The sequence below is a fragment of the Neolamprologus brichardi genome, chromosome 14, assembly GCF_056152115.1.
Source record: "Neolamprologus brichardi isolate AB-2024 chromosome 14, ASM5615211v1, whole genome shotgun sequence".
Classification (NCBI taxonomy): domain Eukaryota; kingdom Metazoa; phylum Chordata; class Actinopteri; order Cichliformes; family Cichlidae; genus Neolamprologus; species Neolamprologus brichardi.
In genome coordinates, this window is record NC_142117.1 from 18,525,165 (window position 1) to 18,765,328 (window position 240,164).

The 240,164-nt window shown below is 40.2% G+C and overlaps 4 protein-coding genes across 7 annotated transcripts in view; 2 read left to right on the plus strand and 2 right to left on the minus strand.

Moving 5' to 3' along the window:
- Positions 1 to 9,989, minus strand: part of fzd4 (frizzled class receptor 4) — a 10,673-nt gene extending 684 nt beyond the window's left edge. Inside the window, exons 1-6 of the mRNA XM_006802089.3 lie at positions 9,315 to 9,989; positions 5,071 to 5,208; positions 4,552 to 4,938; positions 4,002 to 4,147; positions 3,105 to 3,352; positions 1 to 2,946 (exon numbers count right to left, since the gene is read on the minus strand). The exon at positions 1 to 2,946 is cut by the window's left edge and continues 684 nt beyond it. Of these exons, the coding sequence (XP_006802152.1) occupies positions 2,528 to 2,946; positions 3,105 to 3,352; positions 4,002 to 4,147; positions 4,552 to 4,938; positions 5,071 to 5,208; positions 9,315 to 9,578 (1,602 nt within the window). The 5' untranslated portion in view covers positions 9,579 to 9,989 and the 3' untranslated portion in view covers positions 1 to 2,527. The remainder of the gene's footprint in view (positions 2,947 to 3,104; positions 3,353 to 4,001; positions 4,148 to 4,551; positions 4,939 to 5,070; positions 5,209 to 9,314) is intronic.
- Positions 9,990 to 72,965: 62,976 nt separating this feature from the next.
- Positions 72,966 to 81,927, minus strand: cd86 (CD86 molecule). 2 transcript variants are annotated; one of them, XM_006802088.3, is made up of 8 exons: positions 81,904 to 81,927; positions 79,073 to 79,101; positions 78,314 to 78,384; positions 77,106 to 77,399; positions 76,578 to 76,880; positions 75,561 to 75,668; positions 75,415 to 75,454; positions 72,966 to 75,223 (listed from the first exon to the last, which is right to left on the minus strand). In XM_006802088.3, exons 1-8 carry the CDS (start codon positions 81,907 to 81,909, stop codon positions 75,175 to 75,177), a joined length of 900 nt encoding a protein of 299 aa, XP_006802151.2. In that variant the 5' UTR covers positions 81,910 to 81,927; the 3' UTR covers positions 72,966 to 75,174. The 2 variants fall into 2 exon arrangements, with proteins under 2 accessions (XP_006802151.2, XP_035768545.2); XM_035912652.2 differs by having other exon boundaries at positions 75,411 to 75,454.
- Positions 81,928 to 87,234: 5,307 nt separating this feature from the next.
- Positions 87,235 to 210,574, plus strand: dync2h1 (dynein cytoplasmic 2 heavy chain 1). Of its 3 annotated transcripts, none has more exons than XM_087850941.1 (96): positions 87,235 to 87,285; positions 88,011 to 88,214; positions 88,922 to 89,095; positions 89,229 to 89,367; positions 89,582 to 89,700; positions 90,036 to 90,180; positions 90,556 to 90,701; positions 91,119 to 91,205; positions 91,846 to 91,980; positions 93,424 to 93,537; positions 93,638 to 93,749; positions 96,753 to 96,877; positions 98,185 to 98,360; positions 98,619 to 98,814; positions 99,904 to 99,999; positions 100,323 to 100,484; positions 100,627 to 100,725; positions 101,032 to 101,171; positions 101,463 to 101,691; positions 102,402 to 102,529; positions 103,024 to 103,139; positions 103,475 to 103,602; positions 103,887 to 104,036; positions 104,146 to 104,351; positions 104,560 to 104,715; positions 104,829 to 104,943; positions 105,669 to 105,839; positions 106,381 to 106,539; positions 108,930 to 108,998; positions 109,206 to 109,360; positions 109,769 to 109,901; positions 109,995 to 110,112; positions 110,286 to 110,398; positions 110,596 to 110,709; positions 110,824 to 110,965; positions 114,324 to 114,529; positions 115,487 to 115,669; positions 115,885 to 116,067; positions 116,363 to 116,586; positions 116,856 to 116,971; positions 120,016 to 120,215; positions 120,327 to 120,458; positions 120,661 to 120,793; positions 121,054 to 121,261; positions 121,362 to 121,491; positions 121,882 to 122,037; positions 122,201 to 122,460; positions 123,387 to 123,633; positions 123,784 to 123,935; positions 124,086 to 124,230; positions 125,465 to 125,567; positions 127,710 to 127,874; positions 133,539 to 133,663; positions 134,096 to 134,344; positions 134,723 to 134,831; positions 135,404 to 135,517; positions 135,954 to 136,096; positions 136,438 to 136,519; positions 137,464 to 137,627; positions 138,099 to 138,236; positions 139,412 to 139,525; positions 139,676 to 139,836; positions 140,255 to 140,378; positions 140,538 to 140,659; positions 140,963 to 141,049; positions 141,563 to 141,689; positions 142,683 to 142,824; positions 143,290 to 143,399; positions 144,725 to 144,823; positions 145,502 to 145,625; positions 148,663 to 148,826; positions 149,007 to 149,126; positions 157,544 to 157,678; positions 158,626 to 158,769; positions 161,820 to 161,909; positions 168,099 to 168,164; positions 168,265 to 168,315; positions 168,402 to 168,455; positions 168,732 to 168,863; positions 170,259 to 170,331; positions 174,273 to 174,433; positions 174,876 to 175,001; positions 179,145 to 179,255; positions 180,599 to 180,668; positions 180,949 to 181,034; positions 185,214 to 185,289; positions 185,514 to 185,734; positions 186,518 to 186,622; positions 192,088 to 192,204; positions 194,458 to 194,565; positions 195,007 to 195,108; positions 201,027 to 201,116; positions 206,768 to 206,877; positions 206,972 to 207,053; positions 208,170 to 208,286; positions 209,916 to 210,574. In XM_087850941.1, the coding sequence occupies exons 2-96, from the start codon at positions 88,032 to 88,034 to the stop codon at positions 210,075 to 210,077; spliced, it is 12,900 nt and encodes a 4,299-aa protein (XP_087707067.1). In that variant the 5' UTR covers positions 87,235 to 87,285; positions 88,011 to 88,031; the 3' UTR covers positions 210,078 to 210,574. The 3 variants fall into 3 exon arrangements, with proteins under 3 accessions (XP_087707067.1, XP_087707066.1, XP_087707068.1); XM_087850940.1 differs by having other exon boundaries at positions 87,249 to 87,363; XM_087850942.1 differs by having other exon boundaries at positions 87,249 to 87,363; positions 88,019 to 88,214.
- Positions 210,575 to 222,120: 11,546 nt separating this feature from the next.
- LOC148098869 (uncharacterized) lies at positions 222,121 to 222,933 on the plus strand. Its single transcript, XM_087851627.1, has one exon. The coding sequence runs from the start codon at positions 222,121 to 222,123 to the stop codon at positions 222,931 to 222,933; it is 813 nt and encodes a 270-aa protein (XP_087707753.1).
- The last annotated feature ends 17,231 nt before the right edge of the window (positions 222,934 to 240,164 follow it).

Sequence of the window (240,164 nt, forward strand, 5' to 3'; positions counted from 1 at the left end):
TGTTTGAAACAGACATTTCCTTATTCTTCTCAAATATGGAAGGCAAAATGTGACAGATATCACATATCCTACTGATATAAAGGCTCGCAGAAATGCAAGAATGTTGCTGGGAAGATTGTCATGCAAATATACGGGACACAGGACAAATTTCAGAATTTGGTAAATACAGCTCCAATCCAATTTGAGAGACAATAACTTGTTTTAGTCATCCATGAAAATGTGAAATACAATGCACAATAATCTCTTCCTATGAGGGTTTGATTGTCTGGGAAATTAGCCTTATAAAAAACACAGTCTAGGCAGATAGAGGGAGAGAGACGTGATGTGACATTTATAGAGAAAGAAAATATACACACCAACAGACCAGAAAAGAAAAGCACACAAAAGAAGATGTTTGATTCCTGATACTGACCAAAATATAGTCATAAGTGAGCTGATGAACAAGATTTGTGGAAAGAGAACCATGAGTACACTTCATGTACAAAGGTTTTGGACACTTTAGATGTTCAGATGAAGAGTAATGTCAAAATATCATGTCAGGCATTTACTGGTCCTACATTCAATCTGCAGCAGCACAACGAGAATCAGGAAGGACTCTCATCAGTGGCTAAAAGAATCGCTCTAACCTCCACATATCTGTGCCATTCAGGGATAATGTGATTAAACAGGAGGAATAAAAAAATTAAAATCAATCTAAGGACTCAGGTATGACACGCATCTTCATGCAGCATATACTGGGCGTAGCTATACTTATGACAACTGGTGCTGTTTTAGCCCACAAATATGCCCCTTTGGGATCATGTGGGGTCACTGCAGACCCGTAGAACCCACAAGGAGGTCAGTGCAGGTTTTTTGTAGGTACACTAACTATAGCTTGCCCACAAAAAAACCACATGGGGATTCAAAAGGGCAAATCTGCTATGGGCCCAATATAAGCTAGCCGTCATGGCCTACACCTGGGTTATTTTCTGGTCAGCCATCGCTGGGATACCCACAGAATTCCCTTTTTTGGGACCCAAAGGGGCAAATGTCCTATTGGCTCCACATGGGCTTACTTACATTTACCTCACATTGGGGGGGGGTTGTGTGTTTTGTGGGCCACAGCGCGTAAAACTGCTGTGGGCCCTGCGTGGGCACACCCACACGGGGCCCGTGGAATAGCCGTGGTTGCTCTGCCCACACAGTTTACCCACAGCTACAGTCCACAATTCACCCACTGTGGGTCCACACCTAATACAGACGCTTGTCTTCACTTTACTTTTATTGCCAAACATTTTGACAGTGATATCTGTGTGAGCACAGGCATGTCTCTGTGACGGCCCTTTGCTGTTGCGTAATGTGTATTATGGCAAGTGATTGTCTAATAACCTCAAATTCTCTAACCGCTACCCTGCCATAGAGACAATATTTGGGTAAGAACAGAGGGAATAATTTAATTTCCTGAATTTCATGGCGACTCAAGAGCATATACGGATTTCCAGGAAAACCATACACATCACTGGAAGTTAGCCAAGCTCCTCGTAGAAAAGCACAAATTCCTTCATTTCCCAGGACATCTTAGCACTTACAAATTTATGGGGCAATAAAAGTCACAGCTGGTATTTCCAGGATTCACTGTGGTGTGGTGACTACCTCAAAATGTTTTTTTTCTTTGCACCTTCATCTGACCAAACTCTCCCCATCAATGAGGCTGTGCATATAAATGTGTTGTATAATGATTCACTTTCAGTCTTACCAATGCTTTCCCAACCCTTCACATATTATATCTCTATAGTGCATAAAACAGCTTAGAGCTGGTTTCCCAAAAATTCTGAGAATAAAATTAACTGTTCTCTTGAACTGAAAAAAGTATAGTTCCCCAAAAAAGCAGAAAAATATAACCAAACTGTGGCTATAAGGCAGTGTATCAGATTCTCAGTACACTTTGTCTGATACGCTCAATGTGGAGGGGTTTTTAAAGGTATCGGGTGCTTCTTGGAAACTTCAGCCCACACCTATATGATACCTGCTCCAGTGTAAAATTTAAAACTTGAAGGAGACCCTAAAAGGACACAATGGCGTTAGGGTTATTTGTATTCAGCAGGTTCAGTCTCTTCTGCTGAGGCTCTGGAGAAAAGAGAGACAGAGAGGTAGACGTGGTGCTGTACAGCTTATTGGTGTCCGGTCTGCATGATGATGCTTTAGTTCTGCCTTTTCCATCTCTCTTTTTCCTTAATTTGTTTTGCTTTCTCCAGCTCTCTGAGCAAAGGAAGTCTATCAAGGTAGAGAGGCTATTGTTGCTACTAATGTATGCCTCTCATCTTGTCTCCTTCATAGAGGCACATGGTCAAGGACTGTCTTTACTTTGATGATGCAATTACATCCAGAGGCTGTTTTGGTGATATTCCTGCAACGTTCCTGTGCCACATTTGCAATCTCCGTCTCATCTATTGATTATCTGACCTCCTTCATTTGTCAGAGTGAGTTTCTGTACATGAGAGAGAAACAAGCAGAACTCCATTCCTGTCCATTCTCTCCTTCTTTCTCCTCAGACCACCGTCTCATTGCCTTTCCCTGGTTTGATCCAGCTCTCGCCCGGTGCCCTCTTGCCACCTCGGCTCGCTCTGCTGTCCCTGAGCAGGCGCGCAGAGCAGCGCTGCCAGGTGTGGAGGGTTTTTGCTGACCAGATCCACATGCCCGACGTGATGCCCACAAGCAGTGACATGAAAATTCGAAGCATCTCTGATGCCACATATGAGTCCTGGGTGCTGGCCCTGAACTCCCCCCAGTTAGAGAGTTGGTAAAGATAACAGCCAATAACGGTGGATGCTGGAACGGTGTAAAGAACAGAAAACACTCCAATCTTCACCATTAAACGTTCCAGCTTGTCTGTTTTGGCACCGTCCTTCTGCAGATTGGAGCGAATCTTGAAAAGAGCCACAAGGCCAGCACAGATGAACAGAGTGCCTGAGGAGGAGGGAGGAGGACATGTGAGGACCACCAGATTGAAAATTGTAATGTGAAACTGAGTATGTTAAAGAAACGCTGAGGAAGAAGAACAAAGTAGAAAATAAGGAAACCCAATATAAGCAGATGAATGAATACCAATATTATGCTTTAATTACCTATAAGCAGGTACGTGGCCAGTGGTGCAACCACAAAGCCTGTGAGTGCTTCCTGCTGCTGGTTGCCAACATAGCAGAGCCCAGTCAGGTCATCAGCATCCACCAGTCTCATGATGAGGATGACAATGGTTTTAACTGCTGGAATGGCCCATGCAGCTATGTGGAAGTAGGAGCTGTGCATTTCTATAGCCTCATGGCCCCACTTTAGTCCTGCAGCCAAGAACCAGGTGAGGGTCAGGATTACCCACCTGGAAGAGAGAGCAGACAAAGGAGCGATATAAGCAACACATTTTCCTCATGGGTACACTTATCAGATTACCTTTTTCTTTTTATAATGAATAGAAATCATCTGTTTCTAGAAACTAAGATACTTAGAAAAAACCATAGGCTCCTGATTACTGTTGGAACGACACATAATTTTTCATTTATTTAACTTTTTCATAACCAATCAGGTGGACATGGCCAGTCCTCAATTATAATTAAGTTATCCTGACACCGGCTAGCCATGAGTTGCATAATAGAGGGTTATGATCATATTTTAGGAGAGAGTGAAGTCATTGGTCTCTTGCTTTTCCAAATAGGGAAGAGTGTAGGCAAACAGGAAAGCAGGGCCCAAGCGAAAAGGAAGAAAAACAGCTGTAACAGCAGTGTTTCCAGTGCAGGACAGATTTAAGAAGTGTCACTTTTACCTTTGCATGTGTCGGAAATGAACCCAAATGGTACATGGGTTATGAGACAGGGCAGTAAGACTTTAAGGAAAACAGGATGCAAGTCTCATATTCCAATTGTTCTAGCAAAAGGCATTCCCAGCTGCTGATGACAATGATTAAACTGGGGAAAAGAGATGAAGGATTTATAAAGCAAAAAGTCTGTAAGTCCGTGTTTATTTGCACTAACCAGAGAGAGGACGCCATGCCAAAGAAATAAAGGAGGAGGAAGACTATGGAACAGCCGGTGCTCTTTAATCCTTCTTGTACCAGAATTGGCACTGCTGCAGCATCCAGATCGCAGGAAACACGTTCCCTCCCAAGAGTCAGTCGTACCTGTTAAATGACATAAAAGAACAGAAAGGGAAAAGAGGTGAGGCTAATTTATTCCCAGAAGAAAGTAAAAAGAGAATGAATCGTGTTTCTTTCTAAATGCAGAGAGGCAGAGCTGGAGATTACTGAATTATCTCAACACAGTGATGAATCAAAAAGTGTTTTTAGTATTTAATCACTGATGTAACATTTTGAAAACTCAAAAACAAACTGTACTCTTGTTGGATTATGTTCAACTGCTGGCCCTGGTACTCTACAACATTTTTATAAAATATGAAAAATAATCAATATGCAAAAACTGGTCCATAAGGTTCTCATCTGATTATTTTTGATGAAATAGCTTTATTGATTCGCTCACAACAAGTGAAATTAAATAGATCGAAATTAATACTAAACCTCCTGCTTACCAGGTAGGCTACGCTGTACAGGTTACAGCACATGGAGAGAAAGATGATGGGCCTTTCTGGGTAGGAGAAACGCTGAGAATCCAAGAGAAAGGTCAGGACTGTCAGAGTGGTTGAGAGGAAGCACAGCACAGCCCACACTGCCATCCACGCATCCGTGAACACTTTAGCCCCTCGCCTGTAGAGCCCGCTGTCGTAGCCGCACTGCAGCGTACAGCTTTCAGTCTGTTTAAGCCAAGTATATTGGTCAGGTGCAGATCCCAGTGCGTGACACTCCTCTTGGTGGGGAGGATGGCGGACGGGCTGGTATGGAGGGTCTTCATCCCCTGGACCCTCCATACACATGTGGTTGTGGTCGTTTTGAGGTGGGAAGAGGCTGCAATTGAGCTCCTGGGCAGAAAACATAATGAGTAATGTCAGTAATGGATTTAAATGTTTCTTGGTTTTCCACATTGCTAAACTATAACCTGAACTCGTATTTTTTTAAGACATGCATGATGTCTTTGATGATGATACACTCACCTCAGGCCATATGAAGCCAAACTCGTGGAGCACGGGGAGGCATTTTTTCTTGACCGACAGACACATGCTGCCACATGGACCAATAGGGATGGGAACCTTGTCTGTGCACATTGGCACATAAACTGAGCACAAGAAGAACTGTTGGAAAGTGGAGATAAAGAAATACATGTTTAACATTTGATCCTTTGTGAATGTAATCAAGTTTGGCAAACTATGCATTCTGTGATGAGATTTAAAATCATGGAGCAGAGAGTGACTGCAAAGCAACTTTTGAGAGAAAAAGCAATGTCACACGGACAATATATTAGTCTAATAGTAATATACTGGCACATATGCGCTTCTCTTTGGGGAGATTGTTCACAATACTCTCATCGATGTCTGCAGTTGTGTTAGGGAACCACAGCCAAGTAGGTGCAGGGTCAAGTTGTGTCTAATTTGTCAAACACATTGCCGGAAGTTCAGGAACAATGGCCACTCATCATTTTCCTGTTCAGCGCAACTCTAACATAAGGTATGGGCAGAAAAATGAAGGACAACCAACATAAAGCTTCTTACTTAAGGTGTTGGTCCATTACATGGCTGTCAGAAGTGCTTCAATAAGCCTTGGCACTGATTCTTCAAGTGGAGGCATAAAAACTACTCTTCTAAAGGATTTTCACTCATTGGTTGTTTTTAATGATGCTAATGGGGAATGCTGTCTAAAACATCTGTCCAGAATCTCCACAGATGTTCACCTGGGTTGGCACCAAGTGACTCTAAACTCACAGTATATTATTCAAATCATTTTCACACTAATCAAATTATTCAGATACCCTTTGTTCACTTGAAAAGGCCAATACTATCAAGATAGAAGTGTTTCATCATAATATAAAGGGGATCCCTCGGAACAACTCTGAGTTGGAGTGACCCTCCATCCAAGGCCTTTGGCATGCCACACTTCAGAAGCAGGACAAAAGCTAATGATCCACACCCAACAACAGTTAATAATTTATAAAATGAATACAAGTTGAACTGTAGTGAAATAAGAGCCAGCATGATATCACCTGTAAATGCGTGTTTATTTTCAACTACAATAATCATTATCATTCACCTTGGCCCTTTTATAGTCCAGCTCAAGTGGGCCTCTTTGGGGTCCGCCCGACAGTTCGAGAACCACGGCTCAAAAGTGGACAAGTGGGCGCCAATGATGCCAGCAGCACTCCTCCCATAGAATTCTCAAAGCAGTGAACTCTAAAGGGCTTTTTCATCCTCTGTGCAGTATAAGGAATATATATGAATATGTATATATGAATATCAGAAGTTTTTGCCCATTAAAAACTGGCACTAGTATTGGCCCCAAACCCCACTAGCAGGCTCCAATTCATCTAGAAAAAGTGAAAGCAACAGTATACTTAAGCCAGTTTCAATTAAACACTGAAATTGCAGCAGGAGAGCAACAGTTATCCAATCTTATGTCATAATTTTTAAGACTTTGATCCACTTCAATCAAACTGTGAAACACAAGGTAAATTGTGTCATTTGTGTGGTGTATTTTAGAGGAGTGAAAACAGTGCTGTGGCCCTGCAGGCTTTCTGTATATTACAACTGGATTACAGCTGCTAACTGTACAGTACTCCCACATGTGGCTCCTCCAGCTACTTGCATATACGTCTCGCTATCCTGCTGCTTTTTCTGCTCCGACTTTCATTACATTGCATCACCTCTTCTATTAGCGGCTCTCTATTTTCACCTCTAATAAGGAATGCCACATCTTGAGTCAAGACAGAGAGAGTCAACACTAACCTGCTCCAAGGTTATGCATACAAATCCGTACCATCAAAAACAATCTGTGGTGATTACAGCAGCGAGGGCATGTGCCGTGTAATGCTGCATAATCCCCCTGATCTAAGCCTAAGTTTTATTCTGTCCCATGGCAATAGTTTTGAAATAGATATCTAAGTCAGTGTTATAAAGATAGTGAACAGTCTGGAGTCACATTTGACTGTGTGCAGACATTCTAGCAGCAGTGAGGGAAGAAGTACTCTGGGGTTACAGAGGGTAGCAATTTTAAGTGATTTCATGCATTTATAGTGAAATCTGTTTGAAGCCAGAGTGTAAAATTGTACCAGGCTCATGATATGAAAACACACAGAAGCAGAAAGTGCATTTCACTCAGCTACCATGAGATAACGGAAACAAGCTCTAGGCACTTGGAGTGGTTAAAAAAAATGTGCTGGAGTAAAAGGTTTGATGCTGTTTTTCCATTTGAAAAATATCAAAATATGTATTGGGCCACAGCAGGAACTACATGTTACAAAACTGCAGCCTTGATCCAGTTATAAACAAATCGCAGCTTGAAATTGGCCCTTGAACGGAGCCCAAATGAAACATGAATCCAACAAGGGTGTCAAGGTTGGGAAATAAATAATCAGTGAAATGTTATACAACTCTTAGTGTCTGTGAGAATTTACTGGCGGGGAAAAGTTAAAATTGTTGCCTCTGTGCACTGAAGCATGTTTGAGATATAAACCAATTTAATATACATTGAATGATTGAGCTACTATTCTGCTACATATCTACAAGCAGACAATGTTGACTTGTCTTCTGATAATGAATCAGTGACTCGTTACCACGGCAATATCAAAATCACTAATCTGAGTCTAAGAAAACGTCCTTTAAACTCTCAGCTTATTACACTGTTCCCTGCTCAGCATCTGGGTTATCATGTAGTTTCACTGGTCTGGCCCAAAGTGGCCTTTATGTGGCCAACAATGTAAAATGAGTTTGACATCCCTGTTATAGAGTTTCTCACCAAAAACAGAGAATGTCTGTTCCTGAAATTTATTGAAGACCTGCCACCCTGAATAATTGTGACTTCATAAAATGCAGTCAACCCAAATGTTGTAATATTGTCTTGGTTTGACTAAAGCATTCAAAGAAGTTCATGAGACATACAACACATGTTATACTTCAAATAATTCTCACGGTGAGCTCTGCATACTCAAGCGGTGACAGTAACCTCACATATTCTGGGTGTTTTCCCTGACTGTTGGTAACCTGAGTCCTGTCACTTCACTGCGAAAAGCTACTCTGGTTACTACTCAGGAAGCCTCCCATTAGAGCAAATGTTAAATGATACGGTTCCTCTTTCTCCTTTCTCCCTCTTTAGCATCTGTGTGTGTGTGAGAGAGAGAGAGAGAAACTGGGTTGTCAGCTAAACTCACTGGACAATTTACAACTGGAGGAAGACAGTTTGGCTTCATACTGCAGTTGCTTCTTGTTCTGTGTGGTTGTCTAGTACACACTGTATGCTTCTTAAGCAGTGTATTAATTTAACATGCCAAAATATTTTTTACCCCTATTTCCCAACAGCTGCACACAGCAATAAGTCACTCTAATGCTGTAATAAAATCACATGCCACTCCAGACAGGGCAGTGGACTTAAAATAAGGACCGAGGGAGGAAAAAGCACTTGGAAAGGTGTGGGCTTGATTTCATGTCAGTGTAGGGGGATGTCTAGACGATCTGGACATGCTTGCATGCCTTTGAAACTGGGCGTCTCTAAATAAAGGGAATAAAAGCAAATTATAGAAAAATGTAAACACCACTTGTCCACACTGAAACTTGCCATCTCTAAAAGAAATCTCTGATGTGCCACCAGCTGCTCCAATAATTGAAAATGAAATGACACATAATTGGACCAATCTTTTTTCTTTTTTCCTTACATGGTGCAGGAGTCAAACAAGCAGCATTTGTTTTATGACACTGAGGGCATCATTGTTAACAAGACAGTGCAGTATATAGCACTCAAGACTCAGCTGTTGCTGTGAGGGGCATGAACTCAGAATGTCAACAGACAGAGGGGGCATTTTCAATGAATTTAGCATGACAGCCTGGCACAACAGGAAAGGAAGGAAGGCACGGAGCCCCCCACTCCCGCCCGCTCCTCTTGACTTCGTGGGAATCAACCCATGTTATGGCCCTCATTATCACCGGGGCCATCAGTCTGATCAGTTCGCGGTGCTGCAGCTCTCTGTCATGCGCTTTGAGACAAACACACTGCTTTCTCTCTTTGACGCACGCAAATAAATATAGCAGAGATTCCAGACTGAGCCGTGCTTTTTTTAGACCAGGCTTGTTCCTAAATTTGTGCACGTTAATGGTGTATTATTATCATCATCATTATTATTATATTTGCATGCTGGTTATTCTACTTTGTTGTGATGCCTTGACATCAGTCGCTACGATTCGCATGGGTCCACTACCTTGAGTTGACTTGAGCAGCCGTACTGAATGAGCGGCGTGAACGTGGTCAGTTGCAGCTCTGCGTCCGACTGCAGCACGTTGCCGACCAGGTTGGGCATCTTGGTGACGTTGTAACCGAGACCCTGGCACATGCTGATCCGGATCGGGTCGCAGGTCATCTCCTCCACCTCATCGCCAAAAGCCCTGACCAAGCAGAGCGGAGCGACCAATCCGGATAAGAGAAGCACTGCTGACCCCGTGAGCGACACCATCATCCCGGGCATGGTCACCCTGATATTGAGCGGCTGCCCCTCTGTAAATGTTGCCACAGTTATTATCTCGTCAAACACAGTCGGGTTAAGTCGCCCTGGAACCTAGAGCGGCGTTTGTAGTCCAGCTGGAGCGGAGTGCGTGTTCGTCCGTGCGCTCTGGGAGCTACACAATCCCACTCTGAGCCATTCAATAGATTCAAATATCCTGAACGCAGCAGTGGATCATTGCGATATCAAAAGCGCGTGTTTTCAATTAAAATAACGTGCACACTTGCAGTTTGAGAAACAAACAAACAAAACTGCATCTTTATAAATCCTCAAGTCCTTCTTATGACGTCTCCCGTCAGTAACTCCGTGTGGGAAAGCGCAGCGGACCGACAAAACATACAGCGGGACTGATTTTATGCCTACTGCTTCCAAGCGTCCAGCATTAAACTTTATTGTGTCTGTGAAGGGAGACTATTTTCCTCGTCCAGAGAAAAGCCGACCAATCCAAGCACGGGAGTTGGGTTTCCCTGACCAACCCCTGGTCAGGTGGGCGGGATCCAAGAGAAAAATAGAAGAGCGAGCTTCATCCACTCCCCTCTCCCCTTTATACTCTCTACCCCCTCTCGCTCTTTCCTTTCCTTCAGCATTTTGCCTTCTCCCGACTCATTTCCTTTTTCATGCTTTTCTTTTCTTTTCTCATTCTTCTCACTGTGTTTCCTCTCCGTTCCCCCTAAAAAGAAAATGAGAAGCATTCCCCAGCTAATTCTGACAATATCCAGAACGTGTATTTTGACCAGCTGATGTGGTCTACATATAATTTTATTGGCTGTATTTTTAGAAAATATGCATCTGAAAAGTAGATTTATAGTGTGTGTATGTGTGTGTTTATATTTAAAGTCCTTAATTGTCTTTTAAGGACATCTGGCACATCACCACAGGTTCCACTCCCCTTCTCTAAAGGCCTGTCAGCTCTAAGTGCTCATGACATTGTAATTGAAAATAGGACCTTAAGTGATGCTGAAGCATTGGAAATCTGTTTTGCATTGCAGTGAATGCACATACGGGACAGGTTTTGTTTGCAAGTGGCACCCAGGGATAAGGTTTCTTTTCTTTTTTTTACAGCATGATACTAGCGGTGAAGAGTGTTGCTTTGGCTTTTCTGTGTTGTTAAGTGGCCTTGGGTGAGAAAGGGCTTGGATATGCTTGCAAATATTTTGGGAGAAGGGATGCTTGATGTGTGTGTTCTTCAAAGTAACGTGCAGAGTTATGACAGCTTAAAGAATCTCCCAGATGTAATCCAGCTCAGAAAATTCAGATGCAATTGCAGACTAGCAGATATGCAGTACTCGGGCTTTTCTGCAAAGTTATGATTCTCTAGTTAAATTCCATCTATTCTAAGGACTGCTGTAGTTCTGTCATTTAAATATGTACCACGTCCAAGCATTATTTATCAAGGTTCAGGAGTTAACCTATTGAAACAAATGAATACACACCCTTTCATGGACACAAACATAAAAGTTCGCCCTGACCCCAAACATGTGTCTGTTTAAGCTCTACTATCTACACATACAAAGTAAACATTATCAACAAAAACTGGAACACACAGGATGAGAAAAGAACAGTAACATTGCACAGATAGCTAATTGTGATATAACAGACTTGAAACTTGAACTAGAAACACTTTTGCACATCAGACTGTTTCTATCATATTTTATGAGATTTCCTGTCTATATCAGAGAGTTGCACAAATGCTGAAAACATGTTCAAATCACCAGCAGTCAAGTTGACTGGTGTCATTGTGCTGCTATTCTGGCTCCCTCTTAGATCACCCCATGATAGTTTTGCAAATCCAGTGTGAAAACTGATTGGCAGCACCAATGACCTCCCCAACCAACCACCACAACCCCCAACGCAGAAACACTCACACATTCAGAGGGGCACATATTCGCATATGCACCTTCCCCCTCTATTGCTCTTCGTCTGAACCCGGGGTCAAGACCTGAAGTAATTAGCACCGAGCTGAAACAATAGCGTGTGCCTTGGAGCTGATGGTTATCAGGGGAGTGGCTTGTGTGCATGAGAGTGTGTGTGCTTGGATTCAAAAGAATGAAGTGAATGCATGGGAACTTAAAACGAAGCAAACTTGGGACCAAAGTTCTCGAGCAAAGCTTAATTTAGGAAATTGTGATAGTTCAAAATGAGATTGCTGGAAAAAGTAAGTATCCGTGAAAGCAGAGAAAAGTGGCATCAGCACACACACACACACACACACACACCACCTCCCTCACCTTCCCAACAGAGTGTGAATAGCAGAAGTGAGCATGTAACATGTTTGAATGGATGAACTAATGACTATTACACTGGGTAGATAATGACCACAGTTACCCTTTAAGCCGTAAAACTAACACATCAGACATTACACACTTATACATTCCTGAACTGACATTCAGCTGCTCAGCAAAAAAAAAAAAAGTAGTCCCATTTAAATATGTTTATACATGTAACTTGTATTTAAAAGAAACAGATGTGCATTATAAATATTAATACAGCTGACTGATTGCATGGGACACAGATGTTCTGGCTGTTCATAATAAATTATTTTAGTACTTTGATAGTAGTTTTTATGAATCCACATGGAGGGTATTTTTTGAGCCATCCTGCGTCTTAGCGCCAACCACGTTCTAACCAAACCAGCAATCAGCTTTGAAAGGAAATAGGTCTGCCAATACTTTGGTCAGGCTAAGCATAACATCAACATTTACACTGAGTAGTTAATTTATAGTGACTGTACAGAACGCAGGATTTGAAGGCTGCAGAGGTGGGACCTGGTCGAGTAAATATGTAATCAAAATCTATTAAATGCTTGTGTGGATGAGGAATTTCAGCCATTCAGGTCACCAGTGGCAGAAGTCGCTTCAACAGCAGCATAACAGCGCAGTTCCGTTTGGTGTGTTTTTACTGATTTTGTAACAAGAAGGAATAAATCTTTAAAATGACTTTCTCAAACATACCGCATGAGGTTTGTGTGCGGTTTGTTTTGCAATCCAGTAATGCTGATTTCCACTGCTGAAGGCCAAGCAAAAATAGTCAGGGCTTTCTAATTATCAATGCCACACAGTTTTCTCCAAGACAGCGTTCCTGTGACTCTTTTTGCATGCTGATGCCAACAGAAAGGACTCGGTGGTGTGGTTCTCATCCCCAAATTACCCACCCCTGCTAACATTTTGATGGTTTAATGCCTAAAGAGCCCTGCCTTTGGAAGGACATGTGCCCTGGTTGGCCCGAGTTCAATCTTCCCTGAGGTCTTAACTTCCCCTAATCCCTACTCTGCACCACTGCCACCTTTGTTACTTCCACAATAACAAAAAAGTACATGTGCAGAATTATAGACACCACAGGAGGTAAGCTGGTTGGGCAAATATAATAACTGAAATGCTTCACCCACTCCCACTCCTACCAGTTTAATTCAGCTTTAGTCTTTGGTTAATAAAGGGAGAAGTGAGGGAGAAGAGACAAATTAAAGAAATGTCTTGACAGAGTCGAGTCTCTGCATCTTTTGTTGAGGTGACTGCTGGTTTTCAAATGGTTGTGCCAATGCTGAGCTGATTTATGATTACTGGTAATGAAGCTTCACTTGAGATGACAGCTGCTAAAATCAGATACAGTCTGTGAGTGGGCAGGGCACCTGCATCTGTCCTAATGATTTAATAGCAGATGTTCAGAGTGAATTAGATTTTGTTACTTACTTCCTCCATGGTTGCTCTGTTTATTTTCTGGGGGGGGGGGGGGGGGGAAGCACATTATAGCAGCTACACTCTCCTTTCAGTTTTGTCCAAAGACGCACCATTATGCCACATGAAACCTTTAAATAGCACTAGATACAAAATGCTTTTCCCTAAAAAAAATATATTCATATACTAAAGACATCTGAGATTTGTCACAACCCTGTGAAGGCCAACTGGGCCTTACTGTGGGAATGTAACCATTCTAACCTTTCAGCTTGGCAGGCGGAGTGAAAAGCACTACCCTGAGGACAGAAAGAGAGACACAAGTGTGTATCTGTCACCAGATAGCATCTTATGGCTCCATGCCCGATCCCTTAGTCCTTGAAGTGTGGTATTAATAGGCCTGCCAACTCCTTGGAATGGTGTGAGTGTGCATAACTGAAAATGTTCGACATAGACTAGTGTGCTGCTAATGATGTGCGGCTTCGCTTCCATGAATTTAGTATTTTAAACTCCTTTGCATGCGAAGGTTTGTGTAGGATTGGTGCTACGTGTTGATGATGCTGAAGTGAGTGGTTATGTCAGTACGGGGTTCGGGGCGTTTGACACAAGAATGTTTTTTTACCAATTTTTTTCTTTTTCCTTACAAGTGATCTGTCCCCCGTAGGATAGTAGGTTCACATTACTCCATTGTATAATGCTATATACCACACATTCTCTTTCATCAACTCTCCTCCATCGTAATCTGGCCCCTGACTCCAGCTCTTTACTGCCACTCCCAGCCTCCTTTTCAAGCTGTCAGTCTTCGCCTCCTCCTCTTTTTAGGACTGGAGTCACAAAGCTTGCAAATGACATCAAAATTTAGATGAAAAAAAATAATACTCATAATTTTAGGTCTGATATGAACAGTTTATACGTTGAAATGTTCAGTAAAATGTTTGGAGAATCATGTTCTCGGTCTTTTGGGTTGTGTATGTGTGGAAGAGAAAATGTTCAGTAAATTAACAAGATCAGAAAGGGACCCTTCTAATGTTAAAATCCCGAGCTTTACAACAAACTAAACAAGTTTACAGTCAGTTACAGTGTTGCCAATATTCAAGTTCATTGCAACAAAGTAATATGTCAGCCAGCGCAACTATATGGCTCCTTCACATAATGGATTGCATTTATATAGTGCTTTTCAAGACCCTCAAAGCACAACATGAATTTAATGTGATATGTCATTTGACACTGAGGTTTTTCTCATGTCTTCTTTGCAGGATATTGGCATATATGCTTTGTGCCTGACTTATTTGCACTGTAAACAGTGGCGCATGTGACCTAAATAGGGAAAAGAAATACAATCAAAATGATAAAATACGAGATTTATTTACATTTTTTTATATTTTATACATATTATAAAAACAGCTCAGCTGTAAAGCCTCTTATAGACAACAACATTTATGGCAGTTTTTCCTTAAAAATTCTGTTTTTCTTCTTATCTGAGCAAAGGACATGTGTATATAATAACACCCTACATAAAATATTGTCACTAACTTCTGCATAAAGACTTGACCCTCACTGGCTGGATACCACTGCACACGGGAAGTGTCTTGTCTATTCATCTTAAATTCTTAAAGCCACTTTTCTGAGTGGTGACTTTAGCCCAAGGCGGCCCTGTTTGGCTTGTTTGGTGACAAGCAACAGAGTGCTGATAGATGGTTCCTGTCCGTGGCTGTAAATCGGCCTCTTGTTGGAAAGTTAACCCCTGTAACCCCGCTTGTCTGTAACAGCAGACTCCTCTCTCACAGCTCAGGGCAGCTGATGAGCTTTTCCCAGAAGTCCGATGAGCAGGTGGTAGCGGTCCAGTTGGGATGCGGACGGATGTGCTCTCTTCTTAAAAAATGTCCCCATTTCTGTATATGACTGCGTGGGTGAGTATTTGGCTCAGAAGAGAAAGAGAGGGAGAAAAAAAAGAGTAAAATAAAATCAGCTCCTATCTTCGGAACATCTGCACAAACAAATGAATGCAGCTCCCTGTGATTACAGCAGTGCCGTAATAATGGATGAAAAAACATGTGTCTGTGCAGAGCATGTCAGGAGAGGTCAGCTAAGTAGGCCGGGCAAACCAATTAGGTAGCTGTTGCTGCTGAATGTGTTTCTTTGTGTTATGACTGTGTCTTTATGGTCATTATTAATTAGAAGGGAGATATATTGTGCAAACGCTTAATTCTGATGAACTGTGAACACATTCGTGCTCACAGAGAATTAGGGAGTAGTTCACCTCCTCCTCCTGACCTTTTGCAGACACAGCTGTTTCTCCTCTCCTCTGGCTGGTGACTGGGATGAGTTTTATTAATGTCCTGTAACTAAGTAACTACATAATATGGATCTCTGTGGCCCTGCTCAGTGACTGATTTATCTCCCTGCTTGCTGGGAGTGGGTGGGTCTGACTTTACAGTATTTCATGTATGAAGAGCGACATGCCTTTTTGATGAGCTGTGGCCAGAGATGAGTAACTTCAGCATTTGTTAACTAACTGTATTCTAAAATATATTTGAGTATTGCTGCAATTTGTCCACTGCTTGCAAGTAAAGCAATCATTTTTGTGGTATGGCGATTTTTGGCGAGTGCGAGTGTTCAATCGAACATGACAAAAACCAAGCACGACTGTATGTCTGTGTGTCTGTGTGTGTGTGTGTGTGTGTGTGTGTTCTTGGCACACTATTCATCCATGAACTATAGAACCACCATGACACCATAAGATGACTGCATGTATACACCATTAGCACGTCCAATAATACCTTTGGGTAGTTTGTGCATGTTCCCTCCGACTATTGACATTTGTGAGTCAAGGAAAAGCAGACAGAGTGATGAGTGGTTTAAAGACTCAGAGCACACACGGTAACTCAGAAACACACATAAGCACACGAGTTTGGAAGAAAAATATGTGATAAGAGCAGGCGTGTGCTCGTTCTGACTATGAAGTGGAAATGTTCTGTCAATTGTTGTGTCGAAGGGCTGACATCCAACGTGCAGCTGTGCATCGGAACAGAGGGGGGGAGCGGGAGAGAGCAAAGGAGAGACTGATTTATTATGCTTAGAGGAGGAAGGTGGACACCCTGTTTTTCCAATACAGTGGGAGATATGCAAAGAGGAAAGCAGGAGCGACTTCAGAGAGCTAGAAGCGGATACAACTGCGGTGTGCACTCACAGAGAGACAAAAAGAGAAAGCAAAGAGAAGACCAATCTGTATTTATTTCTATAACCAACTGAAAGAATAACTGTAACACAGTCATAAAATGAATCGTTGTTTTAGTTGTTGAGTGCTCAGTGTTCTGGTTTCTACAGCAAACACACCATCATCTGCTTCTCCTTTAGTTTGTTATTCATAGACCTCTGCGCTGACTTCCTTGGCACCTGTCTCTTCCCCATCTTGTTGCTCCGCTCCCTTAAATAGAACTCGTGTCTCCAGAGGAAGAGTAAACACTAGCCCTGTCGTGGGAATACAGACAAGCACAAATACACACACAAGCATATAGCAATGTACTCATTGTTTATATCTGAGCACACAGGGGGTGAGTAAATCACAAGATCAATTGTTTAGAAGTGGAAAGTGCAAGAAAAACAACAATGTAAGATAAAATGTGTATTTTATGATGCAAAATACCTCTGTTGGATATTTATATGTCAGTGTTTAGTTTGATCTGGCCTCAGTGTTTTGGACCCAAAGCAAAGATGCACTGCCTCTGGGTATGTAGGAGGAAAAGGCCATTACGCTTGTGTAGGCTGAGGCACTCCCCTGCATGTGTGCCTTTGTGATAATATGAAAACATTCATAAACAATCTGCAGCTTCAGGCATGTTTAAGTTCCACACTTTCCTGAGCTTTTCTAGGTCATTTTACAGCAACACCAAAAATGTTTAGTGTTAGGAATGGTGATAAGTCATTGTTGTTCCAAACTACAAGGATAAAATTGGTTTAGGAAAAAAATAGCAAGGATTGTTTCAAAAATAAAGATTTGTAAAATGTTATATATTAACCCGGTGGGCTGTTTGTTCTGCTCACCAGGTCGTGCCGCCCCAGACTTGAGTACGAACTGTTCAGTGCTACAAAGAGCTGAACTGGTCCTAGCCTGCAGAACTGTGGTGTAATCACTGGAAACACTGTGACTGCTGACTGTTGATGTTCACTAGACAATATTGGTGCATCTTTTTAAAACCAAATGTGTGCGTCTATATCGGTGTGCATACACTGGTTCCATAACGGTTCCACCTTATTATGTACACACACGGGTTGTGGTTAGAGTGTTTCTCTTTTACATGTCTGACAAGAGTTAAAGAAGCAGCACACAGCCAGACTGTTTGATATGTGGAGTGCCTGCTAGTCACAGTCCCCTCCCTCCCAGTGTTGCTCTCACATAAACACAAACACTTTTCATTCAACAGTCAGATTCCTGTTTTCGTGCCGCACATTCAGAGACTCTGGACAAGAATAACCTGAAAAGAATTCACATTCTGGCACGCCCCATCTCGGTACTGATGATATTGTCTTTTGATGCTTTTACACTCATACCTGAGTTTCAAATTCTCCAACACAGAAAGCGTCTAAAGCATTCAACAGATCACAACTGTATGAAAAAAATGCATCTGCGGCTCTTGTTGTTCGTTTTTAGTCAGTACCTGAGTGTGTAATGCCTCTGTGTACAGTGTAAGCGAACGTCAGTTTTGATACCTGATGTGGGTTTGTGGTCATACGTCATCCAGCATATGGTGAGTGTGAGAGTGAGTGTGTGCCTGCAAAATGCTTTATACAAACGGCTTATTCATCTTTGTTGCAATAGTGGGTGCCCGCCGTAGCATTCTCACCATACCATGTCCGCTCAGTCCAGTTGTGTGTTTATGTGTCCCCTCTTTGTCTCACGACTGCTAGCTTTACTGCAGACAGTGGCTGACAGACATAATCTTGCATGCACACTGAACCTTTCTCTGAAGACACACACACACACAGAGAGACACACACGCGTGCACGGACTGGAAGACAAATGATCCTTGCTGACACACAGACAGAGATGTAGACAAGCTGCTTTTCCGTTTGAATGCTCAGCCAAACCGCAAGCCGCAATTACACTTGTCCCTGTCTGTTTGACTGCGGCAGAGATAGCGTGCTGTGTATTCACTCTGCGGCAGAAGATGATGACAGACAGCGGAGATGTCATGGTCTTCTTTAAAACCAATTGTAATGGTAAAAAAGATCAGTTACAGTACTACAAAACTAATTCTCAACAATATGTGCATTTTTTTTGACCAGAGTAAACACAAAAACTTGGTCTTCTCCCTTTTTTTCACTCTCTCAGCATAAATCTATTTGTCACAGTGAGGAGGCTCTGTGGAATGTGTTGTATATGCTTTATAGAGCAGCGTTTCCTGGAATTAATTGGCAACGTTTTTAGAGGAGCATAACGCAGGTGCAGAGGAATTTTGGCTGAACTGGTAAAAATTTGTCAGAATAAATTGAAGGAATTACAAGTGGAGTAAAACAAACTATGTGAGCCAATGGTGCGCAATAATTCATGCAGGATTTAGATAGTGCCTCTTTGAGAAAGAGCTCAAATCCACTGGCTTTACATGACCGTTAAAGCTCTGAAATATCAACCACCGTTTTTTGGGGATAAATTATAATGAAGTTTCATAACAGCATAGCAAGGCATGTCAGCTCCCTGCCAGACACTTCCTTAGTTTCATATGTTAATGTCATGTGTTTTAAATATCAGTCATAAAGCTTTCTTTCCCCAAAAACTCCTTTCCTTCTCTTCTCTCCGTTTTCCTGTTTTTTTTCCTCGGGGTTTCCGACCCCTGACCCTCGTGAGGTCACTCGTGGCAAATCATCAGATTGTTTTCCTGGCTGCTGTCAGCATCTCCCATGAATTTATTTTTTTCCACTTCCCCCCCTTCAAGGTTTTAAAAAAAAAAAACAACTATATACATTTCAGGATGTGAAGTCTTTACTTTTGAAACTGTCAGTCGACAGTTGAGGATGAAAGGGTGAATCTGTACGCGTGTGTGCATGCAGTGTGTGTTGCTGCATGTGCAAAAGTCCAGGGGGATTTTTGGCCGCAGATGTAAAAGTCATTTCTGGGCTATTTCTCTCTGGATTCTTTGTCTTTCCTCCATCGTTTTCAGACTTTTATTCCTTTCCTATCAAGTTTGCTCTCGTTTTGTTCTGTGTCAATTTGTCCCTGTTTGTCACTCATATTTCCATTAGCATCTCCACCTAACTTACTTTCTCTCTTTTCATAAATCCTCATTTAATTATTATTGGCTTACTTTCCCTTTTTCCCTTCATTCTTTTAATGGCCTACTATCCCCCCCTCATCTCTGTTTTTTCTTCTTTTTCCCCCTCCTCTGCTCTACTCTTTCTCTCCAAGGCCTAGTATAAGTGTATATATCTGGCAGAGTGTTTTATTGCACTGTCAGGGGGCTGGGGAGGACTAATTTCACCCATAAAAGCAGCTCGGAACAAGAAAAAAGGGGCGGCAAACGGGGATTGGGGGCAAATTTATTGGAACAGTTTGTTTTTTTAAACTGTGAACAGCTATTATTTTCCTTCTCCTCTTTCCCTTTTCTTTCCATCCTGGCAGCGGAGCGTAGTTTTGGCTCTCAGTCGCTCGCTCTCGCTGCTGCGCACACAATGAAACACTGAGACATGCTTGTGAAATAATACTGTACAATCAGAAGGTGTCTGGGAACACGAAGAAATACAAAGATTTGATTATACATTAAGATAACCACACACACACATGCACAGACTCTTTGGTGTGGTTTGGGGATGATGTGTTTGTTTGTCTTACTGAGTGCTACCGCTACCACAGACCACAGTGTATTTTGTGAGGGCAAGCCATTTTGTCTCACTGCAATTTGGCAGACAGCCTGCAATTGTCAGCTCAATGCACACAGATGTGTGTGAATATGTGTGTTTATGTGTGTATTCCCCTAGTCTGGTTCCCATAACTTAGCCCAGCCATAAGCTAAGCTTCCAAAGGAAACCCACACCCACTGAACCAGCTAAAGAACTAAAGAAAGCCATTATTAGTTGAGACAATACATCAGATACGCAATATCTTGATATATATGGAAGTTAAAGGGGAACTACTATGCACGTTTCCAGCTCTATATTTTTCCACTGGACTGGCTCTCCATGGCTCACAGTTTAAAAAAATGTCACACTTATCTTACACTTGGCCTTGGGGCAGCTCGTAAGTTCAACCAATGTCTGAAACAGTTTGAGCTCCATTTCCTCCATGGCACGCCTCCCTGAAAGCCCACATTGTTCTGATTGACTTATAATATTCTGTAAACATAGCCCGCATTACCTCATTACATGTTTGTGTGAAACACTGGGGGAAATGTGCTAAAATAACAACTTAATTAAGAAACTTTCAGTGTTTGGATTAACCAAAGGTAGCACGATGGGTAAAAAGTTCCTGCCGTCACTAAATAACTGCACAGTATCTCCCCGCAATGCAGATCAGCTGCACAATCCTGCACTGGGTGGGATTTTGGGGGAAAATTTGATTTAGATGCTTGAAGATTTTGTCATCATGATTCATGTTCGATCTCCTTAGTTAAGATGTTAAACTATAACATTACACAGCCTCAGCCCACTGGCCAAGAGTCATGACTTTTCTGGCCTCATGAGGACTCAAACAAAATATCTGTTGTCTTTGTGCTGAAACAGTAAATTCTGTCATTTTTGTTATTGATTGTTATGTTGACTTGTGTTTTTCAGCTTGTAGATGTGGATAAAAGTATTTGGCCACAGCTCTTAATCTTTAAATTCAGGTCTTTTCAGTCCCATTGCTATAGCTGAATAACATCAAGCAACCATCCATGCTGTGTGCCTTTACAAACATTTGTCAAAGGAGTCGTTAATTAGAGCTCACTGAATTCAAGCACAGTACTGTAATAAGACGCCATCGTTCCAACGAATCAGTTTGAGAAATTTCTTCCCTTCCAGATATTCCACCATCAAGTGTAAGGGGTGTTATTGCAAAGTGGAAGCGTTTAGGAACCACAGCAGCTCAGCCATGAAGTGTCAGACCACATTAAGTTACATAGCAGCGTCGCCAAGTGCCGAGGCACAAAGTGTGTGAATAGTCACCATCGCTGTGCTGACTCAGTAATTGCAGGGTTAAAAACCTCCTCTGGCATTAACATCTGCACAAAAACTGTTCACCGGGAACTTCTTGGTTTGAACTTTCATGAATGAGCAGCTCCTGTAAGTGTAATGGACAGGAGTACATCCTGGTACATTTGTCTATAAAATAGGGGAAATAATTACTTGAGCCACTGCTGAAGAAACAAACAGTCTCTAATTTTTTAAGGCAGTTTCATTATAATAGTGAGTGACGGAAAATCAACCAAAGATCCAGAAAAAACACATTATATGAAAGTTATACAGTTATTTGCATGTTACTGAATGATATAAGTGTTTGATCCTCTACAACCCTGACAGAATTGTGACTCCCACAGAATGAATCATGTGGATTGTTAAAGAACGGAAGGCCATTAGGACCACCGTCCCCGTGCACACCATTGATAACACACTACACTATAATGAACAGAAATCTTGCGAGGGTCCCCTTGCTCAATAATGAACATCTACAGGCCTGTCTCAAGTTTACCAGTGAACATCTAAATGTTTCAGAGAAGGTTTGGGACAAAGTGCAATCATAAACAAACTCCCACCATCTTTGGAGGAAGAGAAATACTAAATATGACTAAAAGAACACCATCCTTGAAGGAAAGCGTGGAAGTGGAACCACTATCAGCACAAGATGACTTCACCACATTGAGGGCCCGATGGACGGGGCCATATACCATAAAATCTTGGACGTGAGCCTCGTTCCCTCAGCCAGAACACTGAAGATGGATCATGAATGAGTTTTCCAGGAGAATGACCCAAAATACTGTATACTGCTGAGGTAACAGAGGGGTGCCCAAAGAAGGACATTGAGGTCATGGAGTGGCCTAACCAGTCTCCCGATCTCAGCACTATAGAAAATCTGTGGAGGGAGCTGAAGCTGTAAGTTCCCAAGCAGAAGCAAAGTAACCTAAGAGATTTACTGTTGGATATGGGAGATGAGTGGGCCAAAATCCCTCCTGAGATGTGTGCAAACCTGGTGACCAACTACTAAGTCTACTAGTAAAGCTTTGCTTGAGGAACAAATACTCATTTCATTCACTTTCATGCAAAAAAGAAAAAGTATTACTTTTATGTTTTTTGTGAGAGCCAGAGAGTTTCACTTGCCTCAACCAAGCGACAACCTCCAGCGCCAGAAAAAAAAGCTGACTTGTAAGTGCCAAAGATTAAATTTCCTGTACTGAACCTGGCTCCAAAAGTGCGTCAGTCCCTGCAGTCTATAACTTTGAAGTGCCCAACTTTACAACATTGAAAAAACATGTCTACATCATGGAACAAAAATTTGTTTGGTCCTGTTTGAATCCCCACCCCTATAAAAACTCTGCTAGGCATGCAGGGGGATATCATCAAGACTTATTTTTTATAACTCATCAAGTTTCATACTGGACTTAGGGAGCACTGATTGATAGGTGTTCTATCTGCAAGGCTTCACCTCTGCTAATTGGATCCACTGAATTGGATTTGAATGCATTTGAATGGAACTGCCTGAGAAATATTACAGCCTTCTGTGTGGTGCTCTGTGCAATGAGCCTGTACAGTGTAATGCTGACATGTCCTGAGATCACATAGCTTATAGATAACTGATAACTCACAACGCGAGTCCAAAACGAATGGATGACGTCACTGTTTCTGTGTCCATGTTTTATATCGTCTATGGAATCGAGCAGACATCCTTTACCATGTTTTATAGTTTTGCCGTTACCTAATTAAAGGGCATTGCCAAAGCAGCTCTTGTTGACTGCTATAAAATGATGAAGTGCTTTAAAAATGTTTATTGTTGTGAACATTTAAGTATTCTGTAAGAATCTTATAGTTTATTGTTCTGTAGTCAGAATTTGCTTAAAAAATTTGGAAATGGGTTTCAGTATATTAGTTATTGGATCAGATATGAAAATAATGCCACCCAACCATTATATGACTTTCTGAGGGTGTTTATATTTACCTGGAGGCCTGTTTGGAAGAAACACAGCTCTGTGTACCTTGTAGTATTGGTAACAATAAAATTGCATGCTGAAGTGATTAGTGAGCAAGAGAAAGAAAGCTGTACTGCTTCTCTGCATGTGCCCACTTATGCTGCCACCCAGAAGCACGAGTGCTGTTCTCAATATGCGTGTGTGAGCATGTGTTTGGGTGGGTAGGAGTTTGGTTCAGTATAAATTGAATTCCTTGTTTCTAACTATATAAACAAGCACATGCAGTTACATTTGCAGTATTTTGTCCTTGGTTTTCTTGATTAGCTAACAGCTAAGTTACAAGGGACTTTATAATGCTGTGGTTTTCAGGCCCGTGTACTACTGAGTGTATAATGCTGGACCAAAGAAATGCAGTGCCCGAATGTGTCTGTGCGTGTTAATGAAGGCAGATAACTGTTTGAAAGTGTGCAGATTGGGGCTTGATTCGCTATATGTGCCATATTTGTATGTTAATGGTGTCCAGTTTTAAATGCATTTTTTTTTATCTCATTCAGTTCAGGTATGTAAACAGATTCATGCTTGACCCTGATCACTGTATCTTTGTTTTCCTCAATGCCAGTTTTACAGTTTCATCATGATTCATCCATCCAAACATACATCCATATATACATTCATCTGTCCCTCCTTTTTCTGCCACACCAAATTGTTCCTGTAGGACAAAACACCTCACCTGGTTCATGTCAAAGTAGAAGAAAGAAGATCATCAAGATTTTAGAACAATTTTTATTTTCCTCCCCACTTTCTTTATGTGAAAGTCTTTAAGGAAAAAGTCCTTTTTCTACCCATGGAAATCCCCACAAAGCACAATGACACACTTTTGTACTGTGTGTATAATTCTTTGAAATATGAAGAATCAAGCTTAATTTTATCCTACAGCAAATTACTTCAAAGCCTGTGCTAAGCCTGCAGTCTACGGACCCACTCATTTTGTATTTCTGAATGTGTGTGTGTGTGTGTGTGTTTGGGAATGGGAGTGAAAGAGGATATCTTTTGCTGAATAGAGGTTTCAGGAAATGCCGCTATAGGAGCCCGATGTAGCTGGACTGTATAACTTGCTGTTCTCACACACACACACAGAGTTTGACAGGCCGGTGTTTTATGGTCACCAGTTGGCTCAACTTAACTTTCCTTTCCATGTGCCACTTGTGAATGTGTGTGTGCAACATTTCCTTCTAACACAGGTCCGTGCGTGGGTGTGTGCACATGCGGATATGTGTGGCTATGAGGTCATTAGAAGCAATTAGCTGTGGCACTGCAGGGCTAGTTAGGAGCTTGCTGATGGATTGGAAACATCCACAAAGCAAACTCACACTTCTTCAGTTACATCCTCTCTTCTCCGCTCTCCTCTCTCACACAGTCCACACAACAATCACTTGCTGTGCTCTCAGACAAGTTTGTGTGCGTGTGTATGCCTCAGTTCAGGTAAAACTGTGTGTATAGCTGTTGATGTGTGTGTGTGCGTGTGTGTTTTTGTGTAGCTGTAAGTGGATTTGATTTCAAAGGTATGTCTTAGGCCCATTTGAATCATTAAGTATGATTAGTGGAGAGGGAAGGAGGCCTCCTACTTGCTCTTTACCCACAGAGAGAAAATGTACTACACTGTACTACCAGCTGTGCTTGTGCCAAAAAATTGAAAACAACTCTCTCTCTTTCTCTTTCCCTTTCTCCCTCTCGCTCTCTTGTTTTATGTCTAATGTTTTCCTCTTTCTTACCTCACTTTGTTTTTCATTTTCTCTCCACTTATTTGAAATATGTTAGCTAAAGCTGGTACACTTGATATTTTTGTATGCACACTTCAACCTTTTTTCCATCTACTTAAATTTCTATAAAGTGGTATGTGTGTATAACACACAGATTTGATTAAGGGTCATAAAGGCTACTAACCAAGGCTTACAAGGTTAATCCCCAGGCTCTGAGCGCTAAGAGCTCCAATCACATGAGTAATTTATACTTGCAGAAATATGGACACATTATATGCCCAAACCATTGCATTAGGACCAGTTATATACATAGAAAGAGTTAGTTTTAAGGTAAGGTAGAAAGTTAGCCTTTTGCATATTAACGATTCTTTAAAATCATTAGAGTCTACTGCCAAGTTCAACTTATTTGATGTCGTACAGTCTGGTTGGCAGAGGAAGAGGAAGTGGAAGAATAACATATGCGTTTACAGTGTCATCTGATACACTCTGAAGTGAAAAAAGGTATCTACATCTGGATTCTTCTTATTTTCCCCAGCAATCTTCAGCTGTCTCCAGAATATTCTGGTATTTTCTCTGTGCGATCGACAATCTGAAGCTTACCTATAAGCTTCTGTGATGGAAGGGAGACGTCCAGGATGGATGATTTATTTGTTGAAGTTGTAAGGACTTTCTGCTCTCAATCCACATCAGTACACTGCTGTAAATCAACAGGCTGGGAACCTGTCCAGCTTGCTCTCCTTTCTTGTTTTGATGGAGGTTAGTGTCAGGCTTTCTTCTCTGTCTCTTTTTATTTTTGGTGTAAGTGTCACACACTTCTGGGGGGATTTGTTAGGAACCTATCAAAGCTGCATGTCCAACAATGTTGAGAACCTGCTACACCCCTTTCAAAACTTCAACTCGAATGCTCATCTGCCCGTTTGCTGTGATTGGCCAGCTGTTTGGTGATGACAGAAGATCCTGGCTGTGCCTTTCTGCAGATGTTTGCATTAAAATCCAAACACACAAGGGACAACACACACATGTGTGACCTTTGACGTGCACTGTACACCCACATAGACTAACCACAGCATCCGACAGCGTCCTAAGGAAAAAAAAGAAAAACACGATGATAATAAAGTAAACATGACTGCTGTTCTGCTGTGTAGGCACATATACACTTATGCACATAGGTGCTTCTGTATAATGGCTTGTTGCCACAAATCATACAGCAGTAACTCATTGCTTTTAGGCATGTGGACATGGTCAAGACCAACAGTTAAAGTTCAAACTGAGCATCAGAATGAGGAAGAAAGGTGATTTGAGTAACTTTGAATGGGACATGGTCGTTAATACCAGACAAGCTGGTCTGAGTATTTCAGAAATGCTGATCTGCTGGGATATTCTTGCTCAACAATCTCTAGGGTTTACAGAGAATGGGCCAAAAAGAGAAAATTTCCAGTGAGCAGCAGTTTTCTAGGCCAGAGGTCAGAGGAGAATGGCCAGACTCTTTTGAGCTGATAGATAGTCAACAGTAACACAAATAACCATTTGCTACAACTGACGTATGCAGAAGAGAATCTTTACATGAAGCAGATGGGCAACAGCGGCAGAAGAGCACACAAGGTGACACTTCTGCCAGCTAAGGTTGGGAAACTGAGGCTGTAGTTCACTCAGGTTTATCAAAACTGGACAATGGAAGATTGAAAAATGCTGCCTGGTCTGATGAGTCTTAACTTTTGCTGTGACATTCGGATGATAGAAATAGCAAATGAGCCCCACAGGTATATATATATATTAATCCCTGCTTAATTCCTTTATTCTTGTTTCCAATATTGATTTAAGCTTAGTATGATTTTTTTCTTTGTTGCTCCCAGGTCACTGTTACCTTAACATCCTTCATTCCCTCAGCTATTGGATCACTTAACACCACTTAGACAAATCCTTATGTGGTTGTACATTTTTAGACATTTCACCTTGTTATTCTATTTCTTATTTTACTTTTAATGTATTTATTTATTTATTACTTCATTGTTGTTGATCTCTGCCTTGACATGTAACAGTTTTTGATTAGTGGTTGTGTGAGTTTGACTGTGAGATTAGGCTGTGTGGGTTAGCTGTGAACAAATTCCCCTTTTGGGGGGATTAGTAAAGTTAACCTCAATCTGTTTTATGTCTATTGTCACTGTTGTTGTCTTTCTACATTTCTGCCCTTGGAAAATAAAATATTTACTGTTCAAAATGTATTTAAGTAGGTTTCCTGTTGGCTGTTACATGCATTTGGTGCCTTTTTTCCACCCTTTTAACAATTAGCATCATTACACCTAATATACTCCATTCTTTATAATCATCTTCCCACTTTTGTGCTACAGTCCGCTCCACTTCTGCTCTTGCCTGTTCTCCTCGGCTGCATGTTGTTTCAGTGCCTGGAATTTGTTTTAGGTAAAAAGTCATCGCTTCTCAGCACCGCACCACACACCACAAGTAATAGTTGTTTTAAGATGTAATCTGGGGGCACTTAGGCTTGTGTATTTCTGCAGCGAGAATGTTCATGCATGTATGTTTTTTCTGCTGTGGAAGTGTGTGTGTGTTTATGTGTCAACAGCCACAGAACTGTATTCCCAAATTAGTCTGTGGTTTGTCAAAGCTTCAGAAAAGAGCTTTTTTTTTCAGGCAGCTGAAAGATGTGTTTGTGTTTGTGTGTGTCACTGTGTGTGTACGTGTGTGTGGTGTGCGCCTCTCTGTTGGCTCTATGTGTAAGCCTGATCTGAGCTTGTGTAAAACTGTGAATGCTGAGAAATCAGGCAAGCGCTGAGGTCATACTGTGCTTTTGGCCAATTTCTCCTATCAGTAACAAACCCACACTCACTCTCTCTCACACACACACACATACGCAGACTCCTTCACCTGAGCTCTCTCTTTGTTTCTCTACCTTTTCGTTTTACCTTTGATCCTCAGACATTTTAGTTTTAAATCTAATCCTTACTCTTTGTATAAATGCACCATTATCAGTAGTTTACAGTAAACCCAATCCCACTGCTGTGGCCAGTTTATAGTCGTCTCTTTTTACCCCCTCCTTTTCTTTCTTCTCAGATGACTTTTTAAAAAATATTACACAAATAACAAGTCCTAATTTGCTTATTTTATGCCTCTTTTTTAGAGACGGTGTGTGGCTTTTTATTGTGGTGTGTGGGTGATTTTGTCTTGCAACTTTGTTTACTCACAAAAAGAAAGAAGGAGGAGGAAAAGGTGGAGGAGGGAATGGAAAAACTTCAGTTTTATTGCATGTTAACAAACAGATCTGCGTAGTTTACGACTCTTTAATGAAGGAGCGGTGCTGCTGCTCCTGCTGTGTCTCCTCGAGTGACTGTTTTCAGGAAAAGATGAGGGTTTGAGAGAATATAAAAAATAAATAAATAAAAGACCCGGAGCTGTGATTGCAGCTGTGGATGAAGCATGGATATGAAACGAAAGAATTGTGAACGTGTGTGTGTTTATATGTGTGAACATGTGTTTTAGCAGTATCTAATAGCTGCTTCATCTGGTCTTCATTTGGTAATAAATGTTTGGCTGCTTCTGTACTGCTTGCACATGTGTGTTTGTGTGAGAGTGTTTGTCACAGAGAAGCCATAAGAAATGTCCGTATTGGATTCTGATGTGTCAGATGTGTCACCAGGTGTGAAGATTTGTCTACTTCCCACATTGCTGTCTGTCTTTTTCTTTCGTTACGTGATCGTAAATAAAGCTAGTTAGAATGAGAAGCTTTTTATTTACTCTGTACAGTTGCTTCCCCCAACTGGAACTCTAAAATCCCCCATCAATGAGCAAAGCATGCCAAATGTCTTGTTGCAGGATGCGAGCAAAGACACGATTCTTCATTTACTTCTGCCAGCTGAGAAGCTGACGAACCAGTGGATTAGTTATACCAGCATCAGTGCATCAGTATACTGGCTCAACATTCAGATTTTGAAATTACAGGAGTTTTTCCACCCTAGAGCATCAAATACTGTCACAAAGTTATAAATGAGGTGGGGGGTTTTCACATCAGTGCCTTTATGCATAAGCTATGGCAATATTGGACATCAATAACCAGTGGTGCTGTTTTATAGAGTGTCAAACATCTGCATAAGGAAGTTGTAAGGACACCAGTGGTTTGTTTTGTGGGGCTTTCTCTTTTGAAAAAGTTGCTTCAAGACACTAAAACAGCTTGTTATGTGATACCGAAGAATGCAACAGCACTGAATAACCCAGGTAAATATTTAAATGGTGCCTGCTTATATTCATTTTTCTTTTTAGATTCTTATAGAGAAGTATTCTAAAATACATGTCACTGAATATGTTGAGGTCTCTCAGAGGTTTGAGCATGGGTATAAACTGTGCAATCTCCTCTACACAGATGCCCACCAGCACAGATGCTTGCAGAGCAAAGGACTGGTTCTCAGGCTCTGCAGTAATTTGGGGTCAGAGTTTGGGCCTCTCGTCAATCAGCAGGTCATTAGAGCTCTTTAATGACCCCCTCCTTCTTCTTCTCTTCCTCCTCCTTCTACTTCTCCATTTACTGCTTTCCCTTCGTCTCTGTCCCTCCTACCCCTTCATCCCTGTCCCCTAACTGCACTACATTCTAATGCCTCTTCTGCCATGTTTGATTTACCTCACTCTTGATTCTCTGTCTCTTTTTAGAAATCCAGCAGATTATTTTCTAACGCATTACCTCTGCCTCTCTGTTTCATTCACTACTTCTTTTCCTCCTCTTCTTATTTTGATATCTCCTCCAGGGGCAAGTGAACTGGCTGACACGGTGCAGGCCTGCACTATTTCACATGTCTTGGGTTCGATTCCTTGCATTCCCTCAGATAACAAAACAGTCCGAGTCTGTTTTTCTTCTTTTTTATTTGTCATTCCCTGATTTGTCTTCCTCGCTCATTCCCTTCTCCCTCCTCACTTTTTGAACCCACTCTGTTGTCTTTCTTTACATTCCTGCATGCCTCACTCTTATGTCTCTTTGACAGTGAATAATTCGGCAGCATCTATCTATTAACTGTGTGTCAGCCTAAGGGCGCTTTATCATTTGTCAAATGACATCACCCAGCAACTGACACTCAAAAAAAAACAAAAAAAAACAAAATGTGCACAAACAAAAACTGTGTTTGGCTTTTTGTGTTTTTTTTTTTTTTAATTAATTGATTTTGGATGGAGGCTGAGGACTGTAGTGCCTGGAAAATGTGTTCTTTAGACTGTTTTTGTTCTGTGTATTTGATCTTTGTCTGGCTTTCCATTTTTAAAATGCTACATTTGTTTTAGGTTTTTTTAAACTATCTTTTCCAACTTCCACCTGAAAGTATCAAACCCTTAAGAATGGCATTCATCGTAACTGATTGTGCAGTTCATTGGTTGCATTCAGAAGACCTCACCCACTCAAGACAAGGGTTGTGATTCTACCAAATACACCATAGTTTGTTTCAGAAGCATCCCAGAGCCAGCTACCTGCTCCAAATCCCTAAAACCAGGTTTATATTTTATGGAAGTCAAGCTGCTCAGAGCAGATGAGGAGGGCAGGCAATATGGTCAATTATCCCAGGAAAACACCACATACGCAACAAGAGCTCCACTTCTGCACCTGGTAAGACTCGAAACCGAGCAAACGAAGGAACACAACTGCATTTGAGTCTCGTCGTCATGGACATGCACTGGGAGTATTACCAGGGATATCCTCATCTCAAGTGTTTCCTGACTAGCCCTGACAGTGTATGGCTATAGTTTACTTGCTGTATCCACAGTCTTTTCCTAACCCTAACCGCACTGTATTTTTTGCAAATATTATAGAGCTCTGAAAAAAAAAATCTTTGACCATAATCTGGGGTTTTTCCACAATCATCTGTTATCAACACTCGTATCGGATGTCAGGGCTTGCTGGAAAAGTATGATAATGATCTCTCAAATCTGATTTGCAATCAGATTTTACACCGATCTCTTCCTCCATGAAGCGTAGTTTTAATTTACCCCAAATGAGCTCCACTAGTTGAAAGATTTTTATTAAAGGCAGAATCAGAGCTGTTGCAGAAGTTGACGGGATCCTCAAAGAAGCCAGGAGAAACGCCTGCTTGAAAACTGCCCTTTTCAGCTCAATTTCAACAACTCCAATCCAAGTTTCTCACCTTCAGTACTGAGTGAGTCGGTCTAGACGTTACAAAATGCTAAAACATATTTAGCATTTTGTATTTTGAAGGAGACATCCAATTATCTCTGTAACAATGGGAACATTTATTTTTTAAAAATGAGCACAATTAGTAAAGGGTCAAAGGGACCAGCGTGAGTGTGTGCTGAACAAGCGCTGTTTGTATTCTAAGAGCCCCGCCTCCTATCTCCACAACATGTGGAAGTAATATCAGCACAAATATGTTTCTCATTAAAGCAGCATCAGCAGCGCGTATGAACATGGTCAGGATACACAGACAAATTAGCCCATTTCCCCCAACATGCACATGCATGCTTAAACACACACACAGCACACACACAACAGCACATGCAACCATGCATTGACACCTAAACACATGCAAGCACATACACTTTTTTATGAGCACATGCCTGCCTAATAAGCACTCAGCAAAAAAGCAACATAATGACTTTAGCTGTGTGTTGCTTAGTGTTCTGTGTTTCCTTGTAGAAGACAAACTAATTAAGCCAGGCTGCTGAAAAAGTGTAGGAATGTGCTTAATTATGTGCTGTTTGTCTATGTGTGTCTGTTAGTGGGGTCATGTAGAACCAGGCATAGCAAGCTTGGTATGAGAAAGATTATGAAAATCAGACTGTTTCAGCTCTGCTTATTTCCCCATTGGGTATGTGGATGAATCTACAGTATGTGTGTGTTGCATTTAAACGGAAGGGATTGGCTTCCTGTGTTCTGATTGGACAAAGTCTGAGGAAAGCCCCCTCTGGTCTCAGTCTCATTCACTGTTGTCACACTTTTCCTCCATAAAAGTGGCTATAAATATTACATGATTTATACTTGTACGTGGACAGAAAGTGCAGTGTGTGTGTGTGTGTGTGTGTGTGTGTGAGCGAGAGAGAGAGAGAGAGAGAGAGAGAGAGAGAGAGGGTATGTTTAGATTCATAACTTTTATTACCTGTTTTTAAAACCTGGAATCTCAGTATAGTAACATTTTATGGTTTTCACATAAAATATGTATATGTTGATACATTTGGTGAAATAATCAGACATATACCATATATGTGTTTATCTATAATTGAACTTGGCTCACTCACTCACTCACTGTGGGCCCTGTCAGAGTCATTGTTGATCCTGGTCCTGCTCTGGGTGAGGGATGTTTGGATATCCTCTGAATAATAGCGAGAGACGAAAGCTTGGGCGGACACTGTAAGTATGTCTGGCGTGGTGTTTTTTTGGAAGTACATTTGTACTCTTGCTGAGATGAAATCTTGGCCAGAGCTGTGAAAACAGAAAGACAAAAAAGATTAATGACCGACTAAATGTCCATTTTAGGTAGTGAGACTTTTGAAATCTTAGAGGGGGAAAAAGAAAATAAGCAGAACTGCAAATTGGTTCATTCTTTCATATTGTCTTTCCTGGGAGACATTCAAGAAGAATGGAATGAATTCTCATTTTTATACCCAAATTTGATCCGACACATTGAACATAAAACCACTAAAAACTCATTTTTCTTTTTAGGAATGCCTGTAAATTTCAGCATTTTTTGTAGAACAGTATGGAGTGTGTACGGATAACAAAAAATCTTGCACATACTGGTGGATTATCAGGGCAACATGAAAAAATGATTTTGGTCATTTCAAAAAATGCTAAATCAGGGTGTAAATCTTTACATTTAGAGGGGGTTTTATGAATTAGTTAAGGTCAATTGTTTCATAAAGCATATGTGAATGTCAGAGGATTGGATGTTCGGTGTCAGATATGTGTGGGGGAAAAAAAGAGGTTTCTGAAAGTATTTTACAATCACAGCATCCTAAGAATGAAAGTAAGGCTACAAATCACATAGAAATACCGACTGGTACAGTGTGATCAAAAGGCTTAAGGAGTCTGCCTGTAAAGATCAACAACAGAGACAAACTTTCCCGTTAGAGGTCATCTTCTAGGGTACATCCAGATCAGCCTTAGCACTGCTGCAAAAATATATTACCACTTGGAAGATTCATTAAGAGCACTCCCACTTAGCCTCTCCAATGGACTCCTTCCACGAAGGGAAGACCGTGATTGCTGCACTTGAATTTTGTTTTCAAAAAGAGAACAAATTTGTTGAGGATGGTGGATGGAAGGCAAAGTTTAGTTTTGTGTTGCCAAAAGGCTCACGTATTTTCAGTGTTTATTCAGACAGCACTGCAGAACTCTTACACTGAAATTTGTATACATATGAATTTAAATACAAGATTTAAAAAACAGAGACAAACAAGAAAACTCTGCAGTAATTTTGAAAGTTATCTGAGCGCTCACTATAATGCCATTGTAGTTGCTCAGTGAAGCTTGGGGGTGAAACAGGTTGAACCTGCTGCAGACGGACTCTGAGAAAGATGAGAGTGTAAAAGAAAAGTGAATATAGAGAGAAAGTTTAAAATGGCCAAATGTTACCCAGCTAGGTGCCTTTTCATAGCATCTAGCAATAGCTAAAAATAGTTTGAAAGTGACCGCCATGCCAACGTTATGATGTTCTTGTTAAACTCAACACAGCAAAGGGGACCAACTAAGCTAACCCCAAACCCTCGGCCCCTCAACACTCAGGGTATAAAATGATGACATCACGATGAGCTGTATGGTGGCTTTCCAACGTGCTAAGTTTGGCATGCAACAAACGAGAGAGAATTTAAACATACAGAAACATTTGCAGCTTTAAATACTAATCTGTGTATTCGATGCTCTATTCACAGCCATGTAGTGACCAAATTAGCCCTATTTGTTTCAAAAAAACAAAAAAACAGCTGCATTTAATTCTTTCAATCTGATATTTCTCTCTTTGGCTGTCTTCATTCTACATTGTGTACGATTCATTTTTTTTGCTGTGGTGCTTCTGCCGTGTACTGATGAAGTAAAACTTTTTCGCTGGTGTATAAATCCTGAGGCTGTTGTTTGCTGCACTTTTTTTTCTCCATGTTTAATTACCTCTGGACCAGCATGAAAAAATGAGGTGTTCAGGGCTTAACAGAAGCTTAAATTAGAAGAAAATACAAAATGTCACAGCCATCTTTCATCCAATTATTTTGTACTTACTGGGGCAATAAAATTATTTCAGGTTTGTTCACAAGTCAAGATGTTGATACTAAGCCAGGGAAAACAGTTGTGCAATACCTGCTGTGGCTCTCACTTTTTCCAAGTCTGATCGAAGGATCCCGCTGATGTCATTGGGGCTTGGAGGCAGTTTAATAGAAAACCTATGCTGCAAATGGGAGTTGTGGAGTTCATGACAACAAGAAGACAGCACTGGTTCCACTATCCAAAATACAAATATGATTCATTTCTTTGATTGGTACATGCAACTATAAGAGAGGATACTGACCTAGCATTATTTCACTGGAGCTTCTTATAGTGTCTGCTTATGAAAGAAACTGTAAAGTACAATCAAATGCAAAGTCCTTCATTGCAGCACCATCCTCTGCAGATGTGTTTTGCATATATTGTCATATATTGTAAAGGTTGACCTTTACTCTGGAAAACCTCCCAGCTTTACTTCTCAGAGTTGACTTTACAAATTAAAAAAGGTAGAATTAATCATTTGACCAGTGAAAACTGTGTATGCACACACACACAAATGCTCACATGCAAATACACACGTGCACACACTTAGCAGGGGCTTTATGGTGGGAGCAGGGGCGCTGGCTTATATTCAGTCTGCCTGTTTTCCTAATCTTTGATAGTCCCCTGACGCAGGTCTAAGCCTCGTCACTGTATTGGTTCAAAAGGGGTATTAATCACATTTGGGAAACGTGCCCAAATCCTCTTTCCTTCCTCTTCTATTGTTTTGGTCTCCTTCTTTATCTGTTGCTTGTCTTCCTCTTCTAGTTTTGTCTTCTCTTGTCTGAAACGCTTCACTATCAGCCTCTACTGCCTCGTCCAGTTTTTCCGTATCCCAGGCCTGTTTGTAAGCGTGTGTTTGCGTGTAATGTGTGAGCACACATAAGTCTACGCCCCCTCCCCTTCGGGCAGTCTCTTGTACTAAATACAATGCTAAACTTGCAACAATGACACTTTACCCTGCTTCTCTTATAGCCTTCTTATAGCAGGTGGACAGATGTGTGTGAACAGAAACCGGAGACTGAACTGTATACCTTATGGTCACATTTGTAGAAGCAGAAGAAGAACAAGATCGACAAGCTCATGAGAAAAACAAACTGAAGGAAGTGGCTGATGGATATGACAGAGCTCAATAATTGTAAATGAGTACACCAAAATAGAGGAGGGGAGGTGGGTTTTATAGCCCCATCTGTCTAACTGAGTTAATGATCAAACAGATACTGGAGCTGAGTCTCACTTTAAGTCTCCCCCTCTGTCTAACGAGACAGGGGCACTCAGCCCAGACTAATGCAGCTTTTCTCCTTCCTCTTCCTCAGTCTGTTGCTTAATTAGTGGCCAAAGAGAGAGAGAGAGGGGGTGGACTGAATGAAGAAAGAATAGAGAAAAAGATTAAGAGAGCAATAACCTAACTTGTCACGGCTCCACCATTTCTTTGGCCCTGTCCATCAATTCTCACATCTTGTTTTCCTGTACACACACCACAACTTTCACTCTCTTCCTCTGCAGGAACCAGAAGTTTAGGTGGGAAAAAACAATGAGATAGTTTCTTGTAACCAGGAAAAAGTCTGCTTTCACACACAGCACCATGAATAGGGCTTGGCCAATACACATTTTTAAAGTAAAATAGACATACGTGAATACGTTTGCTCTGACAATGGCATTCGTATTTACGTATGCACTCATTCAAATCATGTGTTACATTGTGTCAATTACACATGAGCGTTATCTTTTGTCAAAAGAAGGATGCTGTTAAATGCCTCAGACTGCTGGTATAGTTCAGTCTGTACACAACTCCACTCACCCATCAGCTCCGAGTGACAAAAACCCTGTCTTGCTTACTGCAAAGGAAGCGGATATGATTAGCCATTTCAGTTAAATAGCAGGGGAACTATGGAATTATTGGACATTCAAATCACTTGTTTTCAACCGTTTCCCCATTCTGTTCAGCAGGACTTAGCGATAGCAAAACAGCTGGAAGCACTGACGGTGAAAACCTGTGGGGATGTGATTGTTTCCCACAAAGAAATTTGAGCGGGAATCATTAGGAAATTGATGAGCAGAAACGATAATCGCTTTGATATCAATAAAAAATCAATTCCCTTTTCTGCTCGAGAGGACTTGGAGAGCTTGGCTTGATGATAATTGGGCTAAAATTACTCCACAGCAAGTCATCTGAGTCGGGTCGATTATGTTGTGAGTGGTGGAGCAGGAGGATAAAATGCGAGTCAGCTTTGTACCTGGGGTAGGGTTTGAGGATGTGGGATTGCAACAATCTAGGTGGAGAATTGTCTGGATTTGGGTGCAGTCTTGGCATTTTAGAAATCACTGTACACAGTGGTGACTCCATGGTAGTTCTAGCTGAAAGGCAATCCTGGCTTAGGTTGAAAAACACTTTTGTTAAAGAAATATCTGCTGTAAAATGACAAAAACTGTCTTTTTTGTTCATTGGGGGGGTTATCTTAAAGGCACTGATTTTGCTAGTGCAGTTGGGTCCAGTAAGTGTTTAAAAAGAAGGAAAAAAGTGATCTTTTCTATGGTGAGAGCCAATAGAAATGGATAAAAGAGTAAATCATTTTGGGTAAACTATGATCTCATGATCCAGTCTGCTCCATTCACCCTTTCTCCATCCTTCATCCTCCGATCTCTTTCTCCCACTACTTTTCCGCTCTGCAGGATATCAATTGGTCAGACCACCTGTTGCTGTTGGCGACGGGGCCCTGACAGGAGAATGTGATTGGACGGTGAGGTCGTTAACCTCTGCATACAGAAAGTGGTGAACCCTGGCGGGAGGGGGTGACGAGGACACACACTGCCATAATAAACACAAACACGTACACGCAGACAATCCCACTGACATGCACAAATACCCCCACACACCAAAATTATACACACCCCAAGGAAACCCAAACAAACACACACACATTTAAAAGCACTTTCCCCTCTCCCTCCCCCGTTCATCCTCCTCCCTTCCTCTGAAGGAGTATTTAGTAAAACAGCGATCGGCTCTATTGAGGACCAGTCTCTTTTCTCCTCTTCTCTTTGTCCTCAGCTGATTGGCAATTTGTCTGGAGATGAATCAGTTTGCTGGTTTCACAGGAGAGGCTGAATGGAATAAATTCCTAAAAGGCAAAGAATTAGAGAGCTAGTTAAGAGAGAGGGGGTAGGACAGAAAGGAGAGGGGAGTTGGGGAATGAGAGAGACATCGAGTGAACTAGAGGAAAAGTGAAAAGGGTGAATGAGAGTGCTGATTTAAATGGTGTATATAGCACTCCAAAGAATTAGAGCAGAGACAGAGTGCTTCGGGCAATTAAAACGGCTCGCTGCACCTCTGGTCCTGTTGTCATGGGTGGAGGGTCCTTTGTAAACCTCAGTGCTCAAACTATGGCTCCAAGGTCTCTGAAAACAAATGATTTTATCTAAACTCTTGAACGACTGTTGGTGGGACTTTTTTTTTAAACTGTAACATTATGTCAAAGCTAGATGGCTTAAACAGAAAGTTACAGTATTGTGCAAAAATCTTGAGTTACTCCTTATTTATTTATACGATGCTAGGAAAATAGGAAAAAGGTGGATGAGAAAAAGATCTATTGAAACGAGTGCAAATGTACATGGAAATACAGTATAAAGCAGCGTCTGTATAATTCTAATGAATTGAAAGTCACTATTTCACTTTTATTTTTTGGCACAGTCCTTGAAGTCTTTTAGTAAAGCTTTCTAATTATTTCTCTCAGCAGTCTTCAGGAATAGTTATTCAGGTTTCCTGAAGGACACTCAAAGCTTTTCTTTGGATGTTGGCTGCCTTTCGTTCAGTGTTCTGTCAAGATGATCCCACACTGCTTCAATAATGTTGAAGGCCGGGCTCTGGGGAGGCCAGTCCTTGACTGATACTGTTCCACTGTGTGTTTTTCTATTCAGGTATACTTTTACTTACTTGCCAGCCTGTTGCACTGTCATGCAAAAACAACGAAGCTGCTGCCAATCAGATGCTTTGCAGATGGGATTGCATGGTGGATAATTATCTGACAGTACTTTTCTTCATTCATATTTACATCAATTTTAACAAGATCCCCGATACCACTTTGCGAAGAACCATTTTAAAATAGTTTCTTCTCCTGATTTAGTTGCCTTTTTATGTTTAAATGATTCATAGATCAGTGTTAAGTTGCAAACAAACAAAACAAAAATATTCCTTTGAAAATGGCGAGGACAGGACTAAACTGAAAATAAGAAAATGTCTCATAGACCATCAGAAAGCCTGAAGAACTATTGTTCAAGACCACTATAAAAATTACAAAGTCTCCTTAGAAGCAAAATATGAAGAAACAAGGGTTGGCTCAACATGTTTACACAGTACTGCACAGGAAGAGTACATTCTGGAAATGTTAAAATTACCAGTACCTTTCCAGCACCAAAGCATTTCTGGGGCATTTTGAAGCTGAAAAGCATCAGAGAAAAAAAAGGAAGCAAAACCTAATGGAGTATTAGTTAGTGGTAATGCTGGATGTGTAAATATAAAACTGCTAACTCTGTTATCACATAACTAATAAAATGAGAAACATGTGCAGTGTAATGTAACATCTAAATAACCTTTCCAGTTGTCCAGTAAATGTATCATCAGCAGATGTCTCATAACTGTGTCTTCATCTTATGTAGAGCCATTTATAGCCCACAAGGAGAGGTGGGACACATCCAGGCAGCTATGGTCGTTTTCTTCGTAAAAAAAAAAAAAAAGTAACTGGAAAGTAACGTGTAGCCAGCCAGATTGTAGCTGGAAACAAACCACACGTCAACATGTCAACATCACAAAAGAAAATCCACAATTACACAAGTTATGTTTTTAATTTGTAGCCATATTGCAAGGTTCAAATAAAACTTCACAAATGCTTGACTGTCACAATAAGCTACCGACAAATAGTCACACACATACTCCCATGCACACAGACACAGACACACAAACACTTCCGTTGGGATGTCCCCTATTCTGTTATTTTGGCACAGTTGACAATATAAACCTTCCTAACAGACAAAGGCTCTTCCTGAAAGGCTGTATATGATATCCTCTATCTCTGTTTTACTCACATGCACTCTCACACACACAGACACAACAGCATAAATGGATGGAGGCATAGATTTCCGCTGGGATGTCGTCTTCTTCTTTGTTTTGCGACAGTTGACACTGCCAAACTTCCCAAGAGACAGTTGCTTTAAGGCTGGACATTACATCATGACACACAAACACGTACAGCAACATTATACTGTACTCATGCACCCACACGACCAGCTCACAGTGTGTGATGTTCAAACTTTCTGTCACTTTGTTTTAATACTGCACAAATGACGTGATACATTTCCTGAAACCTTTCATATTTTCTCATAAGTGTAAACAGAAAACATGACGTGAAACTGGCCAAACCAGTCTCTTCAAATTTGTTTTATTCATTCGCTCATTGTTTTCAGATCATACAAACATACAGATGAAATTAAAAAATAAATATTTCTGAGGCTTTCTGACACTCAGCCATGTCTTAAAGAAAAGACTTGCTGTTTATAATTTTTAAAAAGCATTTTAAAATTTTAAAAAATACCCAAAAATCTGTTGCAGTCACAAACATATTTCAGGCATTTTTCACTATAAAGATAGAATGTGATACAATAAAAATACAGAACTGCAAAGACACAATGTATATCAAAACTGATTCTGCATCGCCTCTTGTTGCTACACAGGATCTGACCCCATGTTTGATCCTCCCTTTAAAGAGTATCATTGTACAATTTACTTTTGGTAGAGCACAGATCTTAGCCTTTATTTTATCTGAGCCTTCTCATTGTGGGGGCCACAGATAAGTAGCAGATGCACTCTGTTTTACTCTAGTTTCTACTGACGTTGATGGCATTCAAGAAATTGTAGATCATTTCTCATCTGCTGCAACTCTGTTTGTGAATGTCTCAAAAACAGAACTTGCACCCAACCCTGAGAAGAACCATCCACCTGACATACTGCTCACTGGGGTAACACTAAAAAGTGCAGAGTTGTTTAAATACCTGGGGAGTGCAGTCACCTACAGCAACTCATCAAACATTGAAGGTGAGAGGAGAATCCTTTCAGCAGCAAAAAGCCTTAGTACATTACATAAATGACTCATGACATCAAAATGGAAAGAAAAATCAAAGTGTGTAGCGTGTTTGTTCTTCCACTGTCAACCAGTAAGCTAGCCAGAACTCAACTCAGACACCTGCAGCATGTACAGCAAATACAGCGGGAAAAGAAAATGCCACATGTTGAAGTGCTTAAATGAGCCGGGACAGTCAGTGTGTTATCCCTTACAGCTTCTCAGCTGCGATGGACTGGCCATGTCAGGCATGTTCTCTACAGAGAGTTCAGCGATGGAAAAAGGAAACCAGAGTAACAGAAACTCCACCATAAAGATTTCCATCATGTGAAGAATGCTGCGATAAATGACGACACCTGTGAGGAGGATGCCTTAGACTGAAATAAATGGTCAATTCAGGCAACCGAAGAAAAGCCACATACAGAGAATGTCAAAGCACTTCCTACCAGAAAAATCAGCACATAGACGCAACCGCTGTGGAAGATGCTATTGATCTGTGGGTCTTGTGGACCACAAAAGTGCCTGCCAAAAAATTATGGCTCCACACTGTCATCATCGAAAGTGGACTGCTGACGTGGTTGATTAGGAGACTGAGAATGAGTGTGTGGAGTTTTCCGGTGAGATACCAAGAAAACAACTCAATCACTGCAGAAAAAAGATAAATGGACTGATACTTACATGCTTTTCTGCTATGACTGACCACTCAGAGCAGTTTTCACTACAAGTGTGTTTCACACAAGTAGGTTTTTGTAAGCACCTTGTCTAACATTGACACACACTCTCACGGATTCAGGGTTTAGTATAGTGCCAAAGGACACTTTGACATGCAGCCTAGAGGAGCCAGGAATCAAACCTCCAACTGTCCGATTGTTAAGCAACCCACTCTACCCCCTGAGCCACAGCTGCTTCAAAAAAAGCAAAGCACTCACTCACCATCTCTTTACGTATGTATGTAACCCCCCATGTGGAGAGATACGTGCATGTTTTAGCTTTCACACAGAGGATCATCTCAAACCGACAGGTACAGTCTGCCTCTTTTTGGCAACTCACACAACACCTACTGTCTAACTTTTAGGACACCTAAGTGTTAAGTGTTGAAACTCTAACTACATGTTTCTCCATTGTGGAATTTGATGGGGGGTTTTCTGGGGCTCTTTTCTTTGTCTGTGTCTACATAGGAGTGGTAGTAATTGCACAGGTACATTTTTCAGATGTCTGCCAGTAGACCACCTCATTGGGGCTGTCAGCACATACAAGGCATGAAAACATACAGCAAGAATGAGTAAGGATGACGGAGGAAGGAGAGGACAACAAAATTAGATGGGTACAGTGGCAGGAGAGCAGTACAAAAGGAAAAAGGTCAAGGAAAAGACGGAGAAAGATGGAGAGGTGAGATGGACAAGCGACAGACAGCATGGAAACATAAAAAAGATGAAAGGGGGATGAAGAGAGCGAGAAAGGAGAAAGGACAGAAGAGAGAAATAGACAGGGTGATTTAATGGAAACACACTGCTGTCATCAAGGCTAAAGCCCAAGAGATATTATACACATCCCTCATTATATATGGATTAAGCAAAGACAGACACATGGACACACACACATGCAGTGCCCACACATATGCTGCTTATAGCTGCACACAAAAATGTGCTCAAAACGTCAAGCACACACATGGAAATGTTCTCATGGTCAAATTGTGATAGCCTGTCCCGATTTTGTTGACCTCTACCCTCTCTGCCTCTGAGGCATGTTTCCTAAAATGTTCCCTGGTCAACTGAGCCTATGGAGTTACCCTCCTGTATGGAAATCTCATCATTGCTTATCTGTGTTTGTTCAAGACCCTTTAAGGGCCTGGGCTAAGTGATGGTCTTATTATTTTAACTTTGCCTCATGCAGAAAGAAGCACTTCGTAGAGCTTTCAGATTCAAACATACAAAGTCGTGACTCATTGGTTGCCGAGTACATGAAACCGAAGAATGCATGTACAGACAGTCAAAACAAAGTCAGGCAGACAAATAGTCTGGCAAGCACCCAGCATCCCAAAGAACCAGAGAGCCGACAGCCGACAAAATCCCCGCAGTGAGCCATTCATACTAGACATGCATAACAGTATAGGCTAGGAAGTGTGTCACGTAACTTATTTTTCATTTGAGTATCTGGTCTGAAGTTGGGTTTTTGGTGCTAGTTGTTGGACACTGGAGCGTTATTTGTAAAAATGGGATCAGTTACTCATTAAAATAAATTAGTGGGTTTAATGGTATGGGTTAAATCAAAAACTGAAACTCATCTTTCTCTCTTTCTCTCTCATGTCTGGTGTCAAAAATATTAACAAACAGACATTAATGGTTGATTCCTCACAGGCCCTTTGAAGGCAGAAAGTCCTCCCCAGTGTCCAGCAGGCATACGTGTAACAGTGAAGTTGCAAAGAGTAGAGGTAGTGAGTGACTTTAAATGCATGAGGTCAACAGACAGACAGACAAAAAGACAGGACGCCAAACTAAAAATGGCAAATCTGATGATACCAAGAGTTTCATCAGGAGTAACCAGGATGGACATCAGAGGAACAGCTCAGGCTGAGCAGTTTGGAGGCAAAGTTAGAGAGGGTGGGCTGAGGTGGTTTGGACATGTGTGGAGGAGGGATAGTGGATATACTGGACAAAGAATGCAGAACATGGAGCTCACAGGCAGGAGGAAAAGAGGAAGCCCACAGAGAAGATTCATGGATGTAGTGAAGGATGACATGCAGAGGCTAGTGTGACAGAGGGATAGGGTAAACCGGGGGCAGACGATAGAAGACGATATTGCCACACTCAAGATAAAACATGGATGTAGCTTCCAGGTCCAAGCGCTTTTGTTCTTTGATTCTCCTTAAAGAACATAGATGGTGATAGTTGTGATTGCAAAAAGACTTCTAGTCCTACAACTTGACCTCTGTCAACACTTTTCTGCTAAGCTTATGAGCTCAGTAGTTTAAATCAGGGTATATTGAATTAGATTTACAAGATTTTGTAAATCTTGGTCATATTGTGGTTTAAAAAGGAGGATTATTCCTGATATGCTCATTGGATAATGACGTATGAGTGACAAGTCTTTAGCCAATAAGCAAGTGGTTTCACAGCCAACCCTCCTTAGTCTGGTTTTGTCGAAACCAAAATAGTGACGGTGAAAAATGCTCAAGTCTTTCATGGAAGCTCTGTCCATCTTTTATGGACATCATGTATATAGACTTGCAGGCAGGCTGATCTTACTATTTCAAAGTGTGGGCTGAGTTGGACTCCTGTGCTGCTGTGCCAGGGTAACACTGGTAGTCTGCCCAGTCGAAGCTAAAAATTAGTTATCCACATAACCCCATGATGAGTGAGCTCTGGAGATCCTTATAGATGGATTTTGTTACCTTTTGGCAGAACAAGTTTAGCTGTCCTGTTGTCAGCCTTTCAGCTGCTAAGCAAACTGCACTGGCTGTGGTTTTATATTTGTCTTAAAGAAAGGAGAATAGTTTAAATCTAGGGCCTAAGAAAACATTGATTCATGTTTTTATTGCAGTATTTAAGATTTGTGGACATTATATCGCAAAACAGGGTCCAAAAATTGGTCCTAATTTTGAGGAACATCGCCCGTGCCAAAAATATAGGATTGTGTAACTGAAGTAAAGAACTATTTTCAGCAACAAGAAAAACATCACAGGTCTGTTTTTCAGTAAAAACATGATGACACAGAAATAACTGAGTCTGCCTGAATCCACAGAAAAAGTTCTTCAAGATGTTTGGAACCACCTGTCTGCCAAGTTCCTTGAAAACGGTGATCAAGTGGTGAAGAAATAGGGGAAAGAAAGGAACTTCACAAGTCAAATCAGGTTTAGATTTTTGAGTTTGCAGCTCTCTAAATCAGGGGTGTCAAACATAAGGCCCTGGGGCCAGAAGGGGCCCGGCAACGACGCCACTTTGGCCCACTGGACAGCTTTGAGAAACATGAAGAATTGCATAAATTTCTGACCTTTTTGCTGTATTTTTGTAAGTTTTACAGCTTGTCCTGCTGATAAATAAAGATAAAGACCTCCTCCACAGTCATTTAAACTACACCAATGTAGTTAAGAATGAGATAAACAGTTAAATGACAGAAAAGTTTCTGTTTTTCATTGCCTGGTATAGACATTTTGGTTGAAAAAAAGACAATTTTCATCAACCAACAATAACTTTGTTTTATAAATGAACGATGGTCGGGGCAGTGAGGTACCAGAGGTTCTTTCTGTCATTTAAAAAATTTAACACTTATGCTGTTGAACTTGAACTTCTCTATCTTATGTTAAGATATCTCAGGAATTAAATGTGTAGTTAAACGTTTTTTAAGTGGAGTTTCACTTATCCGACACAATTAAGATTCAATGTAAAGTCCCTGCTCTAAATGAACAAATATATAAATATAACCCAGATTATTATGCTTTCTTTTTTTAAATCCAGTCTTACTTTTCATGCCTGTACATGCACTGATGTTCCTGACAGTGTGGTGGCAAGTTGGCATCTTACCAGCTCAGGTTTAGTGGCACAAAAAGTGAAGCAGTGCTGCAAATAACTGATATTATGTTTAAAAAGTGTTTTGAAATGAAAATGTTTCAGAGAAAGAACATGGTATGGAAGCACAGCTAGCTTTTGGCTTAATCTTCATAACTAATAAGAGCCAAAAAGTAAATGTGGGTATAACTCAGCAATTTAAAACTTTAAGTGGTCATTAAATGCTGGATGGGTGCAGATGCTAGGTGCAAACAAAGAAACAGAAGTGAAACATTTTAAAAGTAAATTGTATATGTGTGGATGTGTCCTGAGTGTTTCCTCTCTCCTCTCATGTTTGCCCTTTGTCGTGTTTCCACCGTGTCTTTGCTGTGTGGGGAGCAGTCAGATCAGATCATCTCTTTCACTGGCTCTTCTCCTGTTTCTCACATTATCATCCATTATCCATCTCTCCTCCGCTCTTTTCAGTCCCTTTGTCATGTGTGCCCGACTCCCCCTTTCTGTCCGACTCTCTGTCTCAGAGAAACTCTCTCACATTCTGCTGCGCAACAGCATCTCCCATGTGCACGGTTGCTCCATCTCCTTTTTGAATCCACCTTTTTACTACCTTGCTTTGTTTCTTCCTCCCGCTCACACAGACACACTTAGACGTATGATATCCCTCTCTCTGCCTCTTGCTCCTCTGTAGGAAACAATGCACAGGAATGGGCGTGCAGAGTGTGGAGGGGGAGGTGGTGGGGGGGGGGGGGGGGGGTAAAGTTGCTTTTCAGAGATGTCAGGGACATCCTGTTACGCACACACACACACACACACACACACACACACACACACACACACAAAGAGGATGTCGGCCGGACAATGGATAGGTCTCAGGAGTCTTAGTGTGGAACGGAGGCCTTACCATACTTTCCACTCCTTATTCCCTGCTCTGTGTTTAAAGATCTGTTTCCACCATATTTCACTTTAAAGCATACATATTCTCTGTATCTTCAACGCCATATTTAAATGACTTTTACATCCTTTACTGTCTGTCTACCATCAATAAAAGCAACAAAGAAGCAGATTTCTGCTACATGCTCATATGTGCGGGTGTGTGTTTGAATACAGGGCAGGTGTACGAGTGTGTGAATGAGTCTTTGTGCGAGCCAGGTAGGCAAGTAAAGCTGAGACAGAGTCAGAAGTGCAGCCATGGGGTGAAGAGTTCAGACAGAGAGTAAGTAAAAAAGCAAAGGGACAGAAAAAAGAGGAAAAATACAAAAACAGAGTAGAAATGTTTCTGAAAGGTTCGAATGAACGTGTTTGTCAGACCATGTGAAAGACATTGGTCTGGACTTTCATAACATTCAGAAGTGGAACGAGAGGATGTTTACTCAAGACGTGAAAATCAAAACAACTGCTGCTGCTGCTCAATGTCTTTTTGTACATTTTTTAAATGAAACAGCTGTTATTGAATTTGCTCTTCCACTAATTACAAAGAATCCTCACCGATTTTCTGACTGACTTTGCTGCAGATGAAATTAAATCACATGAAAATTTACTGACAGATTGTAAATCAGGGAAAAGTGAATCTGTACATCAACGCATAACTTCACATGTCTGCGTGAAGTTGCGTATTGAAACGTTCCTTTCAGTGACTGACTGTCTCACTATAGTTTAATGAAACACTGTATTTGTTCTCACCCCCAACCAGTCGTTGGAGATGAGCCTGGTGCTGTATAACTGCAGGGTCTTTACCTTACAATATAAAGCACCTTGAGGCGACTGATGTTGTGATTTGTAAATAACATTTAATTGAACTGAATGTAACTTTTTGTTCCTTGATATTAACACTATATGCAGAACAGAACATTTTTATTAGCAACAAGAGACATGCCTATTTTTACTGGTTGATCTTGGTTGTAATTTTCAGTGTTTGTTATATTTGGAAAAAAAAACATTTTCCTTCAATACCCCACAAAAAATGTTCTTTTAATATGGCTCAAGAATGCACATTAAATATCATGTGGGCATTACTGGTTTGGGAAAGTGTGGGAAATTTCAGGGACATTTTTCCTATTTTTTCTTCCCTAAAATGTATTTTTACTCTCACAGCGCTCCACAGATGCGGTTCTGTTTTTTTTCACCACGTTTCCCATTTTTGTCTTTATGTTTTCCCGGGGCACTGAGATAATGGTGGAAACTTAGTGTGAGAGTCATCTAAGCACATGCTACCAAAACACATGATTATTAGGTTTTGTTGGCTTTTTTTTTTTTTTTCAGATCTAACGCTATGCGCGACGGTACGAGCCACGGATGAATGGAGCAGAGAGATGGGTGAGGAGAATGCGTAGAAAGAGCGTGGAGGAGCAAAAGAGAGCTCGAGAAGGAGCAGTGCCCAGTGCTATTGTCCTGTCTGTCAGTCGCTGGAGGGAAAGAACAAAGAAAACTGGTCGGCTGTGGCGTATCACATGTCTGTCTCACTCTTTCTGACTCTTTGCTCTGTTATTCACTCGCACTCTCAGTATTCACTCCAGGAGATGTGTGACTTCTCTGCATTTGTCCTGTCTTCCAACCTCCCCCTCCACAATTCTTCTTCTTTTAGCCTAATCATCTCTCCTGCTGTCTCACTTTGTTTACCCCCTCCGAGATATAAACGTTCTCCTCAGAGGCAGGTGGGGTCAGAGCAGGTGGAAGGCAGGACTATAGGTAGGCACAGGAAGAAAAGAATGAGGAATGGTGGGGGGAGGAGACCCCGGACCACAGCACAGGAAAGGAGGTCGCTGCAAGGCCACTACATCCCACACCTGTCCCTTGGTGCCAGGGAGGGGCAAATGGGAAGACTGGGGAGATGGAGGGGGACACACCTGTCCCATGAGGAGCTCACCTTTTGGAGAAATGACTGAAAGAGCTGAAAAGAGAAGAAAGGGAAAATGTAGAAAAACACACTCGTCCCCTGACCTTTGATGGAGGATGAGAAAAGCTGTGTGTATGCTATTTGCAACAAAGGAGATAAAAAACAGAAGAGCATAGATGCTGGACAGTACTGGTAGCTCTTCACACACATTTTATTTCTCTGCCTTGGTCCACAGACCATCCTGATGGTTCTCCCTGTTGTTTACTTCTACCATCTGGTTCCAAGATGGCATCTATATTCATTGGCTGCCCAGCACCGTAACATGGAAAAGGTTAAATAATGAAATGTTTAACCAAATGGATCTATTGTTATGGTAACAAATCGGTGCTTGGAGAGACATGTGCTGGACTACTGCTAATTTCCATGACATAACAAACATTCTGTCTCAGCTTTCGGAAGTATAATGGCAAACTGGCCTCTTCTCTTCTCTTCTCTTCTCTTCTCTTCTCTTCTCTTCTCTTCTCTTCTCTTCTCTTCTCTTCTCTTCTCTTCTCTTCTCTTCTCTTCTCTTCTCTTCTCTTCTCTTCTCTTCTCACACTAAAAAAAAATCTTTGTGGGAGAATTTTTTCCCCTGTAAAGTTGAGGGAACATTTGTAGCTTCCAGAAACAGTCCAATAAAAACAGACCTCTGCCTCACTTTCTGTCATCTCTTGCTCCCTTGCTCATTTTCATTCTCTCTCTCTCTTTCTATTTTCTTTCAGCCCCATATTTCTATCGCAACTTGTCATCCCTTCAAAAAATAAAAAGATCATACCATTCCAGCCTCTCTTATTATGTTGAAACAGGATCACGCTGCTCCAATGTCAAGAAGTTGTACGACTGCTAGTGTGTTCTCATGCCTGGTGTTTATTCACCAAATAAAGATACCTCATAAAGGGAGTTACAAATACAATGAAAATGAAAAAGAATGTGGGACCTTGGCCCACACATTTCCAGTGGCCTTAAAGCTTGATTTGTAGTGCTAGGTTAAATCTACACTGTTGCCATGCCAGAACCATAAACCTTAAACTGCAGTCTGCGTCAGCGCTTGATGTGCACCTTTCCAGAAAAGTAACTGTGCATTACACCGATGCAGCCTACAAGTGTGACGAGTCCACCTGGTTAGCTATGTGCTTTGTAAGCATGTGATCGCAGACAAATGCAGCAAATGTGAGAAATATATAACCATCCCCTCAATGATGGTTTGAAAAACATTAAACTGGTTTTCCCTGTGCAGCCCTAAATCACATGCTGGCACCCAGTCATCATGTAGTAACTCCTGTTACAGTCTCTGTTGTCAAGGCAACATGAACGTGAACAACAGCATATTTACAAATAAGTGTCCTTACTATTATTCCTGACTATTCATACTTCTGTCATGCTGCTTGATGCTTCACTTGCCCTGTTTGAGGCCATGTGAATACAAGTCCTCAGCTTCACTGCTTTTTATTAGATATTTTATTACTTGGCAAAGGAACAAGAGCTGAACATTAGCCACTTAGATAACACTGGTGTATTTGCGGTGATGTTATCATCAGTTTGCACCGGCCCTATAAATACTGTGGAAAAGATAAAGAATAAAAGGTGGTGGTACACAGTTTTGTTGTAGTCATCGACTGCTCAGATGCCCACATTTAAACCCAAAATGCCACAGATGTGATGATAACACAAACATGGCATCGCTTAAGAAGCACAGGCTGGTTTAATGTGAGCTGTTTGAGGATTACTACTTTCCTATCTGGTCTTTCTTTGAGGATCACAGCACGTCTTTGTCATGTTAATCCAGTAATTCCCTGCACTCGCTTACTGGGGCTAGATCAGAGGGTACAGATGGGGACACCTACCTCCGAGTTGATTACTTAGGCCTCTTGTTCAGCTGACATTACACGTGTTTGATGACAAAGGGACCCACATCCCAGAGAGGCTTTAACTGGTTCATGTGTACCTCCCCAGTCATCTCTCACTTTTTCCCTTCATCGTGTCACGTGCGATTGATAATCAGGCTTCTTCACTCAATAGTGAAGTCATTCTTCTGAAAACCTGTTAAGATTTCGAAGAATCTTCCTCAGGGACACAAGACAAACAAAAGCGCTAATATGTCACAATGTGTTACATAATGCTTTCTAAATGTGTTTTCATATTGAACTTCTGATGCTTTCTATCAGAGGAAATTAAGATTGATATTCACATTAAGCTTCAGAGGGGAAACCAGTCTAACCTAATTATGTGAAATTATTATGTCATGCATGACTCCACTTTAATATACAGCATGAGTGTCGAAAATCACTGGCAAACTAGTCAGAGCACAATGTATGAGGAATTAAGAGATTTCACTGCTACTTTACCTTTTTCTTATTGACCTGCTCATTCCCTCTATCTTTTGTACAGATTACTTAGCTCTGATGAGCCTACACTGCTCTGCTTTAAAAACAAACTGATCTATCAAATAGTTGACTGATCCCTAAGAGGATCAGAGAAGTGAATTTGTTCAAGGAAAAAGAAACTTTTTTTTCCATCATCATCTCTTTTTTTTCTGTTCCTTGTCTTCTCCACACCTTCCTCTTTTCTTTTTCTTTAACCGCTTGTCAGTGAGGCATTTTCTCAGTTTCTTTAGCGTTTCTGTTGAACCGAACTCTTCCTTGTAAGGCCTCACTGGTTGTCTGCCACTTTATTTCAGGGGAATCGGTTTGTTTTCTCATGGGTGAGTGGAAAAAAAGGCAGATCCGGTTACAAACTATTTTAAAAAAAGCCCTCCACACAGTACATTAAACGTAGGACATTTGAGTTTTTGTTCACTTTTTAAAACATGGGATGATTATCACATGCTTAATCCACATGGTTTTGGGGGGGGGGGGGGGGGGGGGGGGGGGTTGAGCTCCTGGACAGATATCATGTCACTGTTATTCACAGAGAATCCCGGTCCAGAAGTGTTCTCACTTTGTAATCACTCCTAAACCACTATATGTTACCAAATCTCTATTAAATCTATATGTGGGTTAAACTACAATATTATTTTCATAACAAATCTGCTGTGACATTATGATTTCTTATTTTGAGACTTTAGGATCTCATAGCAGATTTTAGCTCTAATGCAGAATACTAAAACTACCCTATTAGGTTACCAACGCTAGTTTCCATTGTTACTGCCCATATACTCCCTCATACCACAGCTAAGTAGTGCCAGGCCTGTGGTAAACCCCGAGGAGAGAACAGATTTACAGAGAGAGGTTGGGTAAGGGTATTGATTACAGTATATCTTTTTATTTTACCCAAATCAGGAACAAAGACGACAACGGTTTGTTGTTTTTGACACTGCAGGTTTTTCTTTTGGTATGTCTATTACTTTTAAGTGTCATACTTTTAAACATAAGGGAAAGCAAGTTATGCATAAATAAATATACATGGTTTTATGCTGGCTGATAACATTGCCCCACTGACTCTTTGTTGACAGGAAGCATTCTAGCTTTAACCTTTCACTCCTGCCACTGACCAGATATAATCTTTTGACCCCTAGCACTTTCTTCTTCCTCTTTCCATTTGTTCTGCCACAAAATAGACAATGTGAAAGAAATTTTCCCAGCTGGTGAGAGAAGAATGTATTTGTGTTTTGTTTTTTCTTCTAAAACATTAAATTTATACCATATTCCTCATCAGTTAATAATTATTTCTCTCTATCTAGACAGACTGATAGCTGCTTTACACACATGTCTGGTAATGGTGTCAACTGCTAGAAAACATAAAACAGAGCTTTGTTTAAACAGCGTGTGCCCTTCATGTGTGAATATAGTTTTTTGTTTGCATACACTCATAACTGGAAGCAAGAGGCTTGGATGATTTGTGGGTAGTCAGTTATTTGTGAGTTTCTTAGTGTGTGTTGTCAAAAACTGACAGCACTTAATAGGGGGTTTAAGAGGGATTTGTCAGAGACGAGGAGATGCTAAAATCAGGTGTAACAGCGCAGCATGTGGAAAAGACTCACTTAGAAGTAAGTCACATAATAATTTATTTGGTAAGCTCCAGCAGATTTTTCTTTGTGTACAGACTGTTATCAGTTGACTTGTGCTGCTACTCAAATATTCACTGCTCTTTAAAAGAAGGAATGAGCTGATGTTACACAAAATATATGGATGATTTCTAATCTTTAGAGAGTATAAAGCTAGTGTAAAAGGTAAAATGGGTGAAATAACCTTATCATTATAAATACTTTAAAAAAATGTATGCCTGCTACTCTTAATATAATCTATCAACAGCACCCTACATGCAACCAGTCTATTATAGTGCATCACTGTAAACTTTACCACAAGACTGCAAACTAACCAGATGAGCCTGCACTGATCTGCCTGGTATTTTCATGCAATGTACTAAATACAAGACATTTCCAAAAACACAATTTAAATAAATGTAAATATATGTGTGTTTACAATGATGTGCAGGGATGATGTTTGACTCCTATTTTGACATCTTAATTTATATGACGGACTGTTCAGAACTCCAAGGCGCTCTCTTTTCAAATATTATTCAAAATGCCTTTACGGTCATGTTTGACCTCGAAAACTCCGATGCGTTTCGATGTACAAGCTTTCATCCAGGAGTTAAACACAGTTTCTGAAAACTCTAGATCTTTTTTAGTGGTGTTCCAATAATAACAATCCTCTAGCTAACAGTGGAATATTCCACCAGTGGTGCCCCACCAAAGGGGGAAACTTTGAAACCTTGACAGGTGTAGGAGTCCAAAGGCATTTTTGAATCATATTCAAAATGAGAGCGCTTTGGAGTTCTTTGAAACCAAAAAATTTAAATCCAAGAAGTGCTCTGTCTCTGTTGAGACTGTTCTGCTAGCTTCTGTCTAGTAACTCTGCCCCCACCTCCACACACCATCTGCGTGGAAACCTTTTCCTCCCAGAAAATGGACATAACGTTAGTGCAGATAGGATTGTGGGGTGAGCTTGATTGCATGACCTATCATGAGATGATGGCCCTTCCATATATCTGACTGACCATTAACACTGTTTTGGCCTGCCTAAAGTTGGTATGCATGTTTGCTACCCGCCAGTACCCACCCAGGATTTTAGGGTCAGGGTGTTTTCAAGTGTTTTCAAGCTGTGTTTAACTTAATCAGTGTCACTGATGCCTGATCTGTACTGTTTGTGGAAGAACAGCCATATAACTAAATATGACTTACTGTCAGTGGAAACAAAAATATAGTAATCCTGGCTAAAAATAATATTTTGGGAATATAATTTTAGAAGAAAAATGTTTCCAACCAGTCTGCAGCACAGATAAGCAAATCATTCTTATATACAAAACAACATTCATCTAAGTTTATCAGAGAAATGTGATGGAAAATATGGATGTTTCTGCTCTCCCTGCCTTTCTCTCAGTGGATAAAAGCTAAAACTTAGATAGTTAATACAGAAGAGTGCAGGGTCAGTCTGTCTTTATCTAATTCATCCTCTATGTGTGTGAGTTTGTGTGCATGCCCAAATGAGAAACACTTTATCACAGAGTCAAAATAGCTCACTGTGTGTGAGCACACGGGGTGTATTAGTGTTCCAATTATTTCTGCTGGGAGTGATTAGGCTTCGAGTCTACAGGAATCCAGGGGTCATATAGGTTACCACTCCATACTCCCCTATCCCACGCACAAATACGCGCACACACACACGCTTATACAAACATTCCTTTCCCCATAACTCAAAGTTTTACCTTTCAAACTGCATTTTCAAATAGTCACTGCAACTCTCAAGATCTAAGAAAAACAAAAGCATGAGGATTAGAGTGGCTACTGTTTCCCTAGCAGCTAATCCTGAGCCCACACTGTGGCAACATTCGGGGGAGGTGGTCTGTTGAGGGGTCAGTGGGCAGGTCAGCAGGTCATGGTCCTGTTTGAGGTGAAGCTATGGGAGAGGATGATTGAAGCACTGACATGAAGGGACTTAAATACACAGCAAAGGGAGAGGGGGGGTGGGTCGGGGAAAAAAGCGTGGGGTAACCCTTACAATTTAATGTTCCTCACTGTACCTCCTGGAGAGAAGACAAACTACTTACTTTGAGATGAGTTAGGTGGAGACAGGGCACGGGGGGTTAAAGAAAGACACAAAGAGAGATTCAAATGGATGAGAGGAGTGAGAAGGATGTGACAGTGGATAAGGACAAATAAAAGAAGAACAGAATGGCTGACCTTTCGATTACACTGTGGTGCTTTTAAGAAGATCATAGTGACCAAAACCTGAGATTACAACTTTAACTGCCACTCTGACCCTACTTACGTGCGAGCACCTTTTGATTCTTAGATTTCTTCTGTCTTCTTTCTTGTGTTTCTTTCTCCTTATGCACTCAAACTGACTTGCTTTCGGGTACCTGTGTGTTCACGTGAAGGAGGACAGGTTGTGCAGCAGCTGACGGAGATGACAGCATGCTCTGCATTTATGTGTGGTGAGGATACAGTGGGGGAAATGATTTGATCTCCTGTTGAATTTGTAAGTTTGCTCACTTACAAAGAAATGACTCTAGTTTTTATAGTACTTTCATTTTAATGGAGAGAGAGAGAGATGTATCAACCAAGAATAAAAAAAAACACTACACATAAATGTTATGAATTAATTTGCATGTTAGTGAATGAAATAAGCATTTGATCCTAAAGCAAGAAAAACCTTTGTTGCCAAGCACAGCCATAAGACATTTCTTGTAGATGTCACAAGGTTCTCACACACCTCAGGAGGGATTTTGGCCCACTCCTCTTTACCGAAACTCTTTTAATCCTTTCGTTTCTTGGCTTGCAGCTTTAGCTCCTTCCACAATTTTTTCATAACATTGTGTTTTGGTGACTGGCTAAGCCACTCCATGACTTCATTGTGTGACTCTTCTTTGTATTTTGGGTCGTTGTGCTGGAAGACCCATCCACGTCCCATCTTCAGTGTTCTGGCTAAACGAAGTTCGCGTCCAAGATTTTATAGCACACGACCCCCATAATTGGACTTTGTGGTGAAGTCATCCAGTACCCTTAGTAGAAAAACAGTCTCGAAGCATAATTTTTCCACTTCCTTTCTTGACTGTGAGGACAGGTTCTTTGGGTCACACTCTGACCCACAGCACTTTCTCCCAAACATTCTCTGAATCATTTAGATGTTTACTGACAAACTTAAGGTGGGTCTGTACATGTACAGTACAACTGCAACATAAATGTACATTTAATACAACAGGGTTAAGACCTCTGTCGACTTAAAGTTATGTTATTGGTTTGTTTCTTTATAATTTTGAGTATTGGTGGTGTTGTGGTAAGAATTAGTACTGTTCGGCTAAGTGAAATGGAGAAAAAAACTGTATATATACACACATGCACTAAAGCCTGGGAGCCTCTTAAAAGTAGCGGTGTGATGAGACAGCGATTGAAAATCCAGGTTCTTATGACTACACGATTCTCCTTGGAACATTGCTGAGTGCACACATATATTCATGTCTGTGGAAGCCAAAAACAAGTAAAGTCATGGTTGCCTTGACTGATGTCATGGTTGCAGTGGGAGTGGTGCCTGCTGACTTTAAAAGAGTTTTGTCCTCTAATCTCTGGGCTATCTGGAGCAATTCAGGGCAACGAATGTTAAAAAAATATTACCTTAGCTTCCATAGAGACGAGTTAAAAATAAAATCAGTGTTGGCTAAGAAGCGAGGCATAAAATCATCATTCTTGTTCTGTGCTCAAACACAATGTGTCAAGTTATAAATTATAGCCTCCACTTTGAAAAGATTATCTACTCACGTATCTCATGTCTGTTTGCTTCCGCCAGGTGTTGATGATGTACAGCTTTCTTTTTTTAAAGGCATGAGACAACAATGACTTGTTCGCTGCCTGTGCTTTAAAGTACACTGCAGGGGTGTTTTCAAAACATGTAAAAAAATAAATAAATAAAAAATCAGGCTTTTAGTAACAGAAAATGGTCATTATCTAAGCTTTGCTGTATATATATATACACATACTTGATGTTTAAAGCCGAGAAACGTTGCCATACCAAATGTTCAGCATCTTGTATTTCTATGCAACCTTTGGATGAGTTTCCAGCATGAAGTCATAATGATCTGGCCGTGGAGTGAGAGCATTTAAGGGTAGAAGTGTGAACACGTCTCGCCACACACCAGTGGTTAGATTCAAAGACACAAGGTTATAAAATTACAACCTTGTCTGTTTAGCGCATGCAACAACTGTTGCCAGGAAGAACACACACTTAAACTCACACACACGCTCACACAATAAAAACAGTGCAGTTTGATATGTGGTACTAGGTCAGTCCAATCCAAGTTGTATAGTTAGGTCCATGAGTATTTATATAATGATACTACACCACAACAGTAGGTTTTAAATCAGGAATCAAAATGTGATTAAAGTATCAACTGTAAGCTTTAATTGAAGGGAATTAACAAAAACTTTGCACTAACTTTTTAGAAATTACAGCCATTTTTTTTATACCTATATAAAAGAAAAAGGGTCAAAATCAACCAATAAACAAATTAGCTGTGTAATATTTAAACCCTCATTTAAAGATATGTTCATATAAATGCTTAATGCTTCACATAGATCATTTTCATAGAAATTCATTACACTTCTAGGTAATTTTCACATTTTCTTGCTTGAATCATATTTTTGATATATCTTTGTCCCTCCATCACTCTACTGCCATTTTTTGTTTCTGAATAATATTTGTCTCTTCAAAGTAAGAAAAAAGTTTGATATCATGTTTGAATCCAGAATCACATGCAAAACCAAAATGGAATTTGGTTATTTATTTAAAAAGTGTCTCTCTTTTTTTTTTTAAACATGATTGCTTTTCCTCTGCCTCCAAAATAAAATCAAATGTTCCAAGTATGACAGACAGACTTTTTTTTTTAAATTATGTCTTAACAAAATGCAAGTATTGTCAAGAAAGACAGGAGGAATCTTGTCTGGCCATGGATTCAGCTAAGTGACAGCAGAAGTAAGATGAGGTTGTTTGGGGTGTTGTAATCCAACTTTTGGCTGAGGCCCAATGCTCACCTAACCAAAGTGCCTGGGAGGTGTGAAAGATCAGATGCTTTTATTGGCTAATATTTCACTTAGATACAGGAAAATGTAAGTAATGACTAATACCTTTATACATAAACAAATTTATATAAAAACAAGCTTAAAATGTTCACACGAAGCGCACTATTCAAGCCTGGGTGAGAGCGACTAGATAAAGGAGATGGAGGAGAAAAGACAGGAGCCTCCCACACATTACCTGGAGGCATATTCCCCCTCCTCCCTTTAATTCATTCTGTCATCCACCCTCTCTCCCTGCCTTGTGGCTTTGAGTAGCTGTCACTTTGCCTGTCACATTAGAAAGGACAAGAGGGAGGATAAGTAATATAATACATGAAAGCTAATACTGGTGTAGGTCATAGCAGTTTATCAAGTGTCTGTCATCCTGAACGGCAGCTGCTAAAGAAAAAATCCTGTGATTAAAGCTCTTTATGGTGTTGAAGGCAAAATCCTTAAAATTAGAGAAATATGCATGCTATTGCTCCCCATCCTTGTATATACTGTTACTTAAATATAAAACAGCTTACCTCACTCCAGTCTCACAGTCAGATATTTCAAAATTTCACAGGAGATGCATCACAAAAATGTTATAACTATGTATATTACTGGAATAGCAATCAAAGATAATTCCAGTTTACAAAGTAGGTAAGATGTGGTGTCAAAGTCTGATATTTTTTAAAATTAATTAATTGTGGTAACTAATCATAGATGTGGTGTCATTGCTAAATCTAAGGACATTTGATGCTAAAATAACACAGGCTGACTATACCCAGCACTTTAGCAAAACATGAAACCCCTTTTTAATACACAGCAATGCTCCTGCACAGCAAAACAGTGTCTGCAAACAACTACCATAAGTTAAAGGAAAGTGCTAATTAGCTTTGCTTAGCAACAAGCAGCACCAATCAGTCAAACTCAGCCTAAAAGTAACAACTCTCCACCAGCCTAGAACTCTAATGAGAAATCGTGCTTTGGGTCATTTTAATTTTGATGTATAGTGTAATTGTAAAGTTTGAGCTAGATTAAACGTGCTGTTGGTGTTTCAGCTGGTTTGCTTCAAATAAATAATAAAAAGTGATTAATTGAACCCGATTGCATATAGTTCATCACTAGAAATCTTTGAAGTGAACTGCACAGACTGGTTTCATTCAGCAAAGCGATTTGATATTTTGATATTTTGTTGTAGACTGCTCACACTTATCTGCAATAATGCTTCAATTTCAAATCATTGTTCTTAAGTTGATCCAGGACGTTTATATGTAATCTGTAGCAACAGTAAGTACTTTATCATTCATTTTCATTTCCTCTTACATTTTTAGTTTTATGATCTTTTCTGCTGCTGTAGGATTCCCGGACCTAAGCAAATAGTTCAGGGATTATTCACATTCATCCTGCTGTGACCCGATAGTTTCTATATTTAACAGTGTTGAAAGAAACTTAAGATTAAAAACAAAAACTTATCAAAAGAAGTAGACAGCGAGCTCTTACGGTTAATAACACAAATGTGGTTTATAAATGGGGCCGATGACTGTGTGTGCAGGATAAAAGCAAAAAGGAGAAAAAAGAGAAAGTGAGGGGAGTGAATAAAGAAAGAAACTGGTAGAGGTAGAGAAAGATGAGAGCAGTGGCAAGTCATCTGTGGTTCCCATGGTCCAGAGAATGAGCTGCTTGTGCTCACATGGTTGAATGTGTGTGTGCCATTAGAGTCCCCCCAGAGCGCTGAGACCAAAGGGGTCTCACTGTGACACCTATTATCCCCCGAAACATGACACACCACCAGGGAGAGAGACAAAAACAGAAAAGGCGCTTGAGCCCACATTTCACTTGTGTTATAGCGACTGCTTGCTTGAGCGCGTGTATGCAACTGAACACGCGTGTGCGTTTAAATGTTTCTGCATTTAGCAGCATCTGCTCCGTGTGTTAATGTGCACACATGCTGGCAGAAACTGTGACTGCACACAGACTGAGTTTATGTCTGTGTATGAACTCCCCGTGTGTATATTTCTGTGGTAGATGGTGAAATGCAGCAGATCACTGAACTGTGCCAGGTGTTTGCCTTGGCCACACTTCTAAGGCCCCTGACACACATTTTACACAGTCCACGGGGGGAATGTTGTAAGGCTTTGGGGGCTGTTGGTTTTGTATGCAGAATGAGCACAGTTTAAAGGAAAGGAATGAATTATTTTCCCTTTCCACTGATTTAACTCACATGATTATACTTAGGTCATGGAACTATTGTAAATGTCTTGATGCATTCTCAATCATCCAGGAAAGTAAATCTCCAAAAGGTGATTCTGTTCATCTGGACGTAGCGTTTTGTAGGAGAAACGTTTCGTCACTCATCCAAGTGACTTCTTCAGTCTCAGCTGACTGCAGGTTTCCCCAAATCTTATAAACAGTACATTTGCATAATGGTCAGTTCCTTAATCTCCCACAAAACGCTACGTCCAGATGAACAGAATCAACTTTTGGACAACTATTGTAAATGTCTTTTCCTTTCACTTTCAATTATTTATCTGCAAGATTTGGTAATCCTCTTGCATTCAGTTTAAGGTGGATTTTTTTCCATGACAAGTCTCTGAACAGGACATATTGCACAATGAGACGAGGATAGGAGCAGCAGACACAATATGAAAATGCTAAAAAAAAAAAAAAGGCAACTCCTAGAATGGCCACTTGGAACAAGCAAGATATTCATGGTAAAATGTTAAAAGTTACAGTTTGGTAGTTGCTTGATAGCTAGTAGCCTGTTTGCTAGTCCTGATGCTTTTTTTTGCTATTGGTTGTGCCGTTGTCTGTATAACAAGCCATGTTATTTGTCAGATAATAGCTAGCTGACATTGCTAACATGAATTATTATAGCACCACTGATATAGCACTAATGCTATAATGTACATAGCAGGAATTGTTATTTGTCAGATAACAGTTATCTAACATTGCTAATGTTAGCTGATGACCTAGCTGTTTCTCCAAACGTGAACAAGTCAAGACTGAAGCACTAATAATGTAAAAATTCATTTCTCAGAGCCCATAAAAGTTATACTTGGCAAATGCATTACTAACCACAAAAATCTACATACAGCTAAATTGTAGCGTGCTATTAACCATGTATGAAATGTTTCCATATGAAAGAACTTATTATTAGACTTAATTAAGTCTATTCAAGCCATGTTTGTGCTTCTTTGTGCTCACACCAGTGGGCCTGTCATTAGCTTTGATTGTATATGTGTTATTTTATGATAGTACTGCAATTTCTGTCTGCAGTGCAAATGAAGTGCAACAAATTGCTTTTTATGCTCACATAATGTTCAGTAGCAAAATATCTTACCAAGAAACAGTTTGTCAGTAACTAATAAAAAAATAATAGAGCTTTCTTTGAACAACTTTTACTGCAAAAATTGCTTCTAGTCACCATAAAAATTGACCCCAAGCTGGCAGAAAATAAGAAAGCATAATACTAATGTTTGACTGAATTGGCCCTTTCACATACACTGTGTAAAATATAGACCATTTTACTTACATGTTTTATAACCACATACATGATATTATTAAACCACTACCTGTAGCTGACTTGTCTTCTTTGTGATGCGCAGAGAATCCAGAAAGAAGTAATCAAAGAACACTGCATCCATCACCGTTTGTCCAGTTATGTTATGCTTACTTAACACAAGCAAAATAACGCATTTACAGGACAATATTTATTATACTTATGATCACAAGCAAATTATTGTCTTAGTTCAATTCTCAATACAGAACATGTTAAAGAACAAAATGTTAATTTGCTGTGAATGCATCTGTCTGTCTGCAAACTGCTCTCACTCAATCAGGAGGTGAATAACCAAACTTGGCGCACAGGTACATCTTAGGCCTTTGAAGCTTTTATCTGTGTCACATATGATTTCATTGTGTTACCTAGCAAACCCCTACCAACAAATGGCATTTTTTAGCAGTTCAACAACTTATAAAAGCATCATATCGCCTTAATTTAACAACATTAAAATCTAACATTATCTATATAAAATATTATGATGTCATCACATTGCCCAGCATAGCCCAGAGACCAAAGTGACATTTAGCAGAGCAGGACGTGGGCATGGATATGTACTATAAATGCTTGAATGTAGATATAAATGAATGTAATGTAGATTAAAAGGAAGATTGGTTTAAGGCGATGCTGAGTATGGAGCAGTGTTTCTTTCATAGCGTTTTGGGATGCATATGCAATTATTGTTCCCACCTCCACACTCCAGCCACAAGGCTCTGAAGTTGAAAACACACCCCGTGTTGCTTAAAGTGTGTTTGGGAGGGGTAGGGTGGTTGTACAGTAGATATAAATGGAGGCTGATTGGAGGGGGTCGACTTCAGACATTTTAAACCCTGGCTCCTCTCTTTCTATGGGCCCTATCAGGTTTCCAAAAAGGCTGCCAGCAACAAAGCAATAGAGAGCCAAAAAAGAGATGGTTCACAAGTCAGAGGGGTGTAGAGTGGTTGCAGGGGTCAGCATAAAGGGGGGTAAAGTAGGTCTGGAGGGAGAGAGAAGAGGAGGGGCGCAGTAGGAGGCGGGAACATATTTGAAAAAAAAAGTGAGGATGTGTAAAATCTTAACAGCGCGTAAAGTTAAACTAGAATAAGGAATCGACAAATGAAAGGTAGAAATAGGTTGATAAAGGCAGAGAGCTAAAAAAAAAAAAAAAAAGAAAAGAAGAAAGGTTAGAAATAAAAGAAATTGTGTCCCTTTTTTTGAAAGTCAAAGTGCTGCCTGTTCATCCATTTCTTTCCCCCTCTTATTTTTCCTCTGAAGCCATCAAAATAATGGATTGTCACGCTAAATAGCCGGATACAAGAGGGCACAGGGGTTGCCTGAATGGGGGAGAGTTGGGAAGGAGGGGTAATTGTAGGAGGCCAAGAGAGGAGGGTAGTTTGGATAGACAGGGGGCGGACAGACTGATGCATTGGGAATGCTTCAAAGTCAATTTATTCGCTATTAAGGAGTGCAGCCAAAAACAACATGAAAGACGATAATCATTCTGATTCTGAGATTAGGTTTTCATCAGTTTTGCTTTCCAGCTTTGGTTTTGTGGAAAAAAAAAATATCAGGCTATTTTATTTCCTTTTTTTCTGATTGACGATTATGAATTTTTGATATATAATAAAGTATTTTTCTCGAGTTTGGCTCAGACATTTGTCATGCAACACTCTCACTACATTAGAGGCACAAGGTTTTTACAAAACACAGAGGCATTCTTTGGTTTCTATCAGAATTCTACACTTTGTTCTTATGAATACAGCTTGAATCATTTTTCAATATTTTAATCTAAAAATGTGTTTTGACTGTTGCAGATAGTCTTTCTTGGAGCCAATCCTTTTGAGGATTTATAAATGTTCTGGGTAAGATAGGCTTTGAATGCACAAAACAAGATAACATTTGGTCTGTATCTGTACCATTTGTAGCAACTGAATGTCTGCATATAGGAGACAAACCCTCTACCCCACCTTCTTTATTATCTATTATGTGTACATTTCCATTGATTTTCTGCAGGGTGTCCTTATCTATTGTAACACTGCCTGTTATTTGACATTTTGGGAACTTCTGTTAGCCAAAAATAAATCCCCCGTCCACAAAAAGATCATGTGGTCATAAGAAATTGGTCTCTATTGTCTTCCAGATGTTTCCAAATGCTATCCAGAAACCAAAGACAATATGACGCTACCAAAAGATATATTTTTCCAGAATAATATCCTGGTGTCAGTTGTGCATTTTCTATTTTTTCTATATTTTAATTTTATTTATTTATTTAATTATTGGTTCTGCTTTTGCTAGACTTTGTATGGAGTTCTACTCTTTTCACCTTTGATATTACTTGCTTGTGCTTTTTTCCTTCTTTTAAAATCATGAATCACAGGGGTTCTTTGATTTATATTTGATGCATCTCAGTATTGCAAAAATCAAGATATCTCAGTTCTTTTTTCTTTTAGGTGAGATCGTGTCAATAACACAAAAGATCTAAAGGGGCTATTAAAGTGTGAGATAAGAGAAAAAGTGTTTATTTTGCATCTGGATGGTTTCTGGAGGTTTCTGAAAGTCAATTTGCATTAAATCCATATACGGTGCTGCACCAAAAATTTCATTTTGATTGCTTCGACCGCTAGCAGGTTACCTCAGTCACACATAGTTTGCACAGAAGATAGCGACTCGGCTAAAAACAATAGAAGCTAATAGAGACCTTTAAAGTAAAATTTGCACCAACGTTTTCTGTTTCCAATTTACTTTTCACTTTTTAAGTTTCGCTCCAACAACAGAGTGAAATGGTAAGAGTTTGCAGATAAATTGGGATCTTTCATGCAAACAAAGGGGTGCCTGCAGCAACCTGCTTGTAATCAAAGCAATCACAAGAATTTTAGTGTAGCACCCACTTTCCAACTGATTTCACCCAGTGCCAGTGAGCAGCCAGTCAAAGTTGGGATCAGAAAACACTCATTTTCCGTCACGACTGGTGGTTGCCAGATGGTCAATAAGTGCTCTTTAGGTCTGTGTCCCGGAGGCTTTAGTTGACTAACTTTTGTTGTTTCGGTTGGTTGTTGGTCAACACGGGAAGGGACGACATTCACGCAGTCAGTCAAAGGCTTTAAGACAGTACTTACATATGTCAGTCATGAGGTTGAGGTTGCATGTTCTCCATGTGTCTGTGTGGGTTTCCTCTGGCATATGTAGAGCATGAACATGGATATTAGGTGGGATGCAAAATGAGAATAGTGCTTAAATATTCAGACGAAAGTCCTTTGTGAATTTATTTGAGAAAAAGGCTGACTGTGTCTTACAGTGTAGTGTCTTTTGAGTGGCCAGTGTGAATAGAACACCTCTATATAAATGCCAGGCCATTTAAATTCATATCATAAACATACAATGACTGATTGAGTAATCAACTTGGAATAACAAATACTCAACTAGGAAAAACTTTGGATTTGCACAGCCTAGCTACTTTATCAGAGCCCTTTTGGCACACTCATCTGAGCGTAATGTCTGCCTACAAATTCATCTTACTCCCAGGGTTCTTTTTTTACATTGTGTTCTTCACATTTGATTTTTTCAGCTTGTGAACACTCAAGCAACAGAATAAAAGAGCCAACAACAGAATTTCAAATTGTCAGCATCCTAGCCAGAACGTTAAAGGTACCATAATGCTGCAAATAAAAAAATGCTGTGTCCTTCCTAAAAAAAAAAAAAAGTGCTTTTCTGCTCTTTCATGCAAATACAGCATTTTATTCTATACCTTTAATAACTTACTAACTTGCATGGATGCATCAGGGGGAATTTAGGGTTCAGACACATCCTTGGGCAAGACCAGGGTGCATTGACATGAGCGAGATCGAATCTGCGTCGGTGACCCGTTCTCCCTCGTGAGCCACAGCATCCTAAATACATGCACTGAGAGCTGAGAACACTTTGGGCTATTCAGTTTCTACCTTTTCTTTTGGAGACTTGTTAATGTTCACAGATGTGGGTGGAAAATTCTCACAGGAACAGTTAAAAGAAAAAAAATTGATTTAAAGGAGACACAAATTACCAACATTCCCCGCTCTCTCGTTATAAATTCTCTCACAATCTTCCTCCTCATCCTCAGGGCTCCTGATTTCCCCTGGTCTGTTTGCATATAACATGCTTTTGATTTACACCCAGTCCCCTGTGAATGTGAGTGCGGGCCTGTGTGCTCGATGTTTGTTTTTCCTCCGGCCTCGCTGTGAATGCTTGCATGTTTGGGTGCATTTATCTCTATGCATGTACATTTCTCAGCTATTCTCTAGGTTGTGAAACAGGAAGGTGAGCCTGACCACGTCCCATGGTGACGTGCTTTAACAATGTGTATTCTGCTTCCAGAAATTTGTCTCATTGGAGCAGTTGGGAGAGTTGGCCAAACATGCAGTCCATCCTCCCCCGATGCTCTGTTCTGCTATGAGAAAGATGAGATGCTGCAATACCTTTATAATGGATTGATGGTGCCTGCGGGTCTTTCAGTGATTTGAACTACAACCAAACATGGTCTCTGTGCAGACTTTCAAATGAAGATACTCCTTTTTTTTCTGGGCATTTATTCAAACAAGCATTGATTTTTCTATGTAAGGCTATGAAGCAGAGCGAAGTCCTCATCAAGCAAAGGTTAGCTCTGACAAAGACCATGTGTGGTTAAAACTCAGCGCTGAAGAATCCACAGAAGGAGTATTAATCTACAGAGAATCTAGGGAGAGCGATCTTTCCCTTTGCCCCAAAACTCTTATCAAGTTTAACACCTGGTGACTTGTTGGTTCACAAAATTTATTGTTGTTTTTCACAGATTTGGATCCCGCTGAGCTTCATCTTTTTAAGCGCGGACTGCCAAGGCACACACACTTACACGAAAAAGCGGGATTTTTACGATCACACTTCAAAAGCGTTTTAGTATTTTCAGCTGTCTTCTTGGGTTTGATATCAAAAACATGGTCCACTCAGACTTAAGAATGGCTGAGAGTGATGCTTTTGCTTATTTATTATATTTGTGTTCATTTTTATGTCTCGAGGCAAGAGTTTGAGTATTATTCAAACAAGAGAATTGGCTTGCCCTTCTCAGAAGTCTTTATAGAGCTTGTTTTGAACCAAAAATTGATAGTAAACCATAGTTTTTAAAAAAAACCTATAAGCATTCGCTTTAATGTTGCATGTTTACTGTTCCTTGCAGCAGGAAGGAACGGCTGAGTAAAAAGACTAGAGCTGAGAGTTAAATTTTACTGTGCTACTCTGCAACATTAAAAGTGTTTTGTACTTAACTGCAAATGTTGGCGACTTTATTCACTATGTCAAGTACAATCGTGACATGGAGAAATGAGAGAGAGAGAAAAAAGAAAGGACCGGGGCTGAACTTTGCAAGCACTAAATATAACAAGAGCATGGGTGTTTTAAAGAAGCTGCCTCCAGCCATGCATGCTACCTCTTCCTCTGCTCTCTCACTCTCTTGAAGACATCATCAGACCACCAAGACTAAACCTATCAGAGCATCTAGTAAATGTGTAAATCCAATAAAGGAGATAAAAAAAAAATAACATTTTTACAAGTATGTCCTAAAACTGAGAGAAAAGAGTTCCTCCTGGTGGCTATTTTAGGACAAGCACAGATATAGTGCAGGTGTGTGTGTTAAGAAGGATAAGCACCAGACTGTTTATAGACCAAGCTGTTTAAATTAGGTTCTGGTCTTTTATGGATGAAATCTTCAGGAAACACGTGACTATTTAAAACACTAGCTGTGCCAATCTGACAAACTCTCATGCTGCATAGCATGGCTTAAATGTTGTATAACTAATAGCAAAAAATCTATGTAATTGTCAAGTATATTTAGGTACATAATTCTGTGCTTTTGTGTGAGAAAGCGCACTTTTTACTACCACAAAAAGTGGCAAAAAGACACTTTGATGAGCAATGTTTGGACTTAATTATGCCATGACAATGTCTCCAATTACACCAATATATGTCTATATGTGTTTATTCAATGTGAAAAACCAAACAAGAAATAGGACCTATTTTCTGAAGATTAGAGCAAGTTGTTTTTGTTACAAGGACACTTGTATGGTGGGATTCTCAGAGTCATCTCCCCCAGACGATGTCCTTGCCTTACAAGGTTTCGCGCATCCACAATTCCATAAACCACATAAAGAGCCGAGTATCTCTTTCTACAATCACTGCACCTTCTTGTAAAACTTGTTCTCAAAGTAAAGAAACACCACACTCCATTAAAAACGTCTGATGAGGAAGATTAAACCAACGAATCTGCAGATAAATATTTTATACTATTTACGTCCTTTACTATATGTTATTAGCTCAAATCTAACCAATTCAAACTCTTCATGTTCATTGTTCATAAAAGAAATCCATACACGCACAAATTAGAGCTCAAAGTTCTTTTTGAGCTTGAGAAACCACAATCACGCCTCTCAACACTCACATGAGCGCACACAGACTTCCCCCTTGGGTATTTGCATACATGCGCATGAGCCTTTTCACACGATAAATGCAAGCAGTGGCAAACAAAAGTATGGGTGCAAATGCATTAGTGCAGTCATGCAAACAAAGGCTTGTGCACTGCAAACAAGTGCACATTCCCTGTCAGTCTGTTAGACGAACGCTCTCCCTTGGCCTCCCCCTTGGACATAAGTACACACACAGCAAGGGAGTGTTTGTGCAAACTCTGTTCTCTCTGGTCTATTTCTGAGGCGATGAGAAAATGATCAAAGCTATGTGACCAGACTCCAGGAATGACCTTCTAACTGTCTCAGGTGTCAATTATTGCACACATACTGCACGCACACCTTCGTTCACTAAGACAAACGTACGTGCAAGACAGATGCAAGCTCATGCACAGGGCTTCAATCTGATAAACTCTTCTAACATATGGAAACAAAATTCTCTTGTGGGTGGGTTTTTTGTTTTGTTTTTTCCACATTAGTGTCTGTACACCATGTCCCTCCTCAAATCCCTCAACATGTCTGGGATGTAGAGATAAATTTAAGATGAGGTTGCTGCAGGGACCCTTTGGTGTCAAGTATCCCCTGCTTGCAGAGCATGTAGACCATTTTTCTTCACATCTTTCTTCACTTTCAGTTGCTAATTATGTCCCCTTTAGCCCATGTAACACAAAAGCATACTTTTTTTAAGCGGTAAAAGACAGCTTTTTCCCTCCTTAACTTATCACTAAGCAGTAAAAGTTAATTGCATAGTAGCTATAGAACACTGGCATCAACTGTGTTGACTTCATATAGATTCTTGCTCCCAGAAGAGATTAAACTTCACCCAGCAACAGAAAGGGGAAAACACTTCCTGTGAAAAGAGAGTGAAGGGGGGTATGACTGAAGAAAATATGTTGTTGGCAGAGCACACCTTAGTCAAGATTATGCAGCAACAGCTACTGCCATGATGCCATGATGAAGTGATGGCATACATCCATTCACTTCACACACACAAAAACACACACCAAACAGCAATCATCTATGTAAAACTATAACCGACATATTAGGATTTCCCTATAAGTAAATTCGGCTCATCTACTAGCTTCTGGTCAACTGATTTGATAACAAAATACTAGCTGTGTTTTTTTGTTTTTGTTTTTTGGGTTTTTTTTTGTTTGTTTGTTTGTTTGTTTGTTTTGGGGGGGGGGGGGGGGTCAAATTTTTAATAATTAAAGACTGGTTAAAAAGTATGGAAGGCGGTACATTTCTTACCCTCATTGGCTGCCATCTTGGCTATGTAGCTAGTTCATCATTTCAGCTTGATAAGGTAGCAAGAACAAAGCGATAACATACATTTTTCAGGTTGTGCTAGTTTTCGTTTTACTCATAGGCAAGCACAAGCCAATACTCAATACACAGCTTATGGCTGCGCAGTTGTTGTATGCACTACAGAGCAATCCACAACACACATTACTAATACTTCTGGTAGTCTTTGATGTGAAGCTTTTGCAGAAACATGAAGCTGCCAAGTATCTGCAGCCAACTGGGCATCCCACCAGCCATTCCTTGATACTAGTTGCTCACTGGTCTCTCACACTATCTCCCCTCATAGAGTCTTCCCACAAGTGTGATCACCTGTCTGAGTGTTTCAGGCCGCAAACCAGTGTCTACTCCACACCTACCCTAGACAGATAGATGGCTACATAGACAGATAGGTAATATAGTCTTCTCTCTATATATTTGCATGCATGAGTGTGCGAATGTAAAGGTCAAATCTTAAGCAGTACTATAAATATTCAAAGGAGATGTGACTCTAGTCAATGTCTGCTCAAATTTCGCTTATGCACACACACACACACACACGCTCATACATATACACACACATGCACACTGCTTTAGATATTGGGTTATTGCCTAGTTAAAAAAGCCCTCGCCAAGAGCTCCATTGGTGGATCATCATTACAGAGGGGTGTTAATAGTTCTATTGAGCTAGAAGCCAACTATCTCTCACAATACTTCACGTTCTTTCAAATCTCTGATGATAACTAATGGCTCAACCAAACCAGGCCCACACATTTGCACCAGCAATGCTTTTATCCTCCGACTAAGAAATATCTTCATAAATGCACACTCAAATAGCCCGTACTGGATTCCAGCAGTTTCAGAAACCTGCCACTAGAATTTTCTAAAGGTAGAATGAGATTCTTTGCTCACAAATATGGACATTCTCATTTAATGAAACACTAAAAAAAGGTTTTCAATTTACGAATTTGGCTTAAAAGTGACAGATTGTTGTCCGGGTCACAATTTTCCTCATCTATTTCTCTATCTCCTCCTTGCTTTCTCCTTTTGTGTTAGTGTTATTTTCCCTCTCTCAGGCACCAGGCCATGGGTCACAAAGCACAGAGGTGATAAATGCTTCCAGGTCACCTCTCCTGTCTCTGGAGGTCAGAGAGAGAGGGTTTCTGCAGTGACAGCAACAACATGATCAGTCAGTCTCAGCACCAGAGCTGAACCTCCTGACCTGCTTGGTCCCTCACTGCGACCGCTCCAACAGCCTCATTATGTTTCTTCTCTGAGCACCATCTAGAAAACATATCTAACTTAGGGTTCTCGATGTGGAGCCCATTTCCCTCAGTGGCTCTCAGTAAGGTTGTGTGCAGGCAGCACTGAATGAAAAAGAAACTGCCGTATATTTCCTGTAGCTGGTGTAAAGAAATATAACAGCTGTCTCACTATTTATTAAAAAACAATAAACTCCTACAGAAATTAAAATCACAATCATTTGACTTAGGATTCTAGCAGCTCAACAGTCCTGGGTCTACTTATCTCATGTTTGCTTCATGATGCGGCAGATGTTTTTAGTTGGTGGTTTCAGTTTCGTGTGGCTTGTTGAAATATGCAAGGCCTTCCCTCAAAAGGATGTTGTGTGGATGTCAGTATATGTTGCTCTAAAACCTGTATATACCTTTCAGCATTGATGGTGCCTTTCCAGATATGCCAGCTGCTAATTCCATGGGCACTAATGCACCACTGTACCATCAGAGGTGCAGGCGTTTGGACTGAGCACTGTTAACAAACTGGATGGTGCCTCCTCCCTTTAGTTTCCATGTGTTCCAAAAAGAATTTCAGATTTCATTCATCTGACCACAGAACAGTTTTCTACTTTGCCTCAGTCCATTTGAAATTAGCAGAGACGTGGACCGACGGCCTAGCCTCAAGAAATGAACAGATTGCCGAACCTCTACCCATGTTGACTTCTGAGAAAATCTGCCTCTCTAAGATGCTCTTTTTATACCCAATCATGTTAATGACTTGTTGACCATTAACCCGATCAGTTGCGAGATGTTCCTCCAGCTGTTTCTTTTTAGAACCACTTACCTTTCCAGCCTTGTGTTACTCCAGTTCCAACTATTTTTGTTGAAGTTTGTTATTGGCATCAAATTCAAAATGAGCTCATATTTTTATGAAAGTGAAGTGTCATTTTAAACCTTTGAAATGTTTTCCATTTTCTATTGGAACTGGGGTTTAAATTGGCAAGTAAAAATATAAACTAAAAGTAACACTTGTAAACATAAGACGGAAGACCTAAACAGACCACAGACTGAGTGACTAACTAGTAGGTCCTTTATAGGCATGATGGGAAATGAGGGCCATTGGTACAGCCTACAGCCTCAAATGTATGTCGGCTTGTTTATTTAAAAAGCCGACACCGAAAAAAGTGCAAGGCTAGAATGAAACAGCTGGTCTTTAAGTCACCAACTTATTAGTGTTTTGTGACAGTTTATTTACATCAGCAATATCTGCAAACATACAAACATTCTCTTGTCCAATCAGAATACTCGATTTCTGGTATTACTTGACAATACCTACAAATTGCTGTAGTATTTTGGGCACATTTATGAGCACATTATGACTACTGATACTCCAATGCAATTCTAAAGTACATTTTAAAAGTACAGTTTTGAGCTGAGTTAAGCTGTCTACATTATTCTACGTTGTTTGCCTTGCTACACTGCACTCTCTGTGTATTTAGCAAACATTACCAATCCTCCTCAAGCTGATCAGCTCCCCTCTCCTGCTGTGAATTGATGCCTTTGTGCTCCAGCTCCCTCCACTGATACTAATCTAGTTGACTTTCATAACTAGTATAATCTGATTATAAGTCCCACACAGAACAGTGTGGCAGAGGTCACAAACCACTTGCTGAGAAATGCCACAGGCCTGTGTTCTGACTGAGAGCATTCTCCATTAAGCAGTAGATTACACGCTCTGCTGCGTCACTGGAAAAACACAAAAGTCTGCTTAGATTCTTTATGATGATCATAACTCCTTTCTTTGCCCTGACTCCTAATGTGTCTATAAAGACTTGTGCTTTATAAACAAAGGGAAAACTAGATTTTTTTTTTGTTTTCCTTGTAGGCTAGCGTGTAGTACTATTAAGTGGTGTTTTTGTTCATTAAACAGAACAATGGAGAAGGGAATAAACATTTTGCTATATACACCAAGACATTTTGTTTTCTAATTGTTGTCTATTCGGTGGTTAGTTTTACCATAAAATAGTAATTTCACTTCATGCTGAACTTAAGTACTTCATATTCTTTTTCAGTACTTCAGATTGACTAATGTTTATGTTTAAACCAACTCTGACATGTGGTGTGTTTCTCTTACAATCACCAGAGAGGAAGGTCCTCCCTGGTTTGTTTGGGTTAGACAGCAGAGGAATGAGAGGAGGGAGGACAGAGATGGGGCGGAGTGGGAGGTGAGGGGATGATGACAGGGGAAAGGGGGTGTGAGTGAGCGGGGACAATGCTCTGAATTTTAAAAAGGGGAAAAGAAAAACATGGGTGAGAAAGGGAGTGGAGGCTTGGCGAAGAGAAAGGAGAAAGGGTTGGTAAAGGAAAGAGAAGAGAAAGGTGGTAGTAGGAGAGAATGGGACAAGTGGGAGGGGGTGAGATGGCAGAGGAAAGGATGTTTCTGGGAGGATGGGAGTAGAAGAGGAAAGACTGGAGAAAGGGAAGGGTTGAGTCTTTGCAAAGAGGGAATAAAAAATGAAGGAATGGAAGGAAAAAATTGGGAAAGTTAGTGGGGAGAAAATGGAAAACAGGAGGAGGAAGGCACGGACCTTGGGGTTACATTCCTGAAGTGCAACGAGCCTGGTGCTGCTCTGCTGCGCAATGTAAACACAGGGCAGAGACGTGGACTGACAGCCTGTCACAGTGACTCATGATGAGAGAAAGTGAGAGAAAATCTGCTTCTGGAGAAATGAGAACGATAAGGGGAGCAATAAAATGTAAAGAATACTGCCTGCCACTAGTACTACCCCCCAGCCTCCTGGCAGTAGTATCTTTAGGTGGGACAGCAGAAGACCACACCAAATGCCACTCCTATCAATAACAACAAACTGTGGCTCAGCAAAATTGGACAACAGAAGATTGGTCAAAAATGTTGGCTGGTATGATGAGTCTCAATTTCTGCTGCAACCGTTGGATGGCAGAGTCTGAAACTGTTATAAACAAAATGAAAGCATGGATCCATCCTGCCGTGTACAAACAAAGTGCTGTAATGTTGTGAAGGATAATTTCTTGGCACACTTTGGGCCTGTTAGTACCAACTGAGAATCACTGCTGACCTTCTGTATCTATGTGCAACCACAGCGTACCCACCTCCTGACGTCTGCTCCAGCAGGAGAAAATGCACTATCTCACAAAGCTGAATCATCTCAAACTGGTTTCTTTAAGATGACAGTGAGTTCACTGTACTCAAATGACTTCAATAGTCAATAGATCACAATCAAATAGAGCATCTTCCAGGCAGTGTGATGATAGATTCACATCATAGATAGCATCTGATAAAGCTACAGAAGCTGTGTGATGCTACCATGTCATAATAGACCAAAAATCTCAGAGGAATGTTTGGAGCACTTTGCTGAAACTTTGCCATCAAAAATTAAGGAATTCCTGAGGGCTCAAGGGGGTCCAATGTGGTACTAGCAAGGTGTAACTTATAAAATGGCTGCTGAGTATATAGTACTGTGTAAAAGTTTTAGGCAGGTGAGAAAAAATGATGCAAACAAAGAATGCTTTTAAAACGGCAGTAATAATCATTTATTTTCATCAATCAACAAGAAAAAGAAATCTAAATTAAATCAGTATTTGGTATGACCAGCATCCATTCTTTAGGTACACTTGCACACAATTTTGAAGAAACTCGGCTGGTGGTTGTTCCAAGCATCTTGGAGAACTAACCACTGATCTTCTGTGGATGTAGGCTTCCTCACATCCTTCAGTCTCTTCATGTAATCCCAGACACACTCGATGATGTGGGTGGCACACGATCACTTCCAGTACTTCCTGTTCTTCTTTACGCTGAAGATAGTTCTTAATGACTTTGGCTGTATGATTGGGGTTGTCGTCCTGCTGCAGAATACATTTGGGGCCAATAAACAATCATTCATATTTCTGAAAGTGTTCTTTGTTTGCAGCATCCCCCCCCGCCTAAAACGTTTGCACAGGGCTGTAGGTACAAACTTGGTGTATATAGAAAAAAGACTGTTGAGTGTGATGTGTACACCATATTCACTTGCGTCTCCTCTCTCAAAGACTTAATAGTGAGGGAATTACCCTATACCCTACTCGACACCACCTTTCTTGTACTGGGAAGGAAAGTGCAAACACTGATATAACTACACATTAAACACTGTTTCCTTCTTAGGCAGAAGGAAGTTAACTTTGTTTCACAGGCCATCTTAAGACAAGTGTGCTTGGGATCATGAGGTATTTCAGTAACATTTACACACTAGTACACATAAACCTGAAAAAAACAATCATATACGCGAGCAAGAGTCAGCTCAATTTTGTGGTGCTCGTACTACATCTAGTGGCAAGTTGACTACATAGCAGCTGAAGGTGAACTTGGAGGTTTAAAGCTGCGTGTGGTGTAGTGAAGCGCGAGTGTAACTCTTCCCACAACTTCAGTTAAATTACACAACTTTTATTGGTTGAAAAGGGACACAGACAGAATTTGAAACTCTAAAAACAAAAAGAAAAGATAAATTAGGCACCGAACAAGAGTGTTTCAAGCAAATTTAGGAAATGAAAACACCCTTTAGAGAATTTTTGGTAATTCCTGGGAATGGGGAATAACAGACAGGCTCCTCTTACCAAAAACTGTAAATAGCACAAACATTTCACCGATAAATATCTTCAAGGAAGTAAAAGTTAGACTGAAATAAATATTATGCTTATTAGCATACAAAAGGTTACATGTGATAACCTGAGAACAGTCACCTGAGAAAACGTCAGAATTGTGGAGAAGACCGCAATATCCCCCATTAGGGAACGTTTAACAGCCATTTAAATAAAATACAGAAAAAACACATTTCCCTTGTATTCAACATTGCACCTTACAAGGAAATCTGGAAATACTGGAACTTACTGCACAATACACAAAATTTGCTTAAAATTACAAGTTAATCTGCACAAAATGTTCTGAATTCCAGCTTTTCTTCATCCATATTTTTTCAGTACATGTCAGTTATTATTTCTGACCCCAATGTAGTACTATTCTATTAAAAAAATAAACAAAACCAAAAAAAAATCAACACTAAGATGACTGTGGACTTTTCTTTTTTGTTTATTAAAATAAAAATATATATAGTATTTACACTGTTGTTTAAAAATCTAGGGAAAAAACATTAAAAATTGGCTACAGAAGGAATGTACAGGAGGGGATTTTAAAGTGCAGCAATGACAGTATTTTTTTTTTTTTAAATGACTCATAGTCCACAAGTGACCATTGTAGCGAGTGTGCCAGGTTCTTCCCGCAGTGGTTGGTGTAACAACAAAGTACACATATACATAGTATACAAATACAAACATACATATGTATCATTCTTCTAACTTCTTGTTTTTCGTCTATCGTCACACGGCGTCAGGAGGTATTTCTGTCACAGTTTTCCAGTATTCAACAACAACCTAACCGCACACCGCTGATCAAGTCTCTGTTTTTTTGCTTTTGCATAGTGAAGTCAGCCATTCTCACTTTAGTGACGCACTTTGCTTCACCAGTAAAAGAACAAGATATGATACTTCCTCAAACGCTAAAAGTCACAAGTGTTGAGTGTGAAATGTTAATAGCATGTAGTTCCTGGTGATGGGTCACTCACTCTTGGCGAGGCCTGGTGAGGTTATTCCTATTTTGCGTGGAACCAGCTGATCACAGTGTGTAATTGACACAGAGGAGACGATATCTGTCGCTCTAGATCCTTGAACGTGGGTTTAATGTTGTCCTTCACTGGTTCACCCCTCAAGCAGCTTCTTTTTCTCCATTTTTTTCACAAAGTGATATTTCCACCCTGGATTAAATAAAACACAGAAGGAAATAATTAGGCAGAAGGAAAGAACAAGGAAAGCGAAAGCACTATCTGTTCTAATCTACAAGCAGAAATCAAAAGTACAATTTTGATTTCTATGAAAAGTTACACAGATTACTGTGTAATCAAAGTATTATGACTACACTGTTATAGACAATTAAACACTTACTTACGCCTCATTTGTATTTACTCTCTCTCGCCTCATACTGCCTCCTGAAAAACAACACAGAGCCTGCCATGAGTTTCTGCACATTTTGAGTTATTCATTCTCTTATTTTCATGTCCCTGCAGTTTTACACATGTGTAAAACTGTGTTCACCTGTCCGTCTTCTCCAGCACAAAACACCTGCAATCATGACCACCACCACCAGTATACAAATGGCTGTCATAATTACTATATCATTGCTGTGTTGTTCCTGATGAGCACCTATCAATGAGAACAAATGTATATCAGAATCAAGATTATTACAAAGAACCCCACATGACAAATATTATGAAATACAGAAAAAAAGAGTTATTATATTTAATTACCCTGAAGAACTTACACAAAAAAGTGAACTGAACTAAAAACAAGGCATGTCTGCCTTTACTTTTCCATGCTGGGGAACTTAAAAGTCAAGTTAAACTATTTAGATTTAATGAAAATGAACTGCCGAATGTTTTAACTTAATCATTTTCCTTAAATCTGAATTCCTTTCACAGAACTAACATAAGCACAAACCCCACTATATGATTAAACTGTATGATTCTTGATTCTGGAACATTTATAGCACACTCTTAGCATATGCAGAAAATGTTGTTAATCTTTCTTTTTACATTGGGCACAGCAGTAATACTACACTACTACTGCTGTCAGTAAAACTACAAAGCTCTAAAAAACCTGGAACTTCCCCCACGCACCCACTCTGTTGTTGCATTAATAAACATATATTAGGCTCAAACAAAATTTACATTTCCATAATACCTCAGTTTAAGAATAAATACAGCACGTAATTTAATCACGTCAGTCTCAGCAGTAATTTAAATTTTGATTCTGCAGGAAATGCTTTGCTATTCAGTCACTTTCATTCGTCTTGCTGAAAAATGTAATCTAGTAGCCTCACATAAGTTTTAAAAATCTCAAAAATCACCAAAACTCAACCTAAACTGTTCTGTGTCAGCCACACAAATGCTGACAGAATAAGAGGATGTTGCTATGAAATAAAACAATAAAGGGAATATATGACAAGAGATTTCCACTGGCTTTCAAACTTCCCAAAACTTGTCCAGTAGCTAATTGTGGGAACTACTTTGATAAAGAAATAATTGTCTTTTCTGAGATGAATAGGCTACTCACAGACTGAGAACTCATCCGAAGTGACGTCACCCACGGAGCAGCTGAACTTTATCTCCCCGTTCGAGCAGTTATAATTCACAGTGGTGGTAATGTTATACAGCAATGTACTTGGATTATGGTAAGGGGCAGACTTCACATGTTGCCATATCTGCCTGATGGTATCATTAGTACTGGTAACTATAGCCTGAACTATCATGCGGGATTCTGGGTATCCATTATTTGATGTACACCTTGTCTGGCAATTCTGACCCCGGGTTTCCTCGCTGCAGACTGGAGGACTGAATAAAGGTCTGCTGTACTTTGCTAGAAGAAAGACACAGGGAAAGTGATATCAGCCTGGTGTTTCCAACATGTACAAAGGGACTGGCGTATATATGAATATAAACAAAGAAAACAGCTGTTTTCTTTGTTTATATTTATATTATATGCACATACTTTACACTATTGTAACGCTTCATCTTAAAGGTCTATTGACACTGACGGTCATATAAAAATGAACTGCATGAGATGAATTGAAGACATAAATACCTGTAACACTGAGGGTTATTGAGTCTTCGTTAATATGCTGCTCGTCTTTGTACCGAATGTGACATTTGTATTCCCCACTGTGTGAGACCTTTAGGTTATCCATGAACACAGATGAAGTGTTGCGATCAAACTTTGTGTTGTTCCACGTTGCTGGTACTTTTTTAGATTCATAATAACCATTAACAAAGACGTTGTCTCTTTGGAGGTAAAGTAAGTCAATGTTCTTTACTGATTTACCAGAGCAGTGAAAAGTCACATTTCCACCGACCTCCCCTTTGAGAAGAGCAGCACCTCCTGTTAAAAAAAACAAAAAGACAAAAACAAAAAAGGAACAGGGGTGAAGTTTTAGGGCATATATCTTTTATTAAAAAAAATATCTAAAGGGAGTGCAAACAGTTTCTATTTTGGGGCAGACATGTGTTTCCATGCGGTTTTGTTTAAGCTCCTGCAGAGTTCCGCTGCATGACGCGGTAGGCTAATTTCAGTTCTTCATAAGCTCTTTTCTCTTTCCTTTTTGTGCAGAATACACAGAGAGAACTATTTCGTTTTTCCTGTTTTGAAGTGTGAGTGTTTTTGACTGATTATCTACCAACTCGTAAGAAAACAACTCTAGCTTCCAGATATTTAGATTTTTCTGCTTATTGCATTTTCCAGCAGTTCTGGGCTGGACTGGTAGCTGGAAACTGAACTGAACATTAAAGGGACTAAGACAGGAAAGCTATAATATTCTGAAGGAAGACATAGAGAATAGTTTGGAAAACTGGGTTACTTGCTTTTTTGGTGAGAGTCAGATGAGAAGAAATAGTCAACACTCGTGTTTATACACTAAATTTGAAGCTAAAACCAAAAACCCATTAGCTTAGCTTGTGTTAGCATTGGGTGCTGCTGTAATGGCTCGTCCAGTCATGTGGTTGGCAGCTTCCTATTCATTACAAAGATGTGCGAATAGCATTGATCTACATATTCACCTTTTACAAAGAAAGGAAATCTCCTAAAAAGTTTAACTTCTTCATAAGACCACTCCATCAAACTGAGAAAAAATTAAAGTTTTGTAAATCTGAGTTGGGGGAGCACACGTTTTGCTTTCTTTCCTTAGCTAGTGATGTGCAACCAAGCATATGTCATATCACACATTCTTATTCATGTAATAAACAACTGGTTTCTATGTTTAACCACAATGAACGAGTGCTGCTGGCAGAACTGCTCACCTGTGACAGTGAAGGGCCAAGTCAGCGTCAAAACTAGAGATAGCAGCAGATCAAGGGAAAACCTTTGAGTTCTAGGAAAACAGAAAAGGGTGAATGATTAAAGTGGCACGCAGAGATAAAGAATCACACACACTTTTTTTGCGTCAGTGCCTAAAGATAGCTGAGATAGCTGAGATAGCTGACAGTAACAACAACCAGGAAATAACTGAGACAGTTCAGTAAACAACATCTGTGGCCAAGCAATGATCGTAAAACACAGATAATGAACTTGAGCCAGATTTGCTCTCTTCTGTCACCAACTTTTTAAAGCTAAAATGATCACTTCTCTTTTCAGTTCAAGTAACAACACAAGCGCACACATGAGATCAGTGGGAAGGCTACAAACTCATGTCTGGATCCATAAGCTTTCACATTAACCTTACATTGATGTCCATAACTAGCTACTATAAATAATTAATAATATAATATTTAAGTAACAGGAGATATATAGGAGGAAACTGCTTTTAAAATCAGAACACCAGAAAATTACATTCCAAAATTAAAGCATGTTTGTAGTTACTTCCTAGTAATCCTTTTGGGCCTTACTTACTGTAAGTCTTACAAGTCCAGTCACAACAGTGGCACATGGATATGTATCATAGCAACAGTTAATAACAGGAACATGTGACTGGGTGTTAAAATATCAAAAGTGCCCTAACCACACGCTGCCTTGTGCTGAAATCATGATAAGAATGAATAGAAAATCGGAGCATTACTTACAGAAAATGATACCGGCTCCAGGTAGACGCCTGTTAGAAAGACAAACTGGTTAATCACTGAAATGAAATGTAGTGTGAGATGCCATCAAGTGGCACATGTACACCTGAACACTCAAAAATAACTTGCATGCAGTGATTTCTCACCATTTACATTTGTCATTTGTCAGAAGAATGATTGTTTTGTCTTAAAATATCATTAATGCTACACAAGGGCGATATCAAACACCCAGCCCCGAAACCCACCCAATCCTACCCTTTCAGTGAACTAGAATCTTATTTGAAACATTTGACTGGCTCTTTACAGTCATGTTTTGGGGGAAAACAGGCTGTCTCATCCTGAAAGAACACACCCAAATGGTTTTCAGTATACAAGAAGCAAAAGGAAAGTCCCAGTCAGTATAAGAGAGGGCTTGTTCTAAAAGGGTGTATTCCTGTACCTGCTAGGAGAAAACAACATTTTAGTTTTCTTTTACTATGCATTTGGTATCATAGGAACCAAATGCTAACCACATAAGCACAGATTATTACATATCCTCCCCTGTGTTATATAAATTTGGAAAAATAAAAAATGAAATATAATAAACAAATAGATCAGTTTGTTTCCTCCAACAAGAAGCACAGACTTTGTTTTTGATGAACTAGTTTCACTTGAAATTGTTTCTAAAACTATTCATGAGGAAGTGATCTTTTTTTTTATGTGACTTTGCTGGCAGTGATCAGAAATCTCAGGAAATTCCCACTTGGAAAATCAAATTGGGATTGTTTCAATTGTAGGATATGGTGTAATAGGATAAAGCACAAAAAAAAAATCACATATGCTTCTCTCCACATTGTCAGTAAGAATCTGAAGTGAAGGTGTTTTAAAGAGGCTGACCAGTGGAAACACCCCTACCCTTCACGAGTGGCCATTTAGCAGCAGTGACTGTCATAAGTTGAAATAAAAACAGAGGGAAATCCCAAAGGTCAAGTAACTGCATGGTGTATTTAGTTTCAGGAATACTGATACAAAATGAACTGTGGAAGTGATACTAATGCAGATGGATTTCTTTTCTTTTTTTTTAAATCAAGGACTCAAATTAAGTGACAATTTTATCCAACTCTGATGTGGCCATTGGGGGAGGGTGGTAACATTTCCCTAATGAGACATGTGAGAGTAAGCTGTGAATAGCATTTTGTTTGATATAATGTTACATAAAATAATTTACAGATCTTTGATGTTAAAACAACAGGGCACACCTCCAAACTCTAATGCAAATTACAGTACTTACAAGTATATTTAAAAATAGAATTTCTGATTCTGTTTTGCAAGTCAATCTGTGATTGTATTTTGTTTTCCTTTTTTCATTATTGTGTTTGCAACTTCTGCTTTATCACTACACTGCCATGCAAACTGAACAGCATTAATCAGCAAGGCTTTGCAGTACATGGGAATTCCCCTGACGTAATGATTGGAGAGAACACTCATTCTGCTGAGCTATTCTCATACACACATACTCTACTCTAAACCCCTTTTGTCTTACAAATTAAAAACCTCACACCTGGTTCACATAATCAGCTGAATTCATCCATATGGAGTTTCATGACTCATCTTCTTCTTTTTAGATTTTTTTAATCTAAATGATACTAAACAACAAGCCAGACTGTAAAGAATTCTGTGGAGTGGCTCTGTTTGTCTTCTAATGCTGACACTTTCTGCACTTGACCTTTGTTTTTCCCAGAGATAGACAAAACACAAAAGTTACTTTCTCTTTCCTTTCTCATTCTCATAATTATTTGGGTTCAACTCACAATTGTGTCATGCATGGTGGACACACTGTTTCATACTAAAGTCGTTTTTCTAGAAAGGTTGTACAGTCACACAGACATTCAGTCGTGCTGAAAAAATATCTACATATAACAATTTCGATATATGTATATACATATGAATGTGTATCTGTTTATCTGTGTTAAACGCTCAGGATTTTTTTCTCTGCTTTCTCTTTGAGAGCACATCTATACTAGTCGTTACCATTACCGTCACAATTTATACTCCAGAGCTTAAACACATTTCCTGAGAAGCATTCATCCCTCTATACAGCCATCCATTTTCTTCCGGTTATCCGCATTCATTTAGCTATAAAACCCTTCTCGGTTCTTTGCTAGCTTTGCAATACGCATGCTGTCTGTGCAGCTGGTTACAAAGAGTTGTATTAGCAGTATATTTTTTCTGTCCTGGATGCAGTTTCCACTTTACCATGCCATTTTTGTTCTTTTCTATCCATCCAGCTATCCACCTATCTTTCGCTTTTCCGCGAGGACAGGTCGCGGGGGCAGCAGCCCTAGGACGCCGAGACCTCCCTCTTTCCCCAGCTACCTCCTCCAGTTTATCCGGGGGAACACCGGGGCGTTCCCAGGCCAGCCGAGAGTTTCTGTCCTGGGTCTACCCTTGAGCCCCTCTCTGACGGCTGAACTCCTCACCGTATCTCTAAGGGAGAAGCCATCCTCCTTTCGAGGAAAGCCTATTTCTGCCATTGTATCCGTGATCTGAGTATTAGTTTCAGTTGAACACTTATTCAGCTCAAGCTACAACCGAACTGTTAATTTGTTCACTGCTCCTGAGGCAAGCTAGAATAAAGCAATGTAAACACCGAGACCCTGACACACATGCCTGCACACTCCGCTTCTCTGTCACTTTCACATAGCCTCGATTGTTTACACAACAGCTTACATATTGAGTGACTCACATTATTATTATCATCTAGCATAAGCATGAACGATGATGGCAGCCCTAATCAATTCAAACACTGTTTAAGTATGTGACATTATCAAACTTCAAATGACGCAAACACTTACCATCATGCTGCTGTGCTCTCTGTGTTAAAATGAATGCTACATGAACGTAAACTCGTTAACTAGTCTGGTATGCTGAGGGGGCGGGGGGAGGAGCCACATCTCAGTTCCTTTTTCTATTTCATATGGTAGTAACAACTAGCATACTAGCATAAAGGCTAAAGGCATGATTACTGTTTTGAAAATGTAGTTAACGATAACTAGAAAATCTAAATCAAATTGTTGCCTCTTTCACTTGGCAAAATCAACAAGCCTTATAAAGAATTACACAGCTGTGAAGATTTTGATTGTGTGTGTGGGTGTGTGTGTGTCTGTGCGTGCCTGCTTTTTTATGTGGTAATACAATCAGCCTAAAACACTTCCGTATGCATCAATTTCTGGCTCATCTGAACATGTGACAGAAATGCTTCTGAAGAAATCCCAAATAGTTCTCCTGGTAACAGACTGTATAAATGAGAAATAAAGAAACTAAAGAGCAAAGTTAACCTTAGTTTATTAGCCCTTTTAAGGTATTGCCAGGAACATCAATGCACTTCAGTCAAATTTCACCAAATGTAGGAAAAGGATATTTTCTTTTAGGTTGCACAGTAACACAGACATAAGCAAGCACCCCAGTTTTATTGTTGTAACACAATAAAAATTCACATTTTTAAAAAAAAAGGCTTTAGATGAAACACCATGCAATATTCATTATGATTTTCATTTTGAATCTTAGCTAACATGTGTAACTTTGTTTGACAGACTACAGTGAATGTTTCATTGTGCCACCTATGTGACTATGTACTTGGAGACCTATGTACTTGACATTCGCTAAAACTGGAGAGAAGTCTTGGTTAACGCACACAAACACAAAGACTGTGGCTTTCTGTGTGGCCAAGTTATGGACTTTCTCTGTGGCTTTTGACGTTTTATTACAGGCAGTGACCTGTGAGTGTACAGTACACGCCCACCTCTGATTTTTCATATCATCTCTTTGACTAACCACAAAGTGTTTCACATTGACATTATGTTCTTTGAATTCTTGCCAACTTTTCTAGAACTTCTTTTGTTTTTCTTGTTAAATAATTACAATGTGCCCGATGACACAATTATTAGTTGATTATTTCTCCATATATGACATTTCCAGGTGGACAATTTTCTCATTTCTAGTGTATTAGAAAGGTTATTGTTTAAATTTAACATGTAAATGATAAAGATTTACACACAAAGCATTTCCCTTCAAGTGACCTTTAGCTCAATAAAAATTTTGTTCATACGAAATTATTTGGGATGTTTCTTGTAAAAGTTCTGTTTTCCTTTGCATTGACCTTTTCAAAACACGTTGGTTAGAGTGGCCTCGGTTAAAAGGGGGAGTGTCTAGCTGCGAGGAATAGGGGGAATACCCAAGATGGGCCGGCAATTTCTCACGAGGCCATGAGGTCACTGACACACCCATTTAGAGAAAAGAATTCTCCACAGCACCTGGCAAATATACTCGGATTTAATAACGAAACAATGTGGAAAAGATTTATCAGATAATGTGGGAATTTTTTAATGTATCCAGGGAGAATTTAAGAAACTGCAGTATTGTTTGTAAATGACTCATCCTTATGCTTTTCATTTAACATTTAGATGACAAATCTTTAATGAAAAGGAATATTTATTATTGATTTAATGCACATAAAATACATAACTGTGGAACAAAAGCTACTTATGTGAAGCTATAAAGTATAAAGCTGATGAAGTCGTTTCCACATATTAAAAAGTTGATATCAAGCATGAGCTTCTAAGGAGAAAACAAAACAATGAAAATGTTTCTTACAACTTTCATATAAAGATCTTCTACATACTACCTTGAAACTTTGTCTTACTTGCTTGGTGAAAAAGAAACGTGCTGGCAATGAGCACTATGTGGGAGGAAAGGCTCTAAGATTTGAAACAAGACATTAAACAAATCAGCTCGTACCATGTGTGAAACTCCCCTCACACCAAGCAAAGGCTGAATATCTCTGTTAAAATAATTTTACAGGCGTCCCTGCATAAAGCTGCATGTTTATGGCAACAGTATAAGCCATTTAAATGTGCTTATACTCCCTAAAAAAATGATGACCACGATTTACACATGTCTACCAATCCAAGTCAGATCATCTAATTCCATCTCACCCCATCTCTAGCATCCTCGTCTGTCACACCAACCTTGTCCTCCTTCACTAAATCCATTAATCTTTTATGTGGCATTCTTTTTTTCTTCTCCTGCCTGGCAGCTCAATATTCAGCATCCTTTATCCAATATATCGACTTTCCCTCCTCTGCACCTGTCCAAACCATCTCAGCCTTGCCTCTCTAACCAGACCGCTCAGCCCGAGCTGTCCCACTGATATACTCATTTCTAATCCTGTACATTCAGTTCATACACTATGAAAATGAAAAACAATTTCAATTCTGCCACCTTCAGCTCTGCCTCTTGTCTTTTTGTAAGTGCCACCTCTCCAAACCAAACGTCACAGCAGGTCTCACTGCCCTCTTGTAAGCCTTCCCTTTCACTCTTGCTGCTATCCTCCTGTCACAAATCACCCCCTGACACTCATCTCCAGCCACACCCAGTCTGCACTCACTTTTTCACCCGTCTTGTGCACTGGATGGCTGACTTTGATCCACCTTTCCACCTGTCTCTCTTTCATTCACATACATGTAATCAGCCTTGCTTCTACTGACTTTCATTTGTCTTCTCTCCAGCACATGCCTCCCCCTCTCCAGGTTGTCTTCCACCTGCTCCCTATTCTCACTACGTATAACAATGTCATCTGCAAACATCATAGTTCACAGAGACTCCTGCTTGATCTCATCTGACCTCATACACTATTAATCAAATGTTTGGACACACCTTCTCATTTAATGTTTTTTTTCTTTTTTTTTACTACTTTCTACATTGTAGATGCATACTGACGATATCAGATGATGAAGATAATATATGAAGCAAGATATATGGGATTATGCAGCAAAGAAAAAAAAAGATAACTCTAAAAATGTCTTATATTTTAGATTCTTGACAGTAACCACCCTTTGCTTTGTTGACGGCACTGCAAACCCTTGCCCTTCTCTCAATGAGCTTCATGATGTAGTCATCTAAAATGGTTTTCACTTCACAGGTGTGCCTTGTCAGGGTTCATTTGTGGAATTTCTTGCCTTCTTAATGGGCTTGGGACCATCATTTGTGTTGTGCAGAAGTGATCTAATGAGTCCAAATTTGAGATCTTTGGTTCCATCCACCGTGTCTTTGTGCAACGCAGAAAAGATGAACAGATGATCTCTATATGCATGGTTCCCACCATGAAGCATGGAGGAGCAGGTGTGGGGGTGCTTTGCTGGTAGCACTGTTGGAGATTTATTCAAAATTGAGGAACACTGAACCAGCATGGCTACCACAGCATCCTGCAGTAACATGCCATCCCATCCGCTTTGTGTTTAGATGGACCACTATTTATTTTTCAACAGGACAATGACCCCAAACACACCAGGCTGTGTAAGGGCTATTTGACCAAGAAGGAGAGTGATGGAGTGCTGCGCCAGATAGTCTGACCTCCACAGTCACCAGACCTAAACCTGATCGAGATGGTTTGGGATGAGATGGACCACAGAGTGAAAGCAAAAGGGTCAACAAGTGCTCAGCATCTCTGGGAACTCCCTCAAAACTGTTGGAAAACCATTTCAGGTGACTACCTTATGAAGCTCATCGAGAGAATGCCAGTACTCAAAGCTGTAATCAAAGCAAAGGGTGGCAGTTATGAAGAATCTAAAATATAAAACATGCTTTGAGTTATTTCACACTTTTTTTGTTTACTACAAAATTCAGTATTCATTCATTCATAGTTTTGATGCCTTTAGTGAGAATCTATAATGTAAATAGCCATGAAAATAAAGAAAAACCATTAAATTAGAAGGTGTGTCCAAACTTTTGACTAGTAGTGTATGTCAACCTGTCCATCATTACTACAAACAAGAAGGGGCTCAGAGCTGCCCTTGATGTAGTCCCATCCCCACTTTAAACCAATGTGTCACTTATATTGTGGCACTCACCACTATCTCTCTGTCCTCATATATGTCCTGTACCACACTCACATATTTCTTTGTCATTCTTGACATCCTCATATAGTACCACAGTTCCTCTCTTGCCACCCTGATTCATCAGTCCCACTTTAGGGTCTCTGCACGTGCTGTATTAGTAACTGAGTGATTGAAGACTGAACACAAAATTGACTTGAACTCGTATAACGGAAAAGATTGCTTTAGACAGTGATTTGAGAAAATGTGTGACCGCAGATTTGATTGTCAGTGTTTCAGTGTTACTAGCTTCTCAGCATTAAAGATAAGTTGCAATTTTGTAACATATTTACTTTCATATATAACAATATCTTCATTCATGATGTAAATGCGCAACGCGATATGAGCACAGTGTGTGCCAAATGAATCAACACAGAGTCAGTGAAAGAAACGAAACTACTTACAGAAGGGAATCCCTATTTGTGAAGTGGTTTTCGCCATGTTTACAAGTATGAGTTCCTTATCCAAGACCGAAAATGGTCAGTCTAGGATGAGTAATTTATGTCTGGCAGGGAACCTTTGTCTTAAAGAAGAAGCTAGCCACATTAGATAAAACAATACTGATTCAGTTAACACAGCTTACTTACATTGTTCTTAAATTAAATTGTGTGAAAATTAAAGTGCACACAGCAAACGTGGGGGGGGCAGCATACACCTAACGTCTACAATTTGTCCCACTTTCTTTACTAAATAAGATTAATAAACGCGTCATTATTGTTTTGAATCCTTTGCAACATTATTCTTACACAGAAGCATGCTTATTTAAGGTTTCTTACCTCTGCAACTCACACTGGCTCACAATAGGCCACCTGACCATTTCCTAATGCTAATATAAAACCTACACTTTTTCTACTGTGACGACGTCCGCTATAACAAGAGCTTTGCAATCTCCAGCTAACTCCTGGACTACACTGCTTTGTTGTCTTTGAAGCTGCCGTCGCGGTTTCGCTCAGTTCGCTGCACGGATTGATAAGACTACGAGTATTTTACAAACTGTATCGTGGTCTTTTAGTTTGAAAATCTAAATCTGCTTGCGTAGCTTCCGGAATGTCGCCGTTAAAACAGTAGCCGAATCGCAAGCATATACTACTCTACTATTAAAGTAACAAGGCAATAAATACTATTGCATTCTAACATTTCTATGTGGTAAACAAAAGCAAAACAAACATCTAATTTAATGTGGCCGCATACGTAAATGCCGCATAAAAACTACGTAGGAATAGCTGTGTCACGTGATACAAAAGCTCGTCGTTGTTACCTGGCAACGACACTAGCATTGGCGAACTCCCTTACAGACAGAGAGGGGTAATTTTGCTAAAACTTCAAACCATGGATTAAGCATTCAGAAGCTTTCGGAGTTTGGTTTCTTTTGGAGACGTAACGGTATAAAACCAGATATTCTGTAGCTTGACTGTGCGCCGAAAGTGAGCCAGCGAACTGATGCACTGCACTTTAATGTACACAGGCAAAGCTAGTGTTAGCTATTAGCTGATGGTTTACTCTGCCCGTGGCCATTCCTTTGCCACAACCTGGTACTGCTGCTCTCCAGGCACAAGTCTGATTTTAAACAAAACGAAAAAAGCTAGTGGTTTGATGTGCTAACGATGTTTCAGCGCAAACACAGAGATAACGGCTATTAATTTAGCAGGGATGTCAGCACTGGGTCAGTTCAGCGACTCTAAATCCTACCCAATAACCTCTAGCTGGACACTGAACCAGTGAATGTAAAAGGTTTCGGGGGTTTACCAACATTAGGTTGTTCAAATAGAAATGTAACGTCTCTAGTTTGATAGTATTTGATATTAAGGCATATTTCTTGCTGGATAAAACGGCAAAAAGGCGAGATTATCCTGAATAACCATGTATATCAAAGCCACTCGTTATGGTTACTTTTAATTATTGTTTTTTTTTTTTATTTAGTCTCAAGATCTTTGCTTGATAAGCAATAAAATTTTGTTTACTCTTTAAAGACGTATTCCTTTACAATTATTTATCCCTATATGTGGATGTCTTTACTTTCTCACTGCCAGTATTTTAGTTCCAGCAGAAAGATGCCACATGGTTCAGATGATGTCCGCAAGAAGTTTATTCTGACCACAACTGGAAACTTCTATGGATTAAAGCCATCATCATCACTGACTGACAGCCCCGAGCTCAATAACTTCTTAGATGATGGAAATGAATTTGTCTTATCTGTCAGCAGACATGACAATGACCTTCGCTTATCAAATAAGGTAAGTTTTCTTTAAAAAAAAAAGTTATTAAAATGCAAAACCATTTGTCTTAAGGGTCACATTACACATCGATAGTTGTTGAACTGATGCAGTGTTTAAATCTATAACATTTTTAAATCTAATCAATATTTAAAAACGAATTATCAATAAATATATTAATGCAATTAATATTTATATCTCTAAATATCAACTTAACAAAGAAATTGATTTGGGTTTTTTTTTATACATGATTCACTTTCTCCAACTTATCTGGGTGTTCATCAAAGAGGCAGCAGAAGTAGAGATGTTAGACATCCCTCTCTAGATGGTTTGATTAGACTTTGGTCCTTATATAAAAGGGAAAGCTGTAAAGCAACAACTTTCCTTTCATGCTCAGCTCTCGCTTCACCACAGCCCACCAGTATAATGTCTGCTCACTGCCAACACCACACCAGTCTGCCTGTCAGTGTCCTGCTCCACTCTCCCCTCACTTGTGAACAACATCCGATATACTTGAACTTCTCCACTTGAGGCAAAAACTAATTTGCAACCTAGGGTGGGCACCTTTTTCTGGCTCTGACCTGTGGTCTCTGTCTGACACAGAGGTGCTAATTGGAGGGGCGAATAACAAAATGTTATTTGATGTTCTGTACAGTTACCTTCCATGTGTTGACTTGACGGTTTAGTGCCTTTTTAATAAAAAAAAACAACTCCATCCTTTGACACAGATTGAAGCTGTGGGGGAGACTAGAGAGAATGTGCTGGTGTTCTTCAAGCTGCGTCCCACAGTGATCACAGAAGATAACCTTCATCACAGCCTTCTGGTTTCATCCATGCTGGAGTCTCCCATTAACACCCTCTATCAGGCTGTCAGACAGGTTTTCGCACCTGTACTGCTAAAGGTGAGTCTGTCCCTGTGCATTGAGGGGTTCCAGATATGTTACATAAAAAATCTTTACCTGTAGTTAGACTAAGAAAGAAAGTTTTTTTTTTCTTTGTTTTTTTTTTTTTAAACTTTCCTTTTGTTCTCTCAAGGATGAGCGTTGGCGTTCTGCATTTGACCCTAAACTGGCTGGCCTCCTGAGTGAGCTGGAGCTGGGTCTGGGTTCAGTAGTTCGCCAGTCTGGGACACAACCTTCTGCCAAGAAGGGTCGCACAGAGGAAGATGTCGTGGGTATGCGCACATATTGTTTGTAGAGTATATTTTAGCAGAAAGGGTGTTAATGAATGGTTATGATAGTTTTTTTAAATTGTTGGACTTTGGAGCGATGTAATCATATGCATTATGAGTGGTAAAACATCTTGCGAGTATGTGTATATCATTTTGTGTATCGCTGATTACGTTATGACTTTTAGACATTGTACATCATATTTCTTACACTCTGCAGGCATCCTGACTCCCAGCGATGAGTTCCAGTACTGGGCAGATCTCTCAGAGTCTGCAGAGAAGAGTAGTTTGAGAGAAAGAGCTCAACATTTCACTGAGCACTTCAAACCAATACAAAAGGTATGAATGCATGTATCAAGACTTACTCATTTAAAAAATGAATACAAATAAAAATGAATACATTTATATGATGCTAAATATAATTTTTGTACAAAGGGGGGAAGGTAATTAAACTATGAGATGAGAACTATTCTGTTACTGTACTAAGCAATCATTCTATAAATAAGCTGGTAAAGCAATGTTATTTACAATATGACAAATTTAGACATTTAAAATCTTTAAAGCTTAGCACTGTATAAGTGCTGTTTTCAACAGTAATTTGTTACTATTACATAGCTGTTAACACACCGGGAGGAAACTAAAAATGATCACTGGTCTCTTTGTGTTGCCACCAGGAATACGATGGTCTCGATAGCCTGTCTATGTCTGATGTTATGGATCTGGTGGAACAGAGCAGGGATGCTCTGGATGACATTTGGAGGCAGACTGATTACGACCCTTACCCAGAGACACGCATGGTCCGCCTCATGGATGTCATCGGTAGGACTCTCAGACACACACAAACCAAAAAAGGGAAATGAGAGAAAATATTTGCCAATGACAGTACTTAGTTATTCCTTATATTACAAAGTAATAATTGGCCATATTTTGGGAACTGAAACAAATGTCCTTTTTTGTACTTGCTACGCACTGCAATTACGTACTTTATGCCAAAAATAAAATGCTTACATGCTTTAGATTGCAGTGACGTACTATCGAGGCCTCTGGGTTTTGGATAATATGTTGCCAAATATACCTGTTATGTGCCTGTGAAATCTTTTTTAAATTGTTGGGTTTTTTTTTTAATACGCATATGCATGTAGCAACTGTATTCTTAATCTTCTTTTTGCATTTCTTTATATCTACCTGTACAAGGCGGGGCCCTGGGGAGATTTGTCCAGAGGAAGCTGAGTGGTCTTAAAATCTTTGAGGAACCATTTGTTTTAGTGAGAGAGAACCTGAGAACGGGTTTTGCCATCTGTGAACAGTGGGTTGTAGCCTGTGAGCATTTAACTGGACAGGTACGGGAAGCTTCAGAAAATGAGAAAAAATAACAGTGCCTTTGGAAAATATTCACAGGGCTTCACTTGTTCTACATTTTGTCACGTTACACATTTTTAATAAATCAGCTAAAATTTCACAGAAACTTTTGTCACTTTGTCATTATGGGGTATTGTCTGTGAAATCTTCAGGTGAAAACTGAACTTAATCAAGTTTAAAATAATGATGTAACGTGACAAAATATGGAACAAGTGAAGCGCTGTGAATACTCTCCAAATGTACTGAATGGTGTAAGAAATCTATTTTCTTCAAGCTGGAAATAGTGTGTAAAATTTGACAGATACTGTTTCTTAATTTTGTGAATTAAAAGCCAGATGAAGATGATTTGTGTTCAGTCCCGGAAACCTGTTAAATCATTTTTGTTATTTTTTCCTCAGGTGTGGAAGAGACATGCCCCCCACCCCTGGAAGGGAAACAAACACTCCCCGGAAACCCTGCAATGCCTCGCAAACAGATTGAATGAAGTAAACTGTGGCTCTGTTCCAGAACACTTCTTGTTTACTTTAACTAGAACAGGCAGAATTTTTGTTTTGTTTTGCTTGTTCTTGCACAACCTCTTTGTTGATTGCTTTGAATACAGCGATTAAATGAAACTTACAGACACACTTTTAATAATCAGTTTCCTTCTTGCTACTTTTTCAGACGTGACATTTTTCAAAGTGGAATTTTCCCTTGCATGTTTTCTACTGAAGAACAGAACACAAAAAAGTGTAATGTAAGGCCAGTAAAAGAGATTAAAATTGTTTTGGAGCTCTTGTTAAAATACAGTCAGGCCTAAGTTTTGTCATTTCCTAAGTTGTCAGTCTCTTATAAAGAAGACCTGTTATTAAATAGAGTATTTGATTATTTTTGTTTTTAATTTCAGAAAGGTTTTATTAATTGAAACACATGTAGCCACTATCACATACACACAGATGCCTATTTCCTCTTCTTTTTTTCTGACAACTATTTTTTATCTGCCCTGTTTTCCATGGATGGAACATGGATGTTTGTTACTCTACACTAAGAAGTCACAAGTCATATTGTTCACTCTTGTGACTCTTGTGAGAATGGATATTGGACACTGATGTGCACACTGTACACTTTTCTGTTTATGTTTTCCAGGTTGTGACTCTACGTGTGGTTCATGAGAAGCTGCTGTGTTTGCTACCAGGAGCGAAGCAACAGGCTCTGACTGTAGAGCATGTTTTCGAACCATTCTCTGGGCTCAACCCTCTGCATTACAACCCTTATACAGAGGTTAGATATAAAGAACTTCACGTGTCTGTGTATCTTGTTTCTGTCATCTGTATGCAACTGTTGTTGATTGTGGTAGACCGAGTAGTAGCAGTTTAAGTGAATCATTGGTATTTATCACTTCTGAAGAATCACAGTTTAAACCACATTTACCACTGAATAGGCTCTGTGTGGCAGAGACGTGCTACCAGATGGCTGGGAAAGTACAGCTGAACTGGTGATAGAAACCAAATTCCAGGAAGATATTTAGTGTGTTCAGAACCAGTGAAGGTAGATAAAGACACTAGGTGGTGGAATGAGGAAGCACAGGAAGTTATTCAAAGAAAGAGGTTGTCCAACAAAAGTCAAGTCAAGTGGCTTTATTGTCATTCCAGCCATGTGCAGTGGTACAATACACAGTGAAACGAGACAACGTTCCTCCAAGACCATGGTGCTACATATGACATATAACAGACAATCAACAAAGGATTACATAAAGTGCAATGTGCATAAATTAAAAAAAAAAACAAAACCCAAAAATAAAGACAGTCCAACACCCAACAGAACAGGATGATATAGACACAAAACAGTGCAATAGAAATGTGCAAAAGATTAAGTATTGTGCAAAAAGTCACTTGGTGTATGAAGGTGTGTGTGTGTGTGTATGAGATTCTGCCGATAAGTGATTGGTAGTGACGTGTATGAAGGTGTGTGTGTGTGTGTGTGTCCAGTCACTGAGTGTTCAGGAGTCTGACGACCTGGGGGAAGAAACTGTTTCGCAGTCTGGCAGTGATGGCCTGAATGCTACGGTACCTGTTGCAAAAAGGCAGCAGGGTGAAAAGTGTATGTGACGGGTGTGTGGGGTCCTCCACATGGCGGTGGCTTTGCAGATGCAGCGGTTACGATAAGTGTCTGTGATGGAGGGAAGAGAGGCTCCAATGATCTTTTTAGCTGTTCTCACTATCTGTTGTAGGGTATTGCGATCCAATTTGGTGCAGTTATCATACTAGACAGTGATGCTGCTGCTCAGGACGCTCTCTCTCTGTAGAAGGTGGTGAGAATGGATGGTGGGAGATGGGCTTTTCTCAGCTTCCGCAGGAAGTAGAGATCCTAGAAAAATTGGGATTGTCAAGAAGAAGAAGAATAGTAGACAGGTAAATGAAAAAGCTTATAGTGAATTGTATGTAAGGCTTGGTGCTAAGGAAGATAAAAGGGGCTTTCTTTAGATTGGCTTGAAAGGATGTGCAGCAGGTTAGGATGGTTAAAGATAGAGCTGTGAATGTATTTAAAAGTGACAGGAGTGTGTTAAGAAGATGAAAAGAGTACTTTGAGAAGCTGATCAATGAAGGAAATGACAGAGACAGGAATAGATAGATAGAGAAGGAATGATCATCATCAGTGATCATGAAGTGCAGAGGATTAATAATAGCGATCAGTGCTTACTCTGATTATTTTGTGTTTTTATAGCCTCTTTGGAGAGCAGCAGTGGCTCAGTTTGAGCGTCTAATGGCTCCATCAGAGCAGGAGGTTGCTGGCAGACTGAAGAGCTATATAGCTGATGTACAGGACAACCCACAACAGGTAGTGAAACATCACACTTCAGCTCAGACTGTGAAATATTGTGTGGGTGTACGCTGATGAGTTAACTTACTGGATTTGCCTGTGTGTATTTATTTCCCAGCTATTACAGGTATTTCTGAAACATAAGGAGCTGATAAGACGTCCCACCATCAGCAAAGAACTCCAGTCAGAGAGAGAGACCCTACTGGCGAGATTACTAGACGACAACAAGGGTACATAGTGCACGCGCACACACACACACACACACACATATATATATATATATATATATATATATATATATATATATATATATATATATATATATATATATATATGTATGCATATATATGTATGTATGTATATGTATATATATATATATATATATATATATATATATATATATATATACATATATGTATATATATATGTATGTATATGTATATGTATGTGTATATATATATATATATATATATACATATATATATATATTCAATTCAATTCAATTCAATTTTATTTATATAGCGCCAAATCACAACAAATGTCGCCTCAAGGCGCTTCATAGATACAGAGAAAAGCCCAACAATCATATGACCCCCTATGAGCAAGCACTTTGGCGACAGTGGGAAGGAAAAACTCCCTTTTAACAGGAAGAAACCTCCGGCAGAACCAGGCTCAGGGAGGGGCGGCCATCTGCTGCGACCGGTTGGGGTGAGAGAAGGAAGACAAGATAAAAGACATGCTGTGGAAGAGAGACAGAGATTAATAACAGATATGATTCAATACAGAGAGGTCTATTAACACATAGTGAGTGAGAAAGGTGACTGGAAAGGAAAAACTCAATGCATCATGGGAATCCCCCGGCAGCCTACATCTATTGCAGCATAACTAAGGGAGGATTCAGGGTCACCTGGTCCAGCCCTAACTATATGCTTCAGCCAAAAGGAAAGTTTTAAGCCTAATCTTAAAAGTAGAGATAGTGTCTGTCTCCCGAATCCAAACTGGAAGCTGGTTCCACAGAAGAGGGGCCTGAAAACTGAAGGCTCTCCCTCCCATTCTACTTTTAAATACTCTAGGAACAACAAGTAGGCCTGCAGAGTGGGAGCGAAGTGCTCTAATAGGGTAATATGGTACTACAAGGTCATTAAGATAAGATGGGGCCTGATTATTTAAGACCTTGTATGTGAGGAGCAGGATTTTGAATTCAATTCTGGATTTAACAGGAAGCCAATGAAGGGAAGCCAAAACAGGAGAAATATGCTCTCTCTTTCTAGTCCCTGTCAGTACTCTTGCTGCAGCATTTTGGATTAACTGAAGGCTTTTCAGTGAGTTTTTTGGACATCCTGATAATAATGAATTGCAGTAGTCCAGCCTGGAAGTAATAAATGCATGAACTAGTTTTTCAGCATCACTCTGAGACAGGATATTTCTAATTTTAGAGATGTTGCGCAAATGGAAGAACGCAGTCTTACATATTTGTTTAATATGTGCGTTGAAGGACATATCCTGGTCAAAAATGACTCCAAGGTTCCTCACAGTGTTACTGGAGGCCAAGGTAATGCCATCCAGAGTAAGAATCTGGTTAGATACCATATTTCTAAGCTTTTCAGCGCCGAGTACAATGACCTCAGTTTTATCTGAGTTAAGAAGCAGAAAGTTAGTGGCCATCCAAGTCTTTATGTCTTTAAGACATTCCTGCAGTTTAACTAATTGGTGTGTGTTATCTGGCTTCATGGACAGATAGAGCTGGGTGTCATCTGCATAGCAGTGAAAATGTATGCTATGTCTTCTAATGATGCTGCCTAGGGGAAGCATGTATAATGTAAACAGAATTGGTCCTAGCACTGAACCCTGTGGAACTCCATAATTAACCTCAGTGTGTGAAGAGGACTCTCCATTTACATGCACAAATTGGAGTCTATTAGATAGATATGATACAAACCACTGCAGTGCAATACCTGTAATACCTACAGCATGTTCTAATCGCTCTAACAGGATATTATGGTCAACAGTATCGAACGCTGCACTAAGGTCAAGAAGGACAAGCACAGAGATGAGTCCACTGTCAGAGGCCATAAGAAGATCATTTGTAACCTTCACTAAAGCTGTTTCTGTGCTGTGATGAACTCTGAAACCTGACTGAAACTCTTCAAATAAACCATTCCTCTGCAGATGATCTGTTAGCTGTTTGACAACTACTCTTTCAAGGATTTTTGATATGAAAGGAAGGTTGGAGATTGGCCTATAATTAGCTAAGACTGCTGGGTCTAGAGATGGCTTTTTGAGTAAAGGTTTAACTGCAGCCACCTTGAAGGCCTGTGGTACATAGCCGATTATTAGAGATAGGTTGATCATATATAAGATCGAAGAATTAATCAATGGCAGGACTTCTTTGAGCAGTTTTGTAGGAATGGGGTCTAAAAGACACGTTGATGGTTTGGAGGAAGTAATTATTGAAGTTAACTCAGAAAGATCGATTGGAGAAAAAGAGTCTAACTTAACATCAATGGAACTAAGAGTAGCTGTAGATAATATTACATCTGTGGGATGATTATTGGTAATTTTTTTTGTATGTATATGTATGTATATATATATATATATATATACATACACATATATATATATATGCATGTGTATGTATATATGTATATATATATATATATATATATATATATATATATATATATATACATACACATATATATATGTATGTGTATATATATGTATGTATATATGTATGTATACATACATATATATACATACATATATATATGTGTATATATATATATATATATATATGTGTGTGTGTATATATATATGTGTGTGTATATATATATATATATATATTTATTTCTCGGTTTTTGACTTTACAGTGATTTGTCTAAACACTGGAGGATAATACAAACACCTTGAATGTGACACCTCTTCATGTGACAGTGAATGCCGAATTAACGTTGTTTTAAAATTGTTATTGTCCATACCAGGTGATTTTATTGTGTAAGGCTGGGAGAAATAAATTTAGAAATGATTTTGGTTGAATAGGGCAATAAAATTCTATAGATGTTAGAGTGAATGTCCTGAGAGCAGTATGGTAAGTGTCTAGGAATGCTGGTATTAGTTCAGTGTTATATGTTAAAAAATATGTCTAATATGTCTTCTCTCTTTTGGGAAACTAGGTGGTAATAAATTGTCACTTCTGATTTCTGACCCCCCCTCTTTTCTGTTGGTTTTCTCAGGTCTGAAAACTGACTTTGAGATTCGCTGCCATGGAAGTCCTGGTGACAAGTCTGGCCCTCTTATTGGCCGAAACCTCCCTGAGGTGGTCAACAAAATAGTTTGGGTGCGGCAGCTCCTACACAAGGTGACTGGTTTATTTACAGCTGCCAGAATGGCGATGTAGAGTATGGCACCAACATGCGAGCACACCTCTCCTAACCCTGCCTTACTGGCCAAATAGCACCAAACCCAGGCTTCTCCACAGCAACCCAGGCTGTCAGTGGCAACTCATAGATTTACCTGACATTAAAAAAACCTCTCGGTCAACTTTATTGTTATGACACGACATTAATGTCAAAAATTATTGCTACTGGAACTTTTATGGCCCTACACTGTAAATGCCAACAAAATGTAAGATTTACATGAGGTACTGTGTTTAAGCTGGTGATGCACCACTTACTTTTGCTTTAATGATGAACAATTTCTTGGTCATTTACTTTTCTGCATTCATAGTTCAATCAATATTTTCAACCTCGCTGGATGAAATGCTGCCTCCACTGTTTTTTTACAGATTACTGTAGACACTTACTGCTGTATCTACCTCCTGGCCTCCTCCTTACATACTGATGACAATGAAAAGCAATGTGAAGCAGCATTTTCAAATTTGGATTAATTGCTCCATAAGACCTGCCTCTGATTTTCAGTCTAATTTTGTGTAATGAGGCATATTTCGGCTGTTTCTTCCTGTTCCCCTTCCTTAAGAATGGCCTTTGACAGCCACCCTTTCACTGAAACCGTTTCTGATGAGCCTTCAGAAGTTATTTGGGTCATTTGATAGTCCAGATGCATATCTCAGTTCCTGTGTCAGCTCTTTGCTGGATTTTTTCATATTTGTTAAAGACAAGACTTTCAGATACTGTTGATGTGCTGTAGATAATTTTAGGCCTCAACTTCTTGAATTTCCTAAAATATTCAAGTCCTCAAATTGCCCAGTTTCCTCAAAATGCCCAAAGATAGCAAATAAAGTTTTCTCCCATATGTAGACACAATGCTGGCTTATATATTTAGTTAGGTGCCTTTTTTATGCTGGAATAAGTCATAGGTCAGTGTTAGGAGCTTAAAAACATAAAAAGAAACTTTGAAAATGGTCAGGTACAAGGAGTGGACTGAAAATGAGTGAAAAAGCAGCTAATGTTTAAAGAAAAACTTTGGAAAAAATTCAGAAAGCCTGAAGAACAATTGCTCAAGACCACTTTAAAAAGTTTTGAGACAGTCTCATTCTTGAAAGCAAGATATAAATAAATGTAGAGTGCTCAAGACTTTTGTACAGTGCTATAAAACAACTGTTACATTTGCAGGTTTTTTTGTTTCTAATATGTCAAATACAAAATAATTTCTATGACAGTCAAAAGAAAATGTATTTTATTTTCATGTCTTTCATTCTTACAATAGGTGGAAGACTCTGTCCGCATAGCTGAGGCTCTGCTTTCAGATCTCTCTGGGCTCAAAGGGTTCCTGCATTTCTGTGATGACCTGCTGGAGATTCTGAGGGCCTATGAACAAGAGCAGTTTGAGGACTGGTCAAGAGATATACTTTCTGAGCTGACTGACCCAAAGTCAGGGATCAGGTCTGTAATATTTCGACCTTAGGTTACAAAATCCTAGAAATGAAAATCTTCAATTGAAGCATCACAGAAGAATATGTTGGTCATTAATATACAAGTTTGAAAGAGGCATGCAATTCTACAGTGTTATTAAATCCTTTTGCAATTGTATGCTGCTTTTTTGTATTTTTTATTTAATCATTTAAAATACCCAGAGTGGAACGAATATTGGCTTGAATGGATGTCACATTTTGCACTTCTCTATTCTCACACCCTGTATAGTCTTCAGGCCAGTAACCGTGTGATGGAGCTGGACCATGATGATGGCAGACTCAAGATTCAGTACTCAGACAGACTAGTCAGTCTGCTCAGGGAGGTCAGGCAGCTCTCTGCCCTGGGCTTTTCCATCCCAGCCAAGATACAACTGGCTGCTAATACTGCAGATAAATTCTACAGACAAGCCATTGTCCTAAAACAGGTGAGAGCGGAAGCTAAGACATGCAATATTTTTTCTTTCCTAATTTATTTATATACATTCAGTTGCCACTTCAGTTGTTACGCGTAGGAAGTCCTGAGTTACATCCTGAGTTTGCCCATTGCCCCAAAAAGGTGCTCTGTTGGATTGAGATCTGGTAATTGTGGAGGCCATTTGAGTACAGTTTATAAAGTGCCAAATCACAACAGCAGTTGCCTCAAGGCACTTTATGTTGTAAAGTACAACCCCCTTCCCCCACAACAATCAGGTCAGGTGACCCCAAATGAGCAAGCACTTTGGTGACAGTGGGAAGGAAGAATTCCCTTTTAATAGGGGAAAACCTCTGGCAGAACCATTTAAATGATGATCAGTATTTAATATGGGGCCTAAGTGTGGCAAGAACATATCCTTCGGACCATCACACCACTACACCAGCACCACCGGCCTGAACCACTGATATAAAGCAGGATAGAGCCATGTTTTCATGTTGTTTACACCAAATACTGACTCTGTCATCTGGATGTTGCAGCAGAAATTGAGATTCATCAGACCTGGGAATGCTTTTTCTAATCTTCTATTGTCCAGTCTTGTTGAACCCATGAGAATTTTAGTTTCAATTTCCTGCTACTACCTGACAGGAATGGCGTGCAGAATGCTCTTCTGTTAGTAAAGCCCAATATAGCAACAAGGTTTGGTGTGATTTGTGTTCAGAGATACTCTTCTGCATACCTTGGTGGTAACAAATAGTTATTTGAGTTCCTGTTGCCTTCCGGAATTAGTCTGACCATTCTCCTCTGACCGCTATCATCAACAAGGCCTTTTTAGTTTGCTTGCTGGTGTTTTCTCTTTTTTTAGACCAGTCTCTGTAAACCCTAGAGATGGTTGTGAAGGAAAATCCCAGCAGATCAGCAGTTTCTGAAACGCTCAGATTCAGACTTGGTGGTGCCATGTGATTGGCTGATTAGATATTTTTGTTAAAGAGCAGTTGAGCATGTATTCCTAATGTAGTAGCCAGGGTGTATCTGTGTATATCTGTATGTATATCTATTGCTTTTTTCATGCTCGTATTGTTACGTATTACTGTTTTCATAGGTTGCTCATTTCTACAACACCATTGACCAGCAGATGATTCCCTCTCAGAGACCTATGATGCTAAATCTTGCCCTGGCCTTTGAGCATGTCATTAAGGTACAGCACACGTTTGAAAGTATTGTTTTATAACACAAATTGTATTTATTCTTTTTCTATGTGTAATGTTATAAGAGTCAAAGTTGATGAGTTGCCAGTACCTAATATATCGCTATATATATATATATATATAGCGATATATATATATATATATATATATATATAGCGATATATATATATATATATATATATAGCGATATATATATATACAGCGATATATATATATATATATATATAGCGATATATATATATACAGCGATATATATATATATAGCGATTTTGTGTCTTGACCTGGAGATAATCGGTCTGCTTGTCTTTTTAAGAATCCTCGTTCTCAGTCAAAGAAAACAGGAAGTAAGCTGCAGATCACCTGGGACAACCCCAAAGAGTTAGAAGTCTACATTAGCAAGCTGCAGGCTGCTGCTGAAAAACTCTCCACCGAAAACAGGAAGTTACGAAAATGGCACACTGACTTCATTGAGAAGGTGCTAGCAGAGACACAGTATTTAAATTTTTGGCCTTTAGTACAGTTCTTTGCAACAACACTTCCCCATTCAAATTGGAATAAGTAGCAAAAGTCTTACTATTCTCTTTGTTCTTCTCCGTATCTGTGGGTACATTTTTTAGGTCGTGACACTGATGAATGTTGACCTACTGAGACATCAGCAGCGATGGAAGGATGGTCTTCAGGAGCTCCGTGCTGGTTTTGCCACTCTGGAGGCTCAGGTATTGACTGGAGATGTCTTGGATGGAATGTGTTGCAGATGTTTTGCCTAATAGGATTTTTATTTTGTGCATAAAATATAAAAAAAAAAATAGTTGCATTGATTTGGCTATAATAGTAAATAAAAAAATTAAAAAGACGGAAGTAAATATGTCTCCATGTTTTCAGCATGACATTCTTATTTCGGAATAAATCATTCTGGATAAATAGTTAAAATATTTTTTGTATAGGAAATAAAAAGTGTGTGTGTGTGTGTGTGTGTGTGTGTGTGTGTGTGTGTTTGTGTGTGTGTGTGTGTGTGTCTGTAGGGCTTCAGGTCTGATGACATGCGGGCGTGGCGTCAGCACTGGAACCATCAGCTGTACAAAGCTCTTGAACACCAGTATCAGACTGGGCTGGAAGCACTGAACAAGAACTTACCAGAAATACACATTGATCTCACTTTCAAGTCAGTGCCCAAAATTTCACTTGTCCAGGTTTCGCTTTCTCTCTCTGCCCTCTAACTCTTGTCATCTTTTTTTCCCTCCTCTGCATTTTCTCTGCATTTGCATTTTCAACTTCTCTTGTCAATAACAGCAACTACTGACTTTTCCCCACACCTCTCACTTCTCACCCTTGGTCATATCAACAGTTTTCTCTACCTCTCTATCACTTCCTCTTTCTTCTAAAAGGGTATTATCGATTAATGTGGATTTAAGAGTAAACCGTGGAATTGTTTTAATCCCGTTCTTGTTAACAGGCAGGGCCGCTTACAGTTCTCGCCACCATTTGAGGAGGTGCGTGCACGCTATTTTAGAGAAATGAAGCGTTTCATCTCGATCCCAAACCAGTTCCGAGGGGTCAGCACCCAGGGGGAGGAGCTCATCTTCAACATCATGATTGACAGGAATGCGTCTGGGTTCCTCACAATTTTCAGCAAGGCTGAGGACCTCTTTAGTCGCCTGGAAGCTATACAACACAAGTTCAAGGTGTTTTGACTTTTATAATTACTCTGAGAGTGATTTGTTATTAACTTTCCTTTAGGAGAGCCTCTGTATAGTGTTTTATGTACAAAAAAGAAAATTTGCATGTTGTGTAACTCTTTGACACCTGGACCGGATTTGAGGCTGGTCAAATTCGGACTCGAGATTTAATAACTTCTGATCAGTTATTTGGCTCAGCACTTAAATATTTAGTATTATCATCATCATGGTTCTGACTTGATTTTAGTTTATTTCAGCAGTGTACCATTTTATATATGTACGTATATTTTAAATAATGAAACACTTGTCACAAGTTTCTCACTGAAGCACTGCACTGAGGAATAACTGTATTGCTGTCTTTGAAAGAATGAAACCTGGATCAGTCATGGTTCTCTTTTTTTTTATTACTGAAGCTCTGTTGTTTCACTGCTGTGTTCCCCTGCATACTACCATGACAGAACAGTTTATTGTCTTTTCCCTTTAGTCTGCGATCATGCATGTATAAATTGCAGGGGGAAGCCCTCCGCCCGCACCAGACTTCTCTTTTATCTCATCTTCTCTTTACTTCTCTTTTTATTTAGTCATCTGTGTCTTGATGGATGATATCGTTACTGTCACCTTTAACACAGACACCTTTAAAAATAGGAAATATGCACTGCACCCCGCCTCACTGTGATTCTGTGTGCGTGTGTGTGTGTGTGTGTGCGTGAGTGCAGGAGTGGGTGGTGTTGGGACAGACTGATTTAGAGAAGTTGATCGAGAAGCATTTGAGTTCTGTGCAGGACTGGGAAAGAAATTTCAAGGCCCTGAAAGCCAAGGGAAAAGAGTCAGAACGTTTACCCAGGTACACATCACGTATTAACTAATGTTATTAAACCTGGTGAAATGAAAATGATATTTATGCTTACACATAAGGATAGTAAACATTGCAAAAAGTGTATAGACTGTATTGTTATATACTGTTTATATAATTAGGTCATTCACAGATTGCTTTGATATCTTAAGTGATTTTGTTTGTTACAAGTTAATCGTTAATCGAGTCCTCTGAAGTGTTTTTCTCTGTAACAGCTTGGGAAGGTTTGTTTAATCATACCAGCAAAGATCACACATCAGATTCACAACTTTTAGAAAATGATGCGCTCCAGAAAAGCCCAAGGCATTATGTTCTGTTCTCTACTAAGAATTTGTCTCACTGTCTGAGTCAGTGACCTGCTTTATCCATTTATAGTTTTAGTTATTATATTTCTTTATTGGGTGCAGTTCGTGCAGTCAAAAGTGAACTTACACCACAAATGTAACACAACTGCATTTCTATCTCTGGCCTCCTCTCTTTGTCAGTCAGGAGAAAGTGGACTGTATCACCGTCAACTGTGAGCCTGTAAAAGCCGCCATAGATGACCTGATTCAGAGGCTGTTTGACATGCTGCTCCTCTCACTTAGGAAATCTATACAAGGTAAACACAGACACCTTGATTTTCCTTGTTTTTTCCGGTATGTAATGTTTGTGGCAGAACGAAAACACTCCACTCCAAGCCCCCACTTTGTTTCTCTCTTTGCATCAATAAATGCTTTTATATAAAAGACATTAAGTGTATTATTATTATTATTAAAGGTGTCTTTCTCACCAATGAAAAAACAGTGTTTTATTTCTCTTTCTCAATTTTGTGTCTGTGTCTTGAAAATTTGTTTTCCATTTCTTCAGCTCTAAGATATCCCCTTTGCTCTCACTTTCCCTTTCCTTTTCTGTTTTCTTTTTTTGAAAGTATATTCTCTTCCTTCTTGCTTGCAGGCCACACACAAGCAATAGAAACTTTTATGACAGAATCAATGGAGGCCTTGTCCACTCGACCAGAGAGTATGGAGGAAATTGGTGCGGCTAGTGCCAAATATAACCAGATACTTGCCCGCAAACCTGAAGTAAGACACAAGCACTCCTAAACCCAGTTCGTTAGGGTTTTTTGTAAATTTCTTCCTTCCTTGTTTGTGGATAATTTTAGAATTAAAGGTTAACTTTCATACATCTAGTAAAACATTTTGCTCCCTGTCAAAGAAATAAAAGTTTTGTCTTCATTAATGCATTTTACAGTATGTCTTGTCATATTTCTGATTGATTTATAGCATTGGTCCTTTAAGTCCACAAGGAACAGTCTAAAATTTAACCATGTCATTTGAAACAAACTGTGCTTCATGTCTATACACAGATTCTACCTCAGTTCCAATTTGCTGAGGAGAAGAACCGCTTGCTACGTGCGGTGGCTGGAGCTGGGCTGGACTCTCTCTCTTCACTCAGGGCCAAGTGGGACAAACTGGAGCTTGTCATGGAGAGCCACCAGCTAATGGTCAAAGACCAGGTGACATATACTCATACAGACACACTTAGATCAGCTTATTGCTCCAATTGGTTTTTCAGATCCTGTTTTCCTCAGAATGACTCCTTTTTCATGCATGGTACTCTCTTAGGTGGAGGTGATGCGAAGTTATGCGGCCAGTCGTATCGATGTTTACAGGGCAGATCTGGAGCGGTTTAAGGCACGCTGGGACCAGCTAAAACCTAAAGATGAGATGCTTGAGACTGGTGATCATGCTGCCCTGCTTGCATGTCTTCAGACAATCAGGGACAAACAGCAAGAGTTTGAGGAGCTAGAGCTTGTGCGCACTAAGCTGATGTACGTTTATTTTCTTTCAGGTTTATTCACTAAGAGATTTAGAATGTTTAAAGTATTTAGGATTTTTATTTCCTTTATCGTGTGCCACATGAAAAACTTGTACAAGGTCATTTTCAGTTATGACTTTGTTTGCGACTAAATCTGGTGTGAAGAGATCGCATTTAGTTCAATTACGGCCAAAAGTTTGACTCTCCTGTGCTCTCCTCAGTGAAGACTGTGCCTATTTCAATCTGGAGACTCCGTCTTTCTCTGTGGCCGAAGAGACAAAAAGACACATGGAGGAATGCAGCCAAATGTGGGGTCTGTATGAGGAGTGGCACCAAGGGTTCTCAGAGAAGGCCCAGGAAGACTGGATATCATTCAGGTAGAGGGGGGTCATGTTTAGGGCTCATATCTTAACTTTTACGTAGAGTATTTTTTAATCAGTACTATGTGTTTAGTCATGTAATTGTGTGTGTTTTTTCTTTTAATTTACAGGAGTAAAACATATGTATTTGAGGAGTTTTTGTTTACCTGGCAAGACAGACTAAGAAAACTAGAGCAACCCACTGTGATGTCTGTTAAACTACAAGGGGAAGTCGACAAATACAAGGTATATACTAGTACAGTTCAAGTAATAATATGTCGCTGTCTTCTTTTCGTATTCAATTCAAGTCTTCTTATCTGAAATATGTGTGTATGCTTTGGCTGAATCAGATATCCAGAAAAGTTATTCTGGTTCTTGTTGAAGTTTACTCAGAAAATGTCACAGCAATTAGCTGCTACATTTTGATATACAGTTTGTTTAAGTGGAAACATGACTTAAAAATGTACACAGTTCCATCCTTTCTCCTCGTTTCTCCTTTTTGAGGCAGGGTACACCCTGGACAGGTCGCCAGTCTGTTGCAGGACTAACACATAGACACAGACAACCATTCCCACTCACATTCACACCTATGGGCAGTTTAGAGTTTCCATTTAACCGATCCCCACTAACTGCATGTCTTTGGACTGTGGGAGAAAGCCGGAGTACCCGGAGAGAACCCACGCAAATGAGGGGCGAACATGCAAACTCCACACAGAAAGCTCCCGGCCTGATGATGGAATTGAAATCAGGGAACCGTAAGGGGCAACAGTGCTGCCCTGTCGTACCACCATGCCACCCCCGATGGGGAATCCCCGCAAAGGTGGGATGTTCCCTCGGGGGCGCCCTGGCTGTGACGTCTCATTTGAATCTACACGGCTGTGAGGGAAATCTTTATTCTGACTTTATAAGTGAGCTAATTGCAAATCTTGTTTGTTTTTTGTTTCCTTTTTTTTTTTCGTCTCAATATCTAGAACATGATTCCAGTGCTGAAGTATGTACGTGGGGACCACCTGTCTCAGGACCACTGGTTGGACATGTTCCGTTTACTAGGCCTCCCAAGAGGGATGACTTTAGAGAGACTTACCTTTAGTGACCTTCTTGCTGTGGCAAATACCATCATAGAGAAAGCAATGGAGCTCAAGGTCTGTACAAACACACTTTTGAAATTGTATATAAATGTATTTTTTAGTGCCCTAATCTTTAGGGAATCAGAACTCAGTAATTTTCAGTAATGGCATGATAAAGATCGTAACTGATATCTATAAAGCTGCTTTGGCCTGCATTTGTATATTTGGATTGGCCCGAGTTTAGCCTTAATCGTGTGTCGTGCAACATGTAGTATACATGGGGTAACGAGAAGCGATTAACACCTCACGACCAGCTCCCGATCAAGAAAATTGCAAGAAAATCAAACCTGTTTGAAATCCTGAGGGTATTAAAGCAACCTCTCACACTGTGCACGCACAAACACAGAAATGGAAGTAAAAAAGTCAGTACATCACGACTCGAAGCTGAGAAATGTTAGTCTTCCAGGTTTTTTGGAAAAAGTTTGGACATGTTGGCAGATTTCAGTGATGTGCTGGAAATGTAATGAGGCAAACGGGCGGTCCACTCGCAAAACCCAATATGACTGATGCAGAGGCGTGTGTTTTTTGTGTGTGCATGTGGTGCACATTGATATAGGATCTGAACAGTCGTGCTCAGGCGGAGGTGACGATCAGAGAAGCTTTGAGGGAGCTGGATTTGTGGGGAGCTGCAGCTACCTTCACCCTCACTGAGTACACAGACAGCAGTGGGCGCACTCTCACCCTCATCAAGGACTGGAAGGATATTGTCAACCAGGTAGATATATGGAGCACACATAAAAAAAAAGACATCAACTCAGCTGTTGTGTAGAAAAATAAAATGCAGATTTGGTTCACAATGCCACAGTGAACCTCTGAAGTTTGACTAGGAAAGTAAATTGAGTTTTTTTTTAATTGGTTAGAGTTGACCATAAATCATTTTATGAAAAATAGTCACATCTCCTGGATGGACCTTGCTATTCAGAAGGTCCATGTTTCGATCCTCAGCTCCTGCAACGCTAAATTTAAGTGCCTTTAGGCAAGATCCTGAATCGTCAGTACCATTTGATGCCTCCATCTAGGTTTGCAGGTGTTACATTAAAAATGCGAGTGTAAAAAGGTACTGTATAAATTGCAGTTCATTTATTGTGGACTAAACTAGGAGAAGGTTGAACACAGAGATCTAATGTAGTAGATCAGGTGCAGTTAGCCTATAAGAAATTGCTGGGCAGCACAGTGCTTGAGATAGTTCAGAGAAATAAGCTAGAAATTAGCTACTTACTTATAGTAAAAAGAATACAAATCGAGATTAAAACCCCTGAAATGTATCCACTTGTTGAAATTCACTAGAGAAGCACCTCTTTGCTAAGATGGAAATGATGGCCAAATAGGAAACTTTAGACATTTTGAACATTCAAGTGGCTAATGAGATTTTTCTGTTTAATGACTCCAGAGAGACAAACAGGCAAATCTTGGCACTTGCATCCCTTTTTGAAAAACAGCTTCAGTTATCTGCTGCGCTCATTCGTCCTCATCTTGCTTTACATTTGTCCTGCTGTAGTTAATCTTTTGCCTGTCTAGATTGGATTGTTTTAAATTTTCTATATTGTTCACTATTGAATCTGCGATGGCCTCTAGATATAATTGAGCTTCATTATATCCTTGGATAGGGTGGCACAAGATTGCTGCTTCTTTCCTCTAGTTTAATTTATCAGAGGAAATTGAATAAGAAAAAGAGCCACAAAGGGATTTGCTGCAATTATACACTTTTTTTGTACTAAAGTATTGCTTTTAGTGATTTAGGCTAATGTGGTTTAAGATACTTCTTGAACACAAATGTATCTGAACAGGAGCCCTGAATATACCACATATGGACAAAAGTACAAGACTGCCTACACATACAGCACAGGAGCTTCTCAGCTATGGAAACCTCATGTCAGCAAACTCAGTTTTTGTGTTGATCTTATGCCAGAGGCGGTCTGGTCGACTTACTGAGTCAACAGAGTGAGGGCAACTTTTACGGACTATGCACCTCAGCACTTGCCGCTCTGACACTTTGAGGCTGAGTTTCAGTGGTTTCTGGAAAACTTCCACTTTGTAGTAATGCCACTTATTGTGAAATATTTAGAAGGGAAGAAATTTCACAAGCTGACTTGTTGCATCAGTGCCACACTTGAATCCAATGAACTCTTTAGAACAGGGGTCTCAAACCAAAATGGGCTGTGGGCCACTGCTGGCACTGTCATCTCATTGGAGGGCCACTTTAGTGTTCAAGTAATACAAAAAACAAACAAACAAACACAAAAACACCCACAAATATTTACAGAAATATAGTGTTTTGCTAGTTTTCTTTAAATGTCAAGTATTGTATAACAAGACAAATCTGCAAATGTGAACGCAATTTTTTTCCTCACTCTTAACTGAGGCCTTTCAACTGCTACTACTTTGAACTACCAAATAATAAAATTGTTACTGTCTTTCTGATCAAACACGTGGCAGCACTTCTACTCTAATTTTGTTTGTATTTAACAAAATAAAAATGCAGACATAAGTGTACACATTAGTTTTTGACTTCTAGTGAAAATTGTTTTCTTTACAAATAACTCTCTCACTGAACCAACACAGCCAATCCCTCAACATGTTTGCACTCTCTGCTCATATTGTTTTCATGTTAAATCATTTTTTGCTTTTTAACGAACTTATTTCAACATTGCATTCAGCAACAAACAAATCATGCCTAACAAAAAAAGTTCAATATGTAATTGCATTACATTTCTTCACGTCAATATACGGGCCGCAAGTAGGAGTGACGTGGGCCACAAGTGGCACCCGGGCCGAAAGTTTGAGACCCCTGCTTTAGAATGACCCATACATAAGGTTTGTAGAGGCTTACCAAGATAGAACCCACTGTGTCTGATTGTGAAACAGTGTTATTGTTTTTTTTAAAAAAACATTATATAATTAGTACTTGCTTCTTTAAATGTTGCTGTCCATATTTACATGTAAATGTTGCCCTGGTTTCAGTACATCAGTGAAATGTTATGTCAGGCAGTTCAAATAAAAGAGCTTACTTGACTAAATTGTTAGGGAGACATAGTTGACATTAAATGCCTAAATGACATCTTATGTATTAGGTATTACGTTTTCACCATTTCTCTGTCTATCTAGGTGGGAGATAATCGCTGTCTGCTGCAGTCGCTGAAGGATTCCCCTTATTACCGCAGCTTCCAGGACAAGGTCAGGTCAAGGTCTTTAAATCTGTGAATAAACTTTAAGTGCTTAATTTTTTTTTATGTATGGAAAAAGTACTTTTCACATACCTTTCTCAACTTGTATTGGTACATGCAGTTTAAAAAAAAAATTTGGTTCATTTATATATTAACATTTAATCCCTGATGAAGAAACTGTGACAAAGGTTTGAGTATTTACTCCACGTATATCCAGGTCAGTCTGTGGGAAGTTCGTCTGTCTGACTTGGATGAGTATCTGCTCAGTCTGAATGCCATCCAGAGGCGCTGGGTTTATTTGGAGCCCATTTTTGGACGAGGAGCATTGCCCCGAGAGGAGGCTCGCTTCAAACGAGTTGATGAAGACTTCAGGTACAGTGTGTGCAGCTCTGTGTAATAACACAAATGAAGCGTTTGCCCATTTAGGCACAATGGTGGCTAACACTGATACTTCACAGCAAGAACGTTCCTGATTTGGACCTTTCCTTCTGGTGTTTGAATGTGCGCACTCACTATGAGTGCATGAGTTTTCTTTGGGTAGTCTAGCTTCCTCTGACAGTTGAAAGACTTCCATGTTTGCAATGTATAGAATAAAACACTATTTGACTGTGTGGTTAAATGTGGCTTGTAGTCTGAAGCACTTTGAGTGTTCAGTAAGATTAGAAAACCACTATATACTACATGTGATAATATACCATAATATACCAACTACATGTGGCTTCTCTTTTGCTGACAAATAGAAACTGGCATAACTGAACATTTTCTCGCTCTGTGTCTTAGGTCTATAATGTCAGACATCCAGAGAGACAACAGAGTTGTTTCTCTGAGTTCGAGGGCTGGCATCAGAAACTCCCTCGTCACCATACTGGACCAACTACAGCGCTGCCAAAAGTCACTCAATGAGTTCCTGGAGGTGAATACGCACGTGTGAAAAGACATTTGCTTTCTTTCACATGGGTTTCAAATATCACCACTACCTAAATGTGGTTTTGTGTCTGCATCACAGGAGAAACGGTCTGCCTTCCCACGTTTCTATTTCATTGGAGATGATGATCTGTTAGAAATTCTTGGGCAGGCAACCAACCCTAGTGTCATCCAGTCACACCTAAAAAAACTCTTTGCAGGTCAGAGACATGTGTGTTCTTACATTCTGTTGTTGCTGATGATCGTTTGCATTTATCTGCTGTCGCTCTGTCTTCTGCCCGTTTCCCCCTTTTGTTATATTTGTTCATATTGTTTGAATCATAGTGGTTGTATTGGATAGTGACAGTAGTCTGCATATATATTCCCTTTGCAGGCATCCACAGTGTTGTGTTTGATGAGCATTGCCAGCACATTGTCGCCATGTGTTCTTTGGAGGGAGAAATTGTGCCACTCAGAAATAGTGTACACATATCCAGCCTTGTGGAGGTAAAGCTATGAATGTATATAAATGGATAAATAGTATTATCATTGTTGGAGGTCTAAAGAGGTACTTGTAGTATGTTTATCCTTTTTAAAAATGTATTCAAAGCAACACAAATGTCTATTCATTTTAAACGTTTTATACGCTTTTTCTTTGAACCTTCCTTTGTGGTTCTGCATAAACAGTTTTCCTTCGTTTCTAGGTGTGGTTAAGTGAGCTGTCTGTGGAAATGAAGGAGACCCTAAAGCACTTGCTGTATGAATGTGTGTCGGCAGCAAAGAAAGGGGAAGTGGACCCCTCTCGTTATCCATCACAGGTGCACACACTCATTTATACTGCTTTTTTAAAAAAAAATCTTTACAGCTTGTGATGTAAAAGAAAATGTGTTTTTTCTCCCCAGCATTAAACAATGTTGCATTTTTTTGTGTAGATCCTGTGTCTGGCTGAGCAAATCCAATTTACTGAAGATGTGGAAAGAGCTATAAAAGAACAAAATTTGCATCAGTTGGAGTTGGAGCTTAACAGCAAATTAGAAGTCTATACCACAGTGGACACCAGCTCTGATAACACAGGTAGGGACCACATTTGTGTTTAAGCATCAAGGAAGATAAAGTATGTGTGCCCATTCAGACCGGTGAGTCTGAGTGTGTGCACTGAACTACATGAAATTCTGCACACATGATATGGATTTTATTTAACATATACGTTTAGCTTAGTGTGTGCATACAAGGATTAAAAAAACTTACAGTTAAAAGCAATTTATAACCAACATTAATGAATAAACATCAAATCTGTGATTATTACAACCAGCCAGTTTCTTTCTTCTTCTTATTTCCACTCCTCCCTTTAGGGATGGCCATAACAAGTCATCTTACTCTCACTCTATCCCTAGCATCTTCTTCTGTCACACAAACCCTCTGCAGGCCCTCCTTTACTTCATGCCTGAACCTTTTATGTGGACTTCCTCTTTTCTTTTTGCCTGGTAGCTGTCTTCAACGTCCTTTGCCCAATATATCCACTACCTCTCTTTTGCTCATGTCCAAAACAGTCTCAGCCTTGCATCTCTGACTTCATCTCCCATCCCAGCTGCCATAGGGCGAGAGGTTGGGTACACGCTGGACAGATTGCCAGTCTGTCACAGGGCTAACACAGAGAGACCGACAACCATTCACACTGACATTCACATCTGAAGCATATTAAAGCCAATCACCAATTAACCCAACCCTACTAACATGCCTGTCTTTGGAGTGCTTGAGGAAGCCGTAGTATCTGAACAGAGCCCACACAGACACGAGGAGAACAAGCAAACTCCACACAGAAAGGCCCTGGCCAGATCCAGGACCATCTTACTGTTAGGCTTTGAGGCAACAGTAATCACCATGTCACTGTGTTCACCAGTGTTTCTACAGTTTTTCTTCCTCTAATCCAAGTATTCAGCTAAATGTAGACGCTAGCTTTAACATTATATATAAAGTGATACAATATAACTGGGCTACTTGAGTGGAGTCCTATGACCCCTAGTGGCCATATTGGCAATTAGAATTGCCAATATTGACTGGTTACGATCTCTGACATAAGGGTAATACACAGAAAGACAGAAGAAGTTGTGATAAACAGGAACTACGCAATGTTTTTTCCCCAAGAGGTCTTAAAATATACACTTGATGTGTGATTTTTCTTTCTCTCTCTGTGGTTATTTCTACAGCTAATTTCACAACCCTTATTTTAGTTTTTGACCTTTCTGTGAGAGTCCAGATAAACAATTGCTACTTAATATGTGTACTTAATCTACATCAGATACTGATCCAAATCTCAGGCTTGGTTGAATCTGTTGAGATTATGAGATGAGTGGGAAATTAATTCCAAATGAGTGTATCACTCATAGTCTCCTAGGAAGCTGCAAAGGGGCAGTAGTACGCTTTAAATCTGTAGGCAACATAACTGACAGGCGAATTTAATGACCCGGGGATGAATATATGGCTGCATAAAGCATAACAGCCAACTTTTGCCTCAGAACTCAAATCTGCTTTACTTTTAGATTTAAACAAGTTACTCATTCATGAGATGAAAAGCGCCAGCAGTACCGACATTTCACAGGACATTGGCGTTCTGGGAAATGGTCAAATTCCAAATCTCTTCTGTCATTTTCTTCATGCTTAACTTCAGCGTGTGGGCTAAATTTGCTTTTAGACTTTTTCACACAGTTGTAGAATACCTTTTATTTTAGTACAGCACTGGATTATATTATATGGAGATATTATATTCTTACATGCACACCTTTTCCATTTATGCCTGTAGCAGTTATTTCCATGATAATACATTATTAAATTACTGGCTTCTGTGTAAAAAAACAAAATATATGGCAATGTTTCTTAGAGATTTCATTAGATAGGACTGACACGCCTAGGTGGTGATGTACTGTAATATTGCAAGTGCTGTTTCTTTTAGCTGTTAAAGAAAAAAAGGCTTTGGAGTAATTCACTTCTTGTGTCAGGATGGCGCCTGGGGAAGTTTTCATTTTGTTTTCTACTGAAAATGACAAGCTGTATCAAATTGGGGGCTTTTGATAGCTGAAAAGGGTATTATGACTAAACCAGTGTAAAGGCTGCAAAGGCTCATTTTGGACTGTTTTGAGTGGTCGTGTCGCTTATTAGTTTTAACTTAACTAACAATGTCTTACTTTTGCTCGTTTATGATTCATTTTGAGAGGAAATCATGGATGCAGGACACCGTTGTGAAAAGGGGTTAAAAAGGGTAAAATCCCTATGTGATGTGCTTTCTTTTAACACCAGTTTGTCTCAACTGGCTATAAAGTGCTGGGACTGATTAAAGCAGCAAAAGTAATGGCAAGAAAGACAATCTAATTACCCAGTCTGCCTAAAATGTCCATAAACTCCACAGGAAGTGAGGAGCCATTTGTTGGTGAGGCAAGACAGGATACATTTGGAATACATTTGCTGAAGTAATTTGTATGCATCTCTAGCTAGGCTGGCACTATTGATGCATACATGTCAACAAGACTATAAAAGATGCATAAAAGGTGGCTTGAAGTGGTCATTCTCAGCTTCAGAGATAAATGTAAAAAGGAGTGTAGCCATAATTGATTTTGGGGGGTTGCTAGGCAAAAAAAATACACATATAAACAGACCCAGAAGCACCAGTGCTCTCTCTGGGCCTTTGTTCGGACTGAGGGAAAGCAGAAAATATTCCTGTGGTCTGACAGGTCAAAATTTTAAACTCCTCCAGGCTAAACAGAAGGGCCATCACTCAACTTGTTGTAAGCACACAGTACAAAAGCCAGCATCCTTGATGGTATCAGTGCACATTAGTGCACAGGGCATGGGCAACTTGCCCATACTGAAAGGCCCTTTTAATACTGAATGATATGTATGTGGTTTCTTTGGCCTTTAAAAGAACATTTACTGCTTTCCAGCGATGTCTTTTGGGGAGAAGGCCTTGCTTATTTCTGTTATATAAGCTCAAATGCTATTTTTAATACAAATTACAATCCCCTGAAGTCAAGAACTGACACCTGTTTGGAATGATCACCACTTTACCAAAAGAAAGAGAGAGAAATCCCGTATCAAGCAAGAATGTAAAATCAGGGTTACAGCTGCTGGTCTAATCAGTTCCATAAAACTTGAACAGTGATGAACTGAAGAGGTAATGCAGCACAGTTTTTAATGTTTAAATGTGTTGCCTGAGTCATGCTGAAAAAAATCATATTGTTTATTTCAGAATTTCTCAGTTCTACACTGTGGTTTATTCAAATTCAATACACTATTGTAACAAATATTAACTATTTCCTGGCCTGGTTAAATCCAGCACCCTGCGTTTACAGATACAATGCTCTTTTATGTCAGAAATGTGATATTTGTGTACTTTTACAGGTTCTGACACCCTAAAATTTATGCATGTCTCCTTGTACAGAGTCTAGTGTCCTGCAATTGAAGCTGAAGGCCTTGATCCTGGATATTATCCACAACATCAGTGTGGTGAAGCAACTTAACCAGGCAGGAGTTACCACTACTGACGCCTGGGCCTGGAAGAAGCAGCTTCGGTTCTATATGGGGCCGGACCAATGCTGCCACATACATATGGTGGATGCACAATTCAGCTATACCTATGAATACCAGGTGTGATATAGTGCAAACGTGTTGTATATGCGTTCCTCTTTTCAATTACACAAATGGGACAAACCAAAACATTCAGTGATGTTTCCTGCACTCCAGTTAATCTTTACTTGACATTTTGTTTTGCTAATTAAGAATATTAAACCACAGGAAATTAAATCTGCTTTCTTAGCATTCATTTTACAGCACATTGACTTGCAATGGAGGAAAGCAGCAGACATTTTCAACAGCAAGCTGTGCCATTTGTTATTAGTCTATTTTTACAGATGATAAATGACTGACATCATGTCTAATTTTATAACCATAACAAAAATTATTATATTCACGTGTAACAACCAAAAAAAGGAAACCAAATATCTAAATCTAGCCAAAATATGCCAAGGGTTTAATATTCAGGTGAAGCCTTATAACATTTTGTTCATTCTGTAGCTACTTTCAGTATGACCCAGGTAAGCTAGTATTAGGAGCACATACATTTTCTTAATCCCAGTTTATATCAGTAATAATTACTCTATAGGCAGGAGTTTGGGGGCTGGATCAGCTTTATCACAAGCTATCGTTAAACAGTTTTTGCAGTGTGGCAGGCTGCAGTATCCTGCTTATGGGAGCTGTTGTGTAGGTGTTGATCAATGTATTTGAACCTATTTTTTTAACCTTTGGGGGGCACTGTTTATGCAGGGATAAGGAGCACGTGTAATACAGTGCCTTCTTGCATTTCCACTCTGCAGTCTTCTACATCCACATCCAGACTCCCGTTTACTTTTCTTTTCTTTGCCCGTCCATCATTCATTTGTCACATTTTTCCTTTTCCATTCATTTCCTTTATTTTTTGACGAGTTTGTTTCAGTCTCCATCGTGTCCCTTCACCCATATCTCCGATTCTGTCTGGCCACCATCACTTTCCTCTGCTGTCTTTATTCCTAATTTTAATCTTTAATCTTATCTCTTACTGCCTCCCAGGGGAATGTGGCTAAGCTGGTGCATACTCCACTGACTGATAAATGCTACCTGACTCTGACCCAGGCAATGAAGATGGGGCTCGGGGGGAACCCTTATGGGCCAGCCGGCACAGGCAAGACTGAGTCCGTCAAAGCCTTAGGAGGGCTGTTTGGACGTCAAGTGCTGGTGTTCAACTGTGACGAGGTGTATAGATCCTTCTGTGAAAAGCAAAAAATATATACAAAGCGAAAGCTACAACTAAAGACATGTGGATACAATATATCCATGAATCACATATGTGCAGTAGTAGACACATACATACACTAACCTTTTGATTAGTCCACACACATGCGCAAACAAAGTAGGATTGCAAATTGAGTACAAATGACAACGACTGTTTTTTTTGGTCTGTTTTTCAGGGTATCGATGTGAAGTCAATGGGACGGATCTTTGTGGGGTTGGTGAAGTGTGGAGCATGGGGCTGCTTTGACGAGTTTAACCGTTTAGAGGAAGCAGTACTGTCTGCAGTTTCCATGCAGATTCAGGCCATTCAAGACTCTCTCAAACACCATAAGAACACATGCGATCTGCTAGGGAAGGAGGTCAGAAAATAAACAAATGCAGACAAAAACAATAATGCTGAACACCAGGTCATTCTGATTTCTCAAGCCCACCTCAGTAATTTATGACACTTTCTCATGATATACAATTATTTTTTTCTATTTTTTTTAACTGTCTTTCAGTCAAATCAGTCCCACAGTAAATTATTTATGTTTTCATATATGGCGTAAAACCGGGATTTGTCATAATTCAAGAAGGAACTCCTTAAACTTTACTCATGCCAGTTTTAAAAAATCATAATATTGAGAACATGTTCTTACTTTGTTCATCCTCTAGGTGGAATTGGACCCTAATTCTGGAGTCTTTATCACATTAAACCCGGCAGGAAAAGGCTATGGAGGCAGACAGAAACTTCCAGACAACCTAAAGCAACTGTTCAGGCCTGTGGCCATGAGCAGGCCAGACAATGAGCTCATTGCTGAAGTCATCCTCTACTCCGAGGGCTTCAAAAATGGAGAAATACTGGGATGCAAACTGGTAGCAATCTTCAACCTGGCAAGGTAGAATTGTCATGTCAAATGTCATTTTTGGTTTGGATTAGGGTCAAATTGACATGCAATGTGCGTCACCTGATATCTGTGTTGTGTGTGATTTTTGTGTTTCACGTGTTATTAAATGGACTTTACGTTTTAGCATTAATAGTATGCTGTTGCTTGATTTTTGTGGATAAATTACCCTTTCTGCCTCCCACCACTGACTGTTACAGACAATGCTACCGCCAACTGCGAGTGTGTGATGTGTAAAAATGTGCCTTTATTTCTTTCTCCAGAGAGTTGTTGACTCCTCAGCAACACTATGACTGGGGTTTGCGAGCTCTAAAGACAGTGCTGAAGGCCTGCGGCGATCTCCTGCAGCAACACAGAAGGAATCGCAACAAAGAAAAGAGTAAGACCCCCTCTGGGTGTTTTTCCTTTTTTTTAATATAGATTATTTTTGTGAGGCATTTTTATTTTTTTCTTCTCCAATATTGTGTCAAGAAAGTTTTGAGGGGGTGCCAGTATAGCTCACTGGGTTGAGCAGGCAACTCATATGCCACAAGATTATTCCAGAGACCAAGGTTTGATTTCGTACCGGCCAAATGCTACATCCCTTCCCCCTGCTCTCCCCAACCTTTCTTGTCCACCTTCAGCCTGTCACATCATTACAACGGCTAAAAAGGCCAAAAATATATTTTAAAAGAAAGTTAGGAGGAAATGGGTTAATCTTTGAGTCAAAATCAAACTCTTTGCCAAGTACAAAGGGTCAAAACTTTAACAATGCAAAGTACTAGGATTTTTATAAAATATAATGTGTTTTATTTGGGTTTATAAGTACACAACATTAATGGTAGACTTTCATTATAGCCAAGCAGCACCTGATGATTTGATTAATGATTTAATTCTGTCTGAAGCAGAGGTTGTGCTAATTTGTGAAATCATTTGGTGGGGTGAGAATGAAATCTATACTTAAGAGGGAGCTGCACATAATCTGAGAAATTGCCTTAAGCCATTTGAGTCAACACTGATTGAGACTACAAGTCTGAAAGTTGTGGGCTGCATATTTGTTTAGTCAATTTACACATTCTTTATTCTAGTCCTACAGATGAGTTACAGTGATGTACTGTACTTAACAAAAATAGGCATAATTAGAAAGAACATCCCTCTGGGTAGAGTTTTGAAAGTCTACTGTTGTATTCAAGACATTTCTCATCTAGAGGCTGAATTTAAACAAACAGACACACTTTTTTAGGGGTTCTTGGCTGTTGCTGTTTCTCCAGCTAAATAACTTTTTGCTATGGGCTTCTCTCACTCCCCTTGTGGGCAGCTGCTGCACAGATGCTTAAGTTACCTCGATGCCTCATACTGGCACCACTGGTCTGTTGTTGGCATAGGGAAACATTATGATGTGTGGTTTTCACGCTCCTGACATGATTTCCAATGAGAAATCAAAGTCAACATTTCATCCACTGGTGTGTCACTCAGCTGGATCCAAGGGATTAGCAGTGACTTGGGGGTAATTGTGATTGGGTAAAGTTGGGCCATTTAATTAACATAAAAAGCAGCTATGTGTAAAACTTCTGCTCCTTGATGGAGAACACATATAGTATGGGATATCATATCCCCTCATGGTATATGTCAAGAACAGAGTGCAGGTCCTCAGATTATTATTATTATTTTTTTTAATATCGGTTGTTCACCCTAACCCTGGGGTACACCCAGAACATATAGGAGAAATTATATTTTCCGTATGGGAATACTTTGGGGTATGGAGTAACTGAGGGATCCCAAAGTGTCGAGTCTCACTGAGTGAGAGGATGTCTGGTTCGCCTGCTGCCACTGTAACATGACTTAATATAAGCAAAATAGGATGGATGGATAGATGTTAAAAAATATATAGTTCAATCCATTGTGTTTATTGGAGACCGGACTCTTGTCCTGGTGAAGGATCATTCAACACATCATAAATAAATATATCTCAAAGGCAAAGTAAGCGTAACTGTGCTGTCATGTAACATCCAAACCACTCTTTTAATATAATCTGATTGTTTTAATCGACTAAAGTTAAAGGAGCCCAAAAGGCTATTGACACTTTTAATAATAATAACACCCTTTGTCAGACTGACATATTTGGCTCATTGGGGTTATTGGAAAAAGAAGTTTTAGCCTCTTCAGACTTTTTAACTTCTTCATCCACCTCAGAAGTAGATGAAGCTGTAACAGAAATCTCGACGCAGTCTCTGATAATAAAAAAAAAAAAAGTGGCAACTTTTCTAAGTCTAGTTGAAAATCTACTTTTTGGAAGTGCTGAAACTGCTATACTGATAGCAACCTTTGGACCTGAGGGATAGAAAGTTTTCGAGTTGACGTAAAGCATCGGAAGATAAGGTTACAGTTAAAAATTTGACTGGTCTGGAGATGCTTATCCTTTGCTCAACAGAGATACAATAAAAGTGTTTGGCTTAAATGTGCCTCTTTGTGTGGATATCTATTGAATGCAGCCGGATAAACACCACGAGTATACTTAAACAGAAGCCTTTATTGTCCAGCTCTTTTTCTGTGCACATGCTGCGCTTGCCCTCTAAATATTCTAGTACGGACATGCCATGAATTGACATTTAGCTCAAGCACTTTCCTTAAAAACTTTTCTTCCCTCGGGTTTTTCACTTGTCTGTACTTTTGTCCTTCTGCATTTTCTCATCCCCAAAACACTTTGCCAGAGCGTTGTTGTTTACCTCTTCAATATTTCTTCCTCAATTCCTGCTCCCTCCTCTAACCTCTTGTTAGCGCTCTCTTTCTCTGATACCTGGCTGTCGATGTTGCTCTCGTCCCGCTCGTTCGCAATCGGTGCCCTCTTTTTCTCACCCCAAAGGTCCCCTTCATGCCTCTTGTTTTCAATAACCTCCCCCACTTCTACCTTGGTTTTACTCACCCTTTCCCTGATTCTATCATTCTTTCCTTTAAACCTTTCTCTTCCTCCACCACCCACCTTTCATCTTTCCAACACACAAACACACACACGCACACACAGATTCACAGACACATCGTGTGAACCTCTTGTCTGTCGATGAGTCCCCGAGGTTTTTCCTTGTGTTTGTCTCTGTATGTAGTCTGGCCAAGTGCACTTCTCTGCAGAAAGACAAGAGATCAAAAGTATTGACAGTGTCTTAAATCGTGACAGGTTTTGGTAATTAGCACATTTTTCACTGGGGACATTTGCAAGAGCAAACCAATACTAAACTTTCCTCACCTTGTTTTTATATAATTTCCTATTTTCTTTTTCTTTTCATTCAGCATATTGCCTTTTTCATAGGTTATAGCTGTTTTATAGTGTTAACCATACTCTTATTCAAGTATTTTTTATGCTTATCCCTGTTTTGGATTGAAATTAAATTTATATTAATTTCTTTTCTTTCTCTAACTCATTTTCTCTCTCTGTCCTACTACTTGCAGTTGAAGAGAGTAGTCTGGTAGTGCAGGCCTTAAGACTGAACACAATGTCCAAGCTGACCTTTGCCGATAGCTCTCGGTTTGATGCTCTGGTGAGAGATGTCTTCTCTGGGGTTGATTTCACTGACGTGGAGGACCAGATACTAACACATGCACTGGAACAAGTTTATAAGGAGGCACAGCTTGAACTTATACCCAGCCAGGTGTGTATATGAAGAATTCTAATAAACACTATGTGAACTGACGTTGTTTGTTAGAAAGATGGTATAAGAAAATCAGAGATAGTTAAATGGAGTAATTGTTGTCATTTATAGCTAAAGAAGGCATTGGAGCTAAATGAACAGCTAAGACAACGTATGGGCGTAGTTGTTGTCGGGCCAAGCGGAGCAGGCAAGTCCACACTGTGGAGGATGCTCAGGGCGGCTCTCGGCAAGACAGGAAAAGTGGTGAGTAGAGGGAGAACCTCCCCTCTTGAATTTAATGCTGTAACTGGAAAAAGTGATGTAATATAAGTCCTCTAAAATTGCATTATCACTGTCTGAGTTCCAGTGTTATTTAGCATATAAAAGAATCTAAAAAGCGACATTTTCAAAATTAAAGAAATTCTGCCTTGAGTTCCTTGCCAATTCACTTTTTTTTGTTTGGTAGGTGAAGCAGTACACAATGAATCCTAAGGCCATGCCCAGACAACAGTTGTTGGGACATATAGACATGGACACCAGAGAGTGGTCTGATGGCGTCCTCACCCACAGTGCCAGGAACGTGGTCAAAGAATCTCAGGGTAATAAGAGAGGGACACTGCTGGTTTGTGATTAACCAGATGTTTGACATTATTGCCCACTGAAACTGGAAAAGCGTTTGGCCATCACCAGAATCATCCAATTTCAAAGTGCTTTAATTCTGCAATGTTAAGCACTTGTGAACAAGTTTTGTATGTAAAACTTTTGAAATCAGATGATTCTTTCAGACACACCCAGTGTCGTGATTAATATCCTGTATGCATGTGTTGTAAACATACACATGTATATTTGTGTTTTCTAGAGGTGAACTCTTGGATCGTGTGTGATGGCGACATTGATCCTGAGTGGATTGAGAGTCTGAATTCTGTCCTTGATGATAATCGACTGTTAACCATGCCCAGTGGCGAACGCATCCAGTTTGGACCTAATGTTAACTTCCTGTTTGAGACTCATGACCTCAGCTGTGCCTCACCAGCTACCATATCCCGCATGGGCATGATCTTTCTCAGGTCAGTCAGCCTATGCAGAAAGAGTTTTAAGCATTTATTTCTACCAAATTCCACCTTTTCATTATTGTCTCACTGGCATTTTACTTCCTTATATCTAAAGTGATGAGGACATTGATGTGGGTGCCTTGGTGAAGTCGTGGTTAAAGGGTCAGCCAGAAGAGTGTCACAATAATCTTGAAAACTGGCTGGGCGATTACTTCCAAAGATCTCTGGACTGGGTCCTCAAGCAGGTCAGTGTCCCACTGCTACACAGTGCATGAAAAGCAGTCACATCTTTTCATTGTTCTAAATGTTAAACACATCTTTTGTTTGGAACCTGACACAGTGGTGTCATCAGTGCGTATGCACTGAGCAACTTAGAACCTTGATCAGTTAACTTCATTTATACTTACCAGTATTTATTATGATATATTTAATTGGTAACATTATGAAAGTGCAATCAAGTAACTGAAATGACTTGTGACCTTTCAGCTCAATGAACAGATCCATTTATTATTTCCTTCTAATTTACATAATCCTTACAGACTGGATTTTTCTTTTGCTCAACCGGTTTATTTGAAAATCTTAAAAAGATCTTTGATCCTTACATCTGTATGCTGTTCTTTCTCTCTCCTCATCAGAATGACTTTGTGGTGGAAACTAGTTTAGTGGGCACAGTGTTCAATTGCCTGTCTCACCTCAATGCTGTGAAGGAGAGGGGCCAGTTCATCGTTGGTCTACTGAGAGGTATGGGAGGAAACCTCAACCTCAAAACACGACAGGAGTTTGCCAAAGAGGTGAGGACCTCATTTTGTTCTCGTTTGGTATCAATAGAGGTTGAGTTCAAGAACAGTTTTATGTTTGGATTTAAATTGTATTCTTGTCTTAATTGTAACTGCTGCAAATTATAAGGATGGATAACCAGCTAATGTTTGTCTTTATGTCTTTTCACTCCTGTAGTTGCTGAGCTGGGCCAGGGAAAGCCCACCAGACCCCAGAAAACCATTGGATACTTACTATAACACTGACAGTGGTCATCTAGCAAGTTACATGTTCCAGCGTCCCGAGGGTCTCACGCTGGAGCAGTTCTCTCATACACACATGCTACCTGTGATTGAGACTCCAGGCATGCAGAGAGGTCTGCAGGGTTTCTCTCCTTGGCTCACCACACAGCACAGGCAGCCCTTCATGGTCGTAGGGCCAGAGGGTTGTGGAAAGGGGTAATTACTTCTGGATCCATATACAAAAACACATTAAAAACCATTTAGCCCTTCACAAAGCCATGATTGCTGAACAACTGTTACATTACCTTCCATTATCCTGACTTAAGATCAAATGGCATTCTGTGGAAGCAATTCACAAAGGGTATTTTTTTTTATTCTATCCTCATGTTAGCCTTTAGTACAAAAATCACTGGTGAGGTCAGAGTGTGCAGTGTGGTTTGTGAGACAGAGGCACTCAAATATGAATACTCAGAATGACACAATCACATAATCAACAGTGAAATCAAAGCTGCTTTTATTCAAGACTTGACCTTTCTTGTAAAGGCACTGAAAGCTCAGAATAAAGATCAAATCTTTGGGTGTGTGTATGTGTGCGCGCTGTTTGTGCTTGGGATTGTGTACGTGTACACATCAAGTTCTGAACTTCCCCACAAGTAATTGTGCCCTTCCCCTGGGTATAAAAGAGCAAGGGTCCCTTAGTTTGCCTTTTACACTCCACTTTTGTATCTTTCAGTCTTTTCTCATCCTCATGCCCTACCTCACTTTGTCTGAAACATTACGGTGCCAGTAAGGCACAAGATTTGTCAACTTAGTCTTCTGATAAAAGTACAGATTTTCTGATAATGACTGTGCATGCCCATGAACACGTCATATTTACTTTCTTTAATTTGCCTTAGAGTCAAAGGTAAACAATCTTCTTGACGTCCCAAAAGTTTCTTTTTTGTTTAATGTGGCAATAACACAGATTTCATCCTCTCATCCTTTCTTGTTGTCCTTAGATCAGCTTAAAAATGGGTGAAGCTGAACTGTTTAAAACATTTAAGCATATGGATGAACTGTTGCCATCCTCTGCGCTCATGTCTCACCTCACGTACTTTGAGTTCTTGTGTGTTTCCTGACCTTATTCTGTTCGTCCTGTTCAGCATGCTCCTGCGCTACGCCTTCTCTCGGCTGCGTTCCACCCAAGTTGCTGTGGTTCACTGCAGCGCCCAGACATCATCACGCCACGTCCTACAGAAACTGAGCCAGACGTGCCTGTTGCTCAGCTCTAACACTGGTCGAGTTTTCAGACCCAAGGACTGCGAGAACTTGGTCCTTTATTTAAAAGACATCAACCTACCCAAACCGGACAAGTGGGGGACCAGCAACCTCACTGCCTTCCTCCAGCAGGTAAAAAAGACAGATAAATTAAAAAGTCAGTCAATGGCTGGATGTGTTGGAAACAGTTTTGATACAAGTGCCCACTCTCAGAAACTTAGACTTTAAGACTGTTTCATGTCTACCACCAAGCATAACAATACATATTAACCTTTCTTTCAGGTGTTGACCTATAAGGGGTTCTATGATGAAAATCTGGAGTGGGTCAGTCTTGAGAACATACAAGTGGTGGCCTCCATGTCCACAGGGGGTGCTGTCGGGACCCATTCACTCACAACCCGCTTCTCTTCTATAGTACGCATCTGCACAATAGAGTAAGTACAAAACAAGCAACATATAAGTGAATACCAGTAAAACAGCACTTTGTCATTGTTCCCATCTCTCTCCGTTTCTCTGCTTGGGCTCCTTCAAACTTGACAGTGATTCATTCTTGTTATCCTACTGTTTACTTTACCTGACTTTAGTTATCCAGACAGGGAGCAGCTGCAGACTATCTACTCAGCTTACCTGCAGCCAGTTCTCCAGCACAGCCTGAGCAGCCAGGCAGCCTGGGCTAGCACAGGGAAAACTCACCAGCTGGCTGGGTCTCTTGTGCAGCTCTATGAACAGGTACTGCATTTTACAGGGTGTTCATTCAAGTTTATAACCATGTTTGTAAAAACACACTTTTCCTGAGATACAAAGAGCATAAAAAAAGGCACAAAGAAATCTGAGTAATTCCAGATTAAAACAGTCTCTATGTGATGCAAAATCACACTGTCCAAGTCCTTGTATTTTCACAGATATCCATTTTTAACTAATGGGTATTAGCCAAGTTCTCTCCAGTCTTTTCAAAAGCACATTAGGTTTTCACGTAATTTGTGCCGGTTTTATTACAGGTACAGGCATTACATTGTAGAGACTTGTGCATAAGATAACTTGACACTCAGAAATGTGTCCAGATGAATGCTGAGATTTTGCTTTCATGACGTTAGAAAATATCAGTTAAAGAAATCTGTTGTGTTGTTATTTGCCTTCATAGGAGTTTCTTACTGTTTTATTGCAGCCACAAATGTCAGATATTCTCAGTAATTGTGACATTGTTTTCAAGTAATTATGCATTTGTGTACGCACTTAGGGGGGAATGTTTGTTCTGTTGCTATTTTGATATTGCTCTTCATGCCATTAGATTATTAGGATTATAAATGCAGCGTAGTGATAAATGTGGAAATTCAGGTGGTTATTTTTAATCATCTTTTTGCATATCTAGTTTGCAGTAGATAGAAATGTGTAATAAAAAGGGTTTTTATCTGTATCCTATAGATATTTACTCACAGCCACTTTATTAAGTCAAAGTCAAAGTTTGTTTATACAGCACAATTAAAAGACTAGTGTACATCAAAGTGCTTCACAATAAAACCGCAATGGGGGCAGAACAAAGAACTTTATTAGGAACACAGTTTTATCAAGTGATTGTGATGTTCAAGAAACCAGTTTGAGATGATTTGAGCTGTGTGGCATGGTGCTTTATCCTGCTGGAAGCAGCCATCAGAAGACACATACATTGTGGTAATAAAGCATGTGTACAAGGTCAACAAAGAAAATATCCCCCACATCGTTACACCACTACCATTAATAGAAAAAACTATGGATCTATGCTATGTTCAAAATGAATTAAGTCATTTTTCCGCCCTGCTCTGATGCTCGGTTTGAAGTTCAGTATATGCCTAAATGTATCAATTTGCTGCCATGTGGTTTTTTGTGTTAACAATCAGTTAATTAAGTTGATTAATAAACTGTCTGCTGAGTGTACATAATAATATAATAGAATAACCCCTTTCTGTATTTTCTTCTTTCCTGTTAGGTAAAAGCCAAGTTCACAGTGGATGACCACAGCCATTATGTGTTTACACCTTGTATTCTCACAGAATGGGTTCTCAGCCTGCTGCGGTATGACCTCACTGCAGGTAACTAAAATCAAACCAAAAATAGATCGATATAAATATGTATGTGTTTTAGCAAACAGAGTAAGATTTATGAGGTTAAGATTTTTCAAATAACACGGCCCAGCCTTCTCTAAGTTAAAAACGTAGGGGACTATTTTGAGGCACTAGTCACTACACATACAAAAGCAGAAGGTTGCATTTAATGACCCACTGATTCACTACTAATTTCTTAGTTTATTCATATTGCCGAGTAACATTAATAATTCCATTTTAATGCCAGATTAATACAAAAAAATACAGCCCCACAGAGTTAGTTACTCGTCTGTGTTCTTTCAGCTCAGAGCCACCGTTTCTGTCTCTCACCTTTTTCCTTCTTTCTGTCGGTCTCTCTCTGATTCCTCTCTTCTCTTTCCCCAGTCCCTTTCTGCCACTCGTCTGTCTCTCACTCTTTCATCATCCTCCCCCTTTGCTGTCCTTTCATCTCTCCTTCTGTCACTCTTTCTCTCCTTCTGCAATGTGTTCCTGCTGTGATAGTGAGTCCAATCATTTATTTTAATTAAACACGTCAGCAGAGAAACTTCCCTTTTCCTGTCCTCATCAGTTTTTACTTTCTTTTTTTCTTTCTGAATTCTCTGCCCGGTTTGCTGCTTACCTTCTTTTTGGTATGTAAAAAAAAAATCCTTATTCTTTATATTTCTTCTGTGCCTGCGGTGAATTTGAGCTTGAATAAAGTCCTTTAGGCAGTGTTATCTGTGCTTCCTAGTTTTATTTGATGTGTTTTAGAGGTGATGGGTTGATACTGAGACTGGATACTGTCATAGATGCTGACATACCACTTTTACAATTTTACTAAAACATCAGTGTAAAAATAACATATCTTTGAGGCCATTTAAGAACATCTGTTGCCGTTATGTAGAGTATCCACAAGAGAGCACTGACAAGTTTTAGATGGATGCAGCTCGTGGAGCCCATTCTGTATATACTCAGAAATGTACAAATTATAAATTAGAATAGCTTTTTGTTTGTTTTTGTGGTCATTGCTTTTTTATTAAACAACCAATATTGTTAATTATTCATATTAACAAATATCAATATCAGTGTTTGCCTTAAAACTCCAAAATAAGCGAGGATTTATTTGCTTTACTGCTGGTGGCGGAATCATTATAAAGTGGATTTTGGAAATCAAAAGTCATGGGAATTTTAAAAAAAAATGCAGGAAAAATTTACATTTATTTATTTTTTCTTGTAATGGTTTTTAGAATTTAATTTGCTGCACGGTGGCACGGTGGTTAGCACTGTTGCCGCACAGCAAGAAGGTCCTCAGTTCAATTCCAACATCAGGCCGGGGTCTTTCTGTGTGGACTTTGCATGTTCTCCCCGTGTTTGCGTGGGTTCCCTCCGGGTACTCCGGCTTCCTCCCACCGTCCAAACACATGCAGCTTGTGGGGATAGGTTAATTGGATAATCCAAATTGCCACTAGGTGTGAATGTGCGAATGAATGTGGGTGCGAATGGTTGTCTGTCCCTGTGTGTTGGCCCTGCGGCAGACTGGCGACCTGTCCAGGGTGTACCCCGCCTCTCGCCCTATGACAGCTGGGATAGGCTCCAGCGCCCCCCGCGACCCTGAAAAGGATAAGCGGAAGTGAATGGATGGATGGAAAACCCCAGAGACAGAACTGTGTCTGTGTTTGTCACTTTTCAGTATTTTCAGGCACTGCCGAAACCAGTGTTCTATAGTACCACAAATCTGGCTTGTCCCTCCAGTTTTCAGCAAGTAGCACTCTGCTGTTTCGTGGGGAAATCTATTACATATGTGTGATCCAGGGAGGTGGTTTTGTCATACTGAGCATTGTCAGAAACAGCCCTTTGACTCATATTAAATCCTGAGTAATAGTGTGATTATTATGAAACTAAATGCCAGGTTTAGGCAGACTAAAATTCGGATTGTATATTTAACGTATAAATTTAGCTAACACCTGGTATGAGATCACCTAAATATTTAAATTATCGGGGAAGGGGGGGGGGGGGGGGGTGTCTAACAAAATGAATAAATCTTAATTTTGTGTAAATGTGTAAAGGTCTTTTTTTTAACTATATTCTGTTAAGTCTTAATTCATATATGTGTGTGTGTGTGTGTGTGTGTATCTCACTGGTTCCCTTTAGCTCAATCTAATGTGACAGACAGCGTGTTGGAGGTGGTAGCATACGAGGCCAGGAGGCTCTTCAGAGACCGACTAGTTTCCTCCAAAGACCTTCACACCTTTGATAACATCCTCTCCTCCATCATCCGAGGGGACTGGGGCTCTGATGCTCTAGATAACATGACTGGTATGGGATGGCTGTGCTCTTGCTTCTAATTCATAAGCCAAATATTAGGTCTGACCATGAAAGACTATTACTGAACGAGGCTTTTAAGCAGTTAATGTCAATATTACTGGCTGGGCATGTCTGAATGAAAGCAGTATTTGATTAGAGCGCTTTTTGACAGCTCTGCATATAGATTTACACGTGGCAATATCTCTGTTAATGGTCTGTTTTGAATAATAAACTAGTTATGATTTTAATTATTGATTTTTTTCCCATTTGCTTTGCTTGCTTTCAGTGTGTCAACAGAGCCAACTCTGTGCCTAGTAGTATGTCTTATTCACTGATTGATAAAGTTCTGAGATTTCTTCTGGACAATACCAGAATGACATCTAGTGTTGTCCATGTTGTACACAAGCTTTACTTTGGACGCTGTGATGTTACAAAGATTAGAGTAAAAGATAAACCCTGACCCTTCTGTTCCCTGAAGAAGAGGAACGAGGTACAACACATAAGTATGGGATATCACGCCCTTGCGTGTCCTGGCTGAAGAAACCTTTATTCATGCCTTTAAAGCAGATGACGTGTGATGACATGCGCAAGGCCCCGCCTGCGCATATAGCCGCTGTCATCACAGTCATCCCTCAGTTTGATAGCCGCTCTTCACTGAGCCAAACTTCTCAGTGGGGCCACCTTGTGTTGTACCTCATTCCTCTCCTTCAGGGAACAGAAGTTATAGACATAACTATTCGTTCTCTTTCAGTCGATTCACTTGGTACAACACATAAGTATGGGACATATATATACGCCCCGCAGAGCAGCCACCGAAGCGGAATCGGACCACCACCACCTTAGTGTGCGGTAGACCCAGCAGAAAGGACAGTAGGAGCCACTGAAGGGGCTATAACGTCCAACCGATAAAACTGGACAAACGTGTGCGATGATGCCCAACTAGCTGCCGTACAAATATCAGCTACATGCACCCCTTTAAAAAGAGCCCATGAGGTCGCTATTCTCCTGGTGGAATGAGCTCTCACCCCCTGGGGCAAAGCAAGACCTTTGGTGCTGTACGCCAGTGAGATAGCTTCTATACTCCAGTGGGACAGCCTCTGTTTAGACAGAGCTCTACCTCTAGTTGGATTAGTGAAGCAGACAAACAGCTGGTCACATAAATGCACATTCTGAGTGCGCTTAATGTAGGTGCGTAGCACACACACTGGACAAAGAGATCCAAAGCATCCTCCTCTGCTTCTCAGATGCAAAAGGAGGGGAGCAAAAGCTCAGCAACTCAAACTCCATTGAGCTATAAGATGCAAGCATGATCTTGGGAAAATAGGCAGCATTTGGACGCAATACGACCTTGTGGTCATCAGGAGAGAACTGTGTGCAGGAGGGATGCACAGACAGCGCATGAAGGTCACCCACTCCCTTTGCCAAAGCCAAAGTGAGAAGTAATGCAGTTTTTCACAAGCGCATGGCACAACATAGAAGAGCCACCTCCACAGGACAAGACTCAGCTGTCCATCTGCATCTAAAGGACAAAGGACACTCTTTCGAGGATGCCAATGTTCACATTTTGGGCAGAGAGGACAGATGGTTTGAAAGAGGAGTGAAAGAAGCCATCTATGTCCACTGTGAGCGACCATCTTTGAACAGAGGCGGTGGTTTACGACACCAACTCTCTGCCATCTATAATCCAGTTTTGAGTTCCCTTCCCAGACGCCTTAACGTCCACTCACATCCTGGGCCATCTGACCTCAGGAATTCGCATGATAAGGTGGGGCCAGGTTCCACAATGAACTCACCCGAAACTCTGGCTGATTGGGACCCACACCCAGTTTCACACCTTGACTCAGGCAATTAGAGGATCATCAGGGGGTCCTTTTGTCCCTCTGTGGGGGGACACTCCCACTAGGTTTATATCTGGGACCCTCCACCATTTGACCTTAGAACTTAGGAAGCTTCTCGGATGAGAGGTGAAACGTCTTCAAGTAACTTAAAGAAGTCCAGACGCTTTTCTTTCCAAGCTCCTTTGACTACGATGACCTGGATGACTGAGAACCTTCACAGACAATGCAGTCTTATATGATCCACAGACTCAATGGGTTCAAACAGGGGGCTATATAGGGCCTCCAGCACCAAAGACAAGTCCCAAGCAGGGACACTGGACTTAAGCACGGGTCTCAGCCAGGGAACCCGTTTCAGAAAACGTATGGCAAAGGGATGTGCACCTGGTGTCACCCCGTCAAAACCAATATGACAAGCAGATATAGCTGCTAAATAAACCTTAATTGTCAAAAATGAAAGGCCCTTATCCAGCAGCTCCTGCACGAATGTCAAAACATCCACAATAGAGCACTGAAATGGGAGAGTGTGGTGGACCAGGCACCATTACTCGAAGGCTCGCCATTTGTAAGCGTACAAGCCTCTAGTAGATGAGGCCCTAGCGCTCTGAATTGTTGCTATCACACTAGGTGGCAAACCCTTAGCAATCAAGTTTAACCTCTCAGCAGGTAAGCATGAAGGCGCCACAGATCTGGCCGCGGATGAACCACTTCTCCTACTGCTGAGAGAGGAGGTCCCTGCAGAGAGGAAGCTGCCAAGGACCTGCTACTAGCAGGCTGATTATCTCTGCATACCACGACCTTGTGGGCCACCAAGGGGCCACTAGAATCAGAGGGAGAGACCGCCGACACACTCTCTCTAGAACTGGAGATATCATTTCCACTGGGGGAAATGCATACAGGAGCACATCTGGCCTTTGGTGCGCTAGTGCGTCCATGCCCAAGGGTGCATCGTGGTTGATTATGTAGAAGAACAGGGGGCAGTGAGTATTTACCCTGGAGGTAAAAAGATCTATTTGCGCCTTGCCAAATAGATCCCTAATCTGAGCCACTATTAAAGGGTGTAACCTCCATTCTATCACCAGAGAGAATGGAGGACCCCCCCATGGAGAGAAGGTCCGGCCCCAGGTTCAGGTGGCTCTTAGAGACACAGCTCTAAGTGGTTGATGTGCAGCCCGTGCTGGGTGGACCAGATCCCTCTCACTGATGCACCCTCTTAGGGAAGCATCTGAGGACACCACTTTGCGAAACAACACCCTCCCAATCCAAGAGCCCTGATGCAGCAGCCCGGGCTCCCTCCAAGGACGGAGAGCTAGCATGCAAGATGCGGTTACCGTCAGCCTCCTCCGGAGGTGACGTGATGCAAACAGGCGGTGAGAGAGAGTCCAGCGTTGAAATGCTCTCATCTTTAACTGTCCAAGTGGCACTATGGCGATCATAGATGACATCATGCCCAACAAATGTAATATCGTCTGGAAACGCAGTCTGCGTCCCAGCTGAAACTGAGCGAGACAGTAAACGTTTCTCAGACAAATGTGCTGGAAAGCGAGCATATTTCCAAACCGAGGAAAGAAATCAGCTAACTCGGGATTAGCGAGCTCTTTTGAAAGTTCACAGAGAACCCCAGTGTCTGAATGTGTGACAGAACCAGCGACAGCTGTGTCTCCGCCTGCTCTCTGGAGCAAGCTACAAGAGCCCAGTCGTCTAGGTAGGCTAAGATGCGGGATGCCTCTCTCTCTGAGGGGCAGTAGCGCTGCCTCAGCACATTTTGCAAAAGTGCGAGGAGCGAGCAACAGCCCGAACAGCAGCGCCAGGTATTCGTAGGCTACGCCCTCGAATGCAAACCTCAGAAACTGCCTGTGTTTCGGGTGTATAGCCACATCAAAATAAGCATCTGTTAGATCGATTGTTGCAAACCAATATCCCGGGCCGACTGCATTCAAGCGTTGTCTGAGTGTTAGCATCTTGAACCTGTACGTTCGTAGATATGTGTTCAAGACTCGCAGGTCGAGGATGGGACGAAGCCCTCCCCTTTTTTTTCGGAACAACAAAATAACGGCTGTACCAGATTTTGTCTGTCTCCGAAGTGGGGACCACTCGTATTGCTCTTTTCTGCAATAGCGCCTTTATTTTGTCTCTGAGTATCACGGCTGCCTCGGTGCCGACAGTCGTGTTTACGAGTCTCCGGAAACGAGACAGTTTGACCCGGAACCGGTAACCCATGGCAAAGGTTCGCAGCACCCACGGAGAGGGGGCACAAGCGCGCCACTGAGGGAAGTGAGCAGCCAGACGGCTGACCTGCAGCACCGACGGCGGGGCGTTGTTGCCCCCCGGTGTGTCTGCAGGGGACTGCACCACCTGCCTGACCTGGCTCATTCTGCCTGCAGGCTGAGCATTTGTGATTGTTTGAGAATAAACAACACTCTTTATTGACTGTAACATGGAAACATGTACATTCACACATTTTGTTGGATGCACCTTTTCTGGGGCACAACAATGAAAAACAGCAGGAACACTTGATGTGGTCACCTGAACATTTAACACACCTGAACAGGGAGTTACAACCTGAGGCATTTTGTGTGCAGGGGGTTTGTGCTTGGGAGACAGTGTTAGGACATTGACTGGATAATGCTTGTCTTCAGACTCAGAAAGGAGAGGGTCATGCCGTGCGACAGCCAAGCGTCCCAGCACTTTTTCCACAAACGTCACCCATCTTTCCAGGGTCGAGCGCCGGCGCTGGCAACAAAACGCACAGGCTTTGGGCTCCGTCAATGTTCTCCTAGTGTGGACGACCCCCAGGCAGACAGGGCAGGCATCGTGCTGTTTGCTGTCGTGCAAAGAGAAACCGCATCCCTGAGGAGGGGCCATGCACATGTCATCACATGTCATCTGCCCTGAAGGTGTGAATAAAGGTTTCTTCAGCCAGGACACGCAAGGGCGTGATATCCCATACTTATGTGTTGTACCGAGTGAATCGACTGAAAGGGAACCAGCTCACTGTGTTAGCAATAATACTATGTATTGTGTTTAATAATGTGCTTTACAGCAGTCTGGAAATCTGTGAAAAGATGTAGCTTTTGCTAGCTTTTGTCATAAAAATAGCACTGAAAACCCTTATAGAGAAAACTGGCTCGGTTACAAAGAGGCAGAAAAACAGGTCTTGGCTGCTTAATAAATATAATATAACAACATATTTGTACCCAAGGCCCTTGAATGTGCTTAACAAAGGTGTCCAGTTCTGGCAACTATGAAGCACAGACAGAAACTTAAAAGATAATTGATCTTTTCATCACATCGGCTCATGAGGCTAGGGTGTCGTGTCAAGAACCAACTCAGTAAGAGTTCAGCCAATAATGTGTAGAAAGCTTTTAAATCCAATCTACATTTTAATCTAATCAGCTTGTAGATTACCTTGTATCCCCAGTGAGGAATGCCTCTCCCAGACTGTGGCAACCTGGAAAACAGGGATTGCAAACTCAAATTTCTTGTGGACAAGTTGCTTATAAAGGCACAAACTACATTTGAGAAAACAACTTGATGTCTGTTTGTTTGTCAACAACATTGTGCAACAATTAACCACCCTCATTTTAGGAAATCTGGTGAAGATGTGAATCGTGGACAAAGTAAAAACCCATCAAAGCTGATTGCAAATCTGGATCACTTTCTTTGAACTGACAAAATGGGCCATTTAGCCCTGATGGTGATGCACTCTCTGCACTTCTGTGTTTCATACACAGTTGATTGCTAGTACAACACTGTCTATGCAGAACTTTTAATTTTTCTTAGACAACCTCAATGTAATTTAACATGTCCACTAATAGTCTGTTATTTTGTCTGTTTGCAGATGGTTTCTATGTGACATGGGGAGCGTCTGAGGGGGCTGTGATCACTCCTGGCCAGTCTCTGCCTCCTCATGGCAAACAACTGGGACGCCTGGACTCTACTGATTTAAAACAAGTTATACAGAAGGTACGCAGTAAGAGACTATCGTTAGACTTGTTGGATTAACTGTGGACAGAAAGATGTGTCTACACAGTGATGCAGCAACTATAGGGATTTTCTCTTTATTCTTCTTAGCTAAAACACTGATATGGTCCTTATGTGCAAATGCGCTAATACAATAAATCATCAGTATATCAATAGCATTTTAGACAGGATAATCTGCACTAGTGTCATATTTTGCTAAAAAAGCTTAAACTTTTTACCTAATTTAAAGTAAAAAAATGGTACTGCCACTTTGCTTTAGTAAATTATTAAACTCCTGTTTTTGTGCTTCTGTTTTCATTGTCATGTCTCACTCTGTGTTTGCATTTCTTTGTCTTTGTTTTCTTATTTTCACTTCATTGTGTTTGCTGCTGTGTACCTCCTTCACCTGTGTGTCTGTTCCTCGTTTTCCTCTAGGGAGTCGTGCTGTACAGTCGAGATAACAGAGAGCTGGATCTTCTCCTGTTCTGGGAAGTGTGCGACTTTGTGTCCAGGGTAGATCGGGTCCTAAGCAGACCTGGTGGGTCTCTGCTTTTGGCAGGGCTCAGCGGAGTGGGTCGGCACACAGCCACGTGCCTGGTGTCACACATGCACAGATACACGTTGTTTACTCCCAAAATCTCCCGTGGTTACACCCTGAAGCATTTCAACAGTGATCTCAAGACGGTAAGTGGATTTCCTTTATTAGATTTTATCTCTTTATCTGGTTCACATTATACTTTAATAAATTGCATTTGCAAAATGCTCTTAGAGATAATCACACGTTACACACTAATCCTGCAGGCTATACGGTTCCTATTCTGAAGAACTCCCTGTCGAGCATTTGTGTGTTTTTTCAGATTGAGTGACACCTATAATTACCATTAAACGTGAATAGTTACTGATAAAATAATTTTCTGTCGTTTTAGTTGATTTTTATGCATTAAATCAGTACCCATTATCACATGTTGACAGATGTCTCACTTTGCAGAGGTTTAAGCATAAACTATGTAATCTCAGCTGATGGCACTATATAATATATTTGTGTGGATACTGTGTGATTAGGTGATGCAGCTGGCAGGTCTGGAGGGCCAACAGGTGGTTTTACTATTAGAGGACTATCAGTTTGTCCACCCAGCTTTCTTAGAGATGGTGAACAGCCTGCTGTCATCAGGTATGTGTTGTGTTTATTTATGCTTTTGCCTTATTTTTTTTATTTATAGAAACGTGAGTTATTGGGACTCAAGAAATTGTAGCTTCATTTAAGAGTTAATGTTTAAACTGCGATTGTCACACTCAAATCTTAAACAGTATTTGCAATATATAGCTGGACTATGGTTTTAGATGGGTTTATGTTCTGATAGAAGAAATTGTTTTGACCTTTGGGTTTAGTCAGACCAGAATTTTCTTCCTGCTCACAGACTTCATGCTAGGGTAACCATCCAACCATACCCCACTCCAGCTTCATTCTGAGCAGTTTTTCATTTTCAGAGTCTCAAAAGTAACTGGAAAAACTACCAAAGTTTTAAATATGAGCATTGTTTTTAATGTTCAGTTTCATCTGAAAAAGTGTGCTTTGTTGGGTTGAGATCAGGTAATCATTGAACACGAAGAAGAAAGAAATGTGTGTCTCCTAAAATTATAAACTATATATGAGATGTGCATTTGAATATGGATCATGCACTCAAGAATTTTCTCAGTTGTAGTTAAGTTGTAGTTCTAATGTATCCTGGGGACATTTTTCAGGTGAAGTTCCAGGTCTATATACCCCTGAGGAACTGGAGCCACTCCTCTTGTCACTGAAAGATGGTGCTTCCCAGGATGGATTCACCGGACCTCTCTACAACTATTTCTCTCACAGTCAGTACTGTGGTTTTATTGACAGCATGGTCCCTCTGTCTTTCTGTTGTTCATTGTTCCTTCGTTAGGGCCTCTTCTCACTGTAAACCTCTATTATATGTGACATTTTGTTACAGAGATTGTTTTTTCTGTTTTTCTCCTTGATTATATCCGACTGTGTTCTTCTACTTCATTGCTGCACACTGTTGTTGGTACTGTATAAATGCTGCAATGTCACAGAGGTTGCTGCTTGTGAATCAAATCAATAACCATTATTGGCAAAGTAAAACCACTAAAGAGCTTAGTCCTCACCTTTTCCTTTCAACTCTGCCAGATACGAGTTAATAAAGATGCTATTAGTGATAATACCAATGCCTGTCATTGTCCCACACCGTGTCCATCTTTCATCAAAGTTTCCTGATGAATTCCCTTCACCACTGTCTCACATCCCACTCAGGAATCCAGCAGAACCTCCACATTGTTCTGATCATGGACTCCTCCAACTCTAACTTCACCATCAACTGTGAGAGCAACCCAGCTTTTTACCGCAAGTGCTCTGTCCAGTGGATGGAAGGATGGTCTGAAAGCAGCATGAAAAAGGTTAATATCAGAACAGCAAGATCAAAATGGGCATTAAATCATCAGTTGTTAATAAAGCTCACACTAAGTGTTGCGTATAAGATTAGCAATGCACATTCCTTCCAACCTTTAAATACAGACCTGTGTAATTCTGCTCTACTAATGTCTGTTGACCTAATACAGCAGCCCTAAATAATGAATTGTTTTTCTCTCATTGTTGGAATTTTAAAATTGAAAACTTTTTTTTCTTACTTTACAAGTTATTTTTAAAAATCAAGGTGTTGCGGTCATATTTGTGCACACATCAGTTCTTTTATAGTCACATTTGCAAATCTGGTAAACCTAAACGTGTTGCATGTCAGATACCCGAGCTGTTGTTGGCAAAAACTGAGCAGGGAGGGGAGGAGACCGAAAGAGAAAAGGGCAGCAAGAGGAAAAGCTCAGGTAAGCACATGAACATCAAGTCACAGTTCACGAATGATTGATAATCTCTGGACTTAAAATGTTGTCAGATAGCTGATAAATATGCCGATGCAGAATTGTGTACACGCGAAGCTATCACCTTCACAATGTGAGTGACTTTGAAATAGGAGTGATGACAAAGTGCATTTGAGCCATTTTATAGTTGTTCATGCTGTTGGCATGATTAATCACATTGAAAAACGTAAAATATAGAACTGGTCAATGTTGTTTAAACAAATAAATAGAAAATAAATATGGGACTGATTATCTATTTATCTACAGTGTAATAGTACTCACAGACCGCGCAACACTTTGTTGAAGCACCTTTGGCAACAATCAAGTCTTTTTGAGTATGATGCTATAAGCTGGCGCATCTATTTTTGGGCAGTTTTTCCCGTTCTTTGTTGCAGAACCTCTCAAGCTCCATCAGGTGGATAGGGAGGGTGTGTCGATGCACAGCCATTTTCAGATCTCTCCAGAGATGTTCAGTCGGGTTTCGGTGTCTGATTCCCTTCAGACATGAGACTCTGCATTCAGGCCAAAGAGTTCAATCTTTGTTTCGTCAGACCAGAGAGTTTTGTTTCTGTGGTCTGAGTCTTTCAGGCAAACTCCAGGTGGGCTAACCTCTTACTGAGGAGGGGCTTCCATCTGACCAGTCTACCATAAAGGCTTTTATTGTTATTATTAGTATTATTATTATTGTTATTATTATTTATTTATTTGTTTATTTTATTTTACTCATATTTCCATTTAGTCACTACCATGCGATAAATTAAGATGAATTATCTTATTTTATTAATAGTAGTAGTATCATAAGCTTATAACACTTAGACATATTTAATGGCTCTATATTTTTAGTGCAATCAGAATGACTTTATATCAACTTTTTCTCTTTGTGCATCTTTTTTTTCACCTGTGACTCTCAGGAGGGTCTGGGCAGGGGGATCTGTGCCGATTGTTCTTGATGGTCCATGAGTCATGTCACGAACACGGTGCAACACCGAGCAAGTACATGGCCTTTCTGCATGTTTACACCGCATTATACAGTCGGAAGCAAAAGCAGCTTACTACAAGACAGCAGCATCTGCAGGTAAAATTGCAAATCTACCCTGTGATACAGAATTATAAGTAGTATGACTTTTACTACTTCGGTAAGAAGCAACTTATTTTCGGAACAACTGATGAGAATTGTTTATCCTAGACTTGAAAATCGATAGATCTACACATAAAATAGCTCTTGATTTGACTTTTAGTGACGATAAGAGTTTTAAAAGAGCCTTACGGTGAAAACGACACACAGCAAATAAAAGACATAGATTAGAGAAGTTATTTGGTTTTTGGAACCGTATCCAGCCCTGATAGATGAGCTTGGGCCCAGCATTCATCCTGTGTAGTATTTTATTTAAAGTTTTAGTGCAGTTTTACACACTGATATGAGAAAGTACAATTACAAAGCAACCGTAAATGTTGTTGGTAAACATTGCACACACAAATTCCATTGAATCTTTAAGAGGAAACAAGTTTGACATTACTTGTAAAGTAATACATGTTATGTCTACAGGCAGGCGTTTCTAAGCTGAATGAAGCTAAAACATTGGTTGATGAACTAAAGAGGCGGGCTGCAGAGCAGAGCGAACTGCTGAGGACTAAACAACAGGAGGCAGATTCTGCCCTGCAGGAAATCACAACCTCCATGCAGGTGTGTATGTCTGTGCTGCTGGTGCATTGTCCGCTAGTGACTGTGTATTGGGATGTGTGGATGGGTGCATGTGGGTATACGTGTGTGGCTCAGGACAGTAGTCCTGCAGGGTTTCATGTCTTTTCTAACTTATATCTATTCTATGTCTATCTATCCAACTCCTCTCCTCTCCTCTCCTCTCCTCTCTTCTCTGGCTTTCTTTTTCATCTGCATTGCATTATACAAGAAACTTTCTGCCTTTCCCATGGCAATATCCTCCCTGCTGTGAAGACACTATTTATTTAGTTTGTGTACGTATGTGTATTTGTTTGTTTTGTGACTTTCCTTTCATTCTCATTTCCTGATACCCCCATTTCCATTTCCTCCTGCTGGGTCTGTCTCGAGGATGGATGGTTGGATGGATAGATGTGTGGAGGGGGAAAAGGAGATGAACCTTGTTCATTAGTTATGATATCCTTCTATCTTTCACTCTGTGGGGATTGGGTTTGTTGAGTTAGAGGGAGGGAGGAAGAAAGGAGAAGAGAAACAAAAATAAGAAAGAAAAAGAAATAACTGTCAGAGGAGTCAGTTTTGCAGAGTGATAATTAAGAACTAGACTCATCCCTTTGGTCTGTAGTAGCTATGTCGCCTGTGGGGATGGAGACAGCAGGGAGAGAAGCGAGGAACACTGGAACAACGATGGGAAGAGCGTAAACAAAATAGATGGAAGACTGACTGAGGCTTGGCAAAGATGGAAATATTAAGAGAGCCGTTAAGGAAGAAGGAAAATAAGATTTGGAGCAGAAAAGGGGAATATATGTGGCATATAGCAAGACCTGGAGCCTTGACTATGGAAGAATTATAGGGATGGAAAACAGCCAATGTTGGGATTAGCTTTAGATGAAAATGTGATGTGATAAAATTTTCAGGTTTGAAGAGGTCAGAGAGAGGACCTGTTGGAAAATGATGCAGCCAAACATTTGTCCTCACTGCTTTTTCATCATCAGTGTCACAATATTCCTAAAAAAAATCCTATAGATGTAAAATAAAATACAGATGATTATATAGAAATCATATATTCAGCTGCTTACTTTCAATCCTGATTAAGCCTTTTTTCCCCTAACTTCAGTACATGCTAAAAGCCTGTTTTTTAATCTTGTGTACTGAACATTTTCTTTATTTTTTGGATTTTCCAGAATGCCAGTGACCAGAAGGCAGAGATGGAAAAATTGAAAGGGAAAATGGCTCAAGAAGTGTCCAAGATTGAAGAGAGAAAAGCCAAAATCGACGACGAGCTGAAAGAAGTACAGGTAAGTGGTCGGGTGCCTGTTTTTGTGAGCATGCCCATTTCTGTAAGTTACGAGAAAACATCCCCCCTTTTCAAGGCTTGCAATCCCCATTGTGCTTATCCTTCACGTACTTGTGCATCTCTCGCTGCCTTTTCCCCTGCTGCCCTCTAGCCTTTGGTAGATGAAGCAAAGCATGCAGTTGGAAACATCAAGCCTGAAGCGCTGTCTGAGATCCGCTCCCTCCGCATGCCTCCCGATGTCATCAGAGACATCCTGGAGGGGGTACTGAGGCTGATGGGCATCTTTGACACCTCCTGGGTCAGCATGAAGAGGTGAGAGAAAAGAGATAGGAAGAACGTGTAAAGGGATGGATAGGAAGATGAAGAGTTACCCTGTTGGGAGTAATTAAATTGATGAGGATCTTCGACACCTCTCGGGTTAGCAAAAAGAGGCATTAGGAAGTGATGAGGTGTTAGAGAATGGGTGGGAAACAAGGAAGAAAAGGGAAGGATAAACAAAGCCTTTCTGCACTGCTAATGAGCGAGTGTAGGTTGTGTGCGTATATTTGGGCGGGGTGGTGCTGGGGGTGGGGGGGCAATTGTTCATGCTTAATTAAGGAAAAAAAGGCCCATATTTTAGGCTTGAATTAACATTAAACTATCTGCTTTATGGGTTAATTTTATCTCTTTCTGATGATTTCATCTGTGTTTGGCTTTAATGTTGAACTCACACAACTCCTCTCTTCTCTAGCTTTCTAGCTAAACGTGGTGTGAGGGAGGACATAGCTACATTTGAAGCCAGGAACATCACTCCTGAGATTCGCCAGAGTGTGGAAGAGCTACTCAACAGGAACAGGGCTTCGTTTGACCCTAAGGTCTGCCTACAATAGTAGCAGAATCAGAATTAGATGTACTGTTGGAGGTTGTTATTACAGCTTGATTGTTGTTGTTGTTGGTTTGTTAGTGTGTTTGTCTTCTAAAGAAGTTATTGTGGCTGTTTCACTGATTTGTTATGCTACTGTTGTTTCATTCAGAATGCAAAGCGTGCAAGTGCAGCAGCTGCTCCTCTGGCTGCCTGGGTCAAAGCCAATGTCCAATACTCCCGCGTCCTAGAGAGGATAGAGCCACTGGAAAGAGAACAGGCTGGACTTTTGGAGTAGGAAAACACACAAACACAACTCTATAAAAGACCGAAAATGCTTTCAACCTGTAAAACGCTGTATGTTTAAACAAAACAAAAACCAACAAAGTTGAAGTTCTTGATTAAAAAAATTCAAAAGTTGCTAAGTTTTGTGAAGTAATTTTGATCTAGATTGTATTCTTGTAAACAAACTTGTGATCACTGACTTCATCTAATTCTACTCAACTCTAACTCACGCTCAGTTTCTCGACGCTACACATGAAATAAATGATACATAAAGTAAGTCAATAAATCAATGCGTGTGTTGTATGTGTCCAGAAACCTGAGGAAGACTGAGAGTAGGAAGAATAAACTAGAAGACCAGCTCAGCACTGTTGGAGCCAAAGTCAATGAGTTGAAAGAGAAGTATGCATCCTTCCTTCACCAACTAATCTTTCTATACTGTGTAGTTTGTGTTTTGCTTGTGGTTTTTGCGTGCCGTTGTCTTAAATTGAGATTAGGGTTGTGGTTTCTTTTAATCTTGAACTGTTGATTTGTTGATGCGATGATGAGCCACCTAAAAATTAACAACTACAGCAACAAACATGCGCAGAAATTTACCAGCCTCAGTATTTACGACATCAGAGCACAACAAAGGGTCGAACTTCACACTTTACATTAGTGTCACTGAGCTCCCTGCGCTCTGTCCTCTTTAGTCTTCAGTTTTCCTCCTCCTCATCCATGTTCAATCATACAATACAATCATCTTATAACTGAAAGATGTCCTACTTTCACTACACTCATTTTCTATATGAATCTACTTGCTTGTCATAGAGAAAGTCTCGCCTGTTATATTTACAATGCATCTTATCGTCTTGGGTAAATATTACATTACATCTGCTTTCGGTTGGCTTTTCTTTCTCCTTACTTTCTCTGCAGGTTTCAGTGTCATACTGCAGAGGCAGCTAAGTTGGAGGCCGATGTGTCAAAAGCTCAGGACACGATCACTGCTGCCCAGCAGCTTATATCACAACTGGACGGAGAACACACACGCTGGAATGCACAGGTAGTTTGATGTATCGGTGTGATGATATATGTATTGGTGGGGGAGGTTATACACATTTACTCAAAAAGAGGCTCATTTACAATGTAAGAGCAACAGGAGCCGTGAGTGTCTAAGAGCTCGTGGGTGTGTGTGTGTGTATGACAGGGGGGATGGATCCCGCTGTCTTGGGTCCCTTCTGGCTGTTTTTACTCCTCTCCACAGCATCTGTCTGCACCTTAATTAAAACACTCAATCTCTTCCTGACACGCTCGCTCGTACACACACCCTCAGTCCCACCGCCTCCCTCAAGGACTACACCAGAGAGCCAGTTTGCTCTCCACTCACGTATTACCATATACTCTCACGTGTACACACATACACTCACTTCAACGCTGTACAGTAGCTGTAGGTCACTATACATCAATACTTCTAAGCTGTTTTAGTGTTTCTCAGGAAGGGAAAACCAATGAGTCAGGTGTACAGAGCTACAGCGTAAGTGAAACAGATGCAAGTTTTTAAGTAGGATGTATTAATGCAGTAGACTAGAGATCTCAAGGTCATGAAAACTTGCAACCTCAGATGTGGATATAAGTGGGGAAAAGGGTTAGCAATTAAGCCTGATGTTTAAGTATTTTACAGAGATGTGCGGGTGTGCCCGTGTTCCCCTGACATGCTATTAAAATACCTCAAAGGAATCCTGATGAACCTGGAAGTCTTTACAGCTGTGTCAGTAAAATCGGTGCAGAATAGCAAGTGTGTTCCAGGTCCTGCACTTGTGGGTTGGTATTTATGTCTGTGTTTAGTATTAAAGAGTCATTAGGAAAAAAAAAACAAACAAAAACCAAACATGTTTTGCACTGGGCCATATTAGCATCATATGAGCAATGTACCAACTTCAGTTCTCTCTTTGCGCCACCTTCTTTTCTCACATCCACGCCTTTTCTCCTGATACTGCCCGTCAATCTAATGTGATTAGTTTTTATACTTTGTTCACCTACCTGTATTTTGTCCTAGATGTCAGAGATAAAGAATGAGTTGGATACGCTCCCTGTTAGAGCCTTGCTTGCGGCAGCCTTCATCACCTACCTGTCTGCAGCTTCTGAAGACCGTAGACGACAGTGTCTGGACTCGTGGATGGCTCACTCTGGACTACAGAGTAAATATATTACTAGTTCTTTTACCACACTAGCAACAGCATATGCCAAGTCCTGTCCCAAGCAGCCTACTCAGACACCGCTGCCCACACACAACATAACGGACTCTACTGTTACAACATGGAACATACAGACGTTACAGCTTCAGGGTCTTCTCGAAGAGCTTGTTTGCCATTTAACTAAATAAATGGTAATTTTGCAATTTATAATGATGTTATGTTTTAATCCCAGGCTCAGAAAGCATCACAGTACTTGATAATCCTGTTTTGTAACTTTAATTGTGTTTTTTAATGATATGATACTACATCAATAATCAATACCCCAGTAACTGATCTCCTCTTACGTTAATATGCATGTATTGAAATTGTACACGAAAAGCACTAATTTTTATCTCAGTGATATTTAAACTGAGGTATGGTGACAATAAATACAAATAAAGACACAAGCCTTTTTGTTGCTTGTTTCAGAGTTTGACTTGCGATCATTCCTGTGCTCGGAGAGTGAACAGTTGATCTGGAAGAGTCAAGGGCTGCCATCAGATGATCTCTCAATGGAGAATGCACTGGTTATACTGCAGGTTAGACTAATATATCAAATCTGCATCTACAACATGACACAGGGATTTACTAAATGTAAACACTAATTTCAGTCTCTTTTTGCCTACTTTATAGAAGGATGTTATTAATACTATTTATGCATTGGCTTGCTTATTTCACATCACTGTATAAAATATTTATTTAAAAAGACATCAAAGTACAATACAGACCCAGCATTAACATGATAAAACAAGTCTAGCTGTACCGAAAGTTGTGTCCTTGTTGCCATACGTCTGTGCTCCATTTGGTTGTATCGTGTTTGTGTGTTGTTTTTATCATCGCCACCACCAGATCAATGCACTCAATTTGAAGGTAAGAAGTCCATCATTCATCCTCGTAGCTGTTTCCTACATAGCTAGTTTATTTATTTAGTGTTTCTTTGTCTCTCTGTTTCTCTTTTGCTTTTATGTTTGCCTTGAAACTAGTGAGAAAGAGATGTGCTGTCACTTTATTAGGTACACCTAGAGAGTACCAGGTTGGACACCTTTTGCCTTCAGAACTGTCTTAATTCTTAGTGGCATAGATCTCGCACATCCCAGACATGCACTATTGGACTGGGATGGTGACTGTGGAGTCCATTTCAGTCATGTGAACTCATTGTTATGTTCAAGAAACATAACAATGAGACAGTTTGAGATTATTTGACCTTTCTGACATGGCACATTGAGTTCGTGCCATGTGGTTAGAAATTTGCATTAAGGAGCAGATGGACAGGTGTACCCAATAAAGTGTCTAGGGAGTATGTGTACGCATACACTCTCGCAAAAATGACATAGATCATGTTAAATTTTGGGGGTTCTTGGAGACATCAAATGGTCTGCTCTCTCGCTGAATGTGCCGTAACTACTTGTGGGCAAATTGTCAGTGGTTCCATGTACAAGACTTGTAGATGATTTGCCTCACAACTGATTTGTCAGGCTCATGAGCATTCACAACCATTTTTTTTCTAAAGGCATTAGAGATCTTTTTATATTGCTGCACACTTCAGCTGGTACAAGAACAGTGGACCCTATCCTGTTAGAGGTTTCAAAAACACTGGTTTCAGCTTTCACTGTATAAACAAACTGTAATCATTGGTGTGTATGTGAGAGAGAGTAAGAAAGACGGCGAGAGAAAGACTCCTGTGCCTGATATAGGAAGGTGGTATTGAATGGTAAGTATGATAGCACTGTTACGGGGTTAAACCATATGCATACACACATGCAGTGCACATCATTCTTCTAGGTGAGTTGTGTGCTTTATAAGTAAAACTATCCTAAAACAACTTCAGCTGAAATGTCCTGCTTTCTCCTCATTTCTGACTCAGAGTGTTGCGTGTCCATTCCTGATCGACCCATCGTCCCGAGCTACAGAGTGGCTATGTACACATCTCAAACAGCACAGACTAGAGGTTATCAACCAGCAGGTAACAACACACAATCAGTAACATGTGTCGTGGAATGGAGGGTCATTAATCTGTTAGATTTTGCAAAATCCTGTGCACATCCTGTGCTTTGTTTAAATCAGTTAACCCTCATTCTAACCCGTTCTTTCTTCTTTTTCTAAGTTTTCCGTTAGACATTCTTGACTGATCAGTTTCTTCTTGTCTAATGAATCCAAGTTTCTCTACTCTACTAGAATATCTTAATCATTTAGAAGCAAGCCTTAACCATACTTTGATTGGTCCAGGTAATGATTTTAGCAAGAAATTATGATGATTACATTAATTAACAGTGGTGTCCATTGCTTATCACTTAACTGTTACATATTAATTACTGCATTAGTGTCATCAGGTACACTGAAAACACTCATGTAATTATTTCTTTTTTGTATATGTATTTAAATTGTTTGGTTTTTGCTTAATAACTTGTTAAAACTCTCTAGATGCTCTAGATGTAAATGCTTTGTTTAGAAAGAAAATATAAGATTTATTCACCTTCCAACTGTAAATTTTTTTCTTTTTTTTCTTTTTTTAATCGCAATGGTACTACAACTATAATTACTCTTCCATCCACCAGATACAGGAGAGAACTGTGTTACCATCCACCTCTAGAATTTAATGTAATCTCTTAGTACTGGGTGTCTGTGTGCCTTCTCTCTATAGGATAATAACTTCATGACATCCCTAGAGCTGGCAGTCAGATTTGGAAAAACCCTTATCATCCAAGAGATGGATGGAGTTGAACCTGTGCTCTATCCGCTGCTGAGGAGAGACCTAATAGCACAGGGTACTCACACATTCTCACAAGCACAAACACCAATTTCATACAAAGTTGGGCTGAAGAACTCTTTTGGGCATAATTCAGAGGCTTAAGCAACCTCAGGTTGCTGACTACTCACCTCTATCCAGGGGCTACTTTTCTGCAGCGTAGTGAAATCCCATTCTGAGGGATATTGCCTCAAAGTTTAATTAACCAATCCTGACTAGTGCATTGGGCCATCACAGTACTTCTTCTCACTCTCAAAAGCCTTACTCTGTAAAATATTAAGTAAATCAAATGGTTAAACATTGACTATTCATGTTTTATTTTATATTCAGACAAGACCTTTCCATAATACAGTCACAGTAAAAGGAAAGTTAAAAGAACTCAGCCAAAATGCAGAAGCACCGCTCATTTCTCTATAATTTACTTCAAAGTTGCCAGACTTCTAATATGTTTTAATTGGTCTTCAGTGTTTTAGTTTTGGACATGTTTTTTTTTCCACTCATTTTTAGGCCTTCTATCTTACCATTGTTGTTCGGTTGCTTAACACTGACCTGTGAATCGTTTACAGATGACTTGATAAAGAACCAATTAGAAGCCTGATGCAAAAACACATAATTTGTTTACATTTCTTTATGAAATGTCTATGTCTGTCTTTATGAAATTAATCTATGAAAAATGGAAAAGATAAAATAGTTTTACAGGCATAAAAAATAATATTTTTTTGCTAAAAAGGTGATTATTGCAGAGCTACTTGCTGAAAACTTGGTATATATCTTAAACAATTTGAGGAAACTACAAAGCTGATCACAAAAGATGAAGTGGCTTTAAAAAAACAGCCTACAGCAGATGAGCAGTATCATAAAGTCATGTCATCAAGAAATAGAAAAAAGTATCCAGCAAAGACCTGACACAGGACCTCAGAGATGCATCTGGCCCTTCACTCAATTCATCTACTGTTCACTGAAGCATCAGCAGAAATGGTCTCATTGGAACGGTGGCAATTAAGAAGCCATTCTCAAGGAAGGCAAAAGGGGAGAAAAGGATGAGCTATGCTGAATTACTCAAGAGCTGGACAGAAATCAGTGGTAACAGCTCTATAAAACACGGTGGAGGCTCTGTCATGGTTTGGGGCTGAATTTCAGCCAGTGGTGTTGTGGATCTTATCAAAGCTGATGGATTTACAAACATAGAAAAGTACCGTCAGATCTTGATCCCCCTGGATACAAAAACACAGAGTGGATCACTACCAGTCGTGGACTAGCTTCACCAGGGCCCAAACCTCAACATTGTTGAAGCAGTGTGGGATCATGTTGAAAACTTAAAGAAATCACAAGAATAACCCTTCCCACATTATTGCACAGCAGCTGTTGCTTCTCTAAGACCATTGCTGAAGATTTACTCCTGCCATTGTGTTAACAGACCTGAATTCACCAGACCTGCAAAGTGCCAGAGCTTCAGCTTTTATAGAGATGCTCACACTTGCTGATGATCAGCTAATCAAGGGAATTTGATTGAAGTGGTCGGTACTCACGCTCTCAATTCCTGTGGAAGCAGTTGTAGTTTGTTTAAATTTGTATGTTGCCAGTTGTAAAACCTGCTAAGGATCAGATTGTTTTTACTATGTCCCGATACATAAAACCTTAGAATTTAAAGAGTGTGTACTTTATTTTTTTACCAAACTGTAGATAATGATTGAAAGCCAATAGATTCAAATTAGTGTCTCAAGCCTTACATTTTGATAGTGAGTCTTAATGTCAGTGATATTAATAACATATTAATAACTTGCTCCTGACTTACTTTTTTTTTCAACAAACGCCTGTGAAACTTTGTACCATGTCCATTATTTTGAGTGTTAGTTATATTTGAAAGAATTAATGAACATACTGTGGGTGAGCATTACAAATGAAAAAGAAAAGTGTGAACGAAGGAGACGGTGGATAAATAACAATAAGTGAAAAAAGAAAACAGGTTTGCTGCATTATCACACTGTGGTACATAAGAAGTAATTGCTTTCCGTGTGTCACTTCTCATTATTTGTACAATCACAGAAATGGACCTTTCAGGTAAAGTGTGGTAGTTTCTCAGTAGGAGCTCACTCGTTGATTTTCCTTGAATTACCTAGTCTTTGTTCCTTGCCTTTTTAGAAAGGCAAGAGAAACAGCAAAGAGAAAGAGCACATTAGACTTTTCAGTTTTGAGGGTTTTTTCTGTATGCATGAGAATAAGATGCTGTAGAACCCTGGTGTTGTCTCATTTAGTGTCCACAGGTTTATGCAAATCTCACACATGAGAAACATGCATGCACTAGACATAAATATCTCTTATTTTACACAAGGACTAGCCTGTATGTACATAATATGTTATTAAAATCCATCCATCCACCCATTTTCTTCAGTTTAAGCCTAACGAATTCTATGTAGTAAAAATATCACCAATTAATAGTCTCAAAATCTCAAAATGGTAGTTATTTTATCCACTTAATATTTCAGACAGCTCAAATACTTTGCAGCTGTTGGATATTAAAATTGTCCATAGAAAAAAACATGCAGTGCAGTCCTTTGGTCATTCCATTTTATGGATGAACACTCTTTGAAATTGTCTTACAAAATTGGACAAATAAAAGCCCCCAAATACAGCGTGTATTTATAGACGACTGGTTTTGAAGCGTCTTCTATAGCCAGTAATACTTTAGTTTAGGTAATTGCATTCCAATCACATATATAAAAAACAGAGGTTGAAAACATACCTGTAAAAATGATGTGTGATTCATAAGGCTCTGAATCATCCAGGGAGAGGCGGTTCGCTATTTGAAGCAGAATTGGAAAGAGCGGGGGCAGAGACAGTATGCGAAAGGGCAAGTTATCCACTTAAAAGTAGTATTGAACAAGAAAGAAAAAAAGTGCTGAGACAAAAAATTGACAGTTCTGCACTGCGGACATCTAGACGACAGAAGGGGAAGAAAGTAGAGGGAGAAAAATAAAAGGACGGAAGGTAGGATAAAGTTAAAAGTTGATGTGATACAAGGTACCTTGTTAAGAGACACATTTGCACATGTGCAGGTCCTAGATATGTGGTCCAGATAGGAGACAAGGTTATTGATTACAATGAGGACTTCCGTCTCTTCCTGGCAACACGGAATCCCAGTCCCTTCATCCCTCCTGATGCCGTCTCAGTGGTTACTGAGGTCAACTTCACAACAACCAGGGCAGGCTTGCGGGGACAGGTAACCCATTCAACCAGCACACAAATACAAATGCATATAAAATGTACAATGCCAGTAATTTAAAATGTACCTATTGAGCAATAATAACTTTAAAGTTAATAACACAAATACATGGGATATATACTTGATGTGGCCACACAGTGTGCCCACTGGCTCTTTATTTGTGTGTCTGTATGTTAGTTGCTAGCCTTGACCATCCAGCAAGAAAAGCCAGAGCTGGAGACTGAGAAAACAAGGCTACTACAACAAGAGGAAGACAAGAAGATACAGCTGGCTCAGCTGGAAGAATCATTATTGGAGGTACTCATGCTAACATATACTGTGAGGGAAATATTGACAAGGATTCTTCTACAGGATGGGCCATTTATATGGATACACCGTAATAACATGGGAATGGTTGGTGATATTAAAGTCCTGTTTGCGGCATATTATGTGAGGGGGCAAACTCCTCAAGATGGGTGGTGACCATGGTGGCCATTTAGAAATTGGCCATCTTAGAATAGAATAGAATAGAATAGAATTCAACTTTATTGTCATTGCACGTGCACAGGTACAGGGCAACGAAATGCAGTTTGCATCCATCCAGAAGTGCTTTAGTGATATAGATATATTACAATATATATTAGCAATAATATAGATATGTAAATATGTTACAGAAATGGGTCTATTATGGTATGTTATAATGTACACAGTATGAAGTATGTTATGAATATTCTATAACTATAAGTATGTACAGGCTGTAGTGAGTACAAGCTATGTACAGGCTATGAACAGGATATAAATATGAAATAAAAAAACTATACAGAAATCTGAGATATACAGTTATACAGAAATGTGAACTATGCAAGTTATAAACAGTTGTAGGATTAAAAATTATCGTATGTACAGAATGATTATTTACACAGAGCTATACAGTAGTGCAGTTAAGATAAGTGAGATATGTGGATAATTTCTACAGAGGTATATAAAGTGCTAGTGGTTGTGAGTGGTGGTTCAGTCCATGTTAGTATTGTGTGTTTGAGGGTACGGTTGTCCATTGTGTGTGTAGGTGGTTGTGGGTGTGTGTATGTCCAGTCCATGAGTTTAATGTGGGTCAGATGTCAGGAGGCAGAGTTCAGGAGTCTGACAGCTGTGGGGAAGAAGCTGTTCCGGTACCTGGTGGTCTTAGTCCGGAGGCTCCTGTAGCGCCTCCCAGAGGGCAGGAGGGTGAAGAGTCTATGTGATGGGTGACTGGGGTCTTTGATGATTTTCCCAGCCCTTTTCAGACACCGCTTCCTGTAGATGTCTTTTATGGCAGGAAGTGGTGCTCCGGCGATGCGCTGGGCAGTTTTCACGACCCTCTGCAACGCCTTCCGGTCCGGCAGTCGTGGGTGAAGAGGGATTAGAGGAAGGGGCTCATCACACAGCCTTGTGGTACACCGGTGTTCATTGTAATTGTAGATGAGCAGCGGTTATCCAGCCGGACATGTTGGGGGCGGTTGGTCAGGAAGTCCAGTAACCATTTGCAGATGAGGGAACTGATGCCCAGGTCTGTCAGTTTCCTGATGAGTTGTGAGGGGTGGATTGTATTGAACGCTGAACTGAAGTCTATAAACAGCATTCTGACATATGTGTTGTTGTTGTCCAGGTGTGAGAGGACAGAGTGCAGTGCGATGGAGACTGCATCCTCTGTGCTCCTGTTCTGGCGGTATGCGAATTGGTGGGGGTCCAGGGTGGGGGGGGAAACAGGATTTGAAGTGTGCTAGGACCAGCTGCTCTAAGCACTTAGTGATGATGGGGGTGAGTGCTACTGGGCGGTAGTCGTTGAGGCTTGATGGGTTGGAGTTTTTGGGTATCGGGACGATGGAGGTGGATTTGAAGCAGGCCGGTACCACAGCGTGGGCCAAGGACAGGTTGAATATGTCTGTGAGCACTCCTGCAAGCTCCCCAGAACACGCTCTGAGAACACGCCCGGGGATGCCATCAGGACCTGCAGCCTTGTGGACATTGATCCTGCTCAGCACCGCTCCTACATCGGTGGGGGAGAGAGTCAGAGGTTGGTGGTCTGGCATCATGTCTGTTTTGGTTGTGGTTGTTGGATTCCCTCGCTCAAAACGAGCATAAAAGTTGTTGAGCTCGTTGAGGAAGGAGACATCAGAGGATGCGGGGGAGGGTTTGGTGGTCCTGTAGTCTGTAATGGTCTGGAGTCCTTGCCACATGCGTCGGGGGTTGGAGTTGGAGAAGTGTTCTTCTACCTTCTTTTTGTAATGGTGTTTGGCTTTTTTGATGCCCTTCTTTAGATTAGCCCTGGCTGTACTGTAGGCGTGTGCATCTCCTGACCTAAAGGCAGTGTTGCGGGCCTTCAGGAGGAGACGAACATCCCGGTTCATCCAAGGCTTCTGGTTGGGGTACATGGTGATCCGTTTCTGGGTGGTGACACTGTCTGTGGTTTCGGAGATGTCATCCAGTACAGATGAGGCGTACTGGTCCAGGTCTGTGTGGGTGAACATATTCCAGTCTGTGTTTTTAAATCTGTCCTGGAGCACTGCGTCTGTCCCCTCTGGCCACACTTTAATTGTCCTCACAGCAGGTTTCACACGTTGGATGAGTGGTGAATACCTAGGTGTGAGGAACAGGGAGAGATGGTCCGATTGTCCAATGTGGGGGAGGGGTGTGGCTTTGTAGGCTCCAGCCAGGTTGGAATACACATGGTCTAAAGTCTTGTCTCCTCTGGTGTGGCAGATAAAACTTTTGGTGTGGCAGATACAACCTAGGAAGAGGGCCATGTGACACATCAAACTTATTGGTAATGTTGTGGTGGACCACTAGAGGGCTCCACTCACACCCAGTGTTGAGGAAGTGTGTTGCTGTGTTTTGTAGCACGATGTGTTCAGTTGATGTTGGAGAGGAATAAAGAAGGAGTGAGAACTGAGAGCTCTGTGTCGTCCATGCTTACCTCCACATTGGTGACCCCTGACTCGAGCATGCTACGGGCCGAACATAACACAGACTCCACTTTGGATGCATCAGCGGTCGCCGGTCCTCCGCCTCCGGTTGCAGCTGTGGCGCTGAAACTGCCGGACTTTTGGCTCCACAATCCCCCGTCGTGGTTTGTGCACGTGGAGGCTCAGTCACCTTCCACGCCTCCACCTACCTCCCCCAGAGCATCCGCCCCCTTGCTGACGGCAGGGATTGCTACACGCCGGCACCACGGAAAGAGCATCTGTTTCTACTATCAGCGTTTTGGAACATCGGGTCAGTTGGAGGCGAAGTCGAAAGATTGCAGCGGTCCCAGATCAGATGTACACACTGGAACTCTTTCCCATGTTGCTGTCTGTGTTTATTGTGCTATGGTGTGTTGATATCTGTGCATTCCTGTATTATCCTTCTGTGTTACACATTTCAATGTTTTTTTTTTTCCTCGCTACCTAGCCTGACCTGTCTCCCCAATGTGATGTTTGTGTATTGTATGTACGGTCGGCAAGGTCTGTCATTTCGGTTGTGGGCAAAAGACCTGCAACTGACAAATAAAGGCTATCTCATCTCTCATCTCATCCCCCACATTCAGGATTTTTTGGCCAATCTTGCCGGAATTTTTCTAAAATTGACTTGGTGCAGGGGTATCACCAGGTTCCCGTGCGCGCCGAAGACATTCCTAAAACCGCTGTCATTACCCCCTTCGACTTGTTCGAGTTTTTGCGCATGCTGTTTGGCCTGAAAGGTGCCGCCCAGACCTTTCAGCGGCTGATGGACTCCGTTTTGCGCGGGCTGCCGTTCGTTTTTGTTTACCTGGATGATATATTGGTGGCCAGCTGCTCAGCGAGCCAGCACGAGTCCCATCTGTGCCAGGTTTTCCAGCGTTTGGCAGCGCACGGCCTGATCATCAACCCTTCCAAGTGCCAGTTTGGGTTGCCTGTTCTGGATTTCCTCGGGCACCGCATGCATTTCAACAGGGGAGTTGCTGGCCCTGCACCTCGCGACATGACATTTTCGTTTTTTTCTCGAGGGTCGCAACTTTACTGCATACGTTGACCACAAACCTTTGACGTTTGCCATGTCCAAGGTCTTTGACCCATGGAGCGCACGCCAGCATCGGCAGTTGGCGGCCATTTCAGAGTTTACCACAGACATTCAGCATGTGGCTGGTAAGTCCAATCACGTCGCTGACTGTCTCTCACGCGTGTTGGTTTCTCCGGTGTATGTCGGCGTGGACTACGCTGCTGAGCAACGTGCTGACCTGGACGTCCTTGCCCTTCCGTCAACAAAAATGGGCCTCGAGCTGGAGGACACCCCTGTGTGGGACGGCGTACGCACCTGCTTTGCGACGTTTCCACCAGTCGCCCCCGCCCGGTGGTTCCCCTTTCATGGCGTCGTCGTGTTTTTGACTCGGTGCATGCCCTCTCTCATCCCGGCGTCCGGGCCTCGGTCAAGCTGGTCAGTGCCAGGTTTGTTTGGCCGGACCTTCGCAAAACGGTGAAAGAATGGGCGGCGGCTTGTATCCCATGCCAACGCTCGAAAATCCAAAATCCCTCGAAAAAAGGCACCCCTCGAACCTTTCCGTGTCCCTGATAGGCATTTCGATCACGTTCATGTTGACCTGGTTGGTCCCTTGCCGCAGTCACAGGGTTTCACGCACGACCAGGTGGCCGGAGGCGGTACCCCTGGCGTCCACGACAGCGGTGATGGTGGCCAGAGCATTTTTGCCCCCGTGTTTCGATACCTCTGTGTTGCCTTTTCGCCAAGAGACTCATTCAACTGGCCCACGACGACCAATCCACTTTCCAGGAAACTGTTCATCTAGGAATGCTCAGACCTGGCACCCATAATGTGGTGGTGCACCATCTTGCTGGAAAAACTCAGGGAACGTGCCAGCTTCAGTGCACAAAGAGGGAAACATCATCATGTAGCAATTTCAAATACCCAGTGGCCTTGAGGTTTCCATTGATGAAGAATGGACCCACTATCGTTGTACCCCATATACCACACCAAACCATCACTTTTGTTGTTCCAACAGTCTTGGAGGGATCCATCCAATGTGGGTTAGTGTCAGACCAATAGCGATGGTTTTGTTTGTTAACTTCACCATTCACATAAAAGTTTGCCTCATCACTGAACAAAATCTTCTGCGTGAACTGAGGGTCCTGTTCCAATTTTTGTTTTGCATCCTCGTTGAGATGCTGCAGTAGCTGGAGTTTGTAAGGGTGCCATTTGTGAGTAGCTAATATCCGCCGAAGGTTCAACTAATTTCACTCTCCAGTGGCATGCGGCGAGTGCCATGCTGTGGGCTCTTGCTTTGATCCGCTCCTCACGTCTTAACCTCGTCAACATGTCAATGGCTGTGAACAAAGAGAAACTTGTCAATAACTCATGAAAGAATAAAGTTACGGTGAAACCAAGCACACAATTGTTTTTCTTGTGACATTACCAATAAGTTTGATGTGTCACATGGCCCTCTTCCTATTGAAAAAACAAAAGTTGTATCCAAGATGGCCGACTTCTAAATGGCCACCATGGTCACCACCCATCTTGAGGAGTTTGCCCCCTCACATGAACTAATGTGCCACACACAGGACTTTAATATCACCAACCATTCCCATGTTATTACGGTGTATCCATATAAATGGTCCACCCTGTACATAATGGAGTACAAAGCTATACATTGTTGAGTTCATAGTATTTGGATGTTGGCAAAAACATCCTCCCAGCTGTTCTGATATTTATAATTTATTTTAGTTTGGCCATTTAATATTGCCTAAAAAAAGAAGTAATATTTGAAAAAAAAAATCACCTGAATAGAAGATAAAAGTCTACATTCAAATCATGTGTTGAATACTTGGCACCAAATCTGCTTTGGCGGTGTGCAGAAGCAAATTCGGAATTATGTCAGAGCCCAAATACCTGCTGACCTGAATGTGGAGATCATGATTTCATGTTGGTGAAACCTCATTTTCTTCCAGTGTGAATGCTCAGTTTTCTCTGCACTGCAGATCTTGTTTTTGCTCCCACCCACTGATGAAGACTAAGCCTGAGGAGGGTATGGTAGACAAAATAGAACGGTGTGTACAGACTGAGCAGGAGGAGTTGCTGCTGTCGCGATCAGTTTCCCTCCCCTGAACGCTGACGCATATGTCTGATGGAGCACTTCATCATAACCAGAAGCTGTTATTGCTGAGTACTGAAGTTTAGTTCAATGAATCTGTGAAAACTGACTGACCAAATGGAAAACTTTGGATACAATGTATCCACTGGAGGGGCTGCTTTCTGATGATTTAGCCTCTGTAACTAGTGATATCTTAATCATCAGTAACTGGGCCAGTTATTCTGTATTCTGGTCATTGCAGACAAATATGAACACACCAATTACTGACAACACAGTGTGTTCATTTTGTTCTCAACACAGATAATTTAAATAGCTACAGCCAAAGCCCATTCAAACCTTCTTCTGTCCAACTACTTGAACTGCATAAAGACTAAAAACAGAAAACAAGCCTTCTATCATCATCATCATCATCATCATCATCATCATCATCCCATCATAGTTTAAAAAACTGAAAATATCCATTGAGGAGAATGGGCAGTCTGCTTTGAGTTGACATAAAAGCAGCAGTAACTCAAATAACTACTACCGGTACATCTGAACTAGAGGCTGAATGCTCATCGCTCTTCTTCAACATTGCTAATTTGGCAGCCTTATACCTGCTGCTTGTGTTAGATTTGTGCCTCACTGCTACACCATTTATTGAAATTGGCACAGGTACTCTATCCTGCAGGCATGTTTGGTCCCTCTAAGCCAGGAGGATGGCCATGACAGATGTCCACTGTGTGTTGGCATTGAATATCTCAGGCAGGCTCTGACAGATGATGTTTGCATCAACTCCAGCTGTATGCCATTAACTGACAGGACCACAAGGCTGGCCTGGTTTGACAATACTTTACTGAGGCTAACTTGCCTTTTTCAGGGGTGTCTGCATGGAGCTCCCCTTTACCTACTCAACACCACAAGCTTGCTCAAGGCCATGCTGCTACTGATAATATCTCGAGATGAAGCCCTCAGTCCCAATAAGCATTACTTATGGCCACAAGTTAGAATCCCAGATGATCTCCTTACCACGAGTTATACTATAGCGACTTACATGGGGCATATTGGGAACTCTTCTTCCCATGTGGTTTCAGCTCTGTCCCAGACTCTCCACGCTGCTGTGGCTGATGTCTTGACACAGAGCTTGAGTGACCTTTGCTTCAAGCTTTTGTTTTCATAACCAAAAAGCTTGGCAGACTGATGTCTACCTTTACTTTGGCATGGCAACACGTGTAGCTTACTTAGTACATCTTCTCTGTGGCTCATAGGAAAATGCTTAGGATGTTGCCTGTAATTCAGGGTCCGATGTTCAACCCTGCAGCCCAGCAGACCCACTATGCTCAGCAGACTAGAGCATAGTGCACAGGTGAACAAAGTCAGGCAACAGTTTGCCAATTTGCGGTGCATGCCTTCAATTAATCCATGGCATTGTAACTGCCTGACTGCCAATGTTTTGGTGCCTGATGTTTCTTCCACAACACTTCAACGTCTGGGAGGTCTTCGACCCTTGGGTGCAAACCACCCTCAGCAGAGGATACAGTTTCCAATTCAATTCAATTCAGCCTCCAGGTTTGGAGTGGGGTGCAGATGACCTTTGTCACAGATGCCCTGAAGGCTTTTGTTCTGAGGCAGGAAACATGGCAGTTCTGGAGAAAGGTTCCATTGAAACAGTAGACAGTTCATTTTAAATCAGAGGCTTCTATTTGACTTACTTTCTTGGTCCAAAGAGAGACGGTGATACCACAAAGCTCAAATCACCTAATCCTGGTTTCTAGAACATGACAGTGTACTGAAATGGCCTCCGCAGTCACCAGATCACATTACAAGAGAGCATGTTGATGTGGTGGAAAAGGAGATTCAATGAGCAACCATCAAATCTACAGCAACTGTTTGATGCTGTCACATCACATGGATCAAAATCTCAGATGAATGGTTTCAGCACCTTGTTGAATCTGTCCCATGTGTGTCCATAAAGACTGCTGGTTTAAGAAGATGTAGCCATAAGAAGGGGTGAGCATTGTGTGGACATGTCATTTTACACATATTGTAATGACAATATAGAGCAAAACATCAAATTCTTTCTGGCCAAGTGCTTTATTCCAATGAAGATTCCTTCATTTCTTTACTTTCATACAACAGCTGAACGAAAGCTTCATGCATACAGTATACAGTCACAGTCAGAGAAACGTGCACACATCAGCGATGGACATTGTGGAATTCACCCTAATGATCTTTTTTTTTTGTCTAAGGGAAATCTGTTCACACACACACACACACACACACACCCACACACGGATACCAAGATGTCAGTGCTTCAGTGGCACTAGACATATAATTATTCTTGAATTGGAGCATATTTGACTTGACATTTCCATGCTCTGCTGCTTTCTCATCTATTGTATTTGAATTTATTTGAATACATTTTATCACTTGGTTTCAGAGAATAGATTCTACAGGATTTAGTGGAAGACTCTTGGCACCCAATGAATGCTTAAATACAACAAAATAAATAAAAACCCCACATGATGCAAACAACTTGTTTTTTCCCTGCAACTTTTATCAGATCAAAGATTTTATCCAATTGAGCTCTCTCTACGTAATTTAAATTTCTCCTTATTTCCTGCTGATCTTTTGCAACTTGTCCTTTTTTGGTTGTCAGACCTTGGCTACAGCTCAGGGGAATATTCTGGAGAACAGGGAGCTAATAGACAGCCTAAACCAGACCAAAGCAAGCAGCGCCCTAATCCAGGAGTCACTACTGGAATCACATAGGCTGCAGGCCTCCTTGGACCAGGTATTTCAACCACACACACACACACACACACACACACACACACACACACACACACACACACACACACACACACACACACACACACACACAACCCATGAAAATGCTATATACTAAATACATTTTTGGGGTTCAGTTTTAAAAGGAGTAACACTTTGGGAATCAACAGTATCAGTTATGTTGGCCTTCTACATGGATGTCATGCCTTGATGTTTGTCAGGCAAACTCTGACTCTTCATAGTTCAAAAGGCTGTAAGTGAAAATCGAAAAGGCTGTAACTTCTAATCTTTGACAGATGACTCCTGAAAACTTCGCTACCTGAGAGCAACAGTGTATGTTCTACTTTCCAATAAATGATTTGAGACCCTGTAAAACAGTTGCTAATTAATTATTAAAACAAGATATTTAGGTAGATGTAACATGCTGTCAATTTCACAGAATGTGTACCTAAGCAAGTAAACCAAATGTATATTAAATATAATAAAATGTGCAATATAATGCTGCAGGCATCGGACTGCACATATGTAAAAGTGTAGGCACATTGTAAATGCATTATATACTCATCCTCTAGGGTGCAGTGTTATACCAGAACTGATTTTGCACTTTACTCTTTTTTTTATTTTTTATGTGTGTGTGTATTTTATTATTTCTCCCCGGGTCCCATGCACCTCTGTTCTCTCTCACAGCTCCTTTCTCATTACAAGTCATTGAGTCCATCCTAATTTATCCCTCTATTCTTCCATTTTGATTGAAATAAACACTTGTAATTGCTTTTTCGCGCATGTTTTGTTTTCTGCATATCAGTCCAATTTTCTGTCTTCATCCATCCATCTGTTGTAACTCCACAACATATGTGGTCCTTCTTTCACTGTTTCCTTGTTTTGTCCCTTATTTCTTTTTGACATTGTTTTCTCTCTCTCTCTTTCTGTTTTTCTTTGCTTTTACTTTAGGAACGGGATGCCTACCTTCCTCTTGCAGAGAGTGCTAGCAAGATGTATTTTGTTATCACAGACCTGTCAAAGATCAACAACATGTACCGCTTCAGCCTCGCCTCTTTTCTGCGCCTCTTCCAAAGAGCTCTTCAGGCCAAGAAGGTAACTAAATACTTTTAGCTCTAACTTTAACCCTTCATTGTTACTGCACAGTCATACTTTGTACAATAGTACAATGGAATTGGAGTACTGTCCCACACTGGTGGTAAAAGAAATGCAAGCAGATCACCATACATAAATAATACATACATACAATACAACAAATAAAAAAGATGTATACAGAATAAAATGTATACAATGCAGCAAGAAATTCCTCACAGCTCTTACAGTACTCACTCATGTTTTAAGACACTTTTAATAATTGTGTTTAATAAACTCTTGAGGTGAAATCAGCATCAACAAAACATCCCCTTGTGAATAAACAAAAATTTGTTCAACGGATTAAAAAAAGGTTAATACGCACACTTCCAAATAGTCTCACAATCAGGGCGTAAAATTAAACTGTTTAAAATAACAGTTGACTGTTTTCAGTGTGTGTTCATGTGTTTTCAGTCGTGGCATTGTGTATTATTGGATATATGGACAATCCGTGCCTTTTTATTAATATACCAGCTAATTGATGCTTAGTAAGTTTAGTGTAGTTGATGTTTCAGTGTGGATGGACCATGTGTGTATGGATGAAATAGAAAAAGTTCAGCTTCAAAGAATAGCTTTGGACATTTTGGATAATGCATTTATTTAATTTCTGGCAAAGAGTTGAGTGAGAAAGTTGACACCTCCTCTTTTCTGTCAACTAAATATGAAACTATCACCGACAGCTTGTCAGCTTAGCTTAACATAGAGACTGGAAACTGTCCTAGCCCGACTCTGTCCAGCAGTAAAAAAAAAACAAACAAAAAACCCCCCTCTACACTGCTTGCTAATTAAGAAGTTTTTTTAACAGAGGGTCTCTGTGGTTGCCTGGCAACTGCTCATACACAATAGATATATATGCACACAGCTATTGGGCAGAGCTATGCACAATGCTTGCTCTGTTCAAGCGATAGCCTAAACCTCTAAATTAGCAAAGTGGCCTGGGAAAAAACGTAGAAGCAAATTTCAAAAAAGCTTGTTCACTTTTTTCCAATATATAATAACAGTTCTGCTCAGTGCATTGTCTGCTCTGACCAGATAGTTCTGCTTCTTTCTTCAGTTGGCCTTGTACCTTTCGACTTGTCAGCCTCATAAGTGGCCCAGGTGGTTGTTGGGCAAGTCTAATGACGTAACGACCACTAAGAGCAGAGCAACTCTTCGATTGTTCTGATCAGGCACGCACCCTCAAAGATGAAAAAAAAAACGTCGCATCATTACAGATCTTCTGGGAAAGGCTCGTTCTGTGACATAGAAATTCATTTACAAACTGTTATTGGGAAAGAGACTATACGGGAAAGTCTATTTTTCTTAATTTCCATCACAGCTCATTGTACGTTGATGGTAAAAAAAAGTGGTACTTATGTAATGCATTTCTACGCAGTTGAGCACTCAAAGCACTTTCTTACTGCAAGTCTCATTGACCCAATCACACACACATTCATACAGCGCTTTTATCTACGCTTTGTAGTATTCACATAAATCAGACGGCAACTTGGGGTTCAGTAATTTGCCCAAAGGCACCAATCAGACTGGAGGACTCTGGGAGCCATCCACTGTTCATCTGATAGGTAGACCCCCCAGTGTTTCATACATTAAAAAAAAACTGCTTTGCAAACTTATTCACAATAATATAAACTGCTGTTTTTGGTATGTACAGAGGAAAGCAGTTTTGCTACTGCTTATTTTTTTTAATACATTTATTACTCATCAGTACAAGCATGAGTGCAAGACAATATGTTTACACTGAAGCAGACTGCAAAAGATATATGGTGTCTGTAGTTGTTTAAGAATATTTTGTCTAGCTCAGTTCAGTTTTGATCAATTCAGCTTAAATTACTTTGTTACATTTTTTGAAGGATTATTTTTTTCATTTAAAGTCATTTTTGTGTTCTTCTGCAACTGAGTATTTCAGTCTGACCTGTACAGCTGGAGCACATCGTGCATGTATCACACTGCTGTTTCCCATCTGAGCCCTAAGCACTGTCTGATAACCAGAGTGCACACATGCATGTGCACACACATACACACCGGCACACACAGAGTGGGTTGAGAGACTGAACACTAATTCTCCCAAATCCTGTGTGGGTTGTTAGAGCCAGTGTTGCCATCCAAGAATGTCACCAGGCAGCAGCTGGTCACTACTCTTACATGTTTCTACGTATGAGTGTGTATGTTGTCTTACAGTCAGCAGTATAGTCAGACTAGTGCACTGATTCATGGACTCTCTATCTTTGCATCCATTGGTTTGTGTGTTGAATAAGCAAGTTTAATTTGCCACAAAGTGCAGATGGCTTCTGAAATCTAACAAGAGAATTTTGCCCTCTCATGGCTGACATACACACTTCTCTGTTTGCCTACATACATAGATTCACACACTCACACTTTAACAAGCATACCCATGTGGAAAAGAAACAGAAGAGACTTGTGTTGTTTATTTAAAAGAAAAAAGAAGAGTTTTTTTCAAATATAACTATATAACAGAAAAAAAAAAACGTCACACACACCTTGAATGGAAGCAGGTTACGAAGCCTAGATTAGCTTTTGCAAAGGTTTAAAACAGCAGAGATTCAGATAGGAGAGGCAGAAGGACACATACATGGAAAGAAAAACAGATGGGGCAGACAATAAGTCCATCTGGATTTTTTTAAAATTATTTATTTATTTGTACTAGTTCCATTTGTTTCTTTTGTGTCTTTCTCTATATGTGTTATTATCATGGTGTAATTGATGCGCATGCACTCCAGAATAGCCTTGAGACAATTGGGTTCCTCTGATATGACAGAAAAAAAGAACACACTAAAATAAAAATGCTGTTGTCAATTATTCTACTTTTGGTAGTACATCTAGGACACAGTTATTTATTATGAAATACAGTTACAGACACTTTTCCTGCTTGGTATTAATAAAAACGTACTTTGTGACACGACATCCTTTTGTAACATGAATTTGTCCTATTTAATGTCCAGTGTCTTCTTCTTCAGCTCATTTATGTCTGTGTGTTTGTTTGTTTTACATTTTAGGAAGAAGAGAATACTGATGCCAGGATTGCGGCATTAGGAGCCAACTTGAAGAATATGGTTTATGAGTATGTCTGTCGGTCTCTTTTCAAGGTAAAGCACATATTTATACAGAACTACAAAGCAAACGTTGTTTGGATAATTTATTTGGGTAATTTTGGTGATTTGTATGTTATCAGTGGGTAATATATAAAACAAATGGACATGGTCATGTGGGCTGTGGCATTTAAAGGATGCTCTGTTGGTACTAAGGTGTCCAAAGTATGCCAAGACAATGTATGCCATACCAGCAGCCTAAAGTCAGGATGGATCCACGCTTTCATGTTGTACAGTGGGGCAAAAAAGTATTTAGTCAGCCACCGATTGTGCAAGTTCCCCCACTTAAAATGATGACAGAGGTCAGTAATTTGCCCCAGAGGTACACTTCAACTGTGAGAGACAGAATGTGAAAAAAAAATCCATGAATTCACATGGTAGGATTTGTAAAGAATTTATTCGTAAATCAGGGTGGAAAATAAGTATTTGGTCAATAACAAAAATACAACTCAATACTTTGTAACATAACCTTTGTTGGCAATAACAGAGGTCAAATGTTTACTATAGGTCTTTACCAGGTTTGCACACACAGTAGCTGGTATTTTGGCCCATTCCTCCATGCAGATCTTCTCAAGAGCAGTGATGTTTTGGGGCTGTCGCCGAGCAACACGGACTTTCAACTCCCGCCACAGATTTTCTATGGGGTTGAGGTCTGGAGACTGGCTAGGCCACTCCAGGACTTTCAAATGCTTCTTACGGAGCCACTCCTTTGTTGCCCGGGTGGTGTGTTTTGGATCATTGTCATGTTGGAAGACCCAGCCTCGTTTCATCTTCAAAGTTCTCACTGATGGAAGGAGGTTTTGGCTCAAAATCTCACGATACTTGGCCCCATTCATTCTGTCCTTAACACGGATCAGTCGTCCTGTCCCCTTGGCAGAAAAACAGCCCCATAGCATGATGTTTCCACCCCCATGCTTCACAGTAGGTATGGTGTTCTTGGGATGCAACTCAGTATTCTTCTTCCTCCAAACACGACGAGTTGAGTTTATACCAAAAAGTTCTACTTTGGTTTCATCTGACCACATGACATTCTCCCAATCCTCTGCTGTATCATCCATGTGCTCTCTGGCAAACTTCAGACGGGCCTGGACATGCACTGGCTTCAGCAGCGGAACACGTCTGGCACTGCGGGATTTGATTCCCTGCCGTTGTAGTGTGTTACTGATGGTGACCTTTGTTACTTTGGTCCCAGCTCTCTGCAGGTCATTCACCAGGTCCCCCCGTGTGGTTCTGGGATCTTTGCTCACCGTTCTCATGATCATTTTGACCCCACGGGATGAGATCTTGCGTGGAGCCCCAGATCGAGGGAGATTATCAGTGGTCTTGTATGTCTTCCATTTTCTGATGATTGCTCCCACAGTTGATTTTTTCACACCAAGCTGCTTGCCTATTGTAGATTCACTCTTCCCAGTCTGGTGCAGGTCTACAATTCTTTTCCTGGTGTCCTTCGAAAGCTCTTTGGTCTTGGCCATGGCGGAGTTTGGAGTCTGACTGGTTGAGGCTGTGGACAGGTGTCTTTTATACAGATGATGAGGTCAAACAGGTGCCATTCATACAGGTAAGGAGTGGGGGACAGAAAAGCTTCTTACAGAAGACGTTACAGGTCTGTGAGAGCCAGGGATTTTCCTTGTTTGAGGTGACCAAATACTTATTTTCCACCCTGATTTACGAATAAATTCTTTACAAATCCTACCATGTGAATTCAAGGATTTTTTTTTCACATTCTGTCTCTCACAGTTGAAGTGTACCTCTGGTGCAAATTACTGACCTCTGTCATCATTTTAAGTGGGGGAACTTGCACAATCGGTGGCTGACTAAATACTTTTTTGCCCCACTGTATATGCAGTCAGTTTTGAACTTACCGTTCGAATTAAGACTCATCTGAATGTTAAACATTTTTCCAGTTGTCTTTTGTCCACTTTGGTGAGTGCAAGAAAATCAAAGCCTCAGTTTCCTGTTCTTACCTGAGAGCAGTGGTCCCCAGTGTGGTCTTCTGCTGCTGCAGCCTGTTTGCTTCAAGGTTCAATGTTCTTTGCTTTCAGAGATGCTGTTCTGCATACTTTGGTAGTGTCGTTATTTGAATTACTGTTACATTGTTATCATCTCAAAGAAGTCTGTCTCTCTAATTTCTCAAATCACCAAGACATTTTTACCCAGAGGACTGATGCTTCCTGGATATTTTTAGAGCATTCACCCTAAAGCCTAGAGATGATTGTGTGGGAAAATCCCAATAAGTCAGCTGGTTCCAATCAGACTATTTGGCACAAATTCCTATGCCAAATTTATAAAAATAAAAACAAAAAACTCTTTAATCACCTTTCTTCCCCATTCTGATTCTTGGCTAGTGGGTCCTGTTATGAAGACATATATAAGATATTTGCAGACTACAGGAAATATAGTCATGTGTTCCTGATCATTACTTGCCTGTTCATTATTATTCTTTGTTGAAAGTAATGCATTAGCCTTCCCAAGTATAAATTTGTATTTTTAACTTTGCAACTTTTGTGGAAAGTTGACCAGGTTTTGCATTCAGAAACATACTGTCAGATGAATAGAAAGGAGAAAGGAGCACACAGGCTTGTCTATAAAATCTGAAGTTAATGCAATAGTGATGGGTCGTTCGCGAACGAAATGGCTCTTAGAGCCGGCTCTTTGAAGTGAACGACGCGAGCCGGCTCCTTATTGGGAGCCGTGAGTTGTTGTTTTTTTTTTTTTTTCTTTCTCTCACCCTCTCTCTCACCCTTTTTTCCGCTAAAATCCGCATGCGTGGGCTGTACTTTGCGCTGGGCAGAGGGGGGAGGGGCGTTAGTTACACTTGCAGTAGCACAGGAGCAGAGCCAGAGAGAAAGAGAAAGAGAGTGAGGGACAACAACGTCACATTAGAAAGGTATAGTAATCATCCGCTATTTTCAGTTGCAGATGATAAAGGATTCAGAAATCATGCAGGCCCATATGACAGAGAATGTGCATCTTCTTTTTGTTTTAATATTTTAATTTATATTTAATTGTGTTGTGGTTTGCAGTGTTTTGTGTCGTTTCACGTTAAATTTGTTTAAAAGGAAAAAGCTGAAAATTTAAATAGTTAAAAGTTTAAAATGTAAATAGTTGTTTTTTGTATTATATGATTTATTTATTACATTTTATGTGGAGTGAATAAATAAAGTATATTTGTGGTGGACCTTAGAGACAAAGCACGTACAAACTCCAAAACACGTACAAACTTCTAAGCATGTACAAACTCCAAAACACGTAAAAACTCCAAAACACGTAAAAACTCAGAAGCGCGTACAAACTCCAAAACACGTAAAAACTCAGAAGCACGTGCAAACTCCAAAACACGTAAAAACTCAGAAGCACGTACAAACTCCAAAACACGTAAAAACTCAGAAGCACGTACAAACTCCAAAACACGTACAAATGACAACAGAAGTGCTCCAGGTTTCTAGGGCGCAGTGTTGAGCTTTTGTTTCCTAGTGGCTACACAAGCCAGGAAGTATCAACAACCGGATTTGGTGTGTGGTAGTAACAGGTAAATGAACTTTTTTTTTTTTAATTATTTGAATAAATATGAGTGCTTGTCTATAAATACACAAACAATACACACATGTTTTCAATTGTGTAATTTAAGTGATCTGGGTAGCTCTGTTTTGGAAGTTCAGTAAACGCTAGAAATGTGTTTTGGAGTTTGTACGTGCTTTTTGGAGTTTGTATATGCTTTAGAGTTTGTACGTGCTTTGTCTCTAGGGCCCATATATAAACATATATAAATAAAACCACTTTTTTTACATTAGTAATTCCTTTTCTGCATAATTTTATATTATTGTTAATGATTAAATAATTAAAGCAACAAAACAACCTGAAGAGCCGGTTCGGAGCCGAAAGAGCCGGCTCTTTTTAGTGAGCCGAGCCGAAAGAGCCGGATCTCTAAAAAGAGCCGGAAATCCCATCACTATAATGCAATAATGAAGCGTCAAATACTAAACAACACAGCAATCGTTGCATTGATCCTAGAGTGATAAATGCAGTTTTCTTACTCTGTGTGTGTGTGTGTTCTCAGTTTAGTAATAGAGATTTCAAGCAGAGTCAGGTTGACTGTTCTCTGCTGATCACATCTATACATTATCTTCTTACCTGCTACACACAAACATGTACATATATCGTTAGCAGCTTAGTTATTAGCAAAGGGGAAACACTGGTCTACTTTATCTGTCCTTCTGTCAACATGTGTGCTGAAAAAGAGATAACTCTGAGGGGAAGAGGGGAGGGGTGGGGGGATGTTAATAATGAGCAGGACAGAAAGAGGATAAACAAAATATGTGAGAAATCATCATCATGAATATCACATTTTAACAGGCCCATATTTTCCTGTGTTAAATTCCATGAAAACCGAATGGTTTCAGGAAATACTTACCGCTGTTGTTTTAAATCTTGGAGAATATGCCATTTGACCTCCTTTAGCTATTTAATATTTTCATGGTTGTTTTTACAAAATATGCTGAAAGAAGATGGATGGATGGATAGATAGCTAACAGGTGGTCATCAAATATTAAATATATATTGTGTGATGACTTGCTTAGTTTTTTTACTTACTGATATTTAGTAAAATAGTAACATTCCAATTTTTGGTCCCCACAAAGATATGTAAACATGGTACACAGATGCGCACACACACACACACACACACACACACACACCTACACACACACACACACACACACACACACACAGAGGAAGCAATTTGCTCATCATCACTTTGTAGCTGATGGTTAATAGCTAGCAGATATACCAGGCTCTGGTTACCTAGGTAACATTCTAATTTATTTACCACCTTTCAAATATCAACTAAGATTATCCTTCATGCTGCTCTCTTACTGGTAGTCGCTTCAATCTCTCACCTCAAAGTTAAGAAAAGTTTACTTTGTGTTGCTCAGTGCTGTCCATAGGTCACAATGCATTTCTACTGTCTCTGGTTGCCACTGCCAGCCAGTTCCTGTGTGGATGCCCCTTTGGAAGTGACAAATGAATAAATAACAATAAAAATAACTGCATTTGGACTGACGAAACAAAGCGCTGCATACTATCATTTCTTCACAATAACTTCACTATAACTGTTGCCAGTAGTGCTTAGTTAAAAATCCACCCAAATTAATTTATAAATAGATTCTTGAGCCCTGTGTGCACCTCCTCTTTTGCTACCATGCGTTAGATAATCATCCAATAAAGACACCCAAATGATGAATAGCTGTTCTCTGACAGACTACAATCTCTGCACCTGATAGCAGTGACATCAGCTTGTATGAATAGCCCGGCTGAATTGATTAACACATTTAACCTCTTTTTGCCCACTTTATAGAGCATTGAGACTTATTACGGACAAGCATGCTAATTCTAATGTGGTTGCCCTTGCCAGCTGTTAAGTGCATGAAATTAGATTAACATAAATATGCGTGGCGGTCACAGAAGCAATGTGGGTGTATTCCACTGTCAATGTTATTAGGTGCATTGTGTGTTTGTTTATTGAGTACTGTGCTACTGTTACATGCAAATGATGAGAATTCAGTAGAATCAATAGATTTATATAATGCCAGTTATGGGCCATTTATACCACCACAGACGTAAGATGTGAGCTATATTAGAAAGTCGTGACTCATTGAAGTCTTACATCAAGCATGTTCGAAATGAAAGAACTTCTTGAGAGTTACTGCTGCAACTAAGTTACTATAATTACTTTGTTTCAAAGTGGTTTATTTTTTTATTTTACATGTATTTGTACTATTTGCCTTTACGTACGTACAGAATATATTTCAGTGTTATTTTTTCACTTTTATCATAGGGAGTTTTAAACTTGTTAAAAAATTAAAAGAAGGTGATTGTGCATCCTTCATCTAGTGTGTACAGTGGCATGAAAAAGCATTCGCCCCCTTCCTGATTTCATATTTAAAATTTAAATATTAGACAAAAATAACACAAGGGGGAACTTGAAACTTGAAACCTGAAAAATAACCATTTGTACCGGCTCATTGCGTCGGTTTTGAAGCATTTGGCTGAATCTGAGCAGAAAGTATAGCCCTGTACATGTCAGAACTCAACTTTTATCACTAGTGATAAATAAGCCCTTTGTCCCACTCTTTCTCTCTCTCTCTTTCTCTCCTTTTCTATCACTTCCTTTCATTACATCTGTGGCAGGCTGACCAGTTGATGTTTGCTATACACTTTGTGAAAGGCATGTACCCCGAACTCTTCCTCGAGAACGTGAGTCATTTTGTTTGTTCATTTTTAGGATTTTATTACCTATTCCAATGACAATCGATCGCTATGCTTGTGTTAATGTGAACTCTTCTGCTTGTTGTAGGAATGGGATGTCTTTACTGGGTCCATCGTAGGAGAAATGTTTAAGAAAGAGGTAAGAATTCAACTTTTTCTTGTAACAACAAGAAGACACCATACTTTGTCTTTTCTGTCTCTCTAACATCTCCCCTGTCTTGGTAGGAGTTCCCTTCTTGGATTGATAAGGAGAGGCACGGAGCAGTGGCCATTTTAAAAGTAAATACACTGATATAGAAAATAACAAACAAAGCATACATGCTCAGCTCGGATAGAAATGGATTTTCTTTTAAAAGTTCCACGTTAACATCATCTACCATCTGCCGCAATATGCAGCACAGGCATAACAGTAGAATACTGTCTCCTGACATGAAAAATGCATTTTTAAAGGTGTTTAAATAGATTGCCAGTGAACCAGTCCTTACCAAGCTAAAGATTGGATCTATTCATCTTACATCTCTCACCCTTTTAACTTTTGCCCCCTCTCTTTTGCAGGCTACGTTCCCGGCTCTCTACCAGACCCTCTGTTTAAGCGACTCAGACCTTTGGCTGTCCTTCTTGCAGAGCTCACACTGTGAACAAGAAATCCCATCTTCCATTGCCAAGAAGATTACTCCCTTCCAACAGGTCAGCTTTCAATCAACTTCTTTAGCTGTGAGCCATAGAAACATTGAACACCCGCATTTGTTGGTTCAAGATGAACCTTTCAGCATAGGTCACTCCTGTTTCTGCTTAGAAACTGATTGCTGTTACAATAACAGGCAGCCTGCTATTTTAAACATTTTTATTTACCCTCCAGATATAAATTTTATCTAATTCTTCTTATTTTGATAGTTATTATCATAATTACTTAAAAGGATAATATGTACAAATACATAATATTACGGTACAGAAGTTATGTATATGTATATTAACTTGGCTATAGATGTAATTGTTCGTGTAATCGATTTTTGCTTAACACATATTATACATACAGTACATTTAAGATCTAGGTTACATAAACCTAGGACCCCAGAAAAATGTGTATTCGGTTGGCAGGTTTTTACTGAAGGTTGCTGACTGTCAACAAATGTCACAAAGTGATTGCTACACCAAAAGCTGCCTTCTGATTGCTTTGGTCACTAGCAGATTGCCGAGCTCTCCCATAGTTTGCATGAAAAATGCTGATTGTCTGTAAACACTTGCCAAATGCCAGTTGATCACCAGAAAACTAAAAAAGGCCAGTGGGAACTTCAAAGTAAAAGGTGTGATTCACTGCTAAAACCAACATGTTTTAACAGATGCAGCTATTACTGTGGAGGCAAATAGTTTCCATTTCAAGCTTGTGACACACTTTTCACAATTTAACTGTTACTTGAATATAGTTGCTGAGCACTTGCAGAAGTTGCGATCTTGCACGCAAACTACAGGCAACTTCCAGCACCAATCACAGGGAGATGTTCAGTGCAGCACCTTTATACCTTTTTATGACCAATTTCCCTTTGCAACTACCCAAAACCTCAGACAACCGCTCACCAACCAGTTGGGGACTACAAATTACTCCTTGCAACCAGTGGCTGCCAGCAGGTTGCCAACCCTCTCTGGGCCTGTGTGACTGTAGCCAAAGTGATTGGGCAGCTTCAGATGAGGACCTCGCCCTCTAATTTCTTTTAGTATAATAAAAAAATTCTTTAATCTTTCTTTTTTTAATCCATGGTCAAATAGAAAGGAAAACCATTCCACACCTGGTTCCAGACTGAATAAAAAATTACCCATTCTCAAGACAAAGAAAGACACTGGAAGCCACTCTGTAAAGTCAAATACATGCATTACATGCAAGTGACGTACTCGTTTGCATATATATTTCATTCTAAAATATATTAAAAAGAAGATCTCAAATCCTCACCCTGTGAGTCAGACTGTGGATCTATGAATAATTTAGGGATTACTTCTTAATACCTGACTCTTTGGAATATGTCGCATACTGCTTTGACATAAGGTTTTTGTTTTATGGGTTTTGGGGATTTTTTGTTTTTTTTCCAGCTGTTATTGGTTCAGGCTGTCAGACCAGACCGGCTGCAGAGTGCCATGACTTGTTTTGCCTCTCAAACCCTGGGTAAGTGTTTCATATTACTACCGTGTGTTCTTTTCATATTTGCTGTGCACCTGAATATACATAAAAAATAGATTCCCAGTTAAAAACAACAAATTCACAGTGTCTTTCATCTTTAGTGATGCTTACAAGATTTCTTTTTTGCCCTAATTAGTCAGACCAAGATCATTAAAATAAATACACCAACACTCTTTATTGTCTTCTTATGCAAAATATAATGCAGATGTTGAAAGTAAACAAACCAAAATGTGACTGAAATGATAAACTGAAGCAAATTGAAATTTATTGCGATTGCTGTGAATAATGAGATATAAACATATGAAGATGTCCTCTTTTATTCCTTTCAGTAAAGTATTTTTCTGCTTTCATTCCACTATATAGAAAGGTGCTTTGTTTTTCAAGTGCACCTTCTGCTTTCACACTCTACTCAAGCAAAATATTCTCAGACAAGGCTTTTATTCAGGACTTCTAAGCCGTATTTTCCCACTTGTCATCAATGGTGTGATTTTTATATTTTTTCACAATAGTCCTTCGCATCTTCTCTTTATTTGTCTTTCATCATTGCAAGAATGTCACTGTCCTTAAGTAAATGCCACACACACGCACACATGCACACAAATCTCTGTCTGTGCTCTTTTTTCATCTCTCTCTCTCCTACTGACACAGACGCATCCAAAATAACTTTAGCTCTTGTTTTGCGCCATGTTTTCTAACACGAGGATAACCAATACCTTAGTTTCAGACCAAAGAGTCAGCCAAAACAACCAAAACTATACTTGAATTCTCTGTTTGACCTGTGAAACCACGCAGTGAAAATGTTGCACTTAAGCAGTGTGATCTCTGGGTACAGCTTTGCTCACTCTTTGAGGAATTTACTAGATTGTTGAATTTAAGGTCAGAGTTATGCACTGTCCTTGCGCTCATCTGTCAAAGTTTCCATCGATGACCCCCATGTCAAGTCTCAAGCACTCGTCCCTGTAGTTTGCTTTCTTAATCACATATCTATCATAACAGAATGGCTGCCTGGTTGTGCAAATATTTCCAAGTCACCTTTGCACCGATTCATTAAACCAACAAGGAATGGATGTGGACCCCTGAGGGTTTTCCATTTTCTGGCATTGTTGTTAGTTGCAGATAAAAATTTTACACTGACAATAAAATCATTTGAATTCATTTAATTTTGTTGTCAGTTCCATATGATCAGAATGCAGTGAATGTTAAACATTTCCAAAATAATTTCCTAACTGAAATGTATACTCATTTGCCACTTTGTTAGGTACACGTATTAAGCTGCTCATTAACACAAATATCTAATCAGTCAATCATATGGCAGCAATTTGCATTTAGGCAAATTGCTGTATGATCACGACGACCTGCTGAAGTTTAAACTGGTCATCAAAATTGTGAGATCCAGGCCTTGAAGGTAGAGGTCAGACCTGAATGCCAAGACTGCTACAAGCTAAAGGAAACCAACAGTAATTCAGATGACCACTTGCTTCAACCAGGTTATGCAGTAGAACATCACTGAATGCATAACACATCAGTCCTTGATGCAGACGGACTAGAATAACAGAAGATCACACTGCGTACCACTCCTGTCAGCTAAGAACAGCAAACTGAGGCTGCAATTTGCACAGGATCCCTTAAATTGGACAGCAGAAGATTGGAAAACCCTGCTGGTCTGAGCAGATTCAATTTCTGCTGCGTTATTCGGATGGTAGGACCAGTAATGAACATGAAAGCATGGATGCATCCTTCCTTGAATCGGCATGCTGGTGGTGTAATGGTGTGGGAAATATTTTCTTGGCAAACTTTGGGCCTCTTACTAATTGACTAATTGAGTATTGTTGCTGACCACAGCCATCCCTTTATGACCACATTGTTCCCATCTTCTGATGGTTTCTTTCAACAGCTCAAATAATCTCAAACTGCTTTCTTTGAAATGTAGTGGAACGGCAGATTCCCATCATGGATGAGCAGCTGGCAAATCTGCAGCAACTATGTGACCAAATTCTCAAAAGAATGTTGTTAAATCTTTGCCATTAATAATTAAAGCAGTTCTGAAGGCAATACTTGCAACGTGTACCTAATAAACAGTCCGGTGAGTGTATGTATTTTCCATCTCTCTGTCTTAGTGGTGTTATTTTCTGTTGTGGACTGAGCTTATTTCTCAAACACAAGTATCACATCTTTGTATCTATTTTTATACATAGGTAGACTTTAAAAAAAACACTATACAGAGATCCTCTGCACAATCCTTACATGCGCAGTAACCCACTGATAACAGTGTACTGCGTGTACAATGGATGAGGTGGATAATAGTGCATGTATATTTGAAAGAGCTTGAGCGACAGACAGATGAAAAAGAAACAGAAGAGAAGAAGATTTTGTGTCTATGTGTATGTGTTTTTGGCAGTAAATCAGTATGCTAATGAGGCATGGTCTGTAATCCTCTTACAGCTAATCTCACTCAATCCCTCCAGTCCAGGCCTGGGCACTGCTCTCACACACCCAGGCATGCCTGAGTGAATACAACAGACACACACACATAGAGACTCGGTGCTTGCTCATACAACTTCTCAAAACACACAAAACCTCTTTCACAAAAATAGTGACTTTGACAGAAAGATAATGAAATTTTTATAGAAAGACTTGAATGCTCATAATGCCAAGGATTGTATGTGAGCGCTGTTCTTTCACAGTCACTCAGTGTTTCCTCAACAGCACTGTTTGAAACCACAGAGAGACCAGTACTGTCCTTTTCCAGGCTCATCTTAGCACTGTTTTTTGATAGCATGTTGTAAAGGCCAAGGTGAACTTTGCTATTCAGACGGAGGATGCTGGTCTGCTGCATGAATACTGATTACCTGCACACGTCAAAGGTAGTTGTGTATGTAATTGTGCAGGCCCACGTTCTGCCAATTCTCCCTTACTTTGCAGAGAGACATCACAAGCCATGTGGTCGGAGAACTGTTTTTCTTAGTGTTGCCATAGCAATGTGGCAAAAGGTCACTCGGCGATGTTCTCCACTAAGACCTTGTGTATGTGCATGCATGTGTACTTCAGTGCACCAGATTGCATTTGGCAGCAGACACCAAAAGAATGTTCAGGATGGGGCAGCTGCGCCAACCAGAGAAGACAGCACTGTGCGTGTGTGTGTCTGTTTGTGTGCGCACGCTCGTGTCTGAAAGCAATATCTGCTGATACTTGCACAAAAAAAACGTCACAGAGGAATTTCTAACACAGCCACTCGTGCTCTGCGTGCCTGGATCGTTGCATGTGTGTCATTATTAACCCATATCTGATATGGGATTCAATATATTACAGCGGGATTAGAGCTTAAGTATTCTCAATAAGGGGTTGCACACCACACACACACACACACTGATATAGTAAGAGCTTGGCTTCTCAACACCAGGGGGCTGACAAGATGTTCTTCTCTGTGTGGTGAATTCTGCTGCATACCTAGTACTCAATATGCATAGCACATCACCCTCCTAAACTTTCTCTCTCTGTCTTTCATAGTGTCTTCCTCTTATTCCCCATCTCCCTTTCTCCATTACCTCCTTCTTTCCACTTTCCCTCATCCTTCCCTTTTTTCCTCTTTACCCCAGACTTCTCTTCACATCACCACCGCTTTAGGTGCTGTCTTCCCCTCCTTGTCTCTGTCTCCCTGTCTATCTCCTCTATGTCTCCTTCTAACCCATCTGCCCTCACAAAATACCGCTTTGCTGCTATGTACTAGCATTTCCCTCTATTTCTTCTTTCCTGCTGTGTTCAGCCCTTGCTCTATGCATTGCTACTATCCTCCCTGCACAATATATCCACTTACTCTGACTCTGAGTACCGTATCAAATTTGAACGTAATGTTGACACACATTTTACAGATCCTTTTTCTGACTCTTTTTGTCATCTTCCTACTCCCTTTTTCCTCCTCTGTGCAGCTATGAAAGAGCTCTCACCCCCTCCTCTGAATCTGCGGCGTCTCTACACCGAGACAATGGAATGGGAGCCAGTGTTGATCATCATCTCTCCAGGGGCAGACCCTTCCCAGGAGCTCGCAGAACTAGCAGCCGAAACTGTTGGCAGGGACAATTATCATGAGGTAGCGAATAACAGCATAAAATAGTAGAAGTCGCAGCAGATTAACAAGTGCAGGTGGATTTTTTTCTTAACATAACAGCAAGATCACAACTATAGAATCTAGCCCATTCAATTTAGTCTAGCCTAGAATCTAGTAATATACTACACACCTTAAAGGGGAAAACAGAAGGTGCTACAAAATGTCCTGTTGCTAAATAGTTGTTGACATATGTTTATTTGGCATATAAGTCTGAGAAAAGATGCTCTTACACAGCTGAAGGAATACAATGTGGTTATTATCACAATTTAAAAGCTGAAACTCAGTGATAATCTCACTTGAATCAGATATGTGCCTAACTTGTGAGTTATTACAGTGTAGTAATCAAGTTTCATACCAATTTCTCTGTTTCTCTCTCACCCCTCCATCTCTCCCCCCACTTCTCCTGCTCTCCCCCTCTGTGTAGATCTCCATGGGTCAGGGGCAGGCTGATGTAGCCTTAGCTACACTCAGAGAATGCTCCCGAAATGGAGACTGGCTTTGCCTGAAAAACCTTCACCTTGTCACCGCATGGCTTCCCCTCCTGGAAAAAGTGAGTACTCTGTCTCAGTGAGTTTTTGTCTGTGTTAGTGCCAGAGGATCAGTCGTTAGCTTTTATCTGTGTTCATGTGTCTGAGTGAGTTTTTTTTTTGTATTTTGAACAATTTTTTGGGTTAATAATGGTTGAACAATAGAACCTGAAAAGGGGTCGGTTAGTTAGTCTGAATAGATTATTTATTCATGGATATGAACTTGTGTCAGTCAACAGCTGGACTTTATTAACTAGCTCTGCATTAATGTAAAATGATATTACATTACATCAACGTGTGTGTGTGTGTGTGGGGGGGGGGGGGGGGGCATTCACTTCAGCTTGTAAGTGTTTATCTGTAATGTTACAAAACTGCTACATACAAAAACAAAGCCAAGAACACATTCTGCTGGTTGCCCAAATTTCCATATCTAAAATTACCTTCTGTCCTTTGTCTACACATACACATTTTGTATCCTGCCTGCCCACAATAGACTCTTTGGTGTTGTTTATGCCGCTGTGTTTCTACATTTGTCTCTCTGGACATTTACGTGTGTGTGTCTATGTGTGTTTGGATCTTGCATTAAGTATGTGTGGATTATCATGTTGTGACGTCTTGTATATTTTAATTTCAGGGAAGATGGGCTTTTATGTTACAATAAATAGGATTCTTTTGTGTCTTGCAAATTTTTGGTTGTTTCTTTATTTTATTTTTTCCCGGAGTTCAGTTTCATTTTTTTGTTGCTGTAGTAGGCCGCATCTGTCAGATGCCAAAAAAAAGGCAATAATGGGAAGCAAAACCCAAAGCAGACAGTTTCAAAGTTTAGCTGGTTTATTGACTCAAGGAGAGAAGATGTCATTGCGGAGAGATCCAAAAGACTGAGCAGGTTAGTCACTGGGAGAGGAGTAATTTCTAAATCTGGGAATGATTAGTTTTAGTTATAGGAGGTTGGGCAGGCAGGCAGGTGAGTTGAGACATGGACTTCTTCAGTGAAGTTGAACAGACCCGCTCGATGGAAACAGGCAAGTTGCACTGAGCGGGGAGCCACTCTTTGGCCACGCGGGAAGTAGTGAAAAGCAGGAAAACAAGAATATTACACTAGAAAATCTGCGTGAATGCAGGAGAGCCATAAAAAAGCCTGATTACCACTCTGAAGAGCCAGACAACCTGGTGGACTCTGAGTGCTGGAGCCTGTCCTTAAGTAGTGCTTGTTGATGACAGTGTCGAGCAACAGGTGACCAAACCGAAGAGTGGGAATCCGAGTCTCCTCCTGCCTAACCCAACGGGGACAGTGCAGGATGATAACGGTACCATATTGAGAGGAACCACTTTATGCTGTGATTACCCCCCTTGTCTGTGTTTGTTTGTGCATAGCTCTCACCTGTATATGTGTGCCTGTGTGCGTACCTTGGAGATAGCCAAGAGATCCCACGTGTCAGCTCTGCGACCCCCTCCTGAGTGTGACTTAAACCATGGCTTATTACAGCTCTCCTCTACTTCTTCTCCTCTTCCTCTTTTCTGTATTTGTTTCCAACTCTATACCCCAGCCATCTTCTCACCAGATTTTCACACCCCTCCCTAAATTTTACAAGTATAACTCTTTCTTTCCGTCTCTCCATTTCTCTCGCTGTTTCATTGTTTCCCTCTTTGCGCAGCTACCGATGTAGTTGGGGCCTCAGCACTCAAGCTTGAAATGAAAAGCTGACGCAACGTGAGGAACGAGGGAGGCAAGGAGCGTAGGAAAGAATGGAGAAACTTAGGATGAAAATAGAAAAAAACAGGGAAAATGAACTGAACCGCAACATTCTAACAAGAGAGGGGGTGTGTTTTAGTATACGCTTCAGTTTCTGTAGCTTCGTCCTTTTGCTTACCGTTTCTCCCGCTCTATGTTTTCCAGCTTCTTTTTTTTGCCCATCTGTCTCTCTGGTGTTTCCTTTCTTCACTGAAGCAGTTGGCCATTTAAAGAGATGGAAATAGAGGTGGAGAGACTGCAGAGAAGAGTGGTCAGTGTTCATAATCTGAGTTGGCAGGACAGATGTCCTCTCATTGCTGTCTACTCATATTCTTCCACTTGTGCTATTTTCTGTCTCATTTTTTACATCACTCACTCCATCTGTCTACTTATGGATCCTTCCCTCACTCTTGCAATCAATTTGCTTCTGTCTGTATTATTCTAGTATGAGGAAACAATGGCTAAATTTGATCCACACTTTTTATGATAAATCAGATACTGCCAGTGATGTGTTTCAGAATATCTGCTGTGATGTAATTAGTAACTGATCGAAATATGATATCTGTGTCTTTACAAGGATAATTCTTATCACTGGTGTGCTGATTCAGAGCCTATTTAGTTTATCTATTTGTGCATGGGTGGTTTGGCTTTCACACTCTGGACAGTGTGGATATATTCCAACAAAGAGAGATTTTGATTTGTGAATACTAAAATAGATTTATGCTCTCTCTGGCGTCTTCCTGCTCCTGCTTTCTATCTACACATCTACACATTTTCTTTTCCTCGTTTTCTTCTTGGTCGTACACCATCCTGCAACGCTATAATTTGTTCCAGTGGAATTCTGATTGACGACGCTTCAGACAGACATACGCGTAGACACACTTACGCAATACACACCCACATACAATGGGAGACATCAAGTATTTCTGCAAGGGACATCAGTTCTTGTGGTCTTTGATTTTTTGGGGATCATGTGAGCTGCCATGAGGATGACTTGAGCTCTAAATGATGCAGAAACACATTGATTACAGTTTGACTGTGTGTGTGTGTGTCTGTCTGTGCTTGTATGAGATCAGATGACACAAGACCCTCAGGTGCCAGCAGGCTATTTTTAACCATGAGTCTTTGAGAAAAATAGAAAGAGATGGGGAAGGAATGTAAAGCGGAGACGTGAAAGAAAGAAAGCTAGAAATTGAGAGAGTAATGGAGTCAGGAGAAAAAAAGATGCTGAAAGAAGAAAAAGAAAAGTGAATGTGAAGTGAAGTGAATGGATTTGTCATTGTGGAGAATTTATCACAGTGCAATGATTTTAAAAGAGAAACAATTACATAAAAAGACAGACGGAAAACATGAAAGGATGAAATGTATTTACTCAAAGTATACTGCTCATAAGGCTAGTTTAATTAGTATAATTTCCCTACATGCAGCATCTTGCAAAAGTCTTGAGGCACCTCTCATTTCTTTATAGTTTGCTAGGAAAATAAGTGCAGTGATTTATTAAAATTTGCAAACATACAATATAAAAGGTCAGTATTTGGTATGACCACCTTCATTCTGTAACACAACCTGAACTATTTTAGGCAGGCTTTCTTGTAATTTCTCTAAGTAGTCTTCAGGAATAGTTCTCCAGGCTTCTTGAAGGACATTCAAAGCTCTTCTTTGGATGTTGGCTGCCTGTTGTTCCGCTCTGTCAAGATCATTCCATACTGCTTCAATAATCTTAAATTCTGAACTCTTGGGAGGCCAATCCGTGTGTGATAATGTACCAGTGTGTGTTTTTCTATCCAGCTACGATGCATCTCCAAGCTCCTGTGTCAGATCTTTGCTTATTTTTTTCATATTTCTTGAGGATATAACTTTCAGATCCTATCTGTGTGCTGTAGATGTAGATCTTTTAGGCAAACCATCACTTCTCTGGTCCTCTACTCCTCTCTTTTTATTTATTTATTAATCTTGGCACACCATACCAAACTGTTTAATGACACACGGCACACCAGGCTGGTATATGCCAAGTTTTCAGCTAATAGCTCTTTTGGAATCACAGTGTTTATACAAAAATACAATTTTATGCCTGTCAAACTGTGTTTTAGGCACTTTTCAAATATTCAGCCAAAGAAATTGAAAGTAATGAGTTTTTTCAACAATGTTTTGTGCCTAAAGATACAATTTAACATTGGTTCTGTGCTAAAATATTTTTTGCATAGACACAACACTGGTGCATTTCTTGAGTTAGGTGCCTTTTTTAGACTCTTGCACTTGTTTCATCATGTCAACCACTGAGTAAGGTTTATAGTTTGAAATATTTAAGATTTGCACACATATGTGAGTTGGGAAGCAGTGGTGCTGGATGCATGTCATAAAACTCAGGTTTCAGCTTTGATTTATTGGTATATATATTAATCTATTTAATGTGCACACTCTTTTTCCTCTATAGGAGCTAAATGTGCTACGGCCCAAAGCAGGCTTCCGTCTTTGGCTGACAGCAGAAGTTCATCCCAGATTTCCCCCCATTCTGCTGCAGTCCAGCCTTAAGATCACTTATGAGGTATACACACACACACGCACACAAATACACATCCAGTACCATAAGTTTGGTGTTTTAACTCACTGCACAAATTAGAGCTGTTCCAACACATTTTTGCAGGCATTCTGTACACATGCTTACATATCCTTATACTTAACTACCACTTTTTATACAGTATCTCAAATCATCCTTGGATGTGGGTGTCTGTAAACAGAATTTATCTATATGTATCTCCCCTACTCCATATAATACGCCAGGAGATACAGAAGCCTGCAGTTTGTGTGTTAGTGACGCTGCTTTAGTGCTCTGTGTGTTTCTGATTCGAGTTGTGCTCATGGGGTTAGCTGCTTCAGCAGCCAAGCATGCTGCATGAACTTCCTGTCTGTTTCCCTATTTTCATCTTTTCTTTTTCTTCACAAACACTTGGAAAAATCTGTTAGTTTACATGTGTTTATACACATTATAACACAGTCTGACTTACTGCAATACAAAATGTCTCAGCTCCAGGATAAGTGTTAACATTAATATCTGAAGCTATAAACTAATATATGTATGTAATATTTATTTAAATGGGTATGTGCAGAGGAGAACTGGTTGATTTGTGCTACACCTAAACAAATATATCTAATCTACTGATTTGGTAAGTTATCCAGTACATTGATCAACTTTGGCAAATTTTGTGTACGCCTTACTGGCAGTGTGCATTGTGAAACCCCCCAGATGGTGTACAAGATCTTCAGCTAAGCTTTTTATGTTTGAACAAAGTCGATGTATACTGATTGGTTTTAACTCAAATGGGCCATATTGTTGGCAGAGAAATGAAATGTTGGATCATGTGGCAGATGCTTCAGCTAAATTATACCAAAACATTTATATATTCAGTAGTTATGTGCACATGTAGTAGTTCTGTGTATAGTCTAGTCTGTTCTTGCAAGAGTACCAAAGTACTCTGTGTCAAGAAGCTTCTGTCCCAGTCCTTCCTGTGGTTAATTATATGTTCAATACTGTCGAACTAAAGAATTATTTTTATATTTAATTTAGCTCTTCCTTTTTTTATTAAGTCAGTTGATGGGCTACAAATAACTTACCTTACAGTTAATCAGTGCAGAAAGGATTTTCAGCCTTCCTGCTATGATTCTTTTTCAGTGTCTCGCAGTTGTCATACTTTGCCAGATTTTTGCTACGGTCATAAGTATTTTTTGTATAAATGCATTTGTTCAAAATATTTATGTGTTTGGAGCTTAGGATGTTTTTTTTTTATGTTTGCAATTTTAGCTTTGAATTTACATGTGAATAATGTGCAGGATTAACACCTTTCACACTTTCACTTTTCCTCCTCCAACATCTTTCTTTTACAATTCCAGGATCCTCCTGGATTAAAGAAGAATTTGCTGAGGACATATGAGTCCTGGACTCCAGAGCAGATCAGTAAAGGTTGTCTCTCATCTCTGGAATTGATACCTCAGAGTAGAATATACATCTCTGAACTCATCATGTGTCAGCCTTTTGAGATAGCTGACAAGTAGAGCTGATGCTTATATTATAAATAATCTGTCTTGTAAGATGACAGTTCACTTTCTTTGATTATAATATAAGTGTTCTTGCACTAGTATAATTACTGTTTGTGATATCACTGCCTATTAGCTTTAGCAGCTTGTCATGTGAACCAGAATCACAGCTTCTGTGTTGTGACGTCGTGACTGATTGTGTGCAGGAGGTATTCTGGCCAGAGCCCAGTCTCTTTTCTGTCTGGGTTGGTTCCATGCCGTCTGTCAAGAGAGACGAAACTACATCCCACAGGTAAAATACTTAAACAAATAACGTAATCATAGTTCTTAGTGCTTAATCATCATGTGAGTGAGTACTCCAACCTTGTCATTGTTACTACGCACACAGCACATTTTCAAATTCCAAATCATTTGAAAATGATTTGTCCCTCTGATGAGAGAGGGTGTCTAACCCATTTAATCAAGGCGTACAAAATGATTAGGCAACTTTAAAGAAGCTCTTCTGTTCAGAACTGAATGAGAACTGAAACATCTAAACAAGCTCGAAAAAGTTGAGTTACCTTCTTTTCTTTCAAGCTTTTAAGGACTACCATTACCTGGATGACTTGAGAACCTACTCAGACACTGGACAATTAAAAATATTTGTTGTGAATAGTCAACATGGTTCCAAACTATATAAAATATAATTAACCTGATAGATGGGCCTGTAGCCGGATTAATGATTGATAAAGGATGTCACATTAGAGGGGTGGTGAAAGGTTGCTGCTATGAGTTTCTAAAATTTAGGATGACCAAAATTCATTCCCAGACCTATCAGTATCTGGAAAATACCTTTTTCAAATAGTGGTTTAGGATTAAGCCCAGTATTCAAGGAAGCCATGAAATGATGGTTAATTTAAGACAGACTTCAAACAGCAAGAAATACGAAATATGTTAATATAATTAATACCTATCAAAGCAATAATAAAAAACATGAACAGATCAATTACAAATTATAAAAGAGAAAAAAAGAAATGCAACATAGCAATAAAAAGAATCTTTGAACACATTTTTATGTAGAAATGTTTTTCAAGAAGGGATTTAAAGCAAGTCACTGACTCTGCAAGCTTTATCTCTGCAGGCAGGTGGTTCCAAAGATGAAGGGTCACCTTTAGATTAAATCCTTGATTTTGGGACAGCCAAAAGGTACCCACCTGAGGGTCCAAGGCTCCAAACCAGCTTATATTGAATCAGCATCATTGCTGTGTAGTTTTTAGGCACAATAAATCAGTAAAATCTTTAAATCAATTGTAAAACATACAGAGATGCCATCTGTGGGACAAGGATTTTACATTAGATTCCAAAATGCATGTTCAGTGGGTTTGTAGTATTGAAGAGTATACAGTGGGAGAAATAACTACCTGATTCCCTGCTGAATATGTAGGTTTGAACATGAATGAACATTTAAAAATTGTAAACCTGAAATTAATGTGAAATAAAAACCTACAAAAAACAAAAGAAATATACAGAAAAAAAGCATGACAGCTATGTTGGGCAAACACACAAACTGAGTCTCTGTGTGTGTGTGTGGGTGTGTGCATGGCTGTGTGCATGTACCCATGCATGTGTAAATGTTTACATCCAGCCAATATAAGCCTTTGTAGTAACCCAGTCTGCTGGCCAACACACTGAGTTTGGTCAATAAACCCCACACTGGTGAGGCACCTGATGCTTGTCATGCATACTGCTTATAGAGCAATGTGTGCACTATTTCTAATATAAAAGACAGTGAAATATGGAATACTTTTGATGTTGGTGGCCAGTCTAAAGGAAATTAAATTGTCTCAACTGTGTCTTGACTCATGGCACATAGTGGAAGTAGAGCTTTTTTAGTCCCTGCGAGTTCAGAATGTGTAACGTATATAAAAGCATTTAAGCAGTATTGAAGTAGGAACACGTGCTGGATTTGAGTCCTTTGAGGTGCTCTTGGGAATGGATACATACAAGCTTAAAAGTCATCCAGGCTCCCAAAAGAAATCCAGATAAAGGCTGGAAAGCTCAAACTTGAGATTTTTAGGTTAAAAATGACCATGGCATGAAAATAAAGGCATCTGATATGTTATTTAAAAGCAAGTGCTTAGAGGTATTTATCAGTATTTTATTGTTTAATTTCTGTAATCACCATTTCTATAGATAAAATCTGGCTGTTTATTTTCTCAGTTTCGGGCATTGATGTATTGAGGTCATTCCATATCACTTCATCAAATCCCTCCAAATGACGATCTTTGATTTGCCTGAAAACGTCTTAAGGAAAGATACACTTATTAATGATAATTATACAAAATTTCAGAGCCTCAGGCCAAAAATAGGAAAATGAGAGAGAATGCCATGCCAAATTTTGGATGTAATATTAATAGAAACTTGCATTTTGTAAAAACATTCTGGGAATGTCACACTGAAGATGGATGGAAGAATGTTTTATCTCATAATCAAGCTTTAATATCTGTTAAATAATTTACCTGATGTTGACTGTGTTTTTTTTAATGTTATGCACCTTGTATATGAGAAGCTGTAAGTTCTGCCCACCCAGCCTACCCACAACAATCAGGTTTCCACAGGCCTTCAAATCTGCTGTCAGAGACTGGATATGGGAATATTCTGTAGACTTAAAGCATCCATCTTTATATGTTAACCTGAGACACTCCTGAGAGTCCATATTCATACAATCACGTGCCCTAAAATATTTGAAGGACCTAGCTCAAGGAGTTTTTTTTGATATTAAAATTTTAAAATGCCCCCAAAACAGCTTTAAAACGTGTGTAAAAACACCAATAACAATTTTTTAATCAACAACTCCAAAAATGTATTTAATTCTTGTTTTTATATTTCATGTATTAAATCAGAGTTGAAGGTTTAAAATGTCTGCATGAATTCAGAAATAACCCATAAAAGTAGCTTTCTCTAAGTGACAGTCTGACATTCACTGCTACCTCACACAGCTTCTGGTGTGCGGGGGAGAGAAAGTAAGCATGTTCTTGCTCTTTTCTTAATGCAGCATTGTGACTTTTGTACCCTTTTGACGTGTACAGCTGAGTACAACATTATAAAAGAAAAAAAAAAACGAAGGTGTGTATTATTATGCTTGTTCCTTTCAAATCCTAACGAGACGAGATTCACTGAAAATCAGTCTTGGCTGATTCTTACCTTTCCATGTTTCCTCGTGTGTCCTTATGAACCAATCAACTAAAAAAAAGCTTCTTAACTTTAGAAGTGCTGGTTTGTTTGACATTAAGCAATCTGAGTGCATTCTAATGAAATATAAAGATAAAAAGAGACAATGTGTCAATATATGGTACTTGATGCATTTCTCAAATTTAGGAAACAATCATAGAATACCTCGTCTGTCAGCATTCCCCTTTATTTAAATTCCATTTTCCTTTCCGGCCCCCCGATATTTGTTTTAGCCTGTCTGCAGTTTTCTTGTCTCTCTTTTGCTGTTTTTATCTCTCTCATTCTCTTTCTTGCTCAGTCACTGAATCTCTGGTAAGTGTTTTCATTTGAGATGGTAATGTTGTTTCTCATCCAAGAACATGATCACCTAATTACTGAAACAGTCACAGCGCCTCTTGTCCACTTCACCATCACTCATTTTCTTCTTGCTTCATCTACTGTTCTTCTTCCCCATCTCATTTATTCTCTTGTTTTTATCCTCTTTACATGCCACTGCAAAAAATATTTCTTTTCAAAAGACAAAGGCAGTAGAATTAAAATGAAGCAAAGCGGACAGGCTTCTATTTCCAAGGTTGTGTATATTCCTAATGAAAGGGAATCTGTAAAGTTGCGTCTGTGTGCGTGTGTGTATGAATGATTAACATTTGGCCAAAGGACAACAAGCTGACTGGTTAGCTATGTCTGGTAAATTACAGATTTTATAGCACACCATCTGAAGTGCTTACAGTCAGTGAGCACAAATATAACCCATACATTAAATTAAACAGTGGCTCAATAAGCAGCATTTGCTTAATACAAAAGCCCACAAACTTGTGAGTGTTAACACTTATACTGTAAGCGAATTTATTAGGCCCTGCGAAACGTGTCCCACCAAAGTCTTTGAACGCACATTCAGGCACACAATTGCTGGGCAAACAACATACACTTAATCACTGAAAGATGCCCACACAGTGTTCCTCCACCTCTCACCTCAACCACCTACAGTGGGCAGTTTACAACAGGTGATTAAGTGAAGTGATGTAATCAAATAAAAAAATAAAAACGTTTTTTCTTTTTTTTTTGTTTGTTTTTGTTTTTACAGAAATGGTCAGTGCTGTGAAAATGTGTGTTTTATCAACTTATTAAACTTTGTACTTTCAATTCCATCTGGATTTTAAATTTCGATGGAATTTTGGATGTAAATAAAGTCCAGAGGTTTTTTGTCACTTTTCATTTGTCATTTCTGTACTGACTTGTACGCTTATCTCTGATTTATCTGCAGGGCTGGACAAAGTTCTATGAGTTTTCCTTGTCAGACCTTCGTGCTGGCTTTGAGATTATCGACAGGCTTTTTGAAGGTAGGACGCTGATGAAATGTGTAAATTCAGCAGAAAGCTCTGCATTTTTGTCTGCACATGGTAATCTCTTGTTTCTTTGATTGCCTTTTATGACAGTGTTTCTTTGACGACCAATTATGAAAGAGCATACCCTGGGCAATTCAGCATTCGCATCTCTGTGTTACTTACCTTCTGTGTGGACCCCGCTTTTTATTTGTGTATTTATATGTCTTGATATCTCTAAGGTGGTAAACAATTTCAGTGGGAGTTTGTCCACGGTCTGTTGGAGAATGCTATCTATGGGGGACGTATTGACAACCCGTCTGACCTCCGCATCTTGCGCTCCTACCTTGAGCAGTTCTTTTCCGCACGTCTCCTTTCATCCTCCCTCTCTGCTGGACAGAGAAAAAGTAGAGGAGGATTCTTTCCACCTCAGATCAGCCTCCCAAACTCTTGTGCCATATTGGTAGGTTTTTGGGAACACTCACCATGTAACACCTAGTTGTACATATACTTATTAATAAGAAATATATGTGCATTAGAAATATATGTATCTTTAAGCTCAAGGTGAAAGTCTATATAGTTTGTTTACATCTTCATGAGCCCACGTCCAGTGACAAAGAAGCAAAAACGGTTGATTAGATTCACTAGCTGGGGATTGTGTTTAACTTCTGTCTGGTGTTAGCTTCATTTTCACTTGGTTTATAAAGGAGCCACTACAAATAAATGTCAGCAATAACTCTCAAGTAAGTGGTTATGTGGTTCTGTTTTTCTGCTGCTCTGCTTTCTGTTTATATTTTCTTTTCCAGATGTTAGTTCATTCCTCAGAATCACTGAGAGGTCATTTGTTTAAAAAAACAATCAATGTAGAAATCTATCATTTGAATTGACAGTCTTTTGCTAGAATTCAGCATTTAGCAGTGAGTGATGAGGGAGATCAGTTTAGTAATTTAGGCTTTTAAAGCCCTATTCAAGGCAAATATTTGTTGTTAAAAAACCTGCATCAAACTGTTACAAACAACACACCCCAGTAAGCTCAGTATTGCATTATTAATCCTATACACCCACACAGAAATCTAACAAGCATGCCACAAGATTTTACTTTTCAATTTAATAACGTGTTGCTTAGAAATGGAAAAATGTCTTTTGTCTTAAAGCCATTATATAAATTGGCAGAATGCTTTAATTTTCTCTCTTTATATGGGTGTGTGTCAATGTGTGACCTGTATGGGTCTGCGTGTCTTCCCAGGACTACCGCAGAGTAATAGAGAATCTCCCAGAGGATGACAGGCCAGCATTCTTTGGTCTGCCTGCCAACATAGCGAGATCCTCCCAGAGAATCGTCAGCTCCCAGGTGCACCCACACACAGCAGTCTGCCTATTCACACAAGCACATGTGCTCACATTGCCTGCAGCTCACAGCAGTCTTGCATGTATACAGATGAAAAATGAAAAGAAAATCAACTCAAATTGTCTTAGCGAGGTGTTGGGTCAACATGTGTCACTAGAGCAGCTTCAGTGCGCCTTGGCACTGATCCCATAAGTCAGTGGAACTCCACTGGAGGGATGGAGCAGCAATTCTGGCAGTGCTGGCGTAGACTCCACATGATAAGCCATGTTATCTCAGCGTGATTTGACAGTGTTCCAAAGAGCTCCTTGTGATGTCAGGAATACTTGGCTTTTTCCACTTTTTCAAGTGCCGCCACAGATGTACAGTTGAGGTCAGGTGACTGTCAAAAAGTCACAATCATTGAAGTCAGTCCTCCTCTTTGATCTTCAAGCAGAAGGTGCAAAGCTTTGAGGTTAGGGTCTTTATTCTGCTGCAGTATATATCCTTCTCCACAGAGAAGCTAAGCAGAAGGTGTAACACAGTTTGGAAAAATAGAGTCCAGGCCAGTCTGGTTAAAGATACCCCTTCTCTTACTGCTAACTGTTGGGCATTTGTTTCATGTCTGTTTTCCAATCATCCAATGACAAATACCGCCTTTGCCCACTGGCTAGGGCTTTTAGTTGATTTAAATATTTTATCACCATGAATCATATGATTGCCCGTTCGCCCTGGTGAATTATAGCAGATGTTTTAATCTATTCTACATGTATTTTAACAGAATTTTACCAGTATTCGGGTGGACAAATATGCTCGCTTTATTCACATGTATGTTTATTATTATTGCAACATTCCAAAACAATGACAACGAATGAGAATATTCTCCAGAAAAGACTCAAAAGTACTGCATGCTCATAAAAAATGCCCAGTACACTTAAGCACATACAGTACTCGCACGTAATGTAACTACCTGCAAGCTGTAAGTACTCATTTATCTGTGGTTGTGGAAAGTTTGTTGCATGTAGAATTACGCAGATGTCTCAGTTGAAACATATCCAGCATAGTCTGCTTTTGGCCCAGGAGACGAGGGATCTGGGTATTTGAGACTCAATGTAGTACGGCGGTAACTTTCACATTGACAGTAAATACAAAAACATTTGTTCTCGTCAAGGGAACAAGTCATTGACAATTAAAAATGTTTAATATTTGATTAATAGTTAGTTTGTAAACACTATCAGGATGTCATTATAAGTTGCAGCTGACATTTATAAAACTGTTTATACATTCATTACACAGTATTTATTAAACATTAAAATAAATGAACCCTGGATATTATAAAGTTGAAACTTGTATTTATGATACTTTATAATTCAGTTTAAAGAATGTATGAGTTTGTTGGTGGTATGGCAGTGATAAAATCAACTGTGAACCATCTGTTTAGTTTTGATACCATATTAATATGACTTATAATTAATAAAATATTTTTCTTACATAAACTAATTGCATAAATAATAACATGTAAATCATAATTTCATTGTTACATTAACAGTACAATAAGTTTTACTAACAATTTAACATGCATTAAATTTAATCATTATAAAGTGTTATCGATTTATTTGAAATAATCTAATTGCTACATTTGCCAAAATACTTAAAGATATAAGTGTAACATAAAAACAAATGAGTCGAGAAACCATTAATGACATGAAAAATTATTATTTTAAAACTGCACTATTTTTAAGACAGTTATAAGACATATGCAATATCACGTCTCATGCAAATTAAAACCAAAACCTTAAAATCTCAAAATAACATTTTTCACAATATGATGATTTTTCATGTAGTTATCATTTTAAGGCACATTTGATAACATCAGAAAGTTGACGTTTATCATCCAAACAAGTGTATGGCAATATTTCATATATTTTGCATCAGATAAGATTGATGTGTATCTGTGTTAGCTGTTGCGTTGAGCTATATAAGCAAACTCTGCAAAAGCTGCACTCTTTTGTTCATTTACAACAATAAACCGAAGCAACTTGAGGGTTTCTAATAACATTTCAGCCATAAATACATTTACCACTACTTCACAGATATTGAGTCTGACAGTTTGTATAGATGATTGTAGCTGATTAAAATGGATGTTGGTGTTTTTCAGCCTATGGAGCTTTGAGCAAAATCTGCATAGTAAGTTGAATCTGCCAAGTACTTTCTTCCTTTATAGAGGATGGAAAACCCTGGTGTGTATGTGTGAATGTGTTTAATGGTTTATGGTCACTGCAGATTCTGATGTAATACAGTGCAACACAGTCTCACATAAACACACAATATGTTTTATTTCAGTGTTATCATTTTGCGTGTGTGTGTGTGTGTGGTGTTAGTGTGAGTTTGAGGGAGATGAAAATCTTAAAAGACAGAAGCAGGATATAGATTGAAGGTTGCATGGCTGCATTGTAATATATGAATCTGTGTGTAGTGTTTGGATAGGACCTGTCTTTGGTGTTTACTTTACACATTCAGGTAATTATTTTTTCAGGCTGACACTTATTGATTTTTATTCTTTTACAAATTTTCTGTGAAGCAGAAAAGTATGTTTTGATTTGATTCTGCCACTTGTGATATTGTGCAAATGTCGAAATGGTAGAAAGGTTGACCTATAATACATGTGAAGGAAGCTGCATAAGAGCCAGTTGTCTTTGAGGAACTGGCCTGGACTTTGGCCAGATGCTACAAAATCTATAAGAGGAAACAAAATCCAAGATCTTTTTAACCCTAAAGGAAAGATGAAATAGTATAAATGTGCCACACACAACACAATTAAACCTTGCTTTTTGCATGCACTAGAGAAAGAGTTTTTGTTTTGTTTTTTTACAATAGCATGTTTGTTATCATTGTCGTTTGTGCAGAAAATAACATGTATATGTGTTTCCATTGTTTTCCATTCAAGCCTGGTATCATTGTTGAGAATTCATTTTTGAAAATAAAGATGCTTTAGTGTAAATTGGATGAGTAACCAAAACATGAGCACATATAAGGGTTCATTTATTTTAAAGAACCAAATCATTGTTTTCGTAAGAAACATGCTGATAGAACCAAAGCAAGAATGAAATGAAAATGGAATACGTGACATTGCGATGACATTACAATGAGCTCATTTTGCTGCGTTTTTCTGTTTGTACAAGGTATGATCTTTTTAAAGTCTTGCTGATCTCACATTCAAGATCATCTTCTGGGATATATCCAGAGAGCTTTCAGCTATTTTTAGATTGCTCCTGCCACTTCCTGTTTTATGCCCTCTGTGATTTTACCACTGGCCTCAAACTTAGAGCTAGCATCATCTTCTTGTTAAAACGGACTCAAATTTCATGTGAAGGATTGTCACTGACTGTGACCAAGCGGTTTTCTGTTGAAGATTTTGCAGTTTCCAAGCTCAAAGGCAGCATTCAGTTGACCCCCAGGATGAGACTGTCAGTGTAAAGATCTACTGTATCATCCTGAGGAGTCTGAAGGAGAACATTCAGATGATCTTATCTTGTGCCCCTTACAGTCCACTGAAAATACTGAAGATTTTAGGTCAGTGTCTGAGATGATGACCTTCAATGTGAGATTGGCCACATTTACATCGGGTAGAGTCTCAGTCACACAGGTCTGGAGATCGTCAGCATTGCATTAGGGACAAATGTCTATTCCCTGACCAGTTGGCGACTGGTTGCTGGCTGTCACTAGGAGAGATTTGCTGCAAGATCTCTACTGATACAGATACTGATTTCTCAGAAGATTTTTACACTTTGCATATCTTGTGATTTTAAGTGATTCCACACTGTCGAAGTTTACAAGCAAAAGATCCATTCATTCCAGGAGATGACCCAAATCCTTCTGGACTTGGATGAGTAAGGACATCCAGCATTTAAAAGAAAAAAAAAAAACAACTGTCAAATCAAACATGTGGAACTTCCCACTGTGGCGAAATCTTGTGAATAAGTGAACAGCTGAAAGTAGCTGCTGCTTCTTTTTTTTGTGTCTTCTGATTGTAATTATCCTCAGTTCAACCACACGCAACCTTTACAGATTGTAAGGACAATCCCCATGTGGGTTTTAATACAATTAAATTCACTCATAGTGTGGTCTGCTGATCACTGGAACCACCAACCTAGTTTAATTCATACGACTCCCACAAGACCACTTATGTGAGTCTGTTACTGTGTCTCTTTCTCTACCTATCTCCCCCATATGTCATTGTCTCCCATCCTGGTGTCATTTGTCACTGTCACTTTCATCTTCTCTCTTTTTCTCTCCCTTTTCCCCAAAATGTGTCCCTTCTTTACTCTCACTGTATTTGAGTTCTGCTGTTAACCACATACACTGAAGAGGTCCTGGGGAAAAGTCTGCAGATTTTGTGGAAACCATTAAATATAAATGTCTAATCTTACCAATTACCTGACACAGGTTTGAAATGTCTTTACAAAAGGCTTGAGGTATGATTTCCTGCATTCATAGTTTTTATGCACAATGTCAAAGATAAGCACTTTGGATAAAACTAGCATGTGAAAATGTATCATTGTGCCATTACAACTACAATAACAGAAAAAAAAGACATTAAATGCAGAGAGATTTTTTTCTCCAAATCTTGCATATACACATAGAAGCTCTCTCATATACTGCTTCTGTTCATTTCTGATTATATATTTAGATATAATGACATCTGTGCCTTCTGTGGCATTTGTGATTTTCACTCTGTTATGCTCAATTTATCAATCAGCTTGACTTATTAACAACCCTAAACTAGAATACTGTTATACTGAAATAATGTGAAAAACTGAGTAAATTGACTGCATACAATAAAGTTGTATAATGTCCAGTAACTTTTTATCCCCAGACAATTATGGCAGAAATTTCAGCTCATTAAAATCTTGGTTATCTTAATATATTTAAATTACTATTTGAATCACCTTATATTTGATATCAACCTCCTTCATATTGCTGTCAATTCAATTTTAGATTAGGATTTTTTTAATCCTACCTTCATCTCCCTCTTTGATGTACTCGAACAGACATGGGTGCAAATGCCGTTTCCCTCCTGAGCAGAGAAGATAAAACAAATGTTAGTAAAGAGTTCTCCTGGACCAAATGAAAGTCATTTATCAGACAAGCTGCTTTACTTGTAACGCAGACATAAGTGACTATCACAAAACACACACACACACACACACACACACACTGAGTCTAGATAAAAGTACTGTCCAAGATTCTAATCCTGAAGCTAAGCTTGGCTGATTAGGTATGTAAGGAGGCGTGTTTATGGTTCTCTTTTCTTCTTCTTTTTTTTTCAACATTACAGGGCCTGAAACAGTGTTTTGGGATTTACATATGGGAGTCAAAATTCATGTGCCTACTTCAAATTATATGAGTGGTGTTTTAAAAAAATAGGCCGTTTATTCTTATAGGAGCACATGCAGCATACCACTGACTATTTGTGTTTTAATTGTTTACAGGTAATTTCTCAACTGCGCATCCTGAGTCGCTCAGTCGCAACAGGTTCAAAGTTTGACAGGGAGCTCTGGTCAAATGGACTGTCACCTATCCTGAACTTATGGAAGAAACTCAACCAGGTTAGCTGTCTTTACCATTTCATATTGACTTTTTATTGACCCATTACTTTTTGTTGCCCTTTTCCTGCAAACCAAATTGGAAAGCTGCATCTGTAGCTTTAAAGGACTTGATTTGCCTTGATTTTAGGTAACTTTAAAAAGTCAAAGCCTCATCATTCAAACCGTGAAAAGCATTTCCATACTAATACTGCAGCATTTTTACTGTCACTGCACATCAACAACAACTAGTTGTAATATCAGAAATGGGTGGAGGTCCAAAGTGCATGACTCTGAGGCAAATTAAATAAAAAAGGAAAACTTCTGAATGATCAAAAATTGGAGAAACACACAGTCCAGTTGGCAACAAAAAAGAACAATACGTAGATATACAGGAAGCAAATGGAGAAGGGGAGAGGCAAGGCTATATGCACAGACAGGGCAGACTGTTCACATTTGAATACAATCAAACACAGGTCAACATGAGGGTCACAGCAGAGGGAAAGACCCAAAAGCAGGAAGTAAAGCCACGGTGAGACAACTAACCTTCCAAGTAAAACAGCATTACCACAAAGACGATTAAAATAACTGAAGCATGAAGACTAACATTAAACATGAAGACAGAGGACAGGGAATACAGAAGGCAGGGGGGTAATGGAAAAACTAGGAACACAAAGGGACTTAACAAAACCAACAGACAACAAGGTTCGTGACACCTAATTAAAAGTTGTGGGAAGTAATCGGATATCACTAGTGCAGTCAAAGGCTGTCACACACAGTGTGTTAGCCCCTGGCTTGCTTGGCCAAGAAGTACTGCTGTGTGCAGTTGCTTGGAGACTGGCACGTTTTCAAATTAAAAGGACATCTGCCTCCACCTTTAACAATTTAGTCACCATGTATCAATCTCGTCTCTCTGCCTCTCATGCTGTCAAGCACACATGCTTACTGTCTCCTTCTCTCTCATTTACACTTATGTCTCCTCTCTTTCTGTCTCTCTTCTTGCTCTTTCAGTCTCTTGTAGATGGAGTTGTTTTGTACTTACTGAAAGGAAAATGGTTAACTGTGTTAATTGTTGCCATTGTGTCACCAGCAAGCTTTCCATAGATCACAATCAACCTCTGGCTGCTTTCAATTAACTATCCCTTTGTCATCAGCCAACCTTGTTGTTTGACCCTCAGTGGATCTGAACTTCCCAGTGTGCCATTTAAATGCACGTACTTGCACGTGTGCCTTGGTTGTGTGTGCAAATGTTTATGGTTTGTGGAAAATGTGTGAGAGGTGTGTGTGTGTGGAAATGTACAGACACATTTATTTTTGGCAAATCATTATGTAGTCTGGAAAGACATGGGCAGAGCATGATACAGCAGAGACTGTTTATTTGGCTTTTTAGTTACATTTTTAAATGGAAACAATAGCTGAGCTCTAGTCAATCTGAATCCCATCCAACAAGCTTTTTTCTTCATTGTCTGTCTTCATCCCTTGGTTCTGCTATCCTTCTCTTCCTCTTTTTTTGCCTCTTTCTCTAACTGAGTTGTTGAAAGGAAAGCAAAATAGAATCCAGGTATAGAGTGTGATGGTTCTAATAGATTACAACAAAATCCAAGCATTTCTATTTTTTAGTTGTATATTTTTTGTAACTTATTTGTATACTGTATGGTATACTTTGTATACAGAACACAAAGTGTTTATCTAATGTAAACAAGTGCTCAACCTCCACCCCTGTTGAAAATCTGTTTAGTAATATGATGTTACTGTAGGAATTTAGCATATCCATATATACATAGATCCATATGGAAATCCATAGATAATATTTACCATTGTACTGTATAAGGAGGGAAAAAAGATAGCATGCTAATGTAGCAGGAGTTCCTAAAGTGAACATACATCTTACTCTGAGTATTATGTAGACAATACATGTTGCAAATGAAATGAGAAGTCAACATTACGTGCCATACACTGAACTTGAACACATTAAAAACCCCTCAGAAAGTCTTATGAACTCTACTGGGTGGAACCATCACCTCATTCTGTTTCGATGATCATGGTACAGAGCACTGTCATTTCACGTCAGTGCAATTTGTAAACAGTTAACTACAGATGAGAGCATTGTAATCTTGAAAGAGAGCACTCGTCAGAAAGAAATATTTTTTCATAGGATGAAGGTGATCACATTGAACAACTTCACATTGATGTACAGTGATCATTTCTGTATTGGAACAAGTAGACTCAAATAGCTATAGCTCTCTCATAGTTTCTCTCATGTCTCTCATCTATCAGGGCTCTACACTAATCCACCAGAAGGTGGACCCACCTACAGAGAGTCAGAAATCACCAGTCCTTTCATTCATTTCTCTGGAACAGTTCAATGCCATCCGCTTGGTCCAGGTGGGTTAGAAATGATAGCTACATTCAAAATGGGCTACCACATATTTACAGTATCCGAATAGTTTTTTTTTAGTGATACTCACCGTGTGTAAATTCAACATGGAGTAAAAGACTGAGACTTGTATGTAAATAAAGCTTGCTTTGCTTGATTGTTTAAGTATGTTACTTATCTCATGGAATAGTTTTATTCATTTCTAGACACTCACAGTTATCTGTTTGTTGAGGGGGGGCTTGATCACTACCTGCATCCAATAGCCATTTGCGTCATTATGAAACATACAGTTGTGGTCAGGATCATGTGAATGAATGTCATGGTAATTTGGAGCTTGAGTGTACAGCATATACCTTTAATGACTTTGATGACTTTAATGATTTTATTTATTATTATATTTATTTTTTTGCACAGTATGTACTGTATGTAAACTGTAAGTGTCATCACAGAGTATACACCAGTCCCTGGCTGCACTGAGCAAGGTTATCCGAGGGACTCAACTGTTAACTCCAGAAGTCCAGAAACTGGCCACTGCCCTACTAAATCAAGAGGTAAGACAGGCAAAAGACAGAGAAACTCAGCCCTAACACTCTATGTGCTATTTTATGCTTTTGAGTACATGTGTTATCTAGAGTGTTTTAATGTTTCTCATGATGATTTATTGAATGGGGCTTAGTGCAATAAATGGTAAATGGTAAAATGGCAATAAATGTGGAATACAACTGAAAATAAAATGGAAGGCCTTACCCTGATAGTATTACAAATGCACACAGAGTCCCAAATGCTGTATGCAATGCATCTTTTAACTCACATTTAATTTAAATCTTTCTACAATGCTGCTGAAGGTTTCTAGCTCTTACCATAAAATACACAGTTAGCTCTGTCTTCAGTGACAGTGACAATGTAAAGTAAAGCTTTCTTTTTACCATATTGTTTTTGAGGGGGACTGCAATTCTTTTTATTCTGTGGTGAAATGAAGGCCACAGGGACAGGCCCATACACAGTATACAGAGCTGACATGTAGACATGTAGCAAACACAATATGTATCCTTGTATGTCCTCAGGCTGAGTTGGGGACAAAGGGGATATTATGAGGTAGAGAAGAAGAGACACAGCCAACCTTTCACTCCTTCTGTGTGTAATCTCCAGAGAGAAGCCTTGGGCATAATTCCTGTTTCACTGCTTCCCTTCTCTCTCTTTTTGTATTAATCAGCAGGTTTTTTTAGTCTTATCCCAGTTGCCCTCTCGACCAGCTCCAGTCTTTATCTGTCACATTTTCCAATCTTTGATTTCCTTACATTTTCTCTATCTTGCTAGCTTTTTCTTTTAATATGCAGTTATGGTAAAAGTAAAGTGCACCCTCTGTCTATTCTAAGGTTTTTATATTATCAGGACATAATAAAAGATCATGTGGTTCTTACCAGGCAAATTAGGAAAATGCAACTTCAGATAAACAACAGCTCGCAACATATTTCATTGTGTCATTGCTTGTTTAACAAAAATTATGCCAAAAATTAGAAATGGTGTGTGTAAGACAAGGAACACCCAGTGATCCAGTAGCCCAAAGAACCACTTTTAGCTGCAATAGTAACTTTTTCTGTTTCTGTTTCTTCTGGCGTTATCAGTATTTCACATCATTGTGGAGGAATTTTGGCACATGCTTCTTTATGATGTTGCTTCAGTTCATTGACATTTGCGGGGATTTACGTGTTTCTTTCCTGTTGTGGTTTGGAGTTTGACTGGAACTGCTGCTGTTTGCTGCTGTGGTTGGGATCACTGACCTGTTTCAGGACTCAATTTGGCCAAGCTTAAGCTGTCAGACAGACGGCATCATATTTGACTCGTATACAAAGGATTTGACTGTCAACTCAATGACTTCAATATGCACAGGTTCTGTGGCTTCAGAACAAGCTAAAATTATCGCCCTTCTGTGACAATTCTTGACAGTTAGTGTTTGTGCCGATATATTGTGTATGATTTTCTCCAAACAAAATTATGGCCAAACATCTCCACTTTGGTCTCATCTATTCAAAGAACTACATATAATATTCTGAAACCTATAGAATCTATGATCCAACCCTTTTGCAGTTTCCCTGAGCATTGCACGGTCTGATTTTTGGGGGAAGTTGCTGAGATGTTCACTGATGGGAAGATTGGCAGCAATTTTGAATGTTTTCCACTTGTGAATAATCTTTATCAATAGATAGACTTTAAATTCTTTTGAATTGCCTTATAACTCTTCCTAGATTGATGGGCAACAACAAACGTTTCTTTTAACATGCTCCAGACCAGCAAACTGCCAGAACCTTTGCTTTTATAGAGGTGTTCGTACTTGCTGATGACCACTCTGCATTGGTTTATCACCACCTTGCTGGTACTTACCCTCTTAATTGCTATTGAAACAAGAAGGGTCTACTTCGTTTTCCACACGTCTTATACATTTTGGGTAGTTTGTTTGTTTTAATAAATGTCACTGTGTAATGGGTAATGCTTTGTAGTTCATCTCAGGTTATGTGTACCTTATTATAAGACTTACTAAAGACTGGACTTTTTATCATGTTCTGATATTTAAAATCTATTCCGAATTTCCAAATAATAAAATATGTTAGTGGTTTAAAAATATATGTAATTACAATTAAGTCAGTTATCAATGGGAACTGTACATATAATGTATAAAACAAAACAAAGCCATTTGTTTTATAATTTATTCTCTAATACATCTAATTTATATCTCAATTATAATTCTGTATCACAAAAAACCCCAAAACACTGTCCATCAGCTTTTAGCACACTATGGTCTAAATAAAAACTTTATTTTTAAAAAAAAAAAAAAGTCTGATTTCCACTTTTAAGTGTTTAACCTTTAACATTATGTACATTGTTTTCCTAAAAGAACATACCTTGTTGTCCATTTTAACTGACCTATGTAACTCCTCAGTGCTGTATATGAAACAGATGCAGTCACAGTTTTTATACAAGTTTTATAAGAGTTCTGTTCAGCCTATTCTGAGCTTTTTCCTTTATGGTCTGTCTAAAGATTTTCTCTCTGTAATATGCATAATCAAGATACTGTGTTTTACTTGTTTGATAAAGACAAAAATGCATTTTGTTAGCTGTATAGATCAGGAGAATTTTTTCAATATCATAGCTTTTTATCATAGCTTTTTTTCTTTTTTTATATTAAAAAAAGATCATTAATTTTGACCCACAATATTGTTTGAAGCTCTCTGATGTGAAGCTTCTCCCAGAGAGGGAGCATTTCTTGACAACTAAATCAGAGTTTTGCCAGAAAAGATATTGCCTAGAGTATAAAAAGGTTGTTGAACCATAGAAAAAGCAGCAGCTGTTATGTTTCCTGCTGCACCTTTTGCAGAAACACAAAATTCTCGGCATATATCGAATTTACTGGCAGCTAAATTTTTAACAAACACCTGATGACTTCTGTGACCCTAGCTGTCAGTATTTTTACATCACTGACAAGAAGCCCCTGAGTGAATTGGCCTAAATGTGATTCTCCCTGCAATGCTACAGTACATGACTATAATATTTGGTTCTAACATTATTTTAAACCTCAGTAATTTAAAGAAACTTTATCACTGTCCAAGCAGTAAGTAATTACGTATGTACAGCTTCAGTTATTTATGACTATATAAAGTCAAGGTTTCCAGGGGGGCAAACTAAACAGACAATGATATTCCTCCCTCACACCTAAAGTTCAAGGCAGTTGGCTGTCCTCCATGAGCCTGACTGAGGAGTTTTTCTGTCTCACTGTGGCCAGGTTTGGTGCTGAGAAAATCACTGTGTTTTGTGTTTTTCTTTTCTTTTCTTTTTGTTAAAGTTCTTATGTTGCAACTGGGCACTACTACTACTACAAATGTCACTGAAAATTGAACCAAACAGAAGCATTTTTACACAAGCAGAAAATTAAAATATGAGATCAGATATAGCACTGGTAAAATAAAAGCGTGTGCTTCTTAAGGTAAGGCCTTGAATTTGTATTACACATTAATTTTTTAAATATTACTGGAAAAAATCCTAATTACATACAACAGATACAGTTAAGTGAGCATTTAGTGTCTTTTATAACAAAACAGAATATAAAATAAATTGAAGTCTTTACAGGAAATACTGTTGCATACAATGAGCAGATCGCATGGATTAATGCCATTTTGCATTTGGGCTTCTATTATAACCGACTGTTACTAATTAACCCCATTTAAATCAGAGAAGGTTAGAATGAGCTGATGATGCGATTTATGCATTTGAAAAATGTTCCATTTATGGTTCTGATAATGTAAAAGTGTAGCAGGCGCAGTTCTGAGGGGATCAGCTCTGCTGCCCTTTCTCTCAGCTGTGCAGTAAAAAATAATTACATGATTGGAAAGAACCCAAACTACCTACTTTCTGATGGGGGGCTTGGGTTGTATGAGAATCATAAGCAGTGCTGCAAGACAGAAAAAGTGTTACCACTACCTTCATTTGATAGAAAGAGCATGATTATCAGGACATGGTGACCGATGAGGAAATGGCTTTTTGATTAAAGGTGAAGTAATCTCTGGTATCAGTTAGATTTTCAGTACCACTTGTAGTAATTCTCAGGTCAATACTAATCATCATCATAGTAGCTTGGGTTTGTAACCAAAAAGTAGTTATTCAACATATTATCAACACATACATTGATCAGGCATAACGTTAAGACCACTTACAGGTGACGTGATTAAGACAGATTTTCTCTTCATTAGCTCTGTTAGTGTGTGGTATCAGTATCAGTCGGGGTGCTTATGCTGACCCATATCCACTGCTGAAAGCACCAGCAATGGCACATAAGTATCAGAACTAGACCATGGAGAAACGGAAGAAGTTGGCCTGGTCTGATGCATATCATGTGCATGACCCAGGTGTGTGTTCACTGCTCGCTTGGGGAACACCTGGCACCAGGATGCAGAAAAAAGGAAAGCCAGCAGAGGCAGTTTGCTGCTTTGGGCAATGTTCTGGTAGGAAACCTTGGCTCCTGCCACCTACCTAAGCATTGTTGCAGACCTTGTACACACTTTCATTAACATATCAGGTAATCCCTGATGGCTGTGGCCTCTTTCAGCAGGATAATGTGGCATGCCACAAAGCAAAAATGGATCAGGAATGGTTTGAAGAGCACAGCAACAACAAGTATGAGGTGCACACTTGGCCTCTAAATTCCCCAGATTTCAATCAATTGAGCATCCAGGATTCAATTGAGTAAAATGGGTGCCAATACAATATTAGGTAGGTGGTTATGATGTTATGTCTGATCGGTGTATATTGATTGCGCTCCTGTATACATTTGGTTTGTGTCTCTGTTTTCTGCCACCCTTATCTTGTTAAAAAATAATAATTAAAACAGCATTTTACACTTATTTGTACCCTACAAATGGCAGTGACTTAACTTAAACCAGCATGTTTTTCCTCCTGAGACACTTCAGTGCAACACACACACATACATACACACACCCATCCCTGCAGCAGGAGAGTGAGTGAATGGTTGACCTGCAGCTGAGAGACATGCAAAGTCTCTTTTATTTCCATTATGGCTTTCATGCCTAAATACCACCAAATTCTCAATTCTCAGCCTCCTGCTGTGCATGTTTGTGCATGTGTGTGTGAGTCAAATCTTTGATCTCTGTTTAACGGTAACATACACGGCCTAACGTGTTCAGGAGTTAACATTCTTCTCCTGAGGAAAGCTTTCCTTTCCCAACCCTGCAAACATTTTACATTTGTCTGTGACTTCCAAATTAAGACATTACAGATATTGCTGCACGGACAAGACTGTCTGTGGATCTGCAACAGTTACTTACGTCAGGAGACAGACAGACAGACAGCACTGTTTATGTACACGAGAGTATTTTTCAATTGTGAAGTTTGATTTAGCATTGTGACAAGTCACAAATATATTCAGTATTTTTACTGAATTTATTCTCAGGAAGCAGAATTCTCAGGCACTATACAAAATAGTGCCTGAGATTTATCTCAGTATCACCCAGCTTTAACTTTTTTGCATGTCATGACAGAAATTGAGGAGGACATGTCACCAGTGACATCACAGAAACTTAAATATAGATTGCATTTTAGCTGGACCACAGTGAGGATGTAGCTGGGCGCAGCGTGCCCTTCAGTGACTTACACATATTGTTAAATTTGTATTTTGAATCGTGTCAAGGCAACTCGACAGGGGCTGATGTTGCTGCAGTCCTCCTGCAGATTAACTGTGGCTTGGCTGCCAGCATGGTTAGGAGAAGGAAATAGAGGCAGGTTCACATAGTGGCAGAGTAAACCTGCAGAGTACTCCTGTTTTGTTTTGGATTTTTTTTTGTTTGTTTTTTAAAAAACATGGTTTACATCACTCTTTTGCTTATACTCATTTTTGTGATTTTTGCTTTTATTATTGCTTGCATTGACCTTTGTTCTCTGTGCTTGTTTCCTCTTGTCTCAGTGTCCTTTAACATGGCAGAATAAATGGGAGGGACCAGAGGAGCCAATGCAGTACCTCAGAGCTGTAGTAACACGGGCCCTCGCCATACAGGTAACATGTGATGGATGGTATAGCAAAAAGACATAATCTGCTGTCTTTCTTTAGGAACCTGCTTTTCACCACAGTCACAAAAAGAATATTTATAAAAAGTAGACAAACATCTATTAACATGCTATGCAATACATGACAAATATAGTGCATTCTTCGTGCGTGGGTTCTCTCCAGATACTGTGGTTTCCTCCCACAGTCCAAAGACATGGAGTTAGTATAATTGAAAACCCTAAATTGCCCCGTGTGAATGTGAGTGCGAATAGTTGTGTGTGTCTATATGTTAGCCCTGTGACAGACTGACGACCTGTACTGGGTGTACCCTGCCCCTCGCCCTAAGACAGCTGGGATAGCCTCCAGCACCCCCACAACCCTGAAAAGGATAAAAGGAAGAGAATGGATGGATGGAAAAGTGCAAATGTTTTGAGGCTTAATGCCACAATGGGAAATGGGTGCCAAAATATATGGAAAATCAGTACATAAGGCAAAAAAAAAAGAGTTTGCACAAAGCTCAGTATTTGTTATGGCCACCTTTATCCTGTAACACAGCCTGAACACCTTTAGGCAGGCTTTCTTGTAATTTCTTTAAGTAGTCTTCTGGAATAGGTCTCCAGGCTTCTTGAAGGACATTCAAAGCTCTTCTTTGGATGTTGGCTTCCTTTTGTTCTCTTCTCTATAAAGATTATTCCACACTGCTTCAATAATGTTGAAGTCTGTATTCTGGGAATGCCAGTCCATGACTGATAGTGTTCTACTGTGTGTTTCTACTCTCCAGGTATGTTTTTACTACACTGGCAGTGTGTTTGGGATCATTATCATGCTCGAAAATGAAACTGTTGCCAATCAGACGCTTTCCAGATAGTATTGCATGGTGGTTTGCAGTGTTGATAATTACTTTAAATTTTGGCAAGATCCCGCCACAGCCACAGCCATGTCAGAGCTTCAATCATGTATTATGAATGGCTATATACACTCTCTGTTGTCCAAATTTCAAATTTGGATCCATTACTCCAAAAGACCTATTGGCACCGATTTTCAGTCCAGTAATTTAGCATACCTCAGCATTTTCTCCCTGTTTCCCTTCCTCAAGAATGGCTCCTTGATAGCTACCCTTCCACAGAGAACAATTCTGATGAAGCTTCAGTAGATGGATCAACTGAAGGGTCAGATGAAATAGAGGACTGTGACAGTCCTGTACTCTACTTACCCAGTTTGCTCAGGCTTTTTAACGAAACTCTATACACCGTTCCGAGATATGGCATGTTTTTGGCTAATTGTTCTTTTGGAATCACCTTGTTCGTGCAAATATATGTGTTGTCTTTTCCACTTTTGTAAATAATGTGTTGGTTCATTGCACAGGTTTATCTCTTAAAGTTAGGTGTAATTTTCTACACATGAATGAATAATAGTTCAGTGTTTTAAGTGGCTTGACAACCAAAAAGAAACCCAAACATTTCCCTGAAAATGGTCAGGCACAAGGACTGGAGTGAAACTGAGCGTAAAAGCAGCCAATGTCCAAAGAAAACCACTGAAAGACCTTCAAAAAAATGTGAAGAACTATTGCTTGAGATCACTTTGAAAAATTAAAAGAAATTGTGGCTCCATAGAAGCAAAAGAAAAAGTCTTTGCACCGTAGTGTGTAACAGTTGTTATCATTTAGTTTTAATTATTTCTTCAAGGGCTGAAATTCACAAGAGCCCACTACTATAAGAGCACCTTTGTCCTCAACAAAACATGGTATTTTCTGATTGCCTAAGTTAAAAATTGAGATGGCCTTGAGAATCCTCTGTAGTGCTGCTCTCAACGGAAGGAGACTTAAGAAGTATAAGAGTTTTCTAAACAGCCTTTGAGGGATCCATTTAAATTCATCATGCATTTATCCTACCCAGAGCTTTGTCATTCAGCAGTGATGAATATTAACAGATTTCTTTTTAAAAAAATTTAATTCCAAAGGATTTAAAGAGAACCTCGCATTTCAGAGATCATAAAATATGAAGTGGAATTCCACTTTTTATAAACGGATCTCAAAACAACAAGAGGCATTTAAGCTGAATTTGCGGTATTTTACGTTATGACATATAGGGTGGTCTAGGCAATGTTTATTAAAATGCTGCCAGAAAATTTCTTGTTGTTTTCAATAGGGGTACATAAATAAAAGGGCATTATTCTATAAAAGCAGGAGGTTCTGGGAAGTGTCAGCCTTAGGTTGGTGCCAGGAAATAAGGGTTCTGGCGGAAATTCCTCTCTATCTCCGCTCAACTGTGTCTGACTGTACTTCAATATGTTCTGGCAGACTAGAATGCACACATACACCCTCACGTTCAGAAATTATTTCTGTGTGGATGCATTTCATTATCTGCGTGGGCGAGCCTCCCTGCCTCTGTCTGTCTGCTGGCCTGCCTGTCTACCCATCTGTTTGCGTGTATGTCTGCCTGATACTCAATTTTTGTTTTTTCTCTTTTTTTTGCCCTGTCTGCCTCCCTGTCTACCTGCACTCCATCTGTCTTAGTATGTGTCTGTCTAGAGGCTGCGCTGTCCTTAACTGTCTGTTTCTGCCCATCAGCACTGAGTGATATCTCTGTTTGCAGCATGTCTGTATTCTATTAGCTAATCAGCGCTATAAAGGCGGACTCTTCCAGAGCTGCAGCTGTGTGGAGCTGCTGAAGAATAAAAAGCCAACAGCACAGCAGTGCACCCAGACGAACAGGACGACCTTGACAGCACTCAAATGCTTGCACACATACAGTATATACGCACAAATAGCATGAGCAACATCAGCACAACTCAGTTCGCTTTATTATTAATGCCGCCAAATCTTTCTTGGTGCATGCCTCGCTTTGATTATGTGTGCCCACATGCGCCCGGTTGCAAGTGTGTACTTGTGTGTATGTGAAGCTAGGATTTATGCACATTTCTTCTTGACATAAAGCTCATCTCAGTTTATCTCTAAAGCCAGTGCAGACTGATTCTGTGGTAAAAGTGAATCTATTAATAAAAGAGATTGGATCTCTATTGGAGAGATAAAATGTTTGCTCATTCTGCCTCCATTTGTCAGCATTTTTCTTCAGTTGACATTAAATCTTAGAGCTGAAGCCAATCAGGCTTAAATAATTGTTTGTATTTATAAAGTTTAAAAGCACAGTTGTGCTCTGCAGCATTTACCAGTAATAAAGTAAAGTATTTTTGCTTGCCACACAATTTAATTATATATTTTTTTTTTTATCCCTTTTTGTTGTGACACAATAGATGGCCGACATCTAATCAAAGCAGATGTTGCTGAATATAGCAGACTGCATCAACATATTGGACGGGGCTAACAAAGCTCCAAGTCCATCTGTGCAGAGTTACACAAAGAATTATGTTTAACATCACTGTTTGTCTGGGTTAAGCATTTATTTTATTTTACTGTTTTTGCACAAAACCCAAGAATCTGGGAGTGTTTCCAGGATTATTTTTAAAGATTATTTTTAAATCTTAATACTTGATTATAAATACAGTTAAGAAATTGCTGTAGAAAATATTCTGCATGGTTTTTGGTCTCATGCGCAGACCTTGTACAGATATAGTTTGGGAAAAGCAGCACTGCACGTTGTTTTGTATTTAATTACTCTCTTACAAAGTGCTGAAACACATACTCATTACTTAAAAGAGAAGGATAGAAATAGAAATGGCATTACATAGAAGTACCTTAATCAAGTACATTAAAACTGTACCTCAGAATAGTGCTTCAGTAAATGCACACCACTAACACTGTCCACGCGCTCATAAAATGGCGTTGGGCTTTGTAAGGTTTGTGGGCGTGCGTCTGTATGTGTATTATGTTCCCATTAGTGCATAATTGGTGTTCCAGTTTTATCAGCTTGTTGATGCGGTGATAAAAAGGTGAGGCATTAAATGGTCTATTAGCCACATTAGGCTGTGCATTTTATTCTCTCCCTTTGTAACCCTTTGGGCTTCAATTTACAAATACACAATAACTGAGACAAAAATTACTCTGTCCAATTTAGGAACCATTCCACTGAAAGATACATGCTGGGTCCATGTGTTTTTGGACTGTGACGTTACTTATTATTGTAGCTGTTCACCAAAATGTGGTCAAGTTACAGTTACATGATGAATATGAGTTTGAATCTCAACCTTTCACCTTTTATTTAAAGGTTTGAATAAAAATATTAGCTGAAATGTTTTTCTGAACAGTTCGGTGTTTTTAGGGGTTCAATATGTAATTGGACAAATCAACATATTAATAAATACTTTGTAAAAATCCTTTTCTTTAAAATGATCCCCTGAAGTGTGGCACTCGTGGCCCTCCCCAAATAATGGTTTTCCTGCTGTGTGTGTGTGTGTTTTTGGCCATTACTGCTGCTCCATTCAGTTGTTGTTGATCGACTCAGACCAGGTGATTAACTCTGCAGAATATTCCGCTAATTTACTTTTCAAAACCTGATGGATTGTTTTTACAGTATGTTTTGGATCCATCTGTGCATTGCCATGAAAACAACTATTTGCCTCCTTCCTGATTTCTTCGTTTTCTTTCGCTTTGTTTATTTTTTTCATATTTGTCACATTCACCTGTTACAGATCATCACAACAAGCTTTAATATTAGAGAAAGACGACTCAAACAAATATAAAATGCAGTTTTTAAATAAATAAAGTCCTACGCTGTGTTACCGTGATGTGGTGTAGCTAAGCTGTTCAGACCCATCTCTGTGCCTTTTTCTTTCATCAGTGAGCTCTGGGTTCCTTCTTTCTGTTTTTGAGGTTGGTGACTGGTTTGCATCTTGGAATGAATATGCTTCTCTTTATGGTAGACCTGGATAATGATATGTCCCCTCCTGGAGACTGTCCTTCCACTCGGCTGAATGTTCTAAAGGGTTTTTTTCATAGGAAAGGACCCTGTGGTCATCTGGCACTGTTATCTTCAGTGGATGTCTAAACCTTTTTATGTTGCGGTGCTCACCGGTGTGTCCCAAATGCACTCAATTCTTGATCTGACCACTCCTATAGTCCCTGCTACCTCTCTGTTGGATTTGTTTAGTTTATGTAGCCTGAGGACGGCCTGTTCCTCCTGCAGTGAGTGCTCCTTTGACAGCATATTTTGGATTAACCCAAACAGCTTCCACTCTTCAGCTTATATCCGGACCTCTGACCTACCTAATTTATGAAAAAATGTAGCCCACACTTGGCCATAAATCAGCTTTATAATTATGTATCCAATTACATCTGAGCCTCTGTTGATAAAGACACCTGCTGTGGTTCATGCACTTTTTGTTTGTGTTTGTTGTTTTTTTTGTTCAACCCCTCCAATTAAAGCTGTGCTACACTTTAAGCCAATAGTCATAATTTAACTGAAACTAGAATAAGCTCTGGTACACACACAAAAAAAACCCCAAAAGCACATGGATCTAACTGTATGTTTTATTTTATGAGAAGCTCAACACAAGCATGGAACGTAAACACGTTTTTAGAATTCAAATCTGTGTCATATTTCCATGTGACATAAAACTGTGTGACGCCTTTGTGTAACAGATTTTATGCCTGCATTATGTGTTGGCTTTGAGTCTTTATTTGTAATTTGCAAAGTATTTGGCTCATTAATCTTTGCATCTACACGTCTCTCTGTTTCTGTTTGTCTGTCTTTCTTTTCATACAGAGCTGGGTGGAACGTGCAAATAGACAGGCACTCCTGTCAGACATCCTAGATCTATCTGAGCTATTTCACCCTGATACCTTTCTTAATGCTTTGAGACAGGAAACTGCCAGGTAACACACACACACACTGGACACCTTCATAGGGGATTGAATAAGTGTATATATCAATGTTAAAAATACGTATATTCACTTTGCTTTTTTTAAGGACCATGTCCTGTTCTATGGATAGTTTGGTGTTTGTTTCGTCATGGAGGAGTCCAATTGCACAAGCAAAACTACAAGTAAAGGTAAAGCCAGTCATCTACTGCTCATGCATGCAAACATCAGATCCTCACCTCCATCTACAGAAGAATACAAGTGTTATAACCAAAGTACACTGGCTGAGTGATAATTATTGGAGGAGAAAACAGCAAGAATAGATACAGATGCAGATAAGGAGGCAGGAGTTACACGACTGAAGAAAAAGGAGAAACTGGGGGTAAAAGAAAAGCAAAGAATTAGCCATTGTGCCAGAACTCAACTCTTTAAGAAGGGTATGTTACCCAGAATTATGCCTGATCTTGGTACATGGGGATCACTCAGCTAACCCAAACTGCACTTTTGGAAATGTGCTCGGGCACAGCAAAGATCCCCCTGGTGTGAGTAAAGCCTTTATTAAGGACAAGGCCGCTGCTGACAGCAGCCAGCTCAGGTCTCTGGTGCGTTTTGGATATATTGTGTAATTCTAGTCCTTTCTGACCAAACAGAACTGTGCAGCACTCCTCTCAGCCATCAGTTATTCATTTTATGTTCTGATTTAAGGGTGATATGACTGTCTTTAATATAATACTTTGAGGCAATACTTCTATTACTTTCATGCCAATAAAAATTGGCACAGTTTGACATGCGCTTAGTTAAAATACACAAAGAGAGAAGGAAAGGGTGTTGGTGCTGACAAAGAGGCTGCAGCTGCAGGGAGGGAAGGGGAAAACACTCAGACGTCTGACAGAGAAAGTGAAAGGATATAATTGTTGTGAAGCAATGAGCTCTCTCTCTCTCACACACACACACACACACACACACACACACACACACACACACACACAATATGTAAAAACATTTTCTGGATTTGTGTCTTGCTCTCACTCTCTGGGTTTTTCTTTCCCAGATTATGGTGATTTAGTACTTGTATGTGTGTGTCTGATTTGATGCCAGAGTTCCCTTTATTGTCTGTCCTACTGTGGAAAATCCCTGAGTCACTGGACTGACTTCACTTGATGTCTCTTTCATGTAGTATGTAGCATGCTAGTTAATCTGGGAAGGGCTCCCACCAGTGTTCAGCGTTTAAGTCACAGAGTAGCTGTTGTTCCATTTTCGCGTGTCTGTTTCTCTTGTTCATCTTATCATTTGCATTTTCTTTGTAGATTGGAGGTCTCCAGTTGGAGGGTTGCAGTTTTGATGGTGTCCATCTTTGTGAGAACCAGCATGATTCTACCAGCGTGTCAGCTGTCCCAACGTGCTACATGGCCTGGGTTCCACAGGTATGCACGTGTTCTTAAAAGAGAAAACCACACTGTGCAGCACCTGACAGTAATCATCTTAAATGTTTTGTTCCAAAGCCCACAGCAATGTCGTCTTTCAAAACCCAAACATGTACAGTTTAAGCTAATAAATTGTATAAAACAGAATTCTTTTTGTTTACATTTTAGGGTTTTGGCAGCAATTGTTTGCAATTTTATTTGAAAAGTGACACAAATGACTAGATCATTTTTTAAACAGTTGCCAGGTGCTCTCATGTCAGTTGACTACTCAGTTAATGAAGTACTTGTTCTTTGACCTGGGATGTTGCATTATGGTGGAAATATGAATTTTTATCAAAATTACACAAAGTCTGAAGGACGCTCTGGGGATTTGTGCAAATGTGAGTTTTTTGCTGTTTAGGCTTCAGTCACACAGGTAGAGCCCAGCCAAATATCTGACTGATATGGCTGATATTTGCTAACATGTAACAACTGATAAATACTCATTTAAAAAGTAATGAAGAGACGAGAGGATCGTCTTTCAACTGCATTAGAACATTTTTCAGTGTTGATGTTGCATAGTTTGTCCAACAGAGGGCGCTATACAGCTTCAGTGTTGGCATTGAGACATGTTTATTTTTTAACTTGGATTGTTAATTATTTTAGTAACAATTCATAAATAACTACATGTGACAAATATTAACAGGGAAATTTGTGTAAGCTTTATGTGTCTAAAAGGAAAAAACATTTGACTGTTTGCCATATTTGTAAAAGACCGAATATCAGTATTGGTCTTAAAAATTTTCTGTCAGTCCCTAAAAATAATTAGTGGTCATTGTCGGCCTCTCTGGCTTTTTATTAGCACTATTCATGTGCATCATGTCTTTATGGTCAGTTTTTAAAACCCTTCCACGTAACTACAGCCCACAGACTCCATGAGTGCTCCAGAAAAGAATCACTCTGACTAAAATTTCAGTGTGGACGTCAAGCTTAGGTTTAGGAATTGTTCATAGCAAGTCATCCAAACCATGCAGCAGCATATTAATGTCTAACCTCATGTTGTGGATGGATCGTCTCAGGTCTTCTCTTGCTGAAGTTGGGTCTGTTTTTGGCGTCTTCTTCTTACCATGTGATTGCATTTGTCTCTATCGGGGGACCTGCACATGAACTTTTATTGAGGGGAAAAAAGTTAATCCTCATCCTCCATCTTTGCTGGGCTAAGAAATGGCTAATGATGTCAGACTTAAGAGGTTGACTGGGCTCTACAGGCTGGTCTTGAGACCTTTCGACTAGTTGGTGAGTAGTTGCTGTGAGATTGGTTGCAAAGAGGCTACACTGAAATGCGATTGCTTTGATCTCTCTTTGCGACTGATTTAACCTAGAGGCAGCCAGCAAGTTCCAGCAACCACTCGCCAACTGGTCTAGGAATTCACATTTTCCCTAGCGACCAGAGTTTACCAGGTCTTCACTGACCAGTGACTGAAGTTTTATATGTTCTATCTAATCGGTTACATTGCAGTGGCAGAAAGTTGTCATTTATTTGTTATCACGTTTGTGAGATGTGTCCATTTTTAATCATTTAGCATGAAACTCTGTAACTATTATTTGTGCATACTTACGCTCCTACACTAAATTTCTACTTCATCCTAGAACTCTGTTGCTGCCTGCACTGCAGCAGAGGAGAGTATCTGTCTGCCTCTCTATACCAGCTCTGAGAGGGTGAAGGTGGTCACGCACATCTCTCTGCCCTGTGGAGCAAACCCCAACCAGTGGATACAGTGTGGAGCGGCTCTTTTTCTCAAACAGCAGTAAGAGGACGGGATCTGGTTGTGGCGGGACTCACAGAGAGAAAAGGGATTTTCTGTGCTCAGTATCTGACCGGATGGATTGTTAGCACTCTGATATGTCAGGGTAATTTTTCAGTGAAGCGCATTAGCTCATAGACCAAACCTTTTAAAACACACACACTTTATTTCATATCATTTGTATAACAGAGTACAAGGGAAAGGACCAGAGTGAAGGAAAACAGGACGAAAGAATAACTGATGCTTTCTCGGGTTGTGCTACGACACTAAAACTGAATAAAAAGCTAAAAGACAAACAGCGGTGATACTGTTAATAAACTATACATGCATTATTATTTGGATCCCAAGAAACACTACTACACTAAAACTGTCAGTAAGTCTTGCTGCTTCCAGTCTCACAAAAAAATTGTGTTTATTACATGTTAAAAAATGTTTTTTGCATAGGCATTGTATTCCCTGCTGTACTTTTGGACGTATTTATTCAAAATAAAGGTAAAATAAAAACCATCTTTCCTGCCTTTAATAGAATAACATTGCTAAAGTACTAAAAGAGATGTGTGTGTTTGTGCATGGTGTTTCAGCATGGCGCTGACCCTCCGTCACATACTATTAGTAGTCAGAACTGTTTGACAGTGAACTGTACAGATCTCAGTTCACTGTGTTCTGCCTCTCCCACAGCTCTGCTGAAAGGGGCTTTACAGACATGATGCACTTCAGTGTCAGTTCTCTTTCTGTAACGCAAATACACACACATGCACAAGTTAGTCCCTAACCTCTGTGTGATTGGTTCTGAGTTGAGGTTGAACGGAGTCAGTGAAGCTGTGATGGATGGCCACTGAGCTGCAAGTGTGGGCGTGCGATTTGGAAGGTGTGTATGGGCGCTTGTGTATGAATCCAATCATAAGCATCAAGCTTGATTGATGGCTTAATTACAATTTTTCCCCCCCTCCACCATTCAATTTTTCAATTTTTCTCATGCCTTTGCGCAAATGTCTGTTAATGTGAGTGTATGAAAGTGTGATCACATCTGTGTGTGTGTGTGTGAGGAGACGGAGAGGAGAGTTGAAATTAGGGAGGAGCGGGTATTGTGTGTGCACTGCAGTGTGACAAAATGGGAGTGAAATGGAACAGCAGGTTTAAAAAAGAGAGAGGATTGGATTTCAGCGAAACATGGCCCTCTGGGTCAGAGAGGGAGAGCGAGCGAGAGACAGACAGAAGGATGGAGGCAGAGGAGGAGAGAGGGAGGTGATGATGCAGAGACGGGAAAGAGCGAGAAAAGGGCCGTAAAACTTGGGCGAGAAAATTGAAGAGAAACAGGAAAATGAGTGTGGCAAAGGTGACAGGGTTTGGGAGGACAGGTTAAAGGGAAAGATGGATGGAGCGAGTGAGGACAAGTAGTGAGTGAGTTATGGGGAATCAACAGGGGAGGGAGAGAGTGAAACACAGGGAGCTTATAGAAAGGTTTATACCTGCTACGGTACTGGACACTCTGCCAGTTTGTCCTGTATTTCCTTAACAGCATAAAGATCTTTAATGTTTTCATTAGATTGCACTGTAACAAGTCAAAACAGGAATCTAAAGGCTGATTATTTTCTCTCTGCTCAAAAATGAGACATTGTTGAAATTGGATTCAAAACAGTGAGCGCTGTTTCACAACTCTTCCTCGCGTTTTGATGACTTCTAATCCTGTAGGAAGCGGTGGAAAATTAACATCAGCATTGCAGCAGAGGGGGGAGAAAAAAAAGGCTTTTGCCAAGGGCTTGTTTCCAAGGTAATGTGTTTACAGAGTTTTGTCTTTATCTCAAATTAGCATTCCAGGTTTGAGAAACTATTGTGATAAAACTCCTGCTGCGATGGTGTTCAGCAGCTGCCTTTGCAGGTTGTTTGTTTGGAGTTCTGATCACAAACCCACACTACATGAGTAATCCGGTGAAACGTCAGAGCAATGATGTAAACGCGGCACGCTGCAGATTCCTCTGATTTACCTCAGCAAAGCATTGTAATCCGTTTCTAAACTGCCACGTTTAGTGCACGCATAGCATTAAAAAAACTCCCACTTTTCAATAATAATAAAAAAATCTTGGCCTTTTCTTTGCCTTTGTCTTGACCTGCCCTCCATTCTTCCCGAGCTTCCTCCATGACGTCCACAAGTGTTTGGGGAATTTCTGTGTTGTTCAAGCAACAATACAATAATGCTTATGTAAACCGTGCATATGTGAGACATAAACATTTTGTTTTCTGTCTGATAATGTCTCTAACACTTGTGGGGGGCTTTTTCGTCCAAATAAACATGAGGAAATAAACAGGAATGAACAGGACCTTGTCATTTGTTTTCCTATACTGTAAAATATACAATCAGGCCTCCTCAGATTGGAGTCGGGTTTGGTCTACGTTTAGTCTTCCTTTCACGGTGTGTCGAATGGTATTTTAACTTTTAGCATTCAGCATGCTAACCAGGCCAACATGTGTTGGCTCGCCATAAAACAAGGTTGATAAAATATCTGCTTCCCAGATTTTAAAATGTTAGGGACACTCCCTTATTGGGCACTTGCCATATTTTAATAAGCAGTACGGGGCTGGAACCTTCATGGGCTTCACAATTTGATTCAGAAGTCTCACTGCGCTGTTTTCCCAATAAACAACAACAACAGAAACGCTTCAGTGTGTCCAAACTCAACAGAGAGTTTTCTTCAGGGGTGGGAAGTGAGAGGAAGAAGCCAACACAGTCAAGCAGGATGGAAACATGCAGAAAATACACTGCAGGAGAGCAAAATGGAGGAGGTGTGGAGAGAGATGCGAACACTACTGGCAAGGAGGCAAGAGAGGAAAAATGGGATCTACCTGGCAGTGAGCAAGTTCGATTGACCCAAAGGCAACAGCAGCTGAAAAATATTATACGCTCTGCAGCTGTACATATTGTGTCTGTGTATCTTTATGCAATATTAAAATTCCTGGTGATATGAAAAGACATCCCTTAATACTGTCATATTTAATGCTTTGTACTATTTTATCATAGTGTCAGATCCACTGGTTTCAGACTGGGTCTGCCACACCCCTCATCACAAATACTGCCAGTTGTTACCTGTTAATTGTCCGTTATCTGTTCAATTCCAGTGTTACCGACTGAGGAGCCAAAGATAGTGGTTTTTGATTGATTATGTAGGATATTGAGTTTTTGTTATTAAATAGTGTGTCAGGTTGTATTTTATTATTTTGGCCCTGGAGAGCTTGATACTTCCTTTTTTATCCCTCAGCATAAACATGCCGACTGGGGTGTTGTCACCATGCCGGCGGGCGGGCAGACGGGGTGGACAGTCAAGTTTGTGGAAGTGGTAACTCGAGAACGAGGCGATTAGGATTTTGAAATTGATACCATGGATTCATCTGCTAAACATCTTGGACCAGTTAGAATCTCAGTGAAGGTCAAAGGTCAAGTTTTCTTGAGCATCTGTTGGGTGTTCAGACCTGCCCTTCTGCAGACCTTTAAAATTATCAAACCTATCTGACATTAACTGGTCAAGAAACAGCTTGTTGGTCCATTGTCCCATTCATTTTGAACTTCTAAAAAAGGGGGACTGCAGATTCAAATGTCTGTAATTCTTCAACAGTTCGTGCAAAAAATAAAAAAAACCCCAAAGCAAACAATCTTCTAAAACCCTTTGAATTAAAGCGGAAAGTCTGCCCTTTAGTAACATATTGATTGTTTGATTTACAATCCACTATGGTGGTGTTACAGAGGCTAAACTACAAAGGTTGTGTCTTTGTCCCACACATTATGAAGAGCACTACTTACCTCATGCTAGCTTCCTCTTGTAATGGGCCTTTCCTTGTCACAGCGCTGCCATCCAAGATGAGAGTACAAGATATAATGAGACAATGTATTAGTGGTCAGCTGCTGCTTTAGCCAAGATGATCATTTCATTCCTCTCCTAATAACAACATAGGATCCCCAGAACCCATTAAAATAATTGCAAGGGACCCACTGCGAAAAGGTTTAAGGCCCAAGTGATCTTAAATATATCTTATATATCCTATATATATATATATATATGTGTAAAAGAAGCTCTGGCCTCGTGCCTTGAGAACAAATACGGTGTAATCATAGCAGGGAAAAAAAAGTTCAGTATTGTAGCTAATGTAATTTCCTTTGATAATCTGCAGAACCATTTGATTTTTGGAGCGACTGCACAGAACATGAAACAGACGTTTTCAAAGAGACATTTTCCTTTTTACATTTGTTTTTTTTATGTGTATAAAATAGTAATGAAAATTGTTCACTGTTCAGTTTTCTACATACATTTTGAGTGGTGACCGCAGGCTGATGGTTTTCATGATTACATGCTGTTGAAGGGCACGAGATGCAGTTTTAACTACTGCCAGATATCCCTGTCCCTGTCTGAAGTCTTTTAAAAGTAGTCTGTTGGCCTGTGCACGATATTACATTTAAAATATCTATAGGAAAACATGTTTTCCTCTCATGTGAGTGTCACATATGTAAAACTGTGCCTGTGTACAAACCTCTGGGAACCAGTATGAGACAGCCTAGTACAGAAAAGTTGACAGCAGCAGTTTTTTACAGTGAAAGCCTTCAGGATGTGACATGAAGCGATCTTGTTTGTTCATTGCAAAGAGTGCAGTCTCCCTTCAGTTGCCTCACAACACGTATTTTGTGTTGTGCTCCAAATGATTTCATCCTTTTTGTTTTGTTCCTGTGCAAACGTGTGAGTAAGAATGTGGGAGTATGCATATGTTCTCCTCAGTATACTGTACAATGGTTTATGAGTTCAAGTGTGTGCATGTGTGTGTGTTTTAGTGCGTCCTTTCCCTGGAGAGATATCCTGCCTCCAGCAGAGTCAGAGGGGCTGACAGATGACCACAAGGTCACTCATCTCCTCAATCTGTGACCCTCTCAGGAGGCACAAACACCCATAAGAGGGATTTCATTCCCCTTTTTTTTCCCCTCTTTTTGCTTTGAATCGCTTCTATTCCTTGCTCCTCTCCTCTTCTGCTGCCTTCAGTCTCAACTTTCCTTTGTTCTCTTGTCATTTGCACTTATCTTTTCCTCCTTCACACCTCTTATTCTCCCCTCTGCGGTATCACCTTTTCCCTTTTTTTGCCTCACCTTCTGAGTTTTTTTTCTTTACAACTTCTAATTTTGCACTCCCTTCTTACGTCGCTGCCCCTTTCTCACTCGAATTAATGACCTCTGTGCAAACTAATGAGATTATTGTATTAACTAGGTTCCTTTGAAGACCTCATGCAATCTCTGATACAATATTTGAGACCTACTGTCTGGTTGAACTGGCTCAGATCAAAAGATTTCTTTTTTTTTTTAGGTCATGTTTTGTATGAGACTTTGTTACCTGTGCCAGGGAGGTTAAAATTTAGTGTTGTAAACTAGCTTGAAAAAATGAGATATTGAGATATGAGTTTGTGTAACTGTAAATCATAAATGAACTACTGTCCTCTGATGTTTTATGTGAGATCTTGCCAAAACTAAAAGCCAGCTCATGTAAAAATACTGACAGCTGTGGACTTGAACTCAGACCAGTCAGGTTGCTAATTTTTATACATATGAAGTGCACATATATGCATGTATGCTAGAAAAAATAACATGAGGAAAAATTGCTTTCTCAGTTGTACAGTTTGTGCATTGCAGACAATCCATATGATCAAAGGTTTTGAGCTACATGCACAAGTCCACAGAGGGGACGGGAACCAAGAAGCGACCTGCAATCACTCTGTGGTTCGTATTAACAATGTGAGCAGCATAGATTATTGATTAACTGTTCAGGAAGAAAATCATCATTTTGAGTCTGCTCTGTCATAAAATGTACATAGAAAATACTCAATACTTGTGAAAAAATAAAAAGAATGACATGAAAAACATTTACTCTGCTCTTGGCTTCAGTGTAAACAATGTAATGTCTCACACACTGACTGCAGTTTGGACCCATGAATGATTTCTGCCCTCTGTTAATACAGGGGGAAATTTCAGAGGCCCACCTCTTTGGTTCGTTTTACTCTCTGTGAATAACTCAAGGGATTTAAACTTAAATGATTTGATTTTGGGAAGTATCGCTGTGTGATCAGTAAGCAGCACTGGGGACTGCATCCTGATTTCTAGGCAGCACAGAAAACTTTCAGAAACTCTGGCAGTGGTAGCTCAGCCCTCACCCAACCTCACCCCCAAGGTGTCTATGGCACATTTTAACTCTGATGCACTCTGATGCATCCATCCACCCAATTTTTTCCCTACTAATTCAATTGAGGGTCACCAATTAAGGGGCTGGAGCCTATCCCAGAGGTCCTGGGGCGTGGGGTGGGGTGTAGTCAGTCTGTAGCAGGGCCAGCACAGAGACAGCAGAGTTTTTTGGTTGTTTCTTTTTCTAATTGAATTTGTTCTGAATCATAATTGTTTTTATGTTATTTAATGTTTTCTTATTTAGTTTCACTCCATTTTGTGTACAACGCTTTTTGACCACTTTTTGTAAAAGGTACTTTAAAAATAAACCTTACTTTCTTACTTACCTAGCCACTGTGGTGAGAAGCCAGATTACACACAGGTGCAGGCAGAACATGCAAACTCCACCCAGGATTCAAAACCAAAACCTTTTGGTTAGCAACACTGGTAACAACCACACCACTGTGCAGTATATTACTGTGATCCAAACAATTTAAAATAAGGATAGTTCGAGGGGCGTTCTGCTCCAGAAATAAAATTTTTTCTATAAGGTATTGGCTCTATTTGACAGTCCTTTAAAAGCTTAGCTTCTATATCAGACTTAGCTTACTTATATACGTATAAGTCATAGCTTAGTTTGGTCTTATCTAAGGAAGCCCGCAAAGATAAATTACTTTACCTTACCCAGAAAATCCTTTATCAATTTTTTTTTTAAAGTATCTTGTGGTTTCCTTCGATCAGTGTTTTAAAATGTTGCCTGAGCCAGTTCCTCTTACAAAATAGAAAAAAGTCACATTCGTTTTCCAAATAGCTTTCAGAGCAAATGTCCAACTATCTTTTGTTCTGACGGCTATTTGCACAGGAGCTTAAAAATATGGGTTGGAGGTTTTTGCACTTTGCCCAGCATCCGTCTAAAGTCAGCTACAGTGGGCTATGTAGTGGTCATTATGGCCAAAATTATTGTGGTTGTAAAGACATTTTTATGAAATGCATGTACTCAATAGATGACCCAGGCTGTTGCTAAGAGCACTTAGCACCAGGGTATTATTTTGTACCTATTCAAAACAACAAAAGTTAATGGACGCCAGCACGACTTCCTGCTATAAATTCTCTTTATGCGTTGTATAGAATTGATATGAAATAAAGGCATGCTAATCACAAGCTGCATTTTCAGTGTAAATGTGTTTGATGTATATCACATGAAACAAACTCGCTGAGAACTTTTAGCTTAAGTGCTGTTGCCAGCATAATAGAGATGGAGTCCATTAGGGTATATAATGGTGTAATAATCTCTCAGAGGAGTGTGAAGTCACATCCTCTAAATGTTTTTTTTTTCTAGCAAACTGTTTCTCTGGACTTGGTTGTTCTTTTTCTAAGATCTGACACTGTTTAGAAATCCATTTGAAGGCGATGGAGACTTTCATCACAGATATTGAACTTTCGGGCAAACTATTTGCTGTGTTTTTCCCATCTATGATCGATCCCACCATCACAGGCCACACACACCATCTAAAAGCTGTTTTCTGCATTGATTTTACATACGGTCTTCAGTCGGAATCAATCAGAAATCATCTTGTGACCACAATTGGCATCTGTCCATACTGTACTGCATGTATCACTGGAACATTGAATAGCTTTTCTGTGCTCAAATTAATTGTAAGAAGCACACTGGCTCAGGGGTTAGTACTCTTGGCTTACAGCAAGATTGTTGTACGTTTGAAACATTCCTGATGGAGCATATCCTTCACTTGCTTGTGTGGATTTTCTTTGAAAGCTCCGGTGCTGGGTATAATATCAAGAATTTGACATTTTGGTTAAATAAATGGTAAAAAAAAAAAAAAAAAACACAATAAAGACATGTCAAACCTGAGAAGAGTTCACATAGAGTTCTATATTTGAGGCATGTGGATCACACTAGCCTAATCCTCTGCATCTCAGGTTGTGTAGCCAAACTGTATTGCAATACAGTCTGCAATAATTCTGCTAACCAGTTCAAACGAGTTTGTTCTTGCTGCATTATTGAAATGCAGAGCAAGTATGATCTTCCATCTTCAACCTACCCGGAGACCGTGCTGCATAATAAACAACAAAAAAAATGTGAGAGGTTAAAAGATGCAGGACAGAGAAGATGTAGTGTTTTAGTGGATCTGGTTGGGCCCCAGTGATCATGCACTCGCCATCTAATATTGAAGAATGTTCCATATTAGAAAGCTGACAGCAGTTAACTGACCAGCTGCACTAACCCCTCCCCTCCGCCGTTACAGCCAATGGACCAGCATAGATTAATGACCCTCCCCCACCACTCCTCAAACCCTCACCCAGTGACCAAACTGCTCCCATCTCCAATGAAGAATACCCTTGAGGAAGCTCACAGGCACACATTCCAGTATGGATAGACACAAGCACACACAGAGCCACACACTCACCACTTAATTCAGCCTCCTCTAGGAACAGCGGGCCGCTCAGTGGCCGTGTTTATGGCTTCTCCAAACCTGCAAATCACCGTGGTTACGGCTGGGCATATTTATGACCGCGGCCTGTCTATCAGCCCTTAGACAAACCGTGGATCACTGGAACAAGCGCACACGGTCACGTCTTACAGTGGAGACGATACACATGCTCAGACAGCATAAAAGGCCTTTGTTGTGTTCGCGTGTGACCAACCATCACATGCAAAGAGATCCAATCTGCATGTGTCAGAGAAGCATTGCGGTATTAGAGTTGATGAAATTCTTTGGATAAATACTAAATCACACAAAAAAAGTGACTTAAAAGTTGAGAGCATGCAGTTATTTGAATCTGAGGTTTGTCATTGCTGGCTTGTGTAGCAGTAGAGACTTTAAGGTGCAATATCAGACCCACTTCTCGCAGGATTTAGCAATTTATTTTGTTATTTCCACATCCAGAAACCATGATTTCTCTCTGTATTTTTTGTGGCAAACTGTGGAACTCAATCATTTTTTTCTTTTGCGATAAAAGTATCAGAAATTGCCAGCTCAAAGGGGATCTAACTTTGTAACAGAGCATGGCGCAGTGGGAGAGTTTGCACCACCAAAGCGTTGTCATCACCTTTTTTTCCTCACCTGTGCCCATTTTGTTTCTTTGTTTGTTGGTTTTTCTATGACGCAAAATGACCTTGGCTCCTGTTATGTCAGAGAGGAGTCACAGTTGGGGAAGTTCTGTGTCAGTAACAATCAAGCAGTGAATGCCTGCTATGGGCTGACATTGGCCAATTTGACTCATGAATTTCTGAAAGAAGAAGAGAAGTAAAAGAGTGCCTTTGTTCGGTGAATTATTGACATTATCACCTTGAACTGTCAGTACTCACCACGATACAGTCTGCTTTCCTTAGAAATATCTTTTTCCTGATATTCTTGAATTTCTTCTTTTACATTTTAATAGCATCAAATGTCTTGTTTCTGCTCCAATTCTACTAGAACATGTTCTCTCACATTTATTTAAGGTGAGGCGTGATGATTTTGCACTTCCCACATTAGAGTAAACTCAGTTTCTTACTCAGTAAAGGATTGCTGTGCTGTTGACACATGTAAACCATGACTATTAGAGCTCAGCCTTCAGCTCAACCACAACTTAGCCCTACCAGTTAAAATAAAGCAACAACTCTGGCTCAAATTAACTTCTCTTAATCATGTATTGAACTTTCCTCTTTTAAAGTTGGCTCAAAACATCAGTTTTGATTGCAACTGTGTGCAACAAACTTGCAACTGCTATCTTCAAAGTGTATCAACACAGCGATAAAATGGCAATAAGACAGTCAGCATGCTGTAACTGTGGGGTACACCCCCCAATGGTGAAATGTTCAAATACATGGAAAAACTGTTGTTGACATAACCGCTATGATACTTTGAGATTTTCACATTTTCATAGTTGGTGTAAATGTAGATGCAGTTACATGTAAAGTGTTTCTGTGTGTTTGTCAAAGATTTGTCAATGTGGAGTGACTCCACATTTTTCAAACTCTGATTGGTTACTCTAGTGGGACTAGCCAAGGGAGACATGAGACTATAGCAGCTAGCAGCTCAGCATGTCCAAGTATGGTGAAACAAGAGTACCAGTATGTGGATAAGTTGAGAAAGGAGTTACATCATGTCTGCCTCTAGTATCTGAAGCTTCACACAAGAATCAGAAAAACAAGCCAGGCTACGACACCAGGTTAGAGTCTACTCCTGCAAAAAGGAGGCACAATATCAGACTAAGCTCTTGGCATTCCTGGAAGACACAAGTTAAGTTAAGTTCCTAACTGTCTACCAAGTGAGGCCTGAAGGGGGAAAGAGGGTTCTTGGTGAGGATTCAGGAAACGCAAGACGAGAAGTGTGCACTTCAGAGGCCATCCACCAGAGCTTCAATTTGCCCAGCTTATAAAAGAGAAAAAACACTGGGGAACAAGTAACTGATGAGCAAAAAGGACTATGTTTCCCAGAGCGAGAAGTAGGATCTTCTCTGTTCTTGCAGAGGAATTCAGTAATAATTGTGAATAGCCAGTTTAGACCCCTTCTATCGTCCACTGAACCAGGCTGAGGCTAAGCCTGATACAGTCTGTGGGGAGGGAAGTAATAACCCAAGGTACTTTGTGCAGCGATGGAAGGATGTGTGACCTTGATTTATCTGCGTGAGGGGGAATTGATGGTATTACACAACTGTCAGAGGACTCGACGTGGGAGCTATCCGAATGTCCAGCGATGGGGAGGATGCTAAGGGTATTCCTGTTGCTAAACGAGCTGTAAGCCCAGTGATTTGTCTCAGTTACCAGGAACCAGCAGAGAAAAGCCTCCTGTGATTATTCACAGAGGGATGAGAGTATGCATCACCAAGGTTACAGCAGATGTATTCCCTGGTGCGCCTTCATCTTTCTAGTGTTTCACAGTTCGCTGTCCCAACCGCAAATGGCAACGAGAGAGAGAAGATGACCTGTTAGACCTCAGAGTGAAAAAGAAGTGACTGGTTGGGACATTGATACATTTAGAAGAGGGGCAGTATAATCCAGTGTTTACCCAAACAATCTCTGATTGGTTGGTATGGTGGGATGAATTGAGAGAGACAGAGTGGGAAGTAGTGAAACATAGTTTGGCTCTTGCTCTTGGGCAGACCAAAGTTGCTTTTTCATGGATGCAGAGTTTGGCTGTGTTTTTTCTTCACTGCCACTGTGGATTGTTGGACTCTTAGTAACTACAGTATAAAGGAGCATTGATTGCCTAGGGTGAGAAACCCTGTTATAGCACTGCAAGTGAACAAGGATGGTGTGCTCGCTTACATGCAGTACATCATACTCAGGCCTGCAATGAGTTTATTTGTGTTTACTGGATGTTTTACTTTTTCACAGAAATGTAAATGTATTTGTAAAACTAGTAATAGCTTCTACTTAACTGTCTTATCAGCGCTGAATATGTTTTTTGCAGGTTTTACCAATATGCAAGCACCATACCCGTGATTTTTAAAGCTTTTTTGGTTACCCTTTTTGCCAAGGGAAGTTTGTTTTTGTTTTGTTTAATCGATGGGAAAGTTGCATAAATTAATGCCTCAAACGAACACCAGAAACTCAATTATTTGTGTTGCTTATGTTGGTTAAATAAATATGTTTATTGTGCACAATTTGCTTCTTTTATTGCTCAGGCTAATAGGTAGATTTTTAGAAGCTAGGGGATTTGTGGTGTTAAGGAGAAATAACATAAAACTTTGCAAATATTTTACTTTAATCTAGTTAATCTAAGCGTGTGGTGGGGCGTGGCCTGCGGTGCCGTGCAGGGAGGGCGGACGCACCTGCACGGCATCCTTAATCACGTCCGCCAAGTTAAAAACAGGAGGACTCAGGGGTTGCGGGGTTGTGTTGTGATGTTAGATCAATAAAATGGCTCAAAACACTGATCCCTGGACCCGCCGTGCCTTATTCACACCACACTGGTGCCGAAACCCAGGAGGCGGCATGGCGGGTCCTTACCGGAGCCAGGGAAGGGAGGAGCTGACCCAGATTGTGGCCGAAATAGCGGCCACCCAGCGGGAGCTGGCGGCGGAGGTGCGTCGCCAACAGGAACAGCTGCGGAAGGAGAGCGAACGCCACCTGAGGAAGATGGCGGAGCTGGCAGCGCTGCTCCAGGCCTGGGCGACCTCGACGCCGCCACCCCCACCGGGGTATACTGACGATGGTAAAGCGGTGGAGGAGCTGTGTGGGGCACCTCGGCAGCCGGAGGTGGTGGACGAGTCACGCGGGGGTCCGAGCCTGCCGGAGGAGGAGGAACAGCCGGGTGAAGGGCTGCTCCTGCCGGGAGCGGTGGAGGAGCCGCTCCAATCGGAGGCGGAGGACGAGGCAGGCGAGGGTCTGCGCCGGCTGAAGGGAGAGGAGCCGCGCGAGGCAGCAGAGGCGTTACCACAAGAGCCGCTCCAGCCGGGAGAGGCAGCGGCGGAGGCGGCGCCCGAGGAGCCGCTCCAGCCGGGAGAGGCGGCCCCCGAGGAGCAGCGGGATAAGTCGGAGGTGCCCGTGCTAGGGGAGTCCGCGCCACCGAAGCCCCAGGTCGGCGGGCGGAGCAGAGCGGCCTCGCCTCCACCAGAGGCCGGCGTGTGGTGTGGTCCGGCGTGCTGGACGCCTGCCCAGCCGCCCATGAGCCCCAGCTCAATGTCAAGCCGGCTGCGCCGCTGCGTGCCACATGGGTGGCCTCCGGTCTAGCTCCGGGGCTGCCATTGGACACGTGGGCGACCCCCGGACCCACCTCATCACCGGCGCCGCTGGATGAGTGGGCGGCCACCAGAACAGACACCTCCCTCTCGCTAGGCCAAGGCCTGGGGGTGCCGACGGTCCGGGCTGATCCCCTCTCCCGCTCGCGGTGGGAGGAGTAGGTTCGGCCGGATGGCTCCCCGGCCTCAGTCGGGCGATGGGGGTATGTGGTGGGGCGTGGCCTGCGGTGCCGTGCAGGGAGGGCGGACGAACCTGCACGGCATCCTTAATCACGTCCACCAAGTTAAAAACAGGAGGACTCAGGGGTTGCGGGGTTGTGTTGTGATGTTAGATCAATAAAATGGCTCAAAACACTGATCCCTGGACCAGCCGTGCCTTATTCACACCACAAAGCCTCTGTGGGTTTTTGTATGATAACAGTTCACAGTAGGGATGCACCGATACCGATACTGGTATCGGGGCCGATACTGTAAAATGTGTGTGTACTCAAACTCATAAAAGTTAACCAATACCATGAACCGATACTAACTTATTTCATTAATCAGAGGGTGGCATGTCATTTCTGTTGTAGTTCTTTAGATTGGCCACTAGGGGGACATCCGCACTAAACAGGCACAGGGTGAGGCGAGAGAGACTGGCGGCTTCAGATAAAAAAGAGAAACTGGAGGCTGCTGTAGCTAGACTAAACAAAATGTCAGCAGTGTGGACCGGAACAGCCAACTTTAACTCAGGTTTTGGAAAAGCGATGAAAAATGTCAAGAGAAAATCCACGGGCAGTTAAAATAACAGAGGCTCTGACTCATTTTATTTCTCTGGATGACCAGCCAATGCCGTGGAAAGCATAGGATTGCACCGTCTTCTCAGCATACTCGAGCTGCAATATGAAATTCCCAGCCGCCCATACATCAGGGAGATAATGGTGCCAAAACTTTCTGAAGAGGTAAAGACAAGCAGTGTGTGCGTGACGTCAGTCCTCGGTTTAACGGCACAGTGGACTGATGATCCACGGGCAGATGAGGAGATTTTTTGTCAGTGCCAAATACTTTTGTTATTTTGTTTGTTTGTTTACAATATGGACACTCTGCAATAATTTAAACATTTATTTTATTCTCAAACCTAATTTGTATTTATTTGATTCCAAACAGAAGTGTTTGCTCGAGACAGTGCCAATAGTTCAGTGATATTTTGTTAAATTACAATGTGGCGACTCTGCAATAATTTAACAGAAGTGCTTATTTTTCACTTGAAATTTTTTTGTGGTCATTTTTATTAAGATTTAATTTTTTATCGGCAGAGAATAAAATAAAACCTGTCTTCCAATTCATTGTGTGTGTGTGTGGTAGAAGTATCGGTTTTTGTGCTCTGTATCGGCAAGTACTCAGATCCAAGTATCGGTATCGTATCGGTTTGAAAAAATTGGTATCGTTGCATCCCTAGTTCAGTGTTACAAACAGAAATGCACGTTAACTACTTGCATTTAGAGTCCAGCCAGAACTTCATAGATCTGATACAGAAATTCAGAATTTCCTTCACAGATAGTGATGTAATTGCCACAGGATGGTAGTTTAACAGTGAAATCATGCAGGTGCTCTGTAACCTTGTGTTTATATAGGAATATAACCAGAATATATCCATCTGATAAGCGGTTGAGCCAAGGCTCCTGTTCTAAAGAGAATTACAGATCAGTGTTCATCAGTGTAGCCCGACAGCATGTTGGCAATCTATGTTAATAAATTAGGCAATAATTTTGAGAGTTTAGTGAATTTGTCTGAGTGTGACTGCAGTTGGAAAATTTGCCTCCCATCAGGTACCTGTGGAATTGTCTTGCGACTGCAAAGTGGTTGTCAAGATTTCTGAGGTGGAAGTTTGCTATCCTATTTTCACTTTACTGTGACTGAGCTATTAGACTTAAAGCAACATAGCACTGCACTTCAGGAAGCTCTACCCGCTATATATCAAAATAAGATTGATAAATTTGCCTATTACTTTGTAAACAAACACAGCAGGCTCTCTGTCTCTCTATCCCTTTTATTTTTCCAGGAACAAAAAAAATGGATTGCGTTTTATAACTAGATTGTAATATGTCAGGTGAGTTGCCCTTTAATTTATGAGGCGAGCTTGATCGAAAACGAGGTTAAAGTTAAAATAATAATGATTATTAAATGAAATCCAGCTTTAAACAGGATTGGGGAATTCCAAATGCCCAAAATGCTTTAAAGGTTCGCCCTCAAGTCATTCTCAGTCTCAGATATCATGCACATTCTTTTTCAAGACGTGTCCATTTTTTTGATTGACTTAACAATGAATACCGTGAGGAAGGTGTCTGTCCATTGCTGAAAAAATGCTATTGTCGTCAAACCCTTTTGTGAATTTTGCTTCTTTTCCACTGCCTGTTGTCAACCATTTCCTGACAAAATTCTAATTCCTGTGCATGCTAACATATATTATATATTTGTGTATATGAAACAATAATTATGTAGCTTTGTGTCAGACTGTGAGTCAGTAATGATGCTCATAACTGTTTTCTTGTGTGCATGTTCCACTGAATCTCAGTGTAAGACACTGCTATCTTTGACTTTCGTCTGTATCGTCAGGATTGCATCAGCAGAGTGTTACTGAGACTTGTCCCACAGTATCTTTTCCCAATCCTCTGTCTTGAGGAACACAAAATTGTTGCAGTTGTCCCCAAATGCCTTGAAAACTTTGATATTTTGTTCGTGATTAAGATATATTTAAATCATTACCATAAATCCTTCTCGCCAGTTTGCTGAATGTTGTTGGGATGCTAATATTTGAACTTCAGATAACTCAGATCAGATCATGCAACAGAGTTTAGACAGCCAGCATGAAACTGTCTTTTCAGTTGTCTTTGCAATTCTGCTCAGTGCTGTAGCCAGGGAAAGATTAGCTCAGCATTTCTGTCACTAATATGCTTCATTAGTAAAGATAAAAGCCGAGAAATGTGAGCATAGACATGCAGTGAATTTAGGGTTGGATTATATTTTGGCATCTTTTGAATACATTTCAGCAATATCAAATACTGAGTAGATGTGCAAGTATTTGTTAATAGCCTTCTCGTGGTAGGCTTTTAGTCCATCAGGTGTGGAGAAAGTAAAAAAGGTTAAATGTCAATGTCTTAGGACAGCTAAGCATTTCATTGTCACATTTCTTAGCATAAAATTGAAAATGGGAAAATATTACCGGTGCAGATAGAAGATGAAATAAGAGCATAACAAGATAAGATGAAAAGTAAGAATTAATATGATGGAAGACGAGGGCAAAACACTAAGGAGAAAGAATTTCAGGAGGACAATGTGGAGAGAGAGAAATTGATGGAAGCTGTGAGTCAGAAAAAAATAATATGCCTGAATAGGGCTCCTCTAATGGAAGAAAGAAATGGGAGAGCGTTCACATCTGCCTAGAGTTAGACAAATATGGAGAAGATGGAAAGAAAAAGAGGGATAGGCTGAGGAAGATGACAACTTCTTTAAGGGAGGAGTGTGAAGTTGACTCATCGTCATCCAACACAATCTCACTCTTTTTGTTAGAAACAGATACACAGTCACAGCACACATCAAGTCTGAAAGAGTGTCAGACTGTATTGCCTTTAAAAGACTGTGCAGGGAGAGAAAATGGTGTTAATGGCCCTGAAATGCTTTTAACAGTCCTACGCACACAAGTCAGATTTCTGCCTTTCCCGTCTTGCTTTTTGCTATTACAATTCTCAGGACCTTGTCAGAAACTTAGGATGTTCCTGAGTGGTTCCACAAAGTGCTGGAAACTGCCTTTCAGCCTGTTTCTGACTTTTGAAAAATGACTTGTGTGTCTGTGTATTGGACCTAATAAATCCTGTAGCCATTGACAGTATCCACCTCTTTATTTCAGACAAGGTGTTTGAGCTGAACTTGCTTGAGCTGAACTCAGGGTGAATGAACTTGCTTGAATTAGGCTACGCTAGCTTCTAGATCTGGATCAGCTAGATTTGCTGGAGCCACCAGTTTTGGGATCAAAGCCCCCATGGTTCCAGTTACCATGGGGACCGCTGTTGCTTTCGGTCTCCATACCTTCCCTAGCTCCTCTCTCAGCCCTTGCTTGTCATGGTCCCTGTGCCTCACCAGCTGATCCTGTATTAGGCAACATGTTTTCTCTCTCTCTCTCTCACACCTGCTCATTATGGGCTCCCGCCCCTGGCCCACGCACCTGCTGCCTATCGGGATGATCGCAAGGCCGATTTAAGACGGCAGCACTGTGTCACTCGTCGCTGGATCGTTGAGCTATCAGCGTCAGTCTCTCAACCATTAGTGAGTTAAACTCCGTAAAGTTGTTTCCGTCTGTTTGTCATTAACCCCCGTCTCTGTGTGCAGATCTACCCCGGACCTTTCCCTGCTGGCCTGTTTCCGTGTGGACGAGTGAGTGGATTTGTGTTTCCCCAGTGTGGGGAGTGAAGAGAGAGAGCCTTTGGAGTGCGTCTGATTCCTGTCTTTCCCCTCACATACCCCGGAACCCTGGACCCCCCTCCCCTCCCTCCAGCACGTTGTAAATAGTATCACCAGGTGTCATTGTGTAAATAAACTGATTGTTAACTCTGCAAAGATTCCCGGTCTGCGCCTGACTCCATTAACTAAAACGTGACATTGCTATTGCTTGACCTTGCATGCTCCTTCTTCACTTGTTGTAGCTAAGTCTTTCACTGCAGCCACCTTCCTCTGCTTGTCCACTGCTACTATGTCTATGACTATGTATGATTAGCCATCACCAGTTTGTCTGTCTGTATCTGGAAGTCCCACAAGATCTGCGCTCAGTTTTTATGCCCTGCCTGCTAGCATCTTGCACCCTGCTATTATGCATCAAGTGCCTCTGTGCTATACTGCAGTCCACCTTTGTTGAGTCACTGGTAGGATTTTGTAATATCAGCCACTTCTTCTATCTGCAGATTGCACATGTAGAATTGCATCATTGGTGTTGAAAGGTATAAACATGATAAAAAGATAGGAGAAACACTTCAAACTATGAGCTGACCTTGGCGAAACAAGGCGACAAGAGTGCAAGAGAGCTCTTATAGAGAGCTCATAGCTTGAGAGCTTAAGAAAGGAAAGCATATTACTCAGTGCTTCAAAGACAATAGGGATCTTCTTGATTTCAAATTTGGTTTGAAAAGAAAGGCAACTGAGTCATGTAAAGATTACGGCTATGAGCTCTGTAAAGATACAATGTTGGCTTTAAAAAAAAAGAAAGTTGTTTTATTAGGATTTAATTCTGTATTCATAAAGCATCTCACAACAGTTGCAAACATGTCACTTTCACATGTTTTAACAAACAAACATAGTAACAAAGCAGCATGTGAAATATAAAAACCCACCTACGTACCGTCTCAATCCACACTGTACCAGCATACACAACATGCAGTTAGCTTATATACCGGAACCTTCTTGGTGGAAGGAATTCCGAAAGTGTCACAGCAAGTGGTTGACTGGATATAGGAGGCGGCTCAGGAGGTAGAGCGGAAGGTCAACGATTTGATCCCTGGCTATTCCAGCCTGTATGTTGAAGTATCCTCGGGCAAGTTACTGAAACCTGAGTTGCCTGTGATGGATTTATTGGAGTGTGAAATGTTAGGTAAAAAGTGCTTAGGCATAGGAAACAACACTTGTGTGAGGGGGTGAATGATGCACATTGTAAGAAAAGTACTACTAGTGCCAAAATTGAGTAAAAAGCACAATATATGTATAAGTAAAAGTAAAAAGAGAGAAGGGTAATGTACTTTTCTAAGTGACTACAGATCTTTTAGCAAAATACAACTGTGTCCTTACCAGTATATTAATGCCACACTCCTCTGGGAGTATTGTGATCTGAGTAGGGGATCACTCCCTTTGAAAATCTACACTATATTGCCAAAAGCTTTTACTCATTTATCTAACTCATTGAATGCAGGTGTTCCAACCACTTTCATGGTCACGGGAAAGTAAAATTAAGCTACTAAACATGCAAACTGCTTCTGCATATATTTTTGAAAGAATGGGTCATTCTCAGGAGTTCCATAGTGGTACCGTGACAGGATGCCACCTGTGCAATGAGCCCAGGCATAAATTTACCCACTACTAAATATTCCACAGTCAGCTGGTAGTGGTATTGCAACAAAGTGGAAGCGATTGGGAATGACAGCAATTCAGCCACAAAGTGGTAGGCCAGGTAAAATCATAGAGGAGGATCAGTGAATGCTGACGTGTATAATGGGCAGTGGTTTAGAACTTTCTGCAGAGTCGATTGCTGCAGATCAATCTTCATGTGGCCTTCAGATTAACTCAGGAACAGTGCGTAGAGAACTTCATGGAATGGGTTTCCATGTCTGAGCAGGTGCATGCAAGCCCCACATCACCAAGCACAATGCAAACTGCAGATGCAGTTGTGTAAGGCACGCCACCACTGGACTCTAGAGCAGTGGAGATATGTTCTCTGAAGTGATGAATCACACTTCTCTGTCTGGCAATCCAATGGACTAGTCTGGGTTTGGTGGTTGCTGGGAGAACAGTACTTGTCTGACTTCACTGTACCAAGTGTAAAGTTTGGTGGAGGGGAGATTAGGGTGTGGGGTTGGTGTGTTTCAGATGTTGAGCTCAGGCTTTAAGTTCTGGTTAAAGAAACTCTTTATGCTTTTGGACATTTTTGGTCAAGATACTAGTAGTAGTAGTAGAAAGTGTGGTTGACGGACCTTATTTTGGTTTAGTATGCTGTACAACATCTAGGGGTAATACATTTCTCTTATTATGGCTTTAAAGGGAGATTTAATTAATGGCTAAGAACTGTATCTGTCCAGAAGCTGAAGTCTGTTCAAAGTTGCCTCATTAAAGTATAAATCTGTCATTTTTACAAGATTTCCCTCACACCGTGAATCTGTTGCTACTTCGTGCATGTATGCATTAAACATCTGAATGATACGCTATGATGCGAATGAAGTCTTGCACATCACAGGTACAGCACAAAAACATCCTGTCTGCATGTTTTATCAAGTTCACCATAATCACAGTTTTCAATAAAATATGGAAGGGTGATGAATCTTGACAGCAAATTACCACAGGGGTAGATAAATCATACGCCATGCCTTGTCATTTCTTAAAGCGCCGTTAAATTATATTGCCGATGTCAAGGTTTGATCAAACAACTTGGTTGTTAATACTAACCACCGCAACTGAGAATCAGCAGCTGGGCCTCGAGCTCGGTTTATCACACCACATGATTGACTCCCCGCACTGCAGAATGTGGTTGCAATTATCTTAGACAAACACATTTCACATTAGAAGCGCCAAGTCAAAAAAAGCCAAATAAACTTTTCCCGTCAAGCACATTGTATTACATTCGAATAAAAAAATGCGTGTCCCTGAGTCAGGATTCTGTAGAGACATGAATAATGCTCTGCAAGTTTCCACCACCATCATCAAAAACAGGTCAGACACTCGCAGACACTCACCGTAAATTATGTAGCTGAAGGGCATTCAGGGCAGCCAGTCTGGACTTTATTTAGTGGAGTTGTGTGTGTCTCTTTGACTGCCTCTGTTTTTTAAATGTGTGTTGAGCTGAGCACATTCATTTATCGTTATCTGCACACTGTATCTGTTGTGTGCGTGCCCGTGTGTGTGTTGTGGCTGTTGTAAGTTATGAGTTATGGCAGTCACGCTGAGGTGTCAGAGAGCAGACTTCCTTTCATAGGGCAGATAACCTGTCCGCGAGGGGGGGGGGAAGGTGGGTGGTTCGTGCATTCACACACAAACACACACGTAGATAAGCAAAATGCCATTACACTATTCTGTAACATGCAGGCTGATTATCACACTAAGAAAAAATGCTCACATCCAGGTAATAACAGCAAACAATGCAATAATAAACTGTAATAACAGTTATCATTACTGAAATGTAGGTAAAGCCGTCGTTGAAATGACTGTGTTCTAACAATACAGATGATGGGAAACATCTTGTCTTACAATAATAAAAAGGGCATTTTTGGCTCCACCCCCACAGCTTTGTGCAATGCCCACACAGTTGGAGAATAGACTAGAGGAGGTTGTGGTCACCTAGCCCTCCAAATGGCTTTGCAGAATTTGTTTGAGCTTTGAGGTCTGTCCTCTCCATCTTTTTTTTTTTTTTTTTTTTTTTTTTTTGAAATTCCTTTGCACAAAAAGGATTTTGACAGCAATAAAAAGGAGGAAGTGATTGCATTTTGGAGATCTTGTCAAAAAGCCGATACTGGTGGGGAAGCATAAATTTGTTGTGCAGAGGGGAGCGTTGCTCGGAAGTGTTCAGTTTGTGCCGGTTGCATACTCAGTAGGTGAAGTCGTGTCTGATTTGTTTGGCCTTGAAGACACTTCTGTTCTGGAGGAATGGTCTATTTCGTCAAGCTGTTCTGAAGATGCTTTTCAATTTTATCTTGTTAGGATCTGATGTAAAGAATTTCGTTTTTTATGACAGCAGCGCCAATAAGTGTTTGCATATTTTGTACAATTGGGTATTTGCAGCACTGCACTTCTGATATAATGATAATGTGATGTTTTGTTGTTGTTTTTTTTAAATACTTTTATTAACCAGAAAACTCTTGAGATTAAAAATGTGTTTTACAGGAATGTCCTGGGCTGACAGGGGCAGCCTTAACCTAGTGTGGTTTTCAACGGCACACTCCACACCGAAGGGTCCTACTCAGGTTTCAAACCGAGAGTTCCTTGATGTCAGGCAAAAGTGCTAACAACTGAAACTCCTGGATTACTGCTGTCCTGTATTTTTTATTTTTTATTTTTTATTTTTGTTGACTTCTGGGCCAACCTCAGCAGCTCATAAGGGTTGTAGAGTATAATATGAGCAGCTTGAGCCTGTAGCAGCATAAGTAATAGAGGGTTCAGAGTCATCTGACCCAGCCCTAACTACAAGCTCTATCAGAATGCTTTGAGTCTAATCTTAAAGGTAGAGAGGGTGTCCGTCTCCTGAATCCAAAGTCGGAGCTGGTTCCACAGGAGAGGGGGCTGAAAGCTGAAGGCTCTGCCTCCCAGAACTCAGAGTCAGAAGTGAGACTGCAGTCTGAGAGCGAAGTGCTCTGCTTCGATTATAGGACACTATGAAATCTTTAAGATATGATGGGGCCTAAGTGTCTAATTGTCAAGGATAAGGATTTAAAATCAAATCAATTCAATTGAAATGAAATGAATTAAAGAATGAATAAGAATTATTATTTGCTGTATATTGATGCTACATATATTGAACAACAGTCATATTGAATCCAGTCTCCTTAGGAGACATTTCACCTTCATCCTGAAACTCTATATAATCATTATTATAGAAAAACTCCACTAAACTCTGCTGCATTCTTTCACAGCACCTGCTGAAATACCAAAGCCCAAAGTAAACAGGGTCTTTAGTGCGGTTAACTTTCCCATAACATGAGTGGCTGTGTGTTTATCCCCAAAGTCAGGGAAACAACCTTGGAATGTAAAGGGTTTTTAGAAGGTAGCCAAGGATAAAGTGAGATGCTTGTTGTGTTTACTTGTGCAAAGAGCACAGATGTCTCTGCAGCTGCAGTTTAGATGGAGTTTTTATTCGCTGTTTATTTAGCTGCTTATAGAGTTTTATCAAATAAGTCTCAAGCTCATTCAAGCATCATGAGATGTACAATGCTAGAACATAAGAGCCACAGAGTAAAAAGGCTTTTTGGTGCAGATCCTTTGTATTTAAGGTAAACTCAAGACTTCAGGACAGGACATTCTTCAAGACTTCTTCAATATTAAAATGCATTCCTAATATATAAGTTGTCCTCCAAACAGCGATTTTCTTATGACAGATCTTCCATGTGATTTAGTAAAATCAAAGTTGAAATTTGGGGCAGAAAGGAAGGTTTATGTCCACAAAATGTGTGTCACTCTCAGTTTAAAGCAGCGGTCCCCAACCTTTTTTGCGCCACGGACCGGTTTATGCCCGACAATATTTTCACGGACCGGCCTTTAAGGTGTCGCGGATAAATACAACAAAATAAAACTAGTACCGGTACCGAAAAAAAGAAAATTTATTCATAACACACGTGAAAAGACCCAGGAAAACAGAGTTAACGATAAAAACGATAACAAAATAAAGCTGAAAAACGATAAAAACCCTGAAAGCCATACATTTCACACCTGAGCCTCAACTCTCGCGGCCCGGTACCAAACGACTCACGTACCGGTACCGGTCCGAGGCCCGGGGGTTGGGGACATCGATGTGATAATCTGAATGATCAGTGCTTCCCATCTGTCATTTCAAGCCTCAGTCATTCACTAACACACACCAGACAAATGACTGTGGTGATCTCTAGATTTGTTCTGTTGTTGTTTCTGGGCACATGTCTCTACAGCTGTTGATCCCACAAGTATCACCAGAAGAAATCCTCCTCCAAATATTATCAGGCTGAATATGGATGTGTCAAATTCAAATTCAAAAATTCAAATTCAAATTCAAATTTTATTTGTCACATACACAGTCATACACAGTACGATATGCAGTGAAATGCTTAGACAACTGCTCGTGACCTAAAGAAAAAAAGAAAAGGCTATGAATAAGATAGGAAATAAATATGTAAATTAAAAAGGGTAAATTTAACTAGGAAGGAATAAGATAAAATATAAAAAAAAATGTTGAAAATAAAATAACTGTACAACAAAATACACAATACACAGTATAGAAATATATAAGAATGTATGAAGAAATATAAATATATATATACACAATAACAGCAGCTGTACAAGTATTAACTGGAAATGAGGAATATAATGTCCAGTGTTGTGCAATCCACATTATTTAGTGTCTTGTGCAGTGCAAATATGCTTAAAGTGATTTAAGTGATAAAGTGAAAACAATGTCCAGAATGTCCAGTGTGTGTGTAAGAACTATATGTGTGGGTCAGTACTGTGTGGTGGTGTGATTGAGAGACCGTATCGCCTGCGGGAAGAAGCTCCTCCTCAGTCTCTCTGTGTTGGTCTTCAGGGAGCGGAATCGCTTTCCTGACCTCAACAGAGAGAACAGTCTGTTGTTGGGATGACTGAGGTCCTTCACGATCTTCCTGGCCTTGGTCCAGCACCGCCTGCTGTAGATTGAGTGCAGGTCAGGGAGCTCGGAGCGGATGGTGCGCTCAGCTGAACGCACAACCCTCTGTAGAGCTCGTCTGTCCTGCATGGTGCTGTTCCCGAACCAGGTTAAGATGTTTCCCGTCAGGATGCTCTCTATGGTGCACGAGTAAAAGTTCCTGAGCACCTTGGAGGGCAGTTGGAAGTCTCTCAAGCGTCTGAGCTGGTAGAGGCGCTGTCAGGCCTTTTTCACCACGGTGTTGATGTGACAGGACCATGACAGGTCCTGCGTGATGTGAACTCCGAGGTATTTGAAGCTGTCCACTCTCTCCACTGGGCACTCGTTGATGACGGGGGTCTGGTAGTTCCTCTCCTGCTTAGTGCTGAAGTCCACTATCAACTCCTTTCTCTTACTGACGTTTAGAAGGAGGTTGTTCCTCTGGCACCAGTTCTCCAGATTACTAATCTCCTTCAGGTAGGGCGTCTCGTTGTTGCCAGAGATCAGGCCCACCACGACGGTGTCGTCAGCAAACTTGATGATGGTGGTGGAGCTGGTAGTGGCCACACAGTCACATGTGTACAAAGAGTACAGCAGGGGGCTCAGAACACACCCCTGGGGGGCTCCAGTGCTGAGAGTGGTGGAGGCTTCTCATTTCTTCATCTCATTTCATGGTGGTTGTGCTGTTTTGCTAAATTGAAATAATGAGTAAAGTGTTTCCACACAAAAAAAACAAGCAGCGCTGGATGTAAGAAGACAGATAGGTTGGTGGAGGCAAGTGATATGACTTTGGATCATGGCATCACTTTTTGGACATATGTTGGTGCTTTCAGCCCATGTTTACTTTCACTTTTATGATGCTTAGGTTTCAGGCAGCAAAAGACACAGCTTGTTTCTCCTGAGCCATAGCTGCTGGCTGGTAGCAGGTTGTCTACCAATCAAAAAGTTTGCGATTCGATACCCGACTACTCCAGTCTACATGTCCAAGTATCGGGCAGGACACTGAACCCTGGGTTTCCTCAGATCCATTCATCAGAGTGCTTACATGGCAGACAATTTGTTAAAGCATAGAAAAGCTTGTGTGAATGTGTGTGATTCGGTGAATGAGGCTTGAAAAAAGTGATTTGGGTGCTCAGTTAGTGTATAAATATGTATCAGTCCATTTACTATTTCACATGGTTAATATTTATGCACCTAAATTACTTTGGAGAATTAAGAAAAGATTGTAGTTTGGACTAAAAAACATTTATTTATCTGATAGTGAAAAATGTATTAGAGAGCTCACCTTCAAAGTTAACCGAGTAATGACTCGCCGGTGGACCTGTTACATATTTTCCTATCGCAAAATCCAATACTAACCCGCTGGTCTACTGTTATTGCAGTGACACCAGCACACACATTCATCTCACTGAAGGTGAATCTTCATCAGTTTGGAGGTCTTCTCACTTCAGTTTATCCAATACCTTCAAAAATATCTGGTCATTTATGCTTCCCATGCGTACCTGCCTCTTGCTATCTGTCCACTGTGTGTGTGTGTGTGTGTGAGTGTGGGGGGTCCTGTGTCTCCCCAGGGTTTTGGCAACCTGCTCCTCCTGGTTCTCTAGCTCTAGCATCTGTCTCCAGTCAGCTCTTTCTCACACTCGTTTCCAGATCGTTCTGTCACTCGCATTGCTCAGGCTCCCTCGTGAATCTCTCCTTCTCTGTTTTGTGTATTGATTTTTTGTTTTTTGTCTGAATAACCTTGGCTCTCCTGTGCCCTAGACCTTTACTTTGTGCCAGCAAGCGTCTCAGCATCAAGTGCTCCGTTCTAGTTTGGCATGCCCACTCTGCAGTACTCACAATCCTTGGCCTCTCGATCCAGCCACCCTGAATTTAAGTCGGTCTGAATTACTGTCATAAATCTCTTAAGTTAATTCCAGTGTCACGTCATCAGTGTCTTGGGAGTTCTGGTTCAAACATAACACAACATTACCATTAGCGTCAGCTGTACTTTGTGTTTTTGTACACATTATACCTATTAAACATTAGCATATTAGCATTTTCACTGACAGTGGCACACTGAGCCAGAGCTGCTAATCTGCTAATGGCCCACAGCTGGTGTGACAGTAGGATCTCAGTCCTGCTCTAAGTCCTGTCTCTGATAAATCGCATTTTTCTTTTCCAGTTTTTGGTATTAAACAGATGAGGTGCGGTGCTTCTCACATTTACCTTACCTTTACTTTGATGTGATAGGAGACATTGCTCTGTATGTTCTGGGTTTCTATTGTATGAATCTATCAACACAACCCTAGGGCTATCAAAGCATTCTCAGAATACATTGTGTGCGATAGATACTCAAAGGTGAGCTATGTAGCCCCTGCTAACATGTGTTTCCTGTTTTTTTGCACCTCTTTTTTTGCCTTTTTTGTCTAACCTAATCTCCAGGATGGGTTTTCCACATGCACACAAAAATCATTTGTAATTTGTAGAGAAGCCACATACCACACACACACTCTTGCTCTGATGTGAACATGAGTGTGAGATCATCAAAGTGTTCTTTTTGAAGAGCTTTCCTTCTATTATACTTTTATTGTGGTAGTCTTCACAATGTTCCCTTTGTTTATCTGCAGAAGTGGACAAGTGTGTGTTTGATTCTGTTTTATTTGATATTCTTTCCTCAAGAGAGAGATAAACAAGAGTATGATCCTGGAAAACATGAATATTTTTAGAGCTTGGCCAGAGTGTTGAATGGAAATATGAAAACAATGATAGGGAGGCGTAAAGTCTTTTTTGTGTCTAATGTGTTCAGATCTCACTTATAATTAGTAAGAAATATAAATTCTTACAAGGAATTTTATTTCTTAACTTTTTCCCTGTTGGCTACAAACAATTTTATGATTTTATTTTTTGATATTAATATATGATCCTAAAACTGACCTTACATCAAATTTGCAAGTAGACTGATTCTGTATTTAAAATCTGTTTTTAGATTTATTCTTTAGTTTCTCTCAGACTGTTACTGGGAGACACCGCTGAGGTTGCAGCTGAAAGAATAAGCAATATAACTGCCTCTTAAACACTAATGGAATCAGATGCTCATTATAATCCATCAGTTTCTCCCGTGTCTTAATAATAGAGTTCTGATGCTGAGAAGTCGGTTAACTTATACAGGTAGCATTTTTGCTAGCTTTCTTTCCTAGCCTCAAATAGGCCAAAATATTAATAATATAGCAGTTTTCTCCAGTCTTACTGACTCACACACTCATAGAGCACTTTTAACTACTGTACAGTGCTTTTCCTCTTATATTGCTGCTTTGTCTGGAGCAGCTGTGTTGATTTCAGTCTGTATTATGTGTTTTACTACTCCAACCATCCATCCATCCATCCATTTTCTTTCACTTGTCCGGGTCCAGGCCATGGGGACGTCCAAACCTCCTCGCCCCAGCCATCTCCTCCAACTTTGCTTTCATGATTAACTCTCTCGTACCAATGTACCCTGCCTGGGATACATTTACCGGGGCCCCTCCCTGGAGCCGGCCCTTTGCGCATGGGCCCCAGCCCAAAATAACAACATAAGCCTGGCCACCTGTTGGCCTTACACTTCCAGGAGTCGCTGTAAAGGTTGGGTGCAATGTATGTTGTGCAGCGGGGGCCATGGTGGTCCAATCTCCTGTTATTGAGGCTAACTATTGGGACATGGAATATCACCTCTCTGGTGGGGAAGGAGACTGATATAGTTGAGATATAGCTGGGCTCACCTCAATGCACATCTTGGGCTCTGGAACCAGTCTCATGGAGAGGGGATGGACTCTGTGCCAGTCTGCAAATTCCCTCAGTGAGAGGTTGCAGGGAAGATGGGTATTCTTGCATCTCCTCGACTTGCTACCTGAACTATGGGGATTTTTCCTGTGGATGAGAGGATTATTTCCCTGCACCATCAGGCCGGGGAATGAGTTCTGACTATTGTGTGCTTATGCAGCCTTCTTGGAGTCTAATAGCTTCATATTTTGCTAATATTATAATTTAATCTTTCTTAGTGAAATCAGCAGCTCTGCCGAAAGTAATTATCCATGTTTGTGATTGGTCAGATGCTGCCAACACTACCTCTTTCATCTAAACCCGTAGAGGAAACCCTGAGCTAACTTTTGATGAGTCGATATGAAATTAGTTGAGCATTGTGTATTATCCTGACTGAAGATGTTGGGGTAAGCGCATGCAGATATAAAGATGTTAAACTTATTTCATAGCACAGGCTCAGGACCAATGCATGTGCACTTGAAATTTACTTTGACTCTGCAAGTAGTTTTCATCTGTAGTTGCTTGATAGCCATCCAAAAGTAGTACACAAAGCACTGTTAACACAGGCATGTGGTATAAAAGAAAAAAGCAGTTCATTAACAAATTCACATCATGTATGTTTGTATTCTGTGTCCAGGCCAAGCCTTGTCATTCTCTGAAGACAGCATAGATCAGCAGTTACCAGATACACAGTGTGGAGCTTCACATCGAGAGTTTCATGTTGCCTCGTGCAGATTGCTCCATCCCTTCAAAACAGGGGTCCTGATCAACCGCTGGCAGCCATACAGTGACCAGGACATGACTGGCAGTGTTCCTATCTGCAGTCACTGCCAACTCTGTTTGTTGCACAGGCCGAGCCAAATACATCGCTGCCAAGATTTGAACCTGGGTGAAAGCACGTTTATTTTAGCCTTATTTCCTCACAACATGAAGGATCAGGGTGCAAATCCCTCTGGGGATTTTTGCTCTCACCATCCTGTCCCCGTTAAACAAAGCAAGGTCCGTGTTCACATATCCAATTCAGAGTAATTATTTGAACAGTTAGCAAGTATGTGGGAGCACTTTACGTTGTGCAGAGAATTGCAGAATTCAACTTTACAGTTAGCCCTACATTTAAGATCATTGATCATCATCTTTTAAATAATCATTTATAATAATAATTGTGTTTTTTGTTTGGCTGCAATACATGCAAATCAATAACAGAACCATCAGCAGGTCTGGCAGATCACGTTGTTTACTTTGGGATGAGATGCTTCGTCTTATCGCCACCTTCCGCATGAGGCTTGTTATCTGAGTATAGAAATGACTTCTTCTAGAGTTTCTGGCTTTTCTGTTTTTGAAGCTTACGAGTTTGTAACTTATGATGAATTCAAGTGAAAATGTCCTAAAGAGCATATGTAAAAGTTATTTTTTTGTTGCATATAAGTAACATTCTTGTCATCCACCCTTAATCCTTTCTGCATTCCACTGCTAATGTAATGTACAGGGTGGGCCATTTATATGGATACGCCGTAATAACATGGGAATGGTTGGTGGTATTAAAGTCCTGTTTGTGGCACATTGTGAGGAGGCAAACTCCTCAAGATGGGTGGTGACCATGGTGGCCATTTAGAAGTCGGCCATCTTGGATACAACTTTTGTTTTTTCAATAGGAAGAGGGCCATGTGACACACCAAACTTATTGGTAATGTCACAAGAAAAACAATGGTGTGCTTGGTTTCAATGTAACTTTATTCTTTCATGAGTTATTTACAAGTTTCTGACCACTTATAAAATGTGTTCAATGTGCTGCCCATTGTGTTGGATTGTCAATGCAACCCTCTTCTCCCACTCTTCACACACTTATAGCAACAATGCAGGAGAAATGCCAGCACAGGCATCCAGTATCTGTAGTTTCAGGTGCTGCACATCTCGTATCTTCACAACATAGACAATTGCCTTCAGATGACCCCAAAGATAAAAGTCTAAGGGGGTCAGATCGGGAGACCTTGGGGGCCATTCAAGTGGCCCACGACGACCAATCCACTTTCCAGGAAACTGTTCATCTAGGAATGCTCGGGCCTGGCACCCATAATGTGGTGGTGCACCATCTTGCTGGAAAAACTCAGGGAACGTGCCAGCTTCAGTGCATAAAGAGGGAAACACATCATCATGTAGCAATTTCAAATATCCAGTGGCCTTGAGGTTTCCATTGATGAAGAATGGACCCACTATCGTTGTACTCCATATACCACACCAAACCATCACTTTTGTTGTTCCAACAGTCTTGGAGGGATCCATCCAATGTGGGTTAGTGTCAGACCAATAGCAGTGGTTTTGTTTGTTAACTTCACCATTCACATAAAAGTTTGCCTCATCACTGAACAAAATCTTCT

Coding starts and splice junctions, on each gene's coding strand:
- cd86 (XM_006802088.3), bottom strand. Junction 78,385..79,072: donor TGGAGCCGGTATCATTTTCT/GTAAGTAATGCT, acceptor CTGTTTTCCTAG/AACTCAAAGGTTTTCCCTTG. Junction 75,455..75,560: donor GTGCTGGAGAAGACGGACAG/GTGAACACAGTT, acceptor GTTGTTTTTCAG/GAGGCAGTATGAGGCGAGAG.
- dync2h1 (XM_087850941.1), top strand. CDS start 88,032: ATGCCACATGGTTCAGATGATGTCCGCAAGAAGTTTATTCTGACCACA. Junction 139,526..139,675: donor ACGAGCTGAAAGAAGTACAG/GTAAGTGGTCGG, acceptor GCTGCCCTCTAG/CCTTTGGTAGATGAAGCAAA. Junction 201,117..206,767: donor CACGGGCCCTCGCCATACAG/GTAACATGTGAT, acceptor CTTTTCATACAG/AGCTGGGTGGAACGTGCAAA.
- LOC148098869 (XM_087851627.1), top strand. CDS start 222,121: ATGGCTCAAAACACTGATCCCTGGACCCGCCGTGCCTTATTCACACCA.